The sequence below is a fragment of the Canis lupus genome, chromosome X (genome assembly GCF_003254725.2).
Source record: "Canis lupus dingo isolate Sandy chromosome X, ASM325472v2, whole genome shotgun sequence".
NCBI lineage: Eukaryota > Metazoa > Chordata > Mammalia > Carnivora > Canidae > Canis > Canis lupus.
Genome location: NC_064281.1, coordinates 1,391,062 through 1,679,277, shown reverse-complemented (window position 1 = coordinate 1,679,277; position 288,216 = coordinate 1,391,062). Strand labels below are relative to the sequence as shown.

Below are 288,216 nucleotides of genomic sequence, written 5' to 3'. Positions count from 1 at the left end.
ACATGAATTCTGAGGAAGAGTTCTCAGTGATGGCAATCTGCTCCTACGCCATGAGACTTAGGCTGTGATTTACCCATCCAGACCCATGTAGAAGAACCAGAACCAGAAGCAATCTGTGTCCTGGGTTGGACTCTGCTCAACCACGAGGTTTATTAGAATAGAGTCAGACAAACACGGCTTTGAATCAATGGGACGTGGGCATGAATTTATGTTCTACCCCTTAACAGCTGTGGGAACCTAGATGTGATCTATGTGACCTTCTGTTTCTTTGTCTATCAGAGGACAAGGATACCATTCACTTTATGGGATTGTTAGGAAAACCACTGAGATAACATCCCATATGTTTATAGACGGTGGCACAATGGTCAAAAGTCCTATTTCAAAAAAAAAAAATCCTGCAGCTGTGCCTACCACGTATTAGGGTAGCGTAAATCATCTCAAAGAAAATATGCATTTTTTTGTTTTGTTTTATAAACTCCATGACACCTTTCGATCGTGTAAAAGGGAAGTGCCGTCCCAGTTTGGATTGTCAGAGACCCACTGAGATGTGAAAGCAAAGCAGTGAGGGGATGCAAACAGAAAAACAGAGGGGATAGAGGAGGGTAGATGCATGAAGTATATAATATATAAAACTATACAATATTTACAAATCAATATAAGATATATTAATATGTTGGGATCCAAGATTCAAAGAGTCATATTTGAGCAGATTATTAAATCAATTTTAAAATTTTCTGCCTAATATACTATCTAAAATGTCTAGATATAAAAAAAAATGTCTAGATAAATCTCATACCATGCACCATGGCCTTGCTGCGTGTGGTCAACGCACTATAAAAATATCCATACCTGGCACCTTTCAGGACCCATTTGCCCTGCTGACCTACCTCACTTGAGCAGATGACCCTTATCTGTCTATGAAAAGCCTCCCACCCATAAAGGAGGATGCCACAATCCTGAGTGGCATCCAGCCCCTTTCACACATCTTAATGTAATCCTCACAATTATTTCTTATTTTAAGAGTCTTTTTGTCTTGGGAGACTATGTTGTGAGAGATGGAGAAGGGAACAGACAGGATTCCAAGCATAGAGCTGGATAATTTCAAGCCACACGTAGTAAAGAAAACAGAACTTGGTAAACTTTCTCAACCACCCCCACCCCCCGCCCAAAATGAATCTTAAAAATCTTGGTAATGTTTTATTTGGTGTGCCACTCCCAATTTAGTACATAGAAGACATTTCTAAAAAGCAGCCCTAGCACATACTGTGGCCTGGATCTGCGTTGACTCGCAGTTGCATAGTCTCGGAGTCCCTTCGTCTGCCAGAATGTCGATAAAAATGTGATTTTCCTGACACAAAGGTGACTAGTGATCCCTGAAGCCTCAACCATCCGCTGCCATATTGCAGAATGTTGGTGAGGCGTAGTTTCCCAGGCACTGACTACACGTCCCAGGCTCCCTTGCCGCTATATAGGGTCATGTGATGAATTCTCACCAATGATATGTCATACGTCTCCTTTCCTGGTCAAGCTGGAGAAGCTAGAATGATGGATGTAGAGATGCTAAGACTCTAGAGGATGGAGCAGCTGCAAGATGGGGAGAACCTGTATTCTTTAATAGCCGGGGATGGAGAACACCCAGCATAGGGTGACCTGCGGGGTCTCTGTGCTGCTGCTGTCCTCTGAAGTCTTTCCTCTTATGGCTGCCATAGCTCTTGAGAACCATTGTCACCCTTGCAAGTAGAGACCTATGCTTATTGGGTTTACGCCTCTGCAAGTCTGGGGTTTATTCTACCCATAGAACGAACGGGTCCCACCTAAGAGACTAAGCCATTTATTTCACCCATTGCACAGCCCCCCATAAGGCCATGAGCCACAGAAACACTGCAGTGTTTAAATGAGGAGATACTTGGGAAGAGCTTTCTACGGAAATGTGCAAAAAGACAGCTACTGTTATTGTTATTATGGTTATCTTGATGGATCGATAGGATGACTCAAGGTGGAACATGACTTGTGATTTTCAAAATCTCTCATATGCTGTGATTAAAAAAAATTTATTTATTTATTCATGAGAGACACAAAGAGAGAGAGAGAGGGGCAGAGACACAGGCAGAGGGAGAAGCAGGCTCCAAGCAGGGAGCTCGATGTGGGACTCGATCCTGGGTCTTCGGGGTCATGCCCTGGGCTGAAGGCAGCGCTAAACCGCTGAGCCACCCAGGGATCCTCATATGCTGTGATTTAAAAAAAAAAAATAAAAGATTTCATTTATTTATTCATGAGAGACACAGAGAGACGCAGAGACATAGGCAGAGGGACTCGATCCCAGGACCCTGGGGTCACACCCTGAGCTGAATCCAGAGGCTCAATCGCTGAGCTACGCAGGCGTCCCTATGCTGCGATTTAAAATGTCTGATAGGACTTTAAGTATTCATTATTTCTTGTAGATCAAGGAACTAGTAGTGCCCAGGCGATCCCACGTTGCTCCCATCTGTGAGCCCCAGAGGAAGACTGCCTGGAGTCCAGGCCAATATTTCAGATGGATTTTTAAACATGGCATGCATTAAAATTTTCTACAATGCCCTAGTCAAAACATCCAGCCTCCGCAAGCCCTCTCTCTTGATCGCTTAAGAAATAAAAAAGTATATTTTAGTTTTTGAAAGGCCATAAAGTGGCTTGAGAGCAGGGGTGTGTTGTTAGCGAAAACTGAGCTCAACCTTTCTGTTATGAAAAAGAAAACGTAGACATGCTGCTTTTGGAAGGAAAAAAAGAAAACCAGGCTATTTTCCATTAATGTCTGGCAACGTGAATTTTTAAACAATAAAAAAGGAAACAAACAAAATCTTGAAGGGATTTCACGTATAATGTAAGGAATCACAACCTCCCTTTTATTATTTTATGTTGTGTAAGCTTGTGTGCAATATATCAACATAATTCAAAGGTACATTGAATGAGATGTTGGGAGGTTATGGTGTTCCTCAGGATTTGGCTCTGAATGGTTATAAAAATAGATTCTTCTCCTTTTCTCTTCTATTTTTCCTTCTGGATGATGGTAGGAGGTTGAGGTCTCTTTTAAATAAATAGTAAAAGGAAGATTAAAAACACAGTTTTCAGAGGACAGGATTAGTACCCACTGCAGTTTCATTTTCTCGTTGTTGATTCTGGAAAATGAGACTTTTGTCAAGCCAGGATTTAAACTAATAAAAAAAACAACCACAGAGATTTTTTTTTTTCCTACAGAAAATACTGGATTTCGTACATTTCAAATGGGGGAAAATAATCTTTCTTGACAGCCTTCCAGCAGAAATCAGAAAAGTGCACAAAAGGCCACCCACCATGTGGCCGGGTGGCTGGAGGGCCAAAAGGAATTGGCCAGAAGGAAGGCAGAGCCGGGGCCATTTGGGAGAGAAAGACCACATTTCTACTGTTTTCCTACATAAGGCTTGTACTAACTACAGTGAGTTTTGGTAAAAGCTTTATTTCATACTATAAACGTTATAGATAAGATACAGCAATATAGGAAAAAGGGAATAGATGAAAATTATTCACAATCATTATCGCTCAAAATACACTGAACGCGTTCAGATATGGGTAAGTGTACGGGCAAACAAATTTTTACATATATATTAAAATACATAATTCAGTTCTGTTTAGACGCCAAACCGTGTGGTTTAAAGTCTGTTTATTTTCCATAGCAATCTATGATTTTCTTACTTCAGTGTCATTAGTGGGGCTGATATCCCATTACATGGAAGCACCGTAAAGTGTTTCATCCGATCTTGGTGGACATCTGGATCGTTTCGTGTCTTCTGGCCATCTCTGCGAAGAACCTCCCATTCAGCTCTGAGATTCTGCGATGTAGGATTGCTGCAGTAAGGAACGCGGATGCATTTGAGGTTCTTGCCAAAACTTTGGAGGCAAGCCCTTAAAAAGGGTTTCCTATTTCTATTGTCCCACACTTCGAGTGACAGAACGATTTCCTCACACTTGAGGCCCGACACTTGCTATCAAGGTAACAGCTCCTAAGTTGGTACTTAGAAAAGAAGTATGTTCTTTCCATCGTTTATGCATATTAATTAATGAACTGCATAACTTGGCAGTCTCAAGAAGGAAGCATTTGTTAGCCGGTCCACACATTTCTGTTGAGCTGTTTAGACTTTGTTTTTTTGAGCAATAAAAATAATTTACGTAACAAGGCATTGACAGGTCCTCAATATAGCAAATGCTCCATCAGGCATTAATGCCCTGAATATAGCGAATATTTTGTGATATTTTATTCATCATTTTCCTTTCAGATTTGTTTGTTCAACTGCATTTTTCCCCCAAAGTACAGGAATTTTTAAACAAGGGACGCCAGGGTGGCTCAGTGGTTGAGCGTCTGCCTTTGGCTCGGGGTGTGATCCTGGGGTCCCGGGATCGAGTCCCGCATCGGGCTCCCTGCATGGAGCCTGCTTCTCCCTCTGCCTGGGTCTCTGCCTCTCTCTCTGTGTCTCTCATGAATAAATAAATAAAATCTTTTAAAAAATAAGTTTTTAAACGGTTGGTAGCTGCATCTTTCAGGTTTTCCCAGTTTCCCCCTTGTGTTTGGAAAGCCTTTCTTCATTCTGAGATTATATATTTCCCTACCTGCTTTTATAATATTTTTCACTTTTAAATATTAAACCGTTAAACATTTGGAACCTCCCTGACTCTGTGGTATGAGGTGGAAATCTCACTTTCTTTGGCCTGAGTGCTAAACCAATTATTCTAATGCCACAGATTAATTCAGCATTTCCCTGGGGCCTGAAGTTCCACTTACATTTTTCCCTCTGGCCTATTGAGTGTTTTATAACATGTTTTAATACAACAGTGCAAGTTTCCTAATTTTCTTCTTACAACCATGTGTATTCTTACCCATTTTTGCCTTGGGATAAATTTCACTGGGGACATCTCGGGGGCTCAGTGGGTTAACCGTTTGCCTTCAGCTCAAGTCAGGACCCCAGAGTTCTGGAACCAAGCTCCACATCATGCTCCCTGCTCAGTGGAGAGTCAGCTTCTCCCTCTGTCTCTGTTCCTTTTGTTCTCTCTCGCTGTCTTTCTCTCAAATAAATAAATAAAATCCTTAAAACTTTTTTCATTGAAATAAATAAAATCCTTAAATAAAATAAATAAAATCCTTAAAACTTTTTACATTGAAAACTTACATAACAAAAAGTCGTAGAGATTTCAACTGGAATGTCTTAGATACATGATTTTTTTTTTTGGTGATTTTTTAGAATTTTTTACATGTTATACAGTATATATTAATATATGTTTTATATGTGCATTTTCCCATCCATGGTTATAGTTTTGCCTCAGTTTGTAAGCATTTTTGTGTATCAGAAATGGTCTGCTCTTTCCTGCATAGAAATCTCCAACACTTTTCCTAAATTTTATTATGGAGGTCTTTTTTAAAATCTACATCAACTGGCTCGAGGTTGCAAAGCAAGACTTGGCAACATTTCTGATTCTTGCAGAAGGAAAAGGTCTACGGAGCAGCATAAATAATAACACGTGTAAAAATTTCTAAAAAAAAAAATCATGTATCTAAGACATTCCAGTTGAAATTTCTACGACTTTTTTGTTATGAAAGTTTTCTTTTTTTTTTAAACTATGCTAGAGGTGAGATTTTTATGTTATGAAACTTTTCAATGAAAAAATTTTTAAGAAAAAAAACTAAATAAATAAAAAATAAATAAAAAAGAAAAAGAAAATATTTTTAAGGATTTTATTTATTTATTTGAGAGAGAGAGAACCTTCAGGACGCTGGTTCTAAGTCTGGTTCCAGTTCTGTTAGTTGTTCCAAGAATAATCAAAGGCGTTTCTATGCAAGAAAATCTGCACCAGTCAGCCTGAAGCAAGTGTTCACCACATCTAACGATGATTTTTCTGAGTCTGAATTACAAAGTGTGTTCTTTTGTTGAGAAGGGATGTTGAATGAATCAAAGACCTTTGTCACATAGCTGTGAATGAGCCGTGCACCAGAGAGGCTCATCCTGGCTCTGAGGAGCCAATGATCAAACATCCAGGAGTTCTGCGAGCCATCTGTTCAAGCATGGGTAGCTGGCGTCAACCACAGCGGAGTATTTACACCATAGAAATGGGCAAACACTACAGATCCAAATGCGTGTGTTTGAAAGCTGGTTTTCTCAGCCCACCACTTATAGACAATAACGCATTCATGCATTTATTCAACAAATATATCTTGAGCACATACGATGTGCCAACAAGGTCACAGAAGCCTGATGAAACTGTCAATAATGGGGGCAAAGATTCAACATAATCAGTGGGCGTACACAGTTGTGATGAGTAATATAAAGAAGAGGATGCTCTCAGCGTTTGTAACGCACATATACGGTCACACCAGGAGCTCCCAGATTTCCCTGAGGAAATGGTGCATCAGCTTGAACCTTGTCACTTTCCAGGACCTTCAATCCACCCCACAAATATAAGAACAACTGTTTCCTAACTGGAGTTGTCTACATGAAATACAGAGAGGGCCGACCGTTTTTTTTAAACAGCTTATCACAATAAACAGAACCCGCTTCAGTAAGCACATCCAAGCCACAGAATTGAAAAAATAAAGGTTTACGACTCTGAGCGAGATCTGGGATCAAAGGGATGGGTGGGGTATCACATTTATAGTGGAATTCCCGGGAGACCCTCGGTGCCCACCGTCTCTCCCTAAGGATTCTTCTCATTGAAGCTCCACACATTCGCCTTCTCAGAAGTCAGCTTCCCACCCAGTCTGGCCCTTTTGGTTTCCAGATAAATTGTTCTTTCTGCATCCCAGAGTACGGAAAAGACAATGAATGAGTTCCACATGGTTTGAAAAAGGAACAAAATAACAGCGTAACTTGGAATAATTCATATTCCTTCACTTCCCACTCAAATTCTGCATGTGTGTGTGTTTAGGTTCTTGGAAACATTTTTTTTCCCCTTTTCCCGGACTTTGTGTCGTGTTTGCAAGCAACTCAAGGTAGCAACCGGTTTTCCTTTATCTAGTGTTTATGCGACAAAGGTGCCTTTTTAAAATTCTGTTTGCTATTATAATACCTGATGAAACATCAGCCTGGCATGTTTATGAAGTGAGTTTCCTTTTGAGATCAAACTTTTCTTCTCAGTACAGAGTTCCAAGGTTAGTCCATCTTGCATGAAGCTCCTAAGCTAGACAGACCGGAAAATTTGATATTGTTACATATATCTGCTTCATGCATTCACATCTCCCCATATTTACTGAACACCTGTTATTGATAACAATCACTGTTTCATGGAGGAAATGAAGCAGACATCCCAGTGACCCGGATGACAGAGGAGACCTCCTACTAAATGCTCATTAGCATGATAAGGTGGGGGAATTGTAAGTGGGGGATAAATTTGGAGAGAAAAGGGATCTTACGAAGAGGATGACTCACAGGCCATTAAGATTTGCCCAAACACAAATGGAAAGGAAGCATCTGCAGCAGAGAATCAGCTTAAGCAAGACACAGATATGTGGAGCCCTGGTGCCTTGGGAAACAGGCAGTGGTTCAGTTTAGCTTGGACCTGGATTTCATGGAGTGTGAGCACCAGAGAATGCCGGAGACGCCCCTAGTGCTGGGCTGTGAAGTCTGTTCCATATCAGGATGAATTGGATAGTCAACCTGGAACGGTTGTAAGGTTTTTTGCTCTGCTTGTTACAAGCCCCCTACCATAGACTATTTGACCAATAAAGAATTTACAAAAAAATTCATTGCGGGGCATGGCGGGTTGGATTGATTCCCACTGGGAAGAAGTGAACTGGGCTCCTGGTAAAATTAATTAGGAGGCAATTGTCATAATTTAGGTGAGGATTAACGAAGGTTTGGTTTAACTGGTCTGAGAGAAAATAGAAAGAAGGAAAGAAAATTGAGAGATATGATAGAGGAAGAGTCTCTAGGATTCGGTGATTGTTAGCATGGAAAAGAAGAAATATAAATATTAAAAAAAACATTTAGAGCTGAAAGACTGAGGATAACATATCTCCTTCAAAGAGAATAAGAGAATTGAAAGTCCCCCACTTGGACACTCGCCCATGGGAAGCTTTTCTCTACCCAGTGGATTGAAGGTATTGAGCAAATATTTAGCAGTGACAAGATGCCCACTTAAAATCAACAGATTCAGAAACAATCCTGTGAATTTTTTTTTCTGCCAATTTTATTTTGAAGTTTAACTTTTTGGGGTAGTTAGATATTCATGACTGTGTTCTGAGCCAAAGATACCCAAAGAAGGCGGGCGTAGGTATAGGGCAAGTGTCCTGTGGTGGCAGGTGCAAATGGAGTGTAGACTCTGGGCCAGGCACACAAGGAGGGGAAAACGGGCGGGTTTGATTTTGGTCTCAAGATCTCATCATGGTGACCCCAAGCATGTGCTGATTAAGGATCGCCGATCGGTTATTGTCCTCCTCTAAAACCCCCGTTAGTTGGCCCAAGCGGAGGCAATAAAATACCTACCAAGAAAACCTGACTGTTGTAACAAAGCCCCGTAAAGTCCACCCAGATGACCGCGGGCCAGGGGCAAATGCCCAGCTGGCCTGCGAAGCTGCGCGCAGGAACACGGAGGACCCCGGGTGATTTGTTCCACATGTGGCAACCTGGAGGGACTCGGAGCCTCACAAGGACACCCAGAAACGGAGCCTGGTCCCCCAGGTGTCTGCAAGGAAGCCTCGCAGAGGTACGAAGGCAACAGTGGAATCCAGACTTGCCTCTCAGCCCGGTGACTCAGACTCTCCACTGCTACTGCTCGAAACCGCAGAAACCAACCAGAGAGGAATAGTGGGCAGGGGAGGAATCCCGTGTCTGCTTTGCCAGACCTGGGTCGCCAGCACCCGAGGGAGCATCGGCAGGTACAGGTTGACTAGGCACCAAAGGTCGGTGGGCAGTGGGGTGAGCCCAATTCTCATTAGTCTCAAGGGTTGATTGTACAGTCTTGGCACCAACGAGCCAACCGCAGACTGCCGTCCAATTTGCCAGGATAAATAAAGCAAGCTGGGCTCGTCCAGGCTTGGGGAGCGGCTTGAGTGCTAAGGGTGGGGCCCATGGAAGCTTTGCACTTGTACCAAAAGCTCACAAAAGCTCTCTTCGCATGCCTGTAGCGTGAATCACGCTGGGGCCGGCATCGCGCCGGACGCGCCCGCAGAGCCAAGGCTGGGGTGCATTGCGCCTGCGTGCTGTTGCACAGTCTGCAGGATGTGTATTTTATTTTTCGGGGACTGTAACCATGGAAGCCCAAAGGAAGGAAGGGCCAGGAAGAACAAAGAGTACTGCCATAAGTCTCGGAAAACCCTCCGTTATAATTTTCTTATTTTACGACGGGGATAAAAGGATGTGTCACAGCGGAAGCCACACACATCAGGGTTGGGGAAACATCCCAACCCAAGTCCTGCAGCAGAGCGTCCACAGATGGACCCGGGATGCGGAACACAGACAGACAGGAGGGAGCTCTGTGATGAGAAGGGGAGACCAGCAACACTAAGATGGAAAAAATAATATACGTAAACACTTGCACGTATTCACCTTCATGAGATTGAGAGTGCAGTGTGCGTGGGTGACTCGAAGGAAATATTTGACGCCTAGCTCAGGTCTGTAATTTTTTTTTTCATTACAAATCGAAAAATAAACGTGTTTTTGCACAGTGCAGAGCGGGGTGGGCTCATTTGGGAATCGCATTAAACGTTGTGCCACCAGATGCGTTGCTTTTGGTCGGAGGTCGTTAAAGAGCAGCTAGAGGAATCAGCAGCAAGAGCTGGGTCATCGACTTAAAAGGGAAAGGTAGCTCCAGTGCTCGGCTGACCGCCAGGTAGTGCTTTCTCGAGATTGCCAGAAATGGTGGGTAAAAGGCGTATCACTTTCCAGTCTTCCGGGTGGGAGTTTGGACTCGCAGAGGCCAGGGGATGTTCTGAGCCGCTGGAGTCAGACCCGCTGCACCCCAGCTCTGCCCCTGCCCAAGCTGGTGTCGTCAGCTCATTCCTGTCCAGCTTGCACAGCCGTGTGCTGCACATCCTGTATCGAATCTGTAGGTGTCAGCCTCTGTAGACGCTGCCTGGGGTGTGCCTGCAAGTCCGAAACGGGAGCGGGGGATTGCAGATCTGTACGTCAGCATCTCACCATGATCCAGCACTGAACTGCCAGGTTCCCCATCCTTCATCCCCAGAACAGGCTTTTGAACAGGCCCTGTATCTGCCAGATTGAATGGAATGGGGACATCTGGAAGTTTCTTACACGCTACTAACAATATTAACTAGTCTTCACTGAGGATCTCGAGCCAGGCCCCAGGCTCTAGACATTTCCCACTAAAGTCTGCAATCCTCCAGATCACCTGGAGACTCCCATTAGCCACTTGGCCACCAGTCCAAGTTGAGGGAGAGGAAGGAACCAGTTTTCAGTCAAACCCCGAGGAAGAGACAGAGCTGGGCTTGGAACCCCAGTGTGTGGGCCACAGAAGTCCACTTTACACAACCGTGGGCTATGTCTGTTCTAGTGAATGATGACTATCAGCCTGAAGATCTCCTGTGGTTCCCAGCATGTGGGAAAAACACAAACGGCAGCAACAACATGGTGGCCGTCTAGCCCATGGACTCTGAAGGCACAGTCTCACCTGGCTACTAAACATGGGACCCGTTGCCACCCATGACTGAGATAATTGAGAGGCATGTCAACCACAGATAGTCATGAAAAACTTTCTAAATCTGGATTTTACAACTATCTGCCTGTCTATGTACCTATCCATCCATCCATCCATCCATCCATCCTTTCTCATCCATCCATCCATCCTTTCTTATCTATCCATCCATCCATTCTTCCATCCATCCATCCATCCATCCATCCATCCATCCTTCTATCCAACCATCCTTTCTTATCCATCCATCCATCTATCCATCCATCCTTTCTTATCCATCCATCCATCCATCCATCCTTCTATCCATCCATCCTTTCTTATCCATCCATCCATCTATCCATCCATGCATCTATCCATCCATCCATCCATCCATCCATCCCTCCATCCATCCATCTATCCATCCATCCATTCATCCATCCATCCTTATCCATCCATCTATCCATTCATGCAGCCATCCTAATCTATCTGTCTAGCTATCTGCCAAAACACCTAAACTATAAGACAAAACTAAATTTTCTTAAGTTTAAAATATTCCCCTTCTTTTATTCTTATTTTTTTATTTTTAAAAAGATGTCATTTATTTATTCATGAGAGACACACAGAGAGAGGGGCAGAGACATAGGCAGAGGGAGAAACAGGCTCCATGCAGGGAGCCGGATGCAGGACTTGATCCCAGGACCCTGGGATCATAACCTGGGCCAAATGCAGATGCCCAACCACTGAGCCACCCAGGTGTCCCAATTCCCTTTCTTGAAAAAAAAAGTGGAGATTTTTTTTAGATAAAGAGGAAGGTTGATCTTTTTCCAAAAAGTATAAGTAATAAGATTCTCCTGCTCTCCTTCCATATCCTTGACGCTTCTTTTTTCCCATTTTTTCTGGCCCTTCTGAATAGGCCGAGCTTCGGGTCCTTGGTTTCTCTCATCTCATGGCCGCGTAGCCATATACCTAGGACAGGTTCATTGTCAACATGATGGGAGGGAGCACAGTGTCGACTGTGATAATCCTATTTGTTCAGAGATGTCCTGGGGAAGCAGTCTGTGTTGCTGTGGACTCTAGACTCATATTACAAGAAGGTTCAGGTCATGAATTGCCAGCATTGATCCTCTTGAGGATAGACACTACAGAGAAAAATAAAAACCTGAGCTATTTAGTATATTCATCTTAAAAGCAAAAGCAAAACCAAGGTATCCTCAATACTTACAAAAAGAAATAAATTGAATTATTTTTTAAAAAACCAGCTTCAGGTCTCATCTCATTTAATTGTTAAGTGTTGGTTTACTCATCTGCCTTAGGTCTGATTTCTGACTAACTGACCACAAGAAAAAGTGTTCCCAACAAGCCTATTGTATGAACGATATTTGGAGCAGAAGAAAGCAAGCCATGTGGGATCTCAAGCCAAGTTGTGCAGAAGGAAACCTCCACTTGAACCTACAGGGGACTCCGGAGGCTAAGTGTGCATCAGGGTCAGTTTGTACCACCTCTCTGGAGGTGACAGGGTGGGGAGAGAGGGTGGTTCCAGGAAACCAAGGTCTGCTTTCTGCAGAGGGTCTCGTGTGGGAGAAGCACGGCACATGTATAACCACGGAGGGTGCACGGAACCAACGAAAGGGACCTTCCTGCATGCTGAGGCATCGCTGAATATTTCCAGTACACCACCTTCTCTGTCACCCCAATTCAGTCTTCCATGGAGGAGCCGGTGCTCTTCCTTCTACAGCCAATCCTGAAATCTATGGAAGTGTTCCTCTCGAAGACACAGGTCATTTCCCCTGGACTGAATTCCTCCTTCTGTGTCTCTTGCTTTCTTCTGACCTTCTTATGAGCTCTAATGCTCCAGGTGTGGTCCAGGACCAGCAGCATCGGCATCACCTGGTCTGAAATGTGGACCCTCGGGCTCCAACCCAGACGTGCCCCATCAGAGTCGGCATTTCCACAAGATCTTCAGGGATTGCCCGAGGTTTGAAACGCATGGTCCTCGGGGCATCCATCCATTCTGGGCATTTCCTCATGGCTAATCCTGAGTCTCTGGGGGGAAGGTCTATTCTGTATGACTCAAAGATGATACTCCAGCACTTGGCTTATTTTTGTACATTCACACTAGGATTTATGTATTTTGAACACAGTTTGCAGTTGTTTTAACTTGGCATCTTGAGTGTCATAAGCATAGTGATTTTCTTCTAGTTAATTAATGTTCTATTGTCAGGAACCCACTCCCCAGTGGTTAGATATATCTCAGGTCTACCCTGGAATCCATTTTTCTGGTATGTTTTCCATGCAAGCTGAAATTTCAGGTTCTTTCCAGTTTGTGAATTATACCAATCCGCCCTTCCATAAAGGTTTGGCCAGTGCCCTCAAGGTCAGTCCCTAAATGAAGGACTGTGAGTACATGAACAGGTCGCTTATCCCACATGTCGCTTCCCCCACGGTACCTCACATACATGTGGCTTTCAGACCCGCCACACAGCCTTGTGCTACTGACCACCTAGATTCATTCTTGAAGAAGCTCAAATGGCATTGGCTCTGCAGGCCCAAGGCACCCCACTTTGTGACCATCAAGGTAGAGAGTAGAATCTGACACCTTAGAAACTCAATTGGTCCACCATCAGGCTGGAAACAGCAGGAAATGGAAATCCTGACTGTTTCCTGAGATCGTAAGGTTAAAAAAAAAAGTGTTCCCATGCCAAGCAAGAGCGACATGTGTGCACTTAAAAATGGCGATTAAGCCATTGACTGATTCAGACCCTCTTTGACGGTGATGACCGGAAGAATAGTTACCCCTCATCTGATGTTCAGAGGGATGAGAAATTCTGATGACTGACTCTCTCGCTGGCATTTCCACATGCTGGGCGTGAATTTTTCATGTGCCCCAAATTGTCCCCAGAACCACAGATGGGAAGCTTGAAGAGATAGCTTGACGGCCCTTGCTGACTCTGGCTCTGATGCACACCACAAGCTTGACGGGTCTTTAATAACAACTAGAGAGAGAAGAGGGGAGCCTTCTGCACACCAGATGGGCACAGACTTCAGCCATCATGTGTTTGAACGAAGCAACCCAAGCGGTCCAGGGGATTCAGTGACATGGCCTGCAGACCGTACAACACTCTCGATCACTAGCAGTTTACCCGAAACCCAGACACGTGACACCTGGCATCACAAAGGGGTGAAAATCATCTGCATGTTTCACATGCATAGAAATGAGGATGCCAGAATTTGGCCACATACCCAGGAAAGAAAATCCTATCAATGGGACTGCATTTTGGGGTAAAACTTGCCTTTATTGGGTATAGAAATGTCTTCCTTCTTTGAATGGCGATTTCAGATCCTTGGCGAGTTCTTGGATTCACCCCGTTCTTACATGGCCCTTGTTGCTGGGCTCTGAGTTGGCTGTGGCTTGTGGGGTCACAATGCAACAGCGTCTATCTGCCATGAATGGGGAAGGACTAGCTGGTGGAGAAACGGAGTCTCCCTGGAAGGATTGGCTTAGGACAGAGGAGATCATGGGGAAAGGCACACATCATTGTGTTCTGGTTTCTTCTACTATTAAGGACTCTCTTTTCTGGGAGGGTGGCACCTACTCTCCCTCCCTCCCTGCCCCTCCCTCTTTCTCCACACTCATTAAAGATTTACAGTCTTAGAATGTTATTCCAACTTCTCATACCGACCCCACTTCCTGCCCACACATACAGTCATTAATTGTGGAAAATGTGTCTGTAACTGAAATATTTACTGGCAGTCCCAGAGAGCCACGCAGATTTCTTATAAACTCTCGAACTTCAGCTCATTTTCTCCAGGTTGCCTTGTCTCTAAGTAGAAGCACGAGTGCCCGTGACTCCATGAGTGTGCAAGTCCTCGCATGCTCCGTTGCTCCACGGTATTTATTCGCTGCATCTAGTTGAAACTTTCCTACTCAAAGCGTAAACACCAGGCTCTTTCAGACAGATCATGGGGATGGCAGGCTTCGACACGCAGGGTGCCGTCAGGCCGGCTCAGAGGCTGATGCTACAGAAGGGCTTTTGCAAGGCAGTGATTCAGGATAGCTGCACAGATGCAGCTGGAAGGCAGAAGGCCACCTTGGAACAAAAGTCCCTTCAGGGATTAGCGAGCTGACAAACAGTGGGAAGGGGTGTTGGCACGTGGAGTGAGCCAACAGGCAGTGAAGCATTCGCTTGGCATGGCCACAACATCATGCTGGTTGGCAAAACTCGGCGCTCCTGTAGCAAACCCGGAGGGACCGTAACTAAAAACGTTGCCACAAGGAGCCACAAGGAGAAACAAATCTATCCATGGGAGCGATGTCTATGGGCAGGACTGACGCTGTCAACCTCCCATGTTTGCCAAATGGACTTGGCCATGAACAGTAGTCTTGCAATTGGATCTGTAATTCATCTCAGCGTTTGACCGTGTTACAGAAGGCGGCTCCAAGTGACAGGAGCAGTTTCCTTTTCAGCACAAATGGTCTGATTACAAAGAGATCACACTGGCCTTCTGCCCTATGTGCACTGTGAGGTTGATGGCGAAGGCCATGGGCATGGCCTAAAGACCTTGTTGAATGGCTGTTGCCAAACAGATCGATAAATACAGGGAACAAATAGAAGGTTGCCATGGGGGGATGGGCGAAATGGTGAAGGGGAGCAGGATGCATGGACTGAATTATATTGTGGAATGGATAAGTCACGGGGATGCAAGGCCCAGCACAGGGAACACAGTCAATGATATTACAACAGTGCTGTAGGGTGACAGATGGCCGCTACGCTTCTGGTAGTCTTATTGAGTAAGACTTGTTGAATCACTATGTTCGACACCTGATACTAATGTAACAATGTGTGTCAACTATACACCAATTAAAACAAAACAAAACAAAACAAACAAACAAATATATATATATATATATCTTGCGATTCAGTCATGTAATATGACATGAAAATCTTTAATTGGTTCCCTATTTGCAAAGGATATGTTTGGAAGCCCTTGACGCTGGGGGCTGTTCCGTGTCCTGGCCCCCAGGTTATGTTTTCAAATTCACTCTGAGCTGCCTAACTGCCCCCTCACTTCCCTATGCATCCTGACATTGTCACCATGTTCCAACAACACATGCATCTTCATCAACTGTGGAGCTCACATAGTTCTCTGCCTGGAAACTTCTCGCCTAATTTCTTTGTCTTGTGAGTTCTAGTTTGTTCTCTGAGGTCTGGGGCAACTGTGACCTCTTATACTAACACCCTATAGCACCCCCTTTCTGGGGATCCCCTTATGGATTTTCCCTATCTACGTGAACTACTTAAAGGGTTCACATTTTCATTCACCTCCATGTTTCCAATACTTAGTCGATTTCCTTAGCATAGCACTGTGTGTATTTCATGGCAACCTCGACTCTACCCACATTTTTTTGTCTTCATACCTGGGCCAGGTATGAAGGACATGTCACAGATGTTGCTGTCAAGCTCTGCGAGCCAGGACAGTACCCAGAACATGGTACATTGTTGTGTGGCAGAAATACATACATCCTCTGAGCTGCCTAACTGCCCCCTCACTTCCCTATGCATCCTGACATTGTCACCATGTTCCAACAACACATGCATCTTCATCAACTGTGGAGCTCACATAGTTCTCTGCCTGGAAACTTCTCGCCTAATTTCTTTGTCTTGTGAGTTCTAGTTTGTTCTCTGAGGTCTGGGGCAACTGTGACCTCTTATACTAACACCCTATAGCACCCCCTTTCTGGGGATCCCCTTATGGATTTTCCCTATCTACGTGAACTACTTAAAGGGTTCACATTTTCATTCACCTCCATGTTTCCAATACTTAGTCGATTTCCTTAGCATAGCACTGTGTGTATTTCATGGCAACCTCGACTCTACCCACATTTTTTTGTCTTCATACCTGGGCCAGGTATGAAGGACATGTCACAGATGTTGCTGTCAAGCTCTGCGAGCCAGGACAGTACCCAGAACATGGTACATTGTTGTGTGGCAGAAATACATACATCCTATTATGGGACCACATCACCTTTTTCACTAAAATGAAAGGAGACAAGGTCTTTGCAAAAAATATAAAATGCTATAGCAGGGTAAGGTAAAACCAGGAAAAAGTCCTGCATCATAAAATGTATTGCATCAATTTAATGTGTAACATCTGGAGTCTAAGAGAGCCAGTATGTTAGGGAACTGTGAACGCATCAAGTTTATTTTATGTGCGCCTTTGGTCAGACACGATATGAATATCCCTTGCCTGGCAAATGCTCAGTCATGGGATTTATTTCTGCTGGAAACGCAAAGAAGGCAGCAAAAACTGGCACATTTGTGGTCTGTCATTTTTCAGGCTCCGAAATGACCTTATAGACAGGATTTTTGCAGGTGGCCACTATAACCAAAAATGTCTTCGCTAACTAGCAAAAGCAGTACTAAGTAGCTAAGTAGTTGATGGTAGATCAGATTCCTTACTTATGGTTGTTTTATGTCATACAGCAACACACCGTTCCAAGCTATCAAAATTTACAGCTTCCCGTGGTTTCCATGTGTAATCAGACCTCAAAGTGATTTCTCAGCTTCTATCATGGAGAACGTTTGCATTCGTTAAGCAATGGGTTTCATACCAGCTTTGGAAAATTGAAGACAGACATTCAAAATTCTACCCAGGTCACCCATGAGGTTAAACTGCACTGAAACGGAGAAAGGAAGCCTATTTATTGATCTTCATGACATCCAATAGAGACATGGCTGTGAATTATCACCCCCCATTGTCCCTTTCCTGGTCCCCAGGCAATGCACAAGTCAATATCCTTGGTTTTACCCTTCAAGAAGGATGTGACTTGGAATCCACCCAAGACTCTAATACAGCTGGGCCTCCATTTTCCATCACATGGATTGTTCTAATGTGGTTGACACGGGTCTCAAAACACTAAATAGCCGAGCAAGATGAGTTAGCAGTCTCAAACCAGTCAGTGGAATTCACCATGTTAACAGAAAAGAAAAGAAAAAAATCCAACATCTCTTCATGCTAAAAATTCTCAGTAAACCAAGAAAAGAAAAAACTTCCTCAACTTCTTATAAAAGGCATCCACAAAACAAAACCCCAAAACACAAAAAAATAAAATAAAAATAAAACCTACAGCACATCCTTACCTTTTGCGTTTAACATTATACTAGGGATCCTAACTATTGAAATAAGGTTTTAAAAATTGGTAAAAATGTAAATAAAAGGCAGCTCTATCAGAAGGGAAGAAGTGGGCTTGTCTCTATTCACTGATGGTATGATCATCTGTGTAGAAAATCCTAAGACAACTACAAAAAAAGCTACTGGAACTAATACGTTAGCAAGGTTGCAGGTTACTATGTCAATATGCAAAAATCTCTTGTGGATTGAACACAGGCCACTGAGTTTTTCAGTAATACTGCTTCTCTCTCATGAGATTGTGTTTTAATGTCTTGGTAAACAGAGTAACTTAAAAAAAAGTCATATTGGATAAGATCTGCATGCCCTTTTTTCTTATTAATTTGTCTTTTGTCAGTTTAATTTACAGGGTGCCCGGGACTTAAGAGGATAGGGGAAGATTTTACTTTTATTCCCCCTAAGCCACTGAAGGGCAGAGATTATTATGTATGTGTGCGTGTATGTCTTTGTGTGTTTTCAGTGCCTCTAAAACACTTCAACCATTTCTGCAATCTTAGAGTTTTTTTAAACAATATTTCTATATTTCAGAACTGATCATCAAATATTGGAGGAATCTGACAACATTTCTCCAAAATACTGGAAACGGGCTTCAATGATATGATGTGTTCCTTCAGTCTTAGTTCATATAATTATATATTATTTTTTCAACTACTACCTTTTATTGAGTGCCTATTATATATCTGGTATCATACTAAACAATTTGATATACTAATCTCATTGTAAACTCACATTTTTCAAAAAAAGTTTTCATTTGTTGAGTATCAAGCACTGACTTGAAAGCTAATGGCCTGATAAAGAAGATGTGGTGTAGATACATAATGGAATATTATTCAGCCATAAATAAGAGTGAAATCATGCCATTTGCAATGACGTGGATGGAACTAGAGGGTATCATGCTAAGCACAATAAGTCAGTCCGAGAAAGACAAATACCACATGATTTCACTCATACATGGAATTTAGAAACAAAACAAATGAGTAAAGCAGGAAAAAAAGAGAGAAACAGATCAACAAATCAAGAAACTGACTCTTAACTCTAGAGAACGCACTGATGGTTACCAAGGAGAGGTGGGTGAGTGGATGGGGGAACAGGCAGTGAATATTAAGGAGAGCACTTATCATAATGAAATAAAATAAGTAAAATAAAATGATTTTTTAAAAAACAAATGGCCTATGTGAGTATAAAGTTTCAGTTTTGCAAGATGTAATGTGTTTCAGAGATGAGTTGCGCAATGATATGAATATACTTAGCGGTACTCAACTATACACTTAAAAATGGCTAAGATGATGCATTTTATTTTGTGTTTTAACCCAATTTAAAAATATATTGCACCAAAAAACATGCACATCACTAAAAAAAAAAAGCCCTCCCTCTTCAGCCAACCTGAAGATAATTATAGACACGTATGTCCTTGCATGCTTTCTGCTCTTAACAATCACTTGCAAGATAGTTCACCAAATGCCTATAAGCCTCTTTTTCTGGTTCACTGCAAAGCCGAGAAACAACCACGTGCATGCATCAGAGCTGAGGAAGTGCCAATCACAGCAGATTCATATCATGGGTCAGACCAAGCAGAAGGGGGCACCTGGATCTCATTTACCTGTCCACCTAGATATTGTATTTAAGAGGCTCCAATGGAAATCCATTTTTTTAAACCATATTTATTTCTTTTAGCCTAGCAGTCGAAATCAAAGAAATGTTCTTTCCAATGAGGTGGCTTCAAAATACATGCCCCCGGCCAAGCAACTGTTTTTAATCTGTTACTAATGGTGGCGTGGGCCAATATGGAAGGAGTGCTCCTGAAACAACCGGCAGCGTGGGAGTGCTGTGGCTACCTGTCCTTGTCTAATTCTTACTGTCAACATCGAGGTGGGGATTGCTGATACTCAGAATTGAAACCCCAGTAGCTGGTCTCCAGGGTCTGTGAAACTCTTGCCAGCACCCCACTGTTCATACCCGTAGATAGAAAAACAGCCCTTCCTTGGTGTTTCCACCAGATCCACAACCATATCCTTCTCCTGCACGTGTTAGATCACTTCACACCGGTGCAACTTGGTGTCACGTGCGTTGAGCCCATCTTGCCTACCTCTGTGTTGGTGATAAGTTCCCACCGATGCGACGAACATGTAAAGACTCAAAACACAAGTGGTGTATGTGGAGCCCCTTTACCCGTGCAGATGACAGAATCATTGCCTGTGTAGATGACACTCAGTTGGGGAAGATGGGGACATCTGCAGAGAGATCTCAGAGACAAGGCAGAGCAGCAAGTGGAAATATCATGTGGGAATAAAGCCATAGAGGGAAGAAGGGGAGGAAATTTCACTGTAGGTAGACGAACGTGGTCGGTTTCTGGAACAAAATGACTTTTGAGCTGAGATTTGCAATGCTAGGAGTCTAGCATAGGGCAATGAGGACAGAGAAGTGACGGGGTCCACAGGATAAAGGGGGGAGCACAAAGAAAACACACATGGACTGAGAAGAAGTGTGGAAAAAGGGGTCAAGAAACCCAGAAATGCAGACAGAGTCCATTCACCTTTTTATGCACAATAATAACTTCTGGTGCTCCTCTGACCCAGCCGTGATTCCCAGAGCAACCACTTTCAAGTTTGGGCATGTTTCCAAATTCCTTCGAGTGCAATCTTTATTTAAAAAAAAAAAAAAAAAAAAAAAAGCAAAGCAAAGCGAAACAGAAAAACAACAGTAGTGACAATAGCTTGGGCTAGTTTGTATGGAGAAGGAGAAAAATAAAAGCTTGCAAATGCCTGTGCACAGTGGTTTTCACACAATATGTTCTTCATAAAATAACCAAATGACAGAAACCAAAGCCAGAAGAATTGACTAATGAAGCAAAGAGTTAGTGGTGTGTCATTATAAAAGTTTGCAAACCTGAGCTTCATGGATATTCTTTCCAAGCACAGTTGGTCCTCCTTAGTCACAGATTCTATATTCACCAATACACTTACTACTAAAGCTGATTGGCAATCGCCTGATCAATACTCTTGGCACTTTTGCCATCACTTTCAGACACACACAGACTGGTGAAACCTGTGCCTCCTTCTGCCCACAATCCCAGCCAAGTTGGGACAGGGAGACAATCTTCCTTTGCATTTCTGTTCTCATTCAACAAATCAAGTGTCCTTCATGTGGTCTATTGGGTGCCATTTTTTTTCTTGTTTTTGTGCTTCCTGTTTATGATTTTCTGTTTAAAATGGCTCCATGTGTGCTTCTAAAGAGTTATCCAGTGCTCCCAAGGACGAGAAGATTGGAGTGTGCCTTACTGCAAAAATACATGTCTCAGCTAAGCTCTGTTCAGGCACGAGCTCTAGCGTTCTTGGCTGTGAGTCCAATGCAAATGAATCAACAATATCTAGTTGATAAGGTGTCTCTAAATAGGAACACACTGTATTGTGTGGAATATTGGTTCAGTATTGATTAATTCAGTGTTTGTGGTGACTTTGCAGGACTCCACCACTGTGAATCACAAGAACTAACTGTAATGCTAATTTTCACTTCTCCTGGGTGGTAACCTCCATCGATTCAAAATGCATTGGATTTGCTCATCTCTGCATTACTGGTGTCTAGCCTAATGCTGGGTTCCTAATAGACATCTGATTAGCACCAAGGCAATAATATGATCTACGCTGTGTTACAGGGAGAACCCTGGTTCCATTACTTGAATATCGTCCAGTCACAATGCAAAAGGCATCCCATTTGTGAAGGAAGTGGGATGCCAAGAAACAAAAGACATGAAATTTCTGTACTAAATCATGGCTGAATATAAGGTAAAATAACCATTACAGGAAAAGAATGGTAATTCAGAGCATGGCATCCTAATGAATGGTGCTTGAGGAAAGCAATCGTTTCCTTGATGTTGAGTTTGACCAAATGTCTGTTTCAAACAGGAAGAAGAAATGACAAGCACACAATCTGAAGTGTGTGAACACCTGAGGCATGAGTTTCACATGGTGGTTGTTAACCAATGATCACAAACTGGGTGGCGTACAGCAGCAGAAATTTATTCTCTCAAGCTTCTGGAGATCACACGTCCAAAATGAGGGTGTTGGATTCTTGCACTCCCTCTGCAGACACAGATGGAGCACTGAATCTCTGCCTGTTCCAGCTTCTGGTACCTGTAGACATTCCTTGCCTTGTGCACACATCCCTCAAAATATCTGACTTTACAGCAACACTGCATCATCCTCCTCTGTCCAAGTCATACAAGGACAGTCATCCTTGGATTTCCAGCCACATGGATAATCCAGAATGACCTCTCCATCTCAAGACCCTTAATCACATCGACAGAGACTGTTGGACCATAGATAGTTACATTTACAATTGCCGAGAGTAGGATACAAAAATAACATTAAGGGGCCATCATTTAACCTGCTCGCTACACCCCATATGCAGAGAACCACAGAAAGTAGCATATGATACTTCTTTTTTCTCTAAATTGAGATTAATTGACATATTTGTTTCATTATATTTGTCTATGCATATGACTTTCTTTTTAGATGTTTTTATTTTTATTTTTTAAAGATTTTTATTTATTTATTCATGAGAGACAGAGAGAGAGAGAGAGAGAGAGAGGGAGAAGCAGGCTCCATGCAGGGAGCCCGACGTGGAACTTGATCCTGGGTCTCCAGGATCACGCCCTGGGCGTTAAACCTCTGAGCCATTCGGGCTGCCCCTTTTTAGATGTTTTTAAAGATTTTATTTATTTATTTGACAGAATGAGAGCACAAGCAGGGGGAACAGGAGGCAGAAAGAGAGGGAGAAGCAGGCTTCCTGCTCTGTGGGGTTCAATCCCAGGACCCTGACATCATGACCTGAGCGGAAGCCAGCTGCTTGACTGAGCCACCTGGGTGCCCCATTAAATGTTTTTTAAAGATTTTATTTTGAGATAATCTCCACACCCAATGTGGGGCTCAAACTCACCACCCCGAGATCAAGAGTCACATGCTCTATGTTTTGAGTCGGCCAGGCACCCCTGCAGATGACTCTTCTGATCCACACAAATGTGCAGAGAAGGGAAACAAAATAAACCCAAGGTTTTCCAGGAGGTAACTCGGGAGTATGGGATTGCAGCAACATGCCAAATTCCTATCGTAGCGTGTTCCCAGAATTTTGTTAAGATGGCATTCATCCTACAAAAGCTCATTTAATGACAGTCGGTTACAGGGAAAAGGAACGGGGGAATGTAAAAATTTGCATTAAGTGGAAAGTCTATGAAAAACACATGCTTATCATGTGTGCTTCAGAATTGTGGCTGACAGACAGGGCACATATATCACTTCATTTTTTCAAAGACAATAAATGGAGGAGCCCAGCTAACGCAAAGTGAAGACAAGCCGGGAGGCTCTAGGAGGAAAAAGATAAAATCTGGACTTGTCCTCAGCTGTGGGAAGTACGTTTAGAAAGAATGTAGGCTTAGCAGTTTTGCCCTGCTGGCAACGAACAAGTGTACCCGTTTGGCTCACATGAATTAGAAGTGAAAAATTTGGAGCTCCGTAGGTAGCGTCTGTGATGCCCTGAGGAATTTGGCTTATGGGATGCCAACTGCATTCATATATCCATGGGTTCATTCATGGAGCATCTGGGATATGCTCGAGTCCTACTGGGCATTGGTCAGGAGCATAGATAAATACGATAAACGAGCTCCCTGCTCAGACCAACTGAGTCTCAATGCTGTGTTTGCACCAAGGTACCCATGTTCATTTCTCTTCTGTCCTTCATGAAAGGCATGAAGGCGGGATCATTACTAAGGACGGAGCATGGACAACCTCCCCAAGGCCATGCACAGGGAAACACACCTGCTCACAGAACGTGGCAGAGCTCCACAGCTGGCCAGGGAGGGCCGTAGCAAGGCCAGACAAGCGTGCAAGAACACTTCTACCTTTTCTGGGGAGAAAATCCTCTATTGAACAGTGTCCAGATCCCCAAAGGTCCTCTCTTTCCCCACCTCGGGAAGAGTTAGAGCTCCTCATATGACTTGGACCGCCATTTGCTTCCTCACTGCTCTGAAATGTAGACCCATGGCCCAAAGTTTGAACCATATTATAGTCTGGGCAAATGTCTACTAATAGGTACACCTTGTGGTCACCCATTTGTTACCGCTAACTTTGTAGCGGCCTTGGGAGGATGATGTTGGCAAAGGTGCAAGGGAATGTTTTCTAGATTCAAATGATTTAAGTAAAGCTGGTGTGCCATGGTTGTTTTTGCTACTGTTCTTGTTGTGTGTGGCTTTAATACAAAGGAATTTGTGGGGGGAAGAAAGAAATAGCAGTAGGGGTGATATAATTGACTCTGACAGCGTTTGAAATGCTCCTTGGTGAATTAACAGTATTTTAGGCTTCCCAGCGTGAGAACAAGGGAAAGTAGCATGAATAAGGAACCTCCATGTCATTTAAAGATGTCTTGGAAGAACATAAAAGCACACAGCTCCGTAAGAGCTTAAATCTCTGCAAGGGATGGAGCTTGAAACGGAAAGATGCCTTCCCATCCCAAAGAGTCAACAACTCACTGAAGCCTGGGGCAGCATGTGTCCACTGGGAAGCACATTTCTGCCCATGTCAGCCAGGAAGCGTCCGTAGTGTAGTGGGTTGAACGGTAGCCCCGGAGACCAATGCCCACATCCAACACTAGCTTACGTGTGAACATGAACTAATTGGTAAATAGAGCATTTGCAGAGGTGATTAAAATGAGGGTCAAGATGAGGTCATCGTGGATCAGGGTGACTCTCAACCCAGTGACAGGTGGGACAGAAGAGGAGAGACATAGACATAGAGGGGAAGCCACGTGAACACAGAAGCAGATTTAGAACGTGGCCACTAGCCAAGGGATGCCTGGAGCCAAAAAAAAATTTCTTTAAAGCCAAAATCCAAAAAATATTAGAAGATATAAGTACAGTCATATGTCTAAAGGCAATTTTTTTTCAGCTCTTGAAGCATGTTCGCTAATGGCCTTGATGGTGGGACCCCACCAAACATGCTGGTTGCTCTTATCCCAGAAAGGGAATTCCTTATCCCTGGATCCTCAAGGGAATCAGGCTCATGAAACCCTACAGAGTGGAGAGGCAGACATATTGTGCTAATTTAGGAAGCTTTGGCTCCCCTACATTTTACAGGAAAAGAAGGACTGGGAGCCATAAAGATCTTGGCGGACATCACCAATCTTTATCTGGGACACAGGATGGAGGGTTAGCTTCCCTGTCAAAGACCATTAACATGGGTTTGTGTTTGGAACTAGATTTTTATGACGTGACCCAGTGCCTTGCTTCTTCCTTCTGGAGAACAGGCAGTCTGTGTCCTCCCCTCCCCGCCCCCCGGCTCTAAAAGACCCCAATTCTAGTGCTTTTCCTTCGAAAAACCGTTTCCTCATCAATTAGGGGACATTCAGCAAAATGTTCCAAATCAAAGAATTTCAGTTGTTGTCATTTTTTATGCATTCCAAAACCAGATGGGGAAAAAGTAAAAACATTCCTTTTTTTTTTAATATTATTTTTTTAGTTCCGATCGTCTTTGATGCTTTTGAGCTGTGTGCAAGAGTCGCACTGCACACAGCTTTCAGGGAACATGGCAGCAAAGAGAACCTCCCCAGGTGTCATTCAGCCACATCCAGGAGGGGCCACCAGAGAACCAGCCCCCCCTCAGCTCGTGTCAAGGTCCACCCCCCCACACACACACCATAATGCTTGTGTGTAGCTCGCGTGCAATTTCCAATCTGGACCCAGAGACCAAACACAGCAGAGAACGGCCGTCTCACCCCATCCAGCTGGATGAGCCCAGGATCACATTCACCCTGATGGAGAGAAGGGCATCTGGTTGACAAGACGTCATTGTGCAGTTGGATCATCCCAAGCCAGCGAGAGCTGAGGCCGTAGCCCTTGGTAGCTCTATGATTCGGTGATCCTCCCCCAAAAGCACTTTGAAACTCTGTTAAATGATGTCTCTGTCTGCTTGGAGAAAAACCTTTTAGGCAGTTGGTTTCCAGGCATCTGTTTATTTGGCTACATCCTGAACAAATCAATTTTGAGAGGTTATCTAAATAATTGGTGCAGATGAATTCAAATGTTGTGTTTCTGCCCTTGAGAGCTCTGGGTTGACTGTTTCGAGATAAATCAAAGCCCTGATACGCCAGCATTCTGGATGCTTCATATAATGTGCTTGGGTCTTATCGGGAATGAATCAGTTCTTTTGTTTATTCATTCATTCATTAAACAACGACTTTCCCAAGGCTCACCATGTGTCCGCCATCGCCCGGGGCACTGGGAGAACAACGCACATGTGTCACTGACCGCATGACCTATCCAAATCGGCAGAAGACAGAGGGTCCTAAGGAAATCACACACACACACACACACACACACACACACACACACAAATAGATAGCGGGGCACTTTGCAGAGGGCACGATGGCGTCTTCAATACGCTTCCATAATCTACCCTCCTGGAAAACACATCTTTCAACCAGTTGGCATAAGGATCTGGACAGGATCCAGCCCAGACACTGCCATCTCCAAGGTGCAAACGGGAACTCGGAAGGCTTCACCGTGAGGCGCAAGAGGGCCCCTTTGCTGTTAGAGGTAGGATGGTGGATTTCACTTCAAGGGAGATTTACTTCTCAGAGTTCTGTTTGGTTGTCTGCATCTTCCAGTTAGCTCTGCACTGGCTCCTATCAATTTATATATGGGCTTTAAAAAAAAAAAGTGGGGACACGTCATATAAATGGAATCACATACTTTATGGCCTCATGCGTCTGGCTTTTATCACTGAGCATCATATTTCCAAGGTCCATCCATGGGTAGCAGGTCTCAGAGCTTTGTTCCTTTTCATGGTGGAGTCATAGTCCATTCATGAACGATCCATCTTCTGTTGATCCATCCTTCCTTCCATCGATGGACACTTGGGGTTGTTTCTACCTTTTCTCTGTGGTGAATCCTTCTACTATAGCTTTGAGGAGGATGAGACTGTTGGAGAACTAGGAAGTGGTGATGGTTGCACAATGTTCTGAAATGAACTAAATGCCACCGGGTTACGCGCTTTAAAGTTATTAGTGGTCGGTTTTATGGTGTGTGCATTGAACAGTGGGGAAGTGGGGAGCATTTGCATTTTAGAAGGAGATAGACTCATGAGAATGAACAGGTAAGGCGTTTCCTGTACGTGATGTCCATTTCCTTAGTAACGCCCTGGGTATGTGGTACATTTTAAACAGGGAAAAGAAAAAGAACAGGAATGCCGGTGTCAGCATTCGCCATCCCAATGCTGGTGCTTGTAATAGCTTCCTGACTCCTCTCTGTGTCAATCTGTGTCTGTGTCTCTCTCTGTCCTCTATCCACCCATCATCTATCCATCCATCCACCCATCTATCATGTCTATCATCTATCATCTATGTATCCATCCATCCACCCATCTATCATGTCTATCATCTATCATCTATGTATCCATCCATCCACCCATCTATCATGTCTATCATCTATCATCTATGTATCCATCCATCCACCCATCTATCATGTCTATCATCTATCATCTATGTATCCATCCATCCACCCATCTATCATGTCTATCATCTATCATCTATGTATCCATCCATCCACCCATCTATCATGTCTATCATCTATCATCTATGTATCCATCCATCCATCTATTATGTCTAAGTATCTATCCATCCTATCTATCTATCTATCTATCTATCTATCTATCTATCTATCATCTATCATCTTCATTCCTTCATTCCTTCCATCCTTTCTTCCTTTTCATTCCTTCCTTCACTTCCTTCTTCCTTCCTTCTTTCCTGCCTTCCTGACTTCCTCTCTGTCACTCTTTCTGCCCAAACCATCTCTCTCTCTTTCCGTCTGTCTCTCCCTCTCTCTTCTCTACATCAGCAGCATCCCTCCCGGCACAGAGATGACCTGAAGCCCCATCTCTGTACATGCAGTAAGTAACACCCTCCCTTAGGGAGAGACATCCCAGTCCTGAGCAGAGCTTTTATGTCCTGCAAAGCAGCCGTGGCTCTGCACATGAATTCCATCTTCCCCTGCCCATTCCCAACTCCACTGCAGCCACCATGCCTCACTCTGAATCTTGGCTGTCGGACCTCACTTCTTGATGCTACTCTTTGTGTCTGCTACCCTCAGTTTGGGGAATCTTTGGTCTCCTGTTATTGTTTGAACTTTTATGCAAACTTAGAGCCCATGTTAGTGCAAGCTCCTTCTTGAAATGTCCCATAATGTCCCCACATCAGCATGAATCTGCCCTCCCTGTCCACTCCCTTGCTGTGTGTTTATGACCTCTCTTACTGAACTTACACACTGGTTCTAGAAATGTCTCTTTTCCCAACTAGATTCTGAGATGTTTAAGACTTTCTTCTCATCTTTGTGACCTCTGCTCTCATCATGATATTTTGGGGAGGAATCTGTGTCATTTAACATACCCATATCCTGGCATACATAGTTTTCGTCATGGAGTTGGAATATGACAAGTCAATCAGAAACGTTAGCAATCGAGTTGGAAATCTAATTCCACTGAGGCATTAACCGAAAATAAGCATGACTTCACTTCACTTCCATGAACAGCAAAATGAAGCAGCCCCATAGCTAAATTTAGCACGAAGCAGAGAGGGGAAAATGCTGTCTGTCCCATTTAATGAGATACTCGCTGCCCACGCTTCCAGTGGCAGTTCCGTCCCCAGCCACACGCTGGGCCCATCGTACCCCACCATCACAGCACCTCACAGACACGCTCCCTTTTACGTCCTTTGTTCATCGAAAGCACATGAAGGTCAGAGCACACACTGCAAAGTTAGCTTTAAATACCAAACAGATCCAAATTCCAGCCTTGGGTAAAACCTAAAGCATGAAAATGTGTGGGCTTGTCATGAACTAAATAAACACCATGTTGCTCCCCGGGATTATAACAACTATTTCACTTCATGTATAAATATGGAGAAACTATACATAATTCACTGCATGTCACAAAACTATCCTCAAGACTAAAGAAAAACTGCAGTCTACTGTGCTATATCACAGTTCCGTGTTGATATTTTATGTGTGTATTTGATGCATAAGCATATATATGATCATCAATATACATATTTATGTGTTACTTATGTACATTGATACGTATATATGACTTATATACATTTGTGTGTATATTTATTTATATATTCAAATAAATACATCTCTGTGTTATTTTAGGCATTCCTACATGTATGTACAACATACATATGTATCCGTGCATATCAGTAAGCTAATGTGTGTACTAATTCCCATTTACACAAGAATTTGTCTTCCCAAATAAAGCTCTGGAATCCTGGTCGGTGATTTGTGGCGATTAATCATCAAGATGGGATCAAGTTGCTTGGAGGTAAAGAAAATGTAGGTTGGATTTGGACACTTGCCTAGGGTCTGGAAGAGAGCCAGCCTGTAGGAGTTCAGCCTCCTTTTCTAGATAAGGAATGAGCCAAATGGGTTTCATTATATTCTTAGAGACCGTACCTTCCCTAACATTCCGGTACATAGAGTGACCTCGGTGATTATCCTACCAGAGCACAGCAGGATTTAATATAAGGGGTATTTTTATTGGCTCTTATTAGAGAGGGTTTATTTATTAAAACGTCAAAACAATTTCCTATAAGGTTATTTCAGCTGGAAGGCAAGCCCACAACATATCATAATGAGATGCTATCTCAAGGCATCCCGATCGAGTTAGGCTGAGCTTCTCCCCAGGTATGAAGGAGAATGACCTGCCACCCAACCGAGCAAAGATGTCACGGTGTGACATGTGTCCCCACGACCTCGTAACTAGAGAAGACCTACTCTGATGAGTGTCGCCGTGTGTGGTCACACTGGTCTTGGAGGCGAAGATAAGTTGCCCTCCTTGCCCTGTCCTGTGAGTGACGAACAACAGATCCCTTTCTTAGGATTCCAAAAAATGAAAGGTGCAGGGGTGGGGGTGACTCCCCCCCATCAGCTCATTCCATTGATCATGCATCCAGCCTACACGGGCTGTCCCTCTTTTGCCCCTCATCAAATCAATCACAGAAGTGTGACCCTTTCACTGCCTCTCCAAACGAATGAAGGGATGACAACTGAAGTAAGTCACACACACACACACACACACACACACACACATACACACACACACGACCTTTTTGTCCGCATCAGGCTCTTTGCCACAAGTTTAGGGAATAGGAGAGAGCAAGAGCAGATGTGCACACATAGTTTAAGAGCGGATATGAAATAGTTTCTTCTGTTGGATTCCTTTTAGCTTCCCTGGTGCTGGTGGGTTGTTTTTGGTGCCACCACCCGGACACGTCCCCTGGGCATCCCATTTCTGGCCACTCTCTCTCCTTCTTCCATACCCTCCTCTCAGGCAGGAACCAAACAAAGCAAAATGAAAACAAATGGAAAGCACAGCTGCAGCCGTCCCCACCTTATGCGGACAATGGCGGGTCCCCCAAGGTCTCCGCTTTATGTTTTCCTATCCACGTCATTTATCAGATAGTTTCTTGACCTCAACACAAACTCATATTTTGGGGTGGGATAATTTTTGTGACAGTAAGGGGGGCTTTTCCAGGGAGCCCCATCCCTGCTCCCTATCCAGCAAACACCCAGTGGCCAATTAGGCCCGGGGAGGTAAGTTCGCCCTTCCATGGTCAACCACAGCCAGACATACATGAACAGATAAATCAAGAGCACATAGTGTGCCATGCTCACACGCAGTTTCTCAGCATTCATACTGGAGACATTTGGGGATGGACTGTTCTCCAGGGTTGGGTGTCTGGTGAACGGTGGGGTGTTGAGCAACATCTCTGGTTTCCCCCCACCGGATGCCAGCAGCGTCCTGCTTTCTCAGTATGACAACCAAAAATGTCCCCAGACACAGCCAACCATCTCTTGGTTGGGGGGGCACAGTCACTCCTGGTTGAGGGTAAGAGTCATAGAGCTCTTGTACCCACCCTACGCACCATCTATCTGACCATTTTTATTTCTGTTTCTCAAGGAGGCAACCCAAATTCTTTCAACCCTGTTCGTTGACTTGGGGTTGTAAATGTCCTCATGGGTTTTTGTTGCCTTTGCCATTTTAAAGACATCCAGGATGAGTTCTCACCTTTTCTCAAACTTTTCTGCAGCCCCGTTCTGACTCCATGTCCCACGGACACATCCAAACCAGGCGTGCCTTTGGATGCGTGTTGCTGAGGAAATGACTTTTCTCTCACTCTCGCTCTCTCTCTCTCTCTCTCTCTCTCTTTTTTTTTATTCTGCACATTTCAGAAAGCCCATGAGCATCGCACAGCTGTGCGGGCTGATCCGAGTTCTCTAAGATTTTCAAACTAATTATATATGTCCTCTCTTTCCACGCCAGAGAACGTGCTTCCAACAGAGCTAACCAACCCGGGTCCAGATGTGACTCTCAGTGCTGACATGGAACTAATTTCTGCCAGGATGAAAGAGGCCCACCGAGTCTACCTCGATCCCACAGTTAACCCCACATGGTGGGATCTACACCTGGCGTAGTTACGGTGCTTAGGTGTAGTTACAAACCACCAAGTAGGGTGGGAGAGACTGGCAGTTGCCATTCCACCCACCATGGATCACCAAACTGAATGATTTGAAGCCAGGATAGATCCCTGCTACAATTTATCAACTTGGGTTCATAAATCTCAAATGCCTGGGTGATGCCCGTTTTACAGATGTGAACCAAAGCTTTAATAGTTGTGAGAAACAAGGTTCACAAAAAACCTCCAATACGGATGCCTTGAAAATTCAGGGGCTACGAGAAAATAACGTCCCCCTACACACACTGTATTCCTGCACAGATATAACATAAATGAAGAAAAGGCCATTGAGGAAACTCCAAATTGGGGAAGAAATTCTAATTTCCTCTTGCATTACTCTGATAGGCTGATAAAAGTTATTGATCCTCAGAAAACTGGAATATCATATTTTTGAAAGTCCATATTCTCACCAGATCATTACTCCATAAAATAAAATAGTACACCAGCAAAAACCACACGGCCAAAATTTTTAGCTACACATTTTAATGTAAGAAAAATATACAGACACCATATATATATATATATATATATAGTGTCTTATATACAGTTATTGCTTGTGTTATTTCATATTAAATATTATATTATTATAGGTGTTATATATAACTCATATATAACACATATATGATTTACACATCAGCAGATGAACAAAAAACAATCCCTACACAAAACTAGAATTTAAGGGGCACCTGTGTGGCTCAGTTGGTTGAGCACTGGCCTTTGGCTTAGGTCGTGATCCCAGGGTCCTGGGATTGAGTCCCACATCCGGATCCCTGCTCCTCAGGAAGCCTATGTCTCCCTCTGTCTCTGCCTCCTGCTCTCTCGGTCTTTCATGAATAAATAATATAATCTTGTTTAAAAAACTAAAATTTAAAAGAAGAGACTTTAGTAGGACGTCTCTTCGGAGGTACACCCAGGCTGTATCCCATCTGCTCCATCCTGAGCATTTGTGAAAAGCAGCCCATTGAAGCATCTGCTATTTTTTTTCTACCTGCCTTCTGGCGGGGTGGATGGCATTCTTCACACTCACCTAGACACAGCATGGTCTGCGATCAATGGATGGATCAATGACAAACCCCCTGAAAACTGGACCAGGACACCAGACCACCTGGACACATACCTTTTTGTAGCCAAAAAGCGAAAGTAAATACATCACTCCTAATAGTATTCTCTGTCTTGAGACCTAACATTAGATTTCAATATAGATTACTTGATTTAAAAAAAAAAAAAAAAAGGCCAGCTTGGCATTCTATGCCATTTAATGGTGGCATTTGCTTGTTTATTTATTTTTTTCATTTGCTTGTTTAAAGAATGGGAAATAAAAAGAAAATAAAATAAAAAAATAAAAATAAAGAGTGGGAAATAAGCAAACTGCATGTTTTTATCTATGGGACATCTCAGGATGTTGGCAAGCTCAGCTGCATTTCAGACAACCATCCAACTATAAACTATGGCTCTGGGCACGACCACAGGGCATCAAAATGGAAACTCTTATATTTGGGGAAATGTCTCTAGACGGCCCTGACATGAAACACGCCCTTTGAGGATGCATTGCTTCTGGTACTATTGACATAAAAAGGTGTCCGATTTAGCCAAACGTCAATGCAATGGCTCTCAGGGTCTCAGGGAGAAGGTTTAAGATGGAATTCATGCAAATGTTTTAAGTTCTTGCTGCATTTCACAAGATTGGCTCCCTCTGGGTTATATTTAGCCAGCGACGTATGATTAAAGCATCCTTTCACCTGCATATTCTCCACCTTAATAGGTCCCTCAGGTGTCTAATGTACACCCAGCACCGGGGAGAGTCCAGGAACCATGGTGCACGCTGCCGCCAGATTAATCTCATGAAAACAACACTTGAATCCCCTTGACTCAAGAGAAGCCCTTAATCACCACCCACCACCAACAGGATGGGGGAAAAGTACATAACCAGTCATTCAAAGCTCAGCACAGTAGCATCTCATTCATCTTCTTGGAATGACTGGGTCTCTTCCCAGACAAAGGTGACCCAGGAAAGCTTGCCTACCAGTGGCCACCAACTTCCTCTCAACCAGCTTTGGAACCACCAAAGCCAAGGTCAGCAAACTCAACCCCTCCCTCTAGACATGGATGTGCCACAGATGAGGACAGGGGCCAGCCATGCCTTGAGAGCATTGGCCAGCAAATCCCTCACCATGTATCTTCAATCCTGACACAAAGTATCCACATTGAAGCCCAAATGGCGCTCCTTCCCTGGGGTTGTGGGTTGGCGGACTGTGTGTGAGTGGAATACTATTCCTCTTTGCTAAAGTTTCAGTGAATGGAAGTGGCCTTCCTATGATTATCTTGCCACAGCCCAGAATTTAATATCAGGGGTATTTTTATTGGCTCCTGGGCAAGAGGGTTTGTTTATCAAAATGTCAGAAGCGTTTCCTCGAAGGTTATTTGAGCTGCAAGGCGAAGCCCACAATGTAGAATCATACAGTTGCCTGTACTCCGAGGTCCTATGGCTGGGAGGGGGCATACGGTGGGAAAGTCCTGTGAAAAATCGGGAAGCATCAACATGGTTCTGAAGGATGAGCCACAGAACGCGAGTGGGGGTCTTGTTGGGGCAGGAGTCTGACCTGCATTGGCTAAGAGTCCTGAAAAACAAAGCAAGGTCCATGTTTGGTGTCAGCCAACCACATGGTAATGCACTTCAGTCGACATTCCAGTGTCCTCGTTGAAAGACTGAAGCCAAGGGGGTCCAAGGAGACATTAGAGACACAAGAACCAACCATGGGACCAATAATCAAGTCCAGCTAGAGGTATCCTATGAAACCACTACTAACTACCCTAGGGCGGGAGGGATTTGGGGGCTTTGAGGTGGACAGCTTGTGTTGGGATTGAAGCCACATGGTGATGGATGTGTACAAGAGCTTGGCTGGTCCCTGTCCTCACTCATGGCTGGACAAGTAGGAGCCATGAAGCCTAGTCTCTGCCCTAAGTGAGTTCGAGCCCCTCGGGATTTGACACCGTTACATCACCCTCCTCTGTCTGTCCAGACGTCACTATTCCGAACTTTGAGAAGAAGCCCTCTATTCCCTGTGAAGTTGACCACTGTCCTCCTAGCAGCATGTACCTCCACCCACGTCCAGACTCGTAGAACACTTAGGGTGAAGACCATAAACGCACCCTCCATCCTTCCTGCAAGTTGAAGATAATCCTTTGTGCCTACATCTTCAATGCATGGCCACCAGCACCCAGGTAGAGCCTCGGATTGTGTGGTAGGAGAAGCAGAAATGTAGTCATTGCCCGAGGGATAGGACTTGGGAAATGTAAGAGGTGCTGAAGACCACTGGGTTTGATTTCCCTCCGTTTGTTTCCAGATGTCACCACTGCCCTTTCATTACAGTGCTTGGTCAGAGGGGAGTTGGGAGGAATTCTTCAGCAACCCCCAGGTCTTACCCCTAAACCACTCCCATTGAGATCCAACATATTACACTATATGCCTGGTATTTCTCGAAGGCTCTTGGGGGAAGAAGCATATGTAACTGGTGTGTTGAACAAGCATGACTCATTGGGTGTAATCATAGAGCAATTTTATTTTGTCTCCTACCATCCCTTTCAAAGATATTCTGTGGGAGTGGAGGGGAGTTCTTTCTAGATCTCTGGAGGAAATTATAGACAGACTTAGGAATTTTCATGACTTTCCTCTCCTGCTTCTCTCTCTCTCTGTCTCTATGTCTACCTGTGACAGGTGTGTGCCTCTGTCCCCTTCCTCCTCCAGGTAGGAATGACTAACACAGAGGTAGTTGTTAAGAGAGGGCTTAGCAGCTATTCTGATCTCCGCGCAGTAGAATAAGCTCAGTGGCGAAGGCGTTGGAAGCCTGCTTGGGCCGCCTGCCAAGCCCCCTTTCCAGTCCAGCTGGAGAGGCAATGGACAGAAGTCTTTATTTCTCTCTGACACCCTTGTGGACTTTGCAGTGGGATTGCAACCCGGTGGGGAGGGCTGTGCATTCATCGGCTTCTCAAAGGTAACAGGTCAGGGTCTAGCAGACACCTCCAAAGATGCTGGGGGTGGGGGGGCCCACACTACATGCTGTGTTGAAGTATCAAGGTGTTTCATGTGGCCAAGCAGAGGATGCACAAAGTTCTCGCCACATGGGCCTGTGACCGGGCAGCTTATAACATCTCACCCTCTGGCTGGGGTGTCTGGGACACTCCTCCAAACTTGCAACTGATACCAGCAGTGAGGGCGCTCTTGGGGACCCCAAGTGTGCAACTAGTGTCAGAAGTGAGGGCAGTCATGTGGAATGCCCCTTTCCCTGAGGATGCACCTGCTTCCATGTTTTCCTGGCCTCAAGCATCCCTGTGTCTTGTGGGGAACTGAGTGGATGGGTTTGGTTCTATAGGGAGAGGAGGAAAGCCCCTCACGCATTCCACTCCATCCTTTTGCTCTGAAGCTAGCTCTGAACTTAACAAAATAATCTTTGGGTCGTGATCCCTATGGACGTCTCCACTGGCCAAGGCAAAGCCTCCCTTCCGGATTATTTGGCATGCTATCACACAGACCATGTAGGGTTTGAGGAAGAGAGGTAAGCCATCAGCACTCCTTGTTCCTGACGGCGGTGAAGGCCAAAGACAGCCACCTGCTTTACATGTCCAAGGACAAAGCTTTGCTAAATGAGGTCACATCCAGAAGTGGACCCAGATGGAGTCCTCTGATCCCTAGAGTCTTATAAAAATCATTAAAATACAGTCTATCTATACATACAATGGATTATTCTTCAGCCATGAAAAGAAGCGGAGTAAGGATTCCTGGAACAACATGGATAAGACTCAAAGACGTGCTAAGTGGGAGAAACTGGTCACATAGCGTAGGATCCCATCGATAGCAAATGTCCAGAAGAAGCAGATGCATAGAGTGCAGCAGGGGTGGCCAGGACGTCGCTGTGGGGGACGATGGAGGGATACAGTGGGGGTAGCTGAGGAATGTGGAGTTTTACTAGGGAGGGAGCATGATGAAGATGTTCTGAAGTTTATTGTACACAGTGGGCTTGCAGTCTCATGTCTGCATATGAAACGCCATTGAGTTGTACACTTTGGATGAACGGTATTGTACATGAATTTTAATTTTAAAAAGTTTAAAAAAAACCCATAATTAACTCTTCCCTCCCATTTATCCACCCTGGTTATTGGACCCACCTGTCTGTGCACATCAGAGCCTGGGTGTTCCCCGTGGCATGCCCACGCATACAGCGATTCTTGGCCGCAAACCACAGAAGTGCCTAGGGCAGCCGAATGCCTGCTCGCTGAGGCCCAGTTTTTACCCCACCCACTTCCACATGGGATCAAAGGCATGGGGGTGGCTTCTAATGAAATCACACACGCACATGGCAGTTAAAGTAAAGATATAAGAAATGCCACAAAGCAGGTGTGACACAGAACAACACAATTTTCCAGGAGCCGAAAGGGATTCTTGGTGCAATCTCTTAAGCCTCCTAAAGACTCAGACCTGAAAGCCTTGGATTCTATTTTCATACTTGGGGTTCTGGAGGGTTGTTCTTTTCTTCTTCTTTTTTTTCCCTTACAATGCTGGAAGCCTTTAAAATGTCCTAAGGAGGGATCCCTGGGTGGTGCAGTGGTTTAGCGCCTGCCTTTGGCCCAGGGCATGATCCTGGAGACCCAGGATCGAATCCCACGTCGGGCTCCTGGTGCGTGGAGCCTGCTTCTCCCTCTGCCTGTCTCTGCCTCTCTCTCTCTCACTGTGTGCCTATCATAAATAAATAAAAATTTTTTTAAAAATGTCCTAAGGAAAAAAAATAAAAATAAAATAATAAAATATCCTAAGGATGTCCTATATATAAATATAGAAATACAAAAAAAAAAAAGCACATTACACACTTGTCCTACCTGCAGTCCACTAGAAGATAAGCTCATTCCCTGCCCACTCCAGCCCTCAAGAACCCATGTCAACCAGAGCCAGCTCATGCAAGAAATGGAATTCCGCGTGAGCCTCCCAGGTCATAAGATTTATAAATGATTTTATAGTTGCAACACACCTTAAGAGGTTATTGAACGCATGGCTTCGTGTTGCAGCAAACATAACAGTAACAACTGCAAGAAAAATTAGTTCCACAAGGACACACTGGCTAATAAAAGAGCAGAAGTTGGGGAGCGGGCACGTACCACGCTTTCGGAAATTGCTGTGAGGTATTTAAACTTTGCCCCTCAAACATTTCCTGACTCTGGTGCCTGGCACCATAAAAACAACCTCGGAGGAACGTTTCTCAGCAAATTCCATTTTCTTTTATGGACGACGTGGATCTCAGCACCACTAACTCCTCACGACAATTAACACTTTATTTTTGAGAACCGGAGACGGTTTTCTTCATCCCAGATGTCTAATCAGAGATGTCTGCCCTAATTTTGGTAACATAAGGCAAAGTCACAGTCTAATTAATATTCCATTCTTGCATAACTAATGACCACAAACTTAGTGGTTGGGTCGTGCAAGATCAAGGTGCCAACAGATGCCCTGAGTGATGATGAGAGCCAGCTCTGTGGTTCATAGACCACAATCACAACCTTTTCACCATAACCTCACTGAGCAGGAGGGCTGAGGGATTTCTCTGGGGTCTCTTTTGTAGGGACAGCAATCCATCACGATCTAATCCCCTCCCAGAGGCTCCATTGCGTGATATCATCAGCTTGCGAGTTAGGATTTCGACATCTGAATTTGGGGGCAGGGCACACAAGCAGGCCAACCACGGCAGGCCTCTTTATTCTTGACTCTTGTTACTACATTTTTCCAGGACTTGATAGGGTTCTGTTCGCCTTTGCACAAGTGTGTGAATTCTCCTCAGCCTCACACTTTACACCTCATAAAAAGAAAATTTAAAGTGAAAAAAAAAATCAGTGTTGGTAAAAGGAAAAAAATCAATGGTATGAGATCCAGTCCTTCCTTTAAAAAAAAAAAAAAGCTTGATTTATTTATTTGAGAAAGAGAGTTAGCACAAGGTGGGTGGGGGTGGTGGGGCGGAGGCAGAGGGAGAAGCCGATTCCCCACTGAACTGGGAGCCCAACACAGGGCTTGATCCCAGGACCTCAGGATGATGATCTGAGCCAAAGGCAGATGCTTATCCAACTGAGCCACCCAGGCGCCCCTCAAGAACACCCTTTTAAGAAAAATCTGGAGATGTAATCACAGTATCAGCCAAAGAAGGGGAGTTTCCCCTGGATTTCTTCCTCCATGTGTGTGGATGGTGGAAAAAAATGGCCCCACAGTGCCTTCCCCTCTTGACGATCATGCAACCCTCAAGCCTGTAGGAGATGGGGAGCCATTCCAGGGGTTTGGAGACAAGAACCGACAAAGCCAAGATTTACGAAGATTGGTCCATGAAGACTGAACCGAATGGTTTTGTAGAGCAACAAACTAGAGGGCAGGCAACGACGTTGGAGACAGATGCGTGTGATCTCCACATCTGCCTCCGATGCTCTACCCTCGGAAATGACAAGGAAAGATCGGTGTAATGCAGTCACGCAGATGTTGACTATAAGAATTTTGGAACTCTCAAACAAAATATCAAGCAGAGATTCTAATTTTGATGGAAAGGTCATAGAATTTTGTTAACAGTGGAGGCATGCAAAGGACTAATCAAGAAGTCATGAGAACAAGAACTAATTTAATGAAATGCCTTCCGTGTCTTGCTCCTTTACAAAAAATAATCTGTGTGTATTCAAGTACGTTAATTCTGGAAAATGGGATAGTTTCTCTTTATAAAAACAGAACTTGAAGTGTTTCTTGTATATCAAACGTGTCCCAAAAGCATTTTTTTTCTTCCAGTTTTATTGAGATATAATTGACATACAGCACGGTACAACTTCATAATGAGTGACCTACATTGGGAACAGTATTTTGATGCATTAACTATCAATCTTGTAAACACATATGGACAGAGTACTCTCAGTATAAAATTTTAAGAGGACTTGAAGAAAACGTTTCTTAGCAAAAATCTGCTTCGTGTTTGGCAAAAATGAAGTACTTGCGTATATTTGGTTCACGTTAAAAAGCCAGACCTGATTGTTCCCATTACTTAATCTTATTTTCCAAGAAAAAAAAAAAAAAAAGACCCGGAAAATAATTGCACATAATTCAAAGAAGTGGTTTCTTAGAAAAAAAATAATAACAATCAACTTTGGGCTACGGGTTGGGAATTAATCTCTGTGATTTGAAACCTCTTGTTCACATTTTTTTTTATATATATTTCAGATATCTTCTGATTTTAGTCGGTAGATCACAGCAAAAGATGAATGTTGGTGTGAGTTTTTAAGAATTTCGTTAGTACCGCGGCAAGTTGAATCCAATAGTTTGGATTGGGACGATCTCTGTTGAGCAGATACTATAAAAAGACAGAAGAATCATATTACCAAAATGTTTTTGTTATGGCCCATTTTCTGTTTGTCACAGACGGACGCCGAGTCTCCTAGAAACTTAGGGTCCTTCCAATGGATTCATAACCGTTAGTGAGTATCCGGGATCCTATATATCTTTATAAGGAGCATTTTTAAATCACACAATTCCAGAAACACTCAAAAGAGCCAATTCACAAACACCGTTTAGCGTTCAAGTTCTCGGCCGACACCGTATTTAACATTAAATTAATGCTGTTTCTACTCCACGCGGTGCCGTGTTGACTTACCAGCGCTCATCTACTTCAGACGGTGCCGTATTCAGGTCAGCGATCAGCGTAACTGCTAGGTTTGGGTCTGCTTCTTCCTCAGCACCCTTCCGGGGGATTCCGAGATCGCCACTCCCTCTTTACGACAGAAGCTTGCTAAATCAGAGTGGCGGACAAAATAGTAACATGGATTCTCCCAACAACAACGCATCCGGGCTTTCAGGGAAAAACGGTTTTACACCAAAAGCAACGACTACGTATTATTCCTCAAAATGCCGGAAAGAACACAGCGTGTGAGATTGGTGGCGAATTTACAATGTAAGAATCTTTGGATTCTTTGGAAATCGAGTGTTGGGCAAAACCCTAACCGTAGTTGTTTCGAGTTAAAAGTGCTTTGAAGGGCTGATGTTTATAGACCCGTGGAGAGGACCGCGGGCTAAGGAGTGGCGAGCGGAGGCTGCTGTGAAGGAAGTGTGGGGACTCCCATCTCCCTTAATCCCACGGGGAGGGCAGGTTGTCTCAAAAATGCACCCGCTCTGGGGCCCCTGGGAGGCTCAGTTGGTTAAGCGTCTACATTTGGCTCAGGTCATGATCTCAGGGTCCTGGGGTCGAGTCCCACATGGGGTTCGCTGCTCAGCAGAAAGTCTGCTTCTCCGTCTGCCCCTCCTTCTGCTCATGCTCTCTCTCTAATGAATAAATAAAAATCTTTTAAATAAATAGAAAATGTACCTGCTCTGATCATTTTGATGCAGCAACGCATGCATCTCCCAGAAGCAGGGGTTCTAGTGAGTGGGGGAAAAACACGAAGCACAGAAGGAAATGTGCGGATGGCGGAGAGTCGTCTTTCTCAAGTTGAGACTCAACGTGTCGGTGGCAAACGGGCACAAGAACGCGCTCCCTGTAGATCCCACAGATGCATAACGCGTCTGCAGGCAGAGCACAGACGTCACAGCGCGAGTAAGGCTTAAGGAATCATCCCAACTTGTTACCACGATGTCTGCGAACACTTCAGCTGTGCTTGTTTGGCGTGTTGAGCTGGGAACCTGCTTACGGGTTAGCCAGGCAAGGAGAGGCGAGTCACACGGCGCGCTGGGGCGGCCCATCCACGGGGCCTGCGCGCTCAGCGTCACAGATGAGTAAAAGGCTTTTTATCGAAAATGCTGCTGGCGCAGCTCTCAAGTGCACTTAAAGGGACGTAGTCAAGGAACAGGTTTTTCAGCAAAGAAGAAAGAACTCGTTTGTGGCACGTGAGGTTCTGCTCAACTTCTCAGAGGCCCGTTTTTGCATCAACAGACTTCAAAGGGCATGTTCTCACGGCCAAGTCAAGGCACCACCGGGATTTAAGTCTGCACAAGCTGGGTCTGTAATTAAAACTATAAAATAATTCCAATAATTAAAAATGTGAAAGATGGGGTGTTGCTCACCATTCAGAGTGAGCAGAGTGTCCCATAAGGTGTGGGGCCGTTGTGTGTGCATGCATGTGTGTACACGCATGGGTGCAACTGTGCATATGTGCATGCTGGTGTGCATGTGTGAATCCACACGTCCATGTGTGTATGCCTGTGTAGTACATGTGTGCAACCATGGACACATGTGTGCCAGCATGTGCCCCTGTGCATGTATGTGGACATGTCTGTGCACGTGCCTATATGTGTGCATGCATGTGGCACATGCTTGCATGTGTGTGGGATGCATGGGCATGGGCATGTGTGTATAAGTGTGCACGCATGTGGGCACGTGTATGGCAGTGTGCATACATGTGTGCAAGTGTATATGCATGTGTGCGGGTATGTGTACATGCATGTGTGTGCACACGTGTGTGTGTGTGTGAGGGACCCATAAAGAGAACCAGTACTGCACTAGGAAGAAAGGAATCATGGGTGCGGAGAAGCGGTGCTTCCTCTGCATCTGGTTATTTGCTTGGAGCCCACGGTAATCACCTCTTCTCGGGATCCCATAATTCCCCGGGTACTTTATGGGCACTCGTGGGGAAAGCATGATGCTGCTATCACACTCCTCATCCTGCCCTGGTTAAGGATCAAGGTCCCCATAAGGAAGCACTTTGTGCTCTGAGTACTTTCCGTAGATGCCCCAAGATCGTCCCCTGAGAGCCCACGCAGGCGGGACGCAGAGCTGGTCACTGAACTTGGCAGAAGAAACTTCGTGGGGTCGGAACCCCCATCACGCCCGGGAACCAAGAGGTACATCAGGCAGCTGGCATCACGCAGAGTCCCTGGGTCAGGATCTTGGCCGCGCCTGCTTTATGCTGCCCCGTGGGTGTTCAGACACCAGGGTGCACCCGGGACCCCTTGCAAGTTCAGACTGGGGTCTTGCTGGGGTTCAGGGTGGCCACGGCAGTGGTGACGATGGATCCAGCCCGCCTCGGGGTGGAGGAGGTGCCAGCGGCCTGGTGAGCAAACCCAAAGCAAGACGAAGCGCGGAGTGGCCCGCAGGGGGGCACGTGGATTACCCTCCCCACCGGGTTCCAGAGACCCCAGATGCCGGCGCCCACCTCTGATGATAAATACAAGTCGGCGTGGACGTGTCTGCATTCTGCAAATTTGTCCTGTTTCCTCGCCATGCCCCAGTGGGGAAACTGAGTCATCTCCTGTGCTTGAGCTTTCTGGGCCACCAACATCCCTGGACTCGTAAACTCAATACGATGGTGGGAAGAACACCGTGGCTTTTGCTGGCACTTTGCAAAAACCACGATAAAAATGCTTATTTCCTTAAAAAGCATCACGTGTGCCTCTAGCACTGTGCTCATCCCGCTTCCTGTGCTTTCCCTACGGGTTTCCTTTCCCCCCCAAAAAAGCAAAAACCAAAAAAAACTTGCTTCTCCAGTGACCTCTTTTTGCACCAATAACAGAAGATACCAGAGCCGGTGTCTGACAAGCAACATGAGGAAGCGTTTGACCCCGAGCCACGTCCCTCACTTATCCATCCCCTGAGCCTGGGAACAGACGTCTGAACCTCATTTGATTTATTTTTCTCCGGCTCCAAAGCACACGTTTGGTGGAACAGGAGCCTCCTCCGGGCTCCCAGGCAAGAAACAGGGCAGGTCTTCTTCTCTGAGCTGCATTGAAGGCCTTAGAATAACAACCGTTTACGGTTCTTCGTTTCCGACGTTTACAGGTAATGGAAATACCCGGATTTCACGGGGAGTAGATAGGTCGTCATTTCCAAGGGGTGTCATGGGATTGCGTCCTCCCAATCCCAGGGTGGGATTCCTAGGCCCAGGGCAGTTCCCCAGGTCCGGGTCCAGGGCGGTTCCCCAGGCCCAGGGTGTCGGTGGGAATAAAATGCACCCCGCAGCCTGAGCCAGAGGCACGGCAGGTGCGCATCCTCGGTTCTGGGATTGCGCGGCGGGTTGGCATCATCTGGAGATGAAGATGCATCAACAGATCTTGAGGAGGGAACGACGTGCACCCAACGAGCCCGTTACGGGAATCGCCAAGTATCTCATGAGGACATTTCAGAACATTTCCCACCCTTTACTGACGATACCTGTAGCTTAATTAAACCCGGTGAGAAAATTCTATTTCTAGTTGCGCTTATTTAGGGAATCGATAAAAATCCAGCGGGCATCCTTCACTCCGCACGTAATAGCTCAAGCATTCGGAGGTCTGCAGCTCGGAGCAGCGGAGCTCCTGGCTGCAGAAACACACGTCCTCAGGCTGGGCCCACAAACTAATGCTAAAGGCCCTGGACACCTGGAAACACCTTCCAGATGTGCAATAAAATCCTCGTTAAACCAAGTTTCCTGGTAAAAGTTCAATGACTTGTTTTTCCCAAACTCCACTCATGGAAGACCTCAGACAAGCAAGATCTCTCTCTGCCTTCCCCACTAACGGCCGGCCCTCCGACACTCTTCTGACTTTCCCTCTGGCTCTCTGTATCCTGTTTTAAATTAAGCAAAAGCTTTCCCAGATTTGAAAAAAAGGAAGAAAAAAAAAAAGTCTCATGAGGCTTAACAACGATCCCAGTATTATTCCCTCATGCTTCAAAGGAGGATTCCAGATGCAGCTTTCTCTGCCAGGAGAAGCGTTTGCATTTCATCCTTCCAAAAATAAGGTCACGATCACGGTGAGGTGCCGGCGTTATTCACAGAGATACCCCTAAGTCCCTGGCTCAGGACGTAAATTTGGTTTTCCCAGGATCCTATAGGATCAGGGCTTTGGGGGAAGTCCATCTTCCTGGGCCCCTGCATTTCTGCAGAGATTATGAACGGACGACAAATTCACACTTAAGAAAACGTAATGCAAAAAAAAAAACAAATAAAAAATAATTAAATTTTAAAAAAAAGAAAATGTAACGCTAACATTTAGGTGGTTCTTCTGTACGATCGAGTTTGTCAATCTGGTTTAAAAAAAAAAGCCCTTGTCCCTGCAGGGTCACGTTTGTGAGAACTAACTCATGTTGTGCCTACAGGGAGGCCACCTACCAGCGATACCAGTTGGTATCTCGGATTGCGCATTTTGTATGCAAGACTAGTTTCTCAGAAGGGGTTCCGTACAAAGCAGAGACTTTCCACAAAAACGTGCCCTCATTACTCTCAGATTTTAGTATTGCCTCTTTCTATTTTTCATCCTGGATTAGGCTGCGAAAGGTATGTCCTTGTCAAATCTCTGGAATCTGAGAATATCACCTTATTTGGAAACAGGGTGTTTGCAGATGGGATCTGAGATGAGCTCGTCCTGAACAAGGTGGCCCTATATCTGACAACAGGGGTCCTCGTAAGAGAAAGAAGAGGAGCCGCAGACGCAGAGGAGCCCCGTGAAGATGGAGGAGGAGACGGGAGGGACGCAGCCACCAGCCCGGGGACGCCTGGGGCCCCAGACGCTGGAAGACGCAGGAAGGACCCTCCCTGGAGCCTCTTCCCTGGATCTCAGCATCTCTGCCCCACCTGGACCTCGGATGTCTGGTCCCCAGAGCTGGGGGAGGATGGATTCCTGTTGTTTTCCATCGTAGTTTGTGGCCATTAGGAAGCGTCATTAGGAAGCAAGCGTGCACAGTGATATAGGCTGCGCATTTAGTAGATCTCAGCAAATCTATCTTCACTCTTAGAACATGATGTCAACAACTGACACTGCTATTCCCTGGCACATTTTTATCTATTCACACAAGTTCAGAATTCTGGACACAATGAGTGGGGAGGGAGGCACCACAGTGTGGTGTATGGAAGGCCTTCTCTTCCCACCAGGATTCTCCTCAGCTCTGGGTGAACACAGTGCCTCTCTGGGCAGGTGGAGTGAGCGACATGTGGGTGGAGGTGCTCTGGCCGGTACGCGTGCCGGACGTTAGATTTGTGCACAGCTACCAGAGTGCAGGGGTCCCCAGACGACCCAGGATGTGGCACGGATGACCATGAGGCCTCCCACCCACACAATGAACCCACAGAGCTCCAATATCCAAGGCAGATGGTAGAGCCCGGCTGGCCTCCCAAGCTGCAGCAGGGTCAGCAAAATAGAGCAATTCGAGGCGGAGGCCTTGAGTCACTGCCAGAGCTGGACTTCAAAGGCCTGGTGACATCCCTGTGGCCGAGGGGGACAACAGATGGCTCTAAGCGGGTCTGGACCCCGCCCTGCAGGCATGGCCTCTCTAGGCCATCCCGCCCTCCGGCTTCCCCTCGGGGCTTCGCAATGTGTTCCCACAGGTGAGGAGGCGGCAAGTAAGAAAAGAAAAAATATGCACCCCAAATGCACAGACCCCACATCTTATCACAAAGCCCATCAACATTTTGAAGGAGGCAACAAGACCCACTGCTCACTTTCCAATCTTATTTGACCATAAAATATCTGTGTGTGTGTCTCTCTGTATCTCTGTGTCTCTGTCTCTGCGTGTCTCCCTGGTTCCTCGTTTCTCAGAGCCGACTACCAAACCAGAGTTTGCAGAACAGTTTGGGGAGAATGTTCACTTGCATGAACGATGAACCCCCCCTCAGATTTCTGTCTGCAATCTTCCTGACTTCCACATTCAGCTCCAACCTCACATGCCCTCTTGGGTATTTGAAGCCCCCAGGCCGCCGTGTCCACATACATGCCCACCCCCCATTGGGATGATAAGATGTTTCCTCGTCTTGCCTGCCCTGACCATTGTACCCACGGCTTCTTTGTGGACGTTAGGACTGGAGATCTGATCTCTCATCTCTAGTTGCTGGTTGTCTCTGTGCACAGAACAAAGGTCACTGAAGGGCACGCTGAGAAGGTGCCCGTCTATGAACCAGGATGAGAATCCTCACAGAAAACCAACCCTGACCACACTTTGACCTTGGACATCTCACCTTGACACATCAAGCTGCCCAAACTCTGCTGCTTTGTGATGCCTGTCCAAGCAGACTCCTACGCTACCGTATAAAGCTCCGTTACCCACCTTTCCCCTGGCGCCTACCATCCCCATCCAGACCGTCAGCGACTGCCACATGCTTAGCTAATCCTCGGCATATAAGTAACCTTCCCAGTTTTCTGTGTGGCGGCTGCCAACAGACATTGCCTGAGCTCCCGAGAATTTGTTAAATTTGCAAACATATGGCAAGTTATACGGAACCCCTTAATCTGTTCCTATTTCCTTCCAAGTGTTTTTTTCTTCTTCTTCTTCTTTTATAGACGTATTTTGCCGGCCTTTCGCCAAGACTTTCATCATTTTCCGTTTGTCCTTGGAACCCCGCCCAACTTCTCCAGGTCAGCGTGCTCTGGCTTGACTGTCAGCTATGACTCTGCAAGCTGACCCCTCTTGGAATTAAGATCTAAGGACCTGGAGATATATACGGGTCCGGGAGAGCACCCACAATGTGACTCACGTATGTATATGTCTTGGTTTTCCTGCCTGAGGTGACTACTTCCAGTAACAGGAATACCCTGATCTGAAAAGGTTTATGAAGCTCTACAGACTCATTCCATTTTTTATCTGAGGCTCAACCATATTCTGAATATTTAGGAACTGAGCCTAGGTTACACATTCTAGTTATGGAGGTCAACCCAATGGACTCCAACATCAGAGTCTATAAATCAACTTTGTGGCTACTGTTGTTGCTTTGTCTCTTATACCCTTTGTGGGATGAATTGTGGTCCCAAAAAACCCATGTTCAAGTCCACGAGCCCAATGATTATGAATGGGACCTTATTTAGAAATAAGACTTTTTCAGATACAAATAAGCCAACACAAGGTCATGAAGGTGGGTCCTAATTTAATGGGAGTGGCGTCTTTATAAGAAACTGACAATGCCATGGGAAGACACTGATACATGGTGAGAAGTCCGTGTGTCGATGAAGGAAGAGCTGGAAGCAATGTGGCCACAAGCCAAGGAATGACAAGTTTTGCAGACCACCAGCAGAAGCTGCAGGGGACAAGGAAGGGTCCTCCTGTCAGGTGTCAGAGGGTGCATGACCCTGCTGACACCTCGATTTTGGACTTCCAGCCATGAGACAATCAGTTTCTGCAGTTTTAAGCCATTCTGTGATACTTTGCTATAATAGCCTGGGAATATGTACAATGTGCCACTAACACTTCTCCAAGCGCAGTGGCGAACATCAAACAGAACGTTCTCCTTGCACTGTGGTGGGCTGAGATAAATATTACATTGATCTCAGACAAAATCATAACAATAAATGTGTCTACCCAACTAGTTATCAACCTAACTACTCATATTTCCAAGGGTCATGTTGCTAATGGATCTTTGAATAAAGACCATTATTTTATTCAGAGACTATCTCTTTCTTACCTTCTGAATATTAACTGTCTCTGTTTTAAGAAATGGTGGCAATAAATGAACTTAAACTTCCCTTTTTTAATGATCTCATTTACTAGAAATAATGCAAAAAGCAGCCAACTCTTTATCTGTCCCCAAGACATTTTTTCTTTTTAAAGATTTTATTGGTTTATTCATGAGACACACAGAGAAAGGCAGAGACAGGCAGAGGGAGAAGCAGGCTTCTTGCAGGGAGCCCAATGCAGGACTCGATCCCAGGACTCCAGGATCACGATCTGAGCCAAAGGCAGATGCTTAACTGCTGAGCCACCCAGGTGTCCCCCCGCCAAGACATTTTTCTAAAACATTTTTACATATCTGGAAATAGACAAGAATTAAAATGACTACAAAATAAATTATAAGGTGTAATAATGTATTAATACAATTCTTCATAGTTTGTGTAGCATTTTTTAAACATACACTAATTTGAGCGTCACAGTACCTGTCTTTGGTAGACTCATCACCATGGTGAGATTGATCTGTGAGAGAGTCAAATGGATTTTTCTTTTGTCAAGGCTGCGTTGAACTTTGAAAGGAAACAAGACTTGCAGGTGCATCATTTGCAGAGCGACGTGAGACAGTGCCCCCATGGAATGCAATAAAAGGATACAGGGCAGCCCACGTGGCTCAGTGGTTTAGCACCGCCTTCGGCCCGGGGCGTGATCCTGGAGACCCGGGATTGAGTCCCACGTCAGGTTCCCTGCATGGAGCCTGCTTCTCCCTCTGCCTGTGTCTCTGCTTCTCTGTGTGTGTGTGTCTCTCATGAATAAATAAATAAAATCTTTAAAAAATAAAAGGATACAGTGTGTGACATAAAACCAATGCCAGGAGCGCTCAGGCAGGTGGAGACTTATGACCCACTGAATATGATTCATGGCCCTACAAAAAAAAAAAAAAAAAAAAAGGATTCACGTCTCTATCTCAGTCTTATGGTGGGGTATGTACTTTGAGGAACCCTCTTGTTGCAAAATGGGGTCCTCAGAATGGCATTCTCTCCACCATTGATGGTGTGACAAGAGTGGTAGTTGTTTTCAACTATTTCCCGAGCTACACCCCAGAGGAGTAGAAGCAGGTGAACTGGGGTCTTTACAAGTTGGTGGCCAGGCAGTCGGGTTACCTTGAGAGTGGATGTGTATGGTTGAATAGAAACAGTGGTTAACAGGAATTCTTGTCTTATTACTGACTTAAAGGAGATAATTCTCACAGATCTGCCTGGCTAACAAGCCCATGGGATAGAAGCTATATCTGAGGACAGCACAGTGACACCTGTAGTCTCCCAGACAGAACCCAGTTTTGGGGGATGGAAGATGTAATCTCAGCTAACTTCAGGCTGCCAACAGAATGGAGTCCGTTTTCCTGGAGGAAAACACAGGCCCAAATTTTAAACTCAAATTTGGGAGTCACTCCTGGGTCAAAGAAGAAATGCTCATGGAAATTGCATGTCAGCAGGAATCAAGTTATAATAAAAATGCTACCCAACAAAATTGAGGGGAGTAGCAAAATGATGTAGGGAAGGAAATATATAGTCTTAAGTGTATGTATAAGTACATATACCTATACATAAGTGCACTGTTTCAAGTGCAAACAGTGTAAGTTGGGAATCAATGAACTGAGTCTCAGTGTAGTAAATGTGAAAAATTCAAGGAACATACCAAAAAAGATAAGACCAGAAACCAATAAAAACATGACAAATCAATAGACTTTTTAGGTAAAGGTCCAGATTATACATATTTTTGGCTTTGTAGTCACAGGTTCCCACAAATGAGTAGTTACTCATGCCCACCATTGTGATGTGAATGTAGGTATGAGGAGGAGGAGGATGGCTGTTATTTACAAAAACAGGCAGAGAGAAATGCAGTAGTAATGCACAGGAGGACCATAGGTTCAACACAGATTTAAAAAAAAAAAAAGAAAAGAAGAGAAAAATGTTGTGCCAAGAAAAATGAAAAGAGAAAAATTGGCCTTGGTCATTAAAATACACACACACAACTAATCTCAAGAAGAAGTAGACGGTTTGACCTGTTTACAGCTAATTTTAAAAAGTACATCACCACTTAAAAATGTCTTCATTTATAAGTTACCAGATTCAAATTGTTTACAGAAAAGGTCTTCAGAATGTTCAAGATACCAATTATTCTAAAATATGCAGTAATCCAAGAGATAGAAAAACAATTCTAACTTATTCATCTTCTGGTGCCAGAGTAACCTGGAGCCCAAACACTAGACCAGAAGAACCTGAGAAAGGAAAACCCAAGACCAATAAAAATTCATTTAAAGCAAAACTCCTTCTTAATGGAGATTATCTCCTTTAAGTCAGTAATAAGACAAGAATTCCTTTTATCACTATTTCTATTCAACACACCAGTGGAATCTTTAGATAGGAGAGGGAGAGAGAGAAATTCATGGCATGAAGGTGAGAATGACAAAAATACACTTGTGGAAAATTTGTATAAAAAATACTAATATTCTATGGGATTTAAAAAATACATATAATAGTTTAACTGTGAGCATCATATATACAATCAATTGAATATCTGTGCATTAGCAACAAAAAAAATCAGGATGTGAAATAATAAAAGACTCTTTTTACAAGAACAGAAAAATAAAACCTCTTATGACACTTGAGAACAAATGTATTGAATAACATGCAAAACCTGTATGCAAAAACTTGCAATCACATATTGAAATCTGTTATATGAGAATCTAAGTAAATGCATGGATATCCCATGTTCACGATAAGGACACTCATTAGGACAAAGATGTTAATTCCCCCATATTCCATAGATGGATTAAATGCATTTTGAATAAAAATCACAAATAGAGCCCTTCATGGAACCTGTAGGCTGACTCCAAAATTCTTATGAGCTGGGTGATGGAGGAGCAGGCAATTTGGATAAACTGCTCCACTGAAGACAACTAAAAATACTGTACAAAATATTATTTTTAAAGATTTTTTATTTATTCATGAGAAAGAGAGAGAGAGGCAGAGACACAGGCAGAGGGAGAAGCAGGCTCCATGCAGGGAGCCTGACGTGGGACTCGGTCCCGGGACTCCAGGATCAGGCCCTGGGCTGAAGGTGGCGTTAAACCACTGAGCCACCCGGGCTGCCCCAAAATATTATTTTTAAACTACAAGGAAGTTCTGGGTGTAGATAAAGGAATTCCAGGTGAATCTAATGATAGATAGATAGATAGATAGATAGATAGATAGATAGATAGATGATAGATAGATAATAGATGATAGATAGATAGATGATAGATAGATGATAGATAGATAGATAGATAGATAGATAGATAGATGATAGATATAGATAGATGATAGATAGATATGATAGATGGATGGATAGATGGATAGATAGATGCTAGATAGATAGATACATATATGCATACATACATAGAAAGACAATAGATACAGTAGATAGGAATGTGTGTGTGTAGGTTGGGCTCCCTCCGAACAAGACCTTCCCTCAAAAAACTGTAGTCAGGAGTTCATTTTGGAAGGGAGCACCAGCAGGATGTGGAGAGGTGAGACGAGGAAGTGGGAAGGGCAATGGACAGGGTACATATTGAGCAGGTCACCACCATGGATAGCTAGGGTTCAATTCTGTCAAGAGTTTCAGAGAAAGTGTTGAAAGTGCCCCAGAGCTACCCCAGCTAAGTGGGTTGAAGGACTTGGCCACCAATGCTTGTCATTGTTTATGAGAGAGCCGTTTCTCAGATGCCCTACATCCCCAGCACTCTGGCCTGCTTCTGATACACCCATCAGGCTCCAGTGGTCAGATGAAGGCTCCAGGCAAACAGCCACAGGATCTAGGATTGGAAGTGGTTATGCCAGCATGTGCTATAACACACAACAGAGGAGAGAGGACTGATCAGCCCACAAATGAGCAGCTATCCAATAAAGAGTGTTGCAATGATTGGCTTTCCATATGGAAAAAATGAAAACCATATGAACACACACATAGACACACACACACACACACACACACATACATATACACAACTCCAGATGGAACGTTAAATTTCTTCAAGAAAACGGAGAAAAGATATCTTTCTCTCCTTGGAGCCCGACCAGATTCCTTTAAGACACAAAAACGTTAACCGTTGAAGAAAATGACATGTGAACTAGCTTACAATTAAGAACTTCTGTGTGTCAAAAGACACCATAAACACAGTGAAAATGGGAGCGCTCTTAAACAAAGGATTCAAACGATGCATATCTAGGACATATATAAAACTTCCATTTATAGGAAAGACACAAGCCGTTAGAAAACCCAGTGAAATCGATGAGGAGGGAATCCACTCAAGAGAACTATGCACGTGTGGCCCCAACACACTTGAAACTATGATCTGCTCCCTTCCTTCAGGGAAAAGTAAATCAAGACCTCAATATGATAAATTGCTATTTCCATTTGATTAAGAAAATATACACATTCTGAAAATGTCAAGCATGGGAGAGAATGTGCAATGATGGAGGAGATATAGACAGTGACCTTGGGTGTGTAATTACTACAACGTCCTTGGAAAAGTACTTTGCAGAACCCATTGTTTCTAATCACATCACCGTGATGCAAGAATTCCTCCCCTGGGTGCATATTCTGGGGAAAACCATTGAGACATGCATCCTAACACACCTACCAGACGTGCTCATATCATCCTTGGTGCTGATAACCAATCCTGGAAGGAATTCAAGTATCCATCAGCAAGAAAATGTAGAAATACACTGTGGTCTGCTCCTTCAACAGGGGACTTTGAAGCAGGAAAGAAAGAAGAAAAGAAAGAAAGAAAGAAAGAAAGAAAGAAAGAAAGAAAGAAAGAAAGAAAGAAAGAAAGAAAGAAAGAAAGAAGAAAGAAGGAAAGAAAGAAAAAGAAAGAAAGAAAGAAAGAGAAAGAGAAAGAAGGAAAGGGAAAGGGAGAGAGGAAAGAAGGAAGAAGATGAAAGAAAGAAAAAAAAAGGAAAATAGAGATATAGACAATAATGATGATATAGACAATATAGACAATAATGGTATAGACAATAATGTGAAAATATAAGTAACAGAATATTGGATGACCAAGTCTAACTACTAAAGTATTAAGTAGTAAATTTAGTACTAAAGTGCTAAGTTCAATTACTAAATCAATCAAACTATATATGATATGTTAGTGATAGTTATATATTTGTGAGCTGTGTCTTTAATATAGGATAGTTTAATATCCTATATGTGCACATGCACAAATACACACACGTATATACGTGATTTGAACTTGCTTGTATCTATGTTAAATGAAATTTAAAAATCAAGAAAATGAGATACTCTAAATTTTAGCTAGTAGTTGATTCCAGGTGGAAGTAAGAGATGAAGAAAAGGCAGATCAATGCCAGATATTGTTAATAATCTAATCCTGCTGTTAGGTAGTCGGTATTTTGTTCCTCATTACATTCTTACGTCTTCCATAGTTGACATTTTATTTATAACAAATACTACATTGCAGTTATTATTATTTCTCCACGGAGGGATGGCCCTTATTACCCCTGTGAGCTCTCCCTGCGTTGCATTGATACGTCTAATGAGATCCAGTAATGTTGAAAAAAATCCGGCCCCAATTAGAGGATATCTATAAAGCGGCCCTTCTATTACTATTCCCTGTATTCAGAGTCAATCCTCAGTGTGAACATTAATGGCATATTTCTCCAAGGTAGTGCATTTCTTATAAATAAGTCTCTGCTTAAAATATTTTTAGGATAATGTGTGGAGGTATTAAGGTATCTGAAGTTTCTACCTCTACCTAGACAATGTGAAGCCAAGAAAAATAAGGAGTAGTGCCCGTTGAGATGTCTTTACTCCCTAAAAGACATCAGGAAGTCTTTTCGTGTGTCATGAGGCATCACGTCAAATCCCCTCTAGAAATACCTGCCAAAATATCTTCATTCCATTAACATCGCACATAATGGGGAATCTTCCTCGTGTGTTTGGAGCAGGCCTTGACACTTACCATGATCCTGCGAGCAATCTCTTTATTTTCATGAGTGGATTGGAACGGGGAAATGAGGGAGACCTCAGGACAGCTGGCAAATGTCTAGGGCAACCCCATAGCGTCTCCTTCTAAAAATTCCCCAAGCCACATCTGTCTGGGGCAGTGTTCTGTATTTCTGTTCTACTCAAAGTTGCTTCAATTTTATTTATTCCACAACAAAAATTTTACATTCGTATTATTTCCAATTAAACGTTAGGAATTGTTTAGAAATTCAATTTTATTTACCAAAAAAGTATTTATTGGAAGCTTGGGTGGCTCAGTGGTTGAGCAGCTGCCTTCGGCTTAGGGCATGATCCCACGGTCCTGGGATTAAGTCCTGCTTCAGGCTCCCTGCATGGAGCCTGCTTCTCCCTCTGTCTGTGTCCCTGCTTTTCTCTCTGTGTCTCTCATGAATAAATAAACAAAATCTTTAAAAAAGTATTCATTGTAAAATTTTCTTTGTTTAACCAGTTATAAAGGTTATTTAAAACCGAGATAAAATACAGACATTTTCAGAGAGCTGATAACAAGGATTTAAGTTTCGGTTCACATTTAGCACACGGGATATGGCTTCAGGGTAGGGGATTCAGAGGAAGTGGATTTAAACTAGGTCCAGGGCTCTGGAAGGGAAGAACGTAGGGGTAAAAAGAGAGAAAGACCACCCAAAAGGCAAAGGGGGAGGGGGAGATGTGAGTACATTTCAAATGAGTTCATAACCTTGGATTCAGAGTTGTGTGTTGACGAAGTGTTGTAAGAGTGGGTTGGAGGAGGGGTCTGATTTGAGCTGAGGACGGCGGTAGGGAAGAGATGGCACACCTGCAGGCACTTGTCACCCAGACCCTGAGGTTCGCTAGGGCACATCAGCATCCACACAGATATGAGAGAGGATTCCAACCGTGCGCACGGCTGGACGGATTGTGTGCGACAGGTACAGGGTTGGGAGGTCAGAGAGGGCTACGGATCCCTTGCAAGCTGATTCTCAGATGTGGTTTAGGACACGCGGTGTTTCCTAGTCACAGGTGTGCTTGATTGAAAGGCATTGCATTTGATGTGAAGGTGTGGATGGAAACAGATTTTTCTTTCTCGAATAATGGTGGCCCATGCATTATAGCTGGAAGAAAGCAAATTTTACCCTTTCTTTTTCTTCCACCAACTCAGGCTTCCCTCTTAGTTGTTACAAAGGCAGTTTCTATCCCATTCTGAATTATCTAGTTAGCAGACAGAAGACATTCAACTTTCCAAATAACCCCTTTGAAACTTCCTAGGAGTGGCCTTTTGATTGTAGACAGATGATGATAGACAGTAGAAGGATACATAGAAGGATGGATGGATGCATGCATGGATGGATGGATGGATGGATAGATAGATATGCAGATGGATAGATAGGTAGATGGACGATGGATGGATGGATGGATGGATGGATGGATGGATGAATGGACAGGCAGATGGATAGATGATAGATAGATAGATAGATAGATAGATAGATAGATAGATAGATATGCAGATGGATAGATAGGTAGATGGAAAGATAGATAAATAGTTGGATAGATGGATGGATGGATGGATGGATGGATGGATGGATGGATGGACATGCAGGTAGATAGATGATAGATAGATAGATAGATAGATAGATAGATAGATAGATAGATAGATAATAGATATGCAGATGGATAGGTAGATGGACTGATACATCAATGGATGGATGGATGGATGGATGGATGGGCAGGCAGATGGATAGATGATGATAGATAGATGATAGATAGATAGATAGATAGATAGATAGATAGATAGATAGATAGATCTTATGTATGTACTTAGCCAACCAGTTGGGCAGTTGCTGATTCCCAGTATGGTCAGGCATGCCCTTGTGTTTTCTTTCTTGGTGAAATAGTCACAGGAGAAGGAAGAAAAAAAAACATAACCATAAACTCAGGAGATATTCCAGACTGAGACCAAATTGTGTCATCAGAGGCGCTTCTAATGTCACCATACATTTCCTGTGAAAGATCCTCCCCTTCTCGTTACTGATGTTTGTAATTGTTTTTCTGTGCATCAATTCCTTTTTTAAGAAACTCACCCTTATCAGTTATGTTAATCTCTTCATTAGAATCTTTGCACGTGGGAGAAGGTTGGTTTCCAATGGGCAAGGAAGCTGGGCTCTGGAGTAAACACCGAGTTCCCCAGAGGGCACTGAAGGGATGGCAGTGAGGTCAAGTTTTAAGGCTGTCCACTTTGACAGAGTATCTCTGCTGCCCATGGGGAAGTGCATCTGAGGCCACAGGCGAGACCTGGTGTGCCAGGAGGGAGCTCTGGGATTGACATGCATGCAAAGATGGTAGATACCCTGGCTTCAGAGAGGCACCAGAGAAGCCAGAACTACAGGGCAGTTGTGCTGAGCACAGCAGATGGAAAGACTGTGGTTTCAAAGGAAGCTGTATGGCCATGAAATTGTGGGCTGGTGGCTGGGAACCAGTTGGGTGGTAATGAACAGAATGAGGCCATTAGTGGGGACATCTCCGGGGCAACACCTCATCCAGCCTTTTATTCTACCTCTGGAGACAGTAAAAAAGAAAAGCAGTCCAAGCTTCACCAATGGCTGTCTGAATTTATTTTGCATGAATTGGACACGTTGTTTTTAATGGCATCATAAGTGTGGCCAAGTTAGCTCCACAGTGATGGCTTTAGAAGGAAAAATAGTACGGTCTAGTGAGAAAAAAAAATGAACCGAAATGAGTCCTTTAAAATATTGGATCTAGCATTAACCCTCACCAATCATTACCTACGCATGTACATGCACACATGTAAGGCATATGCACCCTCTAATCTGGAAACATATCATGGGTCCCACGAGGGGGACTTTGTAGGTATTATCAAACCACAGCGACAACCAAGAGTATGAGCCAAGAAAGGGAAAAATAAAAGCATAAATTTGTTATGCTTAATATACAAATGTCTCTGTCTCCGCTAAGAGCAGATTACATGATCATGATAGTTGTTCACCTTTATCAAAGCTCTCTGAACCCTTCTAGTTGGTGGAGAGACTGTTTCTTATCGCTGTTTGTGACCAAGACGTGGACATCGTGTCCTGTCTGAGCTAAAGTTTTCTCCACATTGCAGTGTGCTTGCTTAGTGTCAAACTCTCTGGGTCCAGTTAGAATCATGGCTCTGCCCTCAAACGTAAGATTCAAGCTACTCAGGTTTATCAGTAGCAAGTCTATGATTCATCTCCCAAACCCCAGAGCAAGCCATGCATGGTGGTGAATGAGCCTCTAGGCTTCCTCCAGAATCACTCCCTTGAAGGAGACAGAGCAGCTGCTAATTTGGGGACCGTGTGGTCAGGACTTCTGAGATCAGCCCCAATTCAAAGCACTGTCTCCCATTCAGGAAGGAAAAATAAAGGATGGAAAAACTCATATTTACTGAAACCTAACTCATGCCAATCTTACAACAAAAAGTCAAATGCAGGCACAAGGGTCCTCACTCTGTGGACGATGAGGAGACACAGGTTAATGGGATCAGTTGAGAATCAAGGACATAGAAGAGGTCCGTTTTGGGACAATATGAGCTCTAGTTCCTAGCTTCAATGTCCGTCTTTGTCTCTCAGCCTCCACCCTCCCAGTCATGTGGGCTGAGTTTGGTGGGGAAATATGGCCACCATGTTGCTGGCAAAGAAATCAAGGATGAATTGTACCACCACCAAAGAAGCATGAATCACTCCACATATTTTTTTCTCTTAAGTTTAAATACTCAATGCTTTCATTTCAGATCAAAAAAAAAAAATCTTTTTTTTTTTTTTTAAAGAGAGGAGAAACCTACAATTTAGCTGTCCTGGCTCTATAAACCCAACATTTTTGTAATTCAAAAAGAAGCACCATTAAGTGAATATTTAGTAGAGAAGTGGAAAGCCTCAATTACCCTAATTGAGGTAATTATTTCCCTTAGGAGGAGAACACAGAGAAGCCAACAAATAACCAACCAACCAGCACTATCTCCATGATGGAGCTGGGTCTTGGCCATACCGCATGTATCTACAGTTACCACACGTGTCTCATGGGACCGCTTGAGTGGATGACACAGAGAAAAGTGAGTCCATTAACCCAACATATTCATAGCAATATTAATTGCTGAAAATCAAGGATGTACATTAAGAAAAAAATCAAGAGCACCTGGTTGGCTTCAGTCAGTATACAGCACAACTCTTGATCTTGGGGTTGTAAGTTTGGGCCCATGTTGGTTGTAGAGATTGGCTAAAAATAAAATCTTTAAAAAAAAAATCAAAGTTCACCCATGGTAACACGACTAGGAATTCCAAGGTTTCACAATCTCTCATGTTCATACATTTATTTATTTTTTTAAAGATTTTATTTATTTATGAGAGACACAAAGAGAAAGAGAGAAAGAGAGAGAGGCAGAGACATAGGCAGAGAGAGAAGGAGGCTCCATGCAGGGAGCCCAACACGGGACTCTATCCCAGGTCTCCAGGATCACGCCCTGGGCGGAAGGCAACGCTAAACTGCTGAGCCACCCGGGCTGCCCTCATGTTCATACATTTAATTTTAATTACATAGTTAATTATTTTTGCTGTAAATAAGCTAGGAATAAATTTCAAAGCTTGGGCTATACATTGAAATGCAGTAATCAAATAGATCCCTCACACACACACACACACACACACATACAATGATAAAAAGGTTACAGGCAAGAAAACAGGTTGCTAATTTGCACCTTCTTGGAGTAGATAATGTCGACATATATACACTGAACTGTATTCAGATGATAAAGGGGAAGGGGAATTAAAACATTAGGAACCCACAAAAAAATCACTTTAAAATACTATCACTTTAGAGAGAAAAAGAACAGTTTTTTTTTAACTTGTTTTATTTAAATTCAATTAGTTAACATATAGTGCATTCTTAGTCTCAGAGGTAGAGTTCAGTTATTCATCCATTGCATGTGACACCCAGTGTTCAATGCATCATTCTTCATGCCCATCACTCAGTTACCGCATCCTCCACCTCCCTCCCCTCCAGTGACCCTCACTTTGTTTCCTAGAGTTAAGAGTCTCTAATGGTTTTTCTCCCTCTCTGATCCCATGTTGTTTTATTTTTTCCCTTCCCTTTCCCTATAATCATCTGTTTTGTTTCTTAAATTTCACATGCGAGTTAAACCACATGATAATTGTTTTTTTCTTATTGACTTATTTCACTCAGCAAAATACTCTCCAGTTCCATCCACATCTTTGCAAATGGCAAGATTTCATCCTTTCTAATGGCTGAGTAATATTCCATTGTATATATACACCACATCTTCTTTATCATTCATCTGTCGATGGACACCGAGGCCCCTTCCACCATTTGGCCATTGTGGATATTGCTGCTGTGAACATTGGGGTGCAGGTGTCCCAACGTTTCACTGCATCTGTATCTTTGGGGTAAATCCCCAGCAGTGCAATTGCTGGGTCGTAGGGCAGGTCTATTTGTAACTTTTTGAGGAACCTCCACACAGTTTTCCAGAGTGGCTGCACCAGTTCACATTCCCACCGACAGGGCAAGAGGGCTCCCCTTTCTCCACATCGTCTCCAGCATTTGTTGTTTCCCATCTTGTTAATTTTTCCCATTCTCACTGGAGTGAGGTGGCATCTCATTGCGGTTTTTATTTGTATTTCCCTAAAGCCCAGTGATATTGAGCATCTTTTCATGTGTTTCTTGACCATTGGTAAGTCTTCTTTGGAGAAATGTCTGTTCATGTTTTTTGCCCATTTCATGACTGGATTGTTTGTTTTTTGGATGTTACGTTTGATAAGTTCCTTATAGATCTTGGATACTAGCCCTTTACCTGATATGTCATTTGCAAATATCTTCTCCCATTCTGTAGGTTGTCTTTTGGTTTTGTTGACTGTATCCTTTGCTGTGCAGAAGCTTTTTATCTTAATGAACTCCCCAATAGCTCATTATTGCTTGTTTCCCTTGCATTTGGGGCATGTCTAGCAAGAAGTTGCTGCAGCCGAGGTCACAGAGGTTGCTGCCTGTGTTCTTCTCTAGAATTTTGATGGATTCCTGTCTCACATTTAGGTCTTTCATCAATTTTGAGTTTATGCTTGTGTGTGATCCAGTTTTATTACTCTGCATGTGGCCATCCAATATTCCCAACACCATTTGTTGAATAGACTGTCTTTTTTCCATTGGATATTCTTTGCTGCTTTGTGGAAGATGAGTGGGCTACAGAGTTGAGGATCCATGTCTGGGTTCTCCATTCTGTCCCATTGATCTATGTGTGTGTTTTTGTGCCAGTGCCATACTGTCTTGAGGATTACAGCAGATGACATGATACTTTATGTGGAAAACCCAAAAGACTCTACCTAAAAAGTGCTAGAACTCATACAGGAATTCTGCAACATGGCAGGCTATAAAATCAATGCACAGAAATCAGTTGCATTTCTACACACTAACAGTGAGACAGAAGAAAGAACAAAGCTTAAAGGTAACAGGGAGCACTTAAACTAAAACATTCATAGAGTACAAGGATGCAGGTATTACTTATCACATGGTATTGAGTAATAATATCGAGTATTGATCTGAAGCTTAATCTGCGGGGGAAATGCTAGGTAATCAATTAACCTAGAAGTACTTAAGTAATATGAAATCTAATTAAGTTGAGAGATTTATAAAACACAACTCACAGCCTCAGAGAATTAAGATGCTACAAGGAATCTCTCAAAACATTCAGATTGTGTCTTTATGGCAGATCGCTAGCACATATCAATGTGGCCAGTGATTAAAAAGTGTAATGCAGATTTCAATATGTAGCTACTAAAATTATATAATATATACAGACCAATTTTACCAGCAACAACGGAATCCAATTTTCATACCTGAAATATCCAAATAATCGTGTCATTTAATCTCAACCATAGACACTCAAACAAAGTAGCGTTCCTTGGAAGGTTTCTGATCCTGTAAAATTTTGCAGATGGCTTACTGTGTATGATTACACCATTCCTCTCTCTCAACGGGGATTTTCGTAGTCGTATAGAAAAATCCTTTTCTTTCAAACTTTGACAAGATGAGCTATCTGCCATTCTTATCCAAAGATAATACTGATAAAAAAAAAAAAAGGTGGAGATTTTCTATGCTCTATGCAAGTATGTGACCACTGAGGAGCCGATATGGAAAGCCCAGTGGTATCGTAAGAAGACAATGCTTCATAAACAGGAAATGAGGGTGTCCTGCCTTCCTGACCTCATAGCCGGGCTGGTTCCCCCAACTTCAGTTCTCATAAAGGATAGGCACCGCCAGTGAAACCAAATGGATCACCACATCCAAGCACTATGAGAATATAACCCGGGAAAATGATGGCACGAACGTTCCCTCTACATGTGGAACACAGTCATTCAAGCTAGCATGAACGAGATTTTCCATGACATTGGAAGCACACTAGTTTGAAATTAGCCAATGCATGTGTCCTTACAGATGTTCCGGCTAATTTTTTTTTAAGATTTTATTTATTTATTCACGGGAGACACAGAGAGGCAGAAACATAGGCAGAGGGAGACGTAGGCTCCATGCAGGGAGCCCAATGGGAGACCCAATCCCGGGATCCCAGGATCATGCCCTGGGCCGAAGGCAGGCACTCAATTGTTGAGCCACCCAGACATCCCTGTCCTGGCTAATTTTAACAAGTTATGCAAGAAAGGAAATTGAAATATGTCAAAAATTTCTAGAGAGAGAAGCAAAAAAAAAAAAAAAAGAAAAAGAAAAAAATAGAAAAAAGAAGAAACAACTTAATTTTATTTTTCACTGTCAAGTAGATGCTTCATAGAAAAGTATCCTGATACTCACAGCTCTTGAGTACAGTGATTGCAGAGGAGAATAGTTTTTGGGACACAGGTAGCAGACTACCTTCAGCAGACTCTTAGCAAACGCTTTATGCCAATCTCCATCCTCTGTTCACTTATTTGTTGCTGGCAGAGTCCACGTTTTGGTGGGATTACATTCCTTCTTCATGAGGTTGTACATTCCAAGGAAGGATTTTGGGGAAATGCTGGTTGTACCAAGCTAACCATGGCTGGTTGCATTTTCCACATCCTATATGGGTTTAGCATAGGCCTACAACACAACTTTTGTAGAGACATGAATTGAATCATCCAGGGAGCTACTACAAATTCCATTTTACCTGAAAAGCTACGCAGAATGAGAAGACCCCCACCACCCCCCCTTTGTGCTGCCATCCCTGGACATTAGCACGCATCATTGAGATGATCTAGTCTACATCTCAAGACCACGAGGAAAACCAGCCTGTAGACAAAGCCAACGTTTTGGAGGAGGGAAGACCTTATGGTTCCATGCCTAGAGCTTCTGGTTACGTGCTCGGACATATTTTCTCATCGTGTGAACATGTCCGGGTGATTGTTTTCCATTAGTTTCTGCTAAAACTGAAGGAGGGGCTCCCACTTCTCTAAAACACAATCCTTCTTTGTGTAGACCTAGGAGTTTGGGAAGGGGATGGAGGCCCAAGCAATAGTTTCTACTAAATGGAAACCAAAGATAAATACAGGTTGCCCCTTCTAAGACCGTGTAAACCTTGGCAGTGTTGGTCATTCTTACTTTCTAGTTAGAACATAATAGGATAAGAGGCAAAGTTCAGGAAATTGGAAAGTGTCAGAGGAAAATTTAAATTGTCCCTGATTGCATCCCCCAGAGATAATGACACCTAATGTTTTCACTTTAAAACCAAGTTCCAAAAATAAAAAAATAAAAAAAAAATAAAACCAAGTTCCTGGGCAGCCCAGTGGCTCAGTGGTTTAGCACCGCCTTCCGCCCAGGGGCTGATCCTGGAGTCCCAGGATCGTGTCCCACATGGGGTTCCCTGCATGGAGCCTGCTTCTCCCTCTGCCTGTGTCTCTGCCTCTCTCTCTGTGTCTGTCTCTCTGTGTTTCTCATGAGTAAATAAATAAAATATTTTTAAAAACACCAAGTTCCTCTCACATAATGGAAAGAAAGACACCTGAACTGAATACCGCACATCACAAAGGAAGATATTATTTTGTAAACAATTCTGCTAACTAAAAAAGTAAAAGGATCTGAAGATATTCAATTTTTTAAAAACCGTAAAATATGCCTTACGAACTCAACTTCTCAAAGAGCAAAATGTAGTTTATTTCTTTTTTTAAAGGTTTCTTTTTTTTTAATTTTTATTTATTTATGATAGTCACACAGAGAGAGAGAGAGAGAGAGAAGCAGAGACAGGCAGAGGGAGAAGCAGGCTCCATGCACCGGGAGCCCGACGTGGGATTCGATCCCGGGTCCCCAGGATCCTGCCCTGGGTCAAAGGCAGGCGCCAAACCACTGCGCCACCCAGGGATCCCAATGTAGTTTATTTCTTGGATAAAACAATTATAAGGCTAATATGATATCTATATACACACCCAAAAAGCATTGGATTGAAATTAAAATGAAAGATAATCCATTTGAAGTTTAAACCAGTCTTGGCATAATCTCCTTGGAAAAAAATATTATATCCAGTGAAGTAGAAAGCCATTTTAAGAGGAAAACAAAATTATACCTGATGTGAGGAAATTATTTTAGTTGAAATATTATTAATTCGAAGGATTTTGATGAATTCACAGTGGGTTTTACTTGTTGTTGTCCTTTGGGAATTGCTGTGAACAATGAAAAATGGTCTTTGTTTTGTTTTTCCTGAGAGTATCGTTTCTTACATTTCATTAACCATTAAAAAAAAAAAAAAGTCCTTGCACGTTTCCATTTGCTTCACATTAAGACCTAATTCAATCAGCAAGTAGTTTTTTTTTGTTTTGTTTTGTTTTTCTAATGATTTTCCTTTTGTTGAAGAGGCAACATCCTTTACGCCCTCTATAGGATCTCCTGGATCCAACTTCTACACCCCACCGTATGCTGTCTTCCCGACATTTTCCTGGGAGCCCTTACATCCTGTGTACTGTGATCCCCGTGGATTAATCCCACTGCTCTTTGGGTCCCACGGTTTCTTCCTTCTTGGTCTGGAATACATCGAATTTTGTTTTGTTTTGCTTTGTTTTGTTTGCAGAAAGGAGGTCTAGAATGTCAACTCGGGGATGCTTTCCACATCCACCTCACTCATTGACTCACAGGTTTGGCCAGGCTTGAAATTCTATGGGGTGGGTGGTGGATAAAAAGATGTTCTCACAGAAAGTGGAAAGCTTTGCTCCATGGTCTCTTTGCATCCAACACTGCTGATGAGGTATTTCATTTAATGGTGTCTGACAGTTGTTTCACCCGGGGTAACTTCACTTTCTCTTTATTCTTTGAGGATTTGGGTCTGCATTGGTGCCAATGCATCAGCTATTTCTCGCTGTGTAACAAGTCACCCTAAATTTTAGTGGCTTCGGGCAACAATCACCATTGAGCTCACCGTTGCGTGGGTTGACGATGTGGTCAGCCAGGGTCACTCGTGCACCTGCGCTCACCTCCTGGTCAACCAGGCGGCTCTGCTTATGGAGAGTGGCTGGCTGTTGGCTTGGGCAGTGGGGGACAAGAGGCTCTTTCTGTCTCATGCCATGGCGGGCTGCCTTGTACTTCTTTATGGGGTGTTAGAAAGGAAACCAGAAGTCTCTTGCAACAAGAACTGGAGTCTGCACGACCTCATTTTCCCTGAATTGAACGGTCACAGTGAGTCACGAGGCAGCTGCCATTCAGTGGTGAGGACATAAACCACCTCTTGATGGGTTGACTCACAAGAACCATGGTCCTTTTTGGCAATCTGCCATGGCCATCTTTGTTGTACTTATTTTTTTTCTTACTGGTCACACCTTTCAATTTGAAAATGTAAGTGGATTATTTTTGTTACCCTGCCAAATATATATGTATATTCATACATTATACATGCTATTACATGTATATATTTTATGTTACATAACATATTTTATTATGTAAGCATATTTAATTTGCATTATATATAGCAGTCATAAATTTTACATCTACCTATTTTACTTGCATTATATAGAGCATTCATATATTTTACATTTACATATTTTACTTGCATTATATATAACCTTTATGCATTTTTATATATACATATTTTACTTGCATTATATATAACATTTATATATGCATATTTTATTCATAGCACACATAATATGCACTCATGTTTATATATACATGTTTTCTTTGCATTATATATTAACGTTTACATATTTTTATATATACATATTTTGTCTGCATTATATATAACATCTATATATACATATTTTATTTGTAGTACATATAATAGTCATGCGTTTTTATGTATACATGTTTTATTTGCATTAAATATAACATTTCTATGTTTTATATACAAATATTTTATTTACATTATATATAACATTTATATATTTTATTATATCTGCATACATATATACATAGAGGATATATATGTAACCAAAGAAATTATGTATGTGCTTATAAGTATACATTTGATACGTTCTCTTGTTTTTTTTCTTAACATTTTATTTATTTATTCGTGAGAGACAGAGAGCGAGAGGCAGAGACACAGGCAGAGGGAGAAGCAGGCTCCCTGCAGGGAGCCCGATGTGGGACTCCATCCCAGGACCCCGGGATCACGACCTGAGCCAAAGGCAGCTGCTCAACCACTAAGCCACCCGGACACCCCTTGACACATCCTATTTTATATTGTATATTTGTGTATTTGTTTTATGTATTGTCTTTATGTTTATGTATGCAATATTGATACATTATTATATACACACGTGCCTGCACACAATTTGCCTGTATTTTCTCCAATCATTGTGTCTTTCCTCTATTTTTGGAAACATGTTATTAAGGTGGGTTTGTATCTGCTGGATCTCACCCAGAGTTTCTCAGCCTTAGTGCTATGGACATCTGAGGCTGGATGACTCTGATGTGGGGCATCCTATGTACCATGGAGTGTTGAGCAGCATCTCTGGTCTCCACTCACCACATGCCAGCAGCACCCCCTCCAGATGTGACAACCGAAACCTCCTCCAGACCTTCCAGGGGTCCCATGGGTGAGGGCACAGCCACTCGAGTGACACACCAGCACCCCAAACTTCTCAAGGCTGCTCTCATCTTGTCTACATCTGTACCTTGTTCTGCATCATACAAATTCATCTCTCTGCTGTGTCGTTCCTTAGAACGTCCACCATCTCTGTGCTACAATTCAGCTCCTGCGCTGACATTAACTCTCAAGGCCAGCAGTTACCTAAGGGAACATCCATGCTCCATTTCCATCCTTCCCTTCTCACTTCAGCCTGCTCTTGCTTTGGAGAATCGCTCCCTCTCCCAACCCCCTCCAGGATACGAACAAGTGGCTTCCCTGCAGGATCCATATCTCTCACAAGATTAGTCCATCTATTGACATCTGGGAATGTATTTTTCCAGGTGGATTAGAAGCCCCAGCAGACTCCAGCTCGTTTGGCCATCCTATGGGGTTTTATCCCTCCGTGGAGTGTAGGACGCATCAAAGCACTCTGCAAGCAGGTCAGAACTTATCAAATTGGACATTCCACGCCGCCTGGCATGAGGCACCAGTTCCATACCCCTACAACTGCCCAAATAAGGGGCATTCCTTGTGAGGCACAGGCTATGGCCCATCACAGCACAGGCCGGAGCTCATGTGCCTTCTTGACCCAGCATGTCCTCTGGGGTGACCCGAATTCGTCATGGACCCTTGTCTTCCACTGTCCTCACTCCTGTGACATAGCCCTTCCCCACGCAGCTTTTTGCTCTGTTTACAAACAGTTCTTGGACGTTTTGCCAGAAGTACATTAAGCAGCCAAATGCTCTGCAAACATGAGGGACAGGCCAAGTGGCCCAGCTGTTCAGAAATAAACAAAATTAACCTTCTGCTTCTTTACTCCAAAACCCGAGCTGATGGTTTTTATTCCCATCTTGAAGATTCTCTCAAGAATGAATGTTGACTCCATAACAGAGCACAAGCATTATTTAAAAAAATTTTAAGATTATGGTAAAATACCAGGAGCATAAAATGTACCATAGTAGCCTTAAGTGCAGAGCTCTGTGGCATTGAGCGCATTCACACTGTTGTGCGACCATCCCCACTATCATCTCCAAAACTGTCCATCTCTCCAAACTGAAGCTCGGTCCCCATGAATAACTAACTCCCCGTCCCCATCCCAGAGTCTCTGGTACCACCATCTACTCTCTGTCTCTATGGACGGCACTCTTCTAGGGACTCCGTATAGGTGGAATCACATAGGATTTGTCCTTGAAGTATCTGATTTATGTCACTGAGCACCATGTCCTCAAGGTCCACTCATGTCATAGTAGGTGCAGAATGTCCTTCCTTTTAAAGGCTGTATCATATTCTAGTGTGTGCATGGACCACATGCTGTTTATCCATCCATCCAACCATCCATCCATCCATCCATCCATCCATCCATCCATCCATCTATCCATCCACCAATCTATCCATCCACCAATCTATCCATCCATCCATCCATCCATCCATCCATCCATCCATCCATCCACCAATCTATCCATCCAACCATCCATCTATCCATCCATCCATCTATCCATCTATCCATCCAATCATCCATATTATCTATCCATTTATCCATATATCTGTTCATCCATCCACCCATCCACCCATCCATCCATGGACACTCAGGATGCAGCCACCTATTGGTCATCATGAATAAGAATAGGGCTGCAATGAACATGTGTGAGTAGCACAAGCATATTGTCAATTATATTTATTGCATTCTGATGTGTTTCTCTTTTCTGCATTTACCCTCCTCTGACCTCCTGTCCTTCCCTCCCTCCTACCTTCCTCCCTTCCCTTCTTCCTTTTCTCCTTTCCTTCTTCCTTCCTCCCAACCAACCTTCCATCCTTCTTTCCTTCCTTCCTGCTTCCTACCTTCCCTCTCTCCTTCCTAATTTCAGCATATTCCACTTACACAACATAATACAGGTGAAATGACATCAAATACAAGATTTTAGAGCACTTAACAGTATTCCAGAGTGGAGCCTTGTGACCAGTGGACATACATTTATAACCAATAGCTTAATTCCATAATGTCTTTTATGGAATTGCTCAGTACCTTAGAGAACAAATGTTGGCCCTCAAACAAAAAAGCCACTTTTAAACTGCAGAGGGAGAAACAAGGCATATTCAAAAGACATTAAAACCCTACAAGAACTGTGGTTTTACAAAAATGACAATTTACAATTTTTCCTCTTCAATCTTACTGGATTCCTCATTGTGCTTTGTGACCAAAGTTAACTCGTTTATGATCTAACGCCCAATAGGTGATGGCGTGAAATAACTTTCCAGGAAGCTGACTGGCTTCTCATGTGTTTCATGGGATTTCCTCCAAAAGTGGAAAATCAAAACGTACAGGGTAGATTCCATGCAGAGCAATACACACTTGTCCTGTGTGTCTTTTCCCATCACTGTCCATTGAGTCAGGAATCACCATGGACCCACCATTTGCAGATATGGGGCTGAAAAGGGGCCATGGGTTTCACAAGAGGGGTTGCTCTGATCCTCAGAATACAGCATGGTGAGGGGGGTAAAACAGTCAATTTGGGAGGTTGAGTCTAATCCAAAGAGCCATTGCTTTTTGACATCCCTGGTGACCCAAGGATCACCATCTGTATTGAAGGATCCACCAAATTACTGATATACCTTCTTTCCCAAGACTTGTCCCTACTAATCCCTGAAGATCCCACTCCCTGTTGCATGCCTTCCTTAAGGTTTTCTGAGCACTGGCATCCATGACTGTTCTCCTCTCTGGATCTCTCATGTGTCATGCATGCGTGTTTTCCTGTCCTTTCTCCTCATGTTATTTCCCAAAACCCTGAGTGCACGGCTGACATCCTGCCTGCATCTCTTTGTTCTCCAGTGTACAGAATTCCAGAACCATGGCTTCCCCAGCTACCTTTCTAAACTAGGGAACACCAAACTTTCTGGGGCCAGATAGTAAATATTTGTAGCCTTGTGGGTCATTTGTGCTTCTGCAACAGGTCAGCTATGCCATCACCTCGAGAAAGCAGCCGCAGATGATCCATAAGTGAATTACTGTGGGCGTGTGCCCATCAAACTCTGTGTCACAAGATATTATCCACCCTTTGAACTTTCTGAAGTATTTGAAAATGTAGAAACCACGCTTGGCTCATGGTCGGACAAGAGCAGGCAGGAAGTGTGATGTGACCTGCAGGCCATCACTTGCCAGCTGCCCCAATAACCTGATAAGGATTTAAACATTCAGGAAGGCTTGTGAAAGGTCATAAGACTCATGAAATCAGTTGCACTGGGTTTTCCTTTAAACTATGCTTATTGTTTTGGAAGATGGACTGTATTACTCTTCTCATTTCTTCCACTTGCAATAAAATGCTATTGTATTTGTGGCAGATGAAATCTACTCCAAAGAAGTATTAGCCCTTGATGGGCATGGTGAAGCATGAAATCCTCCTTTAAGTTTCTTCGTGGAAAGGCACATGGCCCATTTTGCACTGCCAAACGCTGCATCAGTGACAAAGGGCACTTGCTTAGGTCAACACGTACCTCCTAACCTCTTGAGGCCAAAGAAAAAGCAGTCCTTTTTTTTCTTTTTTTAAGAAAAAGCAGTCTTACAGAAGTGCTAGCTCAGCGTCTGTGCGCCGATTTATTCTCGACGAACCTCTGTGTTTGGTTACTCGAGTTGAGACTGGAAGAATTACAGAAAGTGTAGTAAATTCATCATCTAGTAATACAGCTGCAAACATCCCCAAGGGTGCCTTTTCGGCCATAATATATTTTTATAAGTTGAGAATCTCAAAAGACATCTTTCTTGCAGAGAGAACTCAGAAGCCAATAAATGAATAAAATAAAAATACAAGATACATGCTTTCTTGGAAACGTGTCCACCACCTCCCTGAAAGCAAAGAGAAGACTGTTATTTTTTTGTCGTGTGAAATAGTTTCAAAGTCACAGAAACGCTCTCATCATCTCAGTTCTGGGACCCCCCGCCCCAAGACTGTCTCCACCCAGGGGCTTGGGATTTGTCTGGCTTCACCCAGCTGGTTCCTGCAGGGCAAGCTGGCTGCAGCCCATTGGGTCCCAAGTCTTAGTTGTAAAAGACACTGTTTGCTCAGCGTAGAGATGGTGCCGAGTCCACACTGGCCCTTCTGAAGCATTATCATTGTGCCACAAACACAACTTGTCACTCACTCACCACACACCTCTAGAGAATTTGCCTGGTTTCATAAAAATGGTGCCATTGATGCGGATGCATGGGCATCTCCCAGCTCTGCAAATGGAAGAAGGATCCCTGTTGCCAACGTGTCATGGTTGCAATGTATGGCAGGTGGGCAAAGGTCTGCTTGAGAGAAGCCAGTGCTTGAAATCGGAGACGGGATTTCAATGCACGGGATCCACCCTCATGGTGGTTGCCAGGCCCCCACAGGCCCCACCAGCTCATGGGATGATGACCTTCACGGTGTCACCTACCAGAATCGCATATCTGTCAACCTTCTCTACATAACCATCTGATATTCACCTTGGAAAGCCAGAGCCACAGCCCTACCCTGATAAGCCACTTGCAATCGCACCCAGTGCAAAGCAGACAACTCCATAGAGGCAAGATAGGTCTCCTCTTGCAGGCTCTGACATTGGTCACGTTTGCGTAAAAAAAAAAAAAAAAAAAAAAGTCCTGTTTGTTCTCAAACAGTCCAACGGTTGCAAATCATGTGTATCATACTCCACAGAAACGCATTTCGGAAGTTTATCACTTGCCTTCCTAAAAGCCGCAGGCAGGCCGGCCGTGAGGTGAGGTCTGTTTGGAAGGAAATCTGCTCTCTGCTGGACGTCATCGCTGTCACTGGTGTGGGAAACACAGATGCTCCTTATCATGAACCGGGATCAGGTGGGGGCGGGTGAGGTGGGGGTGGCAGTCATGCATTTCCCAATCCCTCCACGAAAAGTAAATTGAAGCCTCCCCAAGGTTCCTTCCGCTAGACTTAAATGCAAACAGATGTGCGGATGCCAGTAAGCAAAGGAGATAAATCAGCAGAAAAATATGAAAAGCAAAGGCCAGTTCTGCGTGGCCGTGCGCTTCAAGGTCTCTGCTCATAGTGTTGAATTCCAGTAATCCCGAAATGTTTTTATTAGAACCTCATTAGACAGAGCCAACCCATGTGTCTCTCTCTCATACACACACACACACACACACACACACACACACACACGAACAAAAATAGAACAGGTTTTGCTGTGACGAAGAACCCCAAGGTGGTAAGCCGCCTCCAAGAGCTACGATCCATTGGTTCTAAGACAGGCTGGGTGTAAGAGGGACCCAACTTGCCATTAGAGGGAACCATTTCTGGTAGATCCCCCCTCACTTCTGACACCAGCTGCAGGTTGGGAGGCTCCTGAGGTCACCCTCAGTCTTGGTAATTCACTAGAGGGACCCCAGGACTCCCTGACAGCTGTCGTACTCGTGGTTTTGGTGCATATACCGTGAGCACAGGACAAAAGAGGCAGATTGAAATCAGCCCCAGGAAGAGGAGCATGGACCTGAGTCTGGGAAAGTCCCAAAGGCAGGGCTCCTGTGGACCCGTCCACATGGAGCGGGGATAGTAGGAGCTCCCCAGCAATGACGTGTGACCAGGTGCATGAAGCACAGCCAACAAGAGGAGCTCCCCTCCACCTCTGTCTCTACCGGGGGACTCCACAGTCAACGACTTGAGTGGTGGACCTCAGTCTCCAGCCCTTTCTGAGGCCTGAGCTGCTGCCGCACAAACCAAAGCCCCCACGCAACATTGCTCCGTGTAGCGTGCACAGCCGCCACCTGAAAACTGTCTGCTATGACCAGCCAGCCGGTCCCCCCACCCAAAATCACATTAAAAGATCCAGTGGTCCAAGGTCCCCAGCCAGAAAAAAGATACTCCTATCAGGCAGGACTTTGCACAGGTGTAGAGGTCACCTCACCAGAGTGAGGGCAGAGGTCAGGCCTCTCGTTAAACACGTGAGTGTCCTAACTGACAAAGCAGGGCTTGCAGCACACAGGGCTTGTGCACTTTATGGGAAAAGACTACTGATCCCCGAGCACTGTGTGTATATGTGCGTGCAATTAAAAATCATGTGCTTTGGCTGTTGGATTTACTCATTTATACCACCTGAAGCTTTGTGCCAACACGGTTGCTTCTCCCACTTTATCCTAGCTGAGCCCTGGCCACCACGCTCGGTTAGAAAAATCATACATATGTATGTACATGTGTTACAATCCATGTATAGGTTCATATGCTATATTCATATATACACATATGTATGTAGTAAGTTTATAGCTCATTTAAAATATATGTTTTTGGGCAGCCCTGGTGGCTCAGCGGTTTGACGCCGCCTGCAGCCTGGGGTGTGATCCTGGAGACCTGGGATCGAGTCCCACATCGGGCTCCCTGTGTGGAGCCTGCTTCTCCCTCTCCCTGTGTCTCTGCCTCTCTCTCTGTATGTCTATGAATAAATAAATAAATAAAATCTTTAAAAAATGAATAAATAAAATAAAATATGTTTTATATGAATACAATTTTATACACATAATAATCATGTACATATATGCATATATGTGTATATATATAACTGGTTAAAATTATATCCGTGTACATGCATAGATATTACATTATATATGTATGCATTATACATGTGTATACGTGTGCACATCTGTATATTATGCACCTGTTTAAATATTATATATAAATATATATCTACCCATACATGTCATATATTTTGATACAATTAGCAAACTGTGGTTAATATAATGTATATTGTATGTTATACACATTAAAGTCTATATATTCAAAATTATATATGCATATGGACATGTGTGTATATGTATACACATATACCTAGACACACATAATATACAACCAGGGAAGCTATATAATATATAATATGCAATTCTATATATAATTATACATGTATAAAATTATATATACACATATGTTTATATGTTCATGCATATATATAATGTTAAGTCAGCTGTGGCATCCAAAAATCCAATTTCATGCAATATTATAATAAGACAAATGCCCCTCAAAATCCATGATGAGCAAACTATCATATTTTTTTTAAGATTTTACTTATTTATTCATGAGAGACACAGAGAGAGAGAGAGAGAGGCAGAGACACAGGCAGAGGGAGAAGCAGGCTCCATGCAGGAAGCCCGACGTGGGATGCGATCGCGGGTCTCCAGGATCACGCCCTGGGCTGAAGGTGGCCTTAAACCGCAAAACCACCCAGGCTGCCCTATCATAATTTTTGGTAGAGAGAAGTTCCCTTATTCTGAAGGAGGCTATTTTCATGCCTACCCTGAAGGCTCGATCAATACCTACAACGCCCAGAAACTGACATACCTTTCCCCTGGATGGCCTCAGGATCGTCACTGGGCTTGGACACAAGGAACCTGGAATTGTATTAATACACTGAGTGCTTAAGAAAGGCTTCAATTGGGTCCAACTGCACAGAAAACCAGGGTGAGCTGGCATTGAAACAACCACATAAATTCCCACTTTCCATGGCCACTTACAGATACCATGAACATGGATACCACCAGGACCATTGTCTGGGGTTCACATTCTGCAGAAAGCCAGTGTCTAGTGTGCAGTCCACAGGAGTTGGTTGAGTCACACCAACCCAGGAAGGGACGCTGCTTTGGGAGCAAAGTTTGCAGAGATAAGATCAGACAGTGGGGAAGCATGCATCTCCCATTAGGAGTCTTGGAAATAAAAACTCTCTCTGGGAGCTTCACGAATGAATCCAGAGAAACAACCAACGGCCGCCATGTTCCCCAGAAAGCTTCCAGGAGGGTCATGTAAGTGAAAACCACGGGGAGCAGCAGAACTAAGCAGTGGGCCACTTGTGAGTCCTCGCAATTTAAGAATGTGGGGGAAATTAGCCTGTTTCATCAGGCTCTGTGTTAGAATTTTGCCAACCGAGTCTTCTGCTCAGCAACTTCAGACAGACCGATGCCATGTGTCTATGTTGTGTGTGCAAATGTTTAGTTTGTACGCTGAGATTTTACTTGGGAGTGTGTGACGTCCTTGCACATGATCTGTGACAGGAAGCCACCACAGAGACACTTCACAGCAGGACATAGACCATAATGAGATCCCTGCAGTTCCCCCCCCAACCAAAGGGGCACCACAAAAGACCCCATATGCACCCAGTCCCCCCCCCTCCTTCCATTGACCATTTTTATGGAAACAAGAGGAGGAGGAAGAGTGGAAGGAAGGCACTCCAGGCAAAAGAAGAGAACGTCCTGCTGTCAGGTGGCCTCTATAGGGAGGGCCGACCCCATATTTTCAGTGGCCAAGTGGATACCACCCTTGTTCATGGATTGATACAAGGGCACCTGTACTGTAAGCCTCACCCCATGACACGGCCAACACCGTGCAAGCAGGCTCTCCTTCCTTTGCAGAAACAACAATTTCTCAGTTACTGTGAAGTACCTGGCAATAGTCCTGAGTTTGAATAATTAATTCCCCAAAAGAATTCTAAAAAAAGAACACAGCAGAGTATCTGTCCTCTAGTACCCTTTCCAGTAAATTCTTACAGCCTACTGGGCTTTTCAGTTGGCAAATAGCAACCACATGGAAATCTCTCAGCCAAAGGGAACTCTCTTTGAGAATATGTGTTTACTTATTTGTGGTTCTTTTTATTTAATAAACTACGAGAAAGCCAAGTTTTTTTTCCCCCAACCACAACCTAATGCACTCTAAACAGTCATGTTTAATTATGAACGCCATTTATAAAGGTGGATCCCATTCACCTCTTGCCTTTAAAAAAAAAATCAACCAAAAGCCAATATTTACAGAAATCTAATGCATCACTTTGAGTTTGATCCATTGGTTTGGCTCCTAATGATACCCAGGAGTGATTCTTAGGTAATTTTTAAAAATGCATAATGGCTCGTCTTCGGGTCTTATGCAATTTTGCTCAGAAGGCTGAGTCACTGACTGTATTGTTCGCTTGAATACAGACAACACGGGTTATGCCCACAGGACGAGGCTACTGGTTAATTACGATGCGGTCTACGAAGAGTTGACCTTCGGGAGGACAAACCCCTCAGCCTCCTGGGAGGACAAGATGGTACCCAGGCGAGGAAATCTGAGATGTCTCCTTCACCCTCTGAATGGATGAACAGCGGGATTTCTTAGGCATCTATTCACAGCCAACTGACCATCTTTCAGCTTTGAAGCCACATCCATGCTTATTTTACAGAAAGCGAACAGACTTTTTTGTTTAAAAAGTATTTGTGGGAGGAAAAAAAAAAACTTTTCTGGCCGTTTTTGTTACTTTGCTCTGAAATGCTCCCCGGAGCCATCAACCACCAGTAAAATCCCCACAATAATTGATCCAATGGAAGCGTCCTTGTTGAGTTCAGAGCTCGGGGGCGGGGGGGAACGGGGGGACGGGACACGTGCGGTGTGCATGTGAGCTGCTGCATGGAGATGGAAGTCTCTCTGCATCGGCTGAATCTGGGAGATTCAAACAGAAGGGGCAACCACCCATGGCTACCTTGTCACCCCGAGTCCCTGCGTTAATACTAAAGGGGTGGAATTTTGAATCCCGTGCTCTTGTCCTCTGAAAACAAAACAAAATGAAACTCTCTAGAGGGATCCACATGGGCATCTGGTTTCAATCGACCCAAACATAAGTGTAAGTTTTTGCATTTTTTGCATTGACCTTTTTTTCTTCTTCTTCTTCTTTTTTTGGCTATTGCAAGGCTAGGGCCCCTATAAAAACAGCCTTGGGCATGCGGTTATGGCTCCTTCCTCCATATATGTATTTTAAATTTTGATTGAAAATTGATATGAACCCCAAAGATAAGAGGTCTGAAGTATGGATCTGTAGGATAGTCCCCAAAAGAAGGAGTTTACTCAAATAGCCACGAATGATTATCTAAATACAGAGGGGGGGAAATGCCAGCCACTGGCATTTCACATTGTCTGTTTTGTGTTTCCTGTTCTCCTTTCTCCCGTGGGGGAAACAACTATAAAAAAGATGACCACAAAGGCACTTCTAACAGTCCTGTGGGCGCCATGTTTTCCGAGCGCTGAATGTTTTCGGCTCTGGGCTTCCAGGCACACAGCGTGAGTCCCCCTGTAGCTGAATGGGGGCCCTGCTGCAAATTCTGATCCATCTGCTGTGAGCCAGGAGCATGAATCTCATAAGCACTGGTGTGAGGCAGCCGGGAGCTTCTTTTCCCTTCTGGTGAGGTGTCTGCCAAGGACGAAGAAGGAAACGTTCTATGAGATGCAACTGGAAGTGACTCCAGTGAGCAAGAACCCCTGGAGATACTCCATGGGCACTGGGGGGCATGAGGGAAATGAACCTTTGCTGGCTTACACGTTGGCATTTGGGGGATTTTGTCACTTAACCCGTCTGGGTGGACATGGCTGGTCATGAGACAGGTGTCTCCATCTTGACCTGAGAAGATATCAGAGCTCCAAGAGCCAAAATGACTTGTCGTAGGTCATGAACCCAGTGTTGATAGACAGAAATCAAACTCCGTTGGTTTCTGATACACCCTTTACGTGATTACGTAGTTTTATCTTCTGTGACAAGGGTCTGTGACGAGGGCAGGGTCAGACCAGGGAAAGTGTTTTCCTTGCGCTCAACAACATGCCTGCCCCGCTCAGGTGGGGACGGTGATCTTCCTCTTGCAGGAAGTGAGCAGCGATTGAATGTAGATGCAAATCTCCCTGGAGCTAGAAACACACGGGCTCAAGTTCAAATGCACCCAGTCCTTGTTGGAAAGCAGAGTCTCCACCAGGGAGGTGCGGAGGGCGCCACGAGATTTGGGTAGAGGTCAGAGCCCACCATGCTCCACTTGCTTTCAGGACAAAGTGTTATGTGAGTTGTGTAGACCGTTCATTCCAGACTGCAGTTCTATGTGGAAGGCACTTGAGGCTGAGCAAGGATGGTGAATGTACAGTGTGGCATGAGCCAAAGACCTCTCTCCTCCGTCTCAAGGCAGCTAATCCTACAGACCAAATATTTTTCCTTAACTGACTGAACGTACGAGAATTGAAGACATGTCTTGACAATGGCAGGAGGATACAGAAAATATTTCATATCCTAATAAGGAACCATATTAAAATTTTAACTTGGGATATTTTTCAATAGATTATCTCTATCTCTCAATCTCTTTCTCTATGTATCTATCAAGCAGCTGATCTATTGATCTATCCATCCATCCATCCATCCATCCATCCATCCATCAATCATCCACCTATCCATCCATCATCCATCCATCCATATATCCATTATCCATCCATCCATCATCCATCCATCATCCATCCATCATTCATCCATCATTCATACATCCATCATCTATCTATCCATCATCTATCTATCCATCATCCATCTATCCATTCATCCATCCATCCATCAATCATCCATCTATCCACTCATCCATCATCCATCCAACCATCATCCATCCATCATTCATACATCCATCAATCATCCACCTATCCATCCATCATCCATGAATACATCCATACATCCATACATTCATCATCTATCTATCCATCATCCATCCATCATCCATCCATCCATCGTCTATCCATCCATCATGCTTCCATCCATCAATCATTTATCTCTTCTATCTACCTTACACCATATACTCTCCCATCATCTATCTATTTACGTATCTAATTATCTCTCATCCACATATCATCTATGTTTCTTATCTATCATCCTACTATCAATTCATTTACCATCTGGGACAACCCGCTTTGTGTCCCCTGCGTACCTTGTTGAAATGAATAAAGTAATTTTGAAAGCTCAGCTGTGCATCTAAAGATTATACATATATATGTAAATATACATTATCTAAATATATAAAAATACATATTATATATCCAAATACATTTACATATCTGAATATATATTTATTTACATATATAAATACATTTAAAGGTTGTATACACACATATATATTAGCATATACACATATACACATGTTGTCTATATTGCTAATGTATTGTTTGGCATTCAATTCATGCCAACATACATGTCTAATTTTTTCCCACTTAGAGAGTTTATTCCCCAAAGCAAGAGGGGAAAAGAAAAAAAAATAGATTATCCCTCCCTTATCCTTTTATTTAACCATTTGCTTCCCAATTTTTTTTTCTTTATAACCAATTTTGTGGGTTTTTTAAATAATAAATTTATTTTTTATTGATGTTCAATTTGCCAACATACAGAATAGCACCCAGTGCTCATCCCGTCAAGTGCCCCCCTCAGTGCCCATCATCCATTCACCCCCACCCCCCCCGCCCTCCTCCCCTTCCACCACCCCTAGTTCCTTTCTCAGAGTTAGGAGTCTTTATAACCAATTTTGAAAGTCTATTTGATCTTACTCTTTCCGGAAGCCCACCTCCCTCAACAGCATCAAAATCCCGTTGCACACGACATCTTCCCACAAGTGCACAGTGGTGGGGAAAGCACAGAGAAGATTCATCTAGAGAAAAGCAGTATCTTGGGATCCCTGGGTGGCGCAGTGGTTTAGCCCTTGCCTTTGGCCCAGGGAGCGATCCTGGAGACCCGGGATCGAATCCCACATCGGGCTCCCAGCATGGAGCCTGCTTCTCCCTCTGCCTGTGTCTCTGCCTCTCTCTCTCTCTCTCTCTCTGTGTGACTATCATAAATAAATAATTAAAAAAAGAAAAAAAAAGAAAAGCACTATCTTATGTTTTTCAAACTCATCCTATATGAGTAATTTTAGAAAATATTCTGGGGCAGCCATAGCACGGTGCATGAATGTCATTTAGACAATTGGACAAAAGTAACTTTTGTTTCCCGTAGTTAAAACAGCCATTACTGCAAACCTGATGTGCAACCCCGGGTCGGGCAATTGCAAACCGACGGCTTCTTGTATTCTAGTCTATTCTAGTCGAGGCTCAGGCTTCATTGAAGATGAGTTTCCTTAACTGAGTTGCAAATCAAACGCCAGTTCCAGAGGTCAGCCCTAAAAACGCAAGAACCCAGGCTCTGTAAATGGGCTTAGCATTCTGCACTATGACTGTATTATCCCTACAGGACGTTTAATCAATGGCAGCAGAGCGCGGGCTTTCCCGCATCCTGCCTCCACTGTTCTCAACCATGCGGCTACCAGTTAGCTACCGTAAAATTCACTGAAGTGTACGAGTTAATGATTTTTTTAGTGAGTTTACCAAGTTCTGCCCTCGTTAACCAATTTTACATTTCCATCCCGCCTGTCAATCCCCCTGAGTTCACTTACAGTTAAGGCTTCCCGGGATCCCTGGGTGGCTCAGCAGTTTGGTGCCTGCCTTTGGCCCAGGGCATGATCGTGGGGTCCCGGGATCGAGTCCCACATCGGGCTCCCTGCATGGAGCCTGCTTCTCCCTCTGCCTGTGTCTCTACCTCTCTCTCTCTCTCTCTCTCTCTATGTCTCTCATGAATAAATAAATAAAATCTTTAAAAAAAAAAAAGAAAAAGGCCTCCCCACCAGCTCAGCCCGGGGCACTGTTGTCCCCGTGGATCTGCCTTCACTGAGCACTCCATACGCGTGGAATCTGCAGTGTGTGGTCCCCCCTCTCTGACCGCACAAGGACATGCACAACCTCCCCCTGTTATCAGCATCCCCGCCGGAGGGTGTATTTGGCACACCTGACGAACCTCCATCCACACATCATCAACACCCAGGTGCCTAACTTAATGTCATTAGAGTTGGGCTTTTTTAGGATTTTATTTATTTATTCATGAGAAACGTACGCAGAGGGAAAAGCAAGCTTCCTGTGGAGAGCCCGACGTGGGACTTGACCCCAGGACCCCGGGATCACTACCTGAGCTGAAGGCAGATGCTCAACCACTGAGCCACCTAGGTGCCCCTATACACTAGAGTTTACCCTTGGGGGCACACCTGTATGGGTTTGGGCAAATACACAATGACGTGTATGCATCATTATGGCGTCATACAGAGTAGAATCACTACCCTAAAAACCCTCCGCGCTGCACCTGTTCATCCCTCCCTCCCCCAACCCCATGCAACCCTCAACCTTTTTAGCAGCTCTGTGCCTTCTGCAGTTTTGCATTTTCCAGAGTATCCTAGAGCTGCAATCATAGGGTATGAAACCTTTTTAGATTATCTTCTTCCACTTAGTGACATGCATTTAAGTTTCTTCCACATCTTTTCATGGTGTGATCACTCGGTTATTCCTAACACTGAGTAATATGGCATCGTCTGGGTGGATTGCATTTTATTTATGCATTCACCTGCTGAAGGACTTCACGGCTGCCTCCCGTGCATTCCCGGTGTTTGCTGTGCACACCTGCCCTCTGCTTACACACCATATCAGGTATGCCCACTCACCCAACAAGCCACTAGTGCTTGTTGCACATGGTCTGTGGCCCTCACATCTGCAGCAGTCTCAGGACATGCCTCAAGTGACAATTTCATTCTCTGTAGCACAGAGTCTGCATGTCAGGAATCACTTTTAACCCTGTGGCCTTTTTATCCCGAGCCATCTTTCCTCCTTCCTGCTGGCTTGGGACACAGGGAAGCAGATGGCAGCCAGAGTATCACAACACAGCCGGTGCCATGGAAACCTTGGGGACCTCCTGGTTTTTTCCTAATTCCTCCTTAAGGGTCTGGCGGACAGAACCCAATGGAGCCTGCCCCCACATCAAAGCCCTTCCGCTCGGTGTAATCCTGTCTCCCCGCCCCTCCTCCTCTGTGCCTTTTGCAATCCCTTCGGCATTGCCTTTTGTTTCTCCCCAAGTATACAAAGCAACTGTCATCACCCCGCCTGCCCCATGGGACCACTTGCTCAGCCCTCTGAGCTGTGTGATCGCTGGAGCTCTCAGAGGGCCAGGCCGACTTGTGGGATTTTAAGATACTGGGCAGGAAACTCCCGTTCTAAACAAACTGAGCCCAAGTGAATTCCTTTGCAACCGTATCAGCGCTTTGTTGCTGGTGATCTCACTGACTTTAAGAGTAAGACATTCCCAACAGATCATGCAGGCTATAGGAGGGGAACGTTTGCTTCCACAGGGGAGGAGATGGCGATTTACCTCTCCAGGGGAGCCCCTCCAACCGGCCACCTCTCCTTCCACGTCTCCTCTGCATCTCCCTAAGGGCTAGGGAGTGGCTTGTTCTATTGTTGAAGGTGGGATCATATGGAGCATGCCCCTGCTCGTTCTGCATGGCCTCCAGGAAAGGGCATGCACTTTCCCCCTCTGCATTAATCCCCTTCACCACCAGGTCTGTGGCTTCACAGGGCAGCCCACAGCAGAGACAAGCACACCCAAGCTGGTGGTGTGTGCAAGGTTGCTCTGAAACCCACTATGAGACCATCTTCAGCGTGCAAAGAACACCCATGAAAGAAAACACCACACAGTCCACGTATCAGATTCCTCATCCAAAAACACATCTTGACAGTGCAGACACAGTGAGCATCTCACATGGGCAGATAGGTGCCAGAAGGATGTCCTTTGGGGGCCACAAGCTTGCAGGAGGCAGGACTACTGGACCCCCCAGAGCACATTTGACATTGTCTCTACTCAGCTTTTCCCAAGAGCCCACTCTGCCAGGAAATCTTGAGCCTCATAGACAGAAATGCATTCTTGGACCAGAGACTAATGTAGAAAATCCTACACTCCACACCCCTATTTTAATAAAACTTTGAATAAGATGATTACAACCCACCATCTTGGTCATTGAGTGTTTCCCCTGGACAGAGACAATCACAGAGAGACCATCAGAGGTCACCATCTTGGTCATAGATTGTTTTCCCTAGACATAGGTGATCAGGAGCATGACCTATCAGTCATAGATTTTTCTCTCTGAACAGATGATCACATCCACATCCACCACCAATCAGTCGTAGTCTGTTCTCCATGGACACAAGTGACCATGACCACCACCCATCAGTCATAGACTGTCCTCCTTGGACAAAGAAGGTCACATCCACCACTAATCAATCACAGCTTATTCTTCCAACAGATGGCCACAGAAACCACCAAGGGATAGACTGTCTTCCCTAAACAGATGACCACGACCACCAGGAGTGTCAGCATTTAGGATCAAATGAGCATTCATATGCTTATTTGTTCTTTTGGAAGTTGTACTGTGGGCAAAGTACATGTGTTACTTGCAAAGGAAATGTTGCAAGAGAGAAAATGTAAACTGTAATAAATCAGAGCAGAAAGAGATAGAGATCTTCACTGCGAGGAGACAGAGTGACTCATAGAGCACAGCCAGACTTGAAGGAAGGTATGAACACACCCAGAAAGACAGAATGTGTCATCCAAAGAGTCTAGTGAAATGGAAGAAAGAAGAAGCAATCTGTCAAGGCCTGGTCGGCGGTTCACGCAAAATCCTGACCAGAGGAGGGCACAGCCTGCCCACTGAGGTCAAGTCTATGCCTCCAAGGGTGTGCACTACTTTTTTATAGAGTTTGGCTCTATCCCTGTTGCCTGTAGCTTCAGGAAGCATTCAAATCGCTTCAGGTTTATAACACAGGGAACACTCGTTACGAACCATCACACCACTTCTCCAGGTGTTCGCGTGTCAGGTACGTTACCGTGCAAAAGTCTTGAAGACTTACATTCATTGGTCAAACCAAGGACGGAACAGTTGCTGGAATCACCTGCTAGGGTAAACAGCGAGGGGGCAGAGGCAGATTTCATGCCATGACTCAGTTTAAGGGACTGAGGAGGAACAGACAACACAACTACCAAAATGGACCTCTTAAAAGTGTCCCTTCTCCAAGAACCTTTGGATGTCCTTGTACTGATGTTCTGGGTGAAATGGCAATGTGGTGAGAGACAAATGTGAATTTCAACCTCATGAAAAATTACTCCATCAGACGAGGGCAGATAGGTTAAAAAAAGAAGAAGAAGAACAATAATGAATACTTGGCAGGTGTATGAAATATTCCTATTTCTATTTTTCCTATCTTCCCTCAATAATGACTTTGGAATGGAGCAATTAGCAGCTATTGAAGATAACACCTACTGTCATATTTCAAGGCAAGAATGAGGTCAGGCTACAGGGTAATTGGGGCCAAGATAAAGTCACAGGAGTAAAGAGATAATAATTCATAAAATATGGAATATATTAGAATATTTCTCATTCCTTTTATTCATTAACACAGATCAAGCCAAGCCAGCAGCCGAGCCGGAATTGTGTCTTATTTATTTATGGCCAGAGGCTCAATTTGGGGAAGAGCCCATGTTACGTGACATATGTTTAAAATTCCTGGCCCTTTGTACCTAAGTCATTATTGATCATTAACAAGTTAACGTCTTAAAAAAAAAAAAAAAAAAAAGTTAACGTCTTGAGTTTGAGTCAGTGGTTCAAAAGGATCACTTGAGTTCCCAGACTGGATTTCATTATTCCATTAGCAGATCTGTTTCATTGGTTATAACGTTATTCAAGGTTACCTCTTTCTGTCTCTTTTCAAATTTACACCTGTTTCTACCTCGGTAATCTTATTTTGATTTATAACCTGCCATTTCTCATTCGAGACTTGCCTTTAGTAGGCATTTTGTCTGTAAAACACACTCCAGCTCTTACTCCTTCCTTAAAAGGTAGTGACCACGGAGTCATCCAACATTTCTCAAAAGTGAATCATCCTTTCTGGTATTGGAGTAAAAATTCACCTTGGATAACCCGCGGAATGACCACATCTCATTCCCAAAAGTTTTATTGGAACCAAGGAATGCAAATGAGGAAAGTAAATGAATAAAAAGAGGTTTGAGGAATTTGTCTTGCTCCTTCTTATGTAGGACTCAGAGACGTTCACAATGGATGTTGGAGATGATCCAGTTCAACCTTGTTTTGAAGCTAAAGAGGCTGGAATCCCAAGAGATGAGCTGATCTGTGCAGTGTCACATGACAAAGGATGCACACATGGTTTCTATTTGTTGCTCCATGTCCTAAAATCCACCTCTCCACAGGTGCACTCCCACTCTCATTTTCCTGGTCAGATACAGGTGAGATAGGATCGCAGGTGCATTTCCACAGGATTGATCTTGGGAAGAAATAGATGGGATCCTTGAAACCGTATTCTTTACTGACATACACATTGTCCTCCACCTACCATGAGCTTATGTCCCAATAAACCCACTGTAAGTTGAAAATGGGATTCCTAAGTGAAAATGCATTTAAAACTTGGACATCATAGCTTAGCCCAGCCTGACTGACACGGACTCCGAACACTCATGGTAGCCACAGTTGGGCAATGTCATCTCACACAAAGACTGAGGGCAGCCCGGGTGGCTCGGCGGTTAAGCGCCGCCTTCAGCCCAGGGCCTGATCCTGGGGTCCCGGGATCGAGTCCCTCATAAATGCCTGCTTCTCCCTCTGCCTGTGTCAAAATCTTAAAAAAAAAAAAAAAAAAAAGACTGATAAGAAAGTGCGGACGATCTCATGCAATGCACTGAATCCCCTACTGAAAGGAACAAGTGGAGTGGTTGTGTGGGGGCAGAATACGATTGTGTGTCTGCTAAGAGCAGTGACTCTGTGTCCAACATCGCAAGAGAAGACACTACCACATGTCCCTAGCCCCAGAAAACAACCAAATTCAAAATTCCATATGCAGTTTCTACCAAATGCCAATGGCTTTTGCACCAGCATAGACTCGAACCATTGTAAGTTGAACCCTTGTAAATCAGGGTCCGATTGAATTACTCTCAAAGCCCCCTCCTCATTAATTTATTGGCTCTCTGGATCTGTTAAACAGCATCCTCCTTCTCCAGTTGATTTGGAGCCTAAGGATGCATTTGCCATCGGGGTCCAAAAGTAAGATGTGTTTTGTAGAGGAAGGAAGGAGGAAGGAAAAAGGAAAGGAAAGGAAGGAAAGGAAAGGAAAGGAAAGGAAAGGAAAGGAAAGGAAAGGAAAGGAAAGGAAAGGAAAGGAAAGGAAAGGAAGAAGGAAGGAAGGAAGGAAGGAAGGAAGGAAGGAAGGAAGGAAGGAAGGAAGGGAGAGAGGGAGGAAGGAAGGAAGGAAGGGAAGGAGGAAGGAAGGAAGGGAGGAAAGAAAGAAGGAAGGAAGGAAAGGAAGGGAGGGAGGAAGGGAGGAAGGAAGGAAGGAAAGGAAGGGAGGGAGGGAGGGAGGAAGGAAGGAAGGAAGGAAGGAAGGAAGAAGGAAGGAAGGAAGGAAGGAGGGAAGGAAGGAAGGGAGGGAGGGAGGAAGTAGCTACATTCACGAGTGTATATACCATTTTAAGGAAACAGGGCTTGGGCACTGAGCGGTGCTAAATTGTGGTAAATCGACTAGGATTTATGAGGAAAGCTAATGGAAGATGGACAAGGATCTATAAGGGAGCTTTTTGGTAAGGGTTTTTTTTTTCCAAGTTCTTGGTAAGTTTCTTTAGGGCACCTCATCTAGGTGCCCGTCCACAGCTGCCCTGAAAAGGCTCACACTGCTCTTCCTGGCACAGGACACCAAGGACACCTTCCCAGAGGGAAAGTATGCCCTGCTTTCAGCCAGATAAGGGCAGAACAGAACTTTCCCGCTGCCTCCAGCTCAGAATGTTTGTCTCACAACAAGGTTGTTAAAACCTATCTCAGCATGACGTGAATGCCCTTCCTTGAGGTCCATTTGTCCAAGTGCATGTCGATTACCCACTTTGAACCATTCCTGCTCAAACTCCATCTGAGGTCCTGTGGTGGTTGTGAGTCTGACCCGTTCACGCCTCACTCACACTGCTTTTCTCAAGCTTGTGTGACAAGTTGCCCTTATGTAATTCAATGTAAAGCTTATCTATATCTATCTATCTATTTATCTATCTATCTATCTATATATATGGTTTTATTTATTTATTCATGAGACACACACACACACACACACAGAGGGGGGGTAAAAACTCAGGCAGAGGGAGAAGCAGGCTCTATGCAGGGAGCCCGATGCAGGACTCGATCCCGGGTCTCCAGGATCCCACCCTGGGCCGAAGGTGGAGCTAAACCACTGAGCCATCTGGGCTGCTCTCTTTATATATTTTTAGAAGATTTTATTCATTTATTCATGCAAGACACAGAGAAAGAGGCAGAGGAAGAAGCAGGCTCCCTGCAGGGAACCTAATGCAAGACTTGATCCCAGGACCCTGGGAATATGCCCTGAGTGGAGGCAGAGGCTCCACCACTGAGCCACGCAGGTGCCCTCCATGTCTTTTATTTTAATGAAAGCATCCCTCTTTGGTGTCTGGGGACAGAGGTGGACAAAAGCTACCAGCATTTCCTGCTGCGAAGGGTCTGCTCTGAATTGAACGTCTCTTCTTAGCATTGAGATGCAGCCCACACAGCAAGAGAGAGAGAGAGAGAGAGAGGCATGTGTCAGGATACACTGCAGTAACTCAGTGGGGGACACCACCCCGTAATAGGGAAGAAGCAGGGCACCCTAATACAAATGCCACCCAACATTCAGGTGAGTGATCTTGCAACAAACACGCTGTTTTTATCATTACTCCTCTGGCATTTTTGCCCTTCATCTGCAAGTTCACTTCACACTGACAAACCCAACACTGGGGAAATCAGAGGCCAGCAACCCAAGCCCACCCCAGTGCCTTCTGCAGCCTGTCTCTGCAGGGCCCTTGAAATGATGGTTTGTATATTTGGAAATGGTTGTAGGGAGTACAGAGGAAATCTAAAGCTAAACTATCTCGTGAACGTGTGAAGATAGGAAACTCAAATTTGCGTGTCTATAAAGCTTTATTAGAACACAGTCATTCGTTCCGCACTATGTACAGCGCAAGCATAACATAAGCGTTTGTGCAAGGGGAAGCTGAAAGTCAGTGTCTGGATTCAATCTCCCATATGTCAATACTTTTAGCAGAGTAGTTATTATTAGCTCAACAGTATAATCAGTTAAAATAGCATCAGGAAAGGATACAGCTTTTCTGAATTATGCATTCCGTATGGCCGTATGGCTGTGCAGTATCACACACACACACACGCTATCTATGTACACATGTGTATATACACATGCATATACATGTATATATACAAAAATATGTACAATATACAATTTATTTATACAATATACAAAATATAGACAATAGACACAATATACATGCAATGTCTAAAACATATACAGTATACTAAATATATATAATATATAATATGTACAATATACTACATATACAATATACTTATACAATATACAAAATATATAAGATATACAAAATACATATAATACATATACAAAACACAAAACATATACAATATACAATATATTTGTACAAGATGCAAAATATATACAATATACAAAATACTTAACAATGTATATACAATATACAAAATATATACTCTATATACAAGACACAAAATATATAAGATATATAAATTATGTACTATATATACAATACACAAAATATATGCCACATATACAATGTGCAAAATATATATAGGATATACAACATATAAACACAAAATACTATATATACAATTTACAAACTATATACAATAAACAATATTTTGGGGTTTGTTTTTTTTTAAGATTTTATTTATTCATGAGAGACACAGAGAGAGAGAGAGAGAGGCAGAGACACAGGCAGAGAGAGAAACAGGCTCCACGCAGGGAGCCCAACGTGGGACTCGATCCCGGGTCTCCAGGATCAGGCCCTGGGCTGAAGGGGGCGCTAAACCGCTGAGCCACCTGGGCTGCCCAATATATTTGCATAATATACAAAATGTATACTCTATATACAAGATACAAAATATATACGATATATAAATTATGTACTATATGTACAACATACAAAATATATGCCACATGTACAATGTGCAAAATATATATAGGATATACAACATATACACACAAAATACTATATATACTACATACAAATTATGTTCTATCAATATACAAAATATATACTATACATACCATATGCAAAATGTATACAATAAACAATATATTTGTGCACTATACAAAATATATACTATATATACAATATACAAATATATGAAACGTGCAAAATATGTCGAATATACAATATATGTACATAATATACTATATACTATACATACAATATACGAAATATATAGAGCACACAATCTATATACACAATATGCAATGTATATACAATGCATAATATATACAATATACAAAATATATACTCTATATACAAGATACAGAATATATACGATATATAAATTATGTGCAATATATATACAATATACAAAATATATGCTGCATATACAATGTGCAAAATATATATAGAATATACAATATATACACACAAAATACTATATATACAATATACAAAATATATACCCTATGTACAATATGCAAAATGTATACAATAAACAATATATTTGTGCACTATACAAAGTATATACTATATATATACAATATACAAATATATACAACATGCAAAATATGTCGAGTATACAATATATGTACATAATATACTATATATACTATACTTACAATATACAAAATATATAGAGCACACAATCTATATACACAATATGCGATGTATATACAATGTATAATATATACAATATACAAATTATATACTATATATACAATACACTAAATATATACAATAAACAATATATTTGTACAATATAGAAAATACATAGTATTTCTATGGCCTGGGGGAGGCATCTTATTTTCACCTGCAGGGAGGTGATGGATGAGATGTATCTAAAAAAAATAAATGCATTCTAAGTTAAATACAGATGCGTCTAATTTCTTTATAACACACTGATACTTGTACAGATGCCAAGAAAATACATAGTATTTTCTATATTGTACAAATTCATAGTATATAGTATACAAATATGTACAATATGCAAAACATATAGAACATACGATACATGTACACAATACACTGTATATACGCAATATACTCAATCTATATTTGCGTATGCATGCGTGTGTGTGTGTGTGTGTGTGTCCGTGCACAGGAGAAATATCACCAAGAATAAGGAGCTGAGCCCCCAGAGTTTACGACCTCCTCCAAGCCGGCAGGACCCTGCTGCTCAACAAGAGTAGGATGGGTTCGCGCAGCACCGACTGTTCGTGCATAGCCCACGGCAGTGCGAGAGACACACTGACACAACATGGCCCAGCAAGGGCGGATTTCACAGGCCTTACTCCTGGTGCCGGGAGCCAGACACAGAAGACAGTTGGTGACAGTCCGCGTGGGTGAGATCCACGTCTGTGTGCTCTGTGGTGACCAGAATCCACCTTCCTGAGTGACGACGCCCCACGAGCGCATTGGTGACCATTGGGTTCCTTTTGGGGGGAACGGGAGGCAGGTAGGTTCACGGAACAATCCTCTCGTGCACCTGCTGGTTTCAAGTGCCTGCAGCTCCTAATAATCAATACACCAAACACGCCCGTTCTGGGGCCTGGGGCGTGTCCCCAGACTCCCTCATTCCCCTGAAACTGCAGGAACGAACGATGTCACGATGTGTAGGGAGCAAGCACAGCGCTCCCAACACACCTGCCAGGGCCAGGCTGACAGCTGCCTCCGGAGGGAAGTGGACCCTCTTAGGGTCCCCGCCTGGACGGAAAAGTGAACCCGACAAGGAGCAGGAGCAGGAGCAGGACGGGCGCCTCCGGATGTGCAGAGTGTGCAGAGTGTGCCTTCTACACACACGGGAGGCTGTGTGTGGAAACCAAGACACACGTGTGTGGTGCCGGGCTTGGGGAGCAGCCGGTGGACAGCTCAAGGGGTGTGAGCGACAGCGGGCACACGGGGCAACCTAGCACGGCCTGCGCTTTGGGATTTGGTGTCCATGACCCCCACCCGGGGCTAAGGGTGCTCTTGTCTGGCTTCCTTAAAGCACATTGTGCACACGCTGCGCACTCCACGGCCCACTCCTAAGTGCAGGGTGCCTATCAGGGTAGGTTCTTAATAGGTCACAGGCTCCCTACAAACCGTCTTGTTTGCTTATGGTAAGTCGCAGGGTCCCTTGCTTACGGCCCCTGGAGCGTCTGCAGGGCTCTTCGGGTGCGGAGCAGCGTGAACCGCCTCCACCCTCTGTATCTTTATAACACACTGATTCTTGTACAGATGCCAAGAAAGCAAATTCATTTTTTTTTTCAAATGTTTAGCATCAAACCATCCAGAATCGTCAATCAATTCTGCCCGGATCCTCTGCATCACTCGCTTCCAATCGAGGTGTTCAGTGGGCACGGGTCAGAGTGGACCTACCTCCGTACAGCACGTTGGCCCCAAACCCACACAACCTACAGCATCCGGAGCGTCTGCCCGTATGAGGGGCGCCTGTCCCTTCCCAATAATGTATCACCCTGGCCTCATTAATGGTCACGAATGTGTCCCATTAATTCCAGATGTTCACAGTTGTGCAAGCTGTGGGGCTGGGTGGGTACAGGAAACCCTCCGGACTTCCCGCTTATGTTTCCTGTAAACCGAAAACCACTCTAAAAATAAAGTCTATCATCTAAAAAAAAAAAAAAAAAGGCAAACGGAGTGACTTTTCTTTGAATATTTGTATCTGGGTTTATTTATTTGTTTTATTGGTACTTGTATCTTTGCTAGAAAATGTAGCTGACCTTGGAAAAGTACAGATGCTGAGTTCCCTTGCTCGCTGTGGCTAGGAAATGTGTATTCTTTGCTTATAGTTTTATTTATTATAAAAAATTTTTTTTAAGTAGGCTCCATGCCCGGCTACAGCCCAATGCTTGGATATATTTTTAGATGCATCTCATCCATCACCTCCCTGCAGGTGCAAATAAGATGCTTCCCCCAGGCCTTGCAGGCTGCAGGATTTCCCGAGGGGGAGGGGTGTCAAGGTCTCGATGCTTCTCTTCCTGCCTGCTAAAGGGGCTGCCTGGGAGGTCCCCACCAGGGTCAGCTGCAAGAAACCAGCCCCCAAATTGGGTGCTTTCCTGCACCTTCTGCAGCATCCCCGGGAGGTCACCTCCATCACGGGGCAGGAGCTCCTTCCTGCAGGTTGACTGACATTCGTGGATGCAGAAAGACCCTTCCAGAACAAGACTCTACTCCTCATGAAAAGACTTGTGGGCTGCATCCGGGAGTTGACTGACCCCCGCGTGGGGAGCATAAAGCTGGCTCCCGGAAATCTCCAGCCACGTGCCCCTCCTCCCCATCTGCGCCTCAGGCTCTTCTCTTGCAAAATAAGGACAAGACTAAGGAAATCCCACTTCCCAGAGTTGTGTGGCCTAAGGGCATGACTCTCAGAATCTGTTTTTGGTTTTTTTTGTTTTTTTTTCTGGAAACCCGAGCCTGCGGGGAGAATTTAACTAAGGAACTGTAGGCTAATCCTCCCAGTAGGATTCTTTGTTATGGGGTCAGCACAGGGATTTACAAGTGCTCACCTTCCAGTAACAAGGAATAATTCCTTGTTTTTAGATGCAGAGATGTTTTTCATAAATGGGTTAGCACAAGCATTGATGCATGCTAACTTTTTTTTTTTTAAGATTTTACTTATTTTTTGTTTGACACAGAGAGAGCACGAGGAGGACGGGGAGGGGCAGAGGGGGAGGGAGAAGCAGGCTCCCCACTGAGGAGGGAGCCCGACTCCATCCCAAGACCCTGAGATCACGACCTGAGCCAAAGGCTCTTAACCAACTGAGCTGTCCAGGTGCCCCCCATGCTAACTTTTCCTTGGAAGTAATAATTCTCGTTATTTTGACGAAGAGAGATATTTTTGTAAGGAGGTCAGCACAGTCATTAATGCATGGCAACTTTTCATTAAAAGTAACAATTCATTATTTTTAGATACAGAGAGAGAGAAATCCATGAGGTATACACACACATCTTCCTATTATACGCATTCCAACATGTCCTATAGGGTTTGTGTCTACATAGACACGGACATATGTATATACATCATATTGGTTTCATTTATATTTATATGCAGACACATGCGTATATGGTAGTAGTTCTATTTAATGTTTATTACTAATATATGCACATACCATATAACATACGACTTTATATATATAAATACACATGCATATAAACCTTATTGTGACTTTATACATAAATTTATACACGTGCATATACACCCTATTAGTTATATTTATCAATGTTTATAATCTCATATACATACTATATAGAATTACTTAAATTTATATAAATGTACATATATAAACACATATATATACCCTATTAGTTATATTTAATATTTTTAAGCAATATATATGCATACTCTAGTTACACATGTACCTTTACATATAAATATATAAATAGACACATATATACCCTATTAGTTATATGTATGATCATAACCAATATATACACCTACCATATATATAAATGTGTAACTTATACCTATATTTTTTTGACTTTTTTTAACTTATATCTATATAAGTGCATATGCATATGCAACTTATTGTAACTTTATACAGAAGCATGCGTGCACATACACCCTGTTGTAACTTTATATATAAGTACAGGTGCATATACACCCTGTGGTAACTTATATATAAACACACATACATATAAACCGTATTGTAACTTATATATAAGTATGTGCAGCCCCAGCCCTGCAGGTGAGGCCACGGTGCCATATATGTACTAGTCTATGTGCAGCCCCAGTCGTCCAGGTGCATATACACCCTGTTGTGATTTTATATATAAGCACACATGCATTTACACCCTGTTGTAACTTTATGTATAAGTACACATGCATATACATCCTGTTGTAACTTCTAAGTAAGTACACATGCATTAACACCCTGTTGTAACTTTATTTTTATTTATTTATTTTTTTAAGATTTTATTTATTTATTCATGAGAGACAGAGAGAGAGAGAGAGACAGAGAGACAGAGAGAAGCAGAGACCCAGGCAGAGGGAGAAGCCGGCTCCATGCAGGGACCCTAATGTGGGGCTCAATCCCAGGACTCCAGGATCACACCCTGGGCTGAAGGCAGTGCTAAACCACTGAGTCACCCGGGCTGCCCTTGTAACTTTATACATAAGCACACATGCAAATACACTATGTTGTAACTTATATATAAGTGCATGTGCCTATACACCCTGTTGTAACTCATATATACGTACATGTGCCTATATACCCTGTTGTAACTCATATATAAGTACACATGCTGTTAGTGATGAGTCTCCCTCAATGGGTCATTCTCCTCCGCAGACTGAGGATGAATTTGTAGGATACATCTTCCCTTGCCCCAATCTGTTCCAGCACCCTCCCCCCATCTCCATGTCCTATATTCAGCATGAACATCTACAATCAGTTGAGTTTTAATAAAGTAGATTATTCTCCATATGGTGGGTGGGCCTGCTGCAATCAGTTGAAGGCCTTAAGAGAAAAAGAAAAAGACCAAAGTGGGCTCCCCCCAGGAAAAGGAGATTGTGCCGGGGGTCCCAACCTGCTGCCCTGCAGAATCTTGACTCTGGAGGACAGAATCAACCCCTACCTGGAAGGCTGCGGCCCTACAGATCAGTCTTGCCAGGCCTATAATTCCATGAGCCAATTCCTTAAGATACACCTACAAATGCCTTAACACCCTATTAACTCCAGAGGCAACTAGCCATCAGCAATATTCCAGGCGTTCCCCTGTGTAAGGAGCAAGTACACTGTGCAAAATGCAATTCAAGCAATGCCCAGGAAAGTGCCTCTAAAGGATGTATGGGATCAGGGTTGGGTTCTGAAGCTTTCCTGGGCACACCTGTCACCCTGAATAGGTGGGGTTGGACCCATGACTGCACACCCTGGGTGTGGGTGTGGATCCTGATGAAAAAATTCATGGAGGGCATATCTAGGAGACAGGCGCAAATATGGCTTCACTGCTGTCATTATGCTCAGGGGGCTAATATACCCTGTGGGAAAGTACCTACACTGGACCCAGCCCTCCAGGTGAGGCCACTGTGCCGTATATATACTAGTCTGTGTGCAGCCCCAGCCCTGCAGGTGAGGCCATGGTGCCATATATATACTAATATATGTGCAGCCCCAGTCGTCCAGGTGAGGTGGACTCTCCTGTGTATATTTTACTATATATACCTTTGTCCTGTTCCCCATTTTGCAACAAAATTACTGAAGGTGCCTGGGCTTCATCCATCTTCTCACAATGAGTTGGTTGTTATGTAATGGTCTATTTAATTCATTTAGTTAAAATTGCCAAAATGATTCATCATCCCTAAAATTGTTATTTCTTATTGTTTCTTTATTTAATAGCACCCTTGAGGGTTTTAACAATTAAATCGTGACTGCCTTTCCTCACAACTGAATAATCACATTTTGCAATCTTTGCTGAACATGGCCTTTTCCAAATCTCAGTCCAATTTTAGTGTAAGTCATCTGTCTTCCTGATTCACTTCTGAAGGACCCACTCATCCCTGTGGGATGTACTCTAAGTGCATGTTTAGAGCTCCAATTCCTTTTGGCTTTGATGTTGACATCTTCACATTTTTCGCAAATTCCTGTGTCCACATTTCACCCCCATCTTGCCCCACCACCACCCCACCCCCCCATTTATTTAAAAGCCAGTTCTGGGAAAATCACATATTACCTCATTATGTGTTAGAGATCCTTGTTCTGCAAAAAACAAATTAAAAAAAAAAACAAAACACAGAAAAACGATGCCTGAGCTCAAGGTGTCTGGGCTTTATCTGGTGCTGACAAGACGGGAGTGAATTTCTCATTCATCAGCCTGGGGAGGTGAGCCACAGAGCTGGAGGCTTCACTATGAGGACACAAAAGACAGGGAATCCTCAGTTATCCTGTGTCATGGAGACCAGTTTTCCCTCCGTATTCCTTTCATGGTGGTGGGTGTTTCTTGCTCACACTTTCTATAGATGCAGTTGAGAAAACCCATGAAAGATGCAGAAGCGAGGCCTTAGTTATGTGAAAGGCACAAAACACGCTGTGCCTCTTGTCACGTAGTCACTCGTAAGAAAGATACGGTTACTAAGGGCTGGGTTGACCCAAAGGAGCCCCGCCCGCAAGGGCATGGACCCACTCCTGGATCTCTATTTTGATGCTTTGTGTCCTTTTCTGAAATTTATCCGCTTTTTTACCCCCCAGAACACATTTGACTGGCAAGCCTGAGGATGAGTCAGAAAGTGATGAATCGTCCTTGAAGCAAACCAGCCTTGATTCACAGCTAATTATATTTTGAATCAATATTCTTTTTTTTCATTTATTTTTAATTTTTATTTATTTAGTCTTTAAAGATTGCATTTGTTTGGGGGGGGGGGGCGTGCAGAGCAGGAGGGAGAGGGAGAACCTGACTCCACGCTGCGCACAGAGCCCCGTGCAGAAGTCAGTCTCAGGACCTTGAGACCATGACTTGAGCCAAAACCAAGAGTCGGAAGGTTAACGCACTGAGCTACCCGGGCTCCCCTTTTTCATTTTATTTTTTAAGTTGACCCCACCCTCAGCACGGAGCCCAATGCAAGGCTCAAACTCAAGACCCTGAGCTTAGGACGTGAGCTGACATCAAGAGTCAGATGCTCCACACACGGAGCCACCCAGGGGCCCTGCATCCGCATCCGTATTCTGCGGGATGTCCGGTCAATCCCCCATCATTGGCCCGTCAGTGCACTGATGCCCCTGAACGCACACCTGAACTCAGCTCCTCCCTGACCCCCCATCCCGGCTGAGGATTGTGATATTTGCACACGTCCCTCTTCATATTTTTTTTCTCCCATTTTGCCTGGGTGTGAGCTCCGGCTGACCCGGTCCTTGGTGCTTTCACATGCGTGGGTCAGCCAGCTCTCTGTGCAGAATTTCTCTGCATTCTCCAGCTTCTCGGGCTCAGCTGCGCCTTCCAACCCAGCCCTGTGAGCTCACAGTGCGCATCTTTGTTCTGCGCGTCCTGAGCAAAGGCACCCCAAACTCTCGCTCGCTCGTTCACAACGAGGTATTTCAGGCTTTGGGACGCACCGAAATCTTCCAGAAACAGCCAGTTTGCAAGCCTATAGAAGGGTAAAAAGCACACCCACGATCGCGACACATGGTTTTCATCTAAAGGACGAAAATAATTCAAAAGAGGTCAGCATTTTTAAGATTAATTAGTGTTCTGCTTCTTGGTGAAAAACCAGAGAGTCGTCTGTTGTGAAGCAAACTGAGGTCACAATTTCTTTTTCTTTTTTTTCTTTCTGGTTTTTTTTTTTTTTTTTGGTGTTTGTTTTTCTTTTTCTTTTTCTTTCTTTTTTTTTTTTTTTCTATCGCAGCAGATGGTTTGCATTAAAAACGATACCGGCTAAGGGGATTTCAGCCTTCGGGGAGATTCCAACAAGTGGCGGGTCATGAGACGCTGGTGCAATGTGAGAGAGCACCGGCGCCAGGACCTGCCCAGGGCAAGGCACATGCGGCTTGATCATTGCTCTCCTGCATCATCCTGGTGACAAGAACGCGTGATGCCACCAAGTGGCAGCCTCCATCCCCCGATGGGCTCAGCTCTATAACTGCCAGATGAGTACATTGAACCCATTTGGTGTCACCGATGTGTGCCCCCTGAAAGGCATGCGTATCGCTGGCTTTATCGTCACGCACTCTATATACCCCATCACGACACATGTCACCGCACCTGCAATGTGAAGTATTCCCTTCAACGCTATCCACGGGATAACTAGCCTTGCCAGATGGTCGTATCTTCAGGAAGGTGCTTTGAGCCTTGGGCGCAGAGCTCCCGAAGCGAATTGTGCCCTTAACTGCCTCATTTGTCACACGCATCAGGTACGCAGGATAGAAGAACATCGGCCAGATTCTTGGAGGGGATGGTTCTCAGCTTCCCACGAGCCACCACAGGCGGTGTCGGCGGCCCCGGGTGACCCTTCAGTACATGCACACCTGCACACACGCACGTGCATCTATGAATCTGAGAATCCAGTGAGCCCCACGGCTCGGGACTGGAGCTCTGCGCGCCCATCACAGCCTGAGCTTCCCAACGCTTGGGGTTTGGTCGGCTTCACACTCACCTGCACCCGTACAAATGTCTCCCGGGAAGTGGAAGCCTCATACTTTGGGAGTGGGTGTAGTAGCATCACTTCCAGAACCATGACAGAGGGGAGGTCACCGAACGTGACCGTGGGTTCTCACGGGAGATGCATCCACCAGTTGGCGTCCCACTGATGTCTTTGTCCATGTGTCTGTCTCCGTGAGTGTGTTTCTATACATTTTTTTAAGTGATCTCTATCCTCAACATGGGACTCGAACTCAGAACCCTGAGGTCAAGAGTAGCGCGCTCCACGGAGGGAGACCACCAGGCTCCCCTGCTTCTCATTCTGACTTACCATTCACTGCCTGCGTATAGACCATAGCCCTGGAGTCTACACAGCCTGTTGTTTTTGTTTTTTTTTAAAGATTTTATTTATTTATTCATGAGAGAGACAGAGGGAGAGGGAGGCAGAGACACAGGCAGAGGGAGAAGTACGTTCCATACAAGGAGCCTGACGGACTCGATCCCGGGTCCCCAAGATCATGCCTGGGCTGCAGGCCACGCTAAACCGCTGAGCCACTGGGACTGCCCAGTATATATAAAGTTAATACAAATATTTAATATATAAAAATAATTTATAATTATGAATTTCTTTTGATTTAATTAATATAAATATATATAAAATAAATATATATGTTTTTTTAAGTATAAGGAGAAAATTACTACATGCCTGAACAAAACACACGCTCTAAAAAGGCACGGCAACTCTTTTTCTTTTCTTTTTTTTTTTTTTTTGGCAACTCTTTTTCACACATTGCATCTACCCAGATCCTACTTTGCAGATGGCGGGAAAAGCAAGCTGCTCAAGGAGCGGCTCCTGTAAACCGGGTCCGGTGACAGCGTGGTGACCACACAGCTGACCCGGGTCCAGCTCACGAATCGCAAGCAAGGCCTAACTGTAGCCAACAGGTGCTGGGCATCAACGAGTCTCCAGGGAGAAAGACACGGCACCCGCGGTGAGGGACCACCACACACCTGTTAGGGCGGGTTGTCATGGAGAAGACGAGTAACGCCACGTGTTGGCAGGAATGTCCACACAAAGCCTCCTGAGCCACAAAGTCCGCTGTTGAAGATTATTTGACTTGCAGGCGCCATGCTCATGCTGTGCACTTAGGAACTGACGGTGCTCGTGCTGCTTGGGGAGCGGTCAAGCCCCTGACTGAAGGGAGAAAAACATGCCCATGCTTGGGATCACTCTCCAATGCCTGGCTTCCCTTGTCGGATTGGAGTTTATTGTTTATTATTTATTTTCCCTTGTCTTATCCCTCAGTGGCCTTATCTTATCCCTCTTAAACTTCATGGCCCAACACTTGGATTCCCCAGTTTGTGACTCTGTGACCCACTGTCCATCCAAACACCTAACTGGAAAATGGCTGCCGTTGGGTAACCCCAAGGACCAGAGACTCCACTTTACCCAGGAGGTCCTTCCGTACCAGAACTGGCATAGTGGGGGCCCCAACCTCAAACCAGAACCTCAAAGCACCCCACCTTCCCACTGTGGTTTGAACTTTCGGTTCTCCTGAAACACCAGACCTAACCACGCATGAACCTCCTGTTCTCCTGAAACACCAGACCCAAGTGGTTATGAACCATCTGTTCTCCTGAAACACCAGACCCAAGTGGTTATGAACCTTCTGTTCTCCTAAAACACCAGACCCAAGTGTTTATGAACCTCCCGTTCTCCTGAATCCAAGTGGTTATGAACCTCCTGTTCTCCTGAAACACCAGACCCAAGTGGTTATGAACCTTCTGTTCTCCTAAAACACTAGACCCAAGTGGTTATGAACCTCCCGTTCTCCTAAAACATCAAGCTCCTCTTCTGCCAACCCCCTCCCAACACACGTAATAAGTAACCTCACCACATAGTTCCAAGAAAGGCAAACACCCATCACCGGGAAAATCAGCCCACTTCCTGCTCCCACACCCACTGACCTACTGGTACCTCCTTCCCATCTTCTCGCAGATGATGGAAGGCATGCCCTTGCATGCTGCTGTGCGTTCAACAGTGTCCGCCTCCTGAAAATGCATGTCCACCTGGAACGTCAGAACGTGACTTTATTTGGAAATAGGATCATTGCAGGTTAAGATGAGGTCGTAGTAGGGTAAAGTCCACCCTTGATCCAACGGCTGGTGTCCTCAAAGAAGAGGAGAGGACACAGATCTAGAACTGAAGTCCCTTGTGAAAACAGAGGCAGAGACTGGGTATCACGTATGGGGTTGTGTGCAGTTGTGTGTGGTGGTGTGCTTTTGTGTCTATATATGCATGGTGTGTGCACTTGCGTGTAGTTGTGTGTGGAGGGGGGTCTCATTTTTGGATGGGGTGTGTGTGTGGTATGTGTGGTTGTGTGTAGTTGTGTGTCTGTGAGTCCATATATATACATGGTACGTGTGGCTGGGTGTAGGTGTGTGTGTGTCTATGTGCATGGTATGCGTGCATTTGTTCTTTGAATAGTTGTGTATATCTGTATATGTGCATACTGTGTAGTTATGCATAATTGAATGTGTGTACATGCATGATGCATGTGGTTATGTGTAGTTGTGTGTGTGTGTGCATGGTGCATGTGGTTGTGTGTGTTTCAGCGTGTCTACACCTGTGTACAGTGTGTGGTCATGTGTAGTTGTGTGTGTGCCTGTGTGTCTGCATCTGTGCACGGTGTGTGATTGTGTATAGTTGTGTATGTCTGCTCCTGTGCACGGTGTGTGTTCATGTGTGCTCGTGTGTGTGTGCATCTGTGCCTGGCACGGCTGCTTTTACGTGTGTCTTGATCAGAGCCCACAGCTTCATGCCCTTGGAGGGACGTGTGAACACAACTCCCGCACGCTTGTCCCGCCACCAGCCTCAGACGCCTTTCCCTCCTTCCCTTCCAGGAGCCTCGAATGGTCTCGTTGTGAGAGTGACAGCAGACACATCAGCATGAGGAAAGAGAAATAAATTGTTACTCTGTGCACACGGGGCTCAGAGACGCGGGAGCCCCACGGAGGTGAGCGAAGCTGGCAGCGCCTGTCCCCGTCAGGCGGATAACAGTGGATTGGTCAGGAATTCATAGGACAAACGAGGCTGGGCTGGGGCAGCAAATTGGGAAGAGTCACACAAGTGCTGTGTGCATAGAGCCTCGTGGGCACCCGGCTCCCCGGGTCTGGACCCCCAGATGCCTCCCCTGGCCCAGGTGCCAGCCGGCCACCGTCCCCAGCACACATTTCTCCCCCGCTTCCAGGCCCCACAGCGGGGCCGGGGGGGTCATTGTGTCCTTGCACAGACGGTGTCTTAACCAATTTTAATTCAGAGGTGGCACATTTGGGGGCGGCCTGCCCCAAACCCCCAGCAGCCTCACAACTTGGATGGAGAAAAGTAAAAAGCCGAGCATCTTTGCAAACAAACGGACGTATCTGCCATTTGCACCGTCGTTGAGAAAAACCACAGCCGGTGATGCTCTGGAGCTTCCAAGCCGCACCCAGAGTGAAGAAGCCAGTGCGGGGGGGTGGGGGAGGAGGTTCAAAAGCTGGGAGACCGCCACATGGGACGGAGAAGTCAGGTGCCCCGGGTCCCATAAAATCATGCAAATAACTCTAAAGAGGGTCTCTACGCCTCAATCATGGGATCTAGAAGGTCCTAGGGTTTGGGAGTGTCCAGCTCTGCAAAGGGGACACTTATTGCAAACATCCCAGGCAGAGAGGACGCATCATTTGTTCAGATTCATCCTGAACAAAACAAAAATTCTCAAATCAACGCATTCTTTGCACTCTGGAAAATCGTCCCAGCGCTCACACCGCCCACACCATCCCGGTGGATGCACGGCGGCAAAGTTGAAAAGCTCTCCCTGCTCCTCCACCCCCGACCTGAGCAACACGGATGCTCAGCAGGGAAAAATCCTAAAGAAGGAGTCCAGGGTGCTTCCTTCCAGAAGAAGAATGGGGTGGCCCCGCTGGCAGCCTGGCGCCGGGCTCCTGGCAGGCTGGACAAGTCCATGCAGTGGGGACCAGGTTTCCAGGGACACCGTTTGATTCCCTGGGCACAAAAACAGGACACAAGACATGGCTTCATGGACACAGATGGCAGATGGCCGCAGCCAATCTTTCCAGCTCCATCCTGAGTAACACTCAGCTCCCCCTCCTTCCCCACCCCTCACCCCCCTGTGGGTGGCCTTTCTCCCTGTGGGTTGGGTCAGGGATCTTTATCTCCCTGCCCTGCAGCTGGCTGGATGCCATCACTCCTGGGGACCCGTGGGGGTCTTTGTGTAAATAAATGCAACCCCCCGAACTTCCATTTAGGTGCAGGGAACATAGGCTCAGCTCTGTTGTGACCCTGGCCCCAAATGGGTGGAGGTCACACCCAAAACCAGGTGCCAACCACCCTGCTGAGCTGCAGAGACTCTGTCTGTATGTTTAATAGCCAGCAAGAGACACACATCATAAACGGACACACAGAGGGGGAGACAGGGAGGTCCCACTCCGCGGGCAGTGACATTTAAAAACCCAACACACCCCTGGCCTCGAGAAAGACAGAGAGAAAATAAATCCCTATATTCGGATAACTAGATGGTCTCCGTTGCCCAGGAGAGCAAATGGAAAGCCCCGAATTATTTTTCTTGGTTCTGACTCATCGGGGAAATTCCTCCTACGTCGTGGCAGTAATGGGTGTGCCCGTCCTAATTTAGGGCCCAGGCAAACTCTGGGTGTTCCTCCCTGATTTTCTGGGAGAGCTGGACGTGGACATGGGTGGGCGGCATCATGGGGTGCCAGCGAGCTAGTTTTTAAGAGGAGGCCTCTTGCCGCAGGAGCCAGGCATTCATACTCAGGTGCTGGGCACCAGGTGGTGGCTTTGCTTGATGCTCTTTTTATCTTCATTTTGATGCTTTTTGGTGCTTTTATCTGCATTTTGATGCATTTTGCACATTTTGAGCCTGAAAAGGGGCATTTTGTGAATAACTTGTCCCTCCTCCGGGGGCCTCAAAGCTGTCAAGGACCCCTTGAGGAGGATCTGGAAATGTGAGGTTCTTTCTTGCTGTTTTCAGAAATCATTCATGCCTGCCCATCACTTTCAGGGGGAGTGTCCTGGGGCTTTGCATGAGGTGCAAACCGTGCAATCCTCATCCATGATGAGGAGCATCACTCCCCTACTATGCACTACGGTCCAGATGCCCACGTTGAAAAACCTTGAGAAATGATCTGAGCTTCCAACCGTACTCGATTTTACACCTAAAGCCAGTCTGCAAACACATAGAGGAAGATTTACTGCGAACGTACATGTGGTTCCCAAGGATGGATGCCAGAGAGGACAATGTCACCTTAAAAATGATTGATGATACGTAGAAATGTTAGCTGATCTTTGAAACTCTCCAAATTGCTTAATGCCGATAAAATATTTCTACACCCACCCCTCCCCCCGACACGGATGAAACGTTGTAGCCAACTTTCAAAAAGTTCATTCCAGCCATTTTAGCAACTGATGGTCTGATTCAATATCCAGAAATCCTTAGTCCAAGGCTCTACAAATCAGTAAGTACTGTTTTCAGAATTATTAATAAAGTTAAGAGTGTGTCCTTGGATGACAGTCCTTTATGCACCATAGAATAGGATAGCTCCCCAGAAAAAGTGGCTCTCAGACTTTTTTTTGACTTGACATGTCTGTATAATTCTTGATTCAAAGAAAACAAAATTGAATGATTAACCAATAAAATATCTTCATATGTATCTATATATCATTTATCTTTCTTTCATCTATTACCTATCAATCACATCTGTCTGTCCATCCACCCGTTTCTCTGTCCGTCTATGCTATCAACTACCTACCTACCTACCTACCCATCCATCCATGCATCCATCCATCCATCCATCCATCCATCCATCCACCATCTATCATACCTATCTATCCATCCATCTGTCCACCTATCATATCTGTCTATCCAGCTATCATATCTATCTACCCAATCATCCATCTACCCATCCATCCATTAACTATCATATCTGTCCATCCCTCTATCATCTATCATATCTATCTATCCATCCATCCAACTACCATCCATCTATACATCCATCCATCTATTATCTATCATATCTATCTATACATCCATCTACTATCTATCATATCCATCTATCTATCCATCCATCATCTGTCATATCCATCTATCTTTCCATCTAATCACCCATCCATTCATCTATCATATTTATGTATCTATCTATCCATCCATCCATGTATCTATCAAATCTATCATCTATCTATCCATCTATCATATCTGTCTATCCATCCATTCATTCACACATCCAACTATCCTATCTATCTATCTATCTATCTATCTATCTATCTATCTATCTACCTATCCATCTCTCACCTACTTATGCGTGTGCACAGTTCCATCCCTTTCCCGAGAACCGTATGGACATAACGCTGTGAAATCAAGCAGCCACCACATTTTCAACAGCATGTGCTGTGTAGGAGGCATTTGCAAAGAGTTCACATTCCTTTCTCTGCAGGAAGTGATCAGAGCCCTTTGGCAGTGAAGCCAGCTAAGCTGTGATTCCATTTGGATTTAATAAATGATTCCATGTAACTCGGCAAAAACAACAAGCGAGTCTAGATTTCATGCACGGTGACAAGATCTGGGATATGCATTAACGAGAGAAAGGCCATGATGAACTTAACATTTGTCTGGTATAAATAAGATTTGCCGTAGGGGTGTGTGTGTGTGTGTGTGTGTGTGTGTGTGTGTGTGTGTGTGTGACCCAATTACAGTTTCAACATCAATTTTTAAAATTACTCTCTCTGCTTTTGTTAAGGGTCAGTGATGCCTTATGGTTTATGGTATATCCATCTGTTCAGAATTTTTCCAACATTTTAACAATTTCCGTTAATATTTCAACTCCACGAGTCATGTTTAGAAAGCTAAAGAGTTTAGACTCTGGGTTGATCCCACCGTTTCAAAAGCACCAGTTGGGCTTATACTATTTGAAGTGGAAGAATTTTTTTTTTTCTTATGGGAGTGGAATTTCCACATGGCATTTAAAAAGCACCTATGACCCATGAAGGGCACGATAAAATACTTCCCCTAGAATTGCAGTTGGGTGTTTACCAAACATTTGCAAACCCAGACAGGCACAATAAACAAGGGTGTTTATTTAATTTTGCTGATAAGCAGAACTGGTAGGCATAGGCTTGTTTCTTTGTTTCCTGAGTTTTTAAGAAAGATTTTATTTATTTGAGAGACAGAGAGCATGAGCATGGATGGGGAGTGGCAGAAGGAGAAGCAGATTCCCCACTTAGCAAGGAGCCTGACATGGGGCTCAATCCCAGGACCCCGGGATCATAACCTGAACCCAAGGCAGACACTTAACCAATTGAGCCACCCAGGCGCCCCCAGCTTGTTTCTTTATACACAAAAATCATTGTGCCTGCATGAAGCGTGAGTCCTCATATGTCTTCTGGGCTCAGATGTTTGCACAGCTCAGGTTAACATAACATATAAGACAAGGCATTTCAAAGAAACATTTCAGAGTTTCTCCCACTAGAATAGTCATTTTATACACTCAGCTACTCTTATGCTGCCAATATCAATCGATTTTCCCAAATCTTAGAATTCTTTCCTTTGTAAAAAAAAAGAAGAAGAAAAAGAAAGAAAGAAAGAAAGAAAGAAAGAAAGAAAGAAAGAAAGAAAGAAAGAAAAGAAAGAAAAGAAAAGAAAAGAAAAGAAAAGAAAAGAAAGAAAAAAGAAAAGAAAAGAAAGAAAAAGAAAAGAAAAAAAGAAAAGAAAAGAAAAGAGAAAAGAAAAGAAAAGAAGAAAAGAAAAGAAAAGAAAAGAAAAGAAAAGAAAAGAAAAGAAAAGAAAGAAAAGAAATACACTTTCCTTTAGGTCAGAACCAGCAAAGTTTGTTTTTAATGAAATGAAATCTTGAAAGTCACTCTGCCTTCATTTTTCTACCCCTTTCCAACCAGCTACTTTTTCCATTGACGTCGACGTGTACATGGAATTCTGCTCCCTCGGAAATTATATTTCTCTTGCTGGTTCTGAAGCGTAAAAGGTGTCTGGTGAGCTGGCAGGAGGTAGTGAGGTTTTAACAACTTTTGACTTTTCTTCAAATTCATCCAAGACTCAAACCAAATCGGTAACAGTCGATTCCCTGCTATTTATGATAAAGATCCATTAAAGCAAACGTAGAGAGTTTTCAATTCTGCTAAAACACCCAAGTGGTAGGCCAGGAATAACAGTTTGTGACTGATTCCCTTTCAACCCTCAGAAACACACAGAAACCCAGTATAATCCACTGGCCACTGGGCAGACACCTAATATGGAAACTTTTGTGGGTTGAATGGTAACTCCCAAAATATATGTCCAATTGTTCACCCCAGAACCTTTCAAAGTGATCTTATTTGGAAAAAAAAAAAAGATTATTTGTGTATTGATTTATTTTTTTACAAATGGAAAGAAGTGAAGAATCTGAGATGAGGTCATCGTGGATCAGGGTGGCCTTAGATCCAGTGAGGTCCTTGTAAGAGACAGAAGAGAAGATGCACACACAGAGGCCCTAAATCCAAGAGTTGCTTGTAAGACGCAGAAGAGGAGATGCACACGCAGAGGAGAAGCCACGTGAAGAGATGCAGGCAGAGATGAGAGGAATGTGGCCACCAACCCAGGGACACCTAGAGCCCCAGAAGCTGGAGGAGGCAGGAAGGACCCTCCCCTGAAGCTTCTGCCGTGGATATAAGTTTTTAGCAACACCCATTTCCTTGGTGTTTTTGTGCAAGAATCACGCCTGGACTAAAGAAGACAGGGCACCTGTTTGGAAATGTGGCTGTGAGTGTCCGGCCTCTCAAAGGTGTGTGGGCGTCCAACTGAGTCTTGGTTTCCTGGCATGAGAAGATCGTTCCTCATAGCTGTTTCCATCTCTGCCGCATCCTGTCTGTCTTGCCATCTCTGGCTGCAGGGAAAGCCATGGAATCGCACACAGCCAGGAATGGAGATGAAACATCGCTTTCCACCTGCCAGAGATGCGTCTGTACGCAATTAAAGAGCCAGGCTACACAGAACATCTTCCTTTTACCAGAAAGAAGGAAACAGACCCATAAGTAAAGGTGGATTCAGAGGTAGTCAGTACTACTTGTTCAATATAAGAGCTTTTCCCAAGAGTGCATTGAGCATGTGAACTTAAAGATTCAAACCACTGCCATCATGACCAGGGAAAGACTGGCCTTCGATCCGGGGCCAAGTATGACTTTGAGATGATTTCGTTAACACCAGCAGACTCTTTCTTTTGTTCCTGCTCTTGGTGGGCAACATGGGCAAGCCGTTCTGCAAATCCAAGTTTGGGAGGGACCCCCACGTGTTCTCTCCTGGGCTCACATACAAAGCAGACGAGTCTATGCCACGTAGGATGGGAACACGTCTCTCTCTTTCTTTGCTCTTGGCTGTATGAGGGGTCCAGAGAGATGTGGCCCAAACCCATGTTTTTTTTTCTTGGTTCTTGGTTCTACAAGATGAGCGGAGAAACATGCCCAAACCCAACGGCCCTTGGATATGATGAAGAAACAGCTCCTTTGTCTCTCCTTATACTTTTATTCTTCCCCATAAAGACAACACATGGATAGACCCAAACATTGAGTAGCCATAAGACCCCATGTACCCGGGGATTCCTGGGTGGCTCAGTGGTTCAGCGCCTGCCTTTGGCCTAGGGCATGATCCTGGGGTCCCGGGATCGAGCCCCGTGTTGGGCTCCCGGCATGGAGCCTGCTTCTCCCTCTGCCTGTGTGTCTGCCTCTCTCTCTCTCTATCATGAATAAATAAATAAAATCTCAAAAAAAAAGTGTACTGAACATCTTCAAAATGTAGCTTTGGGGTTGTTCAAATGACTAACGTGCAGGTTGGAGGTATAAAAATCGACACGACTTTCAGGACCGCATCAGTTTCTGGTAGACTTCTATTCAATTTCTGGTCAAGTGTGGATGCCTACTTTCAAGGATGAGTCTGGTTGGGAGACGGTAAAGTGGGCGGCAAAGGAAAGAGGTGGTGAACATCAACGTGGAGAAAGAACCCAAGTGAGTGGTTATGCGTAGCTGAAAAGTGAAGTCCAGGCATGTGACCGGGTCATGGCTTTCACCTGCAAGGCACTAAAAGGTCACCTTAGTGTTGACCTTAGTGTTGCTCCTCTCCATAGACATTAAAGGCTGCAATGAGAGGAACATGAATTATATTAGAAGCACACAACATCCTATGGAGGCACATGGGTGATCTCTTCCATCAAAAGAGATGAGGGAGCTCTTCCCAACCTACATTTCCATCAAGCTGCCTCAAGGCATGAAACCAGCTACAGACACCATCCTCCAGAGCCCAGTCAGCCATGCATTACAGGAACCAACAGCAGTCCCCGACTTCATTTTTGGAAACGAAATATGGTCCGAATTACACAAACTATCAGTCTGAAATGCATTCTGTGTAAACCCCCAAGTCCTAGGACCAATTCCTTCTTTATTCCTCCATTAGAACATAAGATGAAGACAAGGATGATGTCCGCATCCGTAACAGAACTCATACCTGGATTGTCCGCTCATGACGTGCTTGCCAGATGAAATAGAAAGCATTAAAAATTCTGCTTCAAAGCAGATTTTAACTCAAGAGGTAAAATAACTATGTTGAAAGCAATATGGGTGGCTCTTGATTTTCCTCGGTTACACGTCATCCCCTTGTAGGTAATAATTCATCAGCACAGACAACATGACATTGAACTCTTCTGTTCTTAAAAGGAGTGTCTGTTGGCATTCTTGGAGCATCAGATAAGAAGCAAAGAGCAAAATTTGTTGGTACCATGCTCTTGGGGGGCAGGAACTCATTCAAAGCAGCAGGAAATACATGATTTATGTGATAAGGAAATCATCAGCTTAGATGGAGCTGGTGTCCTCTAAGTGCCTCTTTCTCATTCCTGCACCAATGGTGCCTCTCATCCAGTCCTCACCATTTCCCACCTCTTTAGTATTCCCACCTGGACATTTGGCATCCCCATCTCAAACTCAGGGTTTTCCACCTGTGGATTCCTCACTGTGGCCGCCATCTTTGCAAATGGTGGCAGCTTCCCCCCAGTGGCTTAAACAAAGCAGCAGGAAGTCATCTGCAATAAGCATCCTTTCTCTCCTTTGCATCCCTTCCCCACAACCAACTAGCAGCAAGTCCAGTTCCTTCTACCGGTGGATGCATGTTGGAAGTCCAGGTGTTCTTTGCCATTTCTAATGCTGTTCTTGTGAACATTGTAAGCCACACAGCTGGATGCCACCATCTCCTCTCCTTTCCCTGTATCCTTTGTATTACTTCCTACCAGTCATTGCTCGACCCCTATAGCAGCTGGAGTGATGGCCAAAAAAAGACACACCGTCCTTAACACCCACCGATACCTTTCCTGACCATTAGGTACATCTTATAAGCTCCTGTGCAAGACCCCAACCACCCTTCCCCATTTCACACAGGCCAGCAGGGAGCTGCGAGAAGCCACTCAGTGTTGGTCATAAAGCTTAGTTTTATGCCTTTCCTCCAGCCCTGGATCCTTGCAGTGTCAGCTCCTTCTCACCCTTCAGTGTCAGCCTAAAGATAGCTCTTATCTTAACCATCAGGAGCCTAGGTACAGGTTTATGCGCATCCAGTCCCACCTAAAATTTCAGAGATGCTTCTGATAAGGACTGAAGGTCTTCCAAGAATGCCAGCACCTGTCCTGGAAGAGACTCATGGGGGAATCACCTGCAAGCAGGGCCAGCTTCCTGATGTGAACCCTGGAGTGTCACACAGAAGCTTCTCTTCCAAGCGACGGCCACACCTGGCTAAATGCTCTGCTGTCCTCATCCCCACATCCTTAAGGATTTCGAAAGAAAGAGCCCAGGGTTTTCATTCTGCACTGTAGCCCCTCAAATTACACAGCCCATCCTGACCACGGAAGAGGAGGACCCCAGACTGAACTTGGTCTGTGGTTATTGCTCAGACAGAGAACACACAACGGTGGGATTAGAAGCACAAAGCCTGTCTTTGCAAATATGTGAATTGTGCACATTCCTTACAATTACGTTTTTCGAACGGTTCATCAAGCAGAGACCTCAGTTTGGCTTTAGGGGTGACAGGGCATCTGCATCACTGATTAAAATCCTGCTGAAAAGTAACAGGGATTTCTTTAGAGTGAAGGAAGGATACAAGTGAGGGAGGTATGAGGGGATGTTTGCATTTTCCTAGTGGAAGTTTTGCTTGCCTTTTATCTCAACGTAATAGAAAATTGAGTAGAACATCCCTGGGGAGGCAGCAACAAGCTTTCTGAGTCAGAAACCCATATTTTCCATCCCGATGCCCATCCTACAAAATGCCACCGGAAAACATCCATTGTTCCATTGCCACCATCCAGAGGTGGCTGGACAACTGCCCTTCACCCCAAATCCTCCTCCCCAAGGAATCCAGACAACCTACGCCCATTGCCCTTCTTGAATACTTGGGCTGTTTCTGGAAAACCCACTGTGCTCTGGACGTTCACTCTGCCCAGAGGCTGGGTTTCAATACCAGAGGTCACGTAACACTAGCCCTTGCGGGTCTTTCCCATCTATCAATCCATCCAAGTTGCGATCTCCTTATGAAACCCACTGGCATCTAGAGTCACATTTCATGAGAGATTTGGATTTTAAAATGTCATTCCAGGTAGATGCACTCCTTAGACACGTTACATCCAGGTAGGAAGAGTAGCTGCTAAGGGCAACAAAACACTCTGAAACTACTTGTGTTGCATATCCCACCTGGAGTTACCATAGTTTCCGCAACCCCTTGAACAAGACGGTCTCAAGACAGGAGAAACGGTGCGTCTTTGCTCCACGTTTGCCTGGATTCTTCTAGGTGTCCGATTAATGCTTCACCATAGTCATGATGGATGAGCAAAACACATCACAAATACTACGTGTAATCAATATATTATTGGTTAGAAAAATCCAGATGGTAAATTATGCACGTTGGGTATTTTCTCTCTGACTGTGTCTCTTTAGTTTTTGCTCTCTGCTATTCCTACCAGAAAATATAGGTCATATTCCACTCCCCACCCTGCGCCAATCCCATCAATTGGAGGGATGTGTGTGACATAATTACCCCATAAGATGCAGAAAGCAAATGGGGGCAAATTTCTTGATCCAGTTGGAGCAGATTCATTGAAAAGGGTGTGAGTCCCTTGCAAATTTGTTTTTCAGGAATAGAGTTTAAACTTATGCTACCTTTACAAAAGAGAGAGAGAGAAAATGGATGGATGAAAGAAAGAAAGAAAGAAAGAAAGAAAGAAAGAAAGAAAGAAAGAAAGAAAGAAAGAATATACATTTAGAAAGTTGTTTCTTAGGGATTTGGAGTCAGGGATGCACACAGCTATATTCGTGTGCCCTCTAGTGGTAAAATGAATCTAGTGATTAAAACAATAAAAGATTATTAGCTATCGAGGATGGTGGAAAAGAAAAAAAATAATATATAAAATTTTATTTAGGAGTGTCTGGATGGTTCAGTTGGTTGAGCGTCTGCTTTCAGCTCAGGTCATGTTCTCGGGGTCCTGGGATCGAGCCCCGTGTTGGGTTCCCCGTTCAATGGGGAGCCTTCCTCTCCCTCTGCTACTCCCCCTGCTTCTGCTCTCTTGGTCTCTCCCTCTGTCAACTAAATACATAGAATTTTTTTTTTAATTTAGACCATTTTAGGTTCACAGCAATATTGAAAAGAAGGTATGGTCTCCACAAACCAACTTGGAAAAAAGACACTTTTAAGTCCCTAAAAAAATCTAGAATTTTGTTTTATTTTATTTTTTAAAGATTTATTTATTTATTTATTTGAGAGAGGGAGAGGAAGAGAATCTCTAGCAGACTCCCTGCTGAGCAGGGGGCCCAACCTGGGGATTGATACCAGGACCCCAGGATCATGACCTCAGCCAAAACCAAGAATCAGATGCTGAATTGACAAAGTCACCCAAGCATCCCTGTAGAGAGAATTTTATGATTGATAACTCCATTTTGGGACAATGGTTAATCCATGGCCCTTTGGACTAATGGCCAAGGCGTGTGCCATTTTGATCTATGACATACCTCACGTTTTAAATATTTTATTTATTTATTTGAGAGAGAGCTCAAGCATGAGCAGCAGGAAGGGCAGAAGGAGAGAGAGAAGCAGGCTCCCCATTAAGCAGGGAACCCAACACGGGACTCGATCCCAGGATCCTGAGATCCTGACCTGAGCCAAAGGCAGATGCTTAACCAACTGAGCCACCCAGGTGCCCCAGACATGGCTTATATTTTAACTTAAAAGTTTAAAGGTATCTTCAAAACAGCTCACAGAAAAGCAAATATTGATCTAGCACTGTGCATGGGGCCATGTGCTAAGTCTTTTATAGGAATTATCTCCATGAATCTTCACAAAAGTCCTGTGGTGTAGGTACAGTCGTTATTGGCATTCTGCAAATGGAACCGCTCAGCAGGAAGTGGCCCAAGGACACGTGGCTGGGAGGAGCACAGTTGGCTCTACAGATACCACTGGGTAGAATGGAAAGTGTGTCCTTTGCTGTACACGGCTTCCTTCCTCCTACAGCCTTCAGTTCACAATGTATGACTTGGAACATAGAAGGGTTGGAGCTGGGATGAGAGAGGACTTCTGAATCAGGGGTTACCAACCTGTGGTGTAGAGTGGACCATCCTTGGTCGGTCCCCTTAATCATTGCACACTCTGTCTCCTTCCCCCACAAAATAAGGGGATTTAGTGAGAAGGTCTTGGAAGATCTCTCTCAGGCTGCTTTCAGCTCAGGTCATGTTCTCGGGGTCCTGGGATCGAGCCCCGTGTTGGGTTCCCCGTTCAATGGGGAGCCTTCCTCTCCCTCTGCTACTCCCCCTGCTTCTGCTCTCTTGGTCTCTCCCTCTGTCAACTAAATACATAGAATTTTTTTTTTAATTTAGACCATTTTAGGTTCACAGCAATATTGAAAAGAAGGTATGGTCTCCACAAACCAACTTGGAAAAAAGACACTTTTAAGTCCCTAAAAAAATCTAGAATTTTGTTTTATTTTATTTTTTTAAAGATTTATTTTTATTTATTTATTTATTTATTTATTTATTTATTTATTTATTTGAGAGAGGGAGAGGAAGAGAATCTCTAGTCAGACTCAGATCATCTTCTGTGACATCCTAAATTCAAAATGAAACTTCTCACAAGATGTCTCATAAAATAAGGATGTGCTGGGAACTGTAGGAAAAGTAGTAGTGGAGACATGAAACAGCCTTTGTCAATAATCCCTTTATGGACACATAAGGTCCGACATGATTGCCCAGGATCACTTAGAAAAATGAAAACTTTGTTCAATATCCGGTATGAATATGGTTATTTGTGTTTGATAATTATATGTGGGGACTTGGACTTAGCACGGCCAGGAATCTAGTATTAGTCCAACAACACAAGCCATGTTCTCCTGAGCAAGTTACACAACAATTTCCAAGACCCTTATACTTTATTGTATACATAGGAGTGTAGTGGATTGAATGGTCTTCCCCAAAAAACATATGTTGGCATCCTAAACCCTGGTACCTGTGCATGTTTCCTATTCAGAAATAGGATCTTTGCAGATGTTGGGATGATGTCCTACAAATCCAACGACGGGTGTCCTTCTAAGGAGATTGAAATTTGGAGGTGGGCCCACAGAGAGGGAAGAAGGTCACAAGAAGATGGATAGAGGGACTGGAGTGGTTGGTGTGTCTACAAGCCAACGGACACCAAGCATAGCCAGCCACCAGCTGGGACACACCCATGCAGTGCAGGTTTCTACCCAGAGCTTCAGAGGGATGCTTTGATTTTGGACTCCCGGCTTCCAGCACTGAGAGAGAATGAATCTCTGTGTTTGAAGCCACCACGCTGGCGGCGACCTGTTAGGGCAGCCCTCCCAAACTCATGTAAGGAGTCGTACCCAAATCACGGCGGTCCAGTACGAAGAAGAGCCTCCATCAAAGTTCTGGCACAACCTCAGGGCAAAATCAACACAGGGGTCCCTCCCAAGTTTTTGATGGACTACTCTCAACTCGGTTTCATCTGTGGATGAGAATCAATCCTTTCTGTCGGCTTAACGGCTACTTTAGGCTACTTCCTTTCACTGCGTCATGATTTAATCCATTATTATTTTGTCAACTATTCAGTTACCCAGATGGCAATTATTCAATTCACGTTCAATCGTAATTTCAATTATGATGCTTTAATAGTGGCTATTTTTCCGTTCCCCATCAGCCAGTTAGATGCACACAGGACCTTATAGGGAGAGTTTGCTTTGGAGAGCAACAGAGACAATGGCACAAATGGATGCCATCGCGTGTTTTCTAGCACCGAAAGACAGGTTTAGATACACACCTATCACCAAAAGCAGAAAAGAAGTTAACGATAGCGTCACAACCAATGGGCATTTAGTCATCCTGCAATGGTAGATGAACCCACTGGCTCTCCAGTTCCTTCCCGAAATTTTGCAGGTGCCATATTGGCCAACATTGACTGCTCGATCTCAATCATTGCTTCCCCTTATGCCCGCACAGTGGAGGTGCCTCCCTCCGTGTCACACAGGCAAAATGGGAACACTCCACAGCAGGGCTTCAGCCACGGGCTGTCATAATTCAATTCGGACAACTGCTGCTGGACGGGAAGGATGCTTTTCCTGTGTTCCTTCACGGCGTTGGCCACTGTCTGGATCACGACATCGTACAAGGGCTCTGTGTCCTGTGTCAGAGGTGTGGACTCAGAGGGATCCCTGGTGAGGTCAAAGAGCAGAGGAGGGTCGTGGTAGGTGACCAGTTTGCCGGAACATCGGCAAAAGAGGGTCTCAAAGCAGGCCTGAGCTCCTGGCGGCTGGAACACGGGTGTCACGTAGTGAACCTTCCACACTGCATCACCTGGACAAGAAGAGCCACGTCAGAGACAGCCAACCCACATGCCAACCGACCTTGTGTTCTTCCACCGTCTCAAGCATGTGTCCTGGTCTTTCTCTTGGCCCACAGGTTAATGCTAAATATCATTCAGTCCTTACAATTCAGTACTAAGAAATCAGAATCCCCTAGTAGAACTTTCTGTACGCTTGGAAGCAGCCGTTCATTATGCTTCTCAAAATAGATCATTTCTTCAAGATATCCCCCCCTGTCTAAAGAGTGTGGCTCTTGGAAAGTTTTCCAAGACGGTATTTTCAGTGGTCACCCCAGAATCCAAGGACTGGTCTGGAGGTGGGGGAGGGGGAGAAAGGAACAAAGTTTTGAGAACGGACTTGAGTGACATCAATCTTGGCATCCGCAAGGAGCAGGGGCTGGTGTACTCACTGTCCTTGGGGTGCCAGCGCACGGCGTGAAGGAACGCGCCACAGTAGTGGTAAAGGAACTCATGCTCTGACCGCTGGACTTCACCCTGAAGTAGGGGCATGAGGTTCCGGCCGTCAATCACCCTGCAGACACACACAAAGGACATCAGGCAAAGGAAGTTGGCCAAGTGGCTGTTGGGAGGATGGTCAGTGCATTCCATGACATTTCCCGGGCCCGGAGAGCACCATGCTGACTTTTCTGGAAATCTGTGCACAGTGTCATGGACGCTATATTGTTATGGGAAATCCAGAAAAAAAAAAACCTCAGCTTTTACAGTGAAAAATCAAGAAAGAGGGACACGTGGGTGGCTCAGCAGTAGAGCATCTTCCCTTTGACTCAGGGCATGATCCTGGAGTCCTGGGATCGAGTCCCACATCAGGCTCCCTGCATGGAGTCTGCTTCTCCCTCTGCCTGTGTCTCTGCCTCTCTCTCCGTGCCTCTCATGGATAAATGAAGTCTTAAAAAAAAAAGAAAAAGAAAAATCAAGACAGAGGAGTGTGTCAATGCATGTCCATCTAAAGAGCACTGCAGCTCTCAAAAGCTCAGTTTTCTGGAAGACTTTACAAACCAAAATTTCATCCGCAATTGCCTTGCTCCCCTGAAAGGGGGTCTTACAGAACTTCTAAGGGGTGCCCGGTGGCTCAGTCGGTTAAGCGTCCGACTCTCAATTTCAGCTTAGGTCATGATCTCAGGGCTGTGAGATCGAGCTCCACATCGGGGTCAATCTCTGCTTGAGATTCTCTCTCCTTCTTCCTCTGCCCTCCCTTGACTGGTGCACACCCTCTCTAAATAAATAAATAACATATTTTTAAAAAAGAACCTTGGGATGCCTGGGTGGCTCAGCGGGTTGAGCATCTGCCTTTGGCTCGGGACATGATCCCAGATTCCTGAGATCGAGTCCCACATCGGGTTCCTTGCATGAAGCCTGCTTCTCCTCCCTCTGCCTGTGTCTCTGCCCCTCTCTCTGTGTGTCTCTCATGAATAAATAAATAAAATCTTTACAAAAAAACAAACAAAATAAAATAAAATAAAAAAAGAACCTCTAAAAAATCTTATGCTTTCTCAGTTGTATTAGAAAATAGACCTTCTATCATATCAGAAAAAATCAAACCGACATTGTAATAAAAAATACAGTAAATGTCACACGATCCTAAAAATGATGGTAAAAGAAATGGCACTGTGTTTATTCTCAGATACAATGCTTGCCTGTGTTGGTAATCCCTTAGAAAGCTGGTGGAACTAAGTTAGGCAAGGTCACTGGTATAGAATTTTTTTTGGTTAGAATTTTATTTCTAAAAAAAAAAAAAAAGAATTTTATTTCTATATCTCAGCAATGAACAATTGGGAGTTCCATTTTTTAAAAGACCATTTACTACAGCATCATAAGACATGGGATATGGAGAGATATCTTTAAAAAAAAATTTTATTTATTTGAGAGAGAGAGTACCAGTGCAGGCAGGGCCAGAGGGAGAAGCTTAGTCGCTGAGCAATGAGCCCAACTCGATACTGGGACTGCAAGATCATGACCTGAGCCAAAGGCAGGCGCTTAACTGACTGAGCCACCCAGGCTGGGCACATAGGATATCTTTTTTTTTTTTTTAATACCAAAATTTTGTGAGCTGCAACTACAAAACACGTGATAACAGAACTCAAAGGAGAGATAAACAATGTTCATAGATTGAAAGACTCAAAATTGTTCAGATCTTGATTTTTAACAAACCAATCTATAGATTTAATGCAATCTCGACCAAGATCCCAGAACGGTCTTGTAGAAAGTGAGAAACGTTTTTTTTTTCTATAGTAGACAACATCGTTAGTCACGAGGGAAACACAAATTTCCACCACCATGAGATTCGACTACACAGTTATTATAATGGTTACCATGGAAAAGAATGACCATACCAAATACGGTGGGAATGCCAAATGGGGCAGCCATTTTGAAAGTCAATAGGACAAGTTTCTCATAAACATATATCAACCCATATTGATAATAGACCAGATTCCCCACTCTTGGGCATTTACCGGAGAGAAATACAACATTGATGTCTACACAAAGACCTCTATGCAAATATGCAATGCAACGTTCATCGTAAGAGCTGAGTTTGCTTTTAGAATCTCACAGAGTCCTTCACCTCGGTTTTCCATTAAAGACTAAAAAAGTGCCGGTAGTAATGATAGGGCATTTTTAGAGCTAATTCTGAAAAAAAAAAAAAAACAGATTGATTATATGAAGGAAAACCTTAGTCAGAGCTCAGAGGACATTATTTCTTGAGACTGTAATTCTGCACGACCTTTTATGAGTCTAATACACAGACTATAGCAACATCCCAAAGTCCATAGACTCTACTGAGATCGAGGAAAGCTACTTTTATGACTATGATTGGCTTGGTTGAAAAAAACTACATTTCTGCTAACATAACTATTTTTAAAAAATGGATCATCAGCCAAAATTGATAAATATACTTCTTAGCATAGGGGACTTGTGTTTTGTTATTATTTCATATAAATTCTCAATAAATCCTATTATTGGCTAAAACAAAGGTTAAAAAAAAAAGAGGAGATCTTTCTTTGCTGCTGTTTCTAATTTGCTTTGGGCTCCATTCTATTTTGCTTCAGAAAGACTTCAGAAAGGTCCATTGCATGAAGAAGGAAACATTAGAATCAGTCTTTGGGCTTACAAGGGGCAAGTGGCGTTGGGTTGGAGCCACTGCAATAAACTATCAGAAAGTCACCCGCAAGCCTGCCTTGGTTGGTTGTTCCCAGGGACTGGGACTGTGCCATATGAAGGCTGTCCTCCTGCCGGAATTCAAAATAGTCACAACAGAATTACAAGTAGCCCTGGAATGCCTTACCTTCCTGTCAGCCTTCCCGACCTTGCACAGTCCAGTCCAAGGAATCGTTATTCTCTTACATGGATGAGCATTTTACCAGCCACATCCTCATCCCCAAACCTTCCTGTGTCCACTTTTCTCCCCAGTGAAAGCCATAGAGTATCTAGAATGTGCCACGTAGTCATATAGGACCAATAATGCTCAATACACAAAGCTATACTTCCTGTTAATCTAGAGTTTTGTGGCTTTTGTCCCAAATGCTCTGAGAACAAAGATGATGTGAACAGGGGTTATGATTATCACCTGTCCTGAGGGACCGAGCTTCCTGATACAGCTGCTAGCGTGGGGAAAATATCCATTAAACTGGTAGGTTCCTCAATCACTTTCCCAGCTGGCAATCTTCCCGACCAGCGGATGAGTCCCGGAACACGGATTCCACCTTCCCAGCCGGCCATGCCTTTCCCACCTACGAGGTGAGGCAACAGAGGGCCAGTTAGAATCATCGCGGTGGCAAGACTGCTTAAAAAAACAAAAACAAAAACGTACAGTAGCATCAATACAGACAACATGTTCAGGGTCAACCCCATACAGAGTCCTGATGGGGTCAGCAGTACACGTCCATGGAATTACTATTTCTTGGGCTGCTGATGGGTGTTTTTTTTTTTTGTTTTTTTTTTTGTTTTTTTTTTTTTTTTTTGCTGATGGGTGTTTAACCGAATAACTCATTGTATTTGAGATGGGGCATGTGCACTGGCTACACTGTCTGCCCCCAGTGCTGTTATCCTGCATATACAGCTGCTTCATTCCCCAACCACATTCACACCATTTGCTCCAAAGTTCTCCGTCAGCCTTTAAAATGAAAGCCGTGCCCTAGAACGTTTTCTGCTCCCTTTCTCTCTCTTTTGGAGATTTACTATCTTCTAATGTATCATAGAATTGACCTACTCTTCTGTTTTTCTTGCTGTGCCTCCCTCCACTAAAATGTAAGTTCCACGAAGGCAGTGATTCTTTGGTTTTGTTCACTGCTGAGTCCAGCGCCCTGAAAATAAACTTAATGGAATCGTGTGGTTCTACACAAACTGATGACCGCAAACCAGGCCATTACAGAGCATGAACCCAGGAGGCAACAATGACCTCAGGACAACAGGCATAGGCCAGGGTCCCCTTGAGTGAAGCAGGAGGAATGGCCATCCTACAGGCTTAATGGAGACTTATTACTTCATTAGATTGCTCCAACTGGAGTGTCAATCACACCAGATGGAGATTCTTTTTTTTTTTTTTTTGGAATGTCCTCATAGGTAAAAATAGAGTTTCAATAATAACGCTTTCCTTTATGGCACATACTTGCTCTCCTAAGCATGCACTTTACTTGTGCCAGCCCTAAGAGAGCAGACACCCACACTCTGCCTCCAGAATGAGGCAAAGATGATCCCATTCATACAAAAATCATTATTCCCTGCTGAATCCATACTATCATTCATGCAAATACAGGCTCAGTTGTTTCGCATTCAGTGGGAAAGCACAAATACTATATTTTCCTCTGGAAGGAAACTTTGAAATCTCTTTCAGTAGATATGACAACATGCACTGAACACTTTCCAGATGATTTTCTTATCTGGAAACACGTCAAGATACACGTCATGGGTCGGGCCAATGCGGTGGCTAACGGGACATGTTTTCATGGACTAAATGTTGCACCAGGATACGGGGCTGGTATCTGTGCATTCAATTATGAAACCAAAGACAGGGTTGCTACTTTGTGTGCTAAGTCATATCTTGACAAGAGAGCACCAACACTTCCTTAGTCACCAAGGAGCCTCTGGTTTTTGACGTCTTGGCTCTGGCTACCACATCAGATCATCTACCAACAGCCTTGTACATATGTAATCAATGACTTGGTACATATCCAATTCATTGGCAGAGTCCCATAAAGGCATGTGGTTTCATTAATGCTTTATCATCTCATGGGGTTGCCATGGAGGCTAGCCTCTCATAATGTTGGCAGATTTATGCCCATTTCATTGGGTATCAGCCCCTCGCTTTATTTCACCCAGACTCAAGTCAAATGCACTTTTTCACCTTTTCCTGCGTTAATCTGTTCATTTCATGGATTCCCATTATCGTGAGCCCAGGAGAGCTGACTTACAACCAGACCCCACCCACGAGTGGATCCCCACTCCTCACCTCTGTATATTCCGTTCCACCCGCCACGCTGGGAGTGGCCCACCCGTGACTCCAAATGCCCTCCGTGGTCTGATGTAAAGTAGACAAGCGTGCGGTTCTTCAGATGAAAATTGTCGATAGCATCAAGAATTTTGCCTGAAATAGTAAAAAAAAAAAAAAAAAAAGGAGGGGGGGACACATGTAACGAAAGTCATTATGAGCTTTGGGCTATGACGCTAGTCCAACTTGCAGCACGTTTGTACGGGAGTCACTGCAGGACTGTTTCTCATCGACGATGCACCTGCTGACGGTGGGTGGTGTGTGAGCTCAAGAAGAGCGACGTTTTCCGAATTCCTCAAGAGCATCTTGTGTTGGACAGATGATTATGTTAAACTAGGAGTGGAAATGGATTTATCCTTTACTATTTTACTATTATCCCTTGTTACATCATTATTGCATAATAATATTTATTTTTATTATTTTATGATGCAGACACCAACATTCACACTTTTAACTTATAAGTTATGTTTAGCTCTTGTTGGTTTTTCTTTGGGGGCTTCGCTGTTTCTGTTCTTGGTTTATACAGACTCCTGTATTAAGGTATGAAAACATGTCACATCGTTGGCAATAGTTCCTCCTTTGGCAAGGAGCGTGCCTCGTCTTTTGCAATCACATTTGTCCCATGGCGTTAGGACCCACCCTAAGACCTCACCATAACTCGATTTCATCGGCAAAGGCTCTATTTCCAAATACCGACACATTCAGAGATTCCAGAAGTTAGTACATGGACCTTTCTTTTGGAGGCTACAAAGCCACGCCCAACACTGACTTTACCCAATATATTCCATCCTTGCCACTCTGACTTGGTTTCCCTCCTTGTATCTTCTCACTGGACCATCTCCATGGTCATCTATTTCTGCTTCCCTGATCTAACATCAAAACTTCTGCGTGTAGTTCAGTGTCGTAAGTTTTATTTTTGATAGCACTTTCTTTGCAACCATAAAAGTGTGTCTGGATCCTTTCTCTTAACTGGCCTCCCATCAGACATCCTTGGGCAATTTAGTTTCTTATCACTTTCTTTCCCCATGTGTACTTCATCGTCATCCTACTAAGGAGCACTCCCCAAGTGAGAGCAATTAATATTTTCATTAAAATCACCTTAAGCCTCGATATTAATTTTGGAATCGTGAGTATTTCATGAGTCACCATTCTCATCCAGAACCTGGTATATTTCCACTTACTAAGGTTTTCTCTTATGAGTTACTTGGATTCAACAAGATCCTTACTTTTTGAACATATTTCTATATATTGGTTGTTGATATTGGACCTGCTACGAATGATACCTATCACCTACTGTATCTTAAAATGGGTTATTTTTAATATAGAGGAAAAGTCTTTTGGTGCATATTTCTAACAGAGAAATATTTTAACATGGACATGTATGTACATAGATATTAGAGTATACACAAGTATAATTATATTATGCTTATTCTAAACTAGGGGTATACTTAATAATTATCACAATAACTTATATATTATCTCAATGCCTATATTATTATTTATATTATTACTATACTATGTATTAAGATAGTATACTAGCAACAATATCATATGCTGATATATGCACATGTTATATAGAACATGATATACTATTACTAAAGACATATGTATACATTATAGTATATTATTATAGTTTACATTATATATTATATATGTGAAGTATATATTTAGGTTGATGCTGGCAAGCATGTAAGTATTGTCATGGTTAGTACCTGATTAATAATTTTTTAAAAGATTTTATTTATTTATTCATGAGAGACACACAGAGAGAGAGAGGCAGAGACACAGGCAGAGGGAGCAGCAGGCTCCATGCAGGGAGCCCGACGTGGGACTCGATCCCAGGACTCCAGGATCAAGCCCTGGGCTGAAGGCGGTGCTAAACTGCTGAGCCATCCGGGCTGTCCTAATTAATAACTGTTTTAAAAATCTCTCAAAACATTGAAAAGAGAGCCAGTTAAAAGCATTGATCAATATCATGCTTAAAGGTACAATATAAAAACTATTTCATTAGTATAAGTTATAAAAGAAGACTTTTTCTGTCATTATTATTATTACTCATTTTTAAGATTTATTTGATTAATGAAATTAACAGAAAACCTAAATACATGTGTACTTAGAATAAGACCTAAGAATAAGACCTGAATAAGACCTGAAGTTGATACTGTTAATGGACATAATTGTCTATCTTGAGAAACCTAGAAAGTGTAATAAAACTATTATTATATGTATATACTATGTAATGTGCCTTATTAATTATAATACTGTATATAATCTATAATTACATAACACAATATATGAAAATATACTAATAGTTATATATTGATAATATATTAATAATATAATACATTACCAATAATGTAACTATATTATATATTATACATAATATAATTATAACATGCAATATGTACACAAATATTTGTTTTATTAGACTACAGTTTTCAGCATAGATAATCATATATTTTATTGTTACAAAGTTAGTTTCAGATGTTTCTATTCTTAGTATTTCAAGAGATTTAAAAATAATAATTACATAGTGGTCATGGAAATGCATAACACCTTTATATAAAAATGAATTTATGTTATAAATGTAATATGTTTCTTTCTAGCAGCAACTGAAAAAGATCATATAAAAATGTATAGATATGAATGTATTTATGCAGTCATTGGATTTGTATCATACAAATTTACATTATATATTTATTATATGGTATATATATTATATATTATCATGTTTATTATATTATATATTATAGATATTATATAAGACAAATATACACAAATATTATAGATACTGTATAGTACAAATATATATGTACACTTTTCAGTTGCTGCTAGACAGGTGCTAATAATTTCCATGGGTACTACCTAATATTTTTTTAAAGATTTTATTTATTTATTCATAAAAGACAGAGAAAGAGAGAGGCAGAGACACAGGCAGAGGGAGAAGCAGGCTCCATGCAGGGAGCCCGATGTGGGACTCGATCCTGGGACTCCAGGATCACGCCCTGGGCTGAAGGTGGTGCTAAACCGCTGAGCCACCCAGGCTTCCCATTACCTAATTATTTTTTAAACTTCTCTCAAAGTTACTTGACATTTGTAAAGAATAGAACTATGTTGGAAACCCTAGAGATTTCTGTGATGCTGGAAATAGATGTATCATATTTAACATTTTATATATGCATTTCACACACGTGTCTTGGTATTTGCGTGTACAGGTAACTCTCAGACAGATTGGCAGTCTCCTGGGCTCCTGCAGCCCTGTCCAGGGGAGCCGCCGAGTGCACCTGCACAACCTCGCACACAAACAGCCCAGAATCCAAATCCTAGACATCATCACTTTTGTGCAAACAGGTCCAGCCAAGCCTCTCCTCCTGCTGCCATGGCTTATCTGTCTGCCTCACCTTGGACACTCACCCTCTCCTCCCAATCTGGAGGAACCTGCTCTGAGCTACTGAATTCACCAAGACTCCTGTTGGACGCATGACTAATTAGGCCCCAGAGGATTTCCCCTGGGTCAGGTAGGGAATGTCATTTGCATTGGAAGCCTCCATCTGGGTTTGAGGAAGCAGGAAGCCAGGTGGAGGGTGGGTAGGTGGGAGTTTCCGAAGCTTTCCCAACACCTGTGAAATGACAGCCTGTAGGAGTCTGAGGGGTTATGGAATGCTTCAGAAGAACCTAGCCATGTTTCCTCATTTCTGTCCATCTCTGTCAGACCCTCCACCAGCACCACTGAGCTAGCGAATAGGAGTGAGTGGGTTCTGATTCTGGCTCCTCGGGGCATGACCTATAACCTGGAGCCAGCCCACAATATCTCATGCTTTTGTTTCCTCATCTTCCAAGGGGAATAACAAGGATGAGTATGATCCCCATCTCCTAGAATGTTTATGGGGATCAATCCAGAACACACCGGAGCAGTGCATGTCATATGAGTCAAGCCGTTTATTCGATCAATAGATCCCCCTGTTTAACCATTAAGAGTGCACTTTAACAAATGTATTAGTATGATATCCCAACCAGGACCCAATAAGTGATTTTTATTCTTAGTATTTCTGAAATCACATGTCGAAACAGATGATTATTTGTCCTGAAAGCTCAGTTCTGCCTGGACAGACAAACATACCCAATCCATGGGTCCCAATGGCTTATGAATTTCAGGCACATTCTTTGAAAATGTGGCTTTCAAATACCCGGCATGTCTGCAAAGCTTCAGCGCACCCATGGGGAGGTGTGTCATCACCTGAGGACCACGGAAAAAAATCCCATGGGGATCAAACCCCAGCTGGAATACCTTATTTGCTGCATTAATGCCACATCATTTGTTATATTAACTTAGTTTGCTAACTTTGTCTTGATTTAAAATTTTAAAGCAAATAGGATTCTTTTGTGGTCTTTGTCTGTTTTTAGTGATGACATCCTGACTTGGCGTTCTTTACATACTTCACACACCCAGACACACACACACGTGCTTACATAAACATAGACATATGTGCCTATGTTTAGTCAAATAGTATTTATATTTTAAATAATTTTTAGGAACACCTGGATGGCTCAGGTGGTAAAGCATCTGCCGTCGGCTTAGGTCATGGTCCCGGGATCCTGGGATGGAGCCCCACATCAGGCTCCCTGCTCAGTAGGGGTATCTGCTTCTCCTTCCCCCGGCTCTTCTTTTCTCTCTCCCTCAGTCTCAAAGAAATAACTAAAATCCTTTTTAAAATTTTTAAAAAATAATTTTTAAATGTTTTCTATATTTTTAAGACTGTGAATTGACAATATTGTTTGGCTTCCCTTTGCTCAGGCTTGAATTCTCTCTTTCTAAAAAGATCCTATTTATTTGTTCAAGAGACAGAGTGAGGGAGCAGAGGGAGGAGCAGAGGGAGAGGGAGAAGCAGACTCTTGTGCTGAGCACAGAGCTCAAGACAGGGTTCAATCCCAGGATCCAGAGATCACGACCAGAGCTGAAACCAAGAGTCAGGTGCTCAACCGACTGAATCAGCCAGGTGCCTCGGTCAGTCTTATTTCTCTGATTACTAAAATCTATTTCATGCCAACGTCCCACATTTGGAGGTTGTTATAACCAAAAGCCTGCCAACACACGAGGCCAGCCCCATGAGCTTTTCAGCCATCCTGTCGCAAAACTGGAACCTGATTTGCTCAGTAATATACGTACCATAGAAACACTGAGAGCTCCATGGAGAGGGCAAGCATTGAGTGTACTTTTGTGCTGACTTTGCTTAGGACTTCCACTTGCGACATCGTTGGGGCAGCCCTGGGGGCCGTGTCTGGGTGTCCTGAACTATCAAAACATAGAGTTCCCATCTCTGTAGGTCCTGCCACTTACCCACCATGGAGTCCATCTCCTGCACGTTGTCCCCGTATAAGCCATGCTTGCTGGTGCCAATGAACTCGGTTGTCGTGGGGAGAGGCACATGTACATGCAGAAAGGTAAAAACAAGGAGGAAAGGTCCTTCACGGTTCCTGGAGGGACATCAATCACTTAGCATATTGAGTTTGCAAAGTGTGGGGAAGTAGATCACATCATTTTTTTGTCACACCCTGTGTCCGTCTGTCCCCAATGCACCCCAAGAGAGCAGATGCACACATGAGGCAGAAACCATCCAGGATCCCCTAGCATTTGGACTGCTCCCCAAGGACACATGTGGGACAGCTAGATTCCTGAGTAGCCCCACCTGGCACGACGGAGTCATAAGCCCATCCAGCTCTTTGGCACACCTTCCCATGGCTAATAAAGTCTCTCAGGCCACAGTAACACCTGACAGACCCAAAGGGATGGTGGCTCGGGAGTGGTTTCTTAGATATGCCAACTCTTTCACAACCCCCAAGCAAGCATGGACAGAAACATCTTGGCAACATGTCTCCACACCTTCAGATATCCTGTGAGGACATAGGAAATGAGGTTGGCCCACTTTGAGCTGTGATGATCCACAGGGAATGTAGGTCAGCAGCTAACCAGAGCAGCACACGGCACAAATGACTGTCTTTGGGAAATTTCTACTCTGAGGACATATCATGGTGTAAAGAACGATGGAAAAAATGAAAAAAGAAAGTTGCGCTGTGGAGAGCTGGGTTGAATGGCATCTTTCCACAACTGATGTCCACCAGAAAGCTCAGAAAATTTCTGCTGTGTTAAGCCTCTCGGTTTTTGGCACTTTTTAATGGCATCACTATGAAGCTGACGCACATCGTACTGAGGATTGAGATGATACCTATGTTGCTTTATGTAGCAAAAGGTAATCTGCAGATGGGATTAGGTTCAGGATCTTGAGATGGGGAGATAAGTCCAAATTCTCTGAATCACAAAGGTCCTTGAAAGCAGGACCCCAATATGGTCAAAATCGGACAAAAATAGTGTGGATAAGTGATAACCGAAGTAGAGATGCAACCAATCAGCTATACGCCAAGGAAATACTGCAGCTTCTCCAATCTGGGATGAGAAACAGACTTCCCCTGAACCTCCAGAATGGGCTAGTCCTGCCAATGCCTCGATTTTAACCGTGTAATGAGAGATTCAGATTCTTGACCTCCAGTACCATAAAGTAATACATTTGTGTTGCTTTAAGCCACTCTCATTTGCAGAAACCTGTTCCAGCAACCATAGGAGACTCACACACTCAGAATCCAGATAAAAGCAATTTATAGCATCTGTGAACCTATGCCACATGCTCATGGCCACATTATTAATCAGTGGAGTGAGCTTCTGAATCCTCATAGTCCCCATTTCTTTTCAGTATGGTACCACTGTGGATCACAAAGAGCTTCTGAAAGTCAATGCAAGTTTTGGTGATGGAAGTACATTTTTCACACCCCAGTATTTGTTCATGATGTACTAATGTAAACAGTAAGCAACGCCCTGTGCGGGGGTCTTCAGATTTAAAGGGGCTCACAGAATGGAATAGAATCTCTCATCTTGAGCTCTTGGTGTGACAAATGCCACCTCACAACATGCTAATGTGTCCCTTTGCAAAACATCTGTGCTTCTGTGCATATGGAAAGTAGCAGGGAATAAAGAGCTTGCCGTGAATGAAACCAGCCATTCCATTGCATCTACAATGCAAAGATGGTTTAATCTCTCACAGACTCTAAATTTGTATTGTGCCCACCTTGGCTATAAGGTAAGGACCAAGCTAGATACAAGTTGCCCAAGAGCCTTTACACCACCAAACAGTGCTATGTGCCAAACACACCAGCTTACAGATCCCTACCCCAGGATGATCTCAGCCTCAATGATGACACCTCCAAAGACCTTATTCCCAAGATCACCTGCTGAGTTTCTAGGTATACATGAATTCTGGAGGGATGCCATTTAACCCAGATCATCATGATACAACTTTTTTAAAATTCATTTTCCCCTTTCTTGACATTGTGATATTTATCAGAGCACAAATTTTTCAGAGTGGCATTTGCATTATGTGCTGCCCTCATTAGCTGAGGGCCTATCTTCCTTGTGCTTGAGCTTCATGCAGTAATGCCTGGCCACTTCTTCATTTCATCCTTGTTCACCTTTGAAGATTCAGTCAACATATCTTCTCAAGTATGGCTTTCCTGATATCTTGGAAAATCCCTACAGTTTGGACTGATACCACCCTGGATTTATGCCCACTAGCTTATTTCTTATCATGGGCTTGTACATATGTGATCATCAATTATATCAACTTGTCCCTGACATTCAGACCCCAGGATAGCGATCGATAAAGATAAAGCTTCAGTCAATGTTGCAATGGCCAATAGAAAATGTGTTCACATTCTCTCTCTCTTTTTTTTTTAAGATTCATAAAGTGAAGGCCCATAAATGTGGCTCCTTTGGAAAGTTTCCAGCGACTTTGTTCTGCATGCATTGGGCCTTATAATGATCACCACTGACCTCAGCTGAATAATACCCTTTACATATCTCATGCTCAATGATAAGCCCTCTGATTTTAACTTCTCAAAGAGATTTTTTGCCTAACAGGAAAACAGCACAGTGACCAACTTACTCTGCTATCTAGTTTCCTGGTAAATGCATTTCCCACTGTGCATTAACATGCAGACAATATAATTATTAATTATTAATATTATTAACCATAAATTAATAAGCCAGATTTCTAAGTGTGAGTCTACCTGCTTTGGTCTGACCAAATATGAATTTCAAGGCCAATGGAGAAATTGTGATTTTAATAACAAAAACTCAAACGAGATGGCCCCCCTTAGGTACTACCTAAAGAGTCCAACTGGCATCCAAAATATACGGTATTGTATTGTCTAGTCCTAACTAGTAATATTCCATTTCTTTTCTCAGTATTGTTCAAAGCATGACCTCTTATTTTTAAAAAATACTAGTTCTGTTAACTCTGTCTTAAACCCCTTAAAATACATGGACTTTTAAAATTATCTTTACCTTTCCATAAATGAAATTGCCTCCTTCACCATGATGGAGCCAGCTCGCTCTGCCTTCATGGGCTGTTCGGTGATATCGTGCTCCCGCATGAGGAGGCAATCCCAGTACAGAGGAGATTTGTAACTGGAGAACCAAAAGTAGCCCAGCAGAAAAATAAAAAGAATCATACAGAAGATGAGGGACCAGGGAAGAGAGACCAAGCGACTCAGTTTCCCCAGGGCGAAAGTGAGTGCAGCAACAGCGACCAGCTGCACACAAAGCCATATTTTGCTCCTGATGGCTAATTCTGTGTCACGAGAGGGGTCTGGCCAGCAGGGGTCAATCAGAGTGAATGGCATGCCATAGTAGTAATCAAACCCATAATGATACGGATGATGGCACTGGTCATATCGGGACTGGCAGTTTAAGCCTTGATGCCATTTGCCTGAAATTACAAACAGACAAATTAAGCATAGTATGCTCACACACCATGAAGATCACATGAGCACTCTTCATTCAAAACAGACGACTCATGCACAAAAATGGAGCAGCAAATAGTTTTCTTTTGCTTAAAAATGTGATTTCAGGACCTGATTCACTTTTTGCTCTCTTTTGCTTCACAGAAATTTGTGTTAAGAACTCATGGTGAGTGACAAGATAGGACGAAAAATAAAGGGAGGGAAATACAGTTGTGAGTTTGTAGCAAGGATGTGAACTGGGCAGTTTCTCCTCAACAGAAAGAAAAAAAGTCATAGGCACAAAGATGAATACATGACAGGGACAGGATAGATTATAGCTGGTGGATAAACTGGTTAGTAGGTAGGTAGATAATCGATAGATAATGAGATAGATATGATATAAGATTGATGGGCAATAGGGAAGATGGATAGATAGATGATGATAGATGATAGATAGATGATAGATAGATAGATAGATAGATAGATAGATAGATAGATAGAAGATGGATGGATAGATGTAAATTATACCTACAAAGATAGATAAATCTTAGAGATAAGATAAAAGACACATGATGAATAGATAATGAATGGGTGGAGATGATAGATGATAGATGATAGATAGATGATAGATGATAGATAGATAGATAGATAGATAGATAGATAGATAGATAGATATGATGGAAGATAGATGGGGCATGTGTACACATATGCATAGGTGGATAGATTGATAGATGAGGATGAATAGATGGGTACACTGATAACATATGGATATAGATAGATAATAGATAGATAGATAGATAGATAGATAGATAGATATAGATGAATGATGGAGGATGGATCAAGCATGGATAATGGATGGTTGGATAGCTCACTGGATGGAAACCCCAGGTCTACCACTAAAGTTCACTGAACTTTATTTGATAAAACTTGCCAAGCTTTGAATGGTAACAAAAAGATCCATGGGCATCCTATTGGGATGTGGACTCGAAGAGAGTATGGGCATGTGTAGCCACTAAAATGTTAATAGTTCTCTGCATGGAGTAAGGGCCACATGGAAGATGGACATACTCACATCTCTGAACACCTGAGAGGGTAAGCAGATGAGAGGCAAGGCTAGAGTCGAGGTTTTTCTGTCCTGACCTCCATTAAGACTGTCTTCTCTTATCAATGTCAAATTGGTTACAAAAATTGATTAAAAATAGCATGTTATTTTCATGCCAGTTGAAACCCAGGCTCTCAAATAGGGACAGTAGGTTTAGCTTCAAATTAGTCATCATCGGTTGAAGTCTATCATCTTTGGCAGTGAGAAAAAAGACATCCGTACAACATCGATGGTTCCATTTTAATGATAATGGGGTGAGCAAGAGAACTTATACTGAGAAAATATACACGCACAGACAGGCTGACAAATTTGATCGTATTGTGCAACATTTGCATCAAAACATCTCCTGTGTCTCTCATCCTTGGGAAGAAGCAATTACCTTATCTTTGAAGTTAGGGGGGATGGGTTATTCTCAGACATCCCTTCTGCCTGTAAGTTATCAATGATTCTGTCAATATGCAATGCAATTAACTAGAGATCATGATTCTTACCATCCCACTGCAGTGCAATTAGGAGACTAACTGGGGATTCAATCATTGCCAAAAGAGAGCAGCATTATCGTCTCCTCTACATTGACTCTCTCAAGCTGTAGGAGTGGTGCAAGGGGGAGCTAACCCAGGGGGACAGACTGGAAGGAGCCAGTGGAAACTTTCTGGGACAACCTAAATGCCCCTTATCTTGATTTGGGTGACAGATACAGGGTGTACATGTTTTTTAAAACATGTATATTTTTTCTATTTGGGTGATGGGTGTAGGATGTAGACATTTCTATGGAGTCAAAAGTTGACACTTCATAAGAAATGCATAAGGCTGTTTGTGTGTTCTTGACAGGGCTCATCACAGTTCTTAAATCATACATGGTGAATGAGATGAAGGATTTCAGAGCCTGCAGAGAATAATATAGAAAGACCACCAGAGTATAGTGTGGTCTGTGCAAAGACGAAGAACACAGGGTGATAGAGAAATATGTAGGATGGCCACCTGGAAAGGCCTGGGGGTGAGGTGGGAAGGAGTTTTCTTTTGTCTGAATTATGTCTGAAAAGGACAAACAGGTGCCTTTGGAAGGAATGTGTGTGTGTGTGTGTGTGTGTGTGTGTGTGTGTGTGTGTGTGTGTTGGATGGGGGGAGGTTCATTATGATAGAAGGTCCCAGATGAGCAAAACACAGCAATGAAAGAAAGTTCTGGAGGACATGGGGGACACAGTGACTTGAGAAAGACATTAATATGACATATTAAGCAGATTAATGTTGAAAGGTAAGGATAAAGGTCAGAGGTGGCCAATGAAATGGCAGATGTAGAACCTACATCACACAGAGGGTCTTCTCTGCCATAGCCAAGATGCATGATGCTTCTGAAATAAAGGGTTTCCAAGAAAACCATGTCAAGAATAGAACACAGGGGTCCCTGGATGGCGCAGTTGGCTGTCAGATTTGGTTTGGGTTCAGGTCATGATCTCAGGGTGGTGAGATGGAGCCCCGCATTGGGCTTCGTGCTCAGTGCAGAGTCTGCTTCAGATTCTCTCTCCCTTTTCCTCCGCCCCTCTCACTCATGCTCTCACTCTCTCTCTCTCTCTCTCTCTCAAATAAATCAATCTGTAAAAAAGAATAGAACAACACATATTATTTCTTTATAGTAAATACGTCACGCCTGTGGCTGCTTCTTACCTATCAGTGCCGTGCTATACCCTTGCTTCTTCAGTAAGGCTGCAAACGTCGTCTCATTATGAGGGAGTCCCGCGGGGGCTCCAAGTGTGATGATGACACGATCCACTGCGTTAGAAACCATTCCTGAGTGGGATGAAAAAACAAAACCAAAAAACAACAGATCACACACACACAGTGAGTAGGTGCCTGTCAGCTAAGGAGGAAGTGAGTCACGGATGGTTCAGGAGCTGACATTGGGGTATCTGAGAAGACCTGACGCATAGTTTTTGAATCTCTGCATTCCTTCCCCAAAATAGAGCAATAAGCGAAGAAAACTGCTCACCCATGGACATCACTAATGACAAAACTAGGTGACAGGTACATGGGGACAGGTCAACCATAAGCCCAAGACCTACATTTTACAGGAGAGGAAGGCAAACCAGTTTCTAAAGGACCCAGTAACCAAAGAACCAACCAGAATAGCCAACAGGTGTTCCCTGGAGAGGACTGGAAACAGAGGGACATTTCCCAGCCCCACTGCTAGAGTTCCAAGGGCGCTGGGTGTATTCAAAATGTTGCAGCTATCCAGCTTGAGGAACTCCCTAAACCAACCCATCCTGGCTTCCTTCCAAAATGGCAGCCCAACCCTGAAGCAATATCTGGGAGCAGACGGAAAATTGAATAAGACAAAACAAAGTACGTGAAAAGGAAGAGAAATTCCAGATAAAATCAGGAGAGACAAGTCAGGTGGAGACTTCCCGAGAGGGACCTCCCTCCATATACAAGGAGCTGAGAGAAAGGTCTTCCAAGTTAGATTTGCTGACCATGCCCTCTACAGGAAACCATCTTCTTCTGAATAGTTTTACATAACGTGTGCAGCGCGGAGCAAAAGAAAAGAGTCAAATCGCCTATAAGTTTACCGTAAGAAAAGAAAAAAGGATAAAGAACTTATCGGTTATTGGACCCAGCTCACCTTAGCACCAGCTAAGCAAGATATCGTCAAACTCATGGGATCCGCAAGGTTATGTGACACCCTTGGGAGCTGGACAAGGGGCATTTCTGTCTTGACGGAGAATGGGACACAGATCCTGACCTGTGAATTCTATGCTCTGCTTCCTCTTAACTACAGAATCTGTGCCCGTAAAACATGACCTGTCTCATCACCTTTGAAAATATAACCATACGGCCCAGCCATTCCACCCCTTGGTGTGTATCCAAAGGAATTAAAAATACGTGTTGAGTCAAAAACATGTATGCGCAGGTACAGAGCAGAATAATTCACAGGAGCCTAAAGCCAGAAACAACCCAATGGCTGGTCAATTGAGGGATGGAGAAACCAAACGGCTAAAATGTGCGATAAACGATTGAGACCTTCTGGTAAGTCCGCCTCATGACACCCGATTAGTGGAGACGCGTCCAGTCAATTAGTTCCTTCCAAGACAGCTTCTCATTCTTGCCCTGGGATGGCAAGTCCTGCCTAAGCCAGCTCGCAGGATGCACAGGGTGAGTGGACATAGCCACGCACGGCGGGCTCGAGTCAAGTGGAGGAACCGTGGTTTCCACGCGGGCGTCGATAGCTGTGTATGCAACCGTGTGTGTACGCGTGTGCGTGTTTGAACTATTTTGGAGCAAACTTTTCAAAATGGACTAGCTACGTATCATTTCGTTGAATCCTAGTGTCTCTACAGAGACTTCCCCGTCTACACACCTGATCGGATGGGGTATCTCCCCGTGAGGAAGGCAGCCCGGCTTGGGGTGCACATGGAGGCTGCGGCGATGTGATGGTTTAGCTGCACCCCTTCCCTGGCTAGGCGGTCGATGTTAGGCGTCCTGGATTGAGAGACAGAAAGGGAATTGCAGAGAGGATGGGGGGAGACACAGACAGAGGCGGAAACCAACATCTCCGTTTACGATGATTCCCCAAGCTCAGAACGGGAGAAAAAAGTAACTGCACACGGCGCCCTATTTCCTTTTTCTCCCCACGTCGTGGAAAAAATACAGCTGAGGCTTTAGGCAGTCGTTGTCTATTGCAGGGTTGATATAACTTGGTTCTGCAATATGGTGTCTACTGAGTATACGGCCCTGCCTTCTAAAATATATATATAAATACGCGTCTGTGGACTGATTAATTAAGGCTAATGACTTACAGATCTTGGTTATGCCTAGCTACTTACGGACACGAGGACGCGTTCAATGCATGTGTTCTACAGACTCACGTCCCTGCTCTAGATAAAAGTTGCAACTGCTGCCTCTGTCATGCTGCAGATCCCTGCAGGTTGGAGACCATCAGAGAGACTTCCACAGAAGAGAAATAGTCACTGGCTGGATGCAAATAAATTGTAATGAGCTTCCTTAATGAGAGATATGATAGAACAAAGTGGAATTTTGTCCTGCCAAGACATGCTCTCAAGCTGTGATGTTTTCAAGACTCCCATAAATGGCTTCTGTTGAGCCTACCACAAAGCTCAGGCTTGGTTTCATGGATGTTCTTTTCTTCTTTCAGAGTGCCCATTCTTAAAATAGAAGGCTATCACCTTAAAAGGGTTCCAAAATTAGGAAGCATAAAGTGACCAAGTTCCATCGCGTAAAAAGTATGCATAAAAATCATCGCTCCTCAGGGGCGCCTGGGTGGCTCAGCGTTTTGAGTGAGTGGCTCTTGAGTTCAGCTCAGGTCATGATCTTGGGGTCATGGGATCAAGCCCCGAGTTGGGTTCCATGATCAAAGGGGAGTCTGCTTGAGATTCTCTCTCTGTCCTTCCCCCATTCTCTCTCTCCCAATAAATTCATGCATCTTTGAAAAAAATCATCAGTCATCATAATATTGCATATCCCAGAGGGCTCACCATGTGGCAGGTAACTATTCTAAAGGCTTTGCACATACGAACGCACACCTGTATACCCCCCACCTGTGTGCTCAGCCAACAAGAAGGATAAGCAAGGCACACAGAAGTAACTTGCTCAAGATTTCACCGCCAGTAAGTGCAGACTCAAGATTCAAATCCAAACTGTCCTCATTTTATATTCTTTTCTTCTTTTATTTTTTTTAAAATTGTATTTATTTATTCATGAGAGACACAGAGAGAGAGAGAGAGAATGAGGCAGAGACACAGGCAGAGGGAGAAGCAGGCTCCCCGCGGAGAGCCCGATGCGAAACTCAATCCTAGGACCCCAGAATCACTCCCTGAGCCCAAGATAGATGCTCAACTGCTGAGCCACCCAGGCGTCCCTTATTTTCTTCTTTTAAAGACAAATTCCAACCCATGGATTTGGTTTTCCACATGATGTAGCCATAAAACTTTATCAAGCCCCCAAGCCCAGACAACAGATGAAATAGCGCAACTGAACTCGAAGCCATACCTGATTGTGTCATTGCCGAAGCAGCCCAAGTCACCGATCCCAAGGTCATCCACCATCATCAGGACTATATTAGGCTTATCATCATGTACCTCTTGGGACTGGCATGGGTTTAAGAGTACACACATCCAAGACAGAGCAACGAAGAGGCTCCTGAAAAGCAAGCACAGATGTTGCACGGATGATTTAAGGAGCTACGTCCCATTGCACTGTCCCCTTCTCATGAAAGCAACAGGACTCATGAGAGACCAGGCACATCCCCCTTGAGGAACAAGTGAGCCTCTCAGATTTCTCTCCCTGAGCATTGGCTGCTGCTGTGGAATGGGGCCCATGATGCTCAAAGGGAGCCTCTCCTGGGTCTCCAGCTCACATACACCAAACGCTCTTCCAGAAGGTGAAATCTGAAATTGTTTGCTTAGAGACAAAGCGTTTCTTAGGCCAGAGGCAATAAGACTCCTGAGGTCACGTCTTTGGGAGATGGAGCCAGCTGACTTTCCTTCACGGCAAACAGAATTCAAACGCGGGTGGGCATAGAGCTTTGCCAAAGGGACATTTGGTTGAAGGGAATGAAAACAGCCAGAAAAAAAAAACAAGGAAAAAGTAATCCCAGGGTAAAGGGGAATGGAGAATGTTGGCGAGGGAACTAAATTCTGAAAAAGGAGCAGCCCGGACTCTGAAGACCAGTCTAATCTCCTTCACAATGCTGTTCAATCCCAGTAAAAGTCCCATTTTCTCAAAGAAATATATGATTCCCTTCCCACTGGATCCCTCTTTGATTATTAAGTAACGAATATTGGACACTTGAACTATTAGTTGCATCTCCATCTTGTCTTTATCCATATTTCAAAACCCACCTCAAATATTTCCTCTGGGAGGGGGGACAGTAGTGGTCGCTGACCCTCCTCTGTGCTCCCAGAACCCTTCGTAAATGCTCAGAAGCAATGCTGACCGCGTGAGTTGCAACATTTTGCTTTTACCCAAACCTATTCCCCAAGACTGGGACCTGTGTGCCCAGGACTTTTCCCGTTGTCAGATCACAATAGTCAACATGCGTGTTTTCATCTACCCAACGTGGGTTGAATTGCTTTTCTCACGTCCTGGTCTTACAAAATTTCATTTATTGTTATTTTTATCGTTGAAGTGTAGTGAGAGCACGGTGTCACGTTCATTTCTGGTGCACAGCGCCGTGATTTGATAGTTGGACTAGTCTATATGTTATGCTATGCTCACCACACCCAGAGCCCTGCAACACCTGTCACCATGCAATGCTAGTAAAACATCTGCAGTATCTTAAAATAATACGACTGTGTTGGAAATCCGCAGTTCACATGTATCAGTTGCCAAAATATCTCCTATTTCATTATGGACTTACCGACGTCAGAATATCACTGTACGTGTTTACACCCAACCATATCTAGGAAACATAACATCGAATGCCAGTTATCTGTAAAGCTGAATTCACGGGTGTTCCCAGATTGTCTGTTATAGTCAATGTATTTGCAAAATAGCTCATGACTTCCCTCACCTGAGCTTCATCACAAGGCGCTGAGTGCCTTCTTATTTTCCTTGGCCAGAGATAAAAACGTGCTGAAAAACACAAACATGTGTTATCTTCGTGTTAATTACATTAGTCTCCATTGTGAAATCCTCACAAGATCACAAAGCCGTATTTCCACTTCCAACATTTAAAACTGGTTTTTGCAAAATCTGTCAGGACACGAACCTTCCACCATCAAGGACTCCGCTGCTCTCGCTTTGCTTTCAAGGAGCTCGGGTTGTACCGGGTCTGGGGTCCACCTGCTTCTTTGTGTCTCTTGAGTCAACAGACTCAGTCCCCAAACCTACCCTAATATAAGTCTGCATGACGGCATAGTCTTGAGGAGCTGCTGAACCTGACAGCTTCTACTCAGAACGTCTACATGGGATGAATTTAGGTCACCTTAAAAGGCGTAGTTGCTTAAATGTATCTACTGCTTTGGTTTTGCGTTAGCGCAAATCCACACCACTCTGTGGTGATTTTAGGATAGCTCATCGTCGTATCCCATGAGGGGGGACAAGGATGGGCACAGTGTATTACAGTGAAATTCATTTCCACGAAAGACAACAAGCATTCATCTTCCACCTGCAAGCTGTTACTCATATTTATAATTAAAATAATATTGGGAACATAATACGAACCACCTCCTTCATCAGTCTGTCTTACCCAAAGCAAGATGCCACAGACCACAAGAGAAGAAGCTACTGGCTAAGATATGGAAACGAAGGAAGGAGAGAGAAAGGAGAGAAGCTTATTCAAACAAACATTGGTTTGTAATCAACCTCTCAATGCCTAAGCTGATCCACTGGGTTCTAGAAAATAGTCAGCCGGGACGCCTGGGTACCTCAGCAGTTGAGCATCTCCCTTTGGCTCAGGGTGTGATCCTGGGGTCTGGGATCAAGTCCCACATTGGGGCTCTCCGTAGGGAGCCTGCTTCTCCCTCTGCCTGTGTCTCTGCCTCTCTCTCTCTCTCTCTGTGTCTGTCATGATTAAATAAACGTTTTACAAAAAGAAAAGAAAAAGAAAGGAAATAGTTAGCCAAGGAGTCTTCCGAAATCCCAAGTCTGCCCATGACAACAGAAACTAATCAAGAAGCAAGAAGAATCAAGAAGCTCCATCCTAATAAGGATGCCTCAACTCACCTGTCAAGTGATATGGTCTACCTGATGTCCAGGAGAAAAGAAGGGAGTCTTGAGCTCTTGCTCCTCCTCAACAGCCACCTGGACTCGTTAGCCAAGTGTCACCCTGCTGGTACCACCTCCCTCTGCAACGAGGAGGCTGGTCCACCCTCTGCCCACCCAGATGCTTCACATTTGTGAGACACAAATGAGGCATCCTGATTTGCCTCCCTGATTTGCATCTCCTTGTACAAGCCCAGGGTGTGTGGCGGTTGGGGGGGGGGAATCCTAGTCAGCAAAAGCCTTGCAACCTTCCCTGCAATAACTGAGACTTTTTATCTGTGACTACCACCAAAATGATTCATCAAGCCCAAGAAGGCTGGCTCTCCTACAGCCAGCCTACAGGGGAATGATCGCTTGATCCTGTTCACTGGATTCTGATGACTTCAGGAACTCCAGTGTTGCCTCGGGGCAACCCGTGTACCCAACTAGAGGAAGGAAAATACAATCTCTCCCCAACTCCCAGCATTATTTCTCCATTCTGTTCAGGAAGATAAACTGTGAGGAATAATTTGGGGGCTCATGGACATACTATTTCTCAACACAATGCCCCAAGTGGATTACCATCAAGCAGCAAGTGAAGCATAGCGAGACAGAGACAATCTCCCATATGATGAAAGGATCTGGGCGTAGAAGAACCAAGGCATTGTTATCCTACACATGAAGAAAAGCTCATGAACACCCAGTTAAACAAACCAGAGCAGTTTGGGGATTAGCTGAACAGATTCTCATTAAAAAGCCCTCTTCCTCCAGAACATAGTTCTCTATATTTGTCTCTTTCTCTCTCTCTCTTTTTTTTTTTTTTTGAGGGGGGAGATAGGATGTCTCATTGCAGGTGCCACTATCTGGTTCTACCATAGAAACCAGATCCTGGACCATCGGACCCAATATACAGATTATCCCCAGGCCATCTTTGTTGCCCGGGGAACTCTGCATGGGAATGGTATAAAAACACCAAAAAAGCATGCATTAAGACGTTCTGAACCCATTCTGTGGAATGAGCACCACAAAGGGTATACCAAGTTTTCATCCTGAACAATAAAAAAAAGGCATAAAAGGGTTTCCAGATACAGATTCCCATGGCAGCTCCATAATCAGCGAGTTTAAAGTCTCATCGAGGGGTCCCTGGGTGGCGCAGCGGTTTGGCGCCTGCCTTTGGCCCAGGGCGCGATCCTGGAGACCCGGGATCGAATCCCACGTCGGGCTTCCGGTGCATGGAGCCTGCTTCTCCCTCCTCCTGTGTCTCTGCCTCTTTCTCTCTCTCTATGTCTATCATGAATAAATAAATAAATCTTTAAAAAAAAATAAAGTCTCGTCGGTATGTTCATTCAACGGCCCTTCTCCTTCCACGTTCTGGGGGCTGTTATTATGCATCCCGTTTTTCTTTGTGTTGTGGGGTGAGATTCTCAGGGAGTTGCACGGGGCCCTTAGCTATCGTAGCATAAAAGGTTTTCCACACATGCACACTTGCACTCCGCGTCAGTAATTTGTTTTGATAGGATTTGCACATCTTGATATGTTCGGCACTTGCTGGCTGCCCCTTTATGTTAATAAATGCGACTAAGTGGCCATTATCTGTCCCGTTTCAAGTGTTGATTAATGCTACTTAATCAGCCATCCTTATATAATGCGATGCCACTATTATAAGCAACCATCTTAAAAGTCCAGAAACAAAATCATTAGAAGACAAGATGCAAGACGTCGGCCAGACTGGGCTCATGTTTCTTGAGTTGTATTCATCAGATACGATCCTATTAATGACGATGATTTGAAATCAACCCCATCCCTAGATTGAGTGCTTTATGGGAATGAGTTGGAAAACCCTGATTTTACCTAAATAGGTATGATTTGACACCTGGCTAGTCTCCTTGAAAGAAATGCATGAATCTTAAGAGGTAAACCTTAACAGATGCTTGAACAGGACTTTGAGGACGTGCAAACATTTGTGATCATGTTTTGGGCATGGTGTCCCTGGTCACCGTCTTCCAAGAAAAATTGATAAGATGCCTGCTTTGTCGAGGTTTGCAGGTTTCTGAGAGTGTAGACTCTGCCAGTGGAACAGGGCGTTGCCTCCAACAGGAGGTGGAGTTAGATCGTAAACACGCGCCTGTTTACCACGGATGGTGGAGAACTCCGCTAAGCTCCTTAGACTCTCAAGTTCACGTTCCTAAAGGATGGAATCATGGTTGCACTATGAACCCCGCTCAAGGACCGTCCGTGGCTGCAGCCACTGATAATTTGAGGTGCCCCCTGGAAAGGGAGTCATCATCCTCATCCTTCACAATGATGAGATGCTGAGGATTGGATAGACCATACCAAGTGACACGGAATCAGATTCTTTCTGACGTAAAAACGTTGCCTGCCAATAATCCAGTGTCGGGGAGGCAGCAACACATAACTCATTTTTGCAATGAGTAACACACTGAGAATATCCTTTATGGAAAAGTGGCCAAGGGCGCTTGAGTGCCTCAGTCCATTAAGCATCTGCCCTGGGCTCAGGTCACGACCTCAGAGTCCTGGGATGGAGCCTGGCGCCGGGCTTCCTGCTCAGCCGGGCGTCTGCTTCTCCCTCCGTTCCTCCACCCACCTCGCGTTCTATCGCTTACCCTCTCTCAAATAAAGGAGATTTTTTAAAAAAGAAAATGAGCAGAGTCCCGCCCGACGTTGGAGAACTAACTCTTCCGCCTCCAAGCAAAATCGCATTCGTTCATTGCGACGCCGGGGAAGCGTTCGGTATCTGCGGCAGACATCACAGCCATAAGGCTGAGGCGGAATGGCTTGTTGCTCAACAGACAGTCTTCAATTCCAGGACAGGAAGAAATGTGGAAATAACCAAGTGGAATAAAAGGCCACAGAGGAACAGCTGCACGCGTGCATCCTCGGTCGAAACAAGGGCGCAGATGAGAAGGTGGGAAAAAATTCTACTCGCGGGGCTCACAGGGGGATCTTGGCAAAGAGAACTCTTGGACTTGTCAAGTCCTGCCAAGGTGCATTTAGGGCAGGTCAAGAAGGTGAGGGTTTGCCGAGCGAAATCCACATAACACGGGAGCAAATAAATCTTGAGATGCTGGGAACTTTGACTTCACCACCTGGAATGGATTGTAGTTGACAGCAGCGGAGAGCTATTCAATGATTTATGACGGATTGTTGAAGTTGCAATGAGTTTGAGGAAAAGGAAAGCATCGATGGCAAAGAAAATGTGATGATCGGATGTCATGGTTCCCTCAAGGCTACAGGGTAGGACACCATGCGCATGTGTCATGGTCCTGGACAAGTGTGTGATTCCTCCTCAAAGGCACAAGATGCCTCCGGGACAGGCTGAACCACGCGGGGCTGAGTCCTGGTCCCAAACACGGGAGCTGGGGCCAGGACGTCTGTGATCCCCAGATACTGCCCCGCCTCCTGTTGCCGTACCCCCGATCCAGCTTCCCGACACACCTGTCTTACAAGAGCACACGGAGGTGTGTCTCCTGCAGCCATCACGCTCCAGGTCAGCCCCTTCCACGCAGGCTCTACAGGGCCACCAAAGAGATGGCTCCCTAGCCCACGAGCTGAATCCCACTCTCGCGGGGCTGTCAGATGGAGCAGATAAATGCCCTCCGGCTCACTCTGAATTTCAGTGACACGAGCCACGTTCGTTTTAGGGCAAGCATGTTCCCACGTACTACACGGGGGCCTCACACAGGGGACAAGCCCTAGTTGCTTCTCAGAATCCAAGTCTAACTGGGCTGTTTGGTGTCGAGCCTGGCCTCCCCCCAGCCCGCGAGCTGCGGCCCTGCACACAGAACAGTTTGCAGGATTGACGACGCTGGTTAATGTAACCCCTAACCTCACCAGGAGCAAATACACAGTCAGCAGAGGCATCCTCCTCCAAATCAAGGCAGGGATGCAGCATCCACCTCTGTCTCCACTAATACTAAACTCTAGCATCGGAAGCTCTGCCAGTGAACATAAGAATCACAACAAAGAAAGGATGGGGTCATGCTATTATTTAAAAAAAGAAATCTTCAGCCCGGAAAACCAACAGTCCATGAAAATCGGATAAAACTAATCAACCAAAAGCCTGTAGATCCCTAAATCTACACCAAAGTGATGAGGCGCAGAGTCATAGCCAAGTACATGGCGTGAAGCAGAGGAGGGATGGTCCCCAGTTCCGAGGGACGAGGATGGACAAAGTGGGGGCGCAGAGCTGCCTGGGATGTTGGATCATCACAGCAAAAAGGAAACAAAAAGCACTTTGGGTGCCATAAAACATGGATGCCACAGTCATGGGTTGGGATGGTGAGTTCCGCCTTAGCCTGTGTGCCGCTCGCCAATGGGACCTGTCTACGTCTACAGGGAGGAGGATGCGAGGCAGGCGGCGGGGAGGGGGGACCACATGCTCAGGTGACATCCAAGCCACTCTGGGGAACAGCCCAGGGTCCCTGCTCTCCAGGAACCCAACCTGTCAGCACCTCCTTCAGGATGGACCCAGTTTACTCCAACACACCCAGGCAATTAGGGTTTCAGCATGTGGTTTAGGGGTGGGAGACCCCACTCAACCCACAACACGCCCTCAAACCTGACCTGTTGCCCACTCCCCAGACATAGACACAGGCTGTTCACTTACCTCCTCTCCGACGCTGTACGGGAGGCCATCCCTCCTTGACCACCCCTCCTGGATCCCTGCCTGCAAACCCCATCCCTGGGAGCTTCTCCTGATGACCGCTTGTGCCCCATTCGGATGTCAGCTGCATGAGGCTAAGGACAGGCTTTGCCGCCCCCCATCTGCATTCCCAGCCCACAGTAGACCTCCCTAAACAAACCCAGGCTCCCAGCTTGGAACTTCAAGACAGAACCACGAAGCCAGGTCCCAATCTATGACCTCTCGCCGCGACTCAGCTGACTCCCCTTTTGTACTTAAAGAAGACCAACGAAGACCCTAAAATGTTGCAGTTCATTTGAGCAAAAGGGTCTGTCTACAGCGGGCACCTGCACACCTCACATCGTCCTGAGCACGGTAGGGACAGGAGCTCGGGAAAGGGTTTTATAGGACGCTCACAGCTGGACGGCTGTTTGTGCTTGGTCCTTCCCCAAATTTCATTTCCTTGGGGACGAGTGCATTTGCTGGTTTTGGTTTGCTGTGTTCGTTATCGATGTATCAGGGCCACCTCATTCCAGCGCGCTTCTTGTTTAATTTATTACAGGATAACACGATCTTGTGGCCTCTTGACACGTCTGCTGTGGTCACACATTTTGACGTCACGATGAGGACCTCCATCCACCTCTGTGTGGGTCACCTGGAGCAAGTGCAGCCATGTCTCAGCCAGTGGCCTCGTTTTACCCGTTGCCCACTGCATTCTCCTTTCTGCGTCTTCCTTATGTATTTTCAGGTGACAGGTGTCAAGTACCCCGTCATGCCCTTGTTGGGAGACGTTTCAAATACAATCAAATGACCTTCATGCAGGTACATAAAGCATAAAGAGCAAATGACGGACACTTAATAAATTATCAACGTGCCACGGATTGACGTCCAAGGGTGATCCCACCAGAACAGCATCCCTCGGAGTCTGTTCAAGCATTCCTTCAGCTTCGGATCTACTCCTGTTGAGAAATACTGAGCTAGAGACCGAAGGTGGAAAGTCTTTGCAGGGAATAAAATGGGATGATCGGTTGGAGACGTGATGTACGCAGAGCACCTGTGGGCTCCAGAACAGGAAAGACGGGCAGGCCCCGGGATAGGTAGCCGCGAGAGTGCTCTTCCTTGTGCCCGCAGCTGGGAAGGTCACAGTTCTCACAGCCGGGGTGTGAGCGTCAACATGCCTAAGGTTTAGGACAGCTGGGCTCATCACAGAAAGCAGCTGTACCGTCTTCACATCTAACGTCACGCACCCAAATCCGTGATTAAGTGCTAGTATCGAGTATTCAGGAGCACTGAACGTTCATTCTGTTGCGCAACCAGCAACGCAATAGGTTTCCATGCTGACAGGTCAAAAGCTCTCCTCAAATGAGAGGTCCGTGCGAAGTGCACCACCCAGGGCGACTCAGAGAAGCCGCCGCAGCCTCTCCCAGGATGGAGCTCAGGACACTGAGCTACTCATGATGAGTGTCGGGATGCCACACGCTGCTGGCTGGCCATGGTGCCTGGGAAAGCAGCTTCCTCCAGCTGCCTCACCCCTGGGCGAGCACTTGAGGGCTCCAGGCAGGCACCTACTCAGCGGGGCAGCCGGCTTCCGGCCTTTCTTGCTCCACAAGTCCCCTTTGCGTTTCCTTCTGGTGTCCTTTCAACCGAGGAGCACTTTCATCTCATCAGGTGTCAACAAACAGTTCGCAATTAGGACAGTGAAGTGATGCTAGCGCCATGAGCTTCGGAGACGGGGACTCCGGAAAATGTCCTGGGAGCCGCTCTTAGGCTTAACACAAAGAACGATCGTTCGAAATTATATTTAGGATATTTAGGATATATTTAGGTGAGAAAGAAAAGCAGGGTTACGGGAAACAAAGACGTTGTCACTCGGGAGCTATGTTCCCTCACTTTGCACTTTTCCGGCAACGAACTATTTTGGTTTTACTTCTTAGAAGGTATTTCCACAGTAGGGTGTAAGTTGGAGCTGTTTTCTTTGAATGGCTGGATTGTAAACCTCTATAAGCCTGTGTCGACAATTGAGGAAAACTGTGCTGGAGTCTTAAGTGGAGCATTTAGGGCTCTATTTTAAGAATATACACATTATGTATAACACCTATGTTGTGTTTATTATATATAATATATAAAAAATATGATAATAAATATATAGTAACATTTATTATGTATATAATACAAGATAGCATAGATATGTTATATTATAATAGGTAATATAGTATAATAATATACTATTAATATATATTTAGTAACATTATAGTAATATATAATAAACATATAGTAATATGTAATAAATTATATTTATTGTATATATATTGTATATATTGTAGTAAGATGTAAAATATATGATAGTAATATATGATAAATGTATATATTATAGTAATATGTAATCAACATATATTATAGTGATACATAATAAATATACATTATTGTAATACATAATAAATATATGAGTAATATATAATATATATTGTGGTAATATAATTATATATTGTATGTACTATTATATAATATATAGTACATATACATATAATATATATTACATATTATAGTACATATATAGTACCATATACACTCAGTATATATATACTATATACATATTATAGTACATATAATATGTATTATAATAATATATAATAAATATATATCATAGTAATTAGATTTATATTTGAATAGTACATAATAAACACATATAGTAATATATTATAGTAATATAGAGTATATATTATAGTAACATACATAACAGTATATTACAGCAATATATAATAAATATATATTTATTGTCTATATTATAGTAACATACATAATAGTATATTATAGCAATATATAATAAATTATATTACAGCAATATATAATAAATATATATTACAGTAATACACAACAAATATATTTAGTAATCTATATGATATATATTATAGTGATAGATCATAAATACATACATATTAAAATATGTTTTTAATGATCGGTAGGCAAAGTCAGCCAGCAGAGCAGGACTAAGAAGGAGGTGATGGAAAGGAAGTCGTCCCCAACGGATCCAATGTGGGTGAAGACGTCGCGTTGCTGAAGACTAGAGTGAGCACCTACATACCTCTAGACGTAGAAGCTGCCGGAGACGGTGGGTAATTTTGACAGGTGGGCCTCTGTCTCCAGTCAGGAGAAGCTCGGTGTGCGGCAGCAAGCATGGTGGACGGGAAGGCTTGGCTTTCCCACAACACCGGCAGTGAGACATCTCCCAAAGAACTTTCCAGGAGAGTAGTAAGTGGTTATGACCTAATCAGTCCCAACAGAATGTTAAGGGTGATGACACAACACAGGGCGTCTTGGGATCTTGGATAGAGACAGAAAGGAACTGGTAAGCAGGCCACCTTTTCCCAGCAGAAATACACATGGTGATGATGAGACTCTGGGAAGTTGAGACCCACTGGGTGGCAGTGCCCACGTCCTGCCTAGGAGAAGTCACAGGGACCGAGGACAGCTTTGGGGACGGCCACACAAAGCCACATCTGTGTCACATCCATGGGCCTCAAGACAGGCCATCAGCTCTCTCTCCACTAGGAAGTAAGTCTCCGTCCCTAGACAGGCTCCTCTCTACCAGCATCTGCTTCGATGTCTGCAAAACACGTGCAGCGTTGTAGCCATGTCACTGGTGGGTGACATGGGTGGGTGAGAGATGGAACAGGATGTGCGGCACAGCACACGCTACGTTTTAGGTTTTTAATTTAATTCATGTATTTTATTTAATTAACTTATTTACCTTATTTTATTTATTTTACATTACTTACATTATTAATGAATGCATTTTATTAATCTTGTTATTTTATTTACTCAATTTAATTCGTTTTATTTTATTAATTTATTTTATTTTATTTAGGTTACTTACGTTAATTAATTTACTATATTTAATTAATTTAATTTTATCTTTTATTTACTTGTTATGTATTTAATTTACTTAATTTCATTTATTTTACTTTTTTATTTATTTACCTTATGTCAATTAATTAATTTATTTTTATTTTTATTTTTTTAATAATAAATTTATTTTTTATTGGTGTTCAATTTGCCAATATACAGAATAACACCCAGTGCTCATCCCGTCAAGTGCCCCCCTCAGCGCCCGTCACCCATTCACCCCCACCCCCGCCCTCCTCCCCTTCCACCACCCCTAGTTCATTTCCCAGAGTTAGGAGTCTTTATTTAGGTTACTTACATTATTTAATTAATTTACTATATTTAATTAATTTAATTTTATCTATCTTTTACTTGTTATGTATTTAATTGACTTAATTTCATTTATTCTTTATTTCATTTATTTACCTTATGTTAATTAATTAATTAATTTTTAAAATTTAATTCATTGATTTGAGAAATCTTGATGTCCCGGGATTGAGTCTCTGTTCAGCCCCAAGTCAGGCTCCTTGCTCAGCAGGGAATCTGCTTCGCACTCTTCTCCTGCCCCTCCCCCTACTCTTCCTCTCTCTCTTTCTCAGTAAATAAATAAAACTTTAAAAAATTCTTTGCTTAAATTAATCAATCAATTTAATTTTATCGAAGGACAATTAAGACACAGCTTTATATTTCAAATATCTTTATCTATCTCTTGAAGAATTCCATCTTCCTGGCAGAAAAATCCCGTGGTTGTTTCATCTTTTTCTTGGCCTTCATAGATTTTAGGAGCCTTAGGGCCTCTGAGTGGCTCAGTTAAGCATCTACCTTGGGCTCAAGTCATGACCTCAGGGTCCTGGGATTGAGTCCCACCCACATCAGGCTCCCTGCTCAGCAGGGGGTCTGCTTCTCCCTCTCCCTCTGCCTGCCACTCACTCCCCCTGCTTGTGCTCTCTTTCTCTCTGTCAAATACATAAATAAAATCTTTTTAAGGAATGAATATATGGGCAGGGAGTGTGAAGATCCTGAGGGCTGGGCTCTTAGCTTCACCACTTACAGCTGGGTGATTGGGGAAATTTAGCTATATAGACAACAAGGATGGTAACCACTCCTACCTCACAGGGTTCCTCTAATTCAAGAATAAAGGGAAATATGCTTATAAAGCCCTCAAGACCAGCACCTCGTGTCTGGAAATATGCTTATAAAGCCCTCAAGACCAGCACCTCGTGTCTATATATGGTATATATATATATATGTGTATATATATGTCTGTGTGTGTGCCCCAAATATATACATAAATGTTTATACATATTTAGACCATATACATTGGTAACATTTGTATACGAGATATATACACCACATATATACTCCATACATATATACATGCCATATACATTATATACACACAGCACACACACACATATATATACATACACCATATATGTGCTCCACATATATACACACCATATACAGATACCATATATATACCCCATATATATGTACACACCATATATATTATATACACACAACATATACATATATATACACCATATATATATACACACCACATATAGATACCATAAATATACTCCAGACATATGCATACACTGTATATATTATACACACAGCACGTATACACGCCATATACATATATAAACACACTCACCATATATATATATACCATATATTTATTTTCTATATACATATATACACATACCATATATATAAGCACACACCATATATACAGAGTACATGTCTATATATGGTAACTATATGTAAACACTGTATACACCTGCCATATATATAGTATCTATAAGTCCATATTAAAATACATATTTATATATTATGTGTATGTATATACATTGTACATATTACAAATACATGAACCTCATTTCAGGTCTTAAACGCTTATTCCCTGAAATCTCTGGCGTCGGCCAAATCCCTTATTCCATAGCTCATCTCCCAAACATTCTGATTTACCTGTTGCTAAGATATCTGCTTTCAATTATATATAAATATATATATAAGGAAATGGCTCTTTTTTGGTGGAGGATAAGTCAGCTTCAGAGAGCTTCCTTTAACTTGCCTGAGTACAGATCTCCAGTACTGCAAATTCCGGTCCGTGAGGCAAGTGCACACGTCCCTTAGCCATAAGCAGGACAGGAAGAAACAGGCAAACATTCGTCTCTACAGATTGAAAAGCCACTACCTGCGCCCCCCCCCATGAGAACACCCCATTGTAAAACAGGGAATCAAATAGCAGCCAGCAGATGAACCACCAAGGAGCTGTTTATTCATGCATTCTTTGAAATAACTATTGGCACTAACTTGTAGATTTGTAAATGAGAGGTCCAAATTAACATATTATTCAAGGATATTCACTGGTTACTGGGAAAAAGCCCCATAGCCTGGAGCCCCAGCTGGTTATTAAGCTTACCACTGCAACTAATGGCCACAGATCCATTGTCTCCTATTTTTTTTTAAGATTTTACTTATTTATTCACGAGAGAGAGAGGGAGACAGAGACACAGGCAGAGGGAGAAGCAGGCTCCATGCAGGAAGCCTGACGTGAGACTCAATCCCGGGTCTCCAGGATCACACCCTGGGCCATACACAGGCGCTAAACCGCTGAGCCACCCAGGCATCCCCATTGTCTCCTATTTTTAGAGGTCAAAATTCTCCAGTAGCTACCATTTGGCCAAAACCAAGCTCTGAAAAGGGCTGTGCTCCCTCTGGCCAATCTAGGGGAAGCTCCTGCCTTTGAGAAAAATAAATAAAATAAAATAAAATAAAATAAAATAAAATAAAATAAAATAAAATAAAAGAATAGAATAGAATAGAATAGAATAGAATAGAATAGAATAATAAAATAAAACAAAATAAAATAAAATAAAATAAAATAAAATAAAATAAAAAGATAAAAATATGTACCTAACGGACTCCAAGTCAAAACCAAAACTGAAAATCATACATGATGTGTTCATCTCAGTCAGTGACTTCTTCAAAAAAGGCAATGCATGGGCATTAAGGAGTGCACACGATGAGATGAGCACGAAGAATAAATAAAGAGAAACTGGCGCTGGTGTGGGCCTCGGGTAAGGAAAGGCTCCTTCGGGAAAGGGCGCTGTGCAAATTTGTACTTCCTGGTTTTCTTTTGCCGACAGGCCAGTGGGCTGTACATCATCAAAATGCCAAACTCTTCTTTTCTGACCCAGAATCAGGGTCAGACTGACTTCTGATTCTCACCTTACCATCTTTTAGCTGCTGGAATGTTTAAATGTGAGATAGGATCATATTTTATTATTTAACTAGTGGTATGTTTAAAACATCACGCAATTTTTAAAATTAAAATAGCTTATAAAAAAAATAAATAAAATAAAATAAAATAGCTTATAAAAAATACTGTCAAAATGTAATTTTTTTTAAAGAGAGAGAGAGCATTCTCATGCAAACCAGGGTGAGGGTAGGGCCAGAGGGAGAGAGAGAAACCCAAGCAGACCCCATGCCCAGCTTGGAGCCCAACCCAGGACTCGATCTCCACAACCTGAGTTGAAAGCAAGAATCAGATGCTCGACTAAGTGCAAGCAACCCCAAAATGTAGCTTTAAAGCAGAAAAAGAGTAAATGTATAAAAGACCCCTTTAAACCTATGGAATGCTATAATTTTACATATGTAAAATACATTTATATATATTTATATATAAAATATATAAAGTGAATTTTTAATTTTATATATAAATTCACATACATTTATTTAAATTTTTTTTTTATGATAGAGAGAGAGAGAGAGAGGCAGAGACACAGGCAGAGGGAGAAGCAGGCTCCATGCACCGGGAGCCCGACATGGGATTCGATCCCTGGTCTCCAGGATCGCGCACTGGGCCAAAGGCAGGCGCTAAACCGCTGCGCCACCCAGGGATCCCCATTTATTTAAAATATATGAATTTAATGTTTATACTTGTATAGATTTACACATATTTACATACAGAATATGCAAAAATATATAATATTGTTTTATTTTATATGCATTAATTATTTATTGTATTTTTTTATTCTCTATATACTCAAATTGAATCTCATAACTCGGACCTCAAAACACATGGACGTTTGAGGAGTCTAAGAATTGAGTTCACATGTTTCTTCTTTTTCTTTTTTCTTTTTTTTTTTTTTTACATGTTTATTTTTCTATGAATTAAATGTCCAAAACATGACATGTTGCCTTTGGGGGCAACATGCATTTTCATGACAAGAGCATGTCATTTAAGTCATCGCTTAATTTTAAACAAGTATGAAGCGACCTGTGCTATTATTTATATGATTTTAGTGTCAGTAAACAAGTACGAACTGACCTACGGCATTATTTATATCACTATTAGTATAAAAAAAAGTCATGTCAACACGTATCGAGGCTTATAATCCTTTCGTCTTTCTTTTCTTTTTAGGAACTGAGTGCAAGCTATCCCCACTGTGTGATTTCAGACACGGATGCATCTTTTCAAGGAACTTAGTTTCAGTTGGGAAGCGCCAAGGATGTCAAAGCCGGGGGAGCCTCTGGGTTTACATGCACCGGCGGGTGAGGTGGCAGCCAGAGTCAGAACGTAGGACAGCCAGTTTCTACTGGAACTAGCAGGCCACCAGGGTCACCTCCGTGGCAGGTGGAATGGATCCGGGAGGCCAGGCAGGACATGGACATTCTGCACGTCCTTGCCGGCAAAAACACGAACTTGGAAACTGAGCCAAACCACAAATCCTCCAGGGATTCAGCCCACACCCCTGCAACCTGCTACAGGAAGATACTTTGCTTTAGTGAAAACCTTAGTAAGCAGTCAGGTTCAGCCAAGGTTCGTTTTCTGCCACCACCACCAGTTCCTTATAAAACAGCACACACAAGCATTCTCTGTCATCTCTAAAAACCCCTGACTTTTGTTCCCTGGGGAGGAGAACCGCGTTTGCAGCCAATATCTCTGTCCCAGCATGGCAATTCTGAGACCCCAAATAAACACTAGGGTCATTCCAATGTTGAAAATCTATTATTGGGACACCTGGGTGGCTCCGTGGTTGAGCGTCTGCCTTCGGCTCAGGTCATGATCCCTGGGTTCTGGGATCAAGTTCTGCATCGGGTTCCCTGCATGGAGCCTGCTTCTCCCTCTACCTGTCTCTCTCTCTCTCTCTCTCTCTCTCTGTGTGTGTCTCATGAATAAATAAAATCTTAAAAAAGGAAAGAAGTAAAAGAAAATCTATTCTTATAAAAGAATGTTAAAAGAGAAGACGGTCACTTCTATAGACAGTGTAAAGACATCTGGGAAATGTCCATTCATATTTTTGAATCCTCTTAGTGAAAGAGAAATGCTGTATTACTCCCTTGGTACAGTAGCACACACACCTAGACACACACATGCACGCACACAAACTGACACTCTGTCGAAGCAAATGTGTGGCTTATAGCGTGATTCTACATCTTCCCCTCAAGGTCACAGAATAACACACAGGAGCTCAGTCATGAGGGAGTAAGATTGTGAACGTCAAACTTACCATCTTTTATGTAATCAAATAAAACATAGAAAGTGTAATGAAAAAATAGCTCCATGTGGTTATGCTTTCTTGAGAATACATGTTGTAAAATCTAAACATGGATCAAGTATGTCTTTTCTATTTTTATTTATATTTTTAAGATTTTATTTTTTTTATTCATGAGACACACAGAGAGAGGCAGAGATACAGGCAGAGGGAGAAAGAGGCTCCTCGCAGGAGCCCAATTGGGATGGAGGCTCAATCCCAGACCCGGGATCATGCCCTGAGCCGAAGGCAGACGCTCAACCGCTAAGCCACCCAGGCATCCTCGGATCAAGTATTTCTAATGAAAACTTAGTGTCTGCATTGACATGGCTGTAGGCAACAAATACTCATCAGATTTTGAAGACAACGTGTTAAAAAGAATGTAAAATAGCTCGTTGATTACTTCCTACACCAATTATGTGTGGACACGGTAAGATTTTGAATATATTGAGTAAAGCAAAACACACTATAAAAATGAAAAAAATATCCAATAAACAACATGGCTCCAGATAACTATGGCAACAAATGTAAAATACATAAGAATGATACAAATCTGCATTAAAGAAACGAATGGACAAAAACCTATAATTCGACAAAGGTTTTTTTTTTTTTTTTTTAAGTTTTAAGTAAAGAAAAATACACACCTTTCCTTTAATGGGAAAATTTAGTACTCTAGAGATACAACTCCTCCCTACGTGACCCGTGTTTTTAAAGGAATCCTTTCAAAAACTCAAATTGTTTTTGTAACTGAACAAATTGACCTTGAATGCCACCTAGAAAAACAAACAAAGCACAAAATACTTCTGCAAAAGAAATTATACCACCCGTTGACCCGACAGTCAACTGTCTTATAAAACTACAGCGAGGTAATGAATTCAGGGTTTAAGAAAGAAAGCGGAATGAGTATGTAAGGTGTGTACGTTACTTCACGCCAGCTGTGCGATTAGAGAAACACACCCACGATCTATCTATACTTGAGGCGAATGCCACGAGCTAGAAACCGCAGAGTTCTACACACAGGGGTGCTGGATAAAAGCCATCCTTTCCCTCGGTGATTTGATGGGGGTGACTAAGGCCATCCATGGACCTTTTTTTTTTTTTAATAATAAATTTATTTTTTATTGGTGTTCACTTTGCCAACATACAGAATAACACCCAGTGCTCATCCCATCCATGGACCTTGAGACCAACAAGTGGATTAATCCAAATGTCTACATACACAGAGTATCCGTTCAATGCCCCCCTCCTGAGCGCAAGGCAGGACCCTCCACGAGCAGCCGACTCAGGTGGGTCCTAGAGTCTCGTACTGAGCGATGAGATCAGTATTGTTTCACGTTGTCCACATGGTAGTTGAATTAATTTGTTGTTGGCAGCAAATATGTCTGCACTGCTGCCGTAATAATATGTAATACATTGGTAATAATCATTATGTAATAATATGTATCTACTAGGTACATCACATGCCTGTTCCAAAAATTTGGCACAGCCTTGCAAACATGGCTTTCCATACGTCTACAATCTCTCTGATATGCAGCAAAGCACAACTACTTTGCAACAGGATATTACAATACCATGCATGCACATACTTTCGTAAAAAAAAAGTTTTTTTTTAAGATTTTATTTATTTATTCATGAGAGATACAAAGAGAGAGAGAGAGGCAGAGACACAGGCAGAGGGAGAAGCAGGCTCCACGCAGGGAACCCAACATGGGACTCGATCCTGGACCTCCAGGATCACGCCCTGGGCCGAAGGCAGCGTTAAACCGCTGGGCCACCTGGGGTGCCCAAAAAAAAAGGTATTTTTTAATAGATGTAATAGAATTTAAGATTTAGTAGATTTGATGAGATCTATTCTCATAGATTTCATCCTTTTAAAGGATTTAATAGTGTTATTTCCGGGTGCTAAGAATATAGACGCTTGTTCTATTGGTTTTAGCGTTCTTTTTTCACATTTCCAATATTAGAAATTCAATCTGATTTTAAGACACAGGACAAACAAAGTCTGTCCAGAAACGAACCTTGGCGTGTCTTATTCCTTCTGAGCCAATTATTCTCTGACCTTATGTTGGTTTTCCTGGTTACCTTTATCTTTTCTGGAGCCAGAACAGATGGTCAACCAGAAGGCTGGATCCGACAGCCGACGGCTCCCATGTCAACAGACAAACTTGTCTCTGGATTCTTGACTTACAAGACCCTCCCTACTCCACAAATATAAAAACCAAACAAACAAAAACAACCCTTATCGTCATCCTGCCATGGACGTTAAGAGCCTTTGCAGGTGCGAAAAGGAGACGCAGAACTTGCAATGTTTCTGAGAGGTGGTGCTCAGGGCCCTTCATGGTTAAAAAAAAACCAAAAACATGGTGGGGTTTTAAAGAAAGTGTCCACTTATTTCATCTTGTAGTCTGATAGAAAGGCTAGTGTCCCCGTTTCTCCGATGCTCAAAGCATGGGAAGCATGTCCCAAGTGCCAGAAAAAGTGAAGACGCTTCTCTGGCACTTTGCTTTACACATTGTGCTTCTCATTCAAACCACAATTATTCTGCGATTCTCAATCAGGCACCCCGGTAATACTTCAGGAAATGTCCTAAAGAAACCATCCGCTCCAAGGATAATCAGCTCGGTAGGATCGTTCCCATATCCTATTGCAGTTTTGGTGAGTTTGGGGTTGTTTTCAGTGAAACGGAAGCAGGCGATCTTGACTCCTGTGAGAGCTGAACTGGGAACATTTTTGGTGACAGCTCAGTGCCTACCTTCTTGGGTCACTTTATACCTTGGTCGGAGATGGCAGCCCCTAGTTTGGAACAGGTGCCATCAGCAAGCATCTCATCCCCATGGGACCTCCTCACTCTGGCCCCCCACCGGCTGGCTTTACTCCGACGGGACTGCAGGGAAACCATGGCACGCTCACGGGGCTACAGCCTATGCCCCTGCACCCCGACCTCCAGGGCGACCCGGCCTCTCTCCCAGCTGCCCAACATGGTTCTGTCCAGCTCTTCGGGAGTCTGCTGCCTGCCTGTCCCGCTGGCTTCCCTCCCTCCCTGTTCCAATCTGCAGAACCCTCAGTCTTGCTCCTTTAGACCTTTTAGATCCGAAGATACCTGCCCTGCAGCTCTGAAGGGCCATTATATGATCTACGCCTCCTGCAACCCTATCCGTTTCTTCTTCTTATTTTTATGTTTCCTTAAAAGATTTTTTAAAAAAAATGAAAATGAGGAAGAAAAGGGATACTGTATACCATCACCTCTGGCATCAGATAATATTCACACACAGATACAGGAATTAGCTGAATTAAAATCCAGCTCCGTGTCGTTCATGGATATGCTTCTTTTTTTAAAAAAAAGATTTTATTTATTTATTAGAGAGAGAGAGCACGAGCAGTGGGAGCAGAAGAGGGAGAGGGGGAAGCAGAGCTCCAATGAGCAGGGAGCCAGGGTAGGGCTCGATCCCAGGACTCTTACATCATGACCTGAGCTGAAGCAGATGCTTTATTGACTGAGCCCCCCAGGCGCCCCCATGGATATGCTTCTAGCAAAATATCAGCTTTCGTTCATGCTCATTCTAGAAATAGGCAATGTGTGGATCTGCATTCCGATGCTTACAGCCCATTAACCGTTGTACTAATCACCCCATTAGGCGGAAACGGTTTTTAACGTCTATAATCACAGGAAGCAGAAACAATGAGATTTTTAAGAATTTTTTAATTAAATGATTTAAAATTAATTGAGACTTAAAGCTGGACATCATTTGTAACTATTCTGTACAGGAGAGGAGCAGGATAGAGTGACCACGGGAAGCACGTCAAGGTAAGAAGAGCTGGGAAAGCAATGCCGCGGAGGTGCTGAACTGGTAAAAACGGAACAGAATTTCACAGAGAAGAGGCTATTGAAACTTTCTGAGTAGTCAAGAGAAGCATTTCCATGTTCGTATCTTTTTTTCTTTTTTAAGCAACCGAGAGGTTAGCTCTCCCACGATCAACTGATCGGGTGCAGTTGAAACTATTTAAAACACAAGAGTAACCATGTTATCCTGAAACCTCAGCATCTACAAGGTGGTAAGGAGGCCACGAAGGCTCCCACAGAAACACAGCCAAGAAAAGACGAGGAAAACACGCACACTGCCTCGCCCCCTGACCCCCTTCAGGCAGCAGTGTGCTCCAGCAGCACATCCGTGTCAGCCCGGCTAATGACCTAAATGCTCTAAAATGCATTTTCCCCGTGGGAAAGCGACAGTCATTATACGTGCCTCATGGGAGTTGTCAGGTTGTCAGGTGTGTTACACAAAAAACTAAAAACACATTTATCCACACTGTAGGAGTGGAGCCCTCCCGGTGGGCGGCTTCCCTCCTGGTTTGGGGAACGCCTGTCCCCTTTGTTCCGAGCAACCAGAAACCTAGAAGAGCCCTCCAAGCTCTCCTTGACAGCTCTAAGTTTCTTCTTACCCCTTGAGGATTATTATTATTATTATTATTTTTGCTTGAGGATTATTTTGATGTCACTGCCCTCTGCAAGTTTTTTTAATAGAAAATGCGTAGATAAATATATAAGAACAGAACGTTGTCCTGGCAAAAGGCTCCTTTTATGTAATTTTGTCATTGAAATATACATAGAGGAAGAAGTACAGATTGCACGTGTGCCGCTTGATACGTTGCCAGCAAGTGAGCGTGAGAGCCACCAGCTTCCAGAGCATCTCACTTACCAAGGATATTGGATCGGTTTTCCCCTTTTCCTTCTTGTATTTTTAGGATTTTGAGTTTTGCAATCCTCGTTTGTTACATGGTCAAGGATGAGTGTCAAAACCTCACTTATTATTATCAAGACTGAATCAAATGCATTTTCAAGATGCATCAGTTTTATTTTTGGATAGCAATGTTTACAAACAGCCAGGTCTGCCACCGTGTGAGCTTGCAATGAAAAATGGATAGGTCAATGCGGAAATATTTTAGAACTTTATCAACTAATAATTAACATACGTTAAAAAACATGTGTGTTAAGTGTCGAGACCAACGACGTTTGACAAAGAAAAAAAGTTTCCTAAATGTTATACTGATGCAATCACCGTGAAAACCTCTCTGCCTACACCAGATCCACGTCCTGGACAACCAAAGCTTTGGTTTCTCCTAATCAAGATTCTATTGTCCTTTTCTAAAGGTTCATATAAATAGAATAATACTATAATACTTTATGTGCTCTTTAGGTGCCTTATTTCTCAATTTCAAGATGGTGGATTTGAAATTCCTCTATGGCTGTTGTATACGTTGTAGTCTCTTCTTGTTCGCTGTTGAGTAGTACTTCATCCTGTGCAACCTGTTTATGTGTTATTCTATCAACGAAAGATAGACTTTGTGTTATTCTGTCAACGGATGGGAACTAATCAATGGCTATTAGAAATGCAATGTTTATAGGAAAGCCCAAGAACCAAAGTTTAGGAGAAAGAAAAAATCTGATAAAAATATGGCAAAGACTCAGTTCCCTAATAAGACAAACAAACCAGTGGTTGATGGTTTGGAAACCAACATGTCCTAGAAACATCCTTGTACGGGGATGTTCATGACCATGTGTCTCATTCCTCTTGGGTCAATACCCTTGGAAGGCATAACTTCATAAGTATATTTTCACTAGTATCTTTCCACGATGCCATCCACTCAGTACATCCACAGGGACCTCATGGTGGATTATTTCACACAGTGATAGGTTAGACATTGACTCTTCACATTCTGTCCCGATACTCTTGAGCTTTTAGGGAGGCGTTAAACTGAAGAGAGATTGTGCAGGAAGCCAGAACACAACTAACATTTGCCTCAAAGGAGCTGAAACAAAGCAGGAGATGGCCATTGGCAGGTGGTGTGAACCCTATGAACGCAACGAGTCTCACAAACTCTGTACAGCCTTCCGAATGGAGAAAACAGTCTTCTTTTCTACAAGGCGCAAGTTCATGAGTATAAATTCAGTATCCGTTTTATACAAGTGAATCTTCCAGTCAAACACCCTCCCATCTGAAAAAATTAAAACCACCCAAAAATATATGCGATATCTGGACACAAGCTTCTTCATATCTAAGTGGAGAAACTATAAACCCAGTAAGGCATGTCATATGACCAGTACTGTGACTTGCAAATTGTAGGTTTTATAGGACATAATAAGAGGGCACAATTTTGCAATTATTTGATGAGGTGATATGGTTTTGATCTGTCACTCACTCATCAGCCAAAAGTTTTTTTCTTTAACTTTTTTTTTAAAAGATTTTATTTGTTTATCCATGAGAGACAGAGAGAGAGGCAGAGACATAGGCTCCCCACAGGGAGCTTGATGTAGGACTCAATCCTGGGACTCCGGGATCATGCCCTGAGTCGAAGGCAGACACTCAGCCACTGAGCCACCCAGGTGTTCCTCTTTACCTTTTTTTAAGCTCTGTGACCATTAATAGTTTCCACGTCCCCCCTCTTACCTATCCTTTCAGTCCTATATCCTACTTTCCTTAAGAGGGATGCAAATCTGGGATTCCTTTCCAGGAGCCCTCCAAGGATGCCAGGAGTAGCAAGGACATCCAATTTTGGACCAATTTTATTCAGGGCCATACCTATAATTGACAACATGCCATCTAGCAATGAGGGTCATTATAAAACGTGCACACAGCTCTTGGACTTACGTTCCACCTTGAAGAATGCAAGGTTATTTTCATTCAAGTTATTGTGAGTTGGTTGGAGACCACAAATCACTGAAGAAAATGTTAACTTCCTCATCAAGAATAGGGTCTAAGTCCCAACAGCATGAGCACAGCATCCAGTGATGCTGGGGTCAGTGTGTGTGTAATTCTGTTCTTATCCTGCACCATGATCTGTCTCCATCTGGCTGGCTAAAAATGTTGCCCCGAATGCCAGCCCCTGTTGCAAAAATGTCTACTGCTCTTGAGTATAACAAACAAAAGCAGTGAGGAATCCAGTGACTTCAAAACTTTAGGGCATATGGTTTACAATAAGCACAAAGCTATGTTGCTCTTTAGATTCCAGACAGGTCTCATTTTCACGGATGTGACCATGACACGCATGCATTATATACATTTTAGGCATGTGTGGTGGTATTTACAAGATAGTTCAGATGTTTAGCCCTTCATTCATCTTAGTTTTAGTCTTGAAACTTCCTTTATTTATTTTTTTCTACTGTGGTAACAATACTTCACATAGATTTTACCCTCTTAAATTTTTAAGTGCATAATATAATATTGTTAACTGTAGACACGGTGTTTTAGAGCTTATTCATCTTGCATAACTGAATTAAAATTTTTTTAAATTCTGTTTATTCATGGGACGCCTGGGTGGCTCAGCAGTTGAGCATCTATCTGCCTTCGGCTCAGAATGCAATCCTGGGATCCCAGGATCAGGTCCCACATTGGGCTCCCTGCATTATTTATTTAATAATAAAATAAAAGATTTTATTATTATTTATGTACTAATGAGAGACACAGAGAGAGAGATAGACAGAGACACAGGCAGAGAGAGAAGCAGGCTCCCTGTGGGAGCCTGATGCAGGACTCGATTCCAGGACTCCAGGATCACAACCTGAGCCAAAAGCAGATGCTCAACCACTGAGCCACCCAGGTGCTCAGTGAACAACTCTCTGTGACCCTTCTCCTGTAGCCTCTGACAACCACAAGTCTACTCCATATTTCTACAAGTTTAATGATTTTTGACGCCTCATGGGAATGGAATCTTGCAGGATTTGAATCTACAGTGTATTTATGTACCTAATATGTGCCTGGCCCCACAAAATCACCATGAGGGTTACAGAAGAAAAAGATATCACTCTAATTACTGAGTACATTGAGATAAATCCCTGATAAACATATGTATTTTTCCTAAAACACAGTAATAATTAAAAGTAATCCTGTGAGACCAATGAGTAAATTTCCATACTTAATGAATGGGAAATTCTTGTGGTCACTATATGGGTGATAATAGTTGTGTGGGGTTTACATCATAAATAAATTCATGATGTCTATCATTAACCTTTAATGAGGAGGGATGACTATCTACATTTCCCAGATGAGATATTACAGGGTTATCAAGAGGTGACACTCCTTAGAGATGGCATGAGTTTGGCCGTGGGGCTTAGTCTACTTAGTAAAGTTGGCTGACTTATCTCTCTTAAGCAAGAAATAAGCCTGTTGCTCCACTTGAACAAAGATCCTTAGAAGTTAGAACATACATACTCCTATCAGTTCACAGACACTTAATTCCCATAACTCATCCATGAAACTGAATCACAAAAAATGTAATAGTGTCACTGAGGATGGTTGAACTGAATTATTGCAATGTCTGATCCCCAAAACCATTCACTAATAATAATTCCTCTGATTTCTATTTCAAGAATGGATGAGCAAGCTCCTGACAGACCTGTCTCCCCAGAGATCACAGCTGTAATCTCTACACAAAATACAAAAATGAAGTGGTGAAAGCTCTGGAGAGTGGAGCAAAAAAGGCAGATTCTGGAGAAGAGTCAACATTTGGAAGAAGGGACCATCAAAAGGTGAATTTGTCTGGTTTTTAAGGCTCTTAATCTGAGAGTAGCCTACAGATGATGCAAGGGGCAGCTAAAGCTCACATAGGATTCGAGGGTAGAGTCCAAAACACCAAAAATACATGTAAAGGAAGGTGAACATCGCAGAAAGAAAAGAAAGAGCCCGAGCGAGACATTTGTAAACACTGCATGTAAGCTCTGCCCAGATCTATGTCTGGAGCGAGAACTGCACAAATGCGGGGCAAACACAAAATGACCAGTTAAAGATAAAAGATCAGAACAGGAATCTGAGCTGTTATCTAGTAGCCAGAGCCTGCTTCCTTTCTTTCTTTTTAAAAGGATTTTATTTATTTATTCACAAGAGACACAGAGAGAGAGGCAGAGACATAGGCAGAGGGAGAAGCAGGGAGCCCGATCTGGGACTCAATCCCAGGACCCCGGGATCATGCCCTGAGCCAAAGGCAGACACTCAACCACTGAGCCATCCAGGCACCCCTAACCAGAGCTTTCAATTTGAGTCCAACCAAGTTAATTCCCTGATCAAACAAAAACATCAACAGTCTTTTGATGAATATCACAGAAACCAGAATCCCCATGCATAATGGTCAAAACGTCCAGGATAGAGTCCAAAATTATGCAGTGTACGTAGAGTCAGGATAATATGACCCACTCTCAAGAATAAAACAAACAAACAAAATAGCAACAGGGACCAACCCAAAGATGACCTAGACAAGGACTTTAAATCAACTGTTATCTTTATACTCAATGAGATGAAGAAAAATATGTTCATCACAAAAACAAGATGGTAAAATCTCAGCAAAGACATAGTAACAATCAAATATGAATTAAATGTAAATTTTGGAATCAAAATGTAGAACTCAAATAAAAATTTGCTGTAAATGCCTAAAAACTAGAGCACAAAGGGGAAGAGTCAATACATACATATGTATGTGTATATAACAAATCAGTAACTGGTATAAAGAAAAAGAAAAAAGAAAAAAAAGAAAACAGATCAGCAGAAATTATCCAATTTTCAGATCAGGATGAAAAAAATTTAAATGAAGCTATAAAACAATATCAAAAAGTCTAAAGTCCAGTCACAGAGGAGAAGGGAGAGAGAATAGAACAGTAACATTATTTGAATAAATACAAAATTTCCAAACTTTTCTGAAATACATAAATTTACGGATTCAGTAGGCTCAGGAAAACCCAAGTAGGATAAGTATGAAGAAAACCATATCTAGGCACATTGTCCACAAAATGCAAATGTTTATCTTTAGTCTGAAAGGTAATGATGACTGATGAAAACACAAATCCCAGATACAAAGAACATGAGAAAAAGTCAATGCTGAGCTAAACATAAAAGACTATTTTTTTCTCTCCATTTCTTTAAAATGTACACCTTGTTGAAAGCAAAATAATCACACAATCTGGCAGCTACATAACACGTGTAGTTGCAATCCATGTAACAACTAGAGCATAAAGAATGATGGAGTACTGACAAATATGTAGAGTAGCAAAGCTTCCCATTTTATGGGAACTGATAGGATATTAACTCTAATTAGACCATAGTAAGCTAAACATATATATTATATTTTCTAGATCCAGCACTAGCAAAGAGGAATAGCAAAAAGATAAAAGATAAAATTATATTCTAAAAGAAAAAAATAACCAAAGAACCCAAAGAAGCCAGAAACGCAATACGGTTGGTGCAAACAGAGTTGGAAGACCCATATCCAACCATATCAATAATTACACTAAATGTTAATGGAAAAAAACATTGCAATTAATACCCGAGGTGATCAGAATAGATAAAAAAGCAAGACCCAATGATATGAGGTCCAGAGAAGAAGCACTTTATTATTTTTTTAATTAATCTATTTTTTATTTGAGAGTAGTTGACACACAATGAGAAGGACTTTATTTTTTTTTTAAGATTTTATTTATTTATTCATGATAGTCACAGAGAGAGAGAGAGAGAGAGAGGCAGAGACACAGGCAGAGGGAGAAGCAGGCTCCATGCACCGGGAGCCCGACGTGGGATTCGATCCCGGGCCTCCAGGATCGCGCCCTGGGCCAAAGGCAGGCGCCAAACCGCTGCGCCACCCAGGGATCCCGAGAAGGACTTTAAATACAAAGCCACACATCTGTTCAAGGGATGAGGAAAGGCACACCATTTAAATACTAAGCAATTTTCAATTTAATTAAATTATTTTTTTTAGATTTTATTTATTTATTCATGAGAGACCCAGAGAGAGGCAGAGACACAGGCAGAGAGAGGAGCAGGCTCCATGCAGGGAGCCAAATGTGGGACTTGATCCCGGGACCCCGGGGTCACTCCCTGAGCCAAAGGCAGACGCCCAACCACTGAGCCACTCAGGTGTCCCAATTTAATTAAATTTTAACACTATGGCTATGATCATTTCAGCTTAACTGGACTTCCAGATAAAGAGCATTACCAGATACAAAGAGATAAATTGCATAATGATTAAAGACTTGATTCATCAGGAAAATAATTGTTTAAAAAGCTTCTAATACCAGAGAGCTTCACAATACAGGAAAGGAGATGAAACAGAGGGATAAAAATTCTAAAGTAATAACTGTCTATGTTTTTAAATTTTTTACCATCATTATAACATAAGCAGTACCTGGGTTGACAATTTTCTCTTAGTAGTTTAAGGAGATTATTCCCTTGTCTTATGGCTTCCCTTGGAGCCATTAGCAAACCCACTTTTCTCTTAATACTTTTTATTTCATAGGAAATCTGATGTTTCCCTGTGATCGATTTAAAGATATTTTGTTGGTCTTGCACCCGGCTGTTTTCCCAAGATTGCTCAAGGTATAGATTTATTTTTTTTTACTTTTATTTTTTAAATTTATTTTTGTTTATACTGCTTAGAATTGTTTCCTAAGTGTGCTTCCTGAATGCCTTTCTTCAAGTAAAAGCTTTTTTCATCCATTTTTATTTTAAATATTATTTTATTTTAAATATTGCCTCTTCTCTATGCTTCCTACTGTGAACTTAACAGGAAATGATGAATTACAATGGACAACAATGACAACATTCGTAACAATGACATTGACTGAGTGCTTCCTGGATATAGGGGGTTTTCAGCATGTAGTGCTCACAGCTACTCTACGCAAGAGACATTGGTTTCCTCCATTTTACACACGAAAATACCAAGACACAACAAGTCCTTCCCATTCAAAGGTCAGCAAAACAGGACAAAGACGTGTCGGCAGGCCTTTTTTAAGACAGGAAGAGGAGGAAAGAAGAAAAGACAGGAAATGAAGGAGTAGAAATGAGAGTGGCATCACCTCCAGTAATATGTACACCGTCTGCTTCAGGATGAAACAAAATACTTAATCATTACTGATCACAAAGATAAGACGTCTCGGTTTAGGATCCGCAAGGAGAAGTTTCTATCAGAACTATGTAAACACAATGCCTTCGACCTATTGCTTCGAATCACCTTCTAAGAACCACAGATCCATAAGAATCTGCAGAAGGTCACCTTGGCCTGTCTTTTTGCTTGAACAATGACTCGATTATCTAAAAACATGGCACAACTCTAGGTACACTGGTGTCCAGATCCACTTTCACTTCATTGAGCTCCTGGACATGACTTGAAGAAAGAACTGAAATCTGAGGGTGGAGGGAAGAATTATTTATCCCCCGTGGACTGAACGAACCAGTGGCCCCTTTCCGCTCACCAAGCAGTGGATAGGATGTCATCTTCTTTATCACACCCACAAAAGGGGAAAGTCCCACAGCAGGGCTGCAGCCATGGTTTCCAAAGGGTGTTGAACACTGAGAACTGCTGTGGGACAGGTGTGAGTGTCCTGCGATGCTCTTTTATGGCCGCCTCGATTTTCTTGACCACTGAGTCAAATAATGCTTCGTTGTCAGGGTTTAGGGGTCGGGTCTCAGAAGGGTCTCTTGAGACGTCAAAGAGCAGCGGAGGGTCGTGGTAGGTGACATCTCCAGAACACGGACATATTCCGCTTCCATAGCAGGCGCCAGCTCCATCGGGGGAGAATTTGGGAGTCACGTAATGGGCCTTCCACACGGTTGCACCTAGAAAACAAAGCTCGATTACAGTGCCATATTTCGTATCATTTTAGGACTCTTTCCATTGAAAATACATTTCTTAAATGCTTTTGCCAACAACTGATAATCTAGTGCACAGAATTACATGGCAACTGTAGCGTTTCCTCAACCATAGGCACAACTCCCAATTTTGCTGCAAATTTCAAGACTTTTCTTTTGACTTTATCATGAGGGCATTCGGAGATAATAGCTACCACTTGGATGGCTGCTATAATCCTTGAAATTCTGACTCCAATCACTATTTCAACCTGACGTGGCATAGGCAAAATGGAAAATTTTCTTTTTTTCTTTTCTTTTTTTTTTAATGGAAAATTTTCTAAGACTAAATACCTCTTTCCAGTCTGAAATGGACAAAGCTCCTTTGGCAAAGTCCATCATTCCTCATTCTTTTCTACCTCCTTCTGGCCCTCTTTCTCTCTTTTTTCCTTCCTTGTTTCCTTTTTTTCTTCCCATATAAATGGTTAGTGGTTCTCTTCCCAGAGATCAATTTTAACTGGAAAACATTGTAAGTGTTCTCCAGCCTGTGGTCAATGAGGCTTTTTCAGAAGGCTGTGGGTGGGGTTTTGCAGAAACACTAGGCTTTTCTAATAAAATTAGGCTAAATCACATGACTCGGTCCTTCACACCCTTTGCTCTTCCCTCTCCTTCCTGCATGGGGTGCAGAGGTGATGGTTGGAGAAACAGCAGCCACTTTGCAACCACAGCATTAGAAGGAGCATGAGAATGAAAACCAGCGTGCCAGAGAGGGCCGAGTGGAGATAGTAGAGAAAGAACCCAGATCCCGGTCATGGCGTTGAGCACTGTCCCAGCTCAGTGTTTCCAACTTCTGAAAACCTTATTATGAAAATATAAGTAGAATTCTATTTGTTTAACCCTCGGTAGTTAAATCTGGGAAGATTTGGTTGTTGAGGGGAGCTATTTTCTTGTTCCTTACCATTGAACATCCCCCTAACTGATACAGAATCTAGAAGGAAGAGGTTTTTGTGGGTTTGTTCTTGTTTTATGTGGGACATTCATCCACAGAGACCTGAAGAATGGATCACATCACAAGTGATGCATCACATGGGAGAAAATCCATATCTTTTCTGAAAATTAAGTTATCTCCCATCAAACAAGAATTCTGGAACTTTATCCAAATGTCTGTGATAGAGCTTTCTCTACAGATGTAAGGAAATGAGTATTTCCTGTTAATTTATATTCATTTGTATGAATCCTATAGCACGAAGGTGAGGCAGAGATGATTAATTGGAAGGAGACAGTAACTGCTGTGCAGGTTACATGCAGACTTTACTCCTTCCTGCTAATTATCCCAGTGTCCTTAGTTGTGGAATCTCTCTCTGTCTCTCTGTCTTTGTCTCTCTCTCTCTCTCTCTCTCTCTGATGTATTCATGCACACGAGCTTGCACACACCTCTAGAAGCTACCATAGAGCAATGGCTGCGTAACTAACTTCCCTAAGGAGAAAGAACTATTGTGGCTGGATGCTGTTTGTCCATGGCACAACTTCTCCCAGGAGGAAAAGCAAACAGGGCTGTGTCTCTATCATGTTCCCACAGAACTGCCATCTTCATACTCACAGTCCTTCTGATGCCACCTGGCTGTATGAAGGTAGACCCCACAGTAGTGGAAGAGGAACTCATGGTCCGAGTGGGACACTCTGCCTTCCAGCAGGGGCATTAGGTTCCGGCCATCGATGACTCTGGGGAGAGAGGAAGAGATGCAGAAAGTGGTGAGAGAGGCATGGTTTGGTCACACATATTATGACAGCAGGAAGGGGGGAGTTAGTTAAGCAGACAAGGAGGAGGAAGAGAGGGAGGTGGAGGGAAGGAGAGAAAAGGAAGAGGACTTTAAAAAACAGTACACCTCTTCACTCATTTTATAACAAAGAGAATACAAAAAAAAAACAGAAAAAGAGGTAAAACTCATAATTTTTAAGATAGTAGAAGAGGTGAGCGGCTAGAGATGTTATTCCACTACCTTGTAGGATGCTATGAATGAGCATCATGGATTAGAAAATTGAGCTCTCGACATATATTGGATTCAAAAAAACCCCACTGCAGATGAACAGATACTAGTCCTCACACATGGAATTAAACCATTAGAGCACAGGATGTATTTATGCATCTTGGGAGCCCATAGAGAAATAAAGCATAATTCATCACACATACATTGATATATAATTACTTTTGGGAAGACTTTATTAATTTATTCATGAAAGACACAGAGAGCGAGACAGAGACACAGGCGGAAGGAGAAGCAGACTCCCCACCGAGCAGGAGCCTGATGCGAGACTCGGCAGGACCCCGGGATCACGTCCTGACACTCAGCCACTGAGCCACCCAGGTGCCCTGACCCATATTTACTTTTATTCAGTAATTTACCTAATAAATATTTGCTTAATCGTCTGGGTGCTTTGTGGGAATATACAACTGAAAGGCTCAATCCCAAGCCTGTGTCTGAGGACATGAGGACAACCAAGCCTGTGTCTGCGTAACTATGACAAAGTAGAATATTTTCCAATAGGGAAACAGAGAAGTTCTCCCACCATCCACTAGGTAGAGAAAGATGTTGTCTGCCTATCTTAGCAGAATATTGAAAAATGAAGTAATCACCACGTAGACCCATAGAACATTCACTGATGCGTCCAAGTGCACGTCAGCTATATCCCCCTAGGTTAGGAGCCAGCGCGGTGTCCATACCTGTCCTGGGGCAACATCCCTCCGCCTATGTAAGACAGTGTTGGGTAAATGTCCATTAGGCTCGTGGGTTCGTTAATCACTTTCCCAGCCTGCAGGACTGTCGGCCACCGGAATATTCCTGGGACACGAATGCCGCCTTCCCATCCGCCCATCCCTTGCCCACCTGAAACCAAAGATGAAAGCCAAATATGAATTCGAGTCAACTGCATTTGTCCACTTAGTCGGAAATCACATGTAGATGGAGTTTTTCCTGTCACTTCCAAATTCATGCCAGTGTGCTATATTCTCACACATACACACACACACACACACAAACACATGCAGAGATACAGACAACCTGAGATATATTTCTTGCTTTCACAAAGTTGGAATGCAACTTCTGAACATCTGGCCCTCAATCGACAAACCCAGGTATGATAGATAAAAGCAAGTGTTGTCCTAATACAGAGCATTTTTTTGTGCCAAGAGTGCCAACGCAGTTCCACTATTACGAGATAAGAACATTCTGGCAAATCTTCAGTCTTTATTGGAATCACGCGGGGCTCTAAAAGATGGATACGTAAATGAAGCTCCAAGAAAGACCAGAGAAACAGGTTCTACCTAGGTCATGCTGAATCTTGAGAGACGATAAAGAATTTGGTTTTTATTCAGTGATCCCCCCCATATGGATGGAGACGGAGGGGTCATAGTCACATGAATGGGGTGCAGAGAACGATAAACTGTTCAAGATTGCATCTCAGACTATGGTCATTCCGGGTGTTCCTGAGCACAAAATAGAAGAAGCCCATGCTTTAGGACCTATCCTGAGGTCAAGACATTCATGCAGAATAGAGATACGGTCCTAAGCCAAGTGACATGGTCAAGATCATATAGTGTCTTTATGGGAAAACAATCAGATTCTCTGGGTGGGGTAAGAGGAAACTCTTCCAAAGTAGAACAAACATGAAATGCTCATGCAATGCCCTTCACATGCCATCACTCTGGTAGCATGAATTACAAAGAAAAGAAAAAGACAAGGTCTCTCTGTGAAAGTGGAGAGACGCTAAATGGTAAAACATTAAGGGACAAAGACACCGGTCTAGCCAGCGTCCAAAGCCATCCCAGCTCATGAGCACCATTCTTTCTGGAAAGCTTAACAAGCTGCCTGCCCTGAATTTGTGTTTGTTTTGTATGCCAATGAGCAACAGACAAAAAAGCAAACATAAACCCACCTTGACACTTCCACGGTCATGTTTAATGGCCAGCGACTGTGGTAGGCACCTACAACAAAACCAATCATCTACCCAGACACGGTGTCTGTCCTCCTGGTGAGCTGGAGGCCAGCTCCAAAGTTAAAAACTGCTCATGGGGATCCCTGGGTGGCGCAGGGGTTTGGCGCCTGCCTTTGGCCCAGGGCGCGATCCTGGAGACCCGGGATCGAATCCCACATCGGGCTCCCGGTGCATGGAGCCTGCTTCTCCCTCTGCCTGTGTCTCTGCCTCTCTCTCTCTCTCTCTGTGACTATCATAAATAAATAAAAATTAAAAAAAACTGCTCATGACAATTTTGCCATGTGTCTTTGAGAGACATATGAAGGAGCTTTTTAGAGTGATGGTTTTATGCACAAACAACCCCCCACCACACACACACACACACACGCACACACACACAAGCAATATCACTATTAATATAATCACAGCTTATTTGATGGTATATATAGAGTGACTTAATTTTATCACACACCGTTTCTACTAGGCTTGGCACCATGCTACCTGACATGACCCACCAGAAAAGGTGAATACATTTAGGAGTTCACTTGCTGTCAGTCACTACATATAACGTATCTATCATGTCTATCTTTCTACTACTTATCTATCTAGTTATCATCTATCTGTCATCGATCCATCTATCAATCATCTACCTATCATGTATTATCTATGTATGGATCAATCAATATATCTATCATCCATTTACCAATTATCTGCCTGTCTATCTTGTCTTTCCACCCGTCCATCCAGCCATCCAGCCATCCATCTAGCCATCCATCCATCCATTGATTTATCACCTACCTATCTTCTATCTATATATGATTTCTATCTATCTATCTATGTATCTATGGATTGATCAATCTATCATCTCTCTACCTATCCAGCTATCTATCATGTCTTTGCAACTATTCATCCATTCATCTATCTATCTATCTATCTATCTATCTATCTATCTATCTATCTATCTATCATTGATCTATTCTATCCACCAATCCATCCTTCCATCCATCCATTCATCCATCCATCCATCCATCCATCCATCCATCATCTATCTACCTATCCAGCTACCTATCATTTCTTTGCAATCATCCATCCATTCTATCTATCTATCTATCTATCTATCTATCTATCTATCTATCTATCCTCGATCTATTCTATCCATCCATCCATCCATCCATCCATCATCATCTATCTACCAATCTATCCTAAATTGTTCCATAAAGTACAAGGAACTACTAAAGTTCTGATTTTTGTAATGATGACAATTTTGACACCCTTTTGTTTTTGTTTTTGTTTTTGTTTGATTGGGATTGGGGATAGAAGGAGGGATGTAGCAAGCACCAAATTCATTTTTAAAATATTCGTTTTCATCCGTTTTTCTGATCCATAAGGGCAGACTCACTGGAGCTACTGAATATTCCAGCATGGAGTGCATCCAAGAAAGTCAGAAGAGTCCACTTGCAATGAGGAGGAAGGCACCCACTCCAAGTGAATACCTCCTTTCCTGATGATCATTTCACAGTGTTTGAAGCATAGTGGTAACATAAATTGGTTTTATTCCTTGAAAAACCTGAATTTGATTATTCAACTGAGTATTATTTTAGAGCAAGTGGCTCTCAACTAGAGAGAACTTTGGCCCTGGGGGGATACTGGGGAATGTCTTGAGACAGTTTTGGTTGTCACTATTATGTTGGGGAGGGGAGTAGGAGGTGCTCCTGGCAACTGGAAGGTGAAGATCAGAGACTCTGCTCAACACCCTACAGTTCCCAGAGTGCCCCACATCAGAGAGCCATCCACCCCCAAATGCCCAGAGTACAAGGGCTGAGAGACCTGCCATAGGTGGTCATTGAGACCTTACACATTGACACTCAAGAAGCTTTCATTACATCAGGCATTTTCGTCTTACATTCTCAGAAATTGCCCCAGAACTTGCAACTTTTCCCATCTAGTTTCATAAGAGAATATAACTCCCACAATAATCTGCAAACCGAGTTTGTGAATGAATGTGCACGCACACAAAACGGAGTAGACAGCACTGAAGTATTATTATTATTATTATTATTATTATTATTATAACTAAACCACATGGGTACTGTGCACATCACCTTTGTAGATGCCGTTGGAGCCACCCAGCTGGACCTCGCCTTCTTGCACCTCCAGGCGACCCCCGTTGTCTGAGGTAAAGTACACCAGTGTGTGATTGGTCAGGCGCTCCTGGTCCAGGGTCTCCAGGATCCTACCTGCAGGTGGAAACAAGAGACTCTCACCTTTCACCAGGGACCACAGTTTTCACAGTGTTTTTATTATTAGGCGTTTGTTAGCACAACAGAATAATTAAGGGTTATTTTATTGTATAGGCTATCATAACATATGGTAAATCGCTATTACACACTCTAATACACATGTAGCATATATAAGTAGACTATACAGTAGACATATAAATATATACTACATGCCATAGAATATACTAGATAGTATACAATATAAAATTGAGCTTTATATATTTGTAATTATTTATTATATATTTTATATTTTGTAATATCTTATATATGTATATAAAAGAATATATTCAATATAAATTCATAATAAATAGTAAACATACAAATAATTTATAGCTAATAATATAACAATAAATATTATTATATTTCAAAATATAAAAATGTTCCTATGTTCTAGATGATATTAAATTGTAGTACATAATATATGATAAATTGTTCCTGTATGTTTTAGATGATATTAAATTGTAATAGATAATATATGATAAATATATTATTTGTGTGTAAATATATAAAATATAATTTACATATTATAATCCTGTGTACTTTTTATACTATGAGTATTATATACTAATATGTAATATATGATATGCAAATATGCAATATATGATATGTAGGTATAGTGAAATATTTATAAGCATAATTGATAATATGTTAAAATATTATATTAAATATATAATATATAGTATATAATCTATTATATAGTATAATCTATTAAAATATTGTATAATGTTTAATTATTATATATTATATCATAGCATTATATAATATTTACTTATTTTATAATACTAATGGATATTTTTTTTTTTTTTTTACTAATGGATATTTTATCGTGTAATGTGTAATTTTATTATATGACATTTGATCCATCATTTCAGTATGTAATAAATGATTTTCTTGGGGATCCCTGGGTGGCTCAGCAGTTTAGCGCCTGCCTCTGGCCCAGGGCACGATCCTGGAGTCCGGGGATCGAGACCCACTTCGGGCTTCCAGCGTGGAGCCTGCTTCTCCCTCCTCCTGTGTCTCTGCCTCTCTCTCTTTCTGTCTATCATGAATAAATAAATAAATATTTTTTAAAAAAATAGTGAATAAATAAAATAAATAAAAATGGGAACATCCCATCTTTAAAATAAATAAATAAATAATAAATAAATAAATTATTTTCTTCTCTAATATTTAAGTGCTCGCTTTGGCAGCACATACATTATGTAATGTTTTTAAAATATAATATGTAATATACATAAAATAAGACAATATATGATACACACAAGAAACATATTATATATAATATGTAAGAAAATATATTTTACAACTCATGTAATAATATACACATATTAGATACACCCACTACATATACACATACACTATATTAGAAAGTCTGAACTAGTATGTAGTATACAGTATCGTCATCACTCAAAATACAAGTAACCATTAAATACTAGGTCTGGCCGTTAAAAGAAACTTACGAACGCTAATAAGACAGGAGACGGTTTGAAACCAGACACGTCCAGGAGTAAATTAGCAGAGCCCTAGCCTTGCTGCAGAGAGCATGGGCCCCACCCTGCAAAGGATGAACTGTCCCCTCACCTCTCTCATCTGACCGGCCGGCTAGTCTTGTTGCTTAGCTCGTAGCTAAGCATCGGACCATAATTAGTACATCCGCTAGACTCAGCAGGCATTGCACTGCCGTGTAGACACTCTCTTTAGGGGACAAAAGGTTTTCGAAAAAAAACTAGTAGAAAGCTGATGTCGCCACATCCCAAACTATGCTGATTTAATTTCTGATTCCAGCTGGACGTTCGCCCTGGGTTTCTCGTGTCGCACTGTGGTCCTACCGTCCAGCATGACACCCCCCACCCGCCACAACCTTGTCCCATTCAGACATGCAAAGACAACGTGACCAGCTTCAAAGAAAAGTGATTTAAGCATAAACTCATTATCCTTGCTTCCTTGTCTAAAAGTGATTTGCTTTGTAAGGTACGTTGACCATTTTTTAGGAATGTTGCAGCTAAAAAAAAAAAAAAAAAGGAATGTTGCAGCTAGAAATTAAAATATTTTATAAAAAATAATAATAAAATAAAATATCTTACAACCCAGATTTTGTAAAATAAACAAAATTATGGCTTCTTGGTAAGAAAATAATTACATGTAAATTATCAGTTCTTATCAGAGCTGGCTATCATATTTAGCATCATGGTGATTTATGCTATTTATACTAAGTAAATAAAATACATGCGAATCATTTTATTTTTTGGAAATCCATATCTGTAACCTTCTGTGCACTCGATGCATAAAACCTATAGGAGTGTGTGTGCATATGTATGTGCGTTTTGCAGAAGAATAATCATAAAACTTCTTAGACAAAAATGCAAGGAAAGGAGACAAAAATAAAAAGCCGCTAAAATATATATTTTTTAAATACGGGTTCCCTTGAACAAAGAATTTAAAATATTGCTGAATGCTTGGGGCATTTGGAAGATTCACTCTGTGTGTCATTCTGAGTCTAGCATTGGGACAGCTTCTTCTTGAGAAAGTTATTAGGAAATGGTCTTAAGCTTTATCATCATATCGCCAAGTAGAAAAAAAAAACATGCACACAAAAGACACCTGTCTGATTTTCAACCTGCCTCTGGTTTTGATAGGATTGTCATCAGCCACGAAGTGGGGAAAAGCATCGTATTTGGAAGATGTCGTGCAGAGAAATACCTACTTTTCATTTCTCTCATGTGAACAGTATCAGCCCAGGAATGCAATTAATAGTATTACTAAACGCAATTAGTAGTAGTCACCGCACATCCCCATCATGTATTTACATAGACAACAGAATAAAAACATAATTAGCAAAAATAAATAAATAAAAATTTAAAAAAATAAAAAATAAAAATAAAAGCGTCATTAGCTGTTCATGGCAAACTCTACATATAAACATGAGCAGAAAGTCCTTTTGCATAAAAGTGTTCTTGGCCTCGAGATAGAAATGCAGCAAAATGCCTTGTTTCCAAAGCAGATTGTCCTGGGGGAGGATAAACGTCAAGGTAAGAAATCATAATCTTTTACAGTTACACTGACGTTATAATGTTAGAGCTGTTTTTACTGCAGCAGGTGTCACTAGGTTTCAATGTTTGTGTGTATCTGCCAGTAAAATTTTTTAAAAAGTATTTATTATGCATATAAAGACATATAAACAGTGCATGTACACATATATGAATATTAATATTTAACTTGCATGGATATATCTAAAATATCAATTTAAATTAATTCCTTGCTTCATTGACTTCATATTAATAGAGATTAAATGCATGTTTATATGTATTCAGTATATCCAAAAGTAACATTTTGATCTTTAAGAAACTTAAAAAAATGTAAAATTCTGTGAATATTACTTTAGGTGGTTCTGCACAGAACACTTTTCAGAGGCCACTAGTAGAACGAAACAAACAAACAAAAAAAAAAGTCCCGTGTTTCAAAAGTAAAATACTATTTTGAGCCGAAGAAATCCTACATCACGTCCAGATGAGGAAAGAGGCTATTTGGAAAACACGATTGGTTGTTTTATTGATATGCACGTTTATTTATGACCCTTTGTGTTAATCTCCGTATTGACGCTTTATGACTTCTAAACGCAGGGCTTCGGTTTTGGTAAATTCTGTCCTGCTTTTCTAAGCATTTCTCGTAACAGTGAGCTCATGAGAATGAGGCATTTGCACTTACATGCATCCAAACGATGGGGAGGGGCCGTATCCTTCACGAGGCACCTTCATCGATTTTGAACAACGGGTCTCGACCTTAAGGACGGGGGAGCCCGTAATACGGGGAAACCCGTATTTCTAAGTGTGGCTGGTCTCGCTGCACAGTTGTTCATGGGAACAACTACTCAGCAACCGGCCGACCCACCCGAGGGGCTGTCCGTTGTTTGAGGGAACCGGTGCGGATTCGCTTTCTCACGCCTCACACAGTTAAGATGATTTCCCTCGATACTTACCCACCATCCAATCCATTTCTTCGACGTTATCCCCGTAGAGACCGTACTTGCTGTGCCCCACAAACTTGTCTTTGGTGATCAGCGGAGTGTGGACGTGCAGGAAAGACACAAAGAGCAGGAAGGGGCCGCGTTTGTACCTAAGTCGGAGGGGGTGGGACACGAGAAGTGAGTTATCATCGCAAACCGAGGTGTTTTCTCCACTCAGATATGATTCTATATCAGTTGAAAGATCCCGAAATGGTTGATAGTGGTTGTCTATGTCCTTACGTCACCCTTACCACTCACAACGAGTAGCAACTAATGCAGTATCAGAAGGACGTGAGTGGAAAGGCCATGAGTGGGAACAAAGAATATCAGAACGTTCGCAGCAGCGACAAAGCAGTGAGTGCAATCTGTCTTCGTTCCTTCCTCCTCCTCTTCCTTCTCAGTACTGCCTGAAACATAAAAGCGATGGCTGGAGCTTTGGCATGAACTTTGGACCATGAGGCTGCTTGCACAGAATCCCGGGAAGCAACATAGAAAGAGCTAAGGTGCTAATACGCCTTATTTGTTGTGTGTCATGCATTTTAATGTCATATGGAGCCATTTAAGATTTCTCCTTCACACCTTTACAACCGGGTGTGATAAAGGGGGAAGGGCATAGAGCCTGGGTGTGTTCTGTCAAAGAGGGCGCATGGGAGTGGCAAGCAGAGCTGAGTGACCGCATTCTGACCGCTGTGTTACATGCAGCAAAGAATCAAAGCATAAGAGTGGATGAAATTCCACTGTCGGACTCATTAATTCCACAAAATTATCATTTTCCTCTTCCATCTACTCCCCAATAACACAGACAGAGCCGATGAATGAGCATCCACATCTACAACTCAATCTGCTTCTAGTTGGTAACCTAGAAGGGAGCTGGCGTGCAGAAGACAGGAGACCTTCACCTTCTGCTGAACGCATAAAAGTTCAAATTACGTATTTACGCCTAGAATCACTCCCTCATCATTCACGGTTAGAGAAGTATTTTCGGGCAGCTTCTAAGACAAACCAAAATCAAGATCGATCCCTAAGATTGATTCAGTTCAGATCCCAATCCACACTGAAGTGATATAGATCAAAGTCATAGGCATTCCAGTTTTTATAAAAAAAAAGAGTGAACAAAATGTATTTCTTTTTTTTTTTTAAAGAAGATTGTTTGAAAAGATTTTATTTATTTATTCGAGAGAGAGACACACACACGCAGAGGGAGAAACAGGCTCCCTGTGGGACTCGATCCCAGGACCCAGGGGTCATGACTGGAGCCAAAGTTCAACCACTGAGCCACCCAGAGGTCCCAAAATGTATTTCTTTACCATTTTAGTGTTTTGCAGGAAATTTCATGTTCAATTTTATTGTAAGGGGAGATTCTAGTATATGGCAAATATCACACACACACACGTGCACACACAAGGAGGCCCATACGCCCAAGACGAACCCGACTTCTCCAAAACACAAGCAAAACTCCCGTGCAAGGAATCGGGCTGGAAATGACCCCATACCTGTCGATAAAGGCAAGGGCCTCCTTCAGCATGAGTGAAGCCACTCTTTCCTCCCGCATTGGCTGCTGGATGATTTCATGGTTTCTCATAAGAATGCAGTTCCAACGCCGAGTAAACCCGTAACTGGAGTACCAGGAAATGAAAAACAGAAAGGCGAGGAGAGCGAAGGTGAGGATGACCTTCCACGGAACCACGAACCAGCGGGCGTACTTGGGGATGAGGAGCAGCAGGGGGACGAGGCTGAGCACGGCCGTGGAGATCCAAAGTTTGATCCGGAGCCAGCGGTGGAGCTCCGGCGTCCTGGAGGCCTGGCAATCGCTTAGGAGGCCAAAGGGCAGCCCGTAGAAATAGTCGAACCCATGGTTGAGGGGGTGGTAGCAGTGATCATTCCGAGAGGCACAGCTCAAACCCTGGTGCCATTTGCCTGCGGGAGAAACAAAATGGCACCAGGGGAGCAGATACATCCACCAGTTTCCGGAACGTGGGCTTCGCTTAGAAAAGTTAAATATGACTTGCACTCGCTCGCCATGAGGGTGTCGCCTTGGTACTCCAACCACCTCCCTGGGAGATGCTAAGAAGGTCCCCATATTTGTCACCAACACCGCTTTCCCTACACCCCGCACCTGTTATCCAGCAGTGCCTTCGGACTCTTTTATTCCATCCCACTGAAAGGGAACCAAAATTCTACCAATGGAGCGGCTCCAAGGGTCCGAGGTAACGGCAAAAGAGTAGCCATAAGCAAAAGGCTTCAGGTGATGCTCACTATTCGTTTTATTGAGCTCTTACTAATCCACTTCCACACACTATTGGACTTAATCCACTCCAGGCCCTCCCTCGATTGCCAAAGAGAAATTCACCCTGTAGATGGATTAATAACCCTGAGGTCATGTTAACTAATAATGGCAGAGCTGAATTTCAACCTGGGTTTGGCCGTGCTCTGGACTATTCCAGAGACACAGTGTATGAGGTCTCCGTCCACACCGTGCTGCTTGCAGTTCAATAGGGACAAACACCATAGTGGTCACGTGGGGGGGGCGGGTACAAAGTCATTCTTTTGTTAATTTATTCCTTTAAGGGAGGACATCTCAAAACATTTAAGAGTCTGACATTCCACGTGGAGAATCCTAAAAACCATGCACATAGTAAACAGGTGGCATTTCTGAAAGTTATTTGCTCACAGCACCTCACTCATTGGATTGGAATTCCACAGAACGAATGTGGTGGGATGCTGTCAAAATGTCATGCCTCCCCCAAAAAGGGCGTAAGATATCAGGTGACCCGCCTAAGTAGACTACAGCTGGCCGTCACACATCACAGGTCTGAACTCTGTGGGTTTACTTACACGGGGATTATTTTTGATAAATGCGGTACAGTCCTGTGAATGTATCTTTCTCCCCCGGGGATTTCGTTGGATCAGTGTCTTTTCTCCAGCTCACTTTGTTGTAAGAACATGGCATATAACCCGTAGGATTTACAAATATGCGTCAATCAGTTGTTTATGTTATTGGCAAAGCTCCTGGTCAACAGCAGGCTGTTGGCAGTTGATTTGGGGGGGACTCAGAATCTGTACGTGGATTTTCCACTGTGCAGGGTGGGCGGGGGGTGGGTGTCAGCGTCCATAGTTCCCTCATTAGTCAAGGGTCTAATGTAGTAATCGCCTCATCTTGATCATTATTCATGCTTTTGATTCTCCAGCTCAAGAGGAGCTGTTTAAAAACACATTTCCAGGCAGCCTGGGTGGCTCAGCGGTTGAGCACCTGCCTTCGGCCCAGGGTGTGATCCTGGAGACCCGGGATCAAGTCCCACATCGGGCTCCCTGCATGGAGCCTGCTTTTCCCTCTGCCTGTGTCTCTGCCTCTCTCTCTCTCACTCTCTCTCCCCTTCTCTCTCTGGCTTTCTCATGAATAAATAAACGAAATCTTTAAAAAATAAAAAAAATAAAAAATAAAAACACACTCCCAGGGCACCTGGGTGGCTCCATCAATTAAGCATCTGACTTTTGGTTTTGGCTCGGGCCATGATCTGAGCATTGTGAGATCAAGCCCTGCATGGGGCTCTACCATCAATATGGCATCTACTTGAGATTCTCTCTCCTTCTGCTCCCTACACACACTCACACACTCTCTCTCTAAATTAAGTCAGTCAATCGTTAAAACCATAAAATTTTAAAAATTAAAAAAAATCAAAACGCATTCACTTCTCTGCTAGTAATGATGTCATCAAAGTATGTATTCCTCTCCCCTCCTCCGCCCCGAACCCCCTACAGAATATTCCATTTTGGTTATAACAATGGATGAGCACATTTGCGATTCGTTCCCACGATTCTTCCAACACCCTGCTCTAGGTACCAAAGGTCCTGAACAATCGTGCATTAAATCCTTTCTGCTCGCATCTCCTCTCAACAAGTAGTCAGCTGGTGTGAGTCCAGCTGATGTCCCCAGGGAAGGCAGAGCCCCAGTGAGACAGGATGTGCACGACCCCGCTTCCCAGTCAGAGTTCAGCGGGCCATACCTATGAGGCCCGTGCGGTAGCCGTAGTGCTGCAGCAGCTTGGCAAAGGTCGTTTCATTGGTGGGCAGACCGCCCGAGCCTCCAAGCCAGGTGAGCCCGCGGTTCAGGTTGTAGGGAGACGCCATTCCTAAGGTCACAGAAGGGGGCACCAAATGAGTATCGTAGTCCCTCATTCATGACACTCATGACTAACTCTAGGAATCTTCTTCCTCTCCTCGAAGTGTGTGCTAGTGCACCTCCACCACTCTGTTCTTTCCTGACCTTTCCCTTGCTTTTTCGTCTCTACTGAGCTCGTCCTCCCATTTGTCAAATGCAGGTATCCTGTTGGGATCAGGATCACCAGCTCCATACACGATATCTGGTCACACTAGAATTTCATAATAATAACAAATGATTTTTTTTTAGTGCAGGCATGCCCCAAACGCTGCACAGGGCATACTTGTACTAAAGACCTATTCATTGATTATTCAAAATTCAAATGTAATTGTGCATGTTACTCTGGACCGTATCCTTGGACCTCAGTTCTGAGCCTTGATCCCATCTTTCTACATGGTGAGAAACCCACGTCTCCTCCAGACCCTCTGAAGTTGAGGTCCTATCTAGACGTCTCTATACTTAGGAACCCTGATCTCAACGTGAGCAACACAGAGTCAGTCGATGGTCATCGTACTTCAATCCTGCCTCAACAAAGGACACCAGAATCCCCTCCCCAGCCACTCAATGCACAAATGCCTTTGGAATCCTCCGTCTCACTCAGTCTTGCCTCTTCCGTCCAATCCCATGTCAAGTCCTGATAACTCTACCCTGGTAAACGATTCAGATATTTATCTCTGATGCCATAGCTTTGGGGTAGAGCTTAAGTTGGGTTGTGCTGTGATGTCCACCAGCTCCTCTTGAGCTGGAGAATCAAAAGCATGAATAATGATCAAGATGAGGTGATCTCCATCTACCATCTCAGGTACCTTCTGAAGAACTTTCCAACCCATGTCCCTCCTCTGGTCAAACCTCATTACCATCTGTCCATCTAAATCTAAATCTGGGGTATAGTTTACACAGTATTTGATAACAACTGATTTGAGATGGTTTGAGACAGTTTGAGACGACTGATTATTGATGTGGCTGCCTTATTCTCCTAGTGCACTCACGTGGGACTGCATTATCTGTGCATGCCACTACCTCTACTAGCACATCCTCACTTCTCACTCCTCACATTTCAAGGAACATCATCCAGGAGGATTCTCCTGGGATGCTTCATGGGCTCCTATGGGTTTCCAATGCTCATTGAACGACCACTGGGATAGTTGCACTTTGAAGTGCATATATCCTACTTAAATTACAACTACCAAGAATAAACCTATAATGAAAGGTATTACACCAACATACATAATCAATTTAAAAAAAACCCAGAATATGTTAAAATAGCAGTGATCCAATCTGCCTCTTGCTTTTCCTTTCTCAACAGAAACAGGTACATTAAAAAGGGTGCCTTTTGCCAAATCCTAAAAGATGGAAGCCTACCTGTCATTGTCAAGAAAAGTGGTTACATCTTTTAATTAATTATAAATATATGTACAGATGTTAGTGTGTGTATGAAAATTGGATGAAGGGGCAGCCCGGGTGGCTCAGCGGTTTAGCGCCGCCTTCAGCCCAGGGTGTGATCCTGGAGTCCCAGGATCGAGTCCCATGTCGGGCTCTCTGCATGGAGCCTGCTTCTCCCTCTGCCTGTGTCTCTGCCTCTCTCTCTGGGTGTCTCTCATGAATAAAGAAATAAAATCTTTTTTTAAAAAAAAAAGAAAATCTGATGAAGCAGAACTTCGATCCCATCTTTCTATATGGTGAGAAACCCATGTCTCCTCCAGGCCCTCCTCTCAAGTGGAGGTCCTATCGAGACACCTCTATACTTAGGTAGAAATGTGGAAATTTAGGGATCGGGAATATCGGTAACTTCTTCATCATAAAAGGTTTGATATGTTGTAGCTGAGTATAAATATTGATATTTGTAATGTTGATTCTACAACATTATGTTGTGTGTGTGTGTGAGAGAGAGAGAAAATGTATGACTCATTCTTTTCCACGTCCTCCCCAAGAGCTCCTTCTGGTTCCAATCACATCCCCAGGCACTGCACAGATCCACTTTTCTTGTAACTATTACATGCTCTCTGCTAGCTTGAGGACAAGAGGAACACTTTGAAGGCTCTGACTACACGTACCTGCAAATCCTAGAAGCAGCTGGGAAATTGCTCACCAGAGCCTGAAACCCTTTGCTGTATGCACACAGGTGAGCAGGCTTAGTGGCACCTGGCAAGAGACCCACCTATTTAATCTGTGCAGGTAGAGCAATACCATCCCCATTTGTATTTAGATCCTTAATACTGTAAGCGACCTTTGGAGAGTCTTTATGAAGAGTAGCAAGAAATAAATAAGGAGAAAGCACGACATATAGACAACATTGGCCTTGCATTGCCCTGACTCACCTGATCTGATGGGGTACCTCCCTGTCAGGAAGGCAGCTCGACTCGGGGTGCATACGGAGGCAGCTGCCAGGTGCTGGGTGAGCCTCACGCCTTCGCTTGCCAGGCGGTCGATATTGGGTGTGCTATAGACAGAAGGAGGGTTCATCACGTGGGTTTCCAATTCTCAACAAAATAAAGAAGATTCAAAGCCATCCCGTTTTTTGAGTCCAATGACTCTGTTTTCTGTAAACCTAAAATACATGCTTTTAAAGCTTCAACCCATCTGCCTGTTTAGATGCATCATCCACGGTCACAAGGAAATGGAAAGCACATTTTAAAACAATATATCTTCAGGCAAAACAATTGCAGACTAATAGAGGTCCGCGGGTATAATTAAACTATAACCAGTGTGAGCTCATAGGCATTTCAATGCAAACGTTAGTCCATTTGTTCATATTATATTCCCCGAAATGAAGGGGTGACTTGGATTACATAAAATTGTACCATATTTCTTGTAGTAAAATGTATCCTTTTTTAAAAATAAAGGAATGGTAGCATTTTGGAGTTTCACTTACTGCCCACTTTGCTCATCTGGTATTTTACGATCTCCAAAGATTTTTGGGGGCATCTATAGGATATAGGCTCACACAGGTGCTTTTAGCAAATCCCATAAGCTAAGGTATCCACAATCTTAATAACACACAAATGACAACCCCACAGCAATGTGAGGGGGGGAGAGAGCCCCATATTCCCAAACACTCTCAGCATCTGCATAGGGGAGAGTCCATCTGTGCAGACCGGTATTTTGTGCAAGTAGAGTCAGCATCTGGCTGAGAGTGACAGTACTAGATTCCCAGGCAACGTCTCCTGCCTTACCCGTTACTTCCTTGCAGGAGTTTAAATGGGAAACAGATGTGCTCATGCAGACTTTAAACGCCTTTAAGAAGACCAGCTCCTTTCAAAGTACAAAAATTTGCTTAAAATATAGGACTAGTGCGTGAGACACATTCCAAGGAGAACCGGTGGTATTTAAATTCACGCTAGGAGGCACCGTGTATTTGCACACGAATAAGATTTGTTTGGTGCTGAGGAGCAAGGATCATGGTCACCAAAAGCTTCAGAAATAAATCAGGGAAGATCCTGAAAAATCTCTAAGGGGTCGTTCATCTGGGCCGTGGAATGTTACTTCCTTACAGACAGGACGGAATGACACTTGCTACCGCGTTGTTGAAAACATGATGCTCCGTGAAAGAAACCAGACACAAAAGGGCACGTGATGTGTGTCATGGGCTGAACGGTGGTCTCCCCAAATTCGTAAGTAGGAGCCCTAACCCTCAGGACCTCAGAATGGGAGTGTTTCTGGAGCATGGGGAGGTGGGGTCTTTTTTTTCTTTTCTTTTCTTTTCTTTTTTGGAGGTGGGGTCTTTAAAGAGGAGATTAAGTTAAAGTCAGTGGTGGGTCAGTGGTGGGTCCCAACAGGAGCAGGGTGTTCTTAGAAGAGGAGATGAGGACACACACAGACGGATGACCGTGTGAGGGCATAGGAAGAAGACGGGTCTACACACCGAAGACAGAGCCTCAGAAGGAACCAGAGGACCCGAGGCACCCCCTCCACAGCGGGGTGGCTTCTTTACCTCACTGTGTTATTACCGTAGCAGCACAGATCCCCTACCCCCAGGTCGTCCGCCATCAGCAGCACAATGTTGGGCCTGGAGTTTCTGGTCATGAAGCCTGCGCTCAGGCCCCCCAACCAACAGCACAGCCACAGCGACAGCCGGCAGGTCCTGAAAGCATGTGGGGACGTGACAAACACAACACACGCCGTCAATCCGTGTTTGAAAGCCTGAAGTCATGCTATTCCTTACCAATTCCCACTACACAGTGCACCTGACCTGCCTTATTCATAAACCAGAATTTTTTTTAAAGTTTTGTTTTATGTTAACATCGTATAACATACACGTTAATTTTCTATGCCTTGTGATATTCAAATTCTTATAACTTTTCAAACTGTTTCATGATACGAGATTCCTAAAAGAAGACCTAATAGTGGTGAAACTTCCTTGGAAGTCCTAATAATTTGATTTAATTAATGTTAATTTTCTATGCCTTGTGATATTTAAATTCTTATAACTTTTTTTTCTTTTTCTTTTTTTTTCTTATAACTTTTCAAACTGTTTCATGATATGAGATTCCTAAAAGAAGACCTAATAGTGGTGAAACTTCCTTGGAAGTCCTAATAATTTGATTTATGTGAATAAAAATGTAAGCAAAATAGAAAATAGGAAGCTAATTGCCTGCTAGTCCAGCTTCTTTCTTTCTTTTTTTTTTTTTTTTTGGACATTCAGTTGTACTTTTTAATACATTAAAATACATACTTAAAATAACATTGGGAATTCTTTTAACATCTGAAAAAGGAAAATTAACATATTTATATAGTCTACTAAGTGTTAGGCTGTACACTCACACAATCCTTACTGCTAATGGCTATCATATGCTCAAAAACGCACAATAGCCTTTGATCAAAATTGCTCCAAGTTGAGGACCATTGTCTTATGCAGGAAATGGGTTCCCCAACCCCAAATTCCATCTGATCCATTATAAGTTGTTAGCTCTACCTCAGAAAATGCATCTTAAACCCATTTGCATCCATCTATCATGGCAGGCCAAGTAACTCACGGTGTCTCTCACTTGGGTTTCTCAAAACTCTCCTAAGTGGCCTGACTGGTCCCATTTTGGTCACTTGGGCACCCTCCAAAATGTAGCCAAGGTGGACAACCCTATCAATGTACCAATCTGGTTGCAATGCTCCCTAACCAAGTCCAGTGGCTTCCCATTCCCCCATGATTGGCGAGACTCACAAAATGGCACTCTTGGCTCTTTCATCATGCTTTCCTCTCATTACACAACCGCCAGCTTAGGCTCATCCATGGGCGTCCTTACAATCCCTTCAATGATCCGTGATTTTGGCCTTTGTGCAGCCCTCACCTTTGCAACATCCTGCCTTTTGCCCTATAAATTCGCACACACGCTGGCATTCTTAAGGTAAGTATTGCCTCCTCAAAACAGCCACCCTGTGGGATGCCCCCAGCACACCCCTCATTATCCTTAGGAGGTGTCACACAGATTAGGTAGGCCAAACATCAGCGGGGGTGAGGAACCCGGGGACAGAGAACCCTTCTGTCTGGCATACAGAGAAAAAGGAAGGTTTAGGAAGTCGCCTACTTACCAGTTATAGAACAGCTGCTTCATGTTTGCGTATTTGGCTCCCCTAGGGAAGAAAAGAAAAACCCGAAGTACTGCACAGCCAACATGTCTCTCATAGCCAGGAACTCGATCCAAAGTATTAGAGAACGTGTTAATGTGGTCATCCTCTCAATTCTTCACAGCTAATTGCAAACAAGTCACGTTCCTCCAGAGTCAATCTGACCAAGAACATGCACGACCCAGTCCATTCTGGAGAGATATCACGGCTGATTCCCAACACATTACGTGGATCTGACAACAAAAACTCTTTATTGCAAAGTCAGTGAAATAAATAAGCCATCCACGACTACGCATGCATTCCATAACTATTTGTATCAGGCACCCGGTACGTACGTACTCTGCTGCAAAGAACATTTTTCTGCCCAAGGTGGATAAATAAAAAACCCAGTGATGAACACCATGGACCTATGGTCTTGTTGCCCAAACTCATTGAGCACAATGAGTTTAGCAGCATGTTTAGGAGCTGTAATTATGATCCTTTTATAAGAGTCCAAAGAGTGGTAGAGTCTTGTGTTCCCCCCACCCCACCCCCGCGGAAGACCCTCAAACAGCTCCAAGTAGGTGATGCTTTGTAAGCTGAGGAGCCATCCCACAAGACAAGTTCTATGTAATAATGATTAATGACACCACCACAGAGTTTATTGGGCTTTCTCATTCCCAAGGCATCTCTACACACGTTCCCATTGGATCCTCAAAATATCTCACCCAGCTTGCCTCGAAGGCTTAATGACACCTCTTTTGTTTTATGGGAGAGGGAGCTGGGGTCATAGGGTTCAGAACACTTTCACAAAGGACGGTAAATTGGAGATGTGGCATTCGGGAGGTCTCTGTAATCAGGTATGTGTGTCCCATACCCAGGGCTACCTCACCATCTTAGACCTCCGGTAAGGCTCTCAAATGGGGCATTGCCAGAGGCCAACTCTCGAGGGGGCATTTGATGAAACCTACACTCCCACTGTGTCTGCCCCACGAACCCCGGAGCAATACTTGTGCATTCGACTTGGTTCCATGGTGACCTTTGAACATCTCCTTGAAGGCAGCTGGAAAATAAAACCAATTTGGAAAGCCACATTCATATGTGATGCCAGCCTCATGCATTTCTACACCTCCAGGAGCCCAGGTACGCCTCAGCAGTTTGCCCACCTTTTCTAAAATCCTATGTTAAATTTTGGGAGTAGGGAAAGGAAGTGGAGAATGGGATCATGCAGAATGGGGTAGAGATAGAGGAGCTACCTGGGTGGACATGGGCTTCTTGATACCCCTTAAAATCCAGATCTGATATGTATAATTCTTTGAGACTCTAGGAGCTCTTACACCAGGAAGTTAACTTTTATTTCCATTTATTTTGCAAATAGCTTTTTATTCCTTGCCAGTTAGGAAGAACTTTGCACAGGTGACCAAGACCATCCACTGTGACTCTTACCAATCTTGGGTTGGAGAGATACATTCTTATGAAATGACACGGCTACAATTGGTAAATTTTTAAAAAGCACCAGTCTTGCTTTTTTTCACCCAACACTGAGGAAATGCTTGATGTCTCCGGGGAGCATGTACCGGAAATGCATTCTGGGAATTACTGGAAATATACAGGAATGCCATGTAATGGGTTAGGCAGTGGGGTTGGAGAGGGGGAACATAAGATTATGGTTTTTCAGGCCTTTGAGGAGATGTTCAAAGTTACGGACCTAATCAAGAAGCACCACTCGAAAAACTACCCTATAAGATCACGTTGTCAATAACTTGCATCTAAGAAAAAGTAGGAAACACATTAGCCAACACGAGAATTACATCCTCAAATGGGTGAAAATGCACGTGCACATATGCGTGGACTGTGTTGAGAGTAAGAGTCAAAACAAACCAAAACCAAACCAAACCAGTGCCCTTGGATGGTGGTGTGGCCCTTCTAAAATATTGGGGGGGGGGAAATGCAACTATGTGAGGTGATTCATGTGCTCTCTAACCTATTTTTGGTAATCACTCTGCAATATATACAGACAGCAAATCATCACATCATACACCTTAAACTTACACCATGCTCTATGTCGATTCCATCTCAATAAAGCTGGAGAAAAGTCTTTAAAATTCCAGATTTTCATGTTTTCGGCTTTAGAGGTTAACTCCCAATGACTAAGAAATAGCAAAACATATCAGTCATAGACAGCTTAGTGAGTGAGAGGTTATCAGCTGCTTACATGGAAGAACCTGTGGGTAGGGCTTTATATGGAAATAAGGTCTTTCCAAATGTGATTAAGTGAAGGATCTGGAGTTGACACCGTTGTGGATGAGGGTGGCCCTAAATCCAATGACAGGTGTCCTCATAAGAGACAGAGAGGAGATAGAGACACAGAAGAGAAGTCATGTGAGGACAGAAGCAGAGATGGGGGGGGGGGTCATGGCTACCAGCCCAGGGACTCCTGGAGCTCCTGAAGCTGGAAAAGGCAGGAAGGACCCTCTCCTAGAGCATCAGGAGGGAGCACAGCCCTGCCTCACCTGGATCTCAGATTTCTGGTCTCCAGAACTGCAGTAAGATATATCTCTGTTGATGTAAGCCTTTGGTTTGTGGTCATTTATTACAGCAACACCAAGAAACAAATATAAGTAACTGGGGCGGGGGACAATTTCTGCACACCAGGAGACACCATCCACAAAGCAAAAATGCCATGTTTGGAGAAGGAGAATATATCTGCAATATTTTCTATAAATAGTTTGAAAGAGGGAATAAAAATATAATAGAAAAACTAGACATCTGGTGTCTACCGGCCACTCATGGAAGACACACACGTGGCCAATAAGCTCATGACTATATGCTTAGTCTCTTCAGCAACTAGAAAAAGTAAATTTTAAGGATCATCAGGTTGCATATCTATCAAAACCCCAGTAATTTCTTCAAGTTTGATAGCACGCACTTCCAAGCAAGATTCCATGAAGGTTACCTGCACACTGTCAGTGGAAGCTTTTGTTGCCACTAAATATTAATTTTTTAAAAAAATCATAAGCCATGACACCATGGCTTCTCACCCCGGAGAAACTCTCAGCCAACAAGCAAAAGGCGGGAGAAAGGGTGTTCATTGCATCATCACTTTTAAATAGAATCAGGCTGAAGCCAACTGAAATCATGTTGACGAAGAATAGCTGGATAAATGGGAATTTATTCATAGTGCAGAAGTCTATGCTATCTCCTTGAAAAGAAGGAGGATGCCCTCATTGACCTTTTGGGTTTCTTTGATGGTAAAGCTGTATAATCCTGTGAGGCATTCCTCAAGCACGGCGGCAATCAAAACAGTAATTACTTTCATGGGACCTTTCATCCAAGGACATAGTGATGCTACCTGGATGTTATGTCCTTAAGCTTTGGAGGAAGGACGGTAATGATAGGATTACTCCCACTCTTCTGTGGATACAGGGGGCCCCAGGGGTGAGGGTATAGCTTTAGGGCCAACTAGTAAAGTCAAATGCACCCTCTCCACTAATTAAAACATTCTCTCTATTAATATTCACTAATAAAAATCTTCTAGCCACTGAACCTAGTCTCAGAACTACCTGTATGTTCTTCCAAAAAAACGGAAGCTCCTTCTTTCCCCTACACGCCTGGAAAATCATGCAATTATATAACCAAAGCCACAGCCGACTTTCAGTGCTGGTGGCCTGATGTCCGGTGGAGGCCCACCATGTTACTACGGCGGGCGGCAGTAGTACGTGTGTAGGAGAGCGAGTCAGAGACATAGTTGCAACCCAGGGGGAGCCAGGCAAAACTCAGCAGGTCATACTCAAAGTGGAGCAAACAACTGATGATAATTTTCACTTGAGCATCTCCTTCCTTCTTTCCTTTGCTACATGCTCAGGACCAACGTCTACAGCGAGGCCGGTCAATGCAGCTAAAGCAGAGGAGATGCTCAAAGACGTAAATTCCCACCCGTGTCCCTAAAAAGAGCTTGAGAGGCAGACAAGGGAAACGGGTCAGACGTACCAGATGGCCGTCTCTCCATCTCAGCACTGAGGGCATCTGGAGCTGGATGGTTCTCTGGGGTGGGGCATCCTGTGCACTGTGGGGTGATGAGCAGCATCCTTGGTCTCCACCCACCACATGCCAGGAGCACCCCCTCCCCAGATATGACAACCACAATTATTCCCACATATTGCCCAGTGCCCCTGGGGCATGAAATCACCATCTCTGTGGTGAGCTCCATTGAATCAGACTGTTCAGAAATCACCCTTGGATGATTTCAAATGCTGTTCATTCATGAAGCAAGATTCTGGTTTCTCATCCAGAGCTGTTGATTTAGAGTAGACCGGCTGTGATTCTATTCCCCCGCCCCCTCATTTAAATATATTAAATATAATTGAATAATATATTAAATATTTTTAATGTTAAATAATTGAAAGTAGCAATTTTCTCATTGCTTTATTTTACTAATTCCTGCTGGAGAGCGTTTAATAGGTTGAACGGCATCTTGTGGTTCCTCAGTTAAACAAGACACTTCTGAAAAGATTCACATAAAGCCCCAAACTTCCTCTAAATTGACTGATATTCAATGACTCTTGCAACATCATTATTATAAAGTGAAAAAGAGAATACTCAACAGCATGAAACGTCTTAAATACATCTGCCATTAAAAGCCGACTCTCTTCCCCACCCCCAACAATTCCTATAAAGCCACATTTTCTGCCTGATGAGATTAACCCACCCCTCCATTATTTGCTTTCCACTAAGAAAAGGTCCAATAGTCAAACATTAAATGACAACCACCGTGAAGTAAATTCAGAGACCAGACCAGAAGCCAGGTTTCTGAATAGGCAAAACTGTTACGCTATGTGTGAACCTACGATTTTCAATATTTTGCTGTTCATTCATTCACTGCAATGGTACGAGCTGCATTGTCCCATTCAAGGATTATAACAGCATCTACAAAGAAGAAAAGGAAGGAAGGAAAGAACAAAAGAAGGACGGAAAGAAGAAAGGAAGGAAGGAAGAAAGGAAGGAAGGAAGGAAGGAAGGAAGGAAGGAAGGAAGGAAGGAAGGAAGGAAGGAAACAAATTTTAAAGTTTGCAAGCTTACTTGTAGAGACTTTTATCATTTTACTACCGAGCAAAGGTCACTCACCTCCACGACCTTTGATTAGCCCATTTGTCTTCCTGGGAATAACAAAAACCCTCTTGAACACATAGCATGCACTCCAGAAAATAGAATTTTACACACCGAGTGTCCACTAACAGGTGGATGGATAAGTCCCCAATCCAAGGGAATCCCCCCAGCAACCACAAGCCATGCGCTATTGATAATACAGGCGACAACCATGAGGATCTCCACATGAGTATGCCGAGTGAAAGAAGCCACAGGAAAGAGTATCTAATACCTTCTGCTCCCATTTATCTAAAATCTTAGGAAACGCAAAAGAGAGAGAGAATGATGATTTGATACAACTAATCCTCAACCCTTCACTCTCCACCTTGCTGACCATTAAAAATTTAAGCAGGCCAAGCTGGAATTACATGAACTTCACATATTATCTATTGAATCATATGAGCTTAACATATTTTACTTACTGGAAACAAGTTGTTTCTCCAGCTCCTACATTTGTGGGTACTGATCCTGTGTGTCCAGGCTCCTGCCACAGTTCCAAGTGACTGCACTCATTATTATAATTAAACGTTTATTAAGTACCGAGGTTGGGCACTACTCAAGTCTGTCAATTATCTTTATATGTAGGCATAACCTACCACGGCAGCCCCGATACATAGTTATTTAGCAAAAGGATCTTTCATCTCAGCTTTCAAGGGCCACCAAACATACATATATAATTAAGGGGACTTAATTAAGTCAAATATGTTTTCCGCCGGGATAATTCTTTTAAAATCTCCACCAACGACTGCAGTTAGGTTTTTCAAAAGAGCAAAGAGAGAGTAGATGTACAAGGGGAGTTTCAGCATCTTAAAATCTTTTGCAAACTCTCAAGAGTAGCTTCCGTCTCACCGTCTAAATGTGTCTTATCAGCATTGCATCTTTAAGCCTCAACGCACACCTCTCCGGAAGGTGAGCATCATTAGCTGCACGTATAGGTGGATATAGCATCGCACTGACACAGCCTGGATGCAAGATTCAGTTACACACTCCTAGAAAAATAGGTGATCGAAGAAATGCTTAGAAGATAGATGATAGATAGATAGATAGATAGATAGATACATGGATGGATGGATGGATGGATGGATGGATGAAAGGGTGGATAGATATAGATGGCAGATAAGACAGGTGGATGAATGGATTGATGGATAGATACATGATTATTGGACGCATGCGTGATACATAGATGATGGATAAATCAGTGGATAGATGATGGATTGTTGATAGATAGATAGTAGATATTCTCGATAGTTGGATGGATCAATAGATGATAGATGATGGATGGATGGTTAGATGATGAATGGACAGATGGATGGATGGATAGATGATAGGTGATGGATGAATAGGTAGATGATGGATGGATAGATGATGGACAGATGGATAGATGATGGATGGATGGATAGATAGTAGATATTCTCGATAGTTGGATGGACCAATAGATGATAGATATGATGGATGGATAAGTAGATGATGGATGGATAGATGGATGGATGGACGAATAGATGATAGGTGGTTGGATAGATAGAAGAATGGCTTCTATCACAACACATTTTCTCATTTAATCACCCTTTATTGCGGTCCTATCATGTGTCTGAAATGGGGATATGTGTGCAACGACATGGAGACACGTGTGTTGAGGTGAGAAATACCACGAAAAAGGCAGGCATGTCATCGGCCAAGCACACAGCTTCAGCCAGAGCTCCATCATTTCTGGAGATAGAAGCAAGGAGCCAGCCTTGCAAGGAGGTCACACCTCAAGGATACTCTAATCCTGGAATCCTGGAAGCCGTCATCCTATTATGCAATCTCTGCAAACAGACCTGCTCCCCAGGGAGCCTGGTTTGCTTCTAAGGCCAATCTACCATCTCCCTGTGATGTCTGGGCTGCTGCTGGAGACTCCACCGCCACCCGCCGGGACGCACAAAAGCAAATACAGTAGAAGCTGGATGGGGAGGGGGTGTGGTGCGAATTAGAGCCCATCCTGGCAGGAAGTGATGCCAGCCACATAGACACAGCGTTACATGTCATCTTAGAGCCACAAATGACTCAAAACCAAAACGCACAATGATCCCATTTCAGGGCAGCAGAAAAACAGGTGTCTCAAGAGGTGCTACAGGTGGGGCACGTACAGTGAAAAGTCTCCAAGGGCTTGTTCCTGGGATTTCTCAGCTACGAAGAGGATCCAGAGGCTCCCGGTCGCTGTAAGTCTGGGCCCAGAGCCTCAGTGTACCCGTTAGTGCCTTACCCCCCAGCATCATTTACCGGCCTCACCACGAGCACCAGCTACTCCTACCGAAAGGCGCTCACCTCCTTTTTGCTATGATTTGTTCAATTCATGACGGATTCTTGAAGCCGCAAAGTCATAAGATGGTTATGGGCCACGCGTGAGCCTCACATCAGGCCTCCCCCGAGCTCACAGAGAGCAAAAATGCACGAGGGGGGCTACAAGTTCGGGCGTTTGCATGTGATTCCCCCTCGGGAAGTGTGCAGAGAGCTCTCATCCAGAGAAGCCTTTGAAAAGGATCACGTATGCCTGGAATCTGCATCCTGCCCCCCACCGGAGGAAGGAAGACAGGTGGCTGCCAGTGAATAGAAAACACACAAACAGGAATGGGCTTTGGGCGTGGAAGGAGCTCACGGGCACGGTGGAAGGGTTAGGGAGGTGCAAACCAGCCGGCGGTGATGATGCTCGGTGCTGTGAGCACAGCTGTCCTCGGCTCTTTTCCTCTTCTTTTGGTAATCTGGTCATTTCTGAGGCAGATGCGGGGGCTGGGGCAGGGGCAGGGGGAGGGGGAGCCACAAAATGCCAGGCCTGCTCAAGAGGCATTCGTCAAGGCCGGGGCTTCCCCTGTCTGGAAGGGAGCGCAGCAGGCGAGCTCCCCCGGGGGTTAACACAGTCCGGAGGGGGAATGAATGAGTCACTGTGCTCAGCCCGAGGGGCCGCCCCGCTGCGGTAAGGCTCCTGCGGAAGAACAGCGGGTCCCCGGTGCGACCCGGCCACGGTGCCCTGCAGGGCGGGGGCGGGACGGGGCGGGTGGGCGGGGGGGGGGGGGGGGGCGCCGCTCCCTGCGCAACCGAACTTGCTTCCCGCCAGCTCCTTGCCTGCGCTCTGAGGCCCGAGTCCGCTGCGCACATGCGTGCAGCGGCCCGCAGGCCCCGGACTCGCAGCCTCCGCTCCCCGCGGGGCCGGCGCCCACCCCCCACCCCCAGCGCCCCAGCGCCCCAGCGCCCAGCGCCCGCCCCCGCCTCGCTCCCGGAGCGCAGCCCCTCAGGTAAGACGCCCTCCCCGCGGGGCCCGAGCGCCGGGATGCTGCGCAGCTGTCCGGAGCAGCACCCACACCCGCCCTGCAGGGCACCCCCCCAGCCGCCCCAACCTGCAGGGTACCCTCCCACCGCCCCCCACCCTGCAGAGCACCCTTCCCCCGTCCCCCCCACCCCACCCCGCAGGGCACCCCCCAGACCTCCCCGCCCTGCAGGGCACCCTCCACCCCCACCGTCCCCATTACCCCCCCCCCCCCGACCTAGAAGGCACCCCCCCCCGCACTGCAGGGCACCCCCCCAGCCGCCCCAACCTGCAGGGTTACCTCACCACCGCCCCCCCACCCTGCAGAACACCCTTCCCCCATCCGCACCACCCCACCCTGCAGGGCACCCTTCCCCCATCCCTCCCACCCCACCCTGCAGGGCACCCTTCCCCCGCCCCCTCTTGCCCGCAGGGCGCCCTCCCCCCCCCGCCTCCCCCCAGGGCACCCCCCCAGCCGCCCCAACCTGCAGGGTACCCTCCCCACCGCCCCCCACCCTGCAGAGCACCCTTCCCCCGTCCCCACCACCCCACCCTGCAGGGCACCCTTCCCCCGCCCCCTCTTGCCCTACAGGGCGCCCTCCCCCCTGCCCCCCCCACCCTGCAGGGCACCCCCTAGCACTCCCCACGCTGGGGCACCGCCCCGCCCCCCGTCGCTCTGCAGGACACCCCCCCCAGCCGCCCCCAACCCGCAGGGCACCCTCACCCCGTCCCCCCACCCTGCACGGCCCCCCCACCCCGCCCCCCCACCCTGCACGGCACCCCCAACACTCCCCACCCTACAGGGTACCCTCCCCACCCCCCCCACCCTACAGGGTACCCTCCCCACCCCCCCCACCCTGCAGAGCACCCTTCCCGCGTCCCCCCACCCGACCCTGCAGGACACCCTCCCCCGCCGCCCCCCCCCCAGGGCACCCTCCCCCCTGCCCCCCCCCCACTGCAGGGCACCCTACCCCCGCCCCGCACGGGACTCTCCCCTAGCCCCCCTCCGCTCTGCAGGGCACCCTCCCTCCCCACCTCGCCCTGTAGGGCACCCTCCCCCGTCTTCCCCACCCTGCAGGGTACCCTACCCCTGTGCCCCCTCGCCCTGCAGGGCACCCTCCCCCGCCCCCCTGCCCTATGGGCACCCCCCACCCCCCCTGCAAGGCACCCGCTCCCCCCACCCTGCTAGGGACCCTCCCCCCGTCCCCCCCCTCCACCCTACAGGGCACCCTCCCCCTGTCCCCCCCTCCGCCCTATAGGGCACCCTCCCCCTGCACCCCCGGCCCCCCCAACTCCCCTGCAAGGCACCCGCTCACCCCGCCCTGCTGGGGACCCTCCCCCATCCCCCTCCTCCATCCCCCTCCTCCGCCCTACAGGGCCCCCTCCCCCCTACAGGGCACCCTCCCCCTGCCCCCCCCTCGCCCCGCCCCCCCATCCTCGGAGGCAGTCTCTGGCAATCCTCTAGAAGGGATTTTGCAGAAACATCAGTGGGAGATCTCAGTGGTTGCCCGGGGTTGGTGCAGGGAGGGATGAATAGGTGCAGCACAGGGGATTTTAGGGCAGTGAAACCACTCTGTAGGATGCTGCAATGGTGGATCCATGTCATTATACGTTTGTCCAAACCCACAGAATGGACACCACCAACAGTGAGCCCCGATGTAAACTGAACGTCTTGGATGATAGGAACAGCACATAGGTATAATCACAAGACACCATACATCCTCCAGAAGGGAAAACAACAACAAAAAAAGTCCATGGAGCTGGGTGGCTCACACCTCACTAAAATCCTTCCTGGAAATGAATAAAGCAAATCAACAGCCATGGTTTGGTGCTAGACTTTGCCCGGTGATGGAACCCGTCAGCCTTTATCGCATCTGAAAACTTCCCTACCACCCTACGTGCGGTGTCCACGTACAGCCCACAAATGAACTTATTCCATGGGGTCTTTCTCTACACATGCTTGGCCCTGTCCTCTCCGCGCATTACGGGCATCTGGTTGACCACAGGCTCATTACCCTGCCCTTCTGCTGAGGTGAAACAAGTGTGCAACGGTGTGAGAAATCACCTGAGATGGCCAAGGAGCTTGGGAAAAACCCCTACCACCTTGTGGCCAAGGACTGATGTTCACAGAACATGAAGGGCACGGAAAGGTCAGGCTGGATTGGAAGGACGAGGAGCCCATCTGGCCCTCCTCGGGGTGGGGGGTGGCACTCATAGGAGGGCTGGGTGCCCTCTGGGCTCAGAAGCCCCCCAACTATGGAAGCCAAGATCTCTTCAAATAACTCATGAGTAGGGCTTCAGGTCACTGCAAAGGCCATGCCAGGTCAAGGTCCCTGACCCACAGAACCCCAACTTGGCTTTCCCTTCATGTCTGAGCCAGGAGCTGGGGAATTCGACGAAGAATTCATATTTAATGGGGACAGAGTTTCACTCTGGATGGATGAGAAATTTCTGGACGTGGGTGGTGGCGATGGTTGTACAACTGTGTGAATATGCTCAAGGCCCCTGAGCTCCGTGCTTAACGATGGCTAAGACGGTACATTTCGTTCTATGCATGTATGACAATTTTTTTTAAAAGATGGATATTGGAGATTATTTCAAGTCAATAATCTTATCACTTAATTTTGCATTTTCTCTCTTTTCTACATTCGATATCAAAGTTCACAAATCTGTGGTTCACGGGGGCAAACGTCACCTGATTTGCAAATAATGTCGCAGCGGAAGCCAGCAACCCCAGTCACGTGTGTATTGTCCATGACAGCTGCCGTGTTACAGCCACAGAATGGACCATCGGGGCAGGAAAGCCCCAAATATTTTAAATTTTTTTTTTAATTTTTATTTACTTATGATAGAGAGAGAGAGAGAGAGAGGCAGAGACATAGGCAGAGGGAGAAGCAGGCTCCATGCACCGGGAGCCTGATGTGGGATTCGATCCCGGGTCTCCAGGATCGTGCCCTGGGCCAAAGGCAGGCGCCAAACCGCTGCACCACCCAGGGATCCCCCCCAAATATTTTAAATGCTTACCACCTGGCCCTCAATAGACACGCGTCCTATATTCTTTACGCAGCATTCAGCATCTTAAGTCTCTCCGATAAGGAAGATCATTCTTTTCATGAGTTTTCAGTCATTGTTTTAAGGTTTTATTGAGAGCATCAGAGAGAAAGTCGCCCTTTTGCTCCGTACTTACTATTTTACATATGGAATTGGTGCAAATCTGCTGCCTTTGTTATAATACACCTCTTTATTTCCTACAGGGAATAAAAGGCAGAAGACAATATGCTGCATCTGGAGCATTCCTGGTAAGACGGGATTACGGGTGATCGTTAATCTTCTGTTTCTGCTTCTACATTTCTGTACGTCCCTTTGCCAGGATGCGTCGACACAGTAGGCTTGCTCACCTAGCGCTGATTGTGCATCGGGGGGACTGGTCCTGGGACTCAGGATTCATATCAGTGACTCACACTCCCCCCATCCGGGAGCTTCTGAAGGAATCTTTTCATGTTTTCCATGGAGCCCATATGGCCAATCTTCTTCAGAGACTCAGATCCCATCTGTATTTCATGGCACTGGGGATTGGAACACTCTTGTCCTGCTCTGTGTGGACGTAGCCAAAGTGGCTCCACGGATGCCACAGTTATGGGAGTGATGAAGGTGAAACAGCCACCAGCCTTTGTGGCAATTCTTCCTTCTGATATGCCAGCACGAGGGAGTCTCTACCCTGGGCTGGAACCTCCATCACCCCAACAGACCCACTTCCCATCAGGTATCAGTGAGCGAAAAAGGTCGGTCACATTCGTGCTGGACTATACGGAGACTTTGAATGGACTCAGAATCACCAGGTGGAGGGCATCTGGGTGTCTCAGTGGTTTGAGCATATGCCTTTGGCTCAGGGCGTTACTCAGGGTCCTGGGATCGAGTCCCGCAGGGAGCCTGCTTCTCCCTCTCCTATATCTCTGCCTCTCTCTGTGTGTCTGTCATGAATAAATAAATAAAATCTTTAATAATTTTTTTTTAAAAAAGAATCACCAGATGGTATCGGTAAACCATTGCCCTGACTTTTCCCCTCTGCCTTACTCTGGTCAGTAGGTCCACTCCCACAAAGTGCCAAAGATAACCCAGTTCAGCACCGTTCACTTATTTAAGGAAAAATAAACAAGAGGCAAAGGGGAAGGAGCTATAGACGTTCCTTGGACCTGATCCATGCATAATAAGAAACCAAATTAGGGCTTTTTCTTAATCATGGGTATGATGATCTAACAACAGGGCTTCAAAAAAAAATTTACAGTGGAAATAAAACCATCAAGAGCATGAATTGTCTTCAGCTAAAAAAGAATTAAATGCCTAAGAATGGACTCAAACTCTTCTGCAGTGGGATGCTAATATCAAAGTCCCCTAAAATGGTGACACCCCTAAAAAAATCCCATTTACAGAAGTCACGTAAATGAAATGGGAAGCAGGGTGAGGCGTTCATCGGCACCTTGTCTTTCAGGAGCTGGCTGGCTGTGATGGTCGGTGTGCTTCTGGGTGCGAGGCCCTCGGCTTGCAGGGATTTATCCGGTTCGCGTCCAAACATCCTTCTTCTGATGGCGGACGATTTTGGCATCGGCGATATCGGCTGCTATGGCAACAACAGCATCAGGCAAGGATCCGAGAATCGCTCATCGGGCATCCCGACGAAGGCACCAGTGACAATGGATCTCGCTCTTCATACGTGCGATCCAGACTTCGACAGGGTTCTGTGCATGTTTCCTTGATCACCCTCTCACCCTTCCTTCTTCCCACCCCAGCACTAACCCCAGCTCGAATTCATCCTGCCTGTGACTCATCACTTCACTTTGAGACATGGTTTCCATCAGCACGGCCTGTGATAGACAGTGTTTGAAAAAACATTTGTGTTGCATCTGAGGCAAAGGCCCGAGCTTACTCATGCTCCGCTTCCACCCATCAGGCCAAGACCACTCGCTCATACATGACTTCAGCGCTTCCTGCTGAAAAGCTCTGCTTCAGACAGCCGAATCCATGTCACCACCACGACATGCTTATCTGTCAGTGCTGGTCCATCTCTCTGAGAATGAGCTCACTGCATCGCCTTAGTCACATTCCCATTACCCTCGAGGGCCCGGCTCAGGCCACAGCACGAAGCTACATCTGAATCCCACCCTCCCGTACCAACTACCATATGTTGGTGCCAGGAGGTCAAATTTCCCAATCAAAACTGTGAATCCCACGTGAAAGGGCCCTGCAGACTCTCAATTCTGAGTTTCCCCTAATGCCCATCTCAGTACGAGTTGCAAAAACTTAGCAAACAATATCAAATTGAGTTTCTGTTTCTTTGATGGTTTGGATGACATTTGAAGATCTTGCCTTTTGGTCATTCCCAAGAACACCTTGATGTGTTACATGATGATGGCCTGGTTTTCTATTGACTATGTAGGTGTGCCTGTGGAAAAGCCTGTTGAGTTTGTTTGTTAAGGAATAAAACTGTTCCTGTTTCCCTCTGCAGGACTCCAAATATTGACCGCCTCGCAGAGGACGGGGTGATGCTCACCCAGCACATCGCGGCTGCTTCAGTGTGCACCCCAAGCAGGGCTGCCTTCCTAACGGGCAGATACCCTCTGAGATCAGGTTTGTCCTCCCTCATGTCCAACCATGGTTCTGGAGAAGAAAAAGCTCCCGGTGGGATCCCTGGGTGGCGCAGCGGTTTGGCGCCTGCCTTTGGCCCAGGGCGCGATCCTGGAGGCCCAGGATCAAATCCCACGTCGGGCTCCCGGTGATGGAGCCTGCTTCTCCCTCTGCCTGTGTCTCTGCCTCTCTCTCTCTCTCTGTGACTATCATAAAAAAAAAAAAAAAAAAAAGCTGTTCCTGTATTAGAGGAATTAAAGGGTGGGGGAGATTATTAGAGGAATTAAAGGGTGGGGGAGATTATTCTCCCTGTGGGTAGACAATAATCTAATCCCTCCATGTTTTTACCATCAGATTAGGTCAGTGAGAGCCATAGAGCCCCACAGATAGTGAGGTCACACAGGCAGGGGGATTGAGCAGGGAGTAGACGAAAAGTTCAAAAAGTCTGTGTGATGTCCTTAGAGTGCTTCTGCTCTTTGACCCTAAAGATAAGAAACCTCCACATCAAGGGCTATCTCCTTTGGTTAAAGCCAACTGATTGCAATTGTTAACCATATCTTGAAAGACCTTCACAGAAACTCCTCAACTAGTGGACTTGTGTTTGAAAAACTAAACTAGAGACCAATTGGCTGTGGGACACATCAAACGGACTCTAGACCCTCACATGTGTGGGTCCCTGGCACCCTGTCATGCCCCAGGGAAGAAGGAGTCCCACCCAACGTAAGCAGAAACACGCCGGCTGTCTTTGTTATGGCCAAGAACCATGTATGTCTCACTAGTCTTCCCCTGAACCAGACGCATGCTCAAAGGTTTAGAAAAATCTCAGAAAGAATTCTCCAACTTCCTAAATAATGATTGATGAGGTAGATTCACTCTTGGAACCAGGTAGATCTCTAGCAAGACGGAGCTGCATTTATCAAAATGATCTAGGAGGCACAGAGCATCTTCCGAATCGGTGGTTTTCCACTGCATATTGCAGAACTTTAGAAAAATGCTTAATTTACCTTTTTTTAAACACTGGAGTAGATGCCCTGGATATATCAGAGTCCGTGTGATTTTTATCCGCGGCGTCCTACTTTGTTAGCACATACGAATTGTCTGCGGTATCCTGCAACCGTTCCAAATCTGCACTTCCACCCCCAAACCAACTAAAACCACAGTCTCTAGTGGGGAGCGGAAGCAGATGGATGGCTCAGTTGCCTAAGCATCCAACTCGTGGTTTTGGCTCAGGTCATGATTTCAGGGTCATGAGCCTCAGCCCCACATTAGGCTCCACATTCAGCCTGGAGTCTGCTTGAGATTCTCTTCCTCTCCCTGCTCACTCCCTCTGTCTCTTTCCCTAAAATAAATAAATAAATAAATACATAAATAAATAAATAAATAAATAAAATATTAAAATAAATAAAATAAAATATAAAATAAAACTTTATGGATTGACAACCAGGTTTCAGAATATTTTGGAGCTTCCCAAATGATTCCAAAGTACAGGTGAGTTTGAGAATCCCTGCATTATATAAAGACTTTGGTGAAATGATAAAACCATTTTTAAGTCTTTTTCCTTTTTTTACTTAAGTCTCTTTGTGTTTATAACCTTCACGTAAAAGGACACTAAGCCTTCTTGCTAAGTTTTCAACTAATTTTTCACCACAGGGGATCCCTGGGTGGTGCAGTGGTTTAGCGCCTGCCTTTGGCCCAGGGCACGATCCTGGAGACCCGGGATCGAATCCCACATCGGGTTCCCGGTGCATGGAGCCTGCTTCTCCCTCTGCCTATGTCTCTGCCTCTCTCTCTTTCTCTCTCTGTGTGACTATCATAAATAAATAAAAATTAAAAAAAAATTTTTCACCACATATTTTAAGTGAAAAATTAATAATAGTGATAAAATCTGTCAATTAATAATAATGATAGAATCTGTCAATGTGCGATGGTAACGTTTCTTTGAAAATGGTTCCCCAAAGGTATGGTTTCCAGTAATGGTTATCGTGTTCTTCAATGGACCGGAGTATCTGGAGGGCTTCCGACCAATGAGACAACTTTTGCAAAAATATTAAAAGACAGAGGATACGCCACTGGACTAATAGGTATGTACATTTTTAGTATTAAGCACCTTTCTTTTCTATGGAGAGTATATTCAACCAAAAAGGTTGGAAAGGCAGTGGTTTTGAGGCAGTGGGATTGTCCTCCAGACAGAAAGCTCCATGAATGCAGGGATGACCTCACTACAAAGAGTGCTTAGTGTTGGGGGCAGCCCGGGTGGCTCAGCGGTTTAGCGCCTGCCTTCGGCCCAGGGAGTGATCCTGGAGACCCGGGATTGAGTCCTGGTCGGGTTCCCTGCATGGAGCCTGCTTCTCCCTCTGCCTCTCTCTCTCTTTCTCTGTGTCTATCATGAATAAATAAATTAAATCTTTAAAAAAAAAAAAAAGAGTGCTTACTGCAAAGTAGTTGCTCAAGAAATATCAGCTTAATGAAACACCTGGCATTTCTTGGTATTTGTTGATGCACCTTGATTTTTTTAAAAAAAGGAAATTTTTTTCCTAAAGTCACCAAATTACCATCAACTTCCATAATGCTGTTTTCCCTAAATTCTGCACAAAAATGCGACTGCAAGGCTTAATTACTTCCCTCTCTGCTTCCATAAATAGCATACTTATGTTTCTAGATGTCAACAAACCATGTCATATATAGAATGAAGTACGATGAAGGATAATCGTTTCTTGATAGGGGCCCAAGCTGTCACTACCATTATCATGTTATAGTAATAATTTTTTATTAACAGTGCCATCTATTGATCATGAAGAGCAACACTAGCTGATACACTGAATATCAAATGCAATAGGCTTATTATCATTTTTCAAGAGAGAAATCTATTTTTGTGGAACGTTCCTTGGAAAATTGGAAAATTGCATGAGGCTTTCTGGATGAGAGATGCCATTTGGGGTGGTGGGAAGGCACATAGGTCTCTATCAACACTCTAGGAGTGACCATAGAGAAGCATGTGCCATTGATTGTACTTGAAACCTGTGCCATGTAGAACCTATGGCCTACCATGACTCTGACCACCATTACAGTGGTTTAACAAAGACAGGGAAAGAAAGATAATTCCAAAGTTGGGAAATCTTTTACACCCACTGATTATAGCAGATTGAGTTTTCTAGAGCAATCAGACCGCTCCGTGCCTTCCTTATTGCTCAGTCACAGACCTTTGCAAATTCAGGTACAGTAGACTGAATCATGGTCACCAAAGATATCGTGTCCTACTTTCTGGAAGCTAAAAAAAAAAAATATTAACTTATATGGAAAAGGGGTCTTTGCTAATGGGACTAATTCAAGGATCCTGAGATGTGGAGATTATCCTGGATTACCCAGGTGGACCTTATATGTGAGGGCAAGGGTCCTGTTAAGAGCGATGTAGAGGGATATTTGACACGGAGGAGGAGAAGTTCGTGTCGCCACAGAGGCAGAGATGGGAGGGATATGACCGCAAGTCAAGGAATGCATGAGTCCCCAGAAGCTAGAAGAGGCAGGAAGGATCCTTCCCAGGAACCTACAGGGGGAACATGGCCCTGTCACAGCTTGATTCTGGACTCGTGGCCTTAGAACTGGGTGAGCATGAATTGCTATTATTTTAAGCAACCGCGTTTTTGGAAATTTGTTTCAGCAGCTCAGGAAACCATGTATCGTGTAACGTCGCCACGCAGGGTCCTCATTCCCCTGTAACAGTGAAGCCAGGTTGTGATGGAACTCTACCCGTGCACCTCAACTTCCCTGCCCTATTCCTGAACCCAGCAGAGCACCTGGAATGCAGCAAGCACACAATACCTACCAGCCAGCGATCAACTAGTTGTCATGCGGGTGTACTTTTTGCCTTTCAGGAAAATGGCATCTGGGCCTCAACTGTGAATCTTCCAATGATCACTGCCACCACCCACTCAACCATGGATTCGACCATTTCTACGGAATGCCCTTTTCCATGATGGGAGATTGCATCCACTGGGAGCTGTCAGAGAAGCGTGCTGGCATGGAGCACAAACTCAATGTCTGCTTCCAAATCATGGCCTTCGCTGCCCTCACGCTCACTGCTGGGAAACTCACCCACCTGACGTCAGGCTCGTGGACTCCGGTCGTCTGGTCAACCATAGCTGCCACCTTGCTCTTCGTGACCTCATATTCTATAGGTGTCCTGATTGTTCACGCAGACTGCTTTCTGATGAGAAACCACACCATCACTGAGCAGCCCATGCACTTTCAAAGGACGACATCTCTTATTCTCAAAGAGGTCTCCTCCTTTGTCCAAAGGTGAGCATCAAAGAGTCAGCTCCATCCTAGCGCTCTGGTCCATGCTCAAAATGCATTTGAAAAAATCTTTTGAGTTCCTTTCTGTAATGGAGATATGAATGGGGAAATCGCCCTGGCCCAGAAAGATATTTTTGGTAAATTGGGCCAGAGATGTTGTTCAGTTGAGTCCAGCTTGATCGCGCCCATTGAAACAAGTGACAGGTCAGTTGAAACTTGCTGCTGGCCCCTCCTACTTGGAGCCAGTCCTCTTATGTAAGCACTGACTGATCACCTCAGGCCATATTTAACTAACAAAACAAACTGAATCACTGAAGATTTACAACAAATTCTAAATATTTTTAAAGCTCTATCATCAGAACTGTTGCTAACTTGACCCTAAATGTAAATTTGAATAACAAAGGGACTCAGTATGTCAGAGCCAAGAGGGGCCTGGTAAAAAGCTACACCAGGGTCAGTTCCATGCTCCCCAAGTGTGTCCCAGTAAAGTGGGGGACACCGTGGAAACCCAATTCACCTGGTGGTGATGAGGTTGCGATCATGTTCCAGAACGTTCTTCTCATGGAATTGCCTAACATGGGTCAGAAATGATGCTGATAATTACAGTTGACCCTTGAGCAACATGGGGTCCCTGGGGTATCAACAGCTGACACCATGTGTTGTTGAAAATCACATATACCTTTGACTCCCCCAAAACTTAACTGTTAATAGCCTATTGTTGACTGGAAGTCTTACTGAGAACATAAGTAGTCGGTCAACCCATAGGTTGTATGAGTTCTTACAATAAAGTGAGCTAGAGAAAAGAAAATGTTATTAAGGAAATCATAAGGAAAATACATTTATAGTACTGTACTGTATTTATATCTTTAAAAAAAACCCATATATAAGTGGATCTGCAACACAATGAACCTGTGTTGTTCAAGGGTCAACCGTAGCTTGCAAACGGCAGCAGGTGAGCCTGAGGTGCTCCAAGTAAGTCTAAGACGTTCGCTTTTGTTTCTGTACTTTAACGACACACAGTGGGTCATAGAGATCAGATGGAGAGAGGGACAGGTGAGGCATCGCCTCGGTGGGGGGACGGTCAAACGGAAATCAATAACCTAATAATCATCATTTTAAAAGTGTGTTTTTCAACAATCATGTCAGAGCCTAAACTTTGTTGCTTGAGAGCAATTAAACAGAAAACCATATACGCAATGTCATTTTGTTCTACACGCTAATGTTCGGCACGGGAACATATCCCGAAATAATTGAATGGAATAATTGTCAGATCAGACAGTTGCCTGGCCTTCTTCTGTCTTATCTTCGCTTGCCAGAAGTATGTAGGGTTATAAGTTGATAAATTCAGGGAAAGAATGCACAATATCAGTGCAAATTTTGCAACAGGCTTTATAGAAGGGTCAAGTCATCCCATTAAAGAGTAGCAGATACACTCGTTTGGACGTGATCATCTCCGTCTGTATTTTGCATCCCCGGGACCCGAATCTCTGCTTTATGTAAAAGTGGCTCCAGTCGCTGTTATTTATTTTCAGAAACAAGCACAGACCTTTCCTCCTCTTTGTCTCCTTTCTACACGTGCACACCCCTCTGATCACTACCGAGAAGTTCCGCGGGAAGAGCGCGCACGGGCTGTACGGGGATAACACGGAAGAGATGGACTGGATGGTGGGTAAGTGCCTTTTCCCCGGTGAAAACGGAACTGGTGCTCCTCCCGGAACAGCAGGAGGAAAGGACATGCGGGATGAGATGACATTAATCCAGGAGACAGCTGGGAGAGGCAGTGTGAGTAGTGCCATCTCCTCAAACGTGAAGGGTGTACGCGATTATAGCCTTTTCCTCACTGTGTTTGCTTTGTTTCTGCTCATCACTGTCTTAGGTGGGGTGATTTTCGATTGTCTCCCAGGAGAACATAGATTAAAATCCCCATGGGTAGGATGGTCTTGCTCTGTTTTCCTCCTGCATCCCCTGGGCTTGGAATCGTATCTGGCACGACAGACAGCACACATTTCTTCAATGGTACATGGATATGGACACAGCCATTTTTCTGAGTCTCACCCAAGGACTTGGGTGCCCCTGAGTTGATGTAGTGGCAGACAGAGAGGGCCAGGAGCTACAGCAGCATGGGAATCAGAGATTTCAGGAGAAAACATACTTTTAAAAATCTGTTGAAAACGTCACCTTGGAGGAAAATGCATTATTTGAGTGAATTGTTGGGGGAAATGCTGGACGTTGGGAGACACGTAGGCAAAGAGCAATGTCACATCACATCCCTAGTGGGGCTTCAGGACAAACTCACTCAGTACTGCACTATGGTCCTGGTGTGGAAGAGATTAAGAATCGCTGGAAAATACAGGCTGTTTTACGTGATACCAAATATTAAGCGTTTAAAACACAATTCACCATGACGCAAGTTGAGGGAAACACTTTTTCTGTGAATATAGGTGAGGATGTAGGTAATAGAACACGTACTGGATGATAAAGTCTGAAATTCTCCAGTACAGAGTTAAAAAAACAAAACAAAACAAAACAAAAAAAACCTTAAGTCCCTCAAGATAAGGAACTCTGAAGCCGTATTTCAAGAATCTTCTCTATGGCTTCTGTGCCTCTGTGTTCCAGTTTCAAACTCAAGCCACAGTATGATCATTTTTTAAATGAAAACCGTTGTCCTGGTGCAGGTAGGTGAAGGAGAAGGGATTTTTAGGACAGAGAATCTATTTTGTCTGATACTATAATGCTGGATGCATAGCATTATGCATTGGTCAAAACCCTTAAAATGTACAACACCAAGAGTGAACTACCACAGAAACTAGACTTTGGTTAATAGTAATGTGTCACTATTGGCTCACTGATGACACGAAGACTCGGCTTACCCGTAAAACCCAAAGCTGTTCTAAAAAGATTATAATAAATAAATAAATAAATAAATAAATAAATAAATAAATAAAATATTATTAATTTAAGGAGGGGGATTTAGTAGAACCGCAAATTCACAAATCTGTGTCCAGAACAAAGCACCTGAAAACAAAGAAATGGTTGAACCGTGGATGAGACCAAGAAAGAGCAAAAATAATGACACGGTTAATTTAAAGTTAAGTGAATGGACAATTAATTGTCTTAATTGCGCTCAGTCGAACCAATAAAATGCAGGATCATCAGACCGTATCAAAAAGCAAGACCGGAACCCCAAAGACATGCTGTTTAGATCTAACGGCACAGATTAGGTCACAGGAAAAGCTATCCAAAAACAGGATCTATTTGAGACCATACTCAACTTTCATGGTGTCCGGTCCTCATGATAGGGGGCAGATTAAAAGCCTGGTCCATTGTTAGAAATAAAATAATATGATTCTTCTCGTCCAGTTAAAAAAAAAAATCTCATGGACATGGCAAATTGCATCAACCATAAGCTTTCCCTTTGAGGTGACTATAAGACACCTGGAGCCAGAGGTGTAAACTATTCTTCATCAATGGACACATGTCGCCAATGCCATTGTCAGCCTTCTTCCTAGAGCCCCTCCATCTCCTTCTTTTTTTTTTCTCCCCCTTTCCTTTTTTTTAAATTGAAGTATGATTGACTCTATAATCTTCTACCTCCTTTTTAAGACTTTGCTATGTTGTCCTATGTAGTGTATGCCCTACAGCTTGCCTTAAACTTTTTGGAAACAGGATGGGGTGTATCTAAGGGCATATATGAATCTTGGGTCAGCATGATTCTACTGCTGCTCACCCCCATTAGATGTTAACGCTAAAGCCTCCTTCTCACGGAAAGATCCAGAATGCTGAAGCACACGCTGAATACTTTGGTTTCAGACCCTCTTCCATTTTGACCGGCTCAAATGCATGTATCCTCTGCAGGGCAGATCCTTGATACTTTGGATATGGAAGGGTTGACCAACAGCACGCTTGTTTATTTTACGTCGGATCACGGGGGATCTTTAGAGGCCCAACTCGGAAAGGAGCAATATGGCGGCTGGAATGGAATCTACAAAGGTAGAGAGATGACCAGATCCTTGTGTATGGTCTTTATCCCCATCCTACAGTTCCCAACCCTTCCCATGGAATGGGGCCACCCACCTCAAGAGAATCACCAGCGACTTTGCTTTGCAATTCAGGGTGGAAATGACAATTTGTCATGGTCAAATCAGTTGTGTGTGTGTGTGTGTGTGTGTGTTTTTCCTTTTGCACAATGCCGTGGGTTTTGGTATATTCACGGAATTGTGCAACCGTCCCCACCGCTGAATTGCAGAACATGGTCACCTACTCAAAAAGAGACTCAGTACCCATTTGCAATCATTCCCCGGTTCCTCCTTCGCCCAGCCCCGGGCAAGCACCAACTTATTTCAGTCTCGGTGTGTTTCCCCATCGTAACCATGTCATGTAAATGGAGCCATGCAGTATATGCGGTCCTTGGCTACCGGCTTCCTTCACCGTTTTCCAGGTTCATCCACATTTTTACAAGTGTCACTGCTTCATTCCTTTTCATGGTTGAATAACCTTCCGTTGTATGGATGCACCACATTTTGATTATCCCTCCATCAAGTGATGGACTCAGGAATTAGGCAATGCATCCAAGCAGAGTGGGTACCACGGCAGCCACATCATATTCAAACTGGAATCCTATCAACTACAGACACATCATCCTTGGATGTACCCTCCCCCCCGCCCAAAGATCGTAAAACACGCTGCCAAAAAAAACATGGGACAATCACATTCTTTTCTGTTCATGTTTACACACAGGTGGCAAAGGGATGGGGGGCTGGGAAGGTGGAATCCGCGTCCCAGGGATCTTCCGGTGGCCTGGGGTGCTGCAGGCCGGCCGCGTCATCCACGAGCCCACCAGCCTGATGGATGTTTTCCCCACCGTGGTCCAGCTGGGGGGCGGTGAGGTGCCCCAGGACAGGTACAGTCAGCCCAGGGAACCCTAGCAACTCAATTTTGCACAGAAACATGTCTGTGAAATGTCATTGTCCTTCTTGTATTGCATGACACATCCATGAAATGAGTATCTGGGACAACACTCTAGGCTCCCTGTTATTAGCGACAGGGGTCAGCTGTCTGCTTCATTTTATACGTACGAATCCACTTCTCCTCTCCCGATTCTTAAGTGGAGGCATTTTATTATGGCGGTCATTGAAAAAGGTAACAGTTCATCACAGGAAGCTCCTTTTCACGTAGTGTGGTAGAGATTTTGCATAGATTCCAATTTTCCTTTGTCTTAAAAATTACAGAAAATTTAGGGTGGGGGAGTAGAAAATAAAATTATGTCATAATTGATAATTATGTATACAATCATATAATTATTACGCAATCACATGATAAACGATCCTCATACAATTACAAATTTACGATATATATCATGTATCTAGATCTACATCTAGATCTATCTAGATATGCAGATTTAGATATATCTTTTAGATAGATTTTCCATAGTTTATATGTATTTATGTAAATATATATAGAGATTTAGAGGTCCTTGTGCCTCTAAATAAATATTTAATAATTAATATTTAATTAATAAATAAAGAATTTAATGCCTTCGTGGTATTTTCTTTCAACCATCCCCTTATAGTTGGACACTAGCCTTGCCGTAAAAAAACAAACAACAACAACAAAAATAACCACTATCTTGTCATGTTACTGCCTGTCATAATTACTTCCTTAGTAAGAATCCTTTAGAACGTAAATTCCTGAGTCAAAGGATATGGCCATTTATAGGTAAATCTCTTGATATGTTTTGTCAAATCGTTCCTTGGGGATCACCACCAGCCATAAGGGAGATGTCTATTTTAAAACATAATAGAACTAAAATAAATATAAATTCCTGTATAGGTTCCTCATATGTGTGTATACAAACATACATATATGTGTGTATTGTAATTTTCACTGTTTTATCACTAGAGAGGTTGACTGTTTCACCTTAACATTCTGTTTTTTCTTGCACTGAATATCATATGTTTTTTTAATATTTTTCCCCTAATTGGATGCTAATTTTTATTTTAATTTATTTTAAAGATTTTATTTATTTATTCATGAGAGACACAGAGAGAGAGAGAGACAGAGACACAGGCAGAGGGAGAAGCAGGCTCCATGCAGTGAGCCCGACTCGGGACTCGATTCTGGGTCTCCAGGATCACACCCTGGGCTGAAGGCAGGCGCTAAACCGCTGGGCCACCCAGGGCTGCCCGGATGCTTATTTTTAAATTAAGTTATAATGTATCATTTGCTTTAAAAATACAAATTTACGTGACATGTATATTGCAAATGTGTTGTTGCACTAGAAGGTAAAATAAATACAGCCATATAGTGTGTGCATATATATGTGCTTGTGCGTATATGAATACATATATTTGAAGGTGTAATTATATATATGTATACACATGTATGCACGCACATCCATGTTCTTGATAGATTCTTTTATTTCATTTTTCATGATAAATTAGAGTTACTTAGTAACTCTAAGTAAAGTCGACTTGGGGTTCTGAATTCTCTACCTTGATAAAGAACATGGGTCAAATTACAGAGAAAGATCCCTTTTTAGATTAGAGTTTTTAGATTAGATTTTTAAGATTAGATGAGATTTTTTAGATCTAAAGATCCCTTTAGATTTTAGACTTTTACATCTGTAAAAATCTATCCTCAGTATCGATGATTTACTTTTGATCCTGAAAACTGACCAGGTCACTGGGACAGAAAATGCTCAGGGCCATCCCTGCAAATCACAAGTGGTGGATTTGGGCTTTCTCCTAAGAAGGGTGGAGAAAAGTGCAAGTGGGATCCCAAGAAACCTCCACCCATCCTGAATGGGACTGGAGCTGGATCTTGGAAACTGAAGAAGACGAGGAAGTTGGAAAGGGGGGGGAAGACAAGGCAGGCAGGCGTTGGGGAGGGGCTTCGGAGGCAGACAAGGAAATGGTACCCGGTGTTGATGAAGAACGCACCATATCCCTTAATGGCTTAGAGCCCAATAGAGTGTAAGACCAAAAAGGCATTTCACCGAATCCTCAGCTTTTTCTTGCATTCATAATAAGGTTGGGCAGGTGACAACAAGCCGAGCATGTCGGATCCTCGGGGCTCTTTTAGCCAAAGCTGAGGTCTGTAGACGAGTCATGGGAGTGGTTGTTTCAATGCTTCCCCAAGCTCGCTAAGGCTCGCGCGTGCCTTGTGTGCGCACTTGCAGCATCCGTGAGTCTCCGTGCTCCTGTCTAGGGTGACTGATGGCCGGGACCTGCTGCCCTTGCTGCTGGGGACAGCGCAACACTCTGACCACGAGTTCCTGCTGCACTACTGCGAGAATTTCCTGCACGCAGCCCGCTGGCGCCAACGGGACGGTGAGTGCTCTGGGTGACTGAGTCGCATCTTGGCCTCTGCTCCCGTGGCTCTGCTTCACACCAGCCCTTTTCTCTGTTTCTTGGCACTGATCTTTCCTGACATCAGCAACATCCTTGCTAACGCAAGCCGCCAATCACCTTAGCACCCCATTACCGGCGCTTATGGGATTTTCATATGGCTTTCCTGCGAACGAGTGCTCCAGTCGGCCTCTCCCGCTTCGAAGCCTCTGCCCTTAACAACGCTGGTTTCCACCCGTCTCAACCGCCTCAACTCAATGACTCCATTACCTCCTTGTTGTAATAATCATAACTTTGTGATATAAGCAGCAACGTCCGTGCGGAATAATCTTTGTACTTAGAAATTCCCTGGGCTGTTTTGGCCCAACTGGGCTTTTAAAATAACTGCAAAATCATTTTTTTTTAAATTTACAGCTAGATTATTTAAAATCCTATGGAAATATGAATTAATTGGCTTTGCATCCCATGTGTAAACTCTACTCAGGGAGAAGACTGGTTATCTTCATATCAGATTTTCCCAACTGAAACATGTTATGTCCCTCCACTTATTCTTCTTATTTCAAAAGTATTCATTTCATCAAGCACAGTTTCTCCTGTCCCAAGTAATCTCATTGTATTTCATTTGCCTCCACGTTTATATGGATCTGTTCTCCATCTTCAGCTAACTGGCATATCCAGAGGTTTTCTGTTTTTAGGCGTCATTTTTCTTTCGAAAATCCAGTTCTTACATCTGCTCAAAAACTGTTATTTTTAAATTTTATACGCAGCTGATTTCCACCGCTACCTTTGCCTTCTGATAACAGAGTTTCACCTAATTGAGTGACTTTTCTTCATTTCTAGTTCCCTATTATTTTGCCACGTGCTGATATTTTCTCCTCTCTTTTGGATTTGCCCTACGATTGATTGGATGTGTGACTTTGTGATTGCGTAGGTTTTATGATTCTTTTCTTCCTCTGGTGTTTGGGAAGAGCCGTATTCTCCTTGTGATTTATCTCTTACCTTTCCATTCCTCAAAACCATCCTCTTAGAAGCCTCCAGCGGTGTGAATCAAGAGCGAAGGCATACCTCTTGGGATTTCCCTTATTTAAGAGACATCTTTTTTTTCTTTTTCTTTGAATGTCCCTCCTTTTCATCCATTCTTTTCAATATCATTGTAATCTGGTATGACTTTCATTGCTACATTTTTGGTTCTTCAAAATCACTTATTACACATCTCCTTCCCTTTTTGAGGGTTTTCTAAAAACCGTCATTCCATTGTACAGCCCAGTCTACAACCATGCATGCCTAGCAGCACAGATAACCAGGTCCAGTGTTCAAATCTGTTCTTTTACACTGTGGCTACCCCATCACTGACCTGTCATCTCTGTTATTGGGCGAATATTTCTATATTTTTTTAACGGTAAGTAGAGTGTATTCCCACGGCCCAAGCCTCTTCAATGGTACCCCTAAGTGGCCTCCAGAGGTCTCCTGTTCATCCTACATGCATGATCCACTTAACCCCCTGCTGAAAATCATCCCAAGACCACCCATTGCACACACATCAGGATAAATTCGTCCTTGTACTATGAGCGAGGCCCTCCCCATCTCAGAACACTCATAGGGCGACTGGATCTCCATGTGACTGGCTCATTCTTGATGGTCAAATGCAAAATTACCTTCCCAGCAAGGCTTTCTTGACCCAAACGAGTCCCCCTACACCCATGCACCCCACACACTCACACCTACCTCCACCATCACCTCCTGCCACCTGGACCAGTTGCATTTTTTCCCCAGGCATTTTGCACTTCACCGTTTCCTTATTGTGTATGTTTACCACTATCTGGTCTGAGACTTTATCTCTCTTCTCTTTGTTCTTAACACATTTGCTGGATTATGGAAGTAGTGAGTGACCTTTATTGAGCAGGTGACAGAAGGTATTCCATTTCACCCCGGAGACAATGGTAGATGACAAAGGCTATGCCCATGACTCAGGTGAGCAAACTGGGAGTTGCTAGGTCACCCTAAGTGCTCAGAGGTGGACAGAGGACAGAGACGTTAATCACAGGGTGCAGGTCTGTAAACACCAAAGCACAGGGGCACCAGCCCCAGGAAGCAGGACTTGGGCAGGGCGTAAGAAGGAGGGGGCATGCCCTCCTGCTTGCACACACTTGCTAGGGAGGGGCCTAGGGCCGTGCTTCCTGGCCTCCTTCTCCTGATCCCAGGAGCAGCTGTGACCCATATCTGTCCCTGCTTCCTGGTCTTTCTGCCCCTGGAGGAGGCAGGGCCACTAGAGTCCTCTCTACCCTCCAGTGACACACATGGCTTCCCCAGACTCACTGGTGCCATTTTAAGCCTCTGAGCATCCTGCCTGGGACAACCTATGACAGGAGGAGCTCACTCCTTTGCCAACAGCTTTCCCGAGTTGTGATTCCGTCTTAGCTCGGGACAGACTGGTGGCTTCCAGACAACAGACATCTGCTGGGTGGTAGATGGCCACCTTCTTGCTATGTCCCCACATGGTGGAGAGACACAAGGGAAGCAAAACTCTGTCCTGACTCTTGTCAGAGCTCATCCCATTCCTGAGGGCTCTGTCCTCCTGACCTGTTAACTTCCCAACGACCACCTCCTGGTTCCATCCTGTTGGGGGTCAGGGCTGCGATATATGAATTTTGGAGGCACGCAAATTCGGTGTGTAACATTCACATACTGTAAGAGTCAGTCTTTTAAAATGTACAGCTTGGGAGCATTTAGCACATTCAACATGTTGTGCAGACATCATCTGTGCCTAGTTCCAGAACATCCCATTCCTCCAGAGACCCGGTCCCCTTTAGCTCTCACTCCCCATTCTCCCACCCAGGCACTGGTATCCACCCTTTTACTTTCTGGGTCTATGGATTTGCCTGTTGTGGATGCCTCATACAACTGGGATCGCACACTCTGTGGCCTCGTGTGTCTGGCTTCTCTCACCGTTTTTGAGGTTTATGTCAGAGCTCCATTTATCTTTATGGCAGAATGCCATCCCCTTGCGGGGCTGGGCCACATTGGCTTATCTGCTTATCCATTCCTTGCTTCAAGGACACATGGGCCTGTCTCCAGCAACACATTCTATGTCTCCACGTGAGCCCCCTGACATCCTTGTCCTTCCCTCAGGAGGAAGACTGTGGAAGGTGCACTACATGACCCCACTGTTCCACCCAGAGGGAGCCGGTGCCTGCTACGGGAGAGGGGTCTGTCCCTGCTCTGGGGACCAGGTAGCCCATCACGACCCGCCTTTGCTCTTCGACCTGTCCAGAGACCCTTCTGAAGCCCACGCCCTCACTCCGGACACGGAGCCCTCATTCTATCACGTGATGGACACAGTGGCTCGGGCCGTGGAGGAGCATCGCCGGACCCTCATCCCAGTTCCGCTGCAGCTGGATACGCTGGGCAACATCTGGAGGCCCTGGCTGCAGCCGTGCTGTGGCCAGTTCCCCCTCTGCTGGTGTGACCGGGAAGGCGACCCACGATAACTGCCCGGCGGGACAGCCGGGTCACCCCCAACCCCTGCCCTTCGTTGCCGGTGGAAATTAAACACCCCTGTGAAGTTAAGTCGTGCATTTCCATGAGTGGAACAGTTGTGCCCTTCAAAACGCAGAGGTATAAGGAAGAGGCAGGGGCGTGCGCTCATCGCGGCAACACGAGCCAGGAGGGGTCGTTCAGGCCCGGCAACAAGGGAGTGGGGAGCAAAGCCCGTCCTGCTATGGGCATTTCCACCAGCGGACCCCAGCCCCATCCGTTTGGTGGGACCCCACCAAGAGTGCGCAGTCCCAGTGGAAGCTATTCCTGTGTCATACGGAGTAGGGGTTCGCGTGCGCAGAGACGTCCTTGGCTGTGGGGCCTGGGGGAAGATCCCCATCCTGTTGGAGGCCCGTCCTGGGCGCGTCCAGTGCGACGAGCCGGGTCCTCATGCAGTGACCTCCCAGACAGAGCAGGACACCGAGTACCCAGGACGGCCCCCCAATTCTGGGCTTCCCTAAGTCACCAGGGCATGTGTTCACCAAGAATCACTTGAAGAGGCCCCGTTTGAAGTGACTTTTTCCTCCTCGACGCTGAAAATAAACCGACACTCTGAGTTGGCCCCCGGGTCTCCCCTTCTTTTTTTTAAATATTTATTTATTTGTTTATTTATTTATGATAGAGAGAGAGAGAGAGGCAGAGACACAGGAGGAGGGAGAAGCAGGCTCCATGCAGGGAGCCCAACGCGGGACCCAATCCCAGGACCCCAGGATCCCGCCCTGGGCCAAACCGCTGAGTCACCCAGGGATCTCCTGGGGTCTCCCCTTCTCAGGGTGGGTTGTTACACTGGGTCCCAGGTAGCCTGTGTGCCGAGGCCACCACCCCAGAGAACCAGCAGGGTGGCAGCTTAGGCCTCGCCCTCATCCTTTCCAAGCTCTGGAGGCTGGAAGCCGGGACCAAGGTGCGGGCAGCAGGGTGGGTTCCTGCCCAGAGGCCTCGCAGGAGTCGGGAGCTCACTAAGTCTGCCCATTCCAAGGCGCACAGGTCTTTTCTCCAAACACATCCTTCGCAGAGTTTTCAAGAAACAGCCTCCAGGGCACTTAGGGCAGCCCCCGCCCCGGCCCCTCCAACACACACACACTTTGGGAAAGCTGAATTCCCAAGCATTGTGTCCCCAACGCGCAGATGGGAGTTGGGCAGGGAAACGGAGAAGTCTGGGCGGGTCATGGGGGGCAGGTCATGGGGGGCAGGGCGGGGATGCGGGCACCAGGAAGGTCCCCGAGGGAGAGTCCCCGGGGAGGGTCCGACCCACGGCCCCAGGGCACGCGCGCTGCAGCGCTTGCTGCAAGGAAGGGGCTCGTCGGCCGAGATTCCCCACGGGCGCCTGCACCCTAGTGTCCCGGGGGTGCGCCAGGGCCCCGCGGAAACAGGTCTGCAGGATCGGTTCCCGGAAGCCCCGGGGCGGCAGGAGGTGCGGCGGCGTGGGCGGGACGGGCGCCGAGGGCCAAGGTCCTGCGCGTCCCGTGCGCTCGCGGCCATGGCTCCCGGGGCTCCCGGGGCTCCCGGGGGACGCAGCGCGCCCGCTGCCAGGTGCGCGGGGCCCGGGGAAGGGGGCGGGGTGCACACGCGGGAGCGCGGCCCCCGGGGCGGCAGGGCGGGCGGGGCGAGCCCCGGGAGTCGCCAAATCGCGGGGAGAGTCCGTGTCGCAGTCGCAGGGACGCGGGGCTGGAGAGCTGGCGCTGGAGGGTCGGGAGCACAGAGAGGGCACCCTCGGGCAGAGCGCGGCCGGGTCCCCACCGCCCCCACGCGCTCCCTTGGCCCCCAGTGTCCCCTCCGTCCACGACCATGTCCCCCCACTGTTTGTCGGGTCTCCACCGCCCGGACACGCTCCCTTGGCCCCCAGTGTCCCCTCCCTCCATGACCCTGTCTCCCCACTCTCTGTCCCCCACCCCCGGAGAGGCCGGGTCCCCACCCTCCTCCACCGCCCGGACACGCTCCCTTGGCCCCAGTGTCCCCTCCCTCCACGACCTTGCCCCCCCGGGCGAGGCCGGGTCCCCACCGCCCCCACGCGCTCCCTTGGCCCCCAATGTCCCCCCCCACTCTCTGCCCCCCACTCTCCGAGGCAGGTAGCTCCCCCCGCCGGTTCCCTCTGCACCCCCACCCCGCTCCCTCCCTCCCTCCCTCCGTGCGCGCCCCCGCCGGGTTCCGCTCCCCGCCCCCGCCCCTCCCCGACTCGGCGGCACGTCCGGTCCCACCCCCAGGTCCCCGCCCCGCCGCGCGCCGCTTCCTTCCTCCTCGCGGCTCGCTCCCGCCCCGGCCCCGCCCGACCCCTGCCCTGGCGCGGCGCTGGCCTCGCACCGCCACCCTGGGGCCCGCGCAGCCCCCGCGACCCCCGGGCGGAGCGCAGCCGTGCCCCGTGCCCCGTGCCCCGTGCCCCCGCCCGCCGGCGCCCCCCACCCTCCCCGACGCGCCGGGCCCCCCTCCCGGCTTGCGGCCGCCCCCGAACGCTGCGCCCACGGCCTGTCCTGCCGCGGCCACCCCAGACCCCGGGCCCCAGTCTCCGGGCGCAACCGGGGGACCCCGCCGGGGACCGCGGGCACGCTCGGGCCGCCAGCTTGGAGCCAGGAACGGGGACCAGGGCGCCCCGGGCCCCCCCACATTCCTCCTTAGAAAGTGCGTGTCCGCCCTTGCGGCGACCTCTGGGCCGGCCTGCGTCCCGGGGGTCGCCCCGGGAGGGACGGGGACGCCTGGGCAGCCGGGAGGCAGGACGGCGCGACCCGGGGAGGCGACCCTACCCTTTAGCGAGGGCACCTCCCAGAAGGAGCGGGGTTACCAAGGGTCGGGAGGAGGGCACCAAGGGCTTCCTTCTGCGCAAGACACTTCACTGGGGCACACGGGCCCTGCGGGGAGTCCTGCGGGAGTCCTGGGGAGGGTCCTGCGGGGGGTCCTGCGGGGGTCCTGGGGAGAGTCCTAAGGTGGGTCCTGTGGGGGGTCCTGCGGTGGTCCTGGGGAGGGTCCTAAGGTGGGTCCTGTGGGGGGTCCTCTGGGGGTCCTGGGGAGGGTCCTAAGGTGGGTCCTGTGGGGGGTCCTGCGGTGGTCCTGGGGAGGGTCCTGTGGGGGGTCCTGCGGTGGTCCTGGGGAGGGTCCTGTGGGGGGTCCTTCGGTGGGTCCTGCAGTGGGTCTGGCCGGGGGGATCCTGGGGAGAGTCCTGTGGGGAGATCCTGCGGAGAGTTCCTTCGGTGGGTCCTACAGTGGGCCCGGCGGGGGGGGTCCTGCAGTGGGTCCTGCGTGGGGTCCTGATGTGAGCTACTGCGGGGAGTCTTGCGGGGAATCCTGTGGAGGGTCCTGCGTTGGATCCTGCAGACGGTCCTGCTGGGGTCCTCCCCTGGGGGGGGGGGGGGGTGTCAGTATCGGGAGCAATCAGAGCAAAAGGAGGCAGAACGCACAGGAGACGGCTCCCTCAGTAAATCCGAACCCAGCACCCAGCGGGCACCACCTGCCTTCCCAGCAAGCTGCCTCGAAAGGCCGACTTAACATTGCAAGTAAACCCGAGACCTTACTTTTGGCCGCTGGCTTGTCTCTGCAGGCACTCCTGGTGGCCTCTCCTCCTTCTGTGTTTGCTCCCGGGGACATGCCAGTTAAAAGCAGCAAATGCGTTCAAACCCAATATTCTACTGATAATGGCAGATGATCTTGGCATTGGGGATCTTGGTTGCTATGGGAACAGCACCCTCAGGTACAGTATGCTGGTGGTCCTGGGTGTGCCCTAGCATAGGGGGGTACACGGCGCTGAATGATGCGCTTAAAATCTGCAAGTAGTGGGAAACTCCTTAGTGCCTCAGAGTGAAGGCCGAAGAAGTGATTTTTTGACAGGGAAGCAGGGTGCCAAACTGAAATTTTCAGAGAGGGCACTCCGGTGGGTGGTGTATTTGATTCATTCGGAGGGCTGCCCTAACACAGGGCCCCACATGGAGTAACTGTAGACAAGAGGAATTTATTCTGTCTCAGTCCTGGAAACCAGATGTCTGAGATCGAGGCCCAGTAGGGGAGACACACTCCCCCAAGAGGCTCCAGGGACGGTCCCTCCCGTCTCTGCCGGTGGCTGGGGCCCCAGGCGCCCCCGGGCTGGTGACCAAGTCCCTCCAGTCTCGGCCTCCATCTCCTCACGGGGCTCCTCCTCTGCATCTGTGTCTCCTCGCCTGTCTCTTATGAGGACCCCTGTCATTGCCTGTAGGGCTCATCCTCATCCCGGATGAGCTCATCACTAAATCCTTACCTAATTACACCTGTAGAGACCCCATTTCCAATTAAGGCCCCCCCACCCTAGTGGATTAGGCCGGGCGGATCTGCTCTGGGGGCTGCTATTCACCCACTGCCGATGGGCGCTGATTGCATATTCACAGTATGCAGGCTCCTAGGCCATCCCTGCAGGCAAACAAGTGGCCGGTGATGTTTGCAGGCTGATGCAGCAAGAGGAGAAAAGGTAGGAAAGCACCTCATTCCATTTCTTTTAGGAAGACCACCACCCCAACGTCACACAACCTGCCTTGGAATAGCTGCCCACCTTGGGACTGGCCTGCAGAGGCCCACCCCACCCCCCTTTGGTCACAGCCCCTCTAACATCAGCAGAAATCTGGCCTGTGTGTCCAGGGACCTTCCTTCCCCACGCTGACCCTGCCCACTTACATCTGCCAGAACAGATCCCTCACCCAGTGGAAGTGGACAGTTCGCTGGCTTCTGGCATTTTCAGAGATGTGCATCCATCACCACGATGCATTTTAGAATATTTTCACACCCCCAAAGAACGCCTTGCACTCTCTGAGCCATCATGCCCTGTTATGGACTGAAGGGTGTCCCCAGAATTCATATATGATGAATTCCTAACCCCTCAGGACCTTCTGTGGGCTGCTGGTTTGGGTTCAGCAAACATAAGCCATTAAGAAATCAAGAAACTGGGGCTGCATTCCCATTACCACCCCTAGGGGGGCAGCACCCATGATTTTTATGTCTAGTGTTTCTCCTTCCAGCTAAAATACTGGCAGTGCAAGGACGGTCTTTGGGGACATCCTAAAGCCAGCAAAGATGTTCTCTTAATTTAACTCATTGGCTCGTTGATGAAGACATTGGGCCAATCAGCGACACGAGTTGCAGCATGCCACTTAGGGATGTGGGGCCGTGCCCCTCACGATGCACCTGTAAGAAACGTGGCCATTCTACCCAAACCTATTACACTTCGCTGGTCTTCAAAATGTTGTCTACACTGCACGTCCACCCACCCCAACACGGGCAGGCCACACCCCCCTTTAAAAATCCTGCCAAAGTAAGCTATCAAGGCTGACAGGTGAAGACTTAACGTGTGTAAGGACCACCTGCCTGAGGGAAACTGTCTTTGGCTCCACGTCCCATAAGCCATCTTTCCCTTCGTCCTTCAGTGATTTGCTATGAAATCATTCTGACTTCTGTAGCACATCACATAAGCCGCTCTTCACTAGTAAATCCGTCCCCTCGAATTATTTCCAGCAACCACAGTATTCGCTGTGCGTGCCTAAATACCCTGTAAGACGGTTGTGCTCGAAATCAGAGCTCACACATCCTCGTTGTCAATCCCTCCGGTCGCTCGTGTAGGCCACACCAGCTCTGTTTCGTATCTTGCCTCGTAAGAAAGGGGCCTCGAGAGCCCACAAGGTGTGTAATGCACGTGTAGCTGCGGAGGTTTCAGAGGAATAGAAGTTCAGGACAAAAAAGGGAGCCCGGGAACTGGCTCTGTGGCCCTCTCAACCTGCTTCTGAATAGCTGTGCCATCAGTCACATGTCCAGCCTCAGTTTCCCTTCTTGATGTAAGGCCATTGGATGATCTCCATGTTTCTTTCTGGGCCCATAATGCAAAACACGGAAGTGACCCCTGATGCTCTAACAGCAAATCCACACCAGGCATGTGTTAACGATATAGCCAAGTCTGTAAATAACGTGGAAACTGCCCGTTTTATTACCATCATAGGAAGAAAAGATATCTCTTCTCCCGGGAAAGTCGCATTTATGCCCTGCCCCTCCATTCCTTTGCTGAGAGTCACTGGGCTATTCCTCAGCATATTAATATCATTCTCAGAACTCTTTCTGGGTTTTTTTTCCTCTGTTTTTTTTTTTTAAATATCTGATCCCACATGCCAGAGAGTTATTTTAAACAAAAAGAATGCATAAAAAATGAAAGGCAGTTGAGTGTAGTATTTCAGGATTATATTTGCCCATCAACTTCATTAGGGAAACAGGGAGATGACATACATTGACTGAGAAGCAGAGAATTTAAAATCACTAGCAGCATCTTTCCTGTTTTAAGGTGTGTTTTAACAAGTAGAGGAATGAGATTCTGCAGGAAAGATTTCAATGCTGAGGTTGAAACCTGTGATGTTTTTCATTCTGTTCCACAGCGTAGATAATCATGAAGACATCTGTAAGAGATAAATACTTGATAGAAGAGAGATAGATACTAGACAGATAAATGATTGACGGATGGTGAAATGAACTGATGGATGAATGGGTGAAGGATGGATGGATGGAAGTATTGATGGATTTCCATCAATATGGATGGATGATTGGAAAGATGGGTGGATGGATGGGTGAAGACATGGATGGGTAGAACGTTGGATGGATGGATGAGGGTGGGTGGAAAGATTGATGGGTGGAAGGTTGGATGAGTGGACAAATGATGGATGAATGGAAAGATGGGTGGGTGAATGGATAGATGGATAGAAAGATGGATGGTTGGTTTAATGGATGGATGAAGGATGGATGGATGGATGCATTGGTGGTTGAAGGATGGATGGAAAGATGGATGGATGGAAGGTTGGATGAATGGACAAATGATGGATGAATGGAAAGATGGGTGGATGAATGGATACATGGGTAGAAAGATGGATGATTGGTTTAATGGATGGATGAAGGATGCATGGATGCATTGGTGGATGAAGGATGGATGGAAAGATCGATGGATGGAAGGAAAGACGGATGGGTGGATGATGGATGGAAAGACTGATGAGTGAAAGGATGAATGAATGGAAAGATGAGTGGACGGATGGGTGAATGGATGGACGGATGGATAGATACATGATACATAGATCGGTAGGTAATAGATGGACGACCATTGGATATCAAACTAGAGATAGAACTTTTGTAAACTGAGACATAGGTCAGAACTAACATAATTATACTTCGCTGCTAGAATCCTATAAGCCCTTGCAATTCATATTCAGAGCTTAGTAAAAAAAAAAAAGTAAATTTTAATAGTTGGGTTATTGAAAACACCCAACATGAATACCGAAATGGGTGATTTTTAATAACAACATTTATATTTCAGTTGCTCACAATTTTAAAAAGAGTCAAAGGGGACAAAAGCAGCCAGAGCAATCTTAACTGACAGCTGTTCTTTGAAAACAGAGGCGTGGCCAGGCCCCCGCAGCTGCCCGGGGGAGCAGGTGTCGAGTACTAGCATCAGCTGTGGCTTCTGGGCCGGCGAGGGGCCAGGAAGCCACAGCCGCGGGACTACGGAGAACAGCTTGCACACAACAGGGCGAGGGGCGCTGTGTCTTTAGGAACGGAGTCGTCAGGAAAGAAGCTGCAGGGGTCACAGAGTGGGTGGGTGGGTGGAACCCCCACAGGCAGCTACCTGTAAAACCCTAAGGAAATACTGGTGTGCTCCGCGCCCTGCTTCTCGGTGCAGGAGTCCTGGTCAGCACGTCCCCCGCCTGACAGGGATGTTTGTGTGTGGTTTGCTCAGGACACCCAATATCGACCGGCTTGCAGAGGAAGGCGTGAGGCTCACCCAGCACCTGGCGGCCGCCCCCCTCTGCACCCCCAGCAGATCTTCCTTCCTCACAGGGAGGCACTCCTTCAGATCAGGTCAGTGTGGTGGGGACGACCGAGACGGGGGCACGTCTGCGTCCACTCGTGTCTTGTCCGTGGTATTATTAGCGATGCTTGAGATGCAGGGAAAATGGTGCAGCTACCATCTGCGGTGCCATCACCCTGAAATTATGTAAAAAGAATACTGTGTTTTAGGTAAGTCACGCGATGATTGGGTTGATTGGGAATTCAGAGGCCGAAGCTGTCCAACGGTAGCTGGTTTGGGTTGACATCACGCTTATTAATTTAAATATTTTAGTTTAGAGGAATATTTCCTTATATGGCCAAGGGGACTTCGAAGAGGCGATTAAGTGGAGGGTCTTGAGATGGGAACATTATTCTAGATTATCCAGGTGGCCCCGTGTCCTCACAAAGGTCCTTATGACAGAGAAGCAGGAGTCAGAGGACAAGGAGGACGTTGGTGTGGTGCAGTTCAGGTATGGCTTGTCATTGTCTGCTGAAGCTGAATGCACGCACGTGCCGTGACCCAGCAATGCCTAAGTACGTGCCCACCATGTACACATGTGCATGTTCTGCAGAAGATGGAATGGGAATGTTCACAGCACCACAGTCTGTAAGGTGCTGACATAGATATAGTTCATCAGTGGAAGACTGCGTTAATAAACTGGCGTATCCACGTATTGGAATATTGTATTCTCTGAGCAGCCAAACGGAGTACCACAGATGGGGCAGCCTAAACAGACATGAATCTTCTCACCATCTTGGAGGCTGGGAGGCTGGGATCCAGGTGTGGGCAGGACTGGCTCCCTGTGAGGCCTCTCTCCTGGGCATGTAGACGCCGTGTTCTCCCCGTGTCCTCACGTGGTGGCCCCTCTGTGCATGTCTGCGTCCTCACCTCCTCTTCTTATAAGGACCGTGGTCCTATGGGATCAGAGCCCACCCCAGTGAACTCATTTATACCTCTTTAAAGTATCTTCAAATACAGTTGCATTCTGAGGTGCTGGGGGTCAGGTCTCTATGCACAAGATGCTAGTAGCAGCCACTCTCCCCACCAACTTGTGACAACCAAAAATGCCTCCAGGCATTGCCAAGGATTCCCTGCGGGGCAGAATTACCTTTGGTTGGGAGCCACTGCCACAGATAGATCATGGAGAGACAATAGAGATAGGTAGGTAGGCAGATAGATAAATAGATAATAGATTGATAGGTGATATTAATAGATTGATAGCTGGGGAGATACATAGATAAATTATAGATACATGGATGGATGGATGGATGGATGGATGGATGGATGGATGGATAATAGATGCATTGATAGATTAATATAGATGGATAGATGGATAGAAAGATGAATGGATGGGTGGGTAGATGGATAGATGGAGGGATGAATAGATTAGATAGATAGATAGATGATAGATAGATAGATAGATAGATAGATAGATAGATAGATAGATAGAGGAATCAATGGATGGATAGGTAGGTGGATGGATGGATAAATGGATGGATGGATGGATGGATGGATGGATGGATGGATGGATAGATAGGTAGATAGATAATAGATAGATAGATAGATAATAGATAGGTAGGTAGATAGATAATAGAATTGATGGATGGATAGATAGATATATAGATAATAGAATCAATGGATGGATGGATGGATAAATAGATAATAGAATCGATGGATGGATGGATAGATAGATAATAGAATTGATGGATGGATAGATAATAGAATCGATGGATGGATGGATTGATGGATGGATGGATGGATGGATAGATAATAGAATCAATGGATGGATGGATAGATAGATAGATAGATAGATAGATAGATAGATAGATAGATAGATAGATATAGAATCGATGGATAGATAGATTAGATAGATAATAGAATCGATAGATGGATAGATAGGTAGATGGATGGATGGATCGATCGATCAATCGATCGATCGATAGATGAGAGGATGGATGGTTGGATGATGAAGAGAGAGAGAAAGATAAAGACGCAATCTCTCCTGCTAAGACAGGGTTTCTCAACCTCAGCAGTGCTGACATCTGGGCTGGATGATTCTCTGTGGTGTGGACATCCTGGGCACGCTAGGGTGTCCCCACCCACCACATGCCAGTAGCATCCCTCCCTCAACTGCGATCACCCAAACCAATCCCGAGCAGAGTGAAGAGTCCACTGGCGTGGGCCAGGCCCCTCCCCAGGTGAGAACCCGTGCTGTAGCCGTGGGAGAGTGAGTGCGTGCTCTCTGCTCTGCTCCACAGGCATGGAAGCCCATGATGGGTACCGCGCCCTCCAGTGGAACGGGGCATCGGGCGGACTCCCGGAGAACGAAACCACATTTGCGAGAATCCTGCAGCAGCAAGGTTATGCAACCGGCCTCATAGGTACTCCTATTGTTCAGGGAGCAGGACGGTCAACCATCAAAAGAACTTGTTTCCCTGCAGGGCCAAAAAGTCACGCGTCCGAACCCAAATCAGGGGCTGGCCCCATGTGACCTCTCTTGGACCAGTCATACTGTTGGATCGTCTGTCATTCTGTAGGGAATGATGGGAATCCTCTGGAGAGCCGGTTCTCAGACATCATTAGTTCAAGGGCCAACCCTGTAAGACCACCTGTCTGAGAAGGGCACTCTGACACCTGCTAGGTTACTTCTTTGCAGATGGGCACTCCCCCGTCATGGGCCAGACGCTTGACCCTTTTCATTCCTTGCTCAGCCTGTGTGCTTAGAAGTCGTATCCCGTCTTACAGGAATCAGAGGCTGGATGACGACGGCGTCTTCCCTGACCCCCCGGTCAAGGGAGGGCTGGGTCAGATCCGTGTGCAAGGGGGTCCCATTCGGGTCTTCATCAGCTTTTCCACACTCAGAGTCCCCGTTGAGTTTAGAGGGGACCGTGACACCCCCACTTTGTCAGGACGAGGGAGGGGTAATCACCCTTCCCCCCTTTTAAAATTTCCTACTACTTTAGAAATAGAGATTATGTAGATTTACTACCCACAGTTCCAGAGGCTGAGGAGTCCAAGATCCCGGGGCTGACAGATTCCGTGTCTGGTGAGGACCCTCATCCTGCTTCACAGATGACCGTCTTCTCTCCATGTGTCACTCGTGAGAAGAAGGAGTGACCGTCTCTCTGGGGCGCTAATTCCATTCGTGGAGGCTCCAGCCTTAGGACTTGATCTCTTCCTCCCCCAAGGTCCTGCCTCCAAATACCATCAGCCTCAGGGTCAGGTCTCAACGTAGGAATTTTGGGGAAACATAGATACTCAAGACACAGCTTATCGCTTCTTCAGGGACATTTTCAAGGACTTTGTACGCATCTACTCTACTGCCTGTATTTCTCTTTTCAATCTTAAGACGTAGAGCAAAGCTTCTTAGTTACTAGAACTTTCCATTACCAGCTCACTGCCATTGGGTCAATGTCCTTCACCCCCACAACCACCCATGTATCTTCTACTCCATGGGTGGAATTGTTTTTAACACTAGATAAGTAGATTTATTTAGTGTTTACTGGAACTACGGACCAGGGTATCGGTTCCTTCTGTGAATCTTTATTCTTCTGGTCCACACACCTCATCTACATTTAGACAAGGCTGTTCTTCACGTCCCAAATGGTAGAAAGCGGACGAGAAGGAGACTCTCCTCTATACTTTTCTTCTCCACCCGTTTCAACCCATTCCGGCATTTTCGTTTCCTTAAATGTAAGCGGGGTTACAAAGGGATGTCCTTGGGCTTGGAACTAGAACCAATGCTCTGTAATGGGAGGGAAGAACAGGGTGGAGACCTGGTTTAACCTCTGCACTTGGAAATTATGGCAAATAGTATGTTGAACCCTTTTCTGTCCTATTTTGTAGCTAGATTTAAGCTGGCTGAGTGTCTGGAGCACATAAAATAGGAAGAACCCAATTCTTGTATATCCTGCTAGAATTAGACATATGGGTCTCCTCATGTTCCATCTCAGTGATTTTATAAAAGTTACTGCCTTTGGAAAAAAGTCTATTACAAGCATTTGTTGCTCACTAGTTAGTGGAGTGAGCCAGTCCTTCTATTCTGTTGTAAGATTATTCTAGAGCCAACCCCTTTATTGAGTGGTTGTCTTTTAAGTAAGAAATATCAGTAAATGATATTTTCTGAGTTATTTAATAGCAGGATAGTCTAAGCTTGCAAACTTATAATTCCTAACAGTCCAGAAAATCTTAAACTTTCAATCTCTTGATAACGATCATGACTCCATACGTTCGTTTAGTAGTGCCATGCGCTTTATATCAAACAAATTCATTTTATTCCTTTCTATTTTGAATTTCTATTATGTCCCTTTTTTTTAATGATTTTATTTATTTATTCATGAGAGACCCAGAGAGAGAGGCAGAGACACAGACAGAGGGAGACACAGGCTTCCTGCAGGGAGCCCGACGCGGGACTCGATCCCGGGACCCCGGGGTCACGACCTGAGCCAAAGGCAGATGCTCAACTGCTGAGCCACCCAGGAGTCCCTATTATGTTCCTTTCCTATTTCAGATTTTGCTGTTTGCATAGCATCCTTTTGATTGGAGCACGGCAGTTACTGAGAAGGTGATCGGTAGCACGCAGAATTCCTTCAAGAGTACTTTCAATGTGTGTTCTTTACCCCTCTGCTCTTATTTTCAGGAAAATGGCACCAGGGTGTAAACTGTGAATCCCGAACCGACCACTGCCACCACCCATTGAACCATGGATTTGACTATTTTTATGGCATGCCTTTCACGCTGGTGAATGACTGTCACCCAGACAGGCCCCCGGAAGTAGATGCCACCACCAGAGCAAAGCTGTGGCTTTCCACCCAGATGGCGGCCCTGGCGGTACTGACCATTGCTGTTGGCAAGGTTTGCGGGTTAATCTCCGTGTCCTGGAAGGTAGTTCTGGGTGCGGCCAGCCTCGTCTTCCTCTTCTTTGTCTCCTGGTACGCCAGCTTTGGGTTCGTGCGCCGTTGGAACTGTATCTTGATGAGAAACCATGACGTCACAGAGCAGCCCATGGATTTGGAAAGAACGACGAGTCACATGCTACGGGAGGCCGTTTCGTATATCGAAAGGTAATAAAACCCTCCCATTTTTAAAGAGGAGGTGAGTTCTCAGAGCACCTGAGTGGGTCTCTTTGCCATCTTTGGGATTTCTTAAACCAGCCCCAATGGTGAGATGGGTTTCAAGGACTCAGATGGATCAAATAGTGTTGAAACAGGTGCCATTGTATCTGAAGGATGTTTTTCTTCTTTCAGAAATAAGCACCAACCATTTCTTCTCTTCTTGTCCTTGCTGCATGTACACATTCCCCTGGTAACCACAAAACAGTTTCTCGGGAAAAGCCAGCACGGCTTATATGGCGACAACGTGGAAGAGATGGATTGGCTTGTAGGTAAGTCAAGGTGCGGCCGTCCCTCATTCACCCTTGGCCTCACCACACAACTTTGGTAACAGATGGGTCTCCCGACTATGAACTGGGTTGCAATAAAGAATAAGAAAAGGCAAAGGATAGGGGGAGACTTCCCCATATCATTCACATGCTCCTTCAGCACTTCCGGTTCCTCAATCTATTCCTGCACCAAATCATCCTTCCACAGAATGCATTATTTAAAGCTGTCATGTGACATTACAGAAAGGGAACCAAGAACACTGTTGTTCAGGGCAACGGACCAACATTGCTGGTCCCCCCAATGACCTTGAGAAAGCCTGGAGAGATCCAGTGAGTGACCTTGTAGATTCTGTTTGCTTTCACAAAGAAGTATAGTTGATACACAAGGTTACCACATTTCAAGTGTATATAGATTCTTAAAAGAACGTAGACATCTAAATTCTTGCAGGACCTGATGACTTGTCCTGGGAGAAGCATGATGATTATAGTAGACCAGTAAAGAGGCAAACAACCTCAAAACATGAGGGTGGGTTACATAATGCTTTAAAAACATGCATTTCCACTGTGCACCTGCCCACGTGGTTTGAAATCTCTACTTTCAGTGCTTTAGATGTGCATTTGGTCTCCGTAGAGAAAGCAAGGGCTGGGCTTATAGATGGCTCTGCTCTCCTGAGCCTTGGCCCGCATGTGCCAACACCACTAACTGATGCTCATGGCTCTGGCTTCCTCCTATCTCAATAGGGGTCTCCCATGAAATCCTTTCTCAGCACGTTCCCACCCCCATGCACTCTTTACAGACACACATATTCATCCCAGCAGTGCATGTTCAGAGCACGCCATCCCTGGCATACTGCCTCTAGGCGTTTATTCTGTTTTCCATATTTGTGATACCTTTGTAAACAAGATTCTGAATCTTGTGGTATCAGAAAAATCAAGATAGGGGCTCACACTTTGTGATCACATTCATAATGATGGTGTCTTGGCGACTGCCGAGTCCCCTTATGAGACTTTCTAGCAAGAAAGGACAAATTGGGGTTGCATTCGCTGATGCTATTTCACTGGCTCTGTCGTGAAATGTTCCAATTCTCTCAAAGGTGAAGTCCTTAATGCCATTGAAGAAAACGGTTTGAAAAACACGACATTCACCTATTTTACCTCTGATCATGGAGGACATTTGGAGGCAAGAGACGAACGTGGCCAGCTGGGGGGATGGAATGGAATATTCAGAGGTGAGACCAATGGATATCAGGGGTTAAAAGGCAGATAAAGGACCCACCAAATGACTCCCAGAAATACAGGTTGGAAAACAACCAGAAGGGGGAAAAGTGTGCATTTTCAAAGGTGGATTTCTTGAGCAGCTGCCATACACCAAATTCTATCCAGATGTTAAGAGAGAGAAAATAAGACATACGCCCTTCCCTTCAAGGGTTTACATTGTAGTGGAAGAGAGAGATATACAAATAAATAAGATAAAATTAAAATAAATGCCACCCTAAATCAAAGGTAGGGCAGTAACCATAAGCTTAGTTACATATGTCCCTGTATTCCACTATGTCATGTGAGATTTGGGGCATTATACCTTTGTTTTTCCATTTTTAAAAATATTTTATTCATTTATTTGAGAGAGAGATAGAGATAGAGATAGCATGAGCAGGGGGCGAGAGGGAGAAGCAGGCTCTCTGCTGAGCTGGGAGCCTGACAGAGGGCTTGGTCCCAGGACCCCGAGATCATGACCTGAGCCCAAGGTAGATGCCTAGCCAGCTGAGCCACCCAGGCACCCCTATATTGCCATTAAAAAAAATCTGATACAGTCACTCTGCATGATTCGTGGATTCCATATTTACGAATTCACCTACTTGCTAAAATTTATCTGTAACCCCAAAATCAGTACTTGCAATGTCTTTGCGCTCATGTGAACAGCAGTGAAAACATTCATTGCCCGACACACACGTTCTCAGCTAAGGTCAGATGAGGCGACCCTGTTGCCTACATTTCATCTCTCAGACTATACACACGTGTCCTTTTTGTGGTGTCTTTAGTGGCCATGTTTTTGTGATTTTGTTTGGGTTTTGTTGATGACTCTGCTGCTTCAAGTGGCTCCAACTGTACTGCCAAAGGGCTGTGCTCTGTTCCCAAGGGCAAGAAGCTTGCCATGGGCCGTATGGAGAAAATAAGTACGTTAGATTAGCTTCATCCAGACTCGAGTTCCCGCACTGTTGGCCATGAGGTCAATGCAAACGAATTGCAGTATCTACTCAAGAAGGGGTCTTTAAACCAAAACATATGAAAATAGACCAATTGGCTATCGCAAATACAGGGACCAGAGTCTCCCTGGTACTGAGCCCTGGATTAAATCTGGAAGTCGGGGTTCAGTATTTGCTAACTGGGTGTTTGTGGCGACTTTGTAGAACATCACTCTGGGGAGTAATGAGGGTCGACTGTATATGTTCCTACAACTTGGAAGTGGATGTTTTCTCCCGTCTTCCGTGTACATCCTGAAGCTGTAATAGGTTCATGATTCTCATCATTTCCAGTAGTATATTCTACAAACTGCCGACACCTTGATTTCCGACTGTGAGACCCAGAGCAGATTAGCCGCAAAGCCACATCCGACTCCCAACGTACAGAACCGAGACCTAATACACAGGAGTGAAGCTGCTGGTTTACAGTAACTTATTATGCAACAGCAGCAGCGCAAAACGAAAGCAGGCGAGGCGAGTGCAGTTATTACAGTTTCCAAACTGCAACAAAGCTGCATTTATTTAGCAAGACTCCGAACACATGTACCCTTCTTGTTTACAAGTCTCCTTTTGTAACATAGGATGGCTTTAACTCCCATACCCAGAGTTCCTAGGGAGTGTAAGCATGTTGTCTAATGCTCAGTACCTATACGCCTTTCCCCAAGAGCCAATCTGGGCCCAAACCCATTGCCAGGGGTCCCAGAAATGAAAAATAACCAGGAAAAGCAGTAAAGGAACAGGTGGGTGGTATGGCAAGCAGGTGGGAGAGGAAGAGAAGCAGGGGAAGAGATCCCAGACCCAATTTCTAGTCCTTCCAGAAAGAAAAAGGATAGAGGAAGGATCATGCACACTGTGAAATCCAAATGCATTACACCTCTGAAGCCACGCATCGCACGCCCCGTGTGTTCCAATGGTCATAAAGACTCATCGAATGTCAAGAGGAGAGCATATGGACTCCACCTGCCAGTGGGGGTATGGCGAGGTTCTGGAATTATTGCAGCAAACATTTTGGGAGGTGCAGGTTGCTAAAGTGTGCATTTGTGAGCAGGGGTGCCCAGGTCCATAGACAGAGACAGACAGGTGTATCCAGGTGTGTGTGTGTGGATGGGACCATCTCCTGGAGAATTCTAATGGCACTTACTTACTTACAGGTGGCAAAGGGATGGGGGGCTGGGAGGGCGGCATCCGCGTCCCGGGGATCTTCCGGTGGCCTGGGGTGCTGCCAGCTGGCCGAGTGATCCACGAGCCCACCAGCCTGATGGATGTCTTCCCCACCGTGGTCCAGCTGGGGGGCGGCGAGGTGCCCCAGGACAGGTACACATGCAGTGAGACCCCTTCGTGCCCCAATTCCTGACAGCTATCCTTTACTATTTCACATGTAATGAGAAAACCTACCACGAGATTAAAGTTCTCACATCCTCGCATGGAGGGGACAGCCTAATGCAAAATAATCACACTCGGCAAAGAGTGATGATATAAAATATTGGGTCCTTCTCGTTTTGCTGTTTTGGTAAAATTTTATAACTCCGCACAGCAATGGGGGGATTGAAAGCATTAGATGTCGATCCGTTGAAACTCATCTCCCTATGATTTCCTGAAATGGACTTTTGCCCATATTTTAGTGAGGCTCTCACAGCATGTTTTAAAAAATGATTTATTACCTCAATATTAGCACATGACCAAAGTCTCTTGCTAACACAAGATAAAAACAAAGCAGTAAATATTTTGATCATGATTGGATTTTACTCCATTTAGAGGGGCAAATAAATACTCCCGTATGAGAGAGATGGAACCAGTGCAGGTACATGTCTGTGCTTATAAAATAAGACATTTATCTTAAGGGATTGGCTCATGCAATTGTGGAGGCTGGCAAACTGAAATCCTTACGTCAGGCCATCAGGCTGCAAACTCAGGTAGGATTGCTGTGTTGCAATCTTGAGGCAAAATCCCATCTTCCCTGGAAAACCCGTCTTTGCTCTTGGTGGCTGTCAACGGATTTGGTGAGGCCCACCCTCATTATGAATGGGCTCTGTTTTGCACAGAGCCCACTGACTGTGGATGTCAACCATTTCTGAAAAAACAAGTGCCCTCACAGCAACCCTTAGACTGGTGTTTTACCAAATCACTGAAGACTGTAACCCAGCCACGTAGACACAGAAAACAGAACTGTCATCATTAGGGTATAATTAAAATAAAGGTGCTTTACAACCGTAAGGAAAAACACTATGTTTGCACATTAAATTCAGATCAAGGATTTTTTTTAAATATCAGTTGTTGTAAGGAAGACTCTCCAGGTCATGTGGCCATCACTGGCTGTCTTCATCCGCTTCCTGCGGACCGGATGGCATCTTTTGGAATCTGTTATGTCTTAAAATGTTGCCTGTAGTGCTGTGTAACAAATGACCCCACAACTTAGTGACTTTGTGTCTAAAAACAATGACATGCATCTTGCTCAGCAGCTTGCAATCTGCATAGTATCAGAGAGACAGCTCATCTGTGCTGTTGTTGCTCTTAGTTGGGGGGCCCTTACAAGGTTAGAGTTTCATTTCCAGGTGCAACACAGACTGAATGGTCTTGGTCTGATCCCTTCCTATGTCTGTTCATGGAATCAGGGTGATTGATGGCCGTAGCCTGGTGCCCTTGCTTCGAGGGGCTGCTGAGCACTCAGCACATGAGTTCCTGTTTCATTACTGTGGAAAGTATCTCCACGCGGCACGCTGGCACGAGAAGGACAGTAAGTACATACCTTCCCCCCGGTGCAAGGGGTGGCTTGCATGAGTCAGGGTTCCCCCAAGAAACAGAACCCACCGTGTGTGGGATGGATGGATAGATGGAGGGAAGGGAGGGATGAGGGGTGGATGGATGGATGGATAGATAGAGATGCATTGAGGAAAAATGGAGAGATGGATGAATGGGTTGGACAGATGAATGAACAGAGAGAGACAGATGGACAGATGGATAGATGGGTGGGTGGATGGATGGATAGATGGATGGATGGGTGGAGACATACATGGGTGGACAGGTAGATGGATGTATGGATGCATGAATAGATGCATGGTCAGATAGAGATGGATAGACGGATAGATGGATGGGTGGATAGATGGATGGGCAGGTGTATGGACAGATGGACAAATGGATAGATGGATGGGTGGATGGATGGATGAGTGGAGAGATGGATGGATGAGTGGAGAGATGGGTGGATGGATAGATAAATGGATGGGTGGATGATGGATGGATGGATGGATGGATGGATGGGCTGTTTCAGAGATGAGTGGATGGATGCATGGATGGACAAATGAACAGATGGACAGACAGATGAATGGACAGATGCATGCTTGGGTGGATGGTAGATGGTGGACTGGTAATAGGATAAATTAACATGTAATGAGATAGATGACAAGTAGATAATAGATGGATGAATGACAGAGATAGAAGATAAGGAGATGTAGACAAATGGATGGATAGAAACACACACAGAGGTTTGAAAGACATGTCTCATGTGGCTGTAGGGCCTGGCAAGTCTGAAATGTTCAGGGCCAGCCCTCAGTCTGGCCGGCGTGGATGCTGCCACCTGGATTCTAAAGCCTAGAAACTCAGGCATGATTTCTAGATCGTACTCCGCAGTCATTCTTTCCTCTTTAGGGACCTTCAGTCTCCTTTGTCTCACACGTTCAATTGATTGGGTGAGACCCATCAGTATGGAGGGCAGCCTACCAATATAAATGTTCATCTCATTGGGTGCCCTGACCACGTCTCCATTTGCCTTTAGGTGGAAGACTCTGGAAGGTCCACTACATGACGCCACGATTCCACCCCAAGGGCGCAGGGGCCTGCTACGGCCGGGGTGTGTGCCCCTGCTCGGGGGACGGTGTGACCCAGCACAGCCCGCCCCTGCTCTTTGAGCTCTCCAGGGACCCTTCTGAGGCACGGCCCCTGTCCCCTGACTCTGAACCTCTGTACAACATGGTAGTAGCACAGGTGGGTGAGGCTGTGGAGCAGCACAGAAAGACCCTGAGCCCTGTGCCCACCCAGTTTTCCCTGAGCAACATCATCTGGAAGCCGTGGCTGCAGCCTTGCTGTGGGACCTTCCCCTTCTGCGCGTGTGGGCAGGATGAAGATCACAGTGAGACATGACCTCACACTTGGCAGGATGCCCGTCATCAGACAGACAGACGGGGTGAAACGAGTTGGCGGGAGTGTGGCAAACAGTGGAACCCTCATGCCCTGTGGGTGGGTATGCGAACTGGAGCAGCCACTCTGGAAACAGTATGGAGGCTCCTCAAAAAATTCAAAATAGAGCTTCCTATGACCCAGTGATTCCACTGCTGGGTATTTACCCCAAAGGAAATGGTAATAGGATCTCAAACAAATCTGCACCCCCATGTGCACAGCAGCATGATTCATGGCAGCCAAGACCTGGAAGGAACCCAACTTCTCATCGATGGATGGATGGATGGATCAATGGATGGATGGATGGATGGATCGATGGATGGATGGATAAAGAACAGGTGGTCCATCCACACGATGCAACATGACTCAGCCACGAGAAGGAAGGAGATCCTGCCATTTATGGATGACGTGGGGTGGACCTCAAGGACATTGTGCAAAGTGCAATAAGTCAGACACACCTAGGGAAAAAAAAGCATGAGCTCACCGATACATGCAATCTTAAAAATAAAAAGAAATTCGAACTTGTAGAAAGAGAGGATACAATAGTGATGGCTGCTAGGAGTTTGGGGGGAGATGGCTAGAGGATGCTCAGAGGACACGAACTTTCAGTTATGAGAGGATCACATCCTGGAGATGCCTGGGCCAGCACGGCGGTGGGGGGGAGGGGCTAGTTTCTGATCCTGTATCCTGTCCTTGAAATCTGCTGAGAGACTAGCCGTGCGGTGTCGTCGCCGTGCACACCCTACGTGATCATTAGCGAAGGTGATGGGTGTGTTAATTCACTTCACCGGGGTGGTCATTTCACGCGGTGTACGGGTATCGCATCATCGTGCTGTACACCATAAATACATACAGTTTTGCCAGTTCTGCCCCCATGAATCTGCGAAATAAATATTGAATGTTTAAATTAAATACTTAAAAGGGAGAAGCACATCTCGCCCACAAACCAGGACGATGGAAGGGGACACACACCATAAGGTCTAGCTTGGGTTTCCCTGTCTTGAGTACCGTGTCCTGGGCACAGAGTGGGCAGTGGACACCCAGTAATGCCCCCAGTCCTGCTCCTCTCCTAAAGCTCGGGAGTGATCATGATGCCAGGATCCAATTTTTGTACACATTGATTTTAAAGCATCCATCCTTGGGGTTTCGCTGTGTCTGCGGACAGCCTTACACAAGGGGAGGCTGATGTTTCCGAGCCTCGTCTTTCTGGCTAACAGAGAAACCAGCTCCGTGTCTGGTGTTGAGGATTGGATGATCTCCTAAGCGGCTGATGTAACCGCACACATTACATTCACTGCCCCTCTGTCCTCATCTTACGAGTTAGAAATTACTTTGGGGCTGCTAGTAACAGACATCGGGAATAAATGCCATAAGCGAGAGAAGGATGTGTGCTCTCGAAGGGGAGCAACCGCGGGCTGGCAGCCTCATTGCAAATGCACGCTCTACTCTCCTCTGCCTCATGGTCTCAGGATGGCTGCAGCAGCTCCAGCCATGACGTGGACATTCCGGGCTGCAGGAAGAAGGGCATTCCTCCCAGTCGAGTCAGCCCCGGCGAAGGGGATTTTGCAGAAGTCCTAACCCCGGACCCCTGCCTCCATCCATAGATAGAACTGGGAATTGAGAGATGCACTCTTGCAAGTGGGCACATATCAGCCCCGGTGTTAGAATCAGGGTTCGTTTCAGCCTGAAGGTGAGACAGCCTTTTTTTTTTTTTTTTTTGACTTGACTTGACCAAGGTCTTTAATACATCATTTCATTGCTAAATTAAGTGACTTCTTCTTTTTTTTTTTTTTAATTAAGTGACTTCTTAAGCATGTGTAGCCCTTGCTGTTCATTTATAAACGTCAGGAATTTCTGCAAGAAATCTCCTCCAGGGATTTTTTTTCTTTTTTTCCGTCCTTTATGACTTTTTTTATCTTCTTGTGAGTCACTCTTTTCCAGTGAAATGTCTTTCTGCTCACAGAACACTATCAGTATCCAGCTCTACATCACTGTGTTTCTTTTTTTAATGCAAAACTGACTGGGTGATGGGCACCGAGGGGGACACTTGACGGGATGAGCACTGGGTGTTATGCTGTATGTTGGCAAATCAAACTCCAATGAAAAAATATACACACAAAAAAATGCAAAACCGAGGCAGAAGATGGGACGCCCAGCAGGGGGTGGGGGCGTGGAGGGGATGGGGGAAAGCCCCCCCCCTCCCCCCCGCCACTGCCAGGCACAGGGAGCTGTGTGCAGACCCTCTGGGGTAAGCGGGATTCACAGCAGGGCTCGGGCACTCAGAGCTCATTCACACCTTGACCGGACAAGCCCCAGCTCAGTCTCCAGGGCTCTGGACTCACAGTGAAACATTGGCAAGGAGCCTCACCGGTTAGACTGGCTGTGGCTTAACTAAGGGGCAGGACAGACCCCTCCCCTCCGCTGTCCGCTCTGAGCCAGCTTGAGAGGAGTTTCCTCCCACACAGCAAATGGGGAGCTTTGCACGTGGTGTCGGATGTTGCTGAATCCCCACGGCTGCCTGCCTTCCCCTCCCACACCCTTGTACCCAGCTCTGCCTGAGTGTGAGCACACCCAGAGGGGTCCCGGGGGTGCACTCCAACATCCAAACTGGGGAAAATTTGCAGATGTGCTCAGCTTTGGGTGGCCCCAAAGATCAGCTGGTTAAACATCCAGTGGGGTGCTCACCAGCACGTGCAAAAAACCCCACATATTTGGACACTCTACCTCTCACAGTGTCCCCAAGAGTGAATGCCAAACCCACCAGGGACCTAAACATTATGAGAAGAATCTGCAAAACATTCAAAAAAGAAAAAAAAACTCAGGACAAAATCTTTATTTTTGGGGGATTGGGAAAAGATTTTTGTTTTTAAGGATACCCAAAGCCTGATCTACTATTCAAAACTTGATAAATGAGAGTTTATCAAAAGTCAAAGCTTGAGTGCTTCAAAGAGCACCGTGAAGAAAAGGAGAAGATAAGCTCGGGACCGTGGAGAAAAATATTTCCAAATGAATACAAATCCATAATAAGGAGACAAACCATCCGGTAAATGAGCAAAGACATGCAGTCGTTTTACTAAAGATACGAATGACTAATAAGCATGTAAAATGATAATTGGTCTGTGTTTCCTAATTCAGGAGTGGTGGCCCCAAAGAACCCCTGTTCTGCTTCAACTTGTCTCCAGTCCAACGCCAAAACCCATCAGCACTCGGGCTGCTCGCGTGCATTCAGGTAGCACTCAATGGTTTCAGCAGGATACGACCAACTGAGGACACTATACTTTGTTCCTCTATATCTACGCACTGTCACCCACCCTACAACGTCAGTATATCTACAAGTGCTTCTCCCACATGCCATTGCCTCCTGCCCCCAAATAATAATTGAAAAATATTACTAGGAAAATGCAATGTAAAAAAAAAACCCACACAACCCTCTTTTAATGCACCAAAATATTAGTTATAGTACAGGTCAAATCTCTTGCGGATTCAACTTCTACAACCGTGTAGTCCTGACTTTACGTAGAATAGATTCTGGCGTTGGCATTATTCAAAGAACAACACCATATTACACCTCTTACAAATATGTTATTTAGAAACCTCAGAATGAACTATTCATTTATTGAATATGTCATGATATGACATATGAACATGTCACAATGTCTGCCATACAGAGAACTCAATAACTATGGGATGGATGGGTGGATGGATGGATGGATTGATGGATGGGTGGATGGATGGATGGATATATGAGTGGATGGTTGGATGGATAGGTGAGTGACTGGATGGAAGGATGGGTGGAGGGATAGATGGATGGATGGATGGATGGATGGATGGATGGATGGATGGAAGGTTAGGTGGATGGACTGATGGGTAGATGGATGAAAGGATGAGTGGATAGGTGGATGGAAGGATGGATGCAAGGATGGGTGGAAGGATGGATACAAGGATGGGTGGGTGGATGGATGGATGGATTGATGACTGGAGGATGGAAGGATGCATGAATGTGTGGATGGGTGAGTGGATGGATGGATATATGAATGGATGGGTGGCTGGCTGAATAGGAATATGATGGCTGGATGAAAGGATAATGGATGGATGAAAGGATAGATGGATAGGTGTATGGATGGATATACCAGTAGATGGATGGATGAAAAGAGGTATGATGGGTGGATAAATGGATGATGGATGGATGAAAAGAGGTATAATGGGTGGATAAATGGATGATGGATGGATGAAAGGATGGATGAATGACTGGATACATGGATGGGTGGTTGGATGGATGGATAGACTGAGTGAATGAATGAATTAATGAATGAATGAATTCACAACACTGAAAAACAGTGTTAGGAAATGGGCAGCTTCCCTAGAGAGAGACCTTAGGGAATTTCACAAACTGAGAAGTAAATAGCTCTACACATTTTACTGCAATTAGGAATTCTGGAAAAAAAAATGTTGGTGACTTAAATTTAGTGTAGGACAAAGACACCCACATCCCTTCCCTCTGTTACATATAATATATCATTCTGATGGCTCAGGACGCACGCAAACACACACCAGAAGGGACACCATGTCGCTGTTTTAAAATTTTAATTGAAGTGCATTAACATCCATTCACATCAGAAGATAGAGACCAGAATGCAGAACAGAAGTCCGTGTTGAACGGACACCTTAAAGCAAGGAACTTGTGTCCAGAAACAGGAGTTCTCTTCCCCACAGAAGCTGAACCAGATTCAAATATCCATCATCTGGACTCTTTCCTCCTTCTCAGTATGCAGACCCAGGCTTCTGTTTTCCATAACCCAACACCACAGCACACAGCACCCACGGTCTTTCCCCAGAATAAATATAGTGTCATTCTAATGGCTGATGACCGTCCCAGCTCAATCCCTATAAGGCTATATCCATATGGCTATCTTCACTTAGCTCTGGAAGCATCCTAGGTGTGATGCCAACCAAGACTGCAGACCATTAGCCACCCAGACGTAAAGGAAACAACCCCTGCATAACTCACATCTTGCGGAAGCTCACATCACAACTCATGTCATGCACTCCCCCAGATTCCCCTACCCAAGGGCTCACCTGCTCGACATGATGTAAAATGTGGCCAAACACACCCACCCAGCTATAGCAGGGCCAACACCACTTGGTCCAAACCTATCTGTACGAAACCTTTTGATGTTCCACACCATGTGCATGATAATGCATTCTAACTTCAAAAAAAAAAAAACCCACACACATTTCCCTCTCTTTAGGACAGTGATGCCTGTTTCTAATTATGATTGTGGTGGCCATGAGCAGTGACCCTGTGAGCTGTTCCAACACACTGCATGAATTCACAAAATTGGGGTACTTCGGAAGATGAGGATTTCTCCTACAGCATCCAGTCTCATAAAAGTGAGATGCAAACAGGTGCATTGAAATGGTCTGGAGAACACAGTGACTTGACTCACTACTTGGGACTGAGGTAGTGATATCCAGCATAGAGCAGTGAAGTGCACGGGACGGCAAACGGATCTGCCTCTAAACCAAGAGCCTCCCCAGATCCTGTTAGTGTGAACGAGGTGTCATTAGAACCAGCAGGAGTAAACCCTTGGTTCTCCCAAACCAAGACGACGCTCTATGTCCCAAGCCAGCTAGAGTCTCCCTTCCACGTTACCTCCAGCGTTTCCCCAGTTGGGCATCTGTTAATGGCACCTGGCAGTCCCACTGGGTTTTGCAGAAGAGAAATAGCAGCTGTAGTGTCTCCATGAGAATTACCCTCGTCTGAACGTCTCCCTAGTCCTCAAGGAAAAGACTTTCCATCGTTGAGGCTTCCTGAGGTCCTGAATACATACACTGGTGTCATTAGCTCAGGGACAGAAGAGAATCTGCAGGGACGTCTAACCCTACATAGGATAGGTCATGGTAGCACCTGCCCAAGGCAGCATCCCAGAGCTCTTTGGAGCAGGACCAGAGAGCACAAAGAAGGGTCTACCAGAAGTTTATTCCTGCTCCCATTTGCTGAAAAGAACTGGCAGCTCAGGGAAGCCAAGAAGGCATGGGTAGCTTGGATCGGCAGGGCGGGAGCGGGGAGGTAGGGGGCTTTAAGCTGAGTTTTTGGCGGTCTACATAATTTTTGTGAGGCACTCAAGTTGGTCAGCCACAAATAGAGGCACATAGTTGAACACCTGTTCCCTCTGAAGGGCGTGGAGGAGATGTCCGCGTTCATGGGATCATGCAACAGAACACTGTCTAACCACACACGGCGTAACAGGATCGCTCGGGTTACTGCAGAAACCGGTCCAACTTCTCCTGGATGCGCGCGAATGCATCCTTCCCCATGTAATCGATGCGTCCCTCCTCCCACTTCCTCCTTTCTTCCTCGGGACTCAGCTCCTTGACCTTCTCTTCAATGGAAATCTCGAAAACCGACACGGCCAGGTCAACCTAGGGACGACAGACAGACAGGAGACAGTTTTTGAGGCCATCGCTGGGGTGACATAACGTCCGCTTTAGCCACTGGTTCTACAAATGAAGCTCAGTTCTTCTGAACAAAATACGTGCTGAGCTGAATATCACACTCTTTGAAGACGATGCTTTTCCTGGCCACGTTTTGTGAAGTCTTACAAAATACCATTCTACATGTGTTCACTTTTGCGTTACAAGTGTTTTAATTTCTGGCCACTAAACTGATTTACGCACACACTCGCACCTATTTAATGCTTCCACGCACCCGAAACCTCAATGTCTTGCATCACCGCATATAATGAAACTACGTGAAATCAAGAGAATGGTTGCCATATATGAATAAAGCCCATAGTAGTTTGGACCACCCGGCAAAGCCATTTCAGCAATGACCCCAGTGGTTTTCTGCTTGCAGATGGTGCGGTTTTTATCTTCCTAAAGCCAAAATATGAGAGAATATATAAACACACACATGTGCAAACACACTCACCTTTTCTTTGGCACCCAATGAGCCAACAAAAGTAGTAAATACGTTTGTTCTAAAAATTTCTTACCAAGGATTAGGAAAAGACGTCTAGAAATATGCACATGGTGATAACATACACACCCACAGATGCTACAGGGGACACCCAGGTACTCCCCAGACGCCGTGTGCATTGGTGGGATAATACCAGATGGTTCAATTTGATTTTCGATGCCACTGGGCATATGGTACGTACTCTCTACTCTAACTTTTTGCAGGTGTCTTTGAAGAGGTTGTATGGATAACTTTCCGTGTCCTACCCTTGTTTCCATACGTCATGTTCAAACATAGCCATCCTATTGGTCAAGGAAATAATAGCAAGAGTTAATTTTTTTTTTTTCTTTTCCAGCATACCTTAGCCCTTCTCTCCTCTAAGAGCACTTGGATTCAGGCTCAGTGCATGTCTGGGAAGTTAAACTTTCTAGAATGAACAGGACGCATAGCACACATGCTACAGTACTGCTCAACACAAAACAGTGTGGTGATCGCATCATCCATGATACCAAGAAGAGGTACATATCTAGGAAAACCACAAACTCCCTTGATTTTATGACACACGGTATTATACAAAACAGTGAGGGTCGTCCACAGGACAGTGGAGACACACATAGGAGGAGAAAGTGAACATGCCCCAGTTAAGCAGACAAGTAGTGGAGCGCCTGTTTCCTGGGTGCTCACAACACCACCTCATTGGGATGCATCAGGTGCATGCAGGTGCATCGCCCCAGAAGGTGCGAGTGTTCCTGGTGCCATCCGCTGGGAACAGCCAGGCTAAAGCCCTGGTGGTAGGGGTGGCGCTGATCCTTATGAGCAAGGCACTGTCATGGATTCTTCTAAATCACTCCTGGGTCTAATCCCTACCCCCATCTCCCACTTTCTCAGGTGGGCACCCCTGTCTCCACTTCATGGATCAGAGAAGGTAATGAACTCACCAACGGTCCCAAACCCACCATACCACACGGCTGGGCTGTCACATGAGGTCTGCTCAGCAGCACCCCCATACCGTGTTACCCCCTAACTGCTATTTATCTGAATCAGAGAGCCTCAGAGCCATAGTGCAGGAGCTGAATATGCTCATGTTCCACATGCCGGACAGCACAGGTTGAGAAGAAACCCTGTCACTGACACTTCTGGAAATAAGTTCAAAATACTGCATTTGGCATTTAACACACTGACAAAGAGCGTACATGTTTTCTCCAGCAGTAAATTCTAGTAGAGGCATTGTACAAACTAAAATATGTATTACATAATAGGCCATATTGTGACTATTGCTATAAACTAAATATTTGTGCTCCCCCAAAATTCATGCCAATCCTCAATAGGATGGTATGAGGAGGGGGGCCTTTGAGAGGTGGTCTGGTCATGATGGTGGAACCCCCATGAATGGAATCAGTGTCCTTATAAAAGGGACCCCTGGGAGCTTCCTCATCCCTTGCTCTGCATGAAGACGCAGCAAGAAGATGGAGGTCTATGAACTAGGAAGCGCGTCTCACCTTGACCTTGGACTTCCAGCCCTCAGAATTGTGAGAAATAAATGTACCATGTGCATAAGCCCCCCTCTATAGTATGCTGCTATAGCCTCTCAAATGGACACATGTTCAATATTAACTTTCATTGGAGACCCAATACCCGACTCTGGAGTCATATTAACTTTACTTAAAAACCAAAAGGTGTCATTCAATCACTGTTAGAAAAAGAAAATTGTTTTGCAATTGCTTTGATTAAACATATCCACAGAAAGAAGAACATTTAAGACAAGAACACAGAAGAGGAAGGAAAGGCACCACTAGCGCCATTTTAGCTCAAAACATTCATCCCCAGATTTTTCTCGCTTTCATCCTCTTCATTTGAGACAATGGCTTGCTGGGTGATTGTACCCATGCTCGCCGTACAGAACAGCAAAGCCCTGAATGTCAATTCAGTTTTGCAGAACAGTGTGCAAAGAGAGAAAGGCCACAGTGATTAAGGATGGGAAATAAAGTGACCAAGCACCCCACGCAAATGCCAGGAAGGAGGAAGACAAATCAGAAGTACCAAGAGATGCAGGCAGAGTCTTATTTCAAACCAAATCAAGCTGGAAATTGAGGTAGCAGTTGCCGCACGAGTGCTGCCGGCCCCAGAGATGGTGGATAGCTAGCGTCCACCAGGAGTGCCAGACAAGACAGTTAGGGTACCACCTCCAAAGCATCCTGAGGACTGGGGTCCCCGGTGACATCCACAGGGGGCTCCTGGCTTGGTTCCAAAATTTCCAGAGATGGGTCACCTTCTGCTTTATCCGTGGGCTGCTAGAAACATAACCATTGCATTGTTAGTCTGCAGACGGCCTCGGGCAACTAGTCTTAACCACAAGGACAGAGAACTCTTTGCCAGAGGAAAATATGATCAAATGAATCTCGTGCCAAATGGCCCTTTCTGCAAAGACTTGAAAAGGCAGGCCTGTCCGCTCCCACCATCCACCCCCGACACCCACTATTTCCCACACAAGATGAGTTGCTGGAAGTTTCTATGGGATGCACCAAAGGTAATTTTTCACACAGGGATTCAATTACAGTTCAGCCCTGAACGACGTGGCATTAGGGTCATTGACCGACACACAGTCGAAAGTCCACATATAAAAAAAAAAAAAAAGAAAATCCACATATAACGATTGACGCCCCAGAAACATAACTACCAATAGCCCACTGTTGATCGAAAGCCTTACCAGTAACATGAAAAGTCGATCAACATGTATTTTGCACGTTCTACATATTATAGAGTGTATTCTTAAAATAAAACGAGATGGAGAAAATAAAATGTGATTAAGACAATCACAAGATGTGAAAATACATTTATATAGTGCTATCATGCATTTTTTGGGAAGAAATCCATGTGTATAAGTGCACTCGTGCAAGTCAACCCTGTGTTGTTGAAGGGTTGACTATAGCTTATACCAAGTGCCCATGAAAGTATCTTACTAAGCTCGTGTCTCAATGAGCATAGCAGACTCTGAGTTCTGTCTTCTGATGATGCATGGTAACAGAAGCTCAGATTCATGAGGGCACATTTAGCAAAAACAAGGGTATGACCCATAATCCCTTAATACTGATATTAAAGATGGATCCAAAATCCTACCAAAAAAACTTTTTAAAAGGGGGAATATGTGTTATGGTGATGTTACACCTTTGTCATTTCTAATGCTTCCTAAAGGGAAATGGACTGACCAAATGACCAACAGAAGTCTGAACAGACACTTGGGTCCTTTATGGACTAATCGCAACACGTATTCGAGGTTGGGAAAACCATTCGGCAAGATCACAGGATGAAGAATAAAAGCATGGGGCATCTTCTCTGCTGTTCGACGGACACAGACACACCAAGAAAACAACACTAGGAGACACAGATGTGCGGGAGGAGTATAAATGAGGTGTACCGAGGTGCTCTGGGTCCCTGAGGAGTCTGCACATTGGGGGGAGGGTGGTGACAATGGGTCACACCTCACTCCAGCGGATGTCTCAAGTTCAGGCCACCCTATCGTCTGTCATAAAGAGAGAAAGAAAAGTACATTAGAATAACCCTCCTGCAAATATCTGAAAACACGCAAATATCTAGGTTGTTGGATTCCATGATACAAAGGCAGCACGACAAGGATCAGGTGTGGGGCAGACACGGCCAGGGTCACCAACTCCTGCAGCTGCTCCACTGTGTTGGGTTCACACTGTGTTGGGCTCCCGTCTTCTTTGTACGTAAGTGGAGACGCACGGCGACTTCTCACCCATGCCACTGAGATGCACTGTGACTCACCTCCACTGAGGTGGGATATGCTTTTCTCACTCTCGCTCTTCACATGTCACATGAGGAACAAGATCCCTCCAACCTATTTCAACTGAGGTTCCACAAGAAACAACCCCCCACAGAGAGCAACTCGAGGGATTATTTTCTCCATGCTTCCAAGGATGGTCCATAGCTACGGTCATTCCATGTGCACAGGAGAAAATACAGGGCACTGTGTGCAATGGCTGGCTTCAGCGGGGAGGGCTAATTCTGTCTCAGGGAGCCACAGTGGACATGGAATGTCCTAGAAGAAGCTGGAGCAGAACAACAGGAAGATTTTGGATCCCACGATGACTGCATGGAGCCCAGCATGCCTCTGCCACCAAAGCTGACTGGGACACAGACATAGATTTTTACCTATTTGGGGCTGTTAATACCCCGCGCCTAATCAATTCATGGTCAGGAAGCAAGTTTGTGCCCACAGGCTGGGGTCTGTAAATGATCCAAAGGCTTCCGCAAGATTAACCTAATCACGTCTGCCAGAGGCTAGAGAACGCTGACACATTGCCCCAATTCTCCCTGCAAACACACGCAGAAGTCATGTGGGCAGGCTGGGCTGCGCCTGTAATATCAATATCATAAGTGCATCCGGCATCTTATTTCCCCTTTAGGCAAGCAAGAGGCTGTAGACAAGAGTTTAAGCAGACATTTCAGAGGTGCTATGAGGCCGAGGAACTCATAAATGATGAGGTGTTCAGGAGGGACCCGCTGTACACCGCAGGCTTTCATGAGGGACTCCACTAAAAAGAGGGGCAGAAATAGAGCGCTCTTACAAACACAGAAGCCCAATTTCACACCAGCTCAGCCTCCCACGGGGTGTGGGCAAATCACCTCTATGAAAATTTCCTTCCTGGGGGGTGGGGGGGAAGCAATGCCCACTGGATGTTGATGATTCAAAACTCCCAACGATCCTTGCAGTTTCTCCATAAGCAATGTGTCGTGTGGTATCAATAATCACCTAGCACAGAGCAAGACAAGACCACATGAATGAAGAGCAAGAGGAAAAACAAAATCAAACCACAAGAACCACAAGATCCACACGAAATCCCAGATATAGGATTTATCAGACGTGGACTGTAATCAAGTGTAAGAGATACTTTAAATGAAATAAAGGGACAAGTTGGAGAATTTCAATGAAATATGGAAGCTGTGCTATTAACATTTTATGTTAATTGGGGTTAAAAATAGCTGAAATGGACTGTTGAGACCATGGGTTTCACAACTGATGAAACGCAATGAAAGAGAAGATCGATCAATTGGAAAATAGGCCAGTGGAATGAAGCATGGAAGGAGAAATGGGAGGAAAGATGTAGAGAAGGGAGTCATAGATGCGGCAAACATGGTAACAAGTCCTAATGAGATGTCATCAGAGTCCTAAAAGGAAAGAAGAGTGGGGAGAGGGAGGGGGAGACAGAGACATACAGAGACACAGAATGCGCAGAAGGAATACAGGCTCAAGCTACAGCCTGCAAGTAGGACAAATAGGGAAAATAATAAAGCCAGAGCTGTTGATTATAAAACAGATAATTAAAGCCCAGGAGAAAAATCTTCAGGGCAGCCAGAGAGAAGAGATAAATCGCCCTCAAGTGCCTAAACACGAATCTAGGAGATGAATCTGCAGAGCGATGATGGGCGTCAGGAGATGCAGGAACAACATCGTCAAAGTGCCTCGTAAGAGGAACTGACAAGTGAGCATTGTGCATCCCGGAAAACCTGGCCGCAAAATGAAGGTTAAGTAAAGGAATTTTCAGATATACAAGTGGAGAGAATTTTTCAGCATGAAGCCTGAATTAAAATGAATAATAATAAAATAATAATAATAAATAAAATAATAAAATGGATAATAACGGAAGTTCTTTGAGGGGAGAAGACAGCTGTTATTGATAGAAAGAAACACGGAATGAAAATAAGATGACATAGGTAAGTGGACTTGGACGGCAGGAAGTGGTTACAGAATTAAAACAGACAACAACAGCACAAAATGCCGGGGGGAAGAGAACAATCTGAAACCCTTCTGGGTTCTTCTACCTCCTGGAAGTCTCTAAGTCGTAAATACATTACGTGACATCAAAGTCAGGAATGACAATTGGAAAATCTCCAAGTAACCACTAAAAAAACGATCAAAATAATGCCACAGTGACATGGAAGGAGAGGCTAAAATGAAATAACTAAAAATACATTCGTGTATCCAAAGAAAGATTAAAAAGAGAGAAAAATATCTTTCAAATCGGTAATAAAATAAATAAATAAACCAACCATAGGAGAGATTTAAACATAAATATCCCAGTAATTGTATCAAATGTTAACAATCTACCCCAGTTAAAAGGCAAAAAAAAAGGAAATGGATAAAAAGAAAACAGAACCCCATTCCGAATTTTTTAGATAGTTCCAGCCTCAACGTTAAGAACATGGAAAGATTGACAGGAAAAAGGCAGAGCGAAACATACCACGTAAGTACTAAGCAAAACGAAGCTTTAAGGCAATAAACTTTGGTAGAAATTATTTCATAACAAGACGAAGATGTGCCAAGACCATATAGTAACTTCACGCGTCTTGCTTCGTTAACAGCTTTACTGAAGTACCGTTTCCATACTATAAATTGGGACTAACCTGTACAAATGGGCAAATTTTGACACAGTCAAGAGAGCAAATACGTGTCATCGCCAAAAGTTTTCCGCAGTAATCTCTCCCTCCTTCCTCCACCATCCCCAGGGGCCCTCTCTCATCTTTTATCTGACACTGTAGATTATTTCACCTCTTCTAGTATTTTAGAGAAATGGAACCACTTGGTACATATCCTTTTTTTTTTTTTTTTTGGTCCGGCTTCTTTGACTCGGTATGATTACGTTTTGCACATCGGTTGCCTGTCTCCGGAGTGCATTCCCTTTCATTGCCGAGTAGCATTCCAGTGTATGGACGGGCCGCAATGTGTTCACACTTTGACGTGTTGATGGACACACACTTGAGTCATCTCCGGTTCTGAGCTATTACACATCAAATCTGCTGTCTTCGTATGAACGTATGCTTTCATTTATCTTGAGTAAATACCGTAGGAGTGGAATGGACAGGTGACACGGTCGATGTATGATTGACATCTTAGCAAACTACGGGACTGTTTTTTCCTTGCAGGTGATGTAATGAGGTATGCAGAATAACCAAAAGGATCCAGGCAAAAATCGTAGGTTTTACAATAACACTATTTATAATGGCCTCAAAAACTAGGAATAAGTCCAGTAAAATGTATGCAAGATCTTTACTAGGAAAATGACCATATTGAAGGAAATTAAAGAAGATCTGTGGGTGGCTCAGTAGTCAAGCATCTGCCTTCTGCTCGGGTCGTGATCTCGGGGTCCTGGGATCGAGTTCCGCGTTGGGCTCCCTGCAGAGAGCCTGCTTCTCCCTCTGCCTGTGTCTCTGCCTTTCTCTCTGTGTCTCTCATAAATAAATAAAATCCTTTAAAAAATCTAAAAATAGGAAGTCCATAGAGCAGAAGACTCAAACTTTGGTGATATTAATTCTTCTAAAACCCATCTATAGAATCAATGCAATCCTACCCAAAATTCCAGATGATTTCTTTTTTTTTTTTTTTTTTGTATTCCAAGAAACTGTGAAGCTGATCCTAATATTCATATGGAAATTTAAAGGAAATTTTCAAGAGGCAAGGAAAGAAGAAAAAAGTTGAAGTACTTGCAGGACCGGTAATGAGACTTTTAAGGCCACGGTAACCAGGGCAGTAATTATCGGTGCAAGAAAGGGAGAAATAAAGCAAAAAACTCGCGTCTGGAAATAGATTCATCCACATATGGGCACTAAACTGACGGCAAAGGAAACATGACTAAGCAGGCGGGGAGCACTGGTGTGGTCCATAACCCGTGCCGTGAATTAATGACAGACACCCAAGTCACACTAGTGAATGTTGACCCCAAACGCATTCGTTACCTAATATCCATCCCAAGTAGATGATGCGCTTCTGTGTAAAAAGTGGAAACAATAAAAATTCTGTAAGACAACGAAGATGATTATCTTCATGACCCTAGTTTACGGACAGATACCCTAAAGAATAAACAAGACATACTACTCCTAAAGGAAATACTAAAACGTGGCTAAACTATAAACTTCTCTTCGTAGAAAGATGCCGTTTAGGGACTGAAAAGGCAACAGAGTAGGAAAAAAATATTAATACGTACTCTACTACCGAAAAAGAACTTGTATCTCGAATATACACGTCGTCCAGATGCTAACTTAAAGAAAAAAAGGAAACTCTGGAGAAAAATGTTCAAAGTATTTGAACAAGCATTTCCAAAAGAGTCAAAGCTTGATAAGCACCTAAGAACTGGCTCGAGTTAACTGAACATCATCTCAACCGTGCAAATTAAAACCACAAGGATGAGCGCTGGGTGTTGGCAAATTGAACACCAATAAAAAAATAAATGTATAAAAAATGCAATAAAAAATAAAACCACAAGGAGATGCCCCACGTGCTCACCGGCACCTTGGAAGGTTGCGGAATGAAGATGTGGCGTCATCCAGAGCTCCCAAACCCCGCTAGGGCTGCAGCCGCTTGCAAAATCCTGGGCGGAATCTACTAACACGCGATGCCCTTTGATGTAACGACCGCACCGTTGTTAGGTATAACGTCTCCAAAAACGCTTAGCAAGGGCAACAACATGCATGAATAGGCTTGCTGCTAGCAGGGTGATACCCGTGTTACCCAAAACGGCAGCGCGCCCATCAACGCCGGAATTAATCGATTCTTCGGGTCTTGCTACGATTTGATAATACGCAGCCCATGAGAATAAATGAACTACCGACCCACTCAGCAGGACGAATCGATCTCGTACAGATGTCAACTGAAAGAGACCAGACCCAAAAGTACATACTGTGGGGCCCCCCCTTAGAAGGCGCTCGAAAGCACCCGCAAGGAAGTGGTGTGGGTCAAGGTCGGGAGAGCATTTCCTAGTGGCTGCGAGGGTGCGAGAGGTCCCTTGGGGTGAGTTTCTGGACCTGGATTGCGGCGATTTAGGACGCTTTTCACTCTGAAAATGCATCAACCTGTATACTTATCATGTGTGGCCTTTTTGTTTTGTTTTGTTTTGTTTTTGTTTTTGTTTTTCCTTTTTTTTTTACATGTGTGTTATCCCTCCACGAAAGCTTTTACGAAAACAAAATGGGATGTTCTACGAAGTCACAATAAAAACAACCAATAACTCTAAAAAAACAAAGGGCATTCCTCACTTTCCATTTAAGTACATTTCCCCACCCAAGACACTGGAGGACAAAACACTTGGCTGTGAAGACAGTACATGGCGAATACATTAACTCATACGGGAAGAAAATGAGACATTTAGCTTTATTTTGGAAAACCGAGACCTTGTCAATACTGTTGCCATCATTATATATAGAAAGGCTGCTATCTTCAATAAGGATCCCAATTTCAGGACCCAGCTCTTGTACACTTTCAGGAATTTATGAAAATGATCTTCTATTTTTTATTTATTTACTTATTTACTTGTTTACTTATTTATTTATTTATTTATTTATTTATTTTATTTTTTTGAATTTATTTTTAGACAGGGTTCCAGCTCCGCAAACTAAAGACCCGGGGTCAATGATTCAATACATGGCCGGTAGGTGGCAGTGATGATGCATAATTAATTCCCAAATAAGGAACCATACCCCAGATACCGTGGAAGCTTCCCTTCCTTTTTAATTCTTGTTTCAAATTTTTATTTAAATTCTACTGAGGGCAGCCCGGGTGGCTCAGCAGTTTAGAGCCTGCCTTTGGCCCAGGGCGTGACCCTGGAGACCCGGGATCGAGTCCCACGTCGGGCTCCCCGGTGCATGGAGCCTGCTTCTCCCTCTGCCTGTGTCTCTCTGCCTCTCTCTCTCTGTCTTGAATAAATAAATAAAATCTTAAAAAAAATAAATTCTAGTGAGTTAACATACAGCGTGATTCTAGTGAGTTAATATAGTATAATATCGGCTTCAGGAGTAGAATTTAGTGATGCATCCCTTTTATTTATTTATTTATTTATTTTTCAGCCCTTCCTTTTAATTTTTTTATTATTTTTTTAAATAAATTTATTTTTTATCGGTGTTCAATTTGTCAACATACAGAATAACACCCAGTGTTCATCCCGTCAAGTGCCTCCCTCGGTGTCGGGCACTGAGGTGGGCATCCCTTCCTTTTAAAAGCGTGAGGATTTCCTCGCTTCTGGAGACACGTGCTCATCAGCAATCAGGCAGGCCACCCAGATTTCTTCAACCGTCAATCACTGCAACGCAGAATTCACAGACGGCAGGATGGAAGGGTGGGTTAGAGCAGGAGAGAAGAGTGAAGCAGACACCCCAAAACACCACGTTAGTACGGATCAAAGTCACACCTCCAGGTGGACTGTTCTGTATTCCTTCCCCCGGCCGCTTCCTCTCGCCATCTGTAGACACGGGTCATTGACCGCAGCGACCCACCGTCTGGAGAGGTTCTCCAAGCCCGGGGCCTGGGGGTACGTACGGAGGTGAGCGGGAGCAGGGACGGCAGCCAAGACTAGAGTTGGGAGTCCCACAATTACTTGTGAGGACTAGTGAACTGTCCTGAACGGGCCACACTCAACCCACCTGGGGAGTCGCCTCCCGTCTACCGATCCCTTGGGCCTCGGGCTCAGACTCCACGGAGCCCAGGAAGATGACAGCCCCAGGCCCCATCTATAGACCCCACGGCCCGCAGGGTCACACGTTCAATGACGTTCAGTGACGTTCCTCCTTCCACACAGGGACTTGTTCTGAGCCCACTTTTCTCCAATCTTGGGCTCTCTCCCACCATCTTCCTTCCCCCAGTCCTGCCCCTTGAGGATGGGGTAGGGTTCGCGGCCAGAGCAAACTTGCCCAAATGGCACCACAATCGTCCACCACGGATGGACCCGGCTGTCCCTGCGTCTGCTCCATTTGTTTGCGTTGACGTGAAATCACAACTCAAAGACTATTACGGCGTGAAGCTGCCCAGACGAGGTAATTTACTCCACATTATAATAAAGCGTAGAGTCCCTCCCACAGACACGTTTCCTAAAATTTAAACACTGGCTGTTCCCAATCTATGACAGTTCCACCAACCCCGGGTGAAGCACACAGAAAAATACAACAGCCCTTGAACCCACCACCCCCGAGAGCCATCTCCGGCTACAAATTCCTAATAATCTCGGTGAGGAATTAAGGGAATAAAACCGGCTTTCAACATGAGGATTCAAATTCAGAAATCTTTAAACACTGGACATTATTCCAACGTACTCACTCAGCGATCGGGGAGGGAGAAAGAACGGCCTCGTTTGGTGTTATCCCTTCTGCAAATAAGACCCGGTATTAGTTTTCTTCTCCGAGGAGGAGCACTCAGCAGACCCAGGCTCAGGAGAAACGAGCACACGGGTCAGCACGGATCTGCAAGTCATAGTCTCATCGAGGGGCTGGCGAAAGCTCTCCGGCTGCAGAACTGCGTGGCCTGGCAGCTGGGCTCCAGGGAGATGCAGGCGACACCTCTTGAACTTGAATGTTTGGGGACCCCACAATATCAGGATGAGACCCGACACCTGTTCTCAGGGTATTAGCTTCTTGTGGCCGCTGGGACAAATGCTCACTCTTGCTTCCCCTTTGGGGTGGCCCCAAACGATGCAGACTAACCATCTTGCGGTTCTGGAGCTCAGAACTCCGACACGGGTGTCCCTGGGCTGAAGCCAAGATGTGGGCCCAGTGGAGTTCCTTCTGGCGGCTCCCCCAGATGCTCCATCTCCTGGCCTCTTCCTGCGTCCCGAGGGCCCTCCAACCCTGCTTATGGCCACGCGCCCCTGACGGCAGCAGCACGCAGCTCTTCCCGTCTCTATGTGGCCTCTTCCATCACCTCACGTTCTATCAGCAAATCTCCCTCTGCCTCCCCCGTCTGAGGACCCTGGTGACGACACAGGGCCACCTGGAAAACCTAGAGTCATCCTCTCGAGGTCTTCAACCTAACCACAGCTGCCTAGACCCCGTTTCCAGATAAGGTAGCGGTTTCAGGTTCCCAGGATTGGGACGCACACCTGTGAGAGCACTACGCCACGTACGCCATGTGAAACGGTGCGACGATCCACACGAACGCAGGAGCCCCTCGAAGCCGGAGCACCCCGCAGACGGGGCCACGCCCTCTCCCTCCCCGGGAGCCCCAGGAGCTCCGGGAGCAGGCTCGGAGCTCTGTCTCCTCCGGGAGCCAGCGTCTGACTCTCCCGGCACACCTGTGTGGAGGGCGGGTACTTACGTCTTCCGCATGGCATCCCTTGGGTGAGGGTGGGGTGTCATCCGAGACCACGGTCTGCTCCACAGGGCCCTGAGCAGGCCAAGGCTGGCTGGACCCCACTGCTGATATTGCACCCAACTCCTCGACAGCAGCCTGCACAAAGAGGGATGCATCCGGTAAGTCCTCCTTACATCTTTTTAACTCTCTGGCTGCCCTGGGGACCCCAGGACCCGTCCCGTCCTCTATGAGGCCAGCGCTCCCCAACCGTATCAATCATCTGCACTCAATAAACATAAGCTCACCCAAGGAATGCACACAGACTTATGAAACCAGGCCCTGAGAACCTATCAACAACCTATAAATCTTCTAGGGCCAGGGTCTGACACTGTGGAAACAAAAGCAAGCACTGCCGTGCCGCAGGACCGACACAGAGACCCCCAGGGCCGTAGGGCTCGTGGCCATGGGACAACTCACAAAGGTAAGTTCTAATAAAACAGGTGACAGGTGGTCCTCCAGGAAGTTGCCACCATTCTGGCAAGAACCACCACATGGGTCACGTCTCCTAGACTTATTCCTCAGAACCACCTGACTTCCACATCTTTTCTTCCTCCCCGTAAACTGTGACACCTTGCAAACCACCTGGCAGGAAATAAGTGGCAACACAAACACAAATAAACTCCTATTCCCTCGTGTGACATGATCAGAGAAACTCAGTCCTTCCAAAGAGAAGCAGCCCCTAGTTCCACCAAACAAAAACTGTGGCAGAGGTTATTTTCAATTTGTATGGATTCTTTTCAATCAGGCCGCTTGGTACTAACACACGCGCTGGTAAATAACGATCAGGTAATAACCTTTCCTGGGACCGAATTTCAAGAAGCCTTCTGCGCGGCAGGTGTATCCGTACTAAACTGGCTGCACAAACGGGACTATTGAGTGCATGAAGGGTTACCATTACATTTTTTTAAAAATCAAATTGGTCTCAATCAACGGTTTCAAAAATCCTCTTGAGCAACGTCCTCCAAAAGCCACTTGCATTGATGATGTAAATTGGCAAGTATCTCCTAGAACAACATGGTAATCAATCACCCGCAGCCACTTAGCTGCAAGTGGCTCTTTCCCTGATGAAGGCGGCCAACTGAAATAATCTATTTATGCACGAACCCTCTAGATCACACCAACATTTTGGCTCATTAAACATTCATGATTTAGAGCCAGAAAAAAAAAAAACCAAACCAGGGTGTCTGTATCTTCGGCGTCCTCTATGAAATACGGCATGTTCAAACAGAAGGGAGCGTTCCGAGTAAGTACACCGGGTATCGATCGCGCAGAGCCTATGCCCGTCCTCAACTCTTGCTTTTAGAGGGTGTCGCTGGCTTACGGTGTGTCCCGGAGATGCGTGATCTTCTTCATCCTGGAAGCTTTCGTAAAGGGGCAGGATGCTGTGCTGGTAGATTTTCCACCAGAGGTTAAGGAAGGATGTCTGGTGCTGGTTGGCCAACCCGGAGCCCTCCTCCAAAACCGAGCCAGTCTGGGGGTTGTACTTGTAGTTCCAGGGCTTCGTGGGCCCCAAAAAGTGGACGACCTTCACACTCGAGCCAAATCTGAGGAAGAAACACAAAACGATCTACTTTGCACGTGGAAGTGATCACATGCATGCAGGAAGCACTCCACAACCACCACACACATCAAAGAAAGCAGTACATGGACACTTGTCTCAACGCTACTAGGTGGACCGGGTGGTAATTTTCCTTAATTTTTTTTTTAAACAATGAACATTTGGAGTATTTTGTTTTCTATCTACCAAGAAACTTCACTATAACCTATTGGGAATCCTCAAACCCATTTGAGGGAATCCTCAAACCAGAAGACTAAATCAAGAGTCTTATAAAGATAAACATTATCGTAGATTGCCCAAAACATCATCTTAAAACAACAAGGACCCTCCCAAAAATCGCTTTTACGGTAGACAACACTAGCTACAAACAAGAAAACTGGGTTCTCTTACAAGATTGTGAATTTTCTCCTCTCAACGTTTTTAAACATTTTTTCCCCATAATCATCTTCCCATGAAATTTGCACTGTATATCCGCATTCTGTATGTACATCTCTGCTTTATACATCAGAAAAAATAGGATGTTTTCACTCCCCAAGGACCCATTTCTGCTCCTTGGAGGCAATATGTTCGCTGTTAAAAATACATGCTTCTAGAATTATTCTTTCCCTAGATTCTGCTCAAACTTTCCACTTTTGTTTATAACAACATCACCGACAGCAGCGAATCTCAAATGTTTTGGTCCTAAGACTTCTTGACATTCTTTTTTTTTTTTTTAATTTTTTTTTTCTTCTTGACATTCTTAAAACACACCGAGGACCGAGAGTTGAGCTTTGTTCACGTGGATCCTATCTGTATGCATTTACCGTCACGGACAACAAAGCCGAGAAATCTGAAGACAGATTTAACCAATTTGTTAGAAATCAATCCACTCACGAGATGTTGACGCTCATTTCATACTTTTTCGTGAAAAATAATTGTATTTTCGAAAAGCAATTCCCAAAGGAATGATGCTGACCATCCCAAGAGGAGACAGGTGCTTTCTCTTATCTGCATCTGCATTTAGTGCGTGGTTCTATTTTTTTTTTTAATTTTTAGTGTGTTATTTTACCACGTCATGGAATTCCTATAAAATCCCCCTGTATACTTACAAAAAAAGAAAAATGATAAGAGAAGAAAAAAATAACATCTTAGAATAACTTTTTTAAGTCATCTAGACTCTGCAGACATTTGAAAGAATTGTGGAGAACCCGTCGGGGGTTCCTTAGGCCATACTTTGGGAACCACAACCATTAAGCCTCACCGCCTTGACTACCTATAATTTAAAGCAAGAGGCAACGAGAGGGATGATCTAATTTGTTTTTGTCCCACATGCCAAAGGCTGATAAGGATTCTAGAGACAGGGTTGCTGGAAGGCACCAGGCATGGAAGGATCTAGAAAGTGGAGAACTTACCGCTTGAAAGCGGGGCTGTAGGTGTACGCCGTGTTACTGCTCAAGTTATAGATGAACGGTAAGTGCTTGTGGATGTCTGCTGTCGACCAGCTACTGAAGAAGCTATTCAATAAGCCTTGATCTGCCCCTAAATGGTGAACGTACACCCAAGGAGGTTAATCACGCGTGGTCCAGCCCTTCCACGTGTTTGAAGGGCTTAAAATACACAGTCGCACGTGCGGTCCCATTGTACTTCTTTTCTCTAAGCCCATTACAATATGATCGTTTGTCTCAAAAAGAATGGATCACCCATATCACTAATTTTAACAGTGCGTATTCTCTCCAAAATTCTCCACTCATAACCCAAACCTTTGATAATTATACCCTCACATTGTCTCCAAAATTCTCCATTCCTCCCGTAATGAATTTTATCTTGTAGCCACACTCTTTCCCCAACCGTGTTTGCCTGGTGGGCAACTCCTCGCCCTTACGCAGAGACGATTCTTGGTCGGTGTACGGTTTTCTTTTTGTGACAACAATTCTAGCATTTTCCGCATCTACTAACGCGCAATCAAGCCAAATATCGGCTTCTCGTGGCTCGCTTGACTTTATGCTACGTCAGGGGCTGGTCAAAGGAGGCTGGCATCCGTTTTTGTTAATAAGGTTTTACAGGAACGCAGCCATGCTCATTGAAGCCTTGTCGGTGGCTGCTTTCGCTCTACAACTACAGAACCCTATCTGCCCCAGAGATCGGATGGCTTGTGATGCTGAAAAAAACTCTATTACCGGGTCTTTAGAGAAAGGTTCGCCTACTTATTTCTGTATGGTCAGGTTTGGGGAATCGTTCTTCTTACTCACTGAGGATATTTTCCTCAATGGGTTTGTCGCGTACTTAGTTACTGACTTCACTTATCCCTCCCACCCCGACCGTCCTCATGCTCCCACCCCCTGTTTAACTGATTAGTGCCACTCCCATATCCAGGGGGAGTGAGGATGAGGCAGGGGTATGGGCGCTGGAAACGGCCCCCTCCCCTCCCACCCACCTCCAGCATCCCGTCGCTCACCATCAAAGCTGCCGTGGTCGGTGGCGTGCTGCAGCAAGAGGCCATGCGTCTCGAGAGACGGTTGGAAGACAAACACCCCGCTATTGAAGCAATCCGGCCATCCGGGGTCGGGGGCTGCAGAAAACTCTGTCCTATCAAACAGCTCGTCGATGTTGGATAGCACCTGGCCGAGCAGAGCATGGGGAACCCGTAGCGTCACGTCTCTTACCTCCGGGATGCAGGTGACAAATGCAGCAGGAACCCGAGGGTGGCCAACGTGTAGTGATTGGAAACCTGTGCCCATTTTTTGAGCTGACGCTTTCTCTAAGGCTTGCTTTAGGAGGAGGAGAGACCCTAAGATTGCCCTCCGGTTTATTTCGAGTGATGGAACTAACACCGTCTCTGAAACTATTTTCTCAAGGTTCTTAAAATCCTCTAGCGAGCTCGCCTGGCTGTGTATCCTCTTTAACCTAGCAAACGTGACCAACAAACCTCTGAAAATGCACACGTGAAGAGGCCTGCAAGTCGGTATGATGTAATCTGTTGCCTTCTAGAACTTGACTGACGCCAGACCCCCTCCAACACCCGCCGCCTTGCTAAATTGTGCTCCGTTTGGAACAAAGAAAACGTGCCTCCAACTGCGTTACTGGCCTCACTTTCCTCTGAACCTCTCCATCTTCCTAGAGACCCGCTTTGACACAACCAAGACAATCTAGAACGGATGCCAACACCCCAGCGTCATTTCCCATTTCAACTTTCCAATGGCCGTTTTTCAGAGTCGTCGTCATTGGTTCCTACACCGTAGGCCACTACCCCAAATGACGCACGGAGGACGCCACAGCCTAAGAAGCCAGGTGCACCAGTCCAATCAGAACTATGTAACTCAATATGCAACCAAGGCAAAATATTTTTTCTAATTATTCTATTTTGTGTAGATGACATCACGTGATTATTAACCCCTCCTAGGAAAGGAGCCTCGGGGGCAGGGTTACAGCAGTGCTAGTGCTATGTCATATCTAATTTTGGCCAATGCTGGTGATACAGATGCATGTTACCTGGTGGGAATCCACCTGTAGGAATCAGCAACCCCCTTAAAAAGGGGAAGGCAATGTCCTTGAAGGGTTCCTCACCAAGTGGAGTATCAGGTCCTCATTATCCCTCTGTACTCACCAAAGTATCTGCATCCAGGAAGACACACTTGCTGTAATGGGTGAGAGTCCAACAGTGAAGCTTGGTGAGGGTGACCCCAAGCTCAGGCCTCTTCAGAAAGGCCAGGTGGATGTAGTCTGCACTGTCTATCAGGTTTACCTCGATTACTTCATCAAACACCTTGGAGAGGATAACCCTGGAAAAGACATAGCACCAAGTACTAGGAGACCAAGGGAACATTCAACACACAGGACGTGCTGTCCCCTTTGCTTCATACAAACGTGAAGCGTGCATCCAAGATCCCATCAAACTCAGCGCAATCTTCCTATGGAGCTTTGCATCCGTTCTGCTCATCCTTAAATCTTATGCAAACTTGAAGATCTTGACCCCTATACCTAACTGTGTTAGGTAGGCTGATTCCAGTCATCCCGCAGAAAGGTATTTCTCTTTCAAAAATGCACGGGCCTTGGGATGAATGCTGAGCCAGGAGAAACTGACAGATGTCCACTACGATCTCCATCAGCTTTTATTTTATGTATTCAAAACCTACATTGTTAGTAGCATACAAGTTCAGGACTCAAATTTTGAAAGACTGTACCTTTTCTCAAAATGAAATTTTCCTGTGTTCCATTATATATATATATATATTTTTTTTTTCTTCAATTCTACTCTATCATAGGCTGGAATATCTTGTGATGACAAAAAAAAAAAAAAATTGAGGAAAAGCCAGAAAAAAGATGCAGGCACATCAAAAGGATACAGGGTGACGATCAGGATTTGAACAAGGAAACAAATAGGAAACCCAAAGTATAAAATGAATATTCAAGGAATATTTTTTTAAGATTTTATTTATTCATTCATGAGAGAGACAAAGAGAGAGGCAGAGACACAGGCAGAGGGAGAAGCAGGCTCCATGCAGGGAGCCCGACGTGGGACTCGATCCCAGACCCCATCCCTGACCCCGGGATCTCGCCCTGAGCTGAAGGCAGATGCTCAACCACTGAACCACCCAGGCGTCCCCATACATATGTAATAGTAATCTAATCTAAAACTAACCTAACATCCATACTAATACTTATTAATTGAATAAGTAAGTAAATGGGGAAGAAGGAACAGCAATTCCTTACAGAAGGATTCCAAACTCTAAACACATTAGGAATGAGGGAAATAGAAAATCATCATTGGGTTGACGGGATGAGCACTGAATGTTACACAAATTGAACTTAAATAAAATATTTCTTAAAATCACCCTTTGGCTCACACCACAGTAATAACTATAGCCGACACTGTTCACTGGTGGATGCTAAAATCAAGGGGTAAAGGTTTTAAGAAGAAACAGCACGTTTTCATAGGATGAAAGCAACTCCCCCAAGATAACTATCAGTTACAAAAATCATAACCGCACAGATAGTACCTCATCCACGTTTTCAAGGTTAATATCACCAGGGACAAGACACAGCAACATCACATACTCCTCAAAAGGATGCCCTGAAAAAGGTACACCACCCCTGCGGACTTTTTTTTTTTTCTTTTTTGCCAAAAATTTATAACCTCAGTCTGCTAACGAGAAAATATGGGACCAACACAAGCCGAAAGAATTCCATGAAACAAATGACTAGTACCGTTCGAAAATGTCCGGATCACGACACGTAAGGAAAGAAGGAGGAAATGTTACATAGATGGATGGGAAGTCACAGGGCAGACATGCTAACTAACGCGATGTGGGGCCCTGCATGGGAACCGAGTCATATAATCACATCGAACACATCTTTTACTTTCAACATTTTGTGTGGTGGTCGAAGGTGCCTCCTGCACACGTCCAGGGAAGGGCTGGCCTTTTCCGCTTATTTTGCTACGACAAACATCTCTCTCTCCCTTACAAGGGTTTTAATGCCTTTACCTTTAGTATGATCATTGATCTACTCAAATGGAATCCTACAGTTTTTTTTTTCCTTATTTTTTTAAACAGTTATCATACTTTCTCTGTCTTCATAATTCTTTTTCACCTTCCATTGCATGGATTAGAATTTTTTTTTTCTTTTTTTTTTTTTTTTTTTGCTTCCATTCAACACATTTGCCACTAATGCTTGGGAAGTTGTACACGTCCTTTCTAGTGTTCTGGTGGTTTCCACCCTCAAGCTGGCAGCACACGAATCTAAACTTATATTTTTGATCGAATATAAAGACAGCCTGTGTATCTTCACCCCTCTGCCGCCACTGATCACCTCGGTGTGGAGTGCAAATCCCAGATCATTTCCACAATTATGCCTCAATCCTTTTACAATTAACTCTGAGTTTCACTCACTTACTCGCTTAGAGCTGCATCTTTGTTACAGGATCTTCCTTGGATTCACATTTCACTTTGCTGGACTACATCCTCAAGTCATTTTGTTTGTTTGTTTGTTTGTTTTATTTTTATTTATTTTATTTATTTATTTATGATAGTCACAGAGAGAGAGAGAGAGAGAGGCAGAGACACAGGCAGAGGGAGAAGCAGGCTCCATGCACCGGGAGCCCGATGTGGGATTCGATCCTCGGTCTCCAGGATCGCGCCCTGGGCCAAAGGCAGGTGCTAAACCGCTGCGCCACCCAGGGATCCCCCTCAAATCATTTTGTTCCTGAACATCTTTGAGGGGTAACATTTTCAAGCTCTTACGGATTTGGAACATCTTTAATTTGCTTTCGAATTGTACTAATTTGGCTGAACACAGAGATCTCATTCCAAAACTACTTTGTGCGCTGCCCGCCCCCCTCCCGAACCACCTTGCCCTGGAAGGGTGGTGGGGAAACGGGTGAAATAGGTGACAGGGATCAAGAGGTACAAGCTTGTCGTTAAAAAAGTGAATAAGTCACAGAGATGATGAGTACAGCACAGGGAACATAGTCAATCATACTGTCAGAATTCTGTACGGTGACCGTACTTGGTGTGGTGAACGTTTTGTAGCACACAGAATATTGAATCACCGCGTCGAACACTCGAAACTACCGTGATACTGCCCATCAACTATAACTTTCCTAGACACACACATGAAATTATTTTGCTCCAGAAAATTTGAGACATCGGCCGGCTCAACTCGACTGATGCTGAAGTGCTTTTAGCACCTTTCTCGGGTCTTGGGGCTCCGGAATGCCACCCCTCGGTATCAACGCCTGCCTTCACTCATTCCGCTTGACGCTCACGGGGCATTCTCACAGCCGAAACAGGAGGGGAGTTATTTCCCACAGTCCGTTCTCTCTTTTGCTCTTTTTTGAAACTTCATTGTTAGGCAGGTGTTGGGGCTTCCGGGGCCTGTCCGCTGTAGCCCGGACTGGCTTGTAGGCTTGTGCCTTACGTTTTTCTGTGCTTTTTCATCGAACGGTATTGAAAGTACCTACATCTCTGAGAAAGTACTATTTCATCTCCAAGTTTTCCCCTTATTTTTAACCCGATTATTTATGGAATTTATGGCATCCTTAGGGTTGTATCAAGATCCGGGAGCGGGGGTGTGGCGGGCCAAACAAATCCCACTCCGTGCTGCTACAAATAGACTGTGACGTTGGGCCTTAAATCCCTTTGTTCAACGCTGCCTGTCTTCTCAAAATAAGCGCCTGGACTTGGAATTCAGTTTCAAGACCACAATCTGTTTGTAGCTCTGAGCATATGCTCCTGGCTTTGTTTCTTTGCAGGAGAGATTACCCCACTCTGCACTTGGACCACACAGCCCACAGCCCGGAAGAGCACAGTGGTGGTCGGCATCCACACCCACAGCCTTGCTCACTTACGGTCACCTGTCACTGTTTGTCACTGGACCACAGGGCACTGTTCCTCAGCCTTCCCAACGGTTGCAAAGCCTATAATGGGTCCTAGAAAACCGAACTGGTTCTGCAACACTGAACCTTCTCAGGATTCCTCGATGTTACAGTTCATCGTGAGTGGACCAGAAGATTGAAGAAAGTGAGTGCAGACAGCTTTTACTGACCCTGATGAGACAGGAACGGAGGAGGGAATCATGTGCTCTTCTGGGATCCTTTTGGTTTTATCAGGACAGTTCTACCAAAAAAATATATATATATATGACTGCCCCCAATCACCAGGGGGACTGATGGGACAACAGGCAACCAAGAAAGACCTCGTGTTTCCCGTCTTGGTCCCAAGCGAGACACATAAGGATGTGTGTCCACCTCAGGGTCAGCTTTCCCAGCTCTGTGTCTGCTGGAACCTCTGGTCTGACTCTGAAGGTCAAGGCTCTAGACGCAGGTGGATGTCACTGCGGCTCAATGTGTTTCTCTCTGGGGCCCGAAGAGCTCATCTTTGGCAAGAGGAAATGCATTTTATGCATCAATTAAGTTAAAATGCTTCTTGAGGGGATGGGTTATAGCCAAGTTGCCTCTGGTCTGATGATGTCACTTGATGTCAAAGGCAAAGGTCTGCCCCCTAAAATACCAACATTAACAAACACCACTGCCAACCTAGCTGGTTGTAAAGATCCCCCAAAGACGTACCGTCTGGCATGGTTACGTCCATCCGTCCATTTGTGAGGCCTGATTGTAAGAATTATTTGAATAGTGTGTAGACAACAAGCCTCTTCTCCATTGTGCACTTTGTAAATATGTTCCTTAGTTTATTCGTTTGATTTTTTACTCTTTTTACTTTTACACATGGTAATTTCTGGCCTATCACGGTCCTGATGTCCACCTTTGCTTTAATTTAAGATGGTTTTCTCCACTTTCAGATGAATGAAACATCCATCCATGTCAGTGCCTGGAGACAGTCTTTCCTATCACAACGGCAAGGAGGGCTGTAGGTGGTGATCCTACTGGCATATGGTGGGTAGAGACCAGGAACACTGGTCAATGCCCTACAGTGCCCAGGATGCCCCACATGTCAATAGTGTCCAGGCTGAGACACCTTCATCTACTGACTTCTAAGATTTCTCTTTGCCTTAAAAATGTCTAGGACACCTGGACCCCGATGTTTATAGCAACAATGTCCACAATAGCCCAACTGTGGAAGGAGCCTCGGTGTCCATGGAAAGATGAATGGATAAAGAAGATGTGGTTTATGTATACAATGGGATATTCCTCAGCCATTAGAAACGACAAATACCCACCATTTGCTTCGACGCGGATGGAACTGGAGGGTATTATGCTGAGTGAAGTAAGTCAGTCGGAGAAGGACAAACATTATATGGTCTCATTCATTTGGGGAATATAAAAAATAGTGAAAGGGAATAAAGGGGAAAGGAGAAAAAAAAATTAAGTGGGACATATCAGAAAGGGAGACAACATGAGAGACTCGTAACTCTGGGAAACGAACAAGGGGTGGTTGAAAGGAAGGTGGGTGTGGAGTTGGGGGTGACTGGGTGACGGGCACTGAGGGGGGCACTTGATGGGATGAGCACTGGGTGTTATGCTATATGTTGGCAAATTAAACTCCAATAAAAAATAAATAATAAAAAATAAAAATAAATTAAAAAACAGATTATTATAAAACCTAAAAAAAAAAGAAATGTCCCGTCTATACTCATAATTTACCTGAATTCATCTTGGTACATTAGCTTTACATTAAAAGGACCATATCGTTGCCTTTCTCTGATATGTGGACGAATTACACTGCGCTCATGAGCTGTCTTCCTTCGGGCACCATTCATTTCTCTACGACACATATGGAGCGGTCTGGTTGGTGTTGTGTATTTGGTGGCTCTTTTTTTTTTTTTTTTTTTTTGGTCTATAAGTAAAACACAACCAAACCTGTAAATCATGTTTGGGTATCAAGATTAGGGCAGCTTCTTTAAATAAATGAACACACTCATTTTTCTCCGAAGCTCTGAGATAGCTCCTATCACATGGAAATTCATCCATAGTGGCCCATGTAACAGAACGTCCTTTATAAACCACCGGGGCTCAGAACCCTCTACCAGATAAGCCTTTGATACGATTCTCTATTTCCCGCCCTGGGCTACTCGCTAGCAGTATATCCTATGCCTTCTAGTCTCAGCGTGGGGTCATGCGAGTTTCCCTAGAAGGATCAAGCATTTTATCAACGTTACCGGCAAAGTGCTCTGTGTCCCATTTGCTTTTAAAATTCAAATTGCATGCAAATAACTACTTTTTCATTTTAGTTTTGGGTATTTATGTTTTCTGTAGTCTTAATTTACTTTCTAAATAATCCAGAAGTTAGATTTGTTTCCTGTTCCCAGTTTTCAGTTTTTAATGAATCTCTCCCTTCTTGCCTTACGGATTTTTTGTTTGTTTTATTAAAAAAATTTTTTTTCCTATCAGAAAGGGAAACAACATGAGAGACTCCTAACTCTGGGAAACAGAGCTGGGGGGCTGGAAGGGGAGGTGGGTGGGGGATGGGGGTGACTGGGTGACGGGCACTGAGGGGGGCACTTGATGGGATGAGCACTGGGTGTTATGCTATATGTTGGCAAATTGAACACCAATAAAAAATAAATTTATATAAAAAATAAAATAAAATAAATAAATAAAAATATTTTTTTCCAACTGGATAATTTCTTTGCCGATTTCAATTTTTGTATTGTCTGCCTAATGTATTTTTTATTTGTTTGTTTTAATTTAAAAGCTTTTCGAACTGGATAATTTCTTCACTGCTTTTTTGTATTGTTTGCCTTTCATATTTTTTTGTTTGTTTTAATTTAAAAATTATTTGAACTCGGTATTTGATTTCTTCGCTGATTTTAGTGTTTCTCTCTGGAGTGATTCCAGCTTTCCCCTTTGGTTTGTATAGGTAGCATTCATATTGCTCATAATTTTTAAGCACCATAGAATTCAAGCTTTGATTTGTCAAGCCATGAAGTGTTTAGGAGAGAATTTCTGATTTAAAATGTCCGAGGGTAATGCAGTTTTTAAATTTGTTTTGCTCTTAATGCCTACGTTTATTACATTATAGTCAGAGATCATAACATTCAATTCCTGCTCCAACCGACACATTAAATGCTTCCTTGTACCATGAGTATAAAATCAGTTTTTCTAAGTGGTCCATACTGATGAGAACAAAGATCACTGTTTACATAATGCATAGCATTTAAGAGATACCTCATGCATTATTCATTACATCAATTTACTCACGTGTCTGCCTTTTGATTTAAACTTAGGAAAACTATATAAAAAAGACTCTCCCTCTACCATTTTTTTGCATTTGCCTGTGTATCAAATAGGTTTTGGTTTTTTTTGTTTTACATGCTGTATATGGTGATCATTGGTGCATAAGGGATCTTGAGCACATATCCTATTCCTATTGAGCACACATTCATTGGTGCATAAGGGATCTTGAGCACATATCCTATTCCTTGAAATAGGAATTCTCCAGTTTATTATCAGAGTGTCTCTCGCCTGGATCCTTACACTCGGGAAACCATACGATCATTTCTGCCTTTCCTTTCTCCTACATGTGAGATGCAGTGACTCTGTCCATCGTTTCCTAAACAAATATGTCAGGTAGGGGAGGTGGGCGAATGGATGGGTTAAGCAGGTGATGGGGATGAAGATGAGCACTGGGCGACGTAAGCAAGTGTTGAATCACTACGCTGTATACCTGAAAGTACTATTACCCTGTATGTCAACTAACTGGAATTTAAATAAAAACTTAAAAAAAATAAAAATAAAAAATATATTAGTAAGTCAGGAAATGACAGATGTTGGTGAGGATGCAGAGAAAGGGGAACCCTCTTAGGCTCTTGGTGGGAATGCAAACTGGTGCAGCCGCTCCGGAGAACAGGATGGGGGGGTTCCTCAAAAAGTTAAAAATAGAAATACTCTAGGACCCAGCAATTGTGCTACTGGGTATTTATCCAAAGGATACAAACATAGTGATTTGAATGGGGACCTGGACCCCAATGTTCACAGCATCCATGTCCACACTAGCCAAAATGTTGAAAGAGCCCTAATGTCCATCAACAGACGATAGATAAAGAAGATCTGGTGTAAAAACTAAAACTAAAACTAAAACTAAAAATAAAAATAAAAAAAGAAGATGTGATATATAGACAATGAAATAGTACTCAGCCATTAGAAAGAATGAAATCCAGAAATTTGCAATGATGTGGACGGAACTGGAGAGTATTGTGCTGAGTGAAATAATCAATCAGAGAAAGACAATTATATGATCTCACTCATGTGGAATTTAAGAAACAAAACAGAGGGGCATGGGGAAGAGAGGGAAAGAAAACAAGATGCAATCAGAGAGGGAGACAAAGCATAAGAGACTCTAAATCATTGGAAACAAACTGAGGGTGGGTGGAGGGGAGACGGGTGGGGAGCTGGGGTAACTGGGTGATGGGCATGAAGGAGGCACGTGATGTGATGAGCACTGTGTGTTATGTGCAACTGATGAGTCACTGACCTCTACCTCTGAAACTAATAATACATTCTATATCAATTAATTGAATTTAAATACATTTTTAAAAATAAAAAAATTCATAAATCAGATAACCCGGGTCCCTTTTCACTGTGCCCAGTTTCATAAATATACTTACAACAGTGATTCACCCTCCGTACTAGGCCTTTCCTCGCCTCGTTGTCCTGCCAGAAAGAACTTTCTCGTTAAGTTCTGTGTTTTGATGTAACGTTCGGCCGGCAGACACCAATTTTTTTTTCAGTAGCAAAGCCCCTGAGCACCTACATGCTTCACAATCACTTCCAACCATGGTGCCAATGACCGATAAACTTGGCCACGTGGCTTCTTGGGTGTATCCAGAAACCTCTATCACTGCAGCAGTAACGAGTAAGTCCTCGATATGTAGATATCTACAGGTGGGGTCTTCATTTGCTTCCCTCACGCCTTGGCGATAACCATTTTCTCTGATATTTCTTCACCTTGGGAAGTTTTCTTCAAGTATATCGTTGTTGACGGAGTTGATTTCACTTGCTCTCAGCTCTGCAGCAGGGCCAGGTCTCCTTTAAAGCTTCCTACTCTACTAACTTCTGCTCACACTCCGGGAAATCTTTGACGTCTTCCACAACGAGTCTACACAAGTCTGCAGGGCCGACTGCACATAACAGGGTCTCTAAGAAGTTGAACTATATTTTTTTAGTAACTTTTCTTGACTGCGAACATTTCCTCAGCTCACAGCTACACCACTTTCAGTTCACTCTGGGTTCTCCTCCTCCCCTCACACTACCTAGTCCTGATCACAGCTGGCCTCTCAGATCTCAGCCCCGAGAGCTAACCCGACATCACTCCTGCAAACTACGAGCCTCCCCGTGTCCTTAGGTGCTGGTCAGCCAGAGCTTGACTCTCGCCTGCCAAACCCTGGCTCCAAGAAGGCCTCCTCTGACCTCCCACGAGGAGGAAAGGCCATGACCCTTCCAGGCTCTCTCTGCCCATGAGCGCCATGGCCCTGTCCACCATGCGCACAGGCGAGGACAAACTGGAAGACCCTCATGCCCACGCTGCTATCACAACCTCTCCTACCAATGCTTGCATTTCCTTGTGGCAAACTGCACACCTTCCAAAGTGCAGGCCTCTGGACCAGCCTCCAGAAGCTGCAAATTCATGAATTCTCCATGCACAAGGTTTCACCATGGTGACATCACTCACCTGGGAGCATGTGGAAGGAACAAACGGTCTCCCCAGTAACTCACGCCATTCATGATATTGTGGGGACACCACCATGTGTGTCTACAGATGGGAACGTCCCCACACTCAGGCTGGAATGCACAACCCGCTCAACAGAACCAGGATGCCGAGGTGCTCAGGTGTCTGCATTTGCGAGCACGCACACGTGAACCTGCAGGCATCCTTATCCAACTAAGTCTGGAATCATCGTTGACCTCCCATCTCAAGCACTGCATGGCAATGTCAAGCCAAGTACATGCAGCTCCCGGACACTGGGAACCACCTGACTTCAGATCAGTCCACGGGAGCCCGGCCATTTGCATGAGACATGTCATGGCCCCATCATGGTAGGAACCTGCCCTTGCATCCCTGTCCCTGCCTCCGAAGCTTCCTTCTACAGACACCGTGTCAACTGAGTGGCACCAACAACACACAAGCCCAGAGAAAAGGTGAGATTCACACGAATGAGGCTGTGTCCGAAGCTCACGGCAATGCCGCTACCATGCACACAGCTATCAAGTGTCCCGTGTGTTCCAGACCTCAGGAGCTGGGAATCGGCTTGGTCGGCTGGACAGCTGTGCTCTTTGATGCTCATCTATCACCGACCACATGCACGGCCGCGTCCTGCATCCCGCATCCCACCTGCTGGTTACGTTTCTACGCGTGGGCGAGCCACCTGTATCCAGCCTCTGTGCTCTAGAACAATCCAGAGAAGCCCAGAGCTGTGCTTTGCTCCTAGACACACAGTCACCACCACAGCAGAACAGCCACGCACAAGGCACAGCCCCCCCACCGCCCGGACGTACCTCCACTCATCTTCCCTGGGAAGCGGCCAACACGGGGACAGACCAGAAACCTGTTCTGGGCCATGCAGGATGCTGCAGGAACACATGTGACCTGCTATGACTTCCAACGTGCGATCTCTCCCTTCCTCTACGAGACCTGCTTGCTTTGATAAGAGCTTGAGCGCACAAGCGTGTCGGCGACGCTCCAGAGTCACGACATTTCCCGTGACGTCCGCGAGCGTGGGGGTCTTCCCGACTTACCTGAGCAGGTTGGACACCTGTGGGGTGATGAGCACCACCAGCCTCCTGGTCGCCCTCTGGTTCCTCAGGGACTGGCCCAGGACCAGTGCGCCCTGGCAGTAGATGTCGTTGGTGGCCAGCGTCACGAACGCCTGGTCAGACACTGTGGATGTGGACAAAGACACCAGAGTCACAGCCCCGGGGGGTTTCAGCAGGTGGCGGGCTTGGCGGTCACCGCTCTCTGTCTGAACCAAGTAGCTGTTTCATATTTTATAAACATTCACTAGGAACATTTCATCTACATCCTTTCTTTTGTTGTTTTGTTTTTTTCTTTTTTGTTTTTAAGTAATCTTTCTGCCCAACATGGGGCTCGAACTCATGACCCCAAGATCAAGAGTCACACAGTGCATGACTGAGCCACCTAGGCAACCCCTGCATCTTTTCCTTTTAAAACACACACACAGAGCACTTTCTAACCCAATACATGAGGCAAAGCCAAGCAGAATATGGTTAAAATGTCCTGATACTGCAAATATATTGCCTGGATGGATACCCAAGACTCTTTGCTTTGCTCTACATTCAAGTCTGAAAAACTCACCCCAAATATCTGAATCTGAGACACAAACACATCAAAACGTGTGGGCAACCGCCCGACTAGCTGAGCCAGGATGCAGATGTCCACTCAACTCAAAACAAAAACAAAAACAACCAAAAAACAAAACAAAACAAAAAACCCAACTATAAAAACAAAAAACAAAACAAAAAAACCCCAACTATGACCAGTTTCACAGTGTCCCGCTAGGAGGGGAAGAAATGCTCATGGCAGATTCGATTGACGGTGATTTCCAGTCTAAGTGCGTCCTCGTGGTGGTGGCGTTTACGGGGACTTCCAAACAACTCTAATTCCTGCTCCCCCAAGAGCGTGTTGCCAGGAGAGACACAACAGTTGAAAGAAATCCTGCGCAGACTCCCGTGCTGTCTGCAGAAATTAAAATGCGCAGCACGCAGCAGCTCGGGGCCAGAACACACAGACCTCACTTCTCAAAGACCAGAGCGTCCTCCCCTCCCCGGGCCAGTGGCTCCCACTGCAGGGTCCTAGAAGGGCTCCTGTTCACGCTAAATATAACGTGGCAGACGCAGGCTTCTGAGGCCTGTTTCCCCCGAGGGCCGCCTCCTTGACCTTTACATTCCATGGGGGTAAATTCCAAAATGTGCCTGTTACAACACGCTCCTGTCTGCACGTTCTTCTGCTGCTGCTGCTGACTTGCTGGATTAAGAGGGGTCTGCACACTCCCGCTGTCTCCACTGTGACTTGTGGGTTATACTCAGAAAGTAGACTTCAAAACTCAACTTTGCAGCCCCCCAAAGTATCTGTCTATCCATCCATGCATCCATCCATCCATCATATCTATCGTCCATCCTTCCATCATATCTATCATCCATCCATCCATCCATCCAATCATATCTATGCATCCTCTATGTATCCATCACTTCTACTATCCATCCATCCATCCATAACCATCTAGATCTATCGTCTCTCCATCCATTCATCCTTCCAATCGGCAATCTATCATCCACATATCCATCCATCATATCTATCTATCCATCCATAATCATGTAGATCTAGCATCTATTCATCCATCCATCAATCATACCTACCGTCTATGCAACCATCCATCCATATCTATCTCTCCATGCATCCATAGTCATCTTGATTGATCTATCATCTGTCATCTTTCAATCCATCATCCATCCACTACATCTATCCTTCTTACCCTCTATCCATCCACTCTATCTACCTTGTGTGTATCTATCATGTATCTACCAATATCTAAGAAACGCCTAGGGGCAGCAGACACCCCTGTCTGTGGACATTTCTGAGACATGGGAACAAAGACTGGATTCCTCCAAGAGAGTTCAAGGTGATGAGAGATTCCCATATCCAAAATGGACCACCCTGCAATGGGATAGCCATCCAGACAAGAGGAAGGTGCAGTTGCATTTGCCCGAGGGAATGTACAGGGTGGAACATAATACAAACAGCAAAGTCATCAAAATTGGCAACTGCATACACTGGTTTCGCAGCATTTTTGTAAGGACGTAGATGTAACTGCTGTAATCAGCGGGTATTGTGAGCTGAAATACGTTCCTCCTGCCAAACTCGTAGGAAGTTCTCTCTCTGGGCCTCAGGATGCAGATATATTTGGAGGTGGGGTCTTTAAAGATGGGGATTAAGGTAAAACGAGGTCACTGGGGTGAGCCATGATCCAGTAAGACCGGAGTCCTTACAGGAAGAGGGGAGGAGGACATAGACAGGCACAGAGGGACAACCAAGTAAGGACACAGGGAGAACATGGTGTCTACACACGCAAGAGAGAGGCCTCAGGAGGAACCAGCCTCGGTCCCTCTTGGACCTCGGACTCCCCACCTCCAGGATGGGGAGAAATAAGTGTATGTCCTTTAAGGCACCCCATCTGTGGGTTACGGCAACCCTAGAACCCTAATAAATTGGAGCATTAAACTCAGGAAGCAGAGCCAGGAATGCCACCCACCCTGGGGAAAAGAAGCTCAGCAATCACCTGGTGACCCTTTCAGGTTTAAGTTTATATGCATCTGCCCTTTTCAGGCTGAGATACTACCTTTTTCCACTAAGCTGCATTTGCATCATCGTCACTGGCTGCATATTTCCTATTTAAACAATTTAAACGGGATCCTCCTCAAAGAGAAAAAGCAAATTCGCAAAGCAGCTTGGTTGGCCTTTCCAAAAAAAAAAACAGAAAATAAATAAATTTCTCTCTAAATGGAAGGTAAAACAAAGACATGAAAAAGACCCAACCAGATTATTCCTACTCATTTATCCTCTCAATGATCACTAAGGAAACTGTTCTCCAAGTCGCGAGGCCTGTTTGGAGTCCGCACGGGTGATAAGCGCGGGCCGCCTTCCCCGGAGAGCCATCGAGCCAGACGCCAGAACAGTTGGATTTCCAGCCGTCTCACGTTTCAGACCTACTTCGTTTGGACACATCAGCTGCTTCCACGTGACACACGGTCGCACGTGAGGCAGGGGGAAGGGGAGAGCTTCCATGGTCCGTGGAGGGAAGCATGTCACCTGGGAGGGCTCTGGGGACCCCAAATGATACACTGAGGACAGGTCACTTCTCCAGAAGCTTCCTGATTCGCGGGATGGACAAAGACACGGCTGGGTCTCTGGGGACTATGTCACCCAGCTCCTAGGCTCTGCCCCCGCTCGGGATGGAGGGATTCGTGGTCATATCAACAGGATGACAGCTCGGCACCCCCGGACAGCAGAGGCCCTCTCTCCAGCGACCCCGACACGCAAACTCACGCTCTTGCGGTGCAAGATCCCCCATGGGTAAGAGCACCATCAGAGGCCCAAAGACAGGCCAGTGGTTTTTAAGGCAAAAAAGAATGAAAATTCATTAACGGGCCTTCAGATGCCACACGGCCTTGCTTTTAAGAAGCCACCAATGACCAATGACCGAGATTCGAATTGATAGCAATGTCCAAGGACACCGCATTCAGAGTCCGCTGCAGCCCCACAAGGCACCAGGGTGGGGACTTTCGTCACCGCCACGGAGCGGGGAAACAGCACGTGTGGCTGTATCCAACCACGGGCTTAAGAGAGAAAAAAAAAATGAACTATTGAAAAAAATCAACTTTGGCCCAAAGAACATGGTGCCTGAGGGTTTCGTATCGAGCCAGGGAGAAACGTTCCTTTCAATCCATTTCGATTCCTTGCCGGTCCTCCGCTCGACCCATCTTCTATCCTCACCCCGCAACACGCACACCCCGAAATAACACCGCCAGCCTCCTGGTCTGCCCCTCCTCTTTTACTCAAAGGTGGCTTTTGTTCCCCGAAACGTGTCGAATGCCCTCTTGGGGTCTTCGAGCACGTTCCAGGGCTGATGGAGATGTGTCCCAACGCTGAATACTGCCACTGTATGGGCCCGCGCGGCTCCGGGGGCAGCCGGCTTCAGGCGGAGAGCGGCGAAGCCCCCTGGGACACAGACTCGGCGGAGCTTCTCCTCCCAGCACGGTCCCCGCGCCAACCGCAGGAAACCGCGCCTCTGCCCCGGCCTCAACCCTGTTCCCTTCTGAAGCAGACGGGACGAAAGCAGTGATTTTACCCAAACGCTCCTCTGAACAAAAAGTAGTCTGGGTTTTTGTTTTTGTTTTTCTTGGGGGGGGGGGTTGTTTGTTCTTTGTTTTTTGTTTTTTTTAATGGGCTCGTGGTTGGTCAGGTCTGGTCTGGTGCAAGACCGGGGCGTCTCCGGGATAAAAGCGGGACGGGCATGGTTCTCTTAGGTTAGGGCCACAGGCCCCTTATCTAATTTCTGGCCCTCTGAACTGCCCACATGTGATGTCCAGAAAACCAAAGGGCAGGTGCACAGGACTCCTGTGACCCTCAGGGGCGACGCCTTGCCTTAGGCCCCAGCCACGTGGCCACCCCAAGCCTGCTGCCCTGCTGGGGGTTTCTCCCCAATCTTTCCTGCAACAGCCAAGTATGCTTGTGGTCTGAACTTGGGAAACCCCAAAGGCACTCTGTTCCTAAAGTTTTGGGGGCGTGAGCTTCCTATCTGTGTAGGAACTGGGCCCCCTGCAATTGGATGGCCAGAAAACCAGTGCATGGCTCTTCGGGGTGCGCCTTACAGAAGGAACATTGAGGACTCTCAGGGCCCTCCGACCAGGCTCTGCACGGACCCCCTCCCTGCTGCGGAGAGCCACCCCATCTCCATCTGTCCCCCGCAGCGCGGGTCTCTGCACACGCGGGGGTACACAGGGGAGGCGAGGGGCTTGGGGTGACCGGGCCCTCAAAGCGGGGTTCTCCCCAAAGCAGATCCATGTCCGTCCGAGGTGGGAGAAGGGGCGGGGACGCTGGACGCGAAGCGCTGGGGTACTCACCCGGCATGGCGTGGGCGCAGCGGGGCGGCGTGCGCGTGTGCTCTCCGGGGCACTGAGCAGGGCCTAGCAGCGGCGTCTCCCGGGGCCCGCGCCGACCTCCAGGCCTGCAGGCGACAGCTCGGCATTCCAGACACCCACCGCGGCAGCCCTGCGCCCCCCACCCGCGCGCGGCACCGGGGCGCCGCTGAACCCAAGCCACCTGTGCGCCCCTGGCGCCCTGCAGCTCCTCCTCCGCCCTCCGGCCCGGCCCCCTGCACCCCCTTCCTCGCCCCGGAGTCACCTGCGCCCCCCGCGCGCCCCGCCTGGACTCCGCGATCTGGGGCCCCGGCCCGCCGGGTGTCAGAAGCGTCCCCGCCGCGCTGGGGACCTCCTCCCGGCTCCAAGGCGTCTCGTGCTCCCGCCCGGCGCCCCTCGGCACCCAACCCCCGCCCCACCCCCGGCCGCCCACGAGTCACCTGCGCCCCCCGCGCGCCCCGCCTGGACTCGGCGATCTGGGGCCCGGGGACCTCCTCCCGGCTCCAAGGTGTCCTGCGCTCCCGCCGGGCGCCCCTCGGCACCCACGCCCCCGTCCCACCCCCCGCGCACCCCGCCTGGACTCGGCGATCTGGGGCCCGGGGACCTCCTCCCGGCTCCTCCTCCTCCCTCCTCCGCTCCCGCCCGGAGCCCCCCGCCCGCGAGTCACCTGCGGCCCGGCTGCGCCCCGCCCCTCCTCCGCGGGCTCCTGGCCGCCCGGCCCCCGCCCGGCCCGCGCCCCCCTCCCGTCCTCTCCTGGGAGGTACCCCCCCCGCGCACTCCCGCAGCCCCCACCCTGCTCGCGCCCCCCGCGCCCCGGGCGCGCCCCAGCGGCCTCCACGCCCCCGCACCCCCCGCGCGCTCCCGGAGCCCCCGCCCTGCCCGCGCCCCCGGCGCGCCCCAGAGGCCTCCACGCCCCCGCAGCCCCCGCCCTGCCCGCGCCCCGCACCTCGCTGGCGCCGCCGCACCCCCGGGGCGCTCGGGCAGTCCCCGCGCCAGGGTCCCCAGGGTCCTCCCGGCCCCCCGCAGCCCCTGACCCCCGCACCTCCTGCGCGCTCCTGCGGCCTCCGGCCCGGCCCGCCCTGGGAGGCCCAGAGGCCCGCGCCCCGCGATTGGCCGCTCGCCGGAAGCCCGGCCCCACCCCCGCCCGGCGCCCGGGGCCCGGGTCCCCAGCAGCCCCCGCCCGCCGCCCCGACCCGGCCGCGGAGGGACAGGGCCGCCTTCCCTTCCGGCGCCGCCCCCTCCCTCCCCGCGGAATCCGGGAGCCCCGGGTCGGTAGCTCCGGACGTTTAACCTTTACCCAGCGCGCGCCACGGACGATGTTTGCAGAGGCGCGGAGGCCGGGCCCGAGGCCAGGGGCCGCCCTGCAAACGCCGCGCTGGAACCTACGGCGGGGACGGCGGGCGGCCGGGAAGGGGAGGCAAGTGGCCGATGCACACTTGGCGCCTCGGCGCTTGAATCCGTGCGCGCGTGGGCGGACGCCGCCGAGTGTGTGTGCGTGGGGTGCACGCGCGTGCGCGTGCAGGAGTGCGACTGTGCGGGCAGCGCGAAGTGTGGGCGCCGGGGTGCGGCCGTGCGCCCCCCACTCGGATGCGCCAGCGCCTGGCCGCAGGAATGAATGAATGAATGAATGCACGAATGAATGCATGCATGCACGAATGCATGCATGAATGAATGAATGCATGCATGCATGCAGCCGTGTATCCGTGCAGGACTGCAGGGGGGAGGGTATGCGTGCGCGCCCGAGACGTGAGTGGGTGGCGGAAGGACTAACTGGATGCACGCGTGCATGGGTGAAGGAGCCCATCTAGGAATGAATGAATGACTGGGTTCAGCGCATGAATGAATGAGCTCCCGTGCGCACGCTTGGAGGAGTGCGGGAGCGCCCAGCTCCGTGAATGAGTGACACTGCGCGGCAGTGAATGAATGAACCCAAGCACGAAGGGGGTAATGGGTGCGTGCAGGGAACGAGTCCACGGCTGCACGCAGGAATGAATGAAGGACTTGAACACATGAACTAGTGACGGAATGCGTGTGTTCATGAATGAATGCGTCCTGGGGTGACGGAGGAGGAGAGAGGGGGGCGTCACGCCCCCTCTAACCCAGCCGCCTGCCCTGCAGGCTCACCCGTGTCGTGTCCACACCATCAGTGTGCATACCGACGTAGTTTAAAAACACGAATGATGTCTTGGTATTCTGATGAAACCTGCCTGTCCCAACAGCCCCCCCAAAGACTTCGGGGTGTCAGGGAACCCCCTCCTAGCGTTCCACATCCCACACTTTGGGCACCGAAACAATTTATGCTCCAGAAACAAGAGAAAAGGGCCAAGAGGACATGGCCCCCCCTAAACCCCACTAAGGATCAGCGTTGTAGGGCGGGGATGTCATCCATCGCCCATCAGACCGGGACATTGCCAAGCCATATTATTATTATCCCAGTATCATTATTACTATTGTCCCAGCATCTCGGCTTCCCCAGAGCAGGACTCTGCTGCATGTCATCTGGTTCCCCATTGTGCCAACTTACCCATTCACGACCCCACGGGGAACGGGGTGAAAAGCCATCGAGGCTCACTGGCTTCGGAAAAGAAGGGGCTTGGGCGTCACAAGGATGGAGACAGAAGGGAAGGGCGCCAGGTTCTAGATGCACCTGTCCAGAGACCCAGCACCTGGATCAGTAACCGTCACTCTTACGGGACAGACGTTGGCGGCGTTTTTCACCCCGCGTCACAGGCCCAGAGCTGCGAAGGCATTGCAACCAGGTGCAGGCGCTTGGGCAGCGCCATCTGGAAAACACAAGCGTGGCACCCGCCTCATCACACTGATGGCTTCCCCTCTAACGGTCTCCAGAATGCACACCTGCCTGGAACAGGAGACAGGTTCTCATGAAGCTGGACACGTGCGGGAAGGGTCAGGTCCCACATGAGTCCTGCTCAGCCCCCGACAGCCCCCTCACTTCCAGGGGAAGGCACAGGTTCCCCGGCCTCTCTGCTGGTCTTGCTGTTGGCCCCGATATTTGCCACGTGTACACGCACACCCGTGCTGTGGGCTCATTCCATTTGGCCTCATTCTGGCCTCAAGTGAGCAAACTGTGAGGTCCTGTGTGCAAGCGCCCTCCTACGAGGATTGGGGCCTGGGACAGAACTGCAACAATAAGAGATCCATTTGTAAAGTCCCAGACAGCTGCTGCCTCCTTGATGTCCTACATGGGGCAGTGGGGTTCCCACATTGTCCCCTTTACATGGGTTAGAATTTACCCTCCAGCAGGATTTCCACTGGGTGCTAGTGATGTGTGCAGTGGGTCACTCTCTGAGGTGGGATGTCCTGTGCGCTTTAGGGTGTGGAGCAGTGTCTGTGGTGTCTACCCATCACGTGTCAGGAGCGTTCTCTTCCCTCCCTCAATTGTGACAACCAGAAATGACTCCACACATTGCCAGTGGCCTCCTAAGGGGCAGGATCATGCCTGGGGTGCTAACCACTAGGATGGATGGATGGATGGATGGATGGATGGATGGATGGATGGACAGACTTATAGTTAGATAGACATGATGATGGATGGATGGTTGGAGTATAGATAGATATGATGGATGGATGGATGGATGGATGGATGGATGGATGGCTGGGTGGATGGACATGATGGTGGATGGATGGATGGATGGATGGATGGATGGATGGATGGATGGACAGACTTATAGTTAGATAGACATGATGATGGATGGATGGTTGGAGTATAGATAGATATGATGGATGGATGGATGGGTGGATTGTTGATGGATGGATGGATGGACATGATGGTGGATGGATGGATGGATGGATGGATAATTGGATGGTTGGGTGGTCGGTTGGTGGCTGGCTGGCTGGCTGCATAGATAGACATGATGGATGGATGGATAGTCTCTTGTGCTAAAGCAGGTTTTGTTGGCATCACCAGGACTGACATCTGGGGCTGGACCATCCTTGGCTATGGGATGTTCTATGCACTGTAGGATCCTCAGTGTGCACCCCCTAGGTGCCAGGAGCACCCTCACCCCCGGTTGTAACAACTGAAAATGTCTCCAAACATTGCCCCATGGCCTCTGGGGGCAAAGTTACCCCATCGTTGAGAAACTCTGTCCTGTAGCAAGAGAGCCTTCTGGGAGGAGGCCAGCTTGGGGCTGAGTCACCCGGATAACCCTCTGCCAGGGCCTGAGGAAAGAAAGGGGGTGCTCTCCCTTCCCCGGTCACCCCCACGGCATCTTGGACGTATGTCTCAGGGGTCTCTGTGTGGAACAAGTAAGACAGAGGCGGTGACTGCCGTGGGGGGTGTGCGGGTGTGCGTGCTCCACAGCGTCTCGGGTGGCTGGTCAGCCACGCTGAGGGTGGCCTCCTGCCTCCCCAGCCTCCCGCTGGGCCGGCACATCTGTCTCCAAGTGGAGCTTAGGCCCCTGGCTCCTATCCGCACGCACGGCACGGGCGTCTGGGCGAATTACCAGGAGCCAAAGTCAGGTCACGGCAGCTCCGTGCTGGGGTCTCGGTCCTCAAGGGGCTCCAGTGCCTGTGGGGTGGGGCGTCCTGCGCTCCGCAGGGTGCAGGGTGCTTCCCTGGTCTCCACCTCGGGATGCCAGCAGCCTCCAAAACACAGACAGGAGCTGAGGACGCGCGGGGTGGGGGCGGGGGACGCCCTCTCCTAGAGAGGGTGGGAGGGTTAGGGGTCAGGGAGGGCTCCCACCGCCCCTAAAGCAACCATTCCGCATCCCACTGCCCCATAGGCTCTAGGGAAGGGGGTGTTGGAATGCCCGTGTCCGCGGGGCTCTCGGGGAACCGGAAAGAAACAGCGACAGGTGCAGACGGTGGGGGTGAAAGGAGTAAGCATCACTTCCCGTCCACGCTCCACCCCGGCCTCCAAGCCCTGGGTCAGCCCATTAGCAGCCCCCCGCCCCGGGGAAGTAAATGTGGGAATGCTCATCCTGCAGCTGCCCCAGGGGACCCCCCGGGATCAGCAAAGCGATTGTGGGGGCTGGTGGCTGCCTCGGGCAGGATGCACGTTCCAGCCGCAAGCTCTGCTCTGTGCACACGGAACTGCCTTGTGTCCCCACCTCTGCCCCAGACGCCCGCCTGCCCCCTGGGACCCTCACCATTCCGAACTGGTGCACAGAAACCGGTGCGAAAGGCACCCACCCCACCCCACCCCACCCACCCCCCGCTGCCCAGAGCGTGGGTGGCCGTCGGGGTCCTGCACGCCTTAGGCTCCAGAAAGGCGCGCACCGGGGACACCCAGCGACCTCCAGCGTGGGCGCCTCCGGAGGAAGGTGGGCTCCCCGGTGCCTTCCTGTGATGAGGCGTGTGCTGGCTGCAGAAGCGGGCCGTGCCTTCTCCCCGAAGGAGCCGTGGGGACAAGAAAAGGCGACCTCGCTTCATGCACCAGAAACTGCCTTAGTGGACCAGTACACGACCTCCAGGGCTGGGAGAGCTTTCAACCCCAGAAACAGCAAAAAAGACACCAACCAGTCTGGTTGCGCAACACACATGTTTGTTCTGTGGCGGTCGCCCTAGGAATCAACGTGAAAGTCGAGCAAGAGGATATTTGCAGTAATATTGCCGATGTCTACACAGGCTAGCGCCATCGCAACTATATATCCATATGCTACCAGTTTGCAAAGACGCACATGGGGGAGGAAGAAAGAGCTACAGTTGCAAAGCCACTTGGTACAAAAAATGAATAAAAACTAAGCAAAGCGTTTATAGCACAGGCTGCTGGGTTATCCTCCACCTCTACTTTGCCCCCACTCGGCATCATAAATGGAAAAAGATCTGCGTGAAGCTTCAGAAAAACTGTGCCCGGGGACGCCTGGCTGGCCCAGTCCGGAGAGCGTGCGACTCTTGATCTCGGGGTTGTGAGTTCGAATCCCACGTTGGGTGTGGAGGTTTCCTTAACACTAACTAGATAAATAAGATAACCCCGCGAGGTGTCGGCCTTGTCGCGATATGATAACTGGGGTGGACGGAGCTGGGATTCTCCTCCTCCAGGATTCACGCACACATCCCTGTCTGATCAACTTGGGTTAGGGGTGGTGTGGCCTGTGGTGTGTCAGTCAGGAAGGAGAAGGTGCCTGGCAGCTTCTGGAAGGAAATCTCTAGCCTTAAAAAAAGAAAGCGATAAGAGATGTTTGGAATTAGGGCTCCGCATCTTAGTGGGTGAGGCTGTGATGGCTGCAGCTACAGCAGCCACATTTGGCCATGAGGCACCCTGCTCATAGGGCCTTGCAAAAAAACCAGGCCGCAAAATCTCTCTTTTGCTGGCCACTGGAGGAAATTTTTGAACCCTCAAATCACTCCACCCCAGAGGCTCAAGCCTCAGTAGGTCTTCTTAGGCGATACTTTATGGTTTTATCCATTTTGAGATGGGCTTTCCATGACTTCAACGTCCTGACTGATACAACACAGCAGAAGTTCTCAGAAGCTCTGGTCACAAGACTCCTTCACACTCTTAAAAACAATCGAGGAACCCCAAGAGATTGCTCTACGTGTGTTATCAACATCCGTATTTTCTTGGGCAGCCTGGGTGGCCCAGTGGTTTAGCGCCGCCTTCAGCCCAGGGTGTGATCCTGGAGCCCCAGGATCGAGTCCCACGTCGGGCTCCCTGCGTGGAGCCTGCTTCTCCCTCTGCCTGTGTCTCTGCCTCTCTCCCTCTCTCCGTGTCTCTCATGAATAAATAAAATCTTTTTTAAAAATCTGTATTTTCTGTATTAGAAATAGTAACCAAAATATTTTGTTTATATTAGTCATATTAATTTTAATATATATTTATTTGCATGTATATATTTATAATATATTAAGTACTATATATTTATAACACATATGTAATCATATATCTAAAAAATACACCTTTTCCCCTTTACCCAAACCCATTAGAATCACAAGACAACACAGCACCATCATCCGCTAACCTGCCTTACGTCCATTTGAAACTCGGCACCGCAAATTTTATCCTCAGCCCCAAGGTCTCGTCTGCACGGAGAATATAAGCCAGAGCAGGGAATCGGCGGCTCTGGGCCACACAACCTCCCGTGCGCCCACAACGAAGTGTGAACTCATCCACGAGTCCGCCACAGCACAGTGTACAGCACAACCGTCTCAGGAGCCTGGGGACAGTCGCCTCTTGCGGCTGCAGAAGCAATTATCACCTGCACCCAAATGCCTCCCTCAGCTGTAGAATCTCTCACCTCCAGGTCCGCACTGTGCTCACAGCGGGGAAGCTGAGCGGATGGAGAAGGTGCCAGGTGTGCACGGCGCTCTTGGCCGCTGTGTTTCGGGCGTGTCCCGAGGCAGAGAGAGAACCCACCCCCGGCAGGTGTTCTGCACACGCGGGTGCACGTCACGGGCAGCCACGCACCTGTGTTCGAGGACCGTCCCCGTCACAATTCCTGAAGAAAAGTCCTCCAGCGTGTCGGGAAGGGAAACTTCTTCTTCCACCCCTTCAAGGACTTCCGGCTGGTTTAGGAATTAAACTGACATGAGTCAGGTTAGCCAGCGAAAAACCACGCACAAAGGTGTATCACGTGTGCACGGAGGCCCAACATGGATATTTGAGACCCAAAGAAATGGCCAGGGCAGACAGTTTTACACATTTTTAGACAAAGAGACAATATATTTGTGAAGAAGGGACAGGATGAAAACAAAACAAAATAGGTGTTTGGGAGCTGTCATCATGAGTAAGGAATTCTGAGCAGAAATTGGGCTGAGGCAGATTAGAAAAAAATGAGATTTATTTTCACAGCTTTCTCAGCTTTACGGCCTCAGTTTCTGGTGCTAAGGGTGTCTTTTTATTTCTTAATAAAGGGAAGGCACTTTTCATACGGGAGAGCTGTTTCCTGCTTGCAGGGGAACAGAGGAGGGTCTCGGTGTCCTTGCCCTGGCTGTGTATCGAGTAGCTTCTATTTAAATGACATGTTTTGTTTCTTAAATTCCACATATGTGTGAAATCATATGGTATTCGTCTATCTCTGGCTGCCTTATTCTACTTGGCGTGATATCCTCTAGACCCATCCACGTCTTTGCCAATGGCAAGATCTCACTGTTTTGTATGACTGAATAATATTCCATTTTGGGTGTATGTATATATATACAATATATATGATATATTACAATGTATAGTTTTGTGTATATATGTATGCACATAGTGGGATATAATATATATACAGTGTTTCTTATAATATAAAATATATTACAATGTTTATGATGTTTATTATATAAAATATATGTTGATTATATATTTTATTATATAAAATGTGTTTTATATAATGTTTATTATATAAAATATATTACAATGTGCATATATAATGTATATATACACAATGAAATATAATATGCACATATATATACTATACATACCGTATAAAATACATTACCATGTGTATATATCATATACAATAGGATATAATATACATGTATACACAATGGAATACAATAAATATATACACATATACACTATATATATCATAGAAAATATATTACCATGTATATATGTATTATATATGTAAACTCACAATGGAATATAATAGATATATACATATATACTGTATGTAATATAAAATATATTAAAATGTATATATATTGTATATATGAGAATGCATATAGATGAATATAGTATATACATATATAGCATATATTATATAAAATATATTACAATGTGTATATATATTGTATATATGTATACATACAATGGAATATAATATATATACACATATATACTATATACCATATAAAATCTATCACCATAAACATGATATATACGTATACATACAATGGAATATAATATATATACACATACATACTATATATTATATAAAATCTATCACCATATGCATGATATATACATATACATACAATGGGATATAATATCCTTGTACATATATGTCATATATATATCACATCTTCTTTATCCATGAACAAAGCAAAAAGAGACAAACACAAGAACACTCTTAAATGCATAGAGTACACTGATGGCTGCCTTCGGGCGGGGGATGGGTGGAACAGGTGACGGAGATGAAGGTGTGTGCTTGTCCTAACGAGCACTGGCTGTTGTCGAGAATTTTTGAATCACCATATTGTACACCCGAAACCGACACAGCACTGCGTGCTGACTATATTGGAATCTAAAAAAATTCAAAACCGCAAAATAATATGCCAAAGTGGTGCTTTTTGGGGTGGCCTGCCCTTGGCCCCTGTGAAAGGACCTAAGAAGCGTGGAAAGCCATCCACTGGGAATGGATCATGCTGGGGGCGGGGGGATGCCCAAGAATCCCACTGAAGAGATTCAGCGATTTTCAAAGAACCGTCTACACTTGGGCCAAGGTGAAGGCTACAGGGTAGGGAAGCATTATGTGCCTCGAGGGTGTACCCTGAACCCCAGAGACTCGGGAAACATGGTTTTTAGCACAGAAAGCAGGTCCCCCATGACAAGTCCACTCCAGATCTGCATCCCACATCAGGATGGTGAATCTCTGGAAAGCCAAATTCTTCACTCCTGTCCTTGCAAACTTCACAGGATGAACAGGGCAGGGGTGGGGGGGCTCAGAGTCCAGCCGACTGCTCTTCCTAAAAGTCTCCAAAACTAGGATTCCATCAGCAGCTCATGAGCAAAGTGAACTGAGTAATTTTATGTTTTTGAAACAATGCTAAAGCCACCGATGTTCGCAGGCTAGTCATTCCCTTCAAACGATGTGTTTGGCTGTTTCTGACCGTCTCACTGGGCTCAGTACAAACACGCATTCGAGACCCGCGTGAAACTAGATGAACACGCGCCAGAATGTTGAGGGGTGCACGGCAAGAATTAGCTTGGGAGCCCAGCATCCCAGGGGGTGAAGATAGAATTTGGATCCCGAAGAAGCGTCCAAACACGCAGAGCCCCGTCTGTGCAGGTTTGAGGCTACACGGTGTCATCACCGCTTTAAAATGCCGGATAAGAACGAGTCTGACCGGGTCTGAACTCCATCCTGCGGATCACATTCCGGCAGGACATCTGCCAGCGAGCCAGACGAAAGATCTGTAAGCGTTAAGGACGACCGACCGTCTCACGGCCCAGCCAGGACAGACGGCGCGGGCTGAACTCCCCGCCTGCAGGGGTACCTGAGGCTGCTTTTCGAAGAAGCCCAACGAGGCAAAGAAAAACGTGAGTAAAACTCATCAGGAAACATTTGCTTCAGGTGGAGGTCACGCTGCTACCGACAATGGGCCCTTGGAACTGGGGACAATGCATGAGACTGGAGAGAGCTCTGGTGATGATGAATCACAAGGAAGAAATTCGAAGAAGATGAATAATGCTCAAATTCTCTGGAACCCTTGGGCAGCCCCAGGGGCTCAGTGGTTTAGTGCCGCCTTCGGCCCAGGGTGTGACCCTGGGGACCCGGAATCGAGTCCCACGTCGGGCTCCCTGCATGGAGCCTGCTTCTGCCTCTGCCTGGGTCTCTGCCTCCCTCTCTCTGTATGTCTCTCATGAATAAATAAATAACATTTTTTTAAATTTTTTAAAATTTTTTTGTTAATGAGAGACACACACAGAGAGAGAGAGAGAGAGAGAGAGAGAGAGAGAGGCAGAGACACAGGCAGAGGGAGAAGCAGGCTCCATGCCGGGAGCCCAACGAGGGACTCGATCTGTGCCCTGGGCCAAAGGCAGGCGCCAAACCGCTGAGCCGCCCAGGGATCCCCCATAAATAAAATGTTTTGAAAAAAAATTATCTGGAAGCTAAAGCAACCCAGTCTACACTGAATTATGCAATTCAAGATAAAATAATGGTGCACAGACAGCTCCCGTTATGAAGTCTCCAAAACGGACAATCCTCTTGGTAGTCAGGGGGAAAAAAATGCAAATTTTAAGTCTGATTCCGCATCAAACATGGAATGCACACACATTCCACGCACATCGAAAGGTCAGCCACAAAAAAAAAAAAAGAAAGAAAGAAAGGTCAGCCACCCCTGCACCACATCAATATGTATATAAAATTATATATAATGTATAAAGTGTTTATACACATGCATATTCTATGTATTTATTTTATACGGTATTTATACAGAAATACGTTGTGTGTATATATATGCACACACCTATATACACATGTGATATATTGTATCCATGCAATTCTATACATATAATGGATTTCCACAGAATATCACATTTATAGTGGATTTCCTACACAAAGAAACAGGAGAATCTTCCCAGAGTCGCCGCAAACGTCATCCGTGCATGGCGACACCTGCATGCAAAAATGCTTGTGGAGAAACAAGGTCTTCACGCTGACGGGTGCAAGTTTGGGGGAATTAATAGGGTCTTGCAGCTCTGGGGACAGAGGTGGCCTCCCATTGGCCAGAGCTGTCACATGACCATCATGCCTGCAAAGGATGCTGGGAACTGTAGTTCAGCTGGGAAGCCTTGCACCTGGCTCTATGGATTCAGAAAACCTGCATTCTCGAACCCTCCCGGTTTTTAGTTCGTGTCTGCAGTTTGGATTTCATGGTCTCAACGTCTCCACTGACTCTAAGAAATACCCCATATATTGCAACGATCCTAATTCTATTTAGATTAAGAAAAAAAATTATTTGTGGGGTTTTTTCCCCCCATATCACCTGCAGCCCTCGCTACCTACCAGGCACGACTGGAAATGCTTGTCACACGTCAAGCCATGCAACCTCTGTCCATTTGGGGGAAGCAGAGCCCATGATTATATGGATTCCTCATACTAAAGGAGTAACTAAACCCCGAGAGGTCGTGCAACTGGCTTCAGGTTGCAGAGCTGGAAACGCGCAGCTGGAAATGCAGATGCCAAGTTGTGAGCTGAGCCTCCGCGCCCGGAGATGAATCCTGACCCTCCTCACCACCTTGTCCCTAGGGAAGCTCAGTGGGTTCCCCATCCTGTCTTCTAAATTAGGAACACACCTACCCAGCATATGGTGGCGTCCATATGAGTCCCTTCCAGCTGCGTTAACAGAATCCCACAAACGCAGTGGCTTCACCAACACACATTTATTCTGTTTCTCTGGGCATTCTGCAGGCCGGAGACCTGGGGTCCAGGAGGGGCCGGACCACGTTCCCTCTGAAGATTGCAGGGGAGGGTCTGCCTCAGTTCACCCCCCGTAGAACCCCAGCTTCTGCTATGCCCTTGGCTGGTGGGGACTTCACCGTGAGCTACGTGCACATGCTCCCCGTGTGCGCCTCTGTGGCCACACTTCCCCTCTTGGCCGGAACTCCAACAAGTGAGCTTGTGTATTTGTGCGTGTGCGTGTGTGCATGTGTGTGCATGTGATTTCTTTTTCCCTCTCTACAATGAGCTCGACCATCCCCTACCCCCTGCAACGCCAAAGTGCCGCCTATCGCCATTTGGACTTGGTTTCGGGAGGGGAGTACGATTATTTTTTGCAAGTGTTTGTTAGGAAAATGGAAATGAGACTCTGGCTCCCGTGGTGGTCGCCGTCCTCTGGACCCACGTAAAATTAGATTCCAGGCTTCACTCCACACCAGCGTGAAGGTAATCTTCCAGACGTGGACCACCAGGCACGCTCGAGCTCCCGGGAGGAGCAGGTGAGCGTTGCTTTTTACACACTCTGGTCAAACTCATTCTTTCCTTCCTTAACAGGCATGCAGAGTCCAGTATATTCTGATTTTTCTCTGATTTCTGGCAGGGAGGCAGGCCCTACTGGGGGGCCCTGGTGATTCCTTCAGGAGATAAGCTCCCTGCCTGAAACTAATGTAACACTGTGTCATCTATACTTCAGCCATCAGTCAATCAACCAATCAATCATCAATCGATCACATGTTTCTGCGTATAATCCCTGCCCTCCCCTTCCCCAAAACACATGCCTGTATGTGCTCATCATTCAAATATTCTTATACTAAGAAGGTTGAACACTTAGCAGTTTCCTCTTGTCACCTGGGTGGTGTCCATCCCCTAACTGTGTGACTGCTTTATGTTACGTGTTCATCATCCATTTCATTCCAAATGGCACCAATGAGAACATGTCTTCCTAGGGAAGGTGACAGGTGCCCATCTGGTCCCCAAACAACTGCCGGGACCCTCGGCATGGAGCTGAGGCCACAAACACTCAACGGACACGCAACCCCATGCAGGACGGCCTGTGTTCAACGCCCACCAAGCTGCGTAGCCTCCTCACTGGTAGACCTATCCGGTGCTGCTTCCCGGTCGCCAGTGGGAAGGACAGAAAACAAGAACTCGGCAACCAAACCAACGTGGGGTATTCTTTTTCCCTTGACATTTATTGGCTGTGACGAAGATGTATTTATGAGAGTTACAGGGAAACAAACAAATAAGCCAACCAGAAGGATGTGTGTGTTTCGTAATGCATGTAGGTGTGTATGTGAACGTGTGGGAGTGTGTGTCCGCACGCGCGTCCACACACGTGCACGTGCACACATTCACACCCACTTCTAACCACAGTTGAAAGGAGCTCACACCGGAACACACATGCACAAAGTGTGCACCGGCCATGCATCTCTTGTGACAGTCAAGAGGCACCGTGGGACCTTCCTCTCCCCGTGGGAACCACTGCCGCCGTCTTAAAACCACTCACTTGAGGCCTGAGTCCCCGGATGAGCAACCCTACGTCGACACTATGAGCTGTGAGTTCCTTTTTCTCCTTGCGAAGCTCTATTACGGGGCATTCTGCTTTGGGCACCTGCTCTTTGGAGCCGGAGCTCCCAATCCATCATGCTGAGTGCAAAATATGCGTATTTAGGACTTTCCTGGGTTCTCTCGGTGAGTTCCAGACGTCAATGATTGTCTCTATCCCGATATTTCGGGCAAAGTCCAAAACCTCTACAAGCATTTACCTAAGTGGGATGAAATTATACAGATAAACCCAAACGACCCTTTCTCCTTTCCCCTAAAATATTCCTAAAATAGAAGCAAATGGGTAGTATATGCATTTTAGATGCTTGAGCATTTAAAGTTTCCTACTACTAAGGTTACAAAAAAAAAAGGTATAAACTAAGAAAAGGTTTTCTATATTTAAAGTATCAACTAAGGATGGCGGTGCCCACAGCACAATGACCTACAGCACGTGGAGCGAAAACTAACAGAATGAAGAGGCGCGGATCGCAGTCGTCGTCCCCGATGGGTCCAGAAATACCGAAATTATATGGTTTCACGGGAAAAGATACAGCATCCTCAGGCCGCTCCCCACCCCCCACCTCCCGCCCCGGCCCCCAGGATGGCTTGGACAGGAGCGGGAATGTGCGCACAATCCCGAAACGCGGACTCCGTGTGTGTGCAATGGACACGGGATGGTGCACGGGTCCACGCGGGCCCTGGGTGGCGGGAATCCTGCATTCCACATCAGCCCGACCCACGGGTGCGAGCTCTCTGGGTCAGGCCCCCCTCCCATCACCCCTGTAGAGCTTGCTGGGAACCCCGCGAACCCCTATCCCCTGGGCCACCCCTTCCCCGCCATGCGCCCTGCAGGCGATGTGCACCAAGAGGTAGTGTCAGGGACCCAGGACACCGTGCAGATGTGTGCGGCGTGGCCACGGGAGCCCCGGACAGACGCAGCCGTCATCGTGGCACGGCCCGACGCGCGCTCAGGTGTCCCGGTGCACCAGGGACGCTCTGCGCGGAGTCTCGGCTGCACCCACAGGAGATTCTCTAGGGCGACAGGTGACCTCAACCACCAAAGGGACTGTCACAGCAGCGGCCAACGCAGTCCCCGTCCACGCCGAGCTTCTCCCGAGGCGGCCCGAAGCCCTCAGACGTGCGCTGGTTCTGGAAACGGAACAGGACCAACCCGATGTCACGGGCAACACAAAAAAACCGAAATAACGCTCTCTGGATGGACGTTCAACCAAGATTCTCCTTTCTCACGCTTTCCCTTGTATTGTTGTTTTTTTCCCCAGGGCTTGGAACATCGGTCCTGAATTCACCGACTCTACTTTTGTGCTCACCAGGTAATATCTGCACCAACCGCTTCTATGGTTGCGGTTCCGTTGACCTCCCTGAGGTGGGAGTTTTTAATAGTCCGCTGTCAGGGACACAGGCCGGTCACCCGTAAGGGGCCCCGGCCCCACAGGCATGTGCGCGCGACGTGGGGCAGCTTCTCGGCGGGGCTGCCCCCTGAAGGACAGCTAGCGCCGGGGCCTGGGTGGCTCAGTTGTTTAAGCGGCTGCCTCCAGCTCAGGTCATGGTCTCCAGGCCCTGAAATGGAGCCCCTCATGGGGGGGGGGGGGTTCCCTGCTCAGCGGGGAGTCTGTCCCTCCCCCTGCTGGTGCGCACTCTCTCTGATAAATGAAATCTTGAAAAAGAAGAAAGAATAACTAACTGGAGACCCCGATGGCATGTTTATCTAGTCTCCAGAAACGGGGAGGGCACGACCCCACATTTAAAAAGAAACAAAGCAAATAAATAAATAAATAAATAAATAAATAAATAAATAAATAAATAAAAAGAAACAAAGCAAAAATCATCTCCACCTGCTGCAGAAAAAGAGTCATGGAAGGTGAGGCATTGGGGGCAAAATTCAGGTGGACAACCCTCCCCTAAAAGTGCAAGATTCAAGTCTACACTCGTGGGTTCTGAAATGCCTGCGTGGCCCTGATGAAGGAGGAATCCTAATGCATGCTCCGTGGATCTGCCACGACCATGCAAGCCACCAGCCATGCCAGGGGTTTTGCAGAGACTCGGTTTCCCCCCAATGCCAGGGGTTTTGCAAAGACTCGGTTTCCCCCCAGTGCAAGGGGTTTTGCAGAGATTCGGTTTCCCTCCAATGCGAGGGGTTTTTCAAAGACTCGGTTTCCCCCCAACCCCAGGGGTTTTTCAAAGACTCGGTTTCCCCCCATTGCAAGGGGTTTTTCAAAGACTCAGTTTCCCCCCAGTGCAAGGGGTTTTGCAAAGACTCAGTTTCCCCCCATTGCAAGGGGTTTTTCAAAGACTCGGTTTCCCCCCAGTGCAAGGGGTTTTGCAGAGACTCGGCTCCCCCCCAAGCCACCAGCCATGCCAGGGGTTTTTCAGAGACTCAGTTTCCCCCCAGCCGCCAGCCATGCCAGGTGTTTTGCAGAGACTCAGTTTCCCCCCAATGCAAGGGCTGTTGCAGAGACTCGGTTTCCCCCTAAGCTTTCCAGAGGCAGGATGTGGTGTAGACCTGAGCTCACGGGTGCCCGGATTTGGTCAGTAACGCCCATCTGCCAGCAGAGGGAGGCCCTGGGCAGGTTTTGGGATTTTTAACACCCTCACCTGCAACAGGTTTCCTGCAGGTTTCCTTAGGGACACAGGATGGGTGTGAGTGATGCACCCAGCAAACCCCAGATGGAGTCAGACGCGGGTGCTTACTGTGAGGACCACCCCTCAACGCACCCTCACCTCCTTTGTGCAATAGAGCCCCCCGCCCATGCAGTCTCTGGACTCTCCCTGC

General features: G+C 45.2%; 6 protein-coding genes and 1 long non-coding RNA gene across 30 annotated transcripts in view; 3 read left to right on the top strand and 4 right to left on the bottom strand.

Annotated features, from left to right (window-relative positions):
• Positions 1–112,823: 112,823 nt before the first annotated feature.
• Positions 112,824–144,531, bottom strand: ARSF (arylsulfatase F). Of its 8 annotated transcripts, none has more exons than XM_049107582.1 (12): positions 144,385–144,531; positions 143,151–143,308; positions 135,489–135,550; positions 133,967–134,116; positions 132,318–132,439; positions 130,631–130,753; positions 127,427–127,850; positions 124,373–124,509; positions 118,996–119,130; positions 117,115–117,277; positions 113,942–114,063; positions 112,824–113,524 (listed from the first exon to the last, which is right to left on the bottom strand). In XM_049107582.1, the coding sequence occupies exons 3-12, from the start codon at positions 135,497–135,499 to the stop codon at positions 113,157–113,159; spliced, it is 1,755 nt and encodes a 584-aa protein (XP_048963539.1). In that variant the 5' UTR covers positions 135,500–135,550; positions 143,151–143,308; positions 144,385–144,531; the 3' UTR covers positions 112,824–113,156. The 8 variants fall into 8 exon arrangements, with proteins under 8 accessions (XP_048963539.1, XP_025291452.3, XP_025291460.3 ...); XM_025435667.3 differs by lacking the exon at positions 144,385–144,531 and adding an exon at positions 144,236–144,359; XM_025435675.3 differs by lacking the exon at positions 143,151–143,308 and having other exon boundaries at positions 144,385–144,529.
• A 61-nt stretch (positions 144,532–144,592) lies between these two features.
• On the top strand, positions 144,593–168,892 carry LOC112652160 (uncharacterized). Of its 2 annotated transcripts, none has more exons than XR_007409324.1 (5): positions 144,593–144,854; positions 149,620–152,019; positions 159,099–159,257; positions 162,008–162,087; positions 168,696–168,892. It is a non-coding gene; the product is annotated as an uncharacterized LOC112652160 (long non-coding RNA). The 2 variants fall into 2 exon arrangements; XR_007409323.1 differs by lacking the exon at positions 168,696–168,892 and adding an exon at positions 162,278–162,415.
• ARSH (arylsulfatase family member H) lies at positions 161,089–191,446 on the bottom strand. Of its 2 annotated transcripts, none has more exons than XM_025435592.3 (11): positions 191,099–191,446; positions 183,272–183,313; positions 181,680–181,829; positions 180,067–180,188; positions 177,594–177,719; positions 175,083–175,506; positions 173,563–173,699; positions 169,410–169,544; positions 166,058–166,220; positions 164,936–165,057; positions 161,089–163,326 (listed from the first exon to the last, which is right to left on the bottom strand). In XM_025435592.3, the coding sequence occupies exons 2-11, from the start codon at positions 183,292–183,294 to the stop codon at positions 162,959–162,961; spliced, it is 1,770 nt and encodes a 589-aa protein (XP_025291377.3). In that variant the 5' UTR covers positions 183,295–183,313; positions 191,099–191,446; the 3' UTR covers positions 161,089–162,958. The 2 variants fall into 2 exon arrangements, with proteins under 2 accessions (XP_025291377.3, XP_025291370.3); XM_025435585.3 differs by lacking the exon at positions 191,099–191,446 and adding an exon at positions 190,736–191,027.
• ARSL (arylsulfatase L) lies at positions 190,483–212,539 on the top strand. Of its 7 annotated transcripts, XM_049107341.1 has the most exons (12): positions 191,622–191,700; positions 193,341–193,861; positions 194,966–195,010; positions 196,201–196,350; positions 197,215–197,336; positions 199,292–199,414; positions 201,206–201,629; positions 203,159–203,295; positions 205,482–205,616; positions 206,364–206,526; positions 208,833–208,954; positions 212,102–212,539. In XM_049107341.1, the coding sequence occupies exons 3-12, from the start codon at positions 194,988–194,990 to the stop codon at positions 212,458–212,460; spliced, it is 1,758 nt and encodes a 585-aa protein (XP_048963298.1). In that variant the 5' UTR covers positions 191,622–191,700; positions 193,341–193,861; positions 194,966–194,987; the 3' UTR covers positions 212,461–212,539. The 7 variants fall into 7 exon arrangements, with proteins under 7 accessions (XP_048963299.1, XP_025291401.1, XP_048963300.1 ...); XM_049107342.1 differs by lacking the exons at positions 191,622–191,700; positions 193,341–193,861 and adding an exon at positions 190,483–190,629; XM_025435616.3 differs by lacking the exons at positions 191,622–191,700; positions 193,341–193,861 and adding an exon at positions 191,026–191,164.
• A 1,362-nt stretch (positions 212,540–213,901) lies between these two features.
• Positions 213,902–233,012, top strand: ARSD (arylsulfatase D). 5 transcript variants are annotated; one of them, XM_049107337.1, is made up of 11 exons: positions 213,902–214,036; positions 216,033–216,182; positions 220,218–220,339; positions 222,569–222,691; positions 224,950–225,373; positions 225,557–225,693; positions 226,139–226,216; positions 226,785–226,919; positions 229,082–229,244; positions 230,543–230,664; positions 231,700–233,012. In XM_049107337.1, exons 1-11 carry the CDS (start codon positions 213,984–213,986, stop codon positions 232,062–232,064), a joined length of 1,872 nt encoding a protein of 623 aa, XP_048963294.1. In that variant the 5' UTR covers positions 213,902–213,983; the 3' UTR covers positions 232,065–233,012. The 5 variants fall into 5 exon arrangements, with proteins under 5 accessions (XP_048963294.1, XP_025291344.1, XP_048963296.1 ...); XM_049107338.1 differs by lacking the exon at positions 213,902–214,036 and adding an exon at positions 216,850–216,929 and having other exon boundaries at positions 216,062–216,182; XM_025435559.3 differs by lacking the exon at positions 226,139–226,216.
• Positions 233,013–236,667: 3,655 nt separating this feature from the next.
• On the bottom strand, positions 236,668–272,955 carry GYG2 (glycogenin 2). 4 transcript variants are annotated; one of them, XM_025435518.3, is made up of 11 exons: positions 272,873–272,955; positions 271,816–271,919; positions 266,914–267,055; positions 256,330–256,504; positions 255,181–255,343; positions 254,138–254,264; positions 252,510–252,732; positions 251,153–251,284; positions 242,474–242,578; positions 241,242–241,349; positions 236,668–238,523 (listed from the first exon to the last, which is right to left on the bottom strand). In XM_025435518.3, exons 2-11 carry the CDS (start codon positions 271,820–271,822, stop codon positions 238,362–238,364), a joined length of 1,344 nt encoding a protein of 447 aa, XP_025291303.1. In that variant the 5' UTR covers positions 271,823–271,919; positions 272,873–272,955; the 3' UTR covers positions 236,668–238,361. The 4 variants fall into 4 exon arrangements, with proteins under 4 accessions (XP_025291303.1, XP_025291312.1, XP_035567511.1 ...); XM_025435527.3 differs by having other exon boundaries at positions 241,242–241,346; XM_035711618.2 differs by lacking the exon at positions 272,873–272,955 and adding an exon at positions 272,271–272,294.
• A 12,099-nt stretch (positions 272,956–285,054) lies between these two features.
• Positions 285,055–288,216, bottom strand: part of XG (Xg glycoprotein (Xg blood group)) — a 27,672-nt gene continuing 24,510 nt past the window's right edge. For both annotated transcript variants that reach the window (XM_025435497.3, XM_025435495.3), the window contains one exon: positions 285,055–286,574. In XM_025435497.3, coding sequence (XP_025291282.3) covers positions 286,558–286,574 — 17 coding nt within the window. In that variant the 3' untranslated portion in view covers positions 285,055–286,557. The remainder of the gene's footprint in view (positions 286,575–288,216) is intronic.

Bases quoted from the DNA above. Each gene is read 5' to 3' on its own strand.
- GYG2 (XM_025435518.3), bottom strand. The intron at 251,285-252,509 runs GTAAGCCAGCGA...CTCTTTGTGCAG, and splicing joins ACGCATCTCCGGGACACACC to GCTGCTGTCGAGGAGTTGGG. The intron at 242,579-251,152 runs GTAAGTACCCGC...TCTTTATGACAG, and splicing joins AGGGATGCCATGCGGAAGAC to ACGATAGGGTGGCCTGAACT.
- ARSL (XM_049107342.1), top strand. From the start codon at position 194,988: ATGCTGCATCTGGAGCATTCCTG. The intron at 197,337-199,291 runs GTTTGTCCTCCC...GGTTCCCCAAAG, and splicing joins CAGATACCCTCTGAGATCAG to GTATGGTTTCCAGTAATGGT. The intron at 208,955-212,101 runs GTGAGTGCTCTG...TCCTTCCCTCAG, and splicing joins CCGCTGGCGCCAACGGGACG to GAGGAAGACTGTGGAAGGTG.
- ARSF (XM_049107582.1), bottom strand. The intron at 130,754-132,317 runs GTGTGTAGACGG...CATCCCACTCAG, and splicing joins GAGATACCCCATCCGATCAG to GAATGGTTTCTAACGCAGTG. The intron at 114,064-117,114 runs GTGATAATCATA...GTGTGTCTGCAG, and splicing joins AGCTCGGTCCCTCAGGACAG to GGTGATTGACGGCCGGAACC.
- ARSD (XM_049107337.1), top strand. From the start codon at position 213,984: ATGGCTCCCGGGGCTCCCGGGGCTCCCGGGGGACGCAGCGCGCCCGCT. The intron at 220,340-222,568 runs GTCAGTGTGGTG...TCTGCTCCACAG, and splicing joins GAGGCACTCCTTCAGATCAG to GCATGGAAGCCCATGATGGG. The intron at 225,374-225,556 runs GTAATAAAACCC...TTCTTCTTTCAG, and splicing joins GCCGTTTCGTATATCGAAAG to AAATAAGCACCAACCATTTC.
- ARSH (XM_025435592.3), bottom strand. From the start codon at position 183,294: ATGAAGCAGCTGTTCTATAACTG. The intron at 175,507-177,593 runs GTATGGCCCGCT...TTTCTCCCGCAG, and splicing joins CTACCGCACGGGCCTCATAG to GCAAATGGCACCAGGGTTTG. The intron at 173,700-175,082 runs GTATGGGGTCAT...CCTCCGACTTAG, and splicing joins GCCCTTGCCTTTATCGACAG to GTACAAACGCGGCCCCTTCC.